The sequence below is a fragment of the Nylanderia fulva genome, unplaced genomic scaffold (genome assembly GCF_048542155.1).
Source record: "Nylanderia fulva isolate GAGA-0341 unplaced genomic scaffold, ASM4854215v1 Scaffold174, whole genome shotgun sequence".
Taxonomy (NCBI): Eukaryota; Metazoa; Arthropoda; class Insecta; order Hymenoptera; family Formicidae; genus Nylanderia; species Nylanderia fulva.
This window is the reverse complement of record NW_028189990.1, coordinates 1-225,000: the sequence shown is the minus strand read 5'-3', so window position 1 is coordinate 225,000 and position 225,000 is coordinate 1. Positions and strand designations below refer to the sequence as shown.

Below are 225,000 nucleotides of genomic sequence, written 5' to 3'. Positions count from 1 at the left end.
TGTAATTATTTACGTTCCAGCAATTCGTAGTTTTGTTATTATTGGGAACTAAATTGTATCTCCTCTCGCGCGACCGCGGTGTTTACAATTAAATGTGTTTTAATGTAAGCGCTTATTTTTCGCAGGCGCGGGGTATACTAATACTTTCGCGGCCGAGCGCTATTTATAATGTGAAACGTCTGCATGTTAAGATAGAAATTGATATACTGTATTATAATATAAGTTATACGCATGCTGCATGTGAAATGAGAGCACGGTATGAATTTGTATGCAATGTTTTAATTGTTTTTTCGTTTTCAGCCTTTTTGACGTTCGATTTTTGAACACTTGGTAATTAACTATTGTAATTATGTTATATTGCAGAATTTTTTATTTGTTGTCACTATTTTTGTTTATGTGCAATAATACATCCAGTTTATTTTCAGATTATTTTTATGAAAGTCAATGATGAAACGCAATATACAAGTTTCAAATAACTTATATATGCAGATCTGAGACTTCTTAAAATAATTAAATAAATAAAAATTTAACATGTGTGTCATTGATTCAATGCTAAAATATTATTCATGTGCAATGGCCCTCAGGCCCTAAAGCCATTGCATGTAAATAAAAATTTCACATTGCCTCGATGACACACATAAAGATATGTAAGCGGTAATAAAACATATTGAATGTATTCCAATATTCATTATTACTGAAAATACTATACAGTTACATATATATGTACTAATAATATAGATTTTTAAAACTGAGTATAATAAATATCGAAAGGCAACTTTAAAGTAAAAAAACTAAAAACACTGTAAACTACATATAGAGAAAAGTATAAATACTGTAAGACTTAGATAGTAAAAGCGAATTGATCAACCATAGTATTTTTGAAATAATTCTCGCGAGTCTTCTTATCTCTCATTATAATTGGTTAATTCGCGCTTACTGTCTAAATCTTACAATAACTTTATTATTAATAGATTTTACGTATGTTTCAGATGGACAATCCATATACATTTACATTAGTATAATAAGTTATATAGTTTTCAGAGTTCAACGTATTTTATTTTAAATATATAATTGCAATTTTAATAAAAATTTCTTTTAAATTTTTATTAATATATTCGTGCGTTATTGCAAAATATTTTTTATTTATATTGATTTGTATATTTTTTATTTGTATATGCGATTATTATTAATTTTACAATAAAAACAGAAAAATTTTTTTACAATTTCTATATTTTTATGTGTTTCCAATTGTCTTCTTTAATAATTAAGCTAGAAATATTTTAGAAACATCCATAAATCATCTATATAATCTCTAGTAGATGTTCATTATTTATCTATGTAACCTCTAATGGATATCCATTATCCATCCATCAAAGTTTTTTGAAATATCTATAATTACTCTAGTATTACATCCATATGACATCTATGAGTACGTCTAATGGATGTCGAATGGAAGTAGCAAATGCGAAACTAGAAACATAATGTTTTTAGTGTTATTATTTTATTATTTAATATATTTATATTTTATTCGTGAATTTAGTAAAATTAATTTGTAAATTTTAGAAAATTAAAAATAGGATATATAATATTACATGTTTTTAAGTGTACTTTCAATACATTTGAGAATTATAAATAATATTTAAATTAAATGTTTTGTTAAAAACGTAAAAGAAATAATACGTGTACAAATATATTTAATATTTATTCATCTATCATCTATCATAGATGTCGATTAGACATCTATGATGGATTTACAGACGATCATTTTATCGCGGAGATAATATGGAGATCTATTAGAGATCTATACAGCGTCCGTCGTGGAGATAGATGTTCCATAGAACTATGGAGGTTATATGGACATCCATTGGATGTCATGTTCTGTGTGGGTTATAATTAAGAAGCATTACGTGTTTGTCTCGCAGGCAACGACGAGGGACATCGCGCCCGCAAGTCGATACAAGTTTGTGCGTGTTTACCATAACAGCAATAAAAACGCCGAATCGACGTAGCGGCCATTACTCTTTGTTCTCGCGCGTTCTTTGTAACGAGTCATTAAGATGACGAAACGCGTGAAGATAATAAATCGAAAACGTATTACGTTAAAAACGCAGATAACCAACCTGGAAAAATTCTTGCGGAAACAAAACTTGAACCCGCAAATATAAAGACGCGTTTCTCCCGCATAAAAGAATTGTTTACCGCATACGAGGATTTACATGATGAGATCGCGCTATTAATTGAGTCAGATAATGATGCTCTTTTAGAATTCGACGACATACAAGATTGTTATTACGCGCTTGTCGCGAAATTTGAGTCGCTTTATCCGTCGACAAATACGCAACGCGCAAATGAATTAAATACTACATCAGTAATAATCGACCAGGGTACGCGTCGACTCAAGCTTCCGCATGCCGATTTACCTAAATTCAATGGCGATTTTGGCAAATGATTATCTTTTAAAAATACATTTGTCGCGATGATTGATTCGTGTACCGATATGACCAATTTACAGAAATTCGCTTATCTCAAAGGCTGTTCACAGGGTGACGCGTTAAATAAAATCTCTATTTATGACGTAAGCAAAGAAAATTATGAAACAGCTTGAAAATTAATGCTCGATTCATATGACAAACCATGCATTCTAATCTTTAAATATCTCGATTCGATTTTAGATTTGCCGGTACAAACAAAGGCCACACATAAGGGTCTATCGAAACTCGTCGACGACATGCGTCAGCATGTAAACATGCTCGCGACATTAAATATAGAACTCGGCGAACATTTATTAGTTCGAATACTAGAACGGGCATTATCGAATCACACTCGCGCGAAATGGGAAGAAACGCTTGATTCAAATTTAACACCGACGCTCGATCATATTTACAAATTTATTTCGGAAACCGCATATTGTTTGTATTCATTTGAACAAGATAAATTGCACGTTAAATCGGAAGAAAACAAGAGACCATTCGGCGAGAAAGATTTTAAAGCATCAAAAATGCAAAAGACAAATCAAGGCGCGCGTAATACATTAATGACTAAAACATCAACAAATAATGCGAATTGTCCGCTGTGCAAGAGGGAGATGCATTACGTATACAAGTGTCCCGAATTCATTAAAATGACGATACGACAACGTCAAGATTTCGCGAAAAGGACATCGTTGTACAGAAATTGTTTGCGTACACATCACGGTAAATGCTCATTTTCGCATTGCAGAAAATGTTCGAGATTTCATAATACCCTTTTACACAAGGAATTCGTTAAGTCGGAAACGACATTGACTAAATTTAAGAAAAACAACATCGAGACAAAAAACGAATCGGCATGACAAGACGTAATTGCTCACAGCTTTACGGCGCAAACTTTACAATCAGAATTAATATTAAGCGCACAAATACGAATTAAAGATTTAAGCAGTAATTTCGTAACATGCCGTGCATTATTAGACACGTGCTCCACGGCACATTTTATTACGACAGATCTTGCAACAAGATTGAAATTACCGATACATTCATGCGTTCTTCCTGTAGGCGCGATCGATAACATAAATACATTTGCTAGAGGCATTGTCAAGTGCACATTCTACTCACGGTTTAACAACTTTAACAAAACTCTTGAGTTTTTAGTGATTCCTAAAATCTCCGATAGGACTCCAAACGAAACGTTTCCTCGCGAATCAATTAACATACCGCAAAATATAAATTGGGTTGATCCACAATTTTATCTGCCACAAAAAATCGACATGCTTATCGACTCAGGAGCCACAATGTCGTTATTATCAATCGGACAAATTGATTTATCACGCGACGGTCTTGATCTGTTTCTACAGAAAAAACAGCTCGGATGGACAATCGCCGGCGGAACGACAAAACCCATAAACGACAATCAAGGGTTTTGTCAATTAATTGAATTAAGAAGGCAAATTGAAAAATTTTGGCTGCTCGACGACGCAAATGCTTGTCAAATCAAAACAATAAAAAATAACAAATGCGAAATGCATTTCGTGAAAAACGTTACACGCGATAGTTCAGGACGCTACACGGTTCGTCTACCATTTTGTATACAGAATCCCGATTTCGGAAATTCTCGATCAATAGCAAATAATTGACAAACACGGTTTATTGTGCGTCGGAGGACGAATTCATAAAGCCAACATACCGTGTGATCAGAAACACCCAATTCTTTTACCTCTTACAACTACGTCACGGATCTCTACATTCGGTACATTCATGAAAAATTTTATCATACAGGAATACAATCGACACTGTATAATGTTCGACAACGTTTCTGGATACTCGACGGTCGCAATCAAGTGCGTAAAGTCATTCGTCGTTGCGTCAGATGTGCACGTTTTTGTTCCGAGAACGCGAAATATAAAATGGCAGATTTGCCAAAATCAAGACTCGATAACGTAGCTCCGTTTTATCACACGGGCATCGATTATTTTGGCCCAATTCTCGTCAAGGAAAAAAAGCATTGTAATCGCAATAGCATCAAGGTTTACAGTTGTATATTAATATGCATGTCAACCAAAGCTATTCATATCGAAATCGTAACCGATTTATCAACAGATGCTTTTATAGCATCTCTGAGAAGATTCGTCAGTCGTCGCGGTGTTCCGGCGCATATTTACTCGGACAATGGAACCAATTTCGTAGGCGCAAAAAATCAATTCCGCGAACTTTACGCCCTAATGGGATCCGAGAAATTTTGTACTCAATTGCATGAGTTTACCTTAGAAAACAAGATCGAATGGCATTTTAATCCACCGAATTCACCTCATTTCGGCGGCCTTTGGGAGGCCGCTGTGAAGTCGAGCAAGCATCATTTGAAACGGGTAATGCGCGATCTCTTGTTTACGTACGAAGAATTGAACACTTTAGCGGTAAAAATCGAGGCAATTTTGAATTCGAGACCGTTATGTCCTCTTTCTACCGATCCAAACGATCCAATCGCATTAACGCCTGCCCATTTGCTTATCGACAGACTTTTACAATGCTGCCGGAAAATGATTTCTCTTGTGTCACAGATAATCGCTTAACATCATGGCAATTAATTACGAAAGTTCGACAAGAATTTTGGCGACAATGTCAATTAGAATATTTAACGGAATTACAGAAACGACAAAAATTAAAAAGGATGTTAATCTGAAACTGGACTCTATTGTCTTACTAATTGACAAAAATCAACCCTGTATGCAGTGGAGGCTGAAACGGGTGGTCGAGCTACATCCGGGGGACGACAGCGTGGTCAGAGTGGTCACGATTAAAACCTCACACGGGACATTTAAAAGAAATGCGACTTCTCTCCGCCCGTTACCTACGGACGCCTAAAAAATTAATTTCATTTTAATATAAAAAAACTGTTAATCTCGGCTCGAATTATTGTGTTACAATAAAAATAAAATCTCGACGGCAATCGGAGTCTGTGCGGATGACATGCACAAAATTAATAAATTAAAATGAGATCTCAAATCAAACTCATTTATTAAATTCTAAACGTTTCGACCCAATTCGAGTCTTCTTCAGTAGCTGCAAAATACAAAGAAACAAAAATAGAAGATAATCGGTACAATCAGAAAATTATAAAACTTGTATACATACAATCCGCAAATAAATTAAATATCATTCTCCTCCCTATTCAAACCGTCCGGCCGTCGGAGTGTCTCCCTAACGGTGACCATCGTCAGGAAGGAAGCAGAGCAGTGACTCCCTTACCAACACTAATCAACATGGTATAAATTAAACGTAGAACAATTCACAAGAATTAAAAATTAAAAACCGGGAAGAACACTCACCCCGACAGCAAAAACAGAGAGAAGACGATGCTACACGTGACACATCACTCTAACGACTGTGCGGTATTCTACCTCGACACAGTCGATACATATATACGCAAAAAACAAATATAAAAATAAAATATAAAAACAAAAATAAAAATAAAAACAACTAAACTAATCGGCACTCATGTCAAAAGTCTAACAAAAAAACCCGGCTATGTAAAATCACAAAGCTAGATTTTGGTAAATTTTTCTATTAACAGATCAAGATTCTCGTTTAATTATCAGTGTCGCTATGTAAATTTAAACTATTCCTCTGACGTTTTATGTGGATCATTTCGGATATCAAACGTTTACCTAAAAAAGGCTCCTTGTCTAAGATTTTTACATCCTCCCAATTAAATTCATGGTTCAATAATCTATGTTCCGATATGACTGATAATTGTGACGCGTTTTTTTTTATGTTGTTGCGATGTTCTTTCATCCTAGTTTTCAACAATCTACCCGTCTGCCCTACGTACGACGCATCACAATCCATACAATCAATTTTATAAACTACATTATTATGGAGTTCCCTTGGTAACTTATCCTTGTGTACTTTAATGAATTTACGGAGACTGTTAATTGCTGTATATGATGGAATGACATCCAAATCACGTGTAATGTCCTCGATTCTCTTCGATACATTATTAATATACGGAATATTAAAGTACGAAACTTTTTTCTGCGTTAGAATCTTGTCATTGCATATATTTGCTCTATTGTTATGCAACTTATTATTATAGCGGAAGAACAACTTTTTTAACCGCGCTTGCAAAGTATGAAATATCAAATTGAGAGGATAATTATTAGACAAAAGAACTCCAATCATAGACTCAAAGTTACCTTTATGGAATTTCGGATGAGATAGCCAAAAAACTCTATCTATGAGGCTGATAATGGTGCCTTTTTTATGACAGAGAGGATGCTGCGATTCAAAATTTAAATATCTACCTGAATACGTCGGCTTATGAAACAAATCAAACTCAATGCTCCCATTATTTATAATAATGGTGACATCTAAAAAATTCAATCGGTTGTCAACCCCCTCCTCCATGGTGAACTGCAATCTAGGATGGAAAGAATTGAAAGTGTTTAAAACTATTCATTTTACTATGTAATCGAGAAGACAGTACCGGCTTTAGGGTAGGGCGCAGTGGGGCGACTGCCCGGGGCGCCGGATCTGTAGGGGCGCTGCTGCCCGGTGCCCCATAGAGTCCCTCTAATAAGATGTCGCGACTCTTATTAGAGGGACTCTATGGGGCACCGGGCAGCAGCGCCCCTACAGATCCGGCGCCCCGGGCAGTCGCCCCACTGCGCCCTACCCTAAAGCCGGTACTGTCTTCTCGATTACATAGTAAAATGAATAGTTTTAAACACTTTCAATTCTTTCCATCCTAGATTGTCCCTCTAATAAGATGTCGCGACTCTTATTAGAGGGACTCTAATGCCCCCTAGTATGCAAAAGTACCTATATCTCCTCACTGTGTTATACCCTGACATGCTCTCTATACTTTTGTATATCTTTTGATTCTTTCGTCTCACATTTGTATTTATCATGGCTATCGCGTTCTCCGCTTTGTGCGGATCTTCATCGCCACGCTTGACGCTCGACTCCCTCATCACGCGGGCGCCTTCCGTAATCTCTCAAAAACTCTAGTTTAAGGGTCGGCAGGCGACATGGTGGAGACGCCTATCGGCCGGCCGGGAATTACGGATTCTTATTTTCCAGATATTAGCGAAAATATTGAATGAATCTTATTAAATTTAGGATATTCTTAATCAGTAAGCTCATTTGTAGTCCTCTAAAGAGCTATTTTATGAAAAAAAGATAAAAATAAAAATTTTTAATAAACTTGGGGGAATGCACAGCTAGGAACGGGTAAGGTTGGGTTAGCCGCGAGTCCGTATTTTATTTATTATAAATTTTTAAGAGCGAAAATGTAAAATCCGGCCTTTTAGAGGACTGCTTTATTATATAAAGAATATATTAAAAAAAAATTCACGAAGTTATGTCACTTATTTTATGAAATATCTGGACGATAAGATTCTCACTAGATTCATAAGGAGCAGGGGAAATTTCTGTGGTAACATGCTGACTGCTTGACAAGGAGAGAGCATCATTCCATCTTTGTCTCTCTTACATCGCATATGTAGTAGCGTCCATGTAGGTACAAACTCTAAAAACTCACCTTTAAAAAAAGGTAAAAAAAGGCGACCAGTTAAGGGCACGCCATTAACAAAAATTATCCATTGCAAACCCATGTAGAATCCTATCCTATTGCAAACCCATGTAGAATCCTATAAAAAATTAATCATTGCAAACCCATGTAGAATCCTAGGCAAAATTAACCATTGCAAACTCATGTAGAATTGTATTAAAAATGATCCATTGCAAACTTATGTAGAATCCTACATTGCAAACCCATGTACAATAGAATTGTATGAAAAATTATCGATTATAAATTCATGTACAATCGTAACAAAAGTAATGAAATAAAAAAAAAATTGCGCCAAGTGAAAGTAGAAACTTGTACCAGTGGAAAATTAAAGTTGCAGACATATATAGAGTCGTATAATGAATCAGTAAAAATTTAAATTTGCAAATGTAGAATCGTACCATAAAAAAACTTATCTTTTAAAAAAAAAGATAAACAAGATGCCAAGTCCATGCGCCATGTAAAAAAGAAATAAAAAAATTTTAGTTAAAAAAACTGGGCGCGCTGCTAAGTTTCAAAATTACAATGCACCTTAAAGTAACATTAATTAATTTAAACACAAAACATATTTTAACTGTAATAAGTTTAAAAGTAACAATTTAATTTTAATATTGTTAGAATATTATTTAGCAGCGCTCCCAGTTTTTTTAACTAAAATTTTTTTATTTCTTTTTTACATGGCGCATGGACTTGGCATCTTGTTTATCTTTTTTTTTAAAAGATAAGTTTTTTTATGGTACGATTCTACATTTGCAAATTTAAATTTTTACTGATTCATTATACGACTCTATATATGTCTGCAACTTTAATTTTCCACTGGTACAAGTTTCTACTTTCACTTGGCGCAATTTTTTTTTTATTTCATTACTTTTGTTACGAATGTACATGAATTTATAATCGATAATTTTTCATACAATTCTATTGTACATGAGTTTGCAATGTAGGATTCTACATAAGTTTGCAATGGATCATTTTTAATACAATTCTACATGAGTTTGCAATGGTTAATTTTGCCTAGGATTCTACATGGGTTTGCAATGATTAATTTTTTATAGGATTCTACATGGGTTTGCAATAGGATAGGATTCTACATGGGTTTGCAATGGATAATTTTTGTTAATGGCGTGCCCTTAACTGGTCGCCTTTTTTTACCTTTTTTTAAAGGTGAGTTTTTAGAGATTATATCATTCATTTTTGTATATTTTTATGACCGGAATAGAACAATTATTAAACATGTTTATCTAAACTTCTTTGCTTAAAATGATGTGTACAATCATATCCTAGAATCCTGATCATTCCTCCTAAAGCACCCTATTTATATAAATTTACCCATATGTGTGTGTGTGTGTGTGTGTACTAATGTCGAGCATTTTTTATACATTTTCTATTAAATTTAGATAAAAGTTGCAGGATTTCGAAAAAGAAAAAGTTGACACAGACTTTTTCCTAAACGGCGATTTTCAAGGTTATTTAAAGGTCACTTATATTTTCAAAATAGAATTACCTTAATTTTTCTCATATAAATCGATTCCTCGCAATATTTACTATAAAAAGTTGTAAAGGTATAATTTTTACATAATCTTACATAAACTTCGAAATATTACAAATATTTTATTCTATGAAATATTTCAGTTTATGTAAAATTATGTTAACTATCTTTTAAATTATTCACTTTTAGCCATCTTACCCTTACAACCTTTTATAGTGAATATTGCAACAAATTGGTTTATATATATAATATATATATATAACATCAGTTATTATTAATTGATGTTTACATTTATTTTTAGACTTACTAGAGCTCTAATGCTCCACATTTTTTGCAAAAACTGTTTATTCTACAGATTTCAAATATGCTTTTAAATGATGATTGAATATTTCCTTTTTTTAATTATTTTTATTATTATTTTTCAATCTCAATCAACTTTTATAACTTTATGCCAGCACAATACAAATACATGTGTCTTTATTTTTTTTATTATTTTCATTATTATTTTTCAATCTCAATCAACTTCTATAACCTTATGCCAGCAGGATACAAATACATGTATGTCTTTATTATTGTATCAACTCTTGTCTTTTCCATGTAACCATGTCTTCATAGTTTGAATTATCCCTTCATCTTCTCAATCTTTCGCAGAGATTTAATTAATTAAATACACTTCACACGAAATAAAGTTTGCTGGAAGATATACAGCAAACGATAACTGTAAAAACATGATTACGTGGAAAAAACAAGAGTTGGTACAGTAAAGGCAAGTAAGTAAGTACATGTAATGTATCGTATTGGCATAACGCTATATCCGCGGAGCAGATAATGTGGCTGTAGAGGTAGTCTGCAGTGCAGCTAATGTGGACGTAGATGTTGATTGAGATAATTGTCTAATATAAAATAGAATTTAAAAATTTAGTTTAAAAAGCTGTTGCATATATAAATAAAGTTTATTTTTTCTAAATTTGGAATATGTTTAATTAATTAATTTTTTAAGTTTATGTTTAATAAATTTTTTAAGTCTGTATTCAATAATTTTATTCATTTGATAAATACATGTATGTCTTTATTTTGATATGTTTAATATAATTAGAAATTCATTATTAATTAGATATGTAAACTATAAATTCATATATAATATTTGAAAATATATGTGAATATTTAAATTTTTATCTTCTCCTTCCTCTCCTTCAATCTCTTTAATATCAATATGTGTATGTGTGTACACGCGCGCACATTTGTACGTATTTATTTAATTATTGGATAGTTGAGAGTACTTAATTGATAAAAAATTATGACAATAATAATCCTTGTTCTTTTTTCTTATTATTTACTCAGATTTTTTTGTCTATCTTATAAGATAAACACTTTAGAGATTGAATATTTCAAGTAAACTAATTGTAAGTAAATTTCACATTAATGCATATAGATGTTTAATCATGAATGTACTGAATAAGTACACAAGACGAACAGTGAGTGAGTGAGTGAGAATGAGAGAGTGTGTGTGTGTGTGTGTGTGTGTGAGAAAGAGAGAGAGAGAGAGAGAGAGAGAGAGAGAGAGAGAGAGAGTTAGCCAACATAACCCCGCACGCTGCCGATCATGAATGTACTAAATAAGTACACAAGACGAACAGTGAGTGAGTGAGTGAGAATGAGAGAGTGTGTGTGTGTGTGCGTGTGCGTGTGAGAAAGAGAGAGAGAGAGAGAGAGAGAGAGAGAGAGAGAGAGAGAGAGAGAGAGTTAGCCAACATAACCCCGCACGCTGCCGATATTGTGGAGCGCCGCACTATCGCCATCTGTTGTAAAACGTGCGAGATGGACAAAATTACCACTACATGCATCTTGCATGTGTTGTGTACGTGTGATATATGTGTGCGCATGTGTTGTATACGTGTGAATACGTGTAGCACGATACTACTATGTATGCGTGGTCGATGATGATAATGATGATGATAATGATGATGATAATGATGACGGGGACGTTTCTTAATAGAAATTTTTCATATTTCGACTTTGCATTTATATATCTCTGCTTACAAATCACGTAGAGCAGAAATAAAGACACTTTTATTATATAATTCGAACTCAATCTATCGATTAAGTCTAGTATAAACTCGATTGCTTCAGCCATTATTGAGGATTCGAAATATTATAAAGACTCAAATGTCCGACTCGCGTTAAGATACACGGTGTCTCCGCTACGCCCTTAACTGGTCGCGAGACACTACCGTGTCTCTTGACACTAATACGTGAGCACACGGATGCAAATATTGAGAGATAATGTTAGCAAAAAGGCTATCATATTATTTTTATTTTTTTGTATATGTATGCATATGTAAATAAAGAACAAAAATAAAAACTATTTTAAGATGACATTTTATAATTAATTTTCTATATGTATTTGCATTTTATTAATATGTATTACATTTTTGATATGTTTTTAATTTATAATTTATATAAACATAAGTATGAAATAAAAATTGAAATAGTTCTGAAAATAAGTATATTAATGATAAAATTATTCAAAACAATAAAAAAATTAAATTTAATATTTTTTAGTGTTTGTACCTACATGGACGCTACTACATATGCGATGTAAGAGAGACAAAGATGGAATGATGCTCTCTCCTTGTCAAGCAGTATTAAAAGCCATATTAAAAGCTCTAGCTTCATTCAATTAATAATCCAATATAATAATCAACAATTATTTTTATATAATATATAGTATTTTTAAATATTTTTAAATATTTAAAAATATTTTTTTTAAGATTAATTGAGGAAAAGAATATTTTAAATATAAAAAAATATTTTAAATATTCTTTTTCAATTAATTTTTAAAACAAATTTTTAAAAATATTTTTATATATTCAAATACTTATTATATTATATAAAAATTATTGTGAATTATACTCATTGGAGTAATAATTATTGATTGAAGCTTGTTATGGCACAAACTGAACATCTTGTACATTGTCTGTATAATATTTTACTTATTTATAAAATGTTTTTTATAAATAAATGAAATATTATATATATATAATATATAAGATTATAATATATAAGATTATTGATGTTACATTGTATAACTCTCATTTCTTTCTCTCTGCTACATAAGTACTTATGACGTGAAAGAACTTACGAGTAACGTATGATGGCTCAATGCAAGAATATTTAATCACGTAAAAAACTTGAGTTCAAATATATCAATATCAATTTTTTTATAATATATTGGAATATAGAAAATCATAGAAATATATTTTTTATATAGGCGATAAACTTGAAAATTTGATATTGAAAATATTTTAATCATTTTACAACTACACATACTATAAATATATAAATGCAAAATAATTCCGTAAATAAATTTCAAGTAATAAATCAATTGCACACATGCACACAGCTGGTATGTAGATTTTTATTAAATTTATTTTCTGAATTATTTTACACTTATATATAGTGTATGTAGTAAAAATATTTTCAATATATTAAAAAATTTTTAAATCGCCGAAATATATTTTTTTATCATTTTTCTATATTCTAATATATATATATATATATATATATTATAAAAAAATTGATATTGATATATTTGAACTCTAATTTATATACTGGATGATATACTGAACATCCTTGATTATACATTACTCAACGTTCTTTCACGTTATAAGTATTTGGAGCAAATTATACAATAGTATCAATAATCAAAAAGAAATCAAGAATATAATCAACATATCCCTTATATAATATATATATATATATATATATATATATGTTATATATATACGTTATGCACATATGTGCATAACCATATATACAATTTCCAAAAAGTGGGTGTTTATTAGTCTTGCTACGTTACTGCTTTCTGCTACGGAAGGCCAGAAAGCATTTTCAGGCGGCATCTCGCGTATACCGGCACGGTAGATGAACAAGGAGAACACGTGATTATCGGTCCTTGTCTCTCTTACGTGCGTCCGCGTGAGCGATGCAGTTGGTGTATGTACGTGTACAGACATACACCACTACATAAAACCCGAGAATTGGTTTCTCGGCGTTGGCAACACTGAAACCGGAGTTTCGCGTTGTCACCGCACGAGGTCTCCAATATCAATTCGGAGTTTGCCTGGGTGTACTGCCGACCCTTAAGCTTTGTCCTCTAAAAGACCCAAAATAATAAAAGTATATAAAATACAAAAAAATACAAAAAATTAAAATATAAAAAAATATAAATATATAAAAAAACAAAAGCAAAAAAGGAGCTACAAAAACTTTCTACGTCCACGTCGTTAGCTCTGGGTAAAGCTAAAGGAAAGTTTTCTGAATTTTTATATGCGTGCATTCGTTTATATCCGTTTAGACTAGTAAAGATATCGAAAATTGAATGGGCGCCACGATAATCTTGCCCAGGGCGCCAATGTTGCTAAAACCGGCACTGCGAGAAGATGTAATGTTTTGTTTGCTTTTCAACGATTTAAATCGTTTAATGTTTGAACGACAATGCGTAACAACAAGCAATTGCTTTACTAAAGAGTCGGCTTGTTGTTTGAAATTTATGCAACAACTGTAACAAGCGTTATTGTTAAAAATCGAACGTCCACTACATACACATACGCACACCTCGACAAATTCGTTTTGCTCGTTGCACTCCCAACGGGGGGAAGATGTTCGGTGAATAGCGAACAAATTTATGCGAAATATTCACGAGTCTAATGATTAAATTTAATATAATTTCCCCGTCTGATACAATAAATATTCGCAATTCTTAATATTTACAAAAAGTGATAAATAAAAAGGCCAACTTATCGAGCAATTATTAGAGTTGTTCTATCAAATAAAATTTATTCCATGTATAAACTAAACATAAAACATTATTGATGTCCATCCAACGCTTTTTTACGCCGCTGATTACTAACTCTTTCGGGATATTCGTAATAAAACTTCCATTTTTTCTATGTAGTCAATTTTATTAAGGATCACCGTCGTTTGTCCTTTGTCAGCCTTAGTAACAATAATATCGTCGTTATCCTTTAGAAATTTTTTTGACTCAGAGAAACATCTAAGAATATATTTATCTATACAATTAATATGCTTTTGTGTGATTAAAAAATTCCGGATAGAATTAGCTACCGAAATTCTAGTTGTTTCACGTAAGTTAGAAGGAATCCTGTCAAAACCTCGGTGTTTTCCAGATACGTGGATGATATTTTCACAATTATCCCATGTGGGGGTGTTGATGAAATTTTGTCGGTTTTTAATGATTATCATCCGAGATTAAAATTTACTCATAAAATTGAAAGTGACGACTCGATTAATTTTTTGAACACTGCTGTGATCAGAAAAAATGGTATTCTATTAACTAATTGGTTTATGAAACCCACTTGTTCGGGTAGATATATCAATTATTATTCTAATCATCCCTTTAAATACAAAAAGAATACTATTTTTAGTCTTATCGATCATGCAATTTTATTATCGGACGACAGGTTTCATCAAGTAAACATCGCTAAAGTAAAATCGATACTGATGAACAATGGTTTTCCGTCGAATGTGATTAATAAGTTTGTAAAAAATAGGCTAAAATTGCTTGAGACACGAAATAACGACGATCGCAATGTTGACAACGATAATTTAGTTAGTGAAAAATTTGACCGCATCATAAAATTACCGTACGTCAAAGAACTAAGTGAAGACGTTTTGAGATTATTACAATCTATGGGCATGCAAAGCGTTTATTGTATACCGAAAAAATTGAATACACTAATTAAACGTGTCAAAGATCCTTTACCTTTAAAAGAAAAAACAGGAGTAGTATACAAAATTAACTGCGCAAATTGTTCCTCATCATACATCGGTCAGACTAAACGACAATTAGGCACACGTATAAAAGAACATTTTAATAACATTAAGGTACACAATAGTAATTATTCAGTCATCAGTAATCATAAATTGAATAATGGTCATGATTTTGATTGGTCCGCTCCTGAAATTTTACATCATGAGAAATATGTACGAAAACGAGAAATCGCGGAGATGTTTTTTATCAAAAAATTTGACAACACAATCAATTTACAAAAAGACACGGATAATCTAAATATTGTTTACGAAAAACTAATAAAGGTCGTTTAGTTTGATCAAAGTAATGAGTATATAAAGAGCGTGAAACCGACACAATAATATAGTTAATTGTTTCACATTATCATTGTATTTTATCTTGTCACATTCTAAGATCAAAAATTAAGGTTTTTTAAAAAAAGTTGTGTTTTAGGTAGGTTTACATATTAATGTGTGGAAATATTTATCGTTTTATTATAGTTACATTGTTACTTTTTAATTTTTTAATTTTCTAATAATTGTCATTATTATATAGCACTTGATAAGGGCCGAAACATTGTGAATATTGAATAAAGATCACTTATTTTGCCAGAGTTGGTCGATTAAATTACTACCATTTTTTAATAATATTATCAAGTTTGTTGAGATATCTGTATCCTACTATACACTCTGTATTTTTTACCGAGGAAACAATCATTTCAGAGATCCTATTTATATACGGAATGACAAAGAATTTTTTATTAACTGATTCCTTTTCTATAATTTCTGTTCCTCCTATGTTAATTTGTCTTTTTATAATACTTTTTTTAGATATCATGTGTTCTATCCGATGATTAATTTTGTTAAAGATCAGGTCAAGAGAGTAACTATTGCTTATGAGTATATTAATGATTAACTCCAAATTTTTATTAAAAAATTGTGGGTGTGATAACAACAAAGTTGTATATTATTCCAATTTTATGGCATAATGGGTGGTTAGAAAAAAATGATAAAGTCTTTCTTGAGAAGGTTTCTTTTTGATACCAATCAATGTATATTGTGTTATTAATAATTTTAAGTGATAAATCTAAGAAATTCAAGCTATAATATATATTCAAGCTATAATATATATTCAAGCTATAATAAAATAAGATTCTATAGTAAGATAATTTCCAGAATAATAATTTCACGCTTTAATTGCTTATAAATTCTCGACTCTTATTGAAGAACTAACATTAATTTTCGATATTATGTAGAATTTTTGTATGATTTTGTATTTTTTAATAATTACTGTAATATAATATTGACAAAGACCGCGTGCGGTTGAAACGTTTATTTTATAATGATTGTAATTTTCGCTTAAGTTTGAGTATAGAATGTTTGTAGCTTTCACATAATGTTTTATGTTTAGTTTATACATGGAATAAATTTTATTTGATAGAACAACTCTAATAATTGCTCGATAAGTTGGCCTTTTTATTTATCACTTTTTGTATTTACAATATACGAGCGAAACTTTGTATTAATTGATTCTTAATATTTATTTTATTTGAGTTTCGTTCTGTACTAATATAAGAAGGTCGGTAACTAATGAGTGTATAGATAAATAGCTCTCTCGGCCGCTAGCGCGACAGCGCCAATCAAAAACAATCGCGCGACGGTGTGTATGTGTGTCGTATACGTGCAGGATTCATTCGAGAAGTGTGCACACGTGCGAGTCGTTCTTTCTTTGTGTGGCGATAGCAACCACTACTTATATGTATATCAGTGCGTGATCTGATATTATACGTTTCTTATATACGTTTCTTATATATCAGTGCGTAATCTGATATCATACGTTTCTTGTATTATACATTAATCTATAATCACTCGCAAAATTCCAAGAGTGAATACGTTTCTTGCAACGGTGTCGTTCCGGCCGATCTTCATGCCGAGCACGAAAGGCGAGCGACATCCGTATACGATACGTGCGAATTTATTTCAATAAATGGGTTTTTTATGCCGCGCAGACTTTTTCCCATCAAAAGTGTAGTTTTATTTCTCTACAAACTCTAAATACTAAATCACGAAAAAAAAAACAAAATAACGGTGGGACTTTTGGACCGAAAAAGTTTCTATCATACATATCATTTTAATAATCTTATAATATAATCAATTTTTATTATTTATTGTATATTGCCCTACCGTACTGTCTGTATTTTATATTATTTTTCATGTCTCTATTATTGTAGCCTGAAGAGGACCTAATTCTAGGGTCGAAACATTGTTTATGAAATTAATAACATCATTAACCCCTTGAGTATCAGGCAAGACAAACTCTTGTATACCAAGGATGCTATCAATGACATAAATTTAGAAATATAAAGTAAGTCACTTTTCCGAGGTTTTTTGTGGTGCAAATCATAAATCCAAGGTCAGAATTACAAAATTCAAAATGACGGATAATAATTCCTTAAACATTTTTTCAATTCCCTGTATGGCTAATTATCGGTTTAATTTTAGATTTTCAGTATGAAAAAATGTATTATTTGATACATTGAACCGGTATTTGAAAAATAAAATAACTTTTGAACTATACTAATTTTGAAGAATTATTATCCGCCATATTGGATGGATATTATCCGCAATCTTCAATTTCTAAAATCCGACATCAAACTTATAATCAGCGACTTCAAAAACATTAAAGCATGCATTATTAGTTCAATTGCTGCACTGCAAAAGTGATTTATTGGCGTTATGAAATATGCGGATTTTTCCATCATAAAGCACTTTTGACCAATTTTATTTTGGCGGATTTTTCCGTCATTGACACTCAAAGGGTTAGCTGTATCCAGTATAGTCATTTAATTCTTAATAATAACCTTGATTTTAGTCTTACTAGCAAATTACTTCTTTTTACTTGAAATAAATTTATGTTAATACATAATAATAATTCCATGAATTAAAATTATATCGCAACATAATAATAATTCCGAATTTTTATTATATCTCAACATAATTTTAATTCAACGAATTTTTATCATGTCATGACATAATTTGTATTCTTGAATTATTATTATGACGCGACATAATAAAAATTCGATGAATTAAAATTATGTCTAGGTATAAAAATAATTCCTAATTTTTATTATGTTTTGACATAATTTTAATTCATTAACAAAAGACAAAAATTGATAAACAAAGTGATACTGAATTCATTATCGTCCAAATATCTGCCTTTAATAATAAGTACATTTCCTTCGTATTAATCCTTTCACGCCTCTCACCTCCCCTTGTGATTCCACCATCCTTATTCTTTTCTGTCCTCTCTGTGATATACATATAATGTTTGTCATCGTCTTTGGATCTCATTTGTTTTCTGTCATTTGTTTTACACGTTTATTATCACGGCCACACAACAACACAAGTAATTTTATTGCTCGAGAATATACGTACTCAACTCAGATCTGACTTTAAGCGCTTTATATATATTGTAATTACAATTTATATATATTGTAATTAATTTGAGATACGTTTTGTCAGACTTCGGTGTTTTAAACATATTTCTTTTAATTAATATTTCTTTTTTTTACTATTACAGCATGCTTGCGACTTATTTATTTATATGGTTGGGACGACAGATTATTAATTACAACGAATTTTGATGTATTCCGACGTTTTAATACCTTAATATGTGCGACGGGTTTAAATATCTCAATACGTGCGATTTTTTATACTAGTGACATACGATGCGATTAATTAAAATAATTTTCTTGTGTTATTATATCACGTTTAATGCAAAGACTCAATTTTAAACTTTTATTTTAAACTAAATACCTGTATACTGAAGATGGTCTAAAATAGACCGAAACGTCTAAGTTTGTTTAATAAATAAGAATATACAGCACGAAAATCCTGCTGCAGCTCTGTGCCCTTTTCTCACACTTTTGAATTATTTCATTGAATTTTTATCGTGTTATGACATAATTTTAATTCTTGATCTATTATTATGTTGCGATTAATAAAAATTCGATGAATTAAAATTATATCTGGGTATAAAAATAATTCCTAATTTTTATATCTCAACATAATTTTAATTCATCGAATTTTTATTATGTGGCGACATAATAATTCAATAAATTAAAATTATATCGCGATATAAAAATAATTTGATGAATTAAAATTATGTCGAGACATAATAAAAATTCGGAATTATTATTATGTCGCGATATAATTTTAATTCATGGAATTATTGTTATGTATTAACATAAATTTATTTCATTGATATTTTCAAAAACAATTAACTATTAAAACTTTTATATACATATACCCATACAGCACCGATAGATTGCAAAAACATTACAACAATCTTTCATCGCAATATTGCAATATTCCAAATTTACTGCAAAATGTTGCTACATCATTGGTGTTGAATTGCAGCAATGTTAAAATGTCCGCTTTTTGGAAGATTGCAACAAAATATTACAACAATATTGCAATGTTATGAGTTTGCAATAATGCATTGTTATTGCAACCATAAACTAATGTTGCATATACAGGTATACAAATGTAAATAAATCTACGTCTACGTAGAGAAGCCGGCGCCTGCTATACACGCACACATGTATTGCGCAGAGCGTTTGGCGCAGAAATTTAAGCCAATGATTTAATAAAATTATTGATTATCGTTAACATCTTTTATTGTACAATATTGCAAAAAATTATTTTATTACAGTATTATACCCAGCAAATACCAAGTTACAGTTATATAATTGTTAGTTGTAATTTTCCACTCAACAATATAATTGTTATAATACACGTATTATATTTTTGAGTGGGAAATTACAACTAACAATTATATAGCTGTAACTTGGTGTTTGCTGGGTATATGTATATTACAATATATAAATTATAGAATTTGGATTACATGCAATATTTCCGAAATATTAATGTCATGTTGCTACAAGTGTGCTGGAATTTTGTACACCTATATCTCTGCAATGTCTTTATAATGTTGCATTGCAACTTGCAACATTGCAACGTTGCTGCAATATAATTGCAATAATCTGTGCTGTATGGGTATAATAAATATAAAAATACAGTAACTCAATTCAAACAAAGTAAACGAAATGCTATAAGATGTGACAAACTGATATGAAAATATTTATATAATTGCTATTTACTCATTACAAAAGCTTTTTATGAAGATTGAATATTGTGAATAAATTATGTGTAAGGCAAGATTAATTGGATTCTGTCATTCGATTAGAAATTTTTTTCACACGAATGATATTTCAATATCACTCTTGATTTATTACAAATCAGTTTTACATAGAAATTGAGTATTGCAAGATACAAAGCGAGATTATTTCGATTAAGATCCACTTTTTTCTAATACAAAGGCACTGCATAAGGCATAGGTTATTCAAGGTACAGAAAATATCGCATGTTGAATTAATAATATTACAAGTCTAATAATACATTTTTGGTTTATTTTTCTCTCGTTAGTCGAAGAAACAGATTCAGAAAAATATTTTTTCTGAAAGAGAGAATAATCATTCTATAGTAAGATTATATATTCTCAATATATTTTTTATCGACGATCGAGAGAAACGGATGATTAAATTATAAATGTTGATAATCGCCGCGAGATGTCGCTCAAAGGCTTCTTTCTATCTTAAAAGGCTTTCTCTATCTTAATTATATTTTTTATTATTCTATTTTTTTATATGTAAATAATCACCACGCGCGTTCGAAATGAATTCATCCTATTTCACAGTTCCAATTTTCAGGTAGTTAGTTTCGAATTTGCGCGAATTAGAACGAGAAATTAGTGAGAAAGCAATATGAAAATAAAGTATATAATTTTCATAAATTCCTCCTTCCGTTAAATAAGAACAATATTTTACACATATCCTAGGATGATACTTTATATTCTTCTTTTCTTACGTTTAATATGTGTTTGATCGACTACTATTTTTACGCGTAAAGCGACGCGACGCAATTTCTCGCGATCACTCACAAGCAAAACAAGTACAAAAATGTCGCGCGTGTTTTTAACGCGAGCGATGATCCTGGATTATATGTCATGATGATATTTCCATCGAAATATTCCAGGTGGCAAACTGACGTCTAATAACATCATTTTGATGTCTAATGACGTCAAAATGACTATTTACTGCTACCTGGATTATACATCTCAAGTAACAAACTGACGTCATAAAATGTCATTGACATCATTATTAAACGTCATTGATTTCATTCTGACGTTTAATAACGTCATTTGATGTCAAAATGACGTTATTTTGATAAACGTTAGTTTGTTACTTGGAATGTTGCAATATCGACTTAACGAACGCTTTTTTATTTAAATATTATTTTCAACGCTTCGCCTAACACGATCTTTTATATTTTCGAAAGTTCAATTCAAAAAGTACTACGATTTAAATAAAGAGAACTTTCTAGCAAGAGAACAGATAAACGCAATTGGCTTTGTATAAAGAATTTTTAAATTGTTCTGTTTGATAACCAGCTGTGGCACTGTGTTTATGTGTTTCTTCGTAAAAAGTTACCTAAATCAAAAGCACAAGTATAATCGATCATGAAAGCTTTTCAGTAAGAAAATCTAAGTAGACACAATGCAATTGGTTATTTTTTAAAATCCCGAAAAATACTCCGCGCTAATCTTATGTGAAATGGATTTCGGTAAAATCAGCTGATTTCTCATATATTGTAATTTATGATGGCTGCTGAACAAAAAATATCAGTAACTATTGATTATTCAGCCTATTACATTTTTGTTTAGTAGATTATAAGCTACAATATATAAGAAAATTAGCTGATTTTATTCAATTATTATTTTATTTGAAACTCAATTTCATCTCGGATTTCATATAAATTCAAAAATTCTATATTAATCCTACATAAAATTGAATCTTAGCAAAATCTAATGGTTTTCTCATATATTATAGTTTTTATGACCTGCTGAACAAAAAATATAGACTCAAAGCTAAATAATAAACAGTCACTTATTTACAGTCTATTAAACACGAAAAACTCAGATTCTGCGAATAGTTTAACTGACTGTAGTTCAGTAACTGCCCATTATTTAGCTTTAAAGCTATTACATCTTTTGTTCAGTAGGTCATAAGCTACAACATACAAAAACCAGCTGATTTAACTGAAATCCATTTTACATGAAATTAGTGCGGGATATTTTGTCTATTTGATAACCAATTATGTGTACGTTTCCTTCTGAAAAGCTACGATAACTTATAGGACCTGAGCAAAATGGTAGACTTATAAGATTTGAGACAAAAGACAGTATTGTGCGTTACTACAAGATAAAGATTAAAACATGAAACATTGTCTTAAAGTTATAAGTGAGGTATTCTGCTCAAGCCCTTACATTGCTAATTGATCAGTTGAACACCCTCTGATTAGATTCTGATTAGTCTCCCCAAATTTTCCGATTGATCAAGTGTGTTAGCACCGGTTAAAATACTGGTCAACATCTATGGATAGACAAAGACCCATTTAGATATAATAAATTAGATACAACCACTCATATCGATGGTGTCTAAAGTGACTATAGCATAAATGATCAATCAGAAGGTCCTATATTCAATTGACCAACAAACAATGTGTTTAATTGGGTATCACCCGTGCGGATGTACATGCTATCAGGGTATTCTAACAGGAACTTCTTTTCTTGCTAGTGAAGCTTCCCGTATACCATCCAGGATCTAATATTCCTCGCGCTCGCCGCGAAACACGTGCAGATCGCGAAAGCCGTCTAGAAGAGATCTAGAGCGGAGGAGGCCGCGAGTCAGTTCAGAAAAGGAGGCAGCTGCACGTAGCTCTGCTGATTGCCGGGCTCGCTTTTGACCAAAACCTGGCCGTCCTTTATAGTCTGGCGCGTCTGCGGCGAGTGCATGCCGTAGTCCTGCTTCTGATCTGGCTGCGGCGGCTGTTGCTGCTGTTGGCCGTAATCGGCCGCCGTTTGCTCGTGGGCGTACTTATCCGCGAGGCAGCCGCCGTGCTCGTCCTCGGACATGGAGCTACCCAAGTGTGTGGGCGGCGAGTGCGTCGCCGTCACCATGGTCTGGTAGTCGGCACGAGTTAGAGGACCGGGCGGCGGTGGCGGACTGTTGCCACCACCGGGGTTCATGTAGTCCTGGTGGACGCGCATGGTGTTGCCGGCCGCGGCCGGGGTGGAGAACAATGAAGCATCATGCTGCGTCGGTAGCATGCTCGTGTACGACGAGTACGAGACGTTGCCGTTGTTTCCGAAGCCCGCAGCCGCCGCCGCTGCCGCCGCGGTTGAGTACGGCGAGTTAGACGGGCTCAGTAGATTCAAATGGGGTGCTAAATCGTACGCCGCTGGCGAGTAGGCCCACGCGTCCGGCGGCGCCGTCGCCGTCGTTGGGGATGCGAATGGATTTAGAGTGTTGTTAAGTGACGTGAAGGAGCCTGAAAATAAAGGTATAAATATATTTTTATATCTATTTATTTTTATAAATATATATTTTTTATAACTGTTTACATGCTAATTATGTCTGTTTTATCGACAAATATTATTTTCATTTAATTCTTTATTGATTATATACAGAATGAAAAATTCTTTACTAGAATTAAAGTATTCATAATAACAAATCTACTATATGGCTACTATATGTGTATATAAAAAGAAACCAAGAAAGTTAAATAATTACAGTTTTCTTATCGTTTAGGTTAAGTTGACTGTAATTATTTAGCTTTCTTATTTCTTTTTTATATACATATGTAGTAGCCCAGATTTGTTATTATGAATACTTCAATTCTAGTAAAGAATTTTTCATTCTGTATACTGTATAACCAATAAAAAATTGAATAAAAATATTTGTCAATAAAACAGATCTAGTCAGCATTCCCTTAAAAATAATATATTATCTGGAATTTATTTGATTATTATCTGGTTGTTTAGATGTGAATCGCTATATTTTATCTTTTATCTTCTAGATTATCTTATAGATATATTTAAAACAAAATTATCTTTATTTTATCTGACAATAAGAAGAATTTACCTATTTTCATTTTATCTAGCTTCTTATATCTATTTATCTAGCTAATTTTAAAATCATCTAAGTACAAAACTGATAGGCTACAATCTTTTTTACCTGATAATCCGGGACTGGCAGAACTCGCGGCCATGTAACCGGCAGTCTTGCGCGGCGGTTCCTTCTTTCGCCACTTTGCACGACGATTTTGGAACCACACCTGAACTCGGGTTTCAGAAAGCGCGAGCTTCAACGCGAGTTCGTCGCGCGCAAAGACGTCTGGATAAGGTGCCCTCTCGAACGCTCTTTCGAGCTCTTCAAGTTGATAAGCCGTGAAAGTCGTCCTAAAACAAAAAGTCAAGGATGAGTTATACAAATTCTATACATATATTTAATAATAATATATTACATATACATATCTTTAATATATATACAATATATATATATATATATTTATATATATATATATATATATATATATATATATTTAATAATAATTTTATACATATATTTAGAAATTTACAAATTAGAAAATTGAAGAACGAGAGAAAGAAACAGAGAAATATCAGCTTACAGCTATAATTTCACCACAAATATATAAATATAAAAAATATTCCCAGACAGCACACAATATTTATGATAAAAATTCATAAATATTTATAAATATGTATTTTTTCAAATATTATATTTTAAATATTTTAAAAATGTTTTATAAAAACCTTTATTTAACATATTAGTAAAACATAAATTAAATATTTTATATAATATTTATGGTATGTAAAGATGAATATTTATAGTAATAATTTTGTAAATATTTTTTAACTAAATTGTTAGTTCTTTCATTTACCGCTATGTGACGTATCTTTCTCGTATTTGATTTTCGTCGTGAGAATTATATAAAGCTGGCAAAACGGAAATTAATGAAATTAAAAATGTTATAAAATTATTTCTATTTTTGAGCTACATTCTGCAACAGAATGTCTTTTAACAAATAAATTTATGTTTAATGAATAAGTATTAAACGAATTAAAATGTTGACTATTAAATGTTTAATGAGTTACTAGTTATTAAATATCTAATAAGTTACTTATAAACATTTTTTACACATTTTTAAATTTTTATAAATGGCTAATAGAGTTTGAAAAACACAAAAAAACATCTAATCGACCAAATTTTAGATTAAACTATATTAATCGATCGTTTTGATTAAAAATTGTTGATTGTATCTTTTTAACTCATAATTTCTTATTGAATATTTATTAAAGAAAATATAATTTTTTTAAAATATATATCATAATGATTTAATAAATATATTTATAATATTTACCATAATATTTATCGTAAATATTTTCTGATATTTATGATAAATATTTATAATCTATTGAAGCTAAGACTCCAAAAACATTTATAAAATATTTATGATAAATATTTATAAAATATTAAAATAATTATTATAAATATTCTATAAATATTCGATAAATATTTTATAATTATTATGTACTATTTGGATTAATATATGAAAGGATAAAGATGTATAAAAAAATAGATATATATTTATAAATATAACAAAATGTGTAAAAGAATATTTCGTTATAAAAATAATGTACAAATACCTCGTCTTTTTCTTTTTGATGTTATTATTGTCAGTCTTCTTCTTCGAATCTTTTTTGGTTGGCTGTGTTTCGCTGCTAACTGCAATATTTATTCGTCAATTGAAAAATTGCAATTTACAGATAATAAAATAATATCGGTTATAAGATAATTTTTTCAAATTATATAAATTATATGCAGGGTGTCCCGTACTCTGTAGGATGAATCACTGATATACACAGTTATTCTTAATATCATTTGAAAACGATTTTTCCTTAGCGAAAATGTCGAGAAGGAGGTCATCATAGCAGGCGCAATTTTTGTCATCATGTATCTTTATAACTAAGACTTTATATTAATTAAAATTCTATTAAAGCAAACTCCACTTAAAATTAACTGAAAAATGTGATTTTGTTAATATTTTATTTCCACAAGACTTAATTTTACGAAAAACCCCTTTATTTTCAATTGCTTATAATTTGAAAATTATTGACATTGGTGCCTCGACATTTTCGCAGAAGAAAAATCATCTCGAAATGACGTCAGGAATCTAACTGTATATCAGTGCTAGGTACGAGACATGTACCTGTATAAATTATACAATTTTTATGTACAGGATGTGTTTACAAAGTACTTGAGCAAACTTCTAGGGTGTATGTTATATAAATTATAAATTATTAAATTATAAAAAATTAGGAGTGACAAGTGACTTCGCGTGGAAAATCGCGGACTATTAGACGAAAGTTCCAGATTTGAACTATATCTCATACGAAGTTATTTAGAAAAGGATTGTGGCAAGAGAAAGCGAAGAAAGCGGTTAAAGAAAGACAAGAAGGATAAAAAGGATGAGGAAAAAGAGGAGATGGGAAGAGAGAGACAAATATTTATAAATGTGAAAGAAGTTTAAGGGAATAATCTCTCAGCGAACGACAAACTCTGACAAAATAGTAACACCCTCATTTTGGAATTAAAAATATCGATAATTACCGACTAATTTTCGAAGAATAATTACTAATATTTTGGATTTCATATTACAATTTATTCAGATTAAATATGTATTAGAAATCCATGTATACATGGCAAACATAGAGTCACTTTTTGCTACATTTAAAACTATTATAGGTTTGAACGTAAATATGTATTACTGTTTTTCGCTCTATTATATCTATAACGCACGCACACATACGCACGAATCGTAATACAAACTATACTTTTATATTAGACTTCTAACCTAAATTTAGAGGATAACAATGCTTATTTTCAGATATTTTAATCCCAGGGATCTTGTGTTTATATTCATACAAAATGTATATTTTTTTATATAAAGCACATAATATGATGAGTTGACAGCTCGTTTGTCATTAGAGACGTCATAAAGACAAAAGTAGGTAAGGAAAACTGTAATTTCGTAATTAGATCTCGTTTTTCATAAAATCGAACTTCCCTGGGATCATTGATAAATGTATTGCAATCATAGAGAAGCATTTTTAATTCTGTCAAATTAATTCGACAAAAGATTAGAAGTACGAAAATAATAACTGATCAATAAAACAGACAATCGTCAAGAATCTCTTTAAAGATCTTTAAAGATGTTTTATGCATCAATTTTGGACATGATGCTGTGTCTGGTTTAAATTATTATAATTAAATAAATAAATAAATTCCTACAAATATTAATATATAATATACTGGAAAAAAGAGAAGATAGCGTATTCTTCAAAAGAGAGGCAAATATTTATAAATGTGAAAAAAGTTTAAAAACTCCGTAGAAGATCTCGGTAAATTCAATTAGTTACCTGGCGCGAGCGCATTGATGGGATCATCCGGCTTCCTCTTGAGCGCGTTCCCGAGTTGCAAACCTTGTTGCAGACTCGTCGAAGTCGGCGTTACACTGGTGGACGTTGAAGTTGTGACGTCCTGGGTCTGCGGTGGTAAAGACGCGTACATATTGGACAGCTCGAGTTCCTTAAGCTCCTTTTGCTGTTGCTGCAGGTGATGCTGATGCTGCGACGCGGCTTGATGATGCGGCGACGGGCTGTTCGATGAATCCAGCTTGTGAAGTTGGCCGCCGCCAGTCGGCAACAGGTCACCACTTCCGTGATGGCTGCCGTGCAAGCTCAGCATCACCTGGATGCTGTGGGCTCCGGAAGTACCGCCGCGCGTCCCAAAATCCGAAAAGATCGGATCGTCCCAGGAAGGAGCGCCGTCCATCTTGAAAAATCTCTCGACTCTTCACGTAAAGTATTTTTTTTAATAATCGGTGTTAGGGATGTTCCGATCGAGTTGATGAAATAAAAATCCGAAGAACAGAGATGTCGCGGATGAGAGAGGATCGGTATTCACACCTCGGTATCGATCGCGCTCATCATCTCGCGAGGAGATGATCTTTCATGATCTCTTCCCGCTTCCTCTGCCAATGGAAGGAAAAAAAAGAAGGAAGCACACAACGTTGCAGCCGATTGCTCGTAATGGAGCGCGACCTGCACGCGGCAATTGCGATCAATTGTTGCCCGGGTTATGATTAATTTTGATTAGTTTTAAGCGGCGTTAACTCGCTCCGCGCGGACGCGCCGGCCGATTATTATATACGAGGCGGAAGACCTTGGAAGACTGGATTGGAACCGAACACACGGCGACGCCACCGCGTATATCTTCCCCGATATACGAGAGAAGAGAAATCGTCCGTCCTCTCTTCTCTCTGTGCCTCGGAACACTCTCGCCGCTACTCTCCGTCCTCTCTGAGCCTCTGGCTAATCAGCCACCACTCACACAGGCTTATATTTTCCGAGGCACGCCGGCCCAGGTCGCCCCCACACCCGGGGCCCGACCAATCCTGTCTTCGTGCTGGCGCGATGATGCTGACCCTTGCGGTCCACCGCCATCGTTCTCTCGGCTCCCCTCCGTCCTCCCCCGACTCCCTCTGCCACCATGGGCCCCCGCAAGCGCGATGGCCCCCTCTTCGACCTGCGCGCAAAAAAAGGCGCTGGTGCAAATGACTGGGGTGGATGTGTGTATCATCCCCCCTTCTTTCCATATTGGGGGTGCGAACATATAGGGTTAACCAACAGGCTCGTGAGAATAGAAGAATGAAGAGAAGTCAGGAATCTTTCTGTGTAGGAATCGACGAGTTTATTTCTCACTCTAGAAATAGAAATTCAGAATGAATTAAGGAATAAAAAAGAAATATGTAAAATGTAAAGGTTATAAAATGTACTTTGAAGAATTATGAGAAAAAAACGTGTTTCCTATATAAAGCAAATTTCCGGCAGAGATTTATTTTAAAGGTGAAAAGAATTTGATTTGTAACATTATATCACAGACTTCTGTATATAACACTAGACTGCTTATAGGTGTACAAAATGACTCGAAAAAGTAACGCAAGATACAAATAGTGGTGGGGATTTAGGGATGGTAGCCATATTGTACTAGCTGTTCGGTTTTTAAACAAAAACGTATTGGGTTTGTTTATTTTAGCTGCACTGCTGCATTGGTGCAATAAGTTAGAATGAGATAAATGTATATTTTTTCGAGTGAAAAAATAAAGAAGTTAGAGTTAACTTATTGCACCAGGGCAGCAATGCAAATAAAACAAACAAACTCATTGTCAATAGACATATGATTACCTTTAACTCATTGTAATAATCCTTTTTGCTTTTCTTCCTTGTTGCGTACATTTTTCTAAGCGTTACAAAATTTTCAGATATAACACAATGATACCAAGAATGTGCAAATCTCCCGAGATTGAATATAACCTATTATTGAAATAAAGAAAATATCCTAGTCTTCCATGTTCATCTCTTTGCTTCTCATTCTCTCTTCATTTTTTCTTTATTTAATTTTGATATCCAACAGACTCAAAAGTCTCGCACACAATTTGCGTTTGCACACAACAACAGACGACTCTTCTCTCTTCTTCTCTCTAACAGACGTAATCCAATGAAGGAAAGAAGATCGAAGTCGTCGCAAACAAGAGGCACCGCACGTTAACACCGAACGAAATCGATCGATACGCGATGTACCTTCGAAGAAGAGATCCATGTCTGTTGACTTCGACAGTTGCCGTGGCACTGAGCCAAGGCACTCTTAAGCGCAAGCTCAATGAAATCAGCAATCGCCAGGAATTGCCTCGAATTGGCCCAATCAAACTACCCCCCCGTTCCCCGTATGCGTACACGCGCGTATATTAACCGCTAATTTTCGTCGTTGGGGTAATTAACGCGCGTCTCTTCTATGCGCTCCGATTTCTTCGCGCCTCTTTCGCGCTGAATCTCCCCGACCTGATGATCATCCGCCGCTCCCGATCGACCTTAATCGTCTCTTCGGCATCATCTTACCTTTGCCTCATATTCGTTTACTCTTACGTTTCATTATGAATTATCATTATAAATTATCATTATGAATTATTCGGAAGTAAAAATTTTACATATTTCTTCTCAGGCTTCATCTTTACGTTTTTTATCATTATTATCTTGAAATAATTATTATGTGTTATTAGACATACACAGGATGTCCCATATAAACTGGATTAACGTTTAATTTAAGACTTAGTTATAAAGATACATGATAATAAAAATTAGGAATATGCAAAAAAATGATGACTTTTGCATAACGTAACCTCCCTCAACATTTTTGCTGAGGAAGAAATCTTCAAATGATCTTAGGAATCTATCCTTACACGTTGATTCAGTTTTTACGGGACACTCTGTATACTTATAGTAAAAAATAAGTAGTCGTGAAGTTATAATAAAACAAAGTTTATGTTAACGTTATTATTAAATAATTAATTTTTAACTTATAAGAAATCCAAATGATTATTTCATTGAAGATATAGCCACATTTTTATATATAAAGACATTTAAGATATCTATGCAATCTATTGATAACGAAAAATTGCTATTATTAAATGTTTGTTATATACGAAATCGATTAGGAAACTTTGAAATGATTCTACACAATCTTATTTCGTCTTATCCTAAAAATCCTAGCCTAGAAGTTTGTCCAAGTATTTCGTAAACATTCTGTATATCTTGATTAGCTAATTATTGTATTATATTATAATTTATTTTATTATAATATTTTCATTTTTCGATTAACGAAATCTATTGCTCGTTTCTTTTTATTGTGGCAGAGACTCTGTAGGAGAGAGGTGCCACGATTATGGGGAATATGATAATTAATATAGGACTTTTGGGGTAAAGGTGCGATAATGCGGGTTACTGCGTCATCGTGTATTCATTCCATTATTCCATCATTTTAACACGATAAATGCGACAGTCGTTTATCACACAATCTAAAATGCCTAAACCACCTAATCGAACTTACCCTCTATACATCTACTCGCTCTTCTTGTTTTCACGATTTCGGTATTGAAGATAAGAGATTATACAAATACATTAAATGTATTTGAAACACATAAGGATCAAAATAATTTTAAGAGATTCTTATTTTTGGAATAAAATATTTAAACCCAGACAGCACCATGTCCAAAATTGCATAGTGCATAAAACATCTTTAAGATATTTGTAGGATGTCTTTGGGATATTATATTATAAGAATTCTTAAGATATCTTATATGCACTAATTTTGGATATGGTGCTTTGGGAAGTCATTTCAAATAATGCACTCCCTATTTACTTTGAAACTTGCTATAGAAATTATAAAAGTATAAGACACTCTTTCTAAAGCAAGTTTCAAGTTCAGCTTCACACTTTGAGGGGTTTCCTCGAGACCTCAATTGGACATCAGACGCGACGTAATGAATGAGTGAACGAGGTGTCTCGACGGTCTCCCGCGGCGATTCAATTTCCAATTTCGCGGCTGCGGGGGCTACCATCTCACGCGGGCCCCGGACATTTCCTGGGACGTGTCGAGGACGTTGTCGGGGCCCCAGGAGATCGGTCCGGCAGCGGTTGCGGCGACGACGGCCGCAAGAGAACGAGGAGAAGTCGGTAACTTAACTGGCCTAAATGGGTTTAACTCGATGTGATTTTGCTGGCGAACCACTAAATTGAACGAATACGAACTAAACTGAACTCAACTAAGCTAATCATATCACATTACTAGCGTTATTAGTCGAGCGACGATATAAGTGAAGGTCCGGTGAGCGCCGGGCTGCAGTGTAACGCAGCCTCCTGCACTGACCCTCCGCGTCCGCGACTTTCTCTGGCATCCTATAGCTCTCGCACGTCCTCCATCTTGTCGTCTCGCGAGGTAAACATGACCTACAATAAGGCACGGTGCGCCATTCCGTATCGTCGTTAAGGACTAAGGTGTCTCGAACTCAGCCTCGAAGGAAAGACCCAAAAGAGGAAGAAAATCCGCGGAACGGAAGTGATCAATCTCTCTCTCTCTCTTTCTCTTTCTCTCTTGGTCTGCTCTTCGTCTCATGATTATCCGCCATCTCGCCACGAGCCACCGGAAGTGAGCGCGACAAGCACAGTGCGTCGAATTTAGAGAGCGTCGTCGATTTGTTCGAAGTAAAAACTTGTAATTGGAGAAGTTTATATAAAGAAAAGTGTATTTAAAAAATTTGAAATTGAAATTTAAAATAGAGAATTTGAGAGCATTTAAAAAAATATATTTCAAAATCTTATTAATACTTTTTTAAAAAATAACTTTTAATTATTATCTTTCTAAAAGAAATATGCATTTCTGAGGTTTTTGAGATTTTCGTTTGTGTTATACCTATACATGGAGATTCTCGACGAAAATAAACGTCACACGAGAAAAAGCGAAGAGAAATGCGTGAGAGGAAGTTGATTGTTTCCCCACCTTCATCTACCATGTGGTTGGACGATATCTGAAGGGAGATGAGAGAAGAGAGAGAAGATGAGTGTGATACGTTGTTGCCCCTCTACACAGGGCAGACTCGGTCTCTTCAGCAACTCCACCTCTTCACTTCCGTTATTTTTTCATTATTTTTATTCAAGAGTTATTACGAATATATAAATTATTTCAAAGAACTATTTTTTTCCAAGTTGCGTTTTTTTATATATACGTATAAGTGCGTTTTTGCATTTAAAATAAAACAAATACATATATAATCAAAAGTTTGAAGAGATGACAATTTAAAGACAGTTCAGAAATAGTTCAACTAAAAAAACCAGATTTTGTATATTTTACATAATTAAATTAACATAAGTAAATAGAAATTAAAATGCCTAATAAAAAAGAGCCAACGCTGGGTAGCCGTGCAAAAAAATGTAACTTTATTGAAAAAAAAATTTGTATGTTTCGACCTGTATCAGAACATCTTCAGCAAAACAAAAAATAAATTCTTCGCTACAAGAAATTCTTAATTTAATTGCGGATTATCATCTTTAACGTACGTAAATTTTCTACAAAATTATTTTACACGTTGTAGTCTATCGCAATTAAATTTAGAAATTTTAGTGAAAAATTAGTGGTTTTGTATTGCTGAAGATGACCTTATATATAATGTAGGCCAAAACGTACAAATTTTTTTTAAATAAGTTACATTTTTTGCATGATCACTCTAAACTCTTTTAATTAGTCATATTTTATATAAAATATTTATAGATTTTATTTAAAAATTTGTTTTGCAACTTAAAATATTTTGCATTTACTTACTGTGCTGCTGTATAATTTTCTTGCATATAAATCTTATCGTATCTATACATAAGCGTGCAAAACGCTGGAAAAATCTATAATATACATATATCTTCAACACTTATAATAATTTAAAAATATTTATTTTGAAGTATGACATACAAAATAGACTGATTGTGGAAATTAGTTATTGAATAAATGTCTTAAAATATTTTATCGCATAATTCAAAAGTAAAACTTTACAATCCCAATAAAAATTGTTTGATACGAATCTTATGATCGTCATAATTGATTACTATATTTCAAAGACGGATACAGAATTCTTGTGAATTACATAAGATTTCTCAGTATATATATATATATATATATATATATATATATATATTAAAGATCGAGCTACTATTATTTTTTTCGCGAAAGAAAATACATCATGAAATATGAAAGACAGAGATATAAAGACGCGGATGTGCACGAGATCCTTTCAACTTTCGAACGTCGCGGTCTTCTTTTTTTCTCTGCATGTCATTTGTATTTTTTCTTGCTTTTTTTCTACGTCGTACTTAGATATGTCGAGCGTTTAACGACGAACGCACGATGTTGCCCGCAGCGTCGGGACCCGCCAATTGAGCCTGTTAACGCTCAATTGGTCTAAATTGCTTCAATTGGACGTAATTGCGCGAAGGCGACGGGGAACCTCCGCTACATTTCTTCTGTCTCTTTCTTTCTTTTTCTATATACCGCGAATATCATCGACAAAATGTTACGTTCTCAGGCTCTTCCTGCCAAGAACCGAGACCGTATTTTTAACCGTCTCGACTGATTCAGCAAAGTGGATTTTTGCTTATTGTCTGTCAAACTCCCGGCAAACTTATAGACATTAATAAAGCAAAATGATAAGGAGAGAAGAGAGAGAGAGAGAGAGAGAGAGAGAGATCTTTTGAATGAAAATATCTTACAAATGTAATTAGTAAATATGTATAAGTAACGAATGTTTTTGCCAACTAATATTTTGCACGTATAAAATTATATATTTAATTATTTTATTAATTAATTATTGATTTAATAATTAATTTATTACTTTTTTATTTATTATATTCTTAACATATATGATTAATCTTGACAATTATCATTTTTCCTCTGCAATGCGTGTATTGCAATATTATTGCAAATTACCAGAGTTGGGTAATAAAAAGTTAATTAGTTAAAAATGAAAAAAGTTAAAAAGTTAATAACTTTTAAGTTAGCTTAATTAAAATATATTAATTTAAAATATATTAATTTTTAACTTATTATTTTTCAACTTATTATTTTTGATCTTAGACTTATTAACTTTTTTCCTAAGTTAAATTTTTTAAATCTCTGAATACCATTATTGTTTTTTTATAAAAGTTGAAAAAGATGATGTTTTTAAAAATTAACTTTTAATTTAACTTCAGTTAATTTAATCTTAACTTATCTTTAACTGAATTAATTTTATTCATGCAAATTTTAACTTAATTAAATTAATTTTATAAGCAACTAACTTTAACTTAACTTTGTTTAAAAAAAAACATTAATTTACCCAACTCTGAAATTAATTTTATTTTTTATTAATTTTTCTTACAATTATACAATTTTGTAAGTTTTCTTTTTCTTTTTTTTTTCTTTTTTATAAGTTACGATTGCACGACTTTATTTTTATTAGATATGAAATTAATCAAAGTGACTATTATGTATTTGTGTATAAGATATACGAAATATAACAGGAATCACATATGTTCTGAGATATATATTTGTAAATCCATTCTTCGAATGTTGTATACAATGAAACACGAGAATTCGAATCCATTCAAAGAATAAAATCTCTCTATACATGTATACGTGTTTGGCACGCGACCCAGCATGTGAATTTTCTGTCTTCATGTTACTTCAGACTTCTGAATACGGGCAAAAGATATAAAAGGTATATCCTGAATATACTTATTGTTTCCATTACATTAAACATCGATTTTATTATTTTCAATCGCATTATAGATCCGAATTATATTTTTCATAATTAAGACGCATTTTAGTTTATCAAACATAAAAATAAGACAGAAACATTTTTTGTGGCTTATGAGAATATTAAATAATTTATTTCTAGATATATAGAAGAAAAAAGAAAGAAAGAAAATACTAATAAAATACAATCAGTTAAAAAATAACACTAATTTACCAAAAATATTTTTATTCATTATTTTATATATTTTTATATATTTTTATAGATTTTTGGATACTGAAAACGATGTCGCAAGCCAATTTTCACCCCCATGTCAGGTTTTCGAAATAATTAAAGTTTAATATAAATGACTTTTTTGCAACATTTAAATTTTTTTGTAAAAAAGATTAACGTTATCTGAAAATTCTGATTAGATATTATAAATGTATTCGTCCTCTATAAATGTTTTAATTTATTTTTTATTTTACTTTTTTTTTTAATTTCACTAAATGTATATTTATATATAGAGTGTCTCATTTTAATTGTCCACCTTCATTTTTTCGAAATAAATGATCTAAACGGAGACAAATAAAAAAAAATGGTAAAATTAATTTTGGAAAAAGTAGTTTTTTTCCAAAAAATCTTCAGGCGCATTTCCATGACAAAAATAGTTTTAATCTTTTATTACATAGATAAAAAGTAAGATATAGAAATTTACAAAAATACATTTTAGGGGATAAACGATATATTCATGATATTTGATTAAACTCTCTAGATAACATTAATCTTTTTTACAAAAAAATCTCGAATCTCGCAAAAATAGTCATTTTTTTATACATTAAATCTTAATTATTTTGGAAATCTGACGTGTTAGTAAAATTTGGTTTCAGTAATCAAAAATGTAATTTATAAGAAACATTTTGTTGGTTTAAAATAATTTTTGACTATAAATTAATATAATCAATATTAGAAAATTTTAATTTAATACAAAAGGTTCTCAAATTTGGATTTTTTGTCAAGACTAAATGTTGTTTAGGAATTGACGCAATATGTACGTTTCGCGGAATGATATCTAATAATATCTAGCGCATAAGAGTGTGTGCATATCACGCAGTTCCAAGCTCGCTACAGATATCGCCCTTCGAAGTGAGAGAAAATGCGACGCTTTAAACGATGACGTCGCATCCTGATTAACTCTCGGCGAATACGCTCGCTCGTATCCGTCGTATTCCTATCCCCGATGGTTTCTGCGTACCAAGTGTCACTCTTGTAACACGATACCTTCATCACATTTATTTTAACTAATCGTGCGAATCTCATGTCGCAAAAAACACATTAATCGCAAGAAAAATAACATCTTTTTATTTTTTATTAAAATTATTTATTAATTTTTGTATATATAATTTTTAAAATTTAATTTAATTTAATTTTTTCCTAAAACATTTGCCTAAAACTAAATTAAACATTTTATTTTATTTTTTTATGTATATAAAATATATAATACTTATTTAAGAAGAAAACAAAAAACCTACTTATGATTTTATCATTAGTTTAAATGCACTATTTAAAATTTAAATTATAACTTTCAATAGAAACATTTTTTAAATATTCCGAATAAAATTTACTTGTTTTTTTTCATAGAATTCAAATATGTAACATTTTATAGGTTTTATTTTTGAAATAGGGGTAAAGTTACCCCTGTCATCCCCCTTTGAAGGGAGAGCAGAGGCGATTTTATGTTTACGTAGTTAGAAAGGCTCCTTGAATACATGAAACTTTTTGATTTAACAAATATTTTTAGTGTCATTATATATTTGTAATACTTTATACGTGAGATACAGGGTGTCTGACATAAGATATCACACCGAAAATATATAAGTAAATTTTGTTATTTGGAGACAATTTTTCTTCAGCAAAAATATTAAGACATCAATAATTTTCGAATTATAAGCGATTGAAAATAACGGGTTTTTCGCAAACTAAGCCTTGTGGAAATAAAATATTAACAAAACCACATTCTTCAATTAATTCCAAGTAGCGTTTATTTTAATAAAATTTTAATTTAAAGTTTAGTTATAAAAATACACGATGGCAAAAATTGAGAGCAAAAAATGATGGCTTTTCTCGACATTTTTGCTGAGAAAATATCGTCTCCAAATAACCTGGGGAATTTTCCTATTAACAGAGTGTCCGGTAATTTTGGTACACTCTATATATATATATATATATATATATATATAGAGAGAGAGAGAGAGAGAGAGAGACGACAAGAGATTCCACGGCTATCGATGGTTCTCTACGATAAAGAGAGAATTAAGTGTTTAGGCTGGCTGCGGGTCGCGTGTCGGGAAGAGTCATCTCTCAGCCAGCATAAATGGACTTTAGAAGCATATGGTTTCGCCATACGGGGTCCTGGAGGACTCTCTCGCGAGCGTAATTTACCGCTGAAATATTTTCATCGACGTGTGGGCGCTACCTTTTTAAAAGTTTTAAAAGATACGACCGAACACAGTAGGAAAATTTGTGTCTTCTTGTTAAAAACGATCTCCGTTAAAATTTTGGTGTTAAATATTTAACACATTCATATGTTAATTTAACATATTGCTGTTGTATTAAGTAAACTTAAATATTAAATTACACTGTTCTACACATAAAAAGATTCAGAAATTTTCAAAGCGTATGGTATGGTAATGATTCACTTTTTTCACAAATATTAATATGTAAAAATTTCTTCAATCACTGATAAATAATGAATGCGGAATCAGATTTTTAAAATTAAGAATGACGGATCAAACCCAGGTAGAAATTTTGTCTGCAAATAATCAGGACTCTATATATTCTTTTAAAAATATTTCTGGAATCCAGGTGAAAAATCTAACTAGAACCTGTGTAAAGTTTGGAACGCTTAAATCGTACAGGCCTCGCAGAATTCGGGTGGGCTTAAGATTATGCCCAGAATTTGTAGAAAAATTATTCGGAGTCTACCTAGGATTTATACTTTTTTTTTTAATATTTGCTTAATTTGTATTATAATTATTTCTACAAGCTAGATTATTCAATCCTGGCCCCATATATAGTTTCATATTTATTCTAATTTAGGAAAAATATGTCAGTGTCAATCCAGAACTCATGCAGATTTTTCCGATTATTTTTTTTTTCTCGGTAAAATAAAGGTAAATTTCTAGGGTGTATTCTGGACTTAGATAGATATTTCGAACTGGATTTTTTTTACCTAGGCATTTAATCTCGGCAAATCGAGACAGATTTCTACCTGAGAAATTTCAAAAATTTAATGTTCGTGAAAATAAGTAGATATAAGGATTTATTAATAACTTATAATAAATCTGTGAAGAAAAAAGTGAGCCATTCTACCGAACCTCTAAAGATTTTCTATTAGTATAAAGAAAAGTGGTAAAAATGATATTTTATCAATTTTTTAATTTAGTTTTTTCAATAAACTCTTCATAGCTTCGACCTTTCATATATTTTTTACATACATACCATAAACTACAAGTCTTAAGCTTTATTTTGAGCCGTCGTAGCACTTTTTATCACGTCCCAATTAAAAACTATATTTTACGGAAAAGTCTAAAATGCTCTTTTTCGCATCTTTAGATCAAGATATCTAAAAAACCTGACGTGATACGCAATTTTTGCGACCAAATTCGTATTAGTATGAAAAAATCTACAAGAATACGTTTTGGAAATATCTGAACCTGAAAAAAAGTTATTTTTTGTCGACCAGTTATGAAAACAACTAAAAATATATGTAAAAATAACACATTGTTTTAATTTTACACAATAAATATGTTGTTTTATTAATGACAGGATTTATTTGTTAAAATTTATAGAAACAAATGTTGATTTTTTTATTTTATAATACAAGTAGAAATGATAAAATCTAAAATTAATACATTTTTAGTTAATTTTTACATTAAAACTATGTTAATTTTACACAAAATTTATTTTAAATTACTTAAAGTTTTGCATTTATTTTGTGTTAAAATATTAACACAGTATCTGTGCCTTCATTTAACATATCCATATTATGTTAAATTAGCATAAAAATTTCTGTGGATTGTTTGGGACATGTGATATCTGTTTTTAACACAAATTTTTCAACTGTGAAACAATCTCGAATACTTTCACCGAGAAATAAATTACTCATTTGTTTCTAAAAAAAAATCGTAATATAATATAATAAATATAATAAATCGCTATTATATGAAAAAGATTTAATTGATGCACATATTAATTTATAGCAGAAATTTGTGTTAGAAGATGCGGAATGCAATTTAAACATCTATTTTAGTGCGTTATTACCTCTATTTACTATTTACATTTCTAGTGAACTTCTTTGATAGAATTATACTTTATAAAAAAAAGAAATCTTTTTAACTTTTGTGAAAGTTTAACATGAGTTGTAATATGACTTAAAATAACATTTGTAAAATAACATTTGTCTTCTACTGTTTAAAAAACAAACAATTTAAAAAAGTCTAGGCGACCTTGTTTTTTATCGCAAAAAAGTGTCCGGCTAATTTTTATTATTGCAATTTGTTGCCGGTTAAAAATTGATTTTCCGTTCGTGACATTTTTGTCAAATTTTCGTAAAATTGTAACGATAATTACCAACTTGTATATAATTATAATATAAATAAATAAAATAAATTGTATATATAAATTTAACATATATAAGATAGGCAATAAGAGCCAAATCGCGGATGACAGTGCGTTATTCTAAACGAAACTAAATTTTTTCGTTAGAATTAAATACCTGTGCACAAGGCACCAAATTTTACTTGGACACGGCCAAGATATAAAATTGGAATAATCTCTACAAGAGATTTTTAATTCCATGTATCCCCTATTCCCCCTAAAGAAATAAATGCGAGAGAACAATATAGATCCGAAAGTCGCAGAATCGGGAAACGAATTCCCGATTCTGCGACTTTCGGATCTATATTGTTCTCTCGCATTTATTTCTTTAGGGGGAATAGGGGATACATGGAATTAAAAATCTCTTGTAGAGATTATTCCAATTTTATATCTTGGCCGTGTCCAAGTAAAATTTGGTGCCTTGTGCACAGGTATTTAATTCTAACGAAAAAATTTAGTTTCGTTTAGAATTACGCATTGTCATCCGCGATTTGGCTCTTATTGCCTATCTTATATATGTTAAATTTATATTTATATTACAGAGCCTAGTTAAACTCTTAAAATAAATTGTATATATACAAATAAGATTAAAATAAAAAAGAGAAGAGCGAAAAAATGCGTTTGTTTCTTCTCTTTTTGTCTAAACTAGATCTATGTACTCTACGTATAATAGGGAAAATACAAAAAAATTCCAGGACGAGAAGGCGCGTTTGTCACGAAGTTCCACTCGATTAGGGTAAGTTGAATGTCAATCCACCAGGTAAGGATATATTATAGAAGTGACCTGCATATGGGCGCATTTTTCCGCGTTTTTTCGTGAACGCAGAAGCAATATCACAGAGATCCGTAGATACGTATTAAATGCTTCCACCCGCAGTCACATTTTATATATATATTGCATTACGCAGGCGATCTTATAATATGCGGGACGATGCAGCGCGTTTTTGCCCCTCGACGATATACATATGTATGTATGTATGTATGTACGTCATGAGAAAACGATTCGCCGTGGAATCACGTTCTCACGAATCATGTGGGCCCGCAAGTTGGCCGACCAATTGATCACGGGATACAAGATCTTTCGGATCTGTGCTAAACGCCCATTATATTACGAATCAATTGTATTTTTAGTATACATTTTAACGTATTGATTACAAACATATTACAAGAAAATATATATAATTTTATATATAGGATATCCCAAAGGAGGATATGTTAAAAAAGTATCGAATTTGACCCCCAATAAAGGTGTAAATGTTCCTTCATGGTTGGGTAATAACTAGTTAATTAGTTAAAAGTTAAAAAAAGTTAAAAAGTTAATAACTTTTAAGTTAGCTTAGATAATTTAAAATGTATTAATTTTTAACTTCAACTAGTTAATTTTGACCTTAAACTTATTAACTTTTTTGCTAAGTTAAATTTGTTTATCTCTAAATACCATTATTATTGTTTTTTATTATAAATTATAAACGTATTATTTTTAAATTAAAGTATTATATTAATTTTTATGTTTATTTGTCATCAATTGTAATTACTAAAAAATATATTTCTATCTAAAAATCAAAATTTCTTTATTATTTGTTATTATAAATTTTTAAACAATTAACAGACAATTCTAATTTAATATAAATAATGTTTTTACAAATTAACTTTGGTTTAACTTTAGTTAATTTAATCTTAACTTAACTTTAACTGAGTTAATTTTTGTTCATGCAACTTCTTAATTAAATTAATTTTATAAGCAACTAACTCTTTAACTCAGTTTAAAAAATTATTAACTTACTCAACCCTATGTTTTTGATAGATTTTGATCTCCTAAATACGATAAAACTATAAAAAAAATTCATAGGGTAGGAAATATAATACTTTGAAAATTGCAAAACAAAACATAGTGTATTTATAGAAAAATTCGGATTATGTATAGAGCTATCACAGAACGCATCCGTGTTTATTTTTAAAAAGAAACCGGGAGAGTGTATTTTATAAAACATAGAAACAATTTAATAATATTTAATTAATAATAATTAATAATAATAATAACACTAGTTTACACAATTTTTTCCATTATTTTAAACGAGAAATAAAGTGTTTTTTTATAGATTTATAAATACGAAAACGATGCCGCAAGTTAATTTTTACCAGCATGTCAAGTTTCCAAAATAATTGAGATATTTAATATGCAAAAAATGACTTCTTTTGCTATACTTGAGATTTTTTTGGAAATTCCAGAAATTCTGATCAGTTGTCATGAATGTATTGTTCATGCCCTATAAAATCTATTTTTTTTATTTCAATATCTTACTTTTTATGAAAAATTAAAATCTGGGAACTATTTCTCATATAGAGACGGGTGCTTCATGTAAGAAGTTGTTTCTATTATAGCTTTAATTTTTCATAACATGACTAAAAAATAAGATAGCGAATTAAAAAAATGGTAGAAAAAATTTGCATAATTTTTCGGCATTCAAAAATTTATAAAACAACACGTTGTTTTATTTAAAATAATAAAAAAAATTTTGTAAACTAGTGTTGTTATTATTATTATTATTATTATTAATTATTTTATATATGTATTCTGTGATAATTCCATACATTATCTGAATTTCTACGTATACATAAATACACTATGTTGTTGCTCAATTTTCAAGGTGTTTCACGAATTTTTTTATAGTTTTATTATATTCAGGAAGTTAAAATCTATAAAAAAACTTTGCTTACAGTTTTAGGAGCCAAATTTGGTAATTTTTTAATATATCCTTCTTTATTTTTATTTGATAAATATAAGTTTCAAATGCACGTGATAATAATATTATAACGATAAAGCATGATTATATGCTTAATAAAAAAATTAATTTTATAATAAATATAATTAATATTCGCGTAAGAAAAAAGAATAAGCTATTTTATAATATATTTTTCCCTTTGTTTAATTATATTGAATATTTATATTAATTTACATTTTTTTTGTTTTTTAATATTATTGTTGGGTTTTTATTGCGACATCTATGTATATTATACATATATTATAATATATAATGTTATATGATAAAAACAAAAACAAATTTCATCATATTTAATGTTTTTAATAAGAATATTTTATAAATGTGTGTATACATTTTTTACATTTATTTTCTAATTTAATTACATCAAGCCCGCCTCAAGCGATCAGCTGACTCAAAGATGCAACCTGCATCGAAGATATATTGTGAATTGTGTCTTTTTTATTGACCCAAACGGAAGAGAGGTCTTAGCAGCGCCATCTAGAAGATGTTGGCAAAGTTGTCAATAGATGTCACCATCTGCTGCTTTTGAAACATACATTCGAACTTGAAACTGATCGATAAAGAACACGCGAATCTTTTGTAATTTAAACTATAGGTTTGGGCCTTTTGTCCATTTATTCGTAAATAATAATCTACGTTTACACGTAAACAATGTAAACATGTCACTTATGTTAACAGTAATTAGTGCGTATAATGTTTCAATTTTTTGTTGCATGTTTCAAACATAATTCTCAATTTTTAACATATAAATATCTTTTTTTCTTAATTGATATTCTAAAACCACATAATAAATACATTAACTATATTTTATAATTAATGTAATCACGTTTCTTGGAATTCTGACATCTCATTTATAGTTTATATTAAATATTAAATACAAATAAGAAAAGTCTATAAGAGTCATTAACAAAATTAATTTTCGTTGGAAATGTACGTAAGTAAGATTCGCATATGGCTCTTAGGCCTTTCTTATTTGTGAAAATCTCTCCTCCAATTTTAAAGTCAACCAGACTGGCAATAATTTATTTTAAATAATTAGTTTAATTTACAACGTTTCGGCTGTCATTGCAGCCCTTTTCAAGTAATCTATAAACAATTATATACATATAAATATAATCTTAATGCGCTTAATCATACAAATAATTATAAATTTACAAAAATATATGTTTACATACCAGATTAATACAATAAATCATATTTACAGCAAACCCCCGACAAAATTAACCATTGTTTTGATGAACAATGTATAACTGACAGAAGTAAGCCCGAAATAAATATACCGTTCCAAAAAAATTAGACACTTTGATAAAAAGAGGAAAAGATAGTATTGATAACTTAAAAAGAACCGATGTCGTCTATAAGATCGAATGCGCGAATTGCGACTCTACATATATTGGACAAACAAAGCGACATTTAGAAACACGTATTAAGGAACATAAAAATAACATTAAAAAAGACACGACATCACACTCAGTTATTAGTTTGCATCGGACTTGTAAAGATCATGAGTTCCGTTGGGATTCTCCTGTGATTCTGCATCAAGAAAAACAAACGAGAAAAAGAGAAATAGCAGAAATGTTCTATATAAAAAACCAAAGAAAAAGCATTAATTTACAAAAAGATACGGAGAATTTCAGTGGGATTTATGATCGCGTTCTTGAAGTTATTTAATATATTATATTGTCATATGTTACATATTTATTTATTTATTTATCTATTTATTTGACTTTGTATTGACGGTTTAAAAATTGCGAAAGACACAGTACTGTGGTTTTATATTTCCTCAACGCGTAATGACTAAGTTTTCTACTAACAGTCAACATCTATTTATTTCGGGCTTACTTCTGTCAGTTATACATTGTTCATCAAAACAATGGTTAATTTTGTCGGGGGTTTGCTGTAAATATGATTTATTGTATTAATCTGGTATGTAAACATATATTTTTGTAAATTTATAATTATTTGTATGATTAAGCGCATTAAGATTATATTTATATGTATATAATTGTTTATAGATTACTTGAAAAGGGCTGCAATGACAGCCGAAACGTTGTAAATTAAACTAATTATTTAAAATAAATTATTGCCAGTCTGGTCGACTTTAAAATTGGAGGAGAGATTTTCATTATTTATTACTGGCGACTCTTAAGGATTATCATTTATTTCTTATTTGTATTTAATATTTAATATTACAGAGCCTTGATATACTTCTTATAGTTTATATTGTTTACAAAAAGTTCATGTAGATAAATATATACGTATAAACAGTTCATATATAGACATAATTTTGAAATCTATAACACAATCCTGATTTAAACTTAACTTTTGTGTTAACAATATATAAATGCAATGATAAAACATCCATTTGCAAATAAATATCAAAATATTGTATTGTATGTTATTTTATAATTTAGTCAAGTTTTATGAAGATATATTTTAATATTTAATATATTTTTCCATAGTAAAAATTATACAGATATAAATCGCATAAAAATATCAAATATCAAGAATCATGTTGCGAATATCATACTTGCCGTATTTGCAAAATTCTTCATACACTTTTGTAAAAGAAAATCTCTATATTTAAGATAACTATTTAGTGAATTTAAATATAAAAAGACAAGAATATGCAGAGTATTCTAAAATTACCAAACCACCTGTTAATGGGAGATTTCTGAAATTATTTGGAGATGAAAATGTCGAGGAAAGTCATTTTTTTTAATATTCTCAATTTATGCCATCATATATTATTGGAGAGTTGGGTAATAATTAGTTAATTAGTTAAAAGTTAAGAAAAAAGTTGATAACTTTTAACTTAGTTTAGTTAATTTAAAATGTATTAAGTTTTAACTTTAACTAGTTATTTTTTACCTTAAACTTTATTAATTTTTTCCTAAATTAAATTTTTTTATCTCTGAATGCCATTATTGTTTTTTTATAGTTATATAAACGTATTATTTTTAAATTATAGTACCTACTATATTAATTTTTATGTTTATTTATCATCAATTGTAATTACCAAAAATATATTTCTGTATAAAAATCAAAATTTCTTTGTTATTTGTTATTTTTTATTATAAATTTTTAAAGAATTAACAAACAAAATTATAATTTAATATAAATAATATTTTTAAAAATTAACTTTTAATTTAACTTTAGTTAATTTAATCTTAACTTAATTTTAACTGAGTTAATTTTCTATTTATCCAACTTTTAAGTTAACTAAATTAAGTTAACTAAATTAAATTTATAAGCAACTAACTTTAATTTAACTCAGTTTTAGTTTTAAAAAATCATTAACTTACTCAACTTTGTATTTTTGTAACTAAGCCTTAAATTAAAATTCTAGTAAAGTAAACTCTAGCTGAAATTTACTGAAGAATGTGATTTTGTTAATATTTTGTTCATGCAACGTTTAACTTAACTAAATTAAATTTATAAGCAACTAACTTTAACTTAACTTATTTTAGTTTTAAAAAATCATTAACTTACCCAACTCTGTATTTTTGTAACTAATTGTAAGTCTTAAATTAAAATTCTAGTAAAGTAAACTCTAGCTGAAATTTACTGAAGAATGTGGTTTCGTTAATATTTTATTTCCACAAGGCTTAGTTTGCGAAAAAGTTTTTATTTTCAATCGCTTATACTAGAAAATTATATTGTTGTCTCGATTTTCACTGAGGAGAAACCATTTCCAAATAATCCCAAGAATCTGTCTGTTAAAGAGTTGTCCGGTTTTGACTTAAAGTGACGCGCAGGGAGATAAAATCGTCGACATTGTTATCGAATTTCGCTCGATATTGTTAGACATCGGGACGAGACGTTGTCTCTCGAAATATCGCAGAGAGACGTCGGGAAATGTCGTCGTTCGCGAGGTCAGTCCACCGGGCTTCCCGTGATGGAATTAGCCGAAGCGAGGGAAATAAGATATAGCGCTAGCAAGTAGAACATGATGCGACAGAAGCAACATGCATATTGCACGTAGATTAACGTGTGGATAAGTACAACTCGATACCATATAATCCCAATTGTGACTAGACATCTTTGTAAATTAAATATGATTTTTTAAATACCGTGAAAAATAAAATAATTTTTTAAATATGATAAAAAAATATGCATGATTAAAAATATTTCAAATTTTATATATTTATTGCAAAAAAATATTTCTGTCTAAATATAAAAAGATATATATTAATATCTTGTATTATTTCTTATGAAAAATATTATTTAAGAAATTAATAAAAATTAATGTTTTATTTTAACATAAATTCTCTCTTTCTCTCTAATAACAATAACAATAACAATAACAATAACAATAATAATAATAATAATTAGTAATAGTACAATAGTAACAGCAATAGTAATACTAAATAGCAATAATAATAATAATCGTAATAATAGTAGTATTAATAATAACAATAATAGTAATAATAATAGTAATAACAATAATAATAGCAATAATGATGATAATAATAAAATAACATTAAAAATTTTACACGATATATAATTTAACAATTTTTTAATATTTTATTTTATTATTTATGGCTGAGAGGAATGGAGTGTAGATCGTGTTTTTATTATTTATGTTTAATGATAAAATTTCGTTTAATTTTTAATTCCTAGCTGTGCGCGTTTTGCATGAGAGGTCGAAGTTATTTTCCTTGTTCTTTATAAAACTCCCTGAAAAGTAGTCGAGAAGTCGAAAGTCTGCCTGACAACAGTCCTCGAGCTCGAAAATAGATCGTTTTCGTAGCTTTCTGGGGATCCACGGCGTTGAAGAGTATTTTGTCATTTTGAAAGTATTAACACTGGCCAAAAAGTTACCGGTTAATTAACGCTTGTAAATGTTAATGTTGACCGGAAGCTGATTGAACAAATTGACAATATCAGGGAAATAAAAGAAAAGATTTGCTTTGAGAGAATTAGTCATATAATATAATCATCATTACTCAAATATACTGGATACTCTTATTTATTAATATATTATAATATATCATTGCCAATAAAGGTGTCAACATCCGAATATTTAAACTAAGAGTAAACAACTTTCGACTACAAGTAAACAAGTATTGCTGCTAAAATCAAGAAAAATAAGAAACATTTTGTAAATCCTGTGTAATTCCAAATTTATCTACCAAATACTACTCTGTTATATATTTGAATTATATAATTTTATTATTAATATTATTATATTATTATATTGTATATGTATATTGTATTATATGTATATATGTATATATGTGTACTTATATATACAGTATATATAAACATTATATATATATATATATATATATATACTATATATATATATATACTATATATATATATATATATACTATATATATATATATACACTATATATATATATACACTATATATAATATATATATATATACTATATATATATATAAACATTATATATACATATATATATATATTTATATTATATTATTATATATTATTATTTATTATATACATAATATTATATGTATATTATCATATATATTATATATTACTCTAATATTATATATTAAATATATTATAAATTATTATACATTTTATATTATACATATATTTTATCACTCTGTTATATGTATATTGTAATTTAATGAAAATAAGTAATGTAAATAAGAAAATGTGAGAGAAAAAAATGTGTTTGGACATTAAATATTTTCTTTAGAAAAATAGAAATATTCAAGTAACTATTAGACTCTTGTGATAGAATTTTACTTTGTCTATTTTAAAAATTATCGCCTGGTAATTATTTGATTACGCGTGAATAACCACTGTCTAACAATTATTGATTGAATAATTTTTATTATCTAATTATTATTATCTAATGATTATTATCTGAGTTATTACGTGTTGTATTGAAAGAGTTATAAACATCAACTTTATCGTGCATATATTATCTATAGACTTTGTAAACGTCAAATATAACTTATCAGATAAGATTTATTATAAGATTTAAATTTTTTGCGGTGAAAATTTAGTTTGCTTTGAACACAACAAATTTTAAAAAGAAATGCAATATAAGCACAAAATAAAAGATAATAATAGTATAAATATATGTATAATAAATATATAATAAATACATAAAATAAATATATAAATATTATATATATACCCAGAAAACACAATATATAAATGTTATATACTCAAGCATGTTACATGTAACGTATATGTTAGTTGTAATTTCCCACTCATAGATGTAACATTTTTAATATTACATATATTACATTGTAGTTATATCGTCATTATATCCCAAGATAGCACTGACTTATCAATACATCAATGTGCTATTTGGTATATAATTATAATATAACTACAATGTAATATATGTTATATTAAAATGTTACATCTATGAGTGGGAAATTACAATTAACATGGATGTTACATGTAACGTACACGTTATATTACCTGTTATATTCCGTTTTATTATAGCAATGTAACAATTATATATCGGTGTTTGCTGGGTATAAATATAAAATATAAATTCCATATTTCCATGTCAGAAAAAGCTCACACAAAAAATAGTTTTTGTAAGGCTTACAAATTGACGGGTAAATTCATCCAAGACAATCCCGATATTTTATTTATGAAGGCGAATAAGGGTAATATCACGGTTGCGATGAACAGAGATATGTACATGGACAAAATGTGTGATTTGCTGGCTGACCGGGATACTTATACTGTTGTTAAAAAAGATCCGACTAGGAACCTAATTAATCAATTACACGGAATTTTAATGAGATGGAAAACGAAGAATTACATTTCTTCAACAACATATAAATCCCTGAACTGCACGGACGGGGTTTTACCGAGAGCGTATGGTCTGCCGAAGGTGCATAAACCGAATTGCCCTTTACGTGTCATCGTGTCATCTAGGAATACACCTCTTTATTACTTGGCAAAATTTTTACATAAGATAATATATAAGGCAATTCCGAAACCTGATTCGGCTATTTCTGATAGTTTCCAATTAGTGAACAAATTAAATGGTTTATGTGTGGATAGTGATGTGAAGCTAGTTTCACTAGATGTTACATCATTGTTCACCAACGTACCATTGGATATGGCTATTGATAGTTTAATTAACAGATGGGGGTATATTGAAAAAGAGTGTATTATTCCACGAGATGAATTTTTATTGGCAATTCGTTTTATTATGAACTCGACTTATTTTATGTTTAATAATGTATGTTATCAACAGACTTTTGGCACGCCTATGGGTTCCCCCCTCTCACCGATTATTGCGGATATCACGTTGCAAGATTTGGAGAGTAGAGCGATTGCTGCGATTCCATTGTCATTTCCATTTTATTTTAGATATGTTGACGATATCGCGTTGGCGGCCCCACCCTCCATGCTTAAAATAGTTTTAAACACTTTCAATTCTTTCCATCCTAGATTGCAGTTCACCATGGAGGAGGGGGTTGACAACCGATTGAATTTTTTAGATGTCACCATTATTATAAATAATGGGAGCATTGAGTTTGATTTGTTTCATAAGCCGACGTATTCAGGTAGATATTTAAATTTTGAATCGCAGCATCCTCTCTGTCATAAAAAAGGCACCATTATCAGCCTCATAGATAGAGTTTTTTGGCTATCTCATCCGAAATTCCATAAAGGTAACTTTGAGTCTATGATTGGAGTTCTTTTGTCTAATAATTATCCTCTCAATTTGATATTTCATACATTATAAGCGCGGTTAAAAAAGTTGTTCTTCCGCTATAATAATAAGTTGCATAACAATAGAGCAAATGTATGCAATGACAAGATTCTAACGCAGAAAAAAGTTTCGTACTTTAATATTCCGTATATTAATAATGTATCGAAGAGAATCGAGGACATTACACGTGATTTGGATGTCATTCCATCATATACAGCAATTAACAGTCTCCGTAAATTCATTAAAGTACACAAGGATAAGTTACCAAGAGAACTCCATAATAATGTAGTTTATAAAATTGATTGTATAGATTGTGATGCGTCGTACGTAGGGCAGACGGGTAGATTGTTGAAAACTAGGATGAAAGAACATCGCAACAACATAAAAAGAAACGCGTCACAATTATCAGTCATATCGGAACATAGATTATTGAACCATGAATTTAATTGGGAGGATGTAAAAGTCTTAGACGAGGAGCCTTTTTTAGGTAAACGTTTGATATCCGAAATGATCCACATAAAACGTCAGAGGAATAGTTTAAATTTACATAGCGACACTGATAAATTAAACGAGAATCTTGATCTGTTAATAGAAAAATTTACCAAAATCTAGCTTTGTGATTTTACATAGCCGGGTTTTTTTGTTAGACTTTTGACATGAGTGCCGATTAGTTTAGTTGTTTTTATTTTTATTTTTATTTTCATATTTTATTTTTATATTTGTTTTTTGCGTATATATGTATCGACTGTGTCGAGGTAGAATACCGCACAGTCGTTAGAGTGATGTGTCACGTGTAGCATCGTCTTCTCTAGGTTTTTGCTGTCGGGGTGAGTGTTCTTCCCGGTTCTTAATTTTTAATTCTTGTGAATTGTTCTACGTTTAATTTATACCATGTTGATTAGTGTTGGTAAGGGAGTCACTGCTCGGCTTCCTTCCTGACGATGGTCACCGTTAGGGAGACACTCCGACGGCCGGACGGTTTGAATAGGGAGGAGAATGATATTTAATTTATTTGCGGATTGTATGTATACGAGTTTTATAATTTTCTGATTGTACCGATTATCTTCTATTTTTGTTTCTTTGTATTTTGCAGCTACTGAAGAAGACCCGAATTGGGTCGAAACGTTTAGAATTTAATAAATGAGTTTGACTTGAGATCTCATTTTAATTTAGTAATTTTGTGCATGTCATCCGCATAGGCTCCGATTGCCGTCGAGATTTTATTTTTATTGTAACACAATAATTCGAGCCGAGATTAATAGTTTTTTTATATTAAAATATAAATATTTAAAATTTTGAGAGAGAATATAATAGAATTTCTGCACACAAGATTTTTCACGAAATAAGCAATGTGTACTTAAAGTGCGATAATCAACTTTGTGAATAAAAACTCGGCGATACCTATCGATTTGCGATACACAGCTGGTCTTACGTAATATCACCCGCAGCGAGGAGATGTGGCAGATGGCACGTGCGCCTTTTCGTGATTATCATCTCCGAGATGACGTCATACGAATCGAGTCGGGAGCTCGTTTTAAACTTCTTCTACTGCATCTCGATTCCGGCCTTTTCTACATCGCAAGTCTAATAATCTCGTTCGGTCGGTGTCGGCGCGTTCCAATTATTTCCGGCCGAAAATTTTGGCATCCCAGTAGAAATGGTGGTAAATCTTGGCCAGGCGTGATAACGTAACAACGATTTGACGGTCGAAACCGCCACATCAGATTCACCAGATGTTTGCGATTGCAATTTATCTTAAAATATGTCTTTCATATTAAAAGCTCCGCGTCTTCCTTATCTATCTAATTATTATATGCACAATCTCTTTTTTATCAATGAACTTATAATTTTTTCAATGAAATCAGTTAACTAATTTATGTTTAACATTTTATTAACAATATTATCTCAGTCTTTGTATTACGTTTTTTAATTATTATTATGTTTTTTATTAATAATTTTTATATTATAGACATTATCTTTTTCTCTCTCTTTTTAAACATTAATTATATTTTTTAATTATAAATAATATTAAACAATATATTAGATAAAAATCAAATCTTATTTCAAAACAATTGTTATAAAATTATATTATTATTATGATTTTTTTATTATAATAATGATTTTTACTTTATAAGTATTACCTTTTTCTCTCTCTCTTTTTAAACATTAATTATATTTTTAATTATAAATAATATTAAACAATATTAAGTAAAAATAAAATCTTATTTCAAAATATTATTTATAATTAAGTATAATATATTTTTTTAATATTATTTATAATTAAAAAATATAATTAATGTTTAAAAAGAGAAAAAAGAGAGATAATACCTATAATATAAAAATTATCAGTAAGAAACCATAATAATAATTAAGAAACGTAATACAATGATTAAGATAATATTGTTTATTAAATGTTAAATGTAATTATTTAGGTCGGAACCCCTGAATAACTTGAAAAATATAAATTTTATGAAAAAAATGTTTTAAATAAAAATTGTAGAGTTTAAAAATCTATTTATTAGCTTTGTCAGTTTGACCTTTTGAGTTGCGTTTTTCAAGGTTATTTTAAAGTCAACTCGATTTTTTTTTTAATGGAACTACCCTAAGTATTTTATATAAATAGATTCTCTGTAACATTCTGTATAAATAATTATAACGGTAAAATTAGCCAAAATATTGAACAATTTACGGGATATATTTTATATCTTAATCTGATATGCCATGAGAGATATAAAATATGAAATATCTGCAAAGTATTTAATTTTCAATATCTTATTATTTTAATATTTTTATGCTTAATATTTTTATTAAAATAATTAGACAAATTAATTGATGCTAAGAAAATGCAAAGTTATTTTTTAAAAAAAGTATACAATTTATAACATGTGACTACATATTTTTTCTTAAAGAGAGATCGAATAAAATTTCTTTTACTTGCTAAAGCTTTCATTTGCGTGAATTACACAGCTATAACTTTTTTACAAATTGAATCTTTCCTTGAATTATAATTTCGTCCAACTTTTAATAATCTTACAAAAGAGATAACGTTTAACTCAACGTCCAAAAATCTCTCGATTATATTTAGACCGTATTACAAAGATTTATCTTCAACAGGATGGTCAGAACAAAAAAAGAAAGAAAAGGTAAGAGAAAAGAGATAAAAATTCTCATGGTACATTATCGCATACTTAACTGCGAATTTCGAGGTTTCAAGTCTCTCCCAAGAATCCTAAAATCATGCCTGTGAAAATTCCACGCTAAATGTAATTTTCTACTTGTCAGCTCGATTATATAAAAAAGGAAATTTTCTTCAGCTTTTTTTCATCTTTTTACCCTCATTTTTAATTATAATTTTTTTCAAATTAAATAAAATTTTTTATTTTTAAAATTAAATTAAATTAAATTAAATTTTTCATAATTAAAAAATACTAAAAGAGTAATATGTGCCTTGTGCACGATTTGTTTCCATAGCTACATCCGCGTTTAGCTCTTCACGCCTTCTTACGATTTAGATTTATATTTATATTACAGAGCCTGTTATTGAATCTTAGTTGTTTAAAAAATACTTTATTATTTAATTCATATTTTAATTAATACTTTTAATTGATGTTTTCAATTAGATACCAATACCAACAAAATAATACTTTATTATTTTATTTTAATATTGATACATAAGATCATCAAACAAAAACGGTCTTTTTTACGGCGTAATCGGAAAATAGCAATTGTTATATGTCATTACAAAGCATTATAATATATATTACACTGCAATATTGCTACAATATTGTATTGCAATATTTCTGCAAGCGGACATTTTACTGTTGTTGCAATATTGCAGTAATTTACAGCAACAAAGAAATATTTCTGCAATGTTGCAATCTTGCAAAGAAATATTTTTGCAATGTTGCTGTAATATTTCTGTGCCATATAAACATATACTTAAATTAAAATTGTGATACACTTCATTATTTTTTTGATATTGATATAACTGAAAAATATAACAGTCGCAATTTCTGGGTGTTTGCAAAATCTTAAACTTCCTTTGTTCGCTCGCGCAACTTGAGGATGCAACCAAAATTAAAATAACCGACTATAATAATCAGGTAATAACTGACAGACTCGTTAAAAGCTTCGTTAAGTTCAGCCTTGAACGAAATCGCGGATTCCTTGACGACGGAATAAACATATATACGTCAGAGAAAAGTTCTTTTTCCTTCATAGAAGCCAAGATCAAACCTTTTCCGACCATTGGCTCGTGTCCTAAAGATGTTGAGCATTTGTTTCATCACCTACGTTTATGACATATAAAACTACTGTGTATAGAGAATATCTCATCGTCTCTTCAGGTACTTATTGTTAGTAAGGCACCTTGGCGAAGTATTTGGCAGATAAGACTCATTCCTCTGATTTCTCTCGATCGCCCACTCTTCGTGATCGTATAACGAGATCACGGTCCGTTAACTTCAACTTTACCGTTTTTCATTTCGTTCGTCACGTGCCAACAAATCATAAATTTCAATCATCCGAAGACTATAAAATCGTAATAAATGATAAAAATATTTCTATAGTTGCTAAAAATATTTTATAATAAAAATAAGAAATAGTATAATATTATTTATAAATATTAAAAATAATAATAGAAATATTTTATAATAAAAATATTTTATGAAAATATATATTGAGCAATTATTTATTGCATAATTTATTATAAATATTATATTGCGAAACAACATTTTTTTAAACTCGTACCAGAGGAAAATCTTGAATTTTTCTTTCATCTGGCTGTCATAATGACAAGTATTAATCATTTGAAAAAAATATCTTCGTGGTAAATAACAGAAAAATGCGCACGGTAGAAAATAATATATTTTATAAATAATTTTCTAAATTCGTAACTAATAAAAAAGATACATGTTTTTTTTTAATCAAGTTCAAATAAATCACTGAATTATCAAATTGTCACTCGCACCGATATATATTTTAAATTATATATTCAAAGAATTGGGGGTAAAAGAGGAAACGGAGATAAATTATAAATTTATAATTTGTACAAATTACTTGTAAAATAAATTCTAATAAAAATTCTATAAAAATTTATCGTCTTCTCGTCTGTTTGTGACATTTGGCGATTTCTCTAACGGGTGAATGAACCGTTCAATAAAGATAACTTTATGCACAGTATTGCGAAACTTCCTGGGTGAGAATTCTGCGAAGGCGATCAGTCACGACGACCGGATGTCGAGGCCGTTCTGACTGAGGCTGCGCAGTGGTTCTCACTCGATTATAAGTGTGAACCGAGAGCTAAAGTTGCGAGAAAATACATCGCAAAGGTTCGTCTCGCACGAGTGGTGTGTGAACGAGCGGTTATATGTGTGCACCTTACTATTTTCAAGATACCAGAGCGCGTTCTTGACTCAGCTCGGTTTATTTCCGCGGAAAACGAGCGAACGTGGTCCAACGAACGTGAACAGAATTGTTACGTAACGATAATGCTCAGCATTGACACTGATCTCTCTGAATTTGAGCGTCATCAGGTGGAAATTAATTTTATATATATATATATACTATATATATATATATATATATATATATATATATACATATATGTATATATGTATACAGGTATGATTATCGAGAACTTGAATATTTTACATTTTATGTCAAAAAATTGTTAACTTCAAACCTTAATAACTCAAAAAGTATTTAAGAGAAAAATACTTTATTATAGTGTTTTGGAAAGCTCTCGAGGTGAGCTATAAGAATATATAAGGAAAAATAATAGGTTCCATTTGAGAAATTGAAGGTGACCTTCAAATAATTATACAAGGTCAAATCAACGACACCGTCTTAAGTTCCCATCAAAGTCAAAAAACTTTTATTAGAAACATTTTTTTGTATCTCTCATAGTTTTCGAAATATTTATCTGGGGCGATTAAAATAAATCACCCAGGTGGGGCGATTAAAATGAATCACACATGTATATAGGATGTCCTATTCTTTTAAGTACTTTATTAAGTATTTTAATGTTTTGGAAAGTTCTTGAGGTAAACTACAAGAATATGCAATGAAAAATAATAGGTCCCATTTAAAAAATTTAAAGTGACTTTCAGGTAACCTTCAAACGACTATCCAAGGTCAAATCTTTGCCAATATCTTACGTTCCCCTTAAAGCCATAGAACTTTTGTTTGAAACATTTTTCAATAAACTCATTGGTTTGCAAGATATAACACACTGTAAACTTTAAAATGCGATATACCCTATATATATATATTTATGTCATTAACGTTTTTAACAATTATTTTAATAATTTTTTATCATAAATGTTTATACATAATTATAAAAGAGAGAAAGAAAGAGATAATGAAAAAAATCAAATTGTTCGAAATAATTATGAATTAAATGCTTCCTGTAAAATTCTTGATATTATTTTCTAATTCAACACACACATATACGTACAATTTAATTCAATTTATACGCCACGTAATTTGTTAAGAGATTGTTATATAGTTAACTACAAGTTATGTAATCAAGTAACTACTTCATTTGTGAGAAACACGATCCGGATGTTTAGCTGAAATATCGCGAGCGCATTGTCTCTTTCTGATGCGCAGATAATTTTAACAATTTATCGTTCTGTTTTTCAAAATTTCAAAATAGACGGCTCGAGATGCTACGCCAGCAAATATGTATAACCTAACTCTTAACTTCCAAACAAATATTTGCTTATCGTAGATCTCGCTTAACCCTCACGGGAATTACGTATATATATGTATAATAGAAGTCGATATAGAAAATGTTGAATAAACTTGAACGATAAATTCTTCATTGAAATCTCAGTCAGGCTTCTGGCAAATATCTATTATACAATATAATTTTTTACATCAAATTTTACTCATTAAAAATTAAAGATTTGCGGAAAAAAATTAAAATTACAATTAAATTATTCCGATTCACATACAGAGTTTATTATTCCTTCGTTTTAATCCTCCATCAGCAGTCTGGATCCTTTAGGACACAATCAAACTTCCATTTTTTCAAATTGAGTTTAATATTTGCCTTTAAAATCAATTAGACATTGTAATAGAGATATTAACAAATAATTCAAAATTTTTTGAAATCTCGAACATAAAAATAACATCAGGTGAACTTAAAAAAGACTCAGTTTGCTGATGGCGTTAATAAAAAAACATGATCGCTGGCGGAGAGTTAATAATCGCCTCAATCGATTTTGATTTTCTATATCCAACAGCTTATTGATACAATCAAGCTTGGAATTAAATTTCTATCAAGGCTAGATTACACAATACATATGCATAGAAATTAATTACAAGACAGAGCTCCCCGAAGCTCCATATTTGTGAAAATCCTTTAACACCGCGAGATTATTAAATTTGCCCCGAAGGAAAGCTCCGTATCCTATCAGAGAAAGAGGGATGGGTCTTCTATGTACGAGACGTTTCATGCGTAACTGGGCCGATTAAACGATTATATCACGGAAATAATTACGGGAGGTCGAAGGGAGCAAAAGGTCCTCGATGATAAAAGGGAAAGGTTTTAATCCTCTCTGGATATTCCTTATTGACGTGTGATGAGGAGGAACGCAGTATATAGGTAGGTATGTGGGTAGTTTGGTATTGATCTGACTCGAAAGAGCGACCTTTAGTTCCTCCCTCTCTCTTCATCCCCCCCCTCCATCCCAGCTCTCGCGGGGGTGGAAACGAGAGAGTTCCGTCTGGCGCGACCTAGAGCAATCCAAAGGGGGCGCACAGCTGATTTCGTAACAGCACACCCGGAACATCCCGCCGTTCCCCCGGAAACCACCGAGTGACCTATATATTCCGATGAATGTCGGAACGCCGCGGAATCGAAACGCTCCGAAGATGAGAACTTGGGGTGATACTCTTGGCAGATTAAAGTAGGAAATTCTCGAGATTAGATCGAGTATACATTTAAAAATGTAATATTAATTAATGTATTTTTTCAAGCGCTATGACTCTATTTTTTTTCCCTTTTTCTCTCTTTTTTTAAAGACAAATACATATAATTGCATTTAAGAAAAAAATATGCAGTTGCATGTTATAAATTACATTTTTTTAAAGCAATTATCTGTTTTCTTCATATCAATTGCTTGGTCTCATTATTCCGTGTATAAAAGTATTAAGGTAAGATTACTGAAAACTTTATATTTTACAAGATATATTTTACATTTTATGTTAAAAAATTGTTAACTTTAAACCTTATAACTCAAAAAGTATTTAAAAGAAAGTGCTACATTAAGGTTGGAAAGTTTTCAAGATAAGATACAAGAATATGCAATGAAAAATAGTAGGTTCCATTTAAAAAATTTAAGGTGACTTTCAGGTGACCTTCAAACGACTATTCAAGGTCAAATCTCTGCCACCATCTTACGTTCCCTTTAAAGTCATACAACTTTTGTTTGAAACATTTTTCAATAAACTTATTGGTTTGCAAGATATAACACTGTAACTTTAAAATAGGACACTATATACAGGATGATTCATTTTAATTGTCCCAGGCAAACATTTCAAAAACTATGAGAGATACGAAAAAATGTTTCAAATTAAAGTTTTTTTAACTTCGAGGGGGACATAAAATGGCCATTTATTTGATCTTGTATCATCATTTAAAGGGCAATTGAAGGTTACCTTTAATTTCTCTTTTTTTTTTTTAAGATAAACGCATGTAATGTACGTCAGGATATTTTCAATTATTTCGGAAACATGACGTTTTACAAAAAAATGTTTCAAACAAAAGTTGTATGACTTTAAGAGAGATATAAGGTAATAGCAAAGATTTGACCTTGAATAGTCGTTTGACGGTCACATGAGAACCTTCAATTTCTTAAATGGAACCAATATTTTTTAATTGCATATTCTTGCAGCTTATTTCGAAAGCTTTCTAAAAATTATAATAAAATATTTTTCTCTTAAGTACTTTTTGAATTATTAAAGTTTGAAGTTAACCATTTTTCGACATAAAACAAAATATTTTGCAAAATATCCAGTTTTCAATAATTTTATCTTAATACTTTTATACATAAAATAATTATACAAATCAATTAGTGTAGAAAAAACACATGGTTGTTTTTAAGAAAAATACTTGTTTTGAAAACACTTATCTGTTTTCTTTAAGAGAAAAATACTTTGCTATAGTGTTTTAGAAAACTCTCGAGATAAGCTATAAGAATATACAATGAGAAAAATAGTAGGTTTCATTTAAGAAATTGAAGTTGACTTTCACATGACCTTTAAACGACTATTCAATGTCGAATAACATTTTTTTTTTTTTGTAAAACGTCATGTTTTCGAAATAATCGAGTGTCCCGACCTTTTTGTTACACCCTGTATACATACATATATGTTGTAAAATAGAAATAATCGTGAAAACTTTTTATGATTCTAGAAATAATACGCGTGTCTCGTCGAAACCACATACTAAACCGCAAAAAGTGCACTCAATGGAATGACGTGCTAGCTTATAGTTGGCTACAACTACATAGCTGTGATGTAACCTTGGACTTGATACGAACTGAAGAGCATCGGTCAGTCTATTTCACGATCGACGATAAAGTGTAAACGAGCTTTTCGGTACGATGTGTTTGCGACACTTCTTCTGGTATATCCGATATGTATCGAATTGGAAATTTTTCCAACACATAGTATTTTCTATGAATATTTTGTGTGTATGTATGTGTTTAACATGAAAAAGTATATTTTCTTGTAATAAGATATTTTTATATAACTATCTATAGGTGTTACAAAAATGCTTCTACAAACCTGAGATCGATAAGTGTCACATAAAAGAGAAAAAAAGATCAAACTTCATTGAAACTGTGTCTCTTTCAGATTAATTATAGATTTTAAAATTAAATTCATTTTTTTTTTTACGATACAAATTTTATTTGATACCATGACGTTTCGTCGTTAATTAATTCCACCATGCCTTTTTATATCAAAGAATTTTTTACTTTACAATATTCTATCTTTAATAAAAAAATATTCCGCTTCAGAAATGTTGGAAATGTTTAAATAGTCTTAAAATCTTTTATATACACAAATATATAAAATATATTCATATTTTGATTATTGAGTTCAATATTTCGAAGCATTGAATTCAAAACTTTTCAAAACATTGAAAAAGTCACTAAAATGTATTAGTAATAATAATAATTTTAAAGAAGGATAATAACACTCTAGAAATTAATAACAAAACAATAACAGATTTAGTCATAAAACTGTTATTTTATTAGCAATTAATTTTACATACTGTCAAAGTACTGAAAAAAATTTTGGTACGTTTAATTAATAATAATTAACACTATTAGACTATTGAATGTTTTTTACTTTAATATTTTGGGATTGAATACTTAACTAGGTCTACAATTAAGTCCACAATTATCAATATCTTTTTAATTAAACATCAATTAATTTATCAGTAAATTTTTTTTTGTTTTTTTCTGAAAATTAGAATATTAGAGTATCTGTAATTTTATCTTTATTCCATTCACCCATTATTCGCATGTAAATTAAAAAAGGAATGTTTACTATAATCTAAGAATACAGCTTTAAGATACTTAATACTAATTGATCTCGATGTATGATTGATATTTTAGAAAATTCAATTTTGATTGAAAATAGATAGTAAATATCAACGAAAATTTTTGAGCGACATTAATCCTATAAAAAAAGGCACGACACACGCATCATTATGAATATAATAATATAAAAATTAAATTTGCGCCAACTAAACATAAAAATAAAAATATTTTAATTTTAAAAGGAAGAAATTGGAAAAATTAAATTAAAAGATAAAATATATCTATTACATTGCAATATAATATCCATTGTAAAAAACTTATTGAAAATATGAATAATCAATACATATCATATAATGCATACCATATCTGCACATATCCTGAGTGTTATAAATAATAATAATATAAAGTATTATATAAAGTATTATAAATAATATTATTAATATTAATAATATTAATAATAATATAATAATAATAATAATATTCACTGCAGAAAAACTTGTTAAAAATATGAATAATCAATACATATCATATATAATGCATACCATATATGCATATATCCTGAAAAGTTTACAAATAATAATACTAATACTGATAATAATAATAATAATAATAATAATAATCAATGATAAGAATATTAGATCGACTCTCTTATTCTTAATAATAATAATAATAATAATAATAATAATAATAATAATAATAATAATAATAATATAAAATAATACAAAACACAAATACGTCAAATAAAAGAATTAAATTAATAAAAAAATTAGAATTAATATCAAACGTTATAAATTCATACAAAAATAAAAAATCAATACAGATATAAAAATAAAAATAATTTTAATGAAAAATCCTGAATTCGAGAATCGAACGAGGGGAGCAGATAATCCAGATGGCAACCGAAAAACTTTTTCCTCCTACGTCCCGCGGATGCGAAGGAACGGACGGAACGGCGAACGCGGGAGCAGTGGGGGTAACGAGGCGAGCGGCGATTGGCCGAGCCGGGAGGAGAGGCTCCCGACTCTGGACGGGCGAGCGGGTTCCTCGTCGCGTTACGTCGCGTCACTTCGTCGCAGACTCGCGCAGCGTGCGTTTCGTGTTGTCCGCAGATCCTCCCGAAAGTGCGCCTCCCGATCGCCCCTCGATCTCTCGTCGTCGTCGTACGTGCGTTGTCAAGGTGAGTCAGGACATATACATATATATATATATATATATATTTATCTCTTCAATTTTACTATACTTAATATAATATTACATATGCGTCACACAATATCCGGAAATACCGGAAGGAAGTTCGTCGACTACCGAATTCTTCTTTAGCTATTTAGGCAATGATTTGACTTTTATTTTTCAATTCGTCGAGATGTCTCGAGTTATATCGTCTCAGTTGATGATTCACGCAGGCGGACGAGAAATGATGTATTGTTTCACGTGAATACCGGTTTCGCCCGGTGTGTTCCGTTAGGCAGGTGCTCTCCTCTTCCCGGCTCGCTGAATCGCGGCGTGCAGTCTTTTGGGTTAGGATATGACGAAGGAATTGCATTGAAAGGAAGCCAGTTTCCGAAAATCACATATAATATCGATGATTGAACATTTTTCTTTTTTCGTTCATTGATCTCTTTAGTGAAAAATGCGACGAGAAATTTTTTTTTGCGTGACCTTGAAAAAAAGAAAAATTGGTTACCTCGCTTATTCCGAAGATCGCCATCATGAAGTTTCTATTTCGCCGAAATCGATCCGCTTGTAGTTGTTGCTTGGTGACGGCGAACCGAGATGAATTTCGGGAATAAAGGCGGGTTACGTAATGGGATAAGGATGACAATCGATAAAACGATAACGACTCCCCGAAATACTCAAGTCGATTTTTTATTTCGCAGATTGAGCAGAAAAGCTCATTATCTATAAGAATCATATAAGAAATTCTTACTGTATTTTATTATATATTTTTATTTATATGTATATATATATATATATATATATTTTGCTCTCTTTCTGTTGATCGAGAGAAATTTGCGGAGAGGAAACTTCGCGGACAACGATATAATGAAGCTCAATTTATTCGGACGCTCATTCTGAGAGTATGTTATATATAGGGTGTCCCCGAATCATCGCTATAATTATTCATTAATTTCTCTCTTGAAAGAACCTAATTTTCACTTAGTTTATTTTTCATCTTCTAAGAATAAATTGTAGATTAAAGGTTTTATTATAGATTAAAAATTTTATTTTAAAAAATATTTTATTAAAATAAAATCGAATTAATTATCCTCGAGTATATAATTAATTTCGGAAACGCGGAATATAAGATTTTTATATCTTCGTACATTTTCTCTCGAAGCAGGATCTCTTCGTTTCTTATTTTAGTTGCAATGTCATATTTATATGTATCCGCAAGGAAAAATATTTGCTCGTCGACCCTAGGTCAAAAAATTCAATAAATATACAGCAACGATAATTCCGGGCCGCCTTGAGATCTTCGGGCTGAAACTCGATATTCTACGTCAGTCTTTATCTGATTGATAAGGCTATACCTCAAAATACTGTGAATTGCGTAAGGCGCAATTCAGCGAATCAGGAAACGCCCCCCCCCCGGGAAGGATGAGTGATCGCGTTTGTTTCTCGCGACGACGATCAATGACGATATAGCGGCTCTTATGTCATCACGCCGAATCTTCCGGACTTCCTGGAGTGTCGCTATGAGATTTCGAGAAATGTCGGGAACGCGCGAAACGATTAACTGTATAAATGATAAGTGTGTGACAGCCGTCCTCGTCACGCTTCGAATCATAACAATGGCCTAAGACAGCGAAGTTTTTATATTTTGATGTGACGCGAAATCCATATTCTTTCAATATTTTTATTAAACGCACTTTACATTGAAATACCTATTTTTCGCGTAAAAATTTTCATTTTGAAATGTTATACTGCATTATTATATACAAGTTGTCCCAAAAATCTTATAACAGTTAAATTGAGTAAAATATTTCAAATAAAATTTATAGAGCTTTTAAGTTGCACATTAAGTAATATTAATGTGACTATAAATAGCATTGTTAAGACGCCGTAAAATTTATTTTGAAATTTTTTAATGGAATCTTCTATTTTTGATTATTGATTACATATATTCATGTAGCTTTTATCTTAAGAGCTTTTCAAAAGACTAATAAAGTTTTTTTTGTTAAATGTTTTTCAAGTTATGAGACTTGGAAAAAAGATAATATTTTTTGACAATATACATTTTTGATAATTATATATAATTATATATTAATATATTTTGATAGTTATATATTTTTAAGAAAAAATACGTTGCATTGTAATACATTTTCTTAAAAATAACTTTGCATTTCCTTTACTCCAATTGATTTGTCTAATTACTTTATGCATAAAAGTATTAAGATAATTTTATCGAAAACTAAATATTTTAAAAAATATTTTATATTTTATGTTTAAAAAAATACTGTAAACTTCAAGCATTATATTATAATTCGAGAAGCACTGATTGAAAAAATACTTTATTATAGTGTTTTGAAAAACTCTCGAGATAAGTTACAAGAATGTGCAGTCAAAAATAGTTTTTATTAAAAAAATTCAAGGTAGTCACACTGTTACTATATTTAATATCATTTAAAGCTATATGATTTTTATTTAAAATACTTTGTTATCGAGACCTTTGACTGTTGCAGAACTTTTGGGACACTTTGTATAAATATATTATATATAACATATATACATACATATATTATCTATTTTACTTCTTAACATATTTATTAATTATTTTTGTGTTATATTTGGCGCTGGAGTTTTATTTAAGACTGCAGGATGTTTGTTTTTACACATCTGCAATTTTAGTTGAAAGCGAAACGCTTGCGATGCTGGTCGAGTTAACCGATGATCCATCACTGCTAATATTATGAATTAGCGTGCTGACCGCGTAACGCTACGCACAAACATTTATACGATGGCAGTTTGTAGTCTTTTTAATGCACTATGCAGAACGTTATGTTACGTCATGTTTGCGAAACCTCGGCACTTGATTTTTTTTCATATATTGCAGCCATTATCCAAAATATATATTGATACATTAAAATCAAAATGTATCATAAAATTTTTTAAATTATAAATATAAATAATCAAAATATAAAAATTTTTAAATTAATTTTTCCTTAATTATATGTAGTAATATATTTTTTGTACAATATTTTTTCTTTAAAAAAATATATGTATATATATAATTTTTTTTGAGAAATAATAATTATAAATTTTTTTTTCAACGCTGAAATTTTTTGTAGAAGAACATAGATTCAGGCTTATATTATTCGCTCCGCTCCTTTCGAAAATATATTACCAATCAACGCCTCCCACTTTCGGTCGATGATCGATATCGTATCTTTCGTTGTTTGATATTGATCGAGATCATTCGGCACGCTGATCGAACATGCAAATTGTTAGGCGAATTTCCGCTCGAAGTACATTGACAGATCAGCCGCTCATGTATAGATCCGCGCACAAACGATCGGGTGGGTAGAGAAGGAGGAGGAAGAGGGGTGGGAGAGGGAAGGATTATATAAGTCCAGAGATGTCGCATACCGGCAAACCTCGAACTGTTTTATGCAAGATGTTATTTTCTTATCCATTAAGAAGATATGAAAGCTGCATAAACTATGATAAATTTAATTTAATATTAAGAGGATACCGGATTAGTTCTATTTTATTGATTGAAAAGTGAAATTAGATTCGACTATAAATCTATTAGCTGTACAAATTGTTTATTACCTGAAATTATAAACTAACGCGGTTTGTTAATGTTAATACTTTGATTGTGGAAAAGAATTTATCAATCAGTATATAGCCAATAAATAGATTTATAGTCGAATCTAACCTCACTTTTCAATCGATAAACCAGAACTAATCCGGCATCCTTATTATTTTTATTTAACTATTTATGCAGAATGAAAAATTCTTTTCTAGAATTAAAGTAATCATAATAAATTTGGGTTCTTATATATGTAAATAAAAAAAAATCAAGAAAGTTAAATAATTACAGTTTTCTTATCAGTCTTTCTTATTGCAGAAGATCGATAAGAAAACTATCTTTATTTAACTTTCTTTGTGTTTTTACTTTAATTTTAAAAAAGGATTTTTTATTTATATAATCAATAAATTAGTTAAATAAAAATAATATTTGTGGATAAAACAGAGTCAGCATCCCCTAATTACAAATTTATATATAATTTAAATTACACATTTTTTAAATTTGACAAACAAAATTAAAAATTTCTTGCAAATATCGCATATATTTGTATAATAATAATGAAAAGACAAGAAAAATACATATATAGCTTGTGAACATTTGAGCCGTTTGCGATAGATCAATTTTACCTCATCGATCGGTCGCGTTCTTTCAAGTAATTCTAGACCAGATATACAGCGTGGTATATACGAAACTCTATTGTGAGCATCTATTTAATAATACGACACGTTTTGTTGCTGAAACAATATACATGAAGGTACCAAGTAGAAGAAGAATACCAAAACAATCTCAATTTTTATTATTTCTAAATGACAAAATTTACATTTAATTCAAAATATTGTATATAAGTTAGATAAATTTATTGTTTTCATTATACTGAAAAAAAGATTTATTAATGGAACAAATTAGAACAAAATTATGAATAAATACACTGAAAAAAATTTGTTAACTTGACTAAACCTTTCAACTAAATTACTATTTTGTTAATTGAACATACATATATTATGTCAAATATATGTTTTGTTAGATTTAATATATTAGATTTAAATTAAATATATTTTGTTAGATTTAATATATTATATTTAATTTAAATATTTTTATGTTTAATTAACAAAATAATATTTAGTTGAAAAGTTTAGTCAAGTTAACAAATTTTTTTCAGTGTATTTATGAATAATTTTCTTCTAATAAGCTGTTTAATATCCATTTTTTACGATATTATTAGCAAAGAGTATTATATCATTCTTTTTTTTCTAATACATTTGCAACGTTCTGTGCTCGCTTATACGTGTCAGGTACGTTTAAGCAGGCGGACACAGGATTATCGAGTGACGTGTCTTTCGATACTTTAAGGCCAGATGTGGTTTGCCTCCTACTCGCAACTCGTAATGACGCTCATACCTGACATGCTGACGTGCATACACGGGTGTTTGCTTGGCGAGAAGCGTAAAAAAAGAAAAATCACGCTTCAAATGAATTCGATGCAACGCTTTCTTCGTCTTTAAATTTGTCCTTCAATTTAATTAGAGACCAATTAGCCTATAAGAGTATTTTGTATACGTATATGTATGTCGCTCGTGACCTCTAATCATGACCAATTAAAGCTCGCCGTGTGTTACAGATTATGGATATTATCGATGCGTGATATGCACAGATGCACATATGTATGCTCTAAAGGTTTCGTTTTTCGACCTCGATCGATACTATTACGTGTAATTCCGGAAGTTTGATATAAATCATTCTTTCTCACTTTTTTAAAATTTAACACATCGAATAATTGCAGGAACCTTTCGCGTTTTGTTATATCACAGTGTATTTTTCTGAAAATTTATTACTAAAATATCATTAATTTATTTCTAAAAAATTATTTCTAAAATACATAATATATAATAAATAATAAAAATAAAATTAAATAATAATATATAATATAAAATATATATAATTATTATTATATTTATTAAGCACAGATAATTTAATGATACTGAATTAATTAAAATAAATATTAATGTAGATATTATTGCTTATTAAATTAGAATCTGGACGGAATACTTGACATGTGTTGTAGGTTGTAGCTGCATTTATATTTACAATTTACATAGATGCAAATGTAATTACACATAAGCTTATTACGTTTATCTCTCGAGACATTATTCCACGAACATTTTTTTTTATCTTGTAGTTGACGTAGACGATAAGAACGAACATCTGTCAACGTGCGAGTGACGGTGATTATTTCGGTTCGTAAAATAAAGCGCAATGAGCGTCGCGTTATTATTAGCTGCACTTACGGTATATCAACAGGTCAGATCGGCAATTACAGAATTGCTCACCTGTAGAATTCAGAAATGTTTATTCTTGTAATTGCAAAAAGTGATTAAATTGTTGAGATAATAAATTACTTTTTTTAATAAAAAAATTTTTTTATTTTTGCAAAAATAATATTGAAATGAGGGAGGCAATTAAGACCCAAACGCACTGGATATAAGATGTTGCGAACAACTATTAATTATTCTTAATTAAATAGTAAATAGATGTTTCGATCCTTTTATTGGACCATCTTCAGTATATATAAATTAGTGGAAAAATTAAAACGGCATGTCGCAAAAACAAATTTGCCAAGTATAACGATGACATTAAAATTTTTTTATAATTCAAAATTTTACAATTTATAACTTCAATTTTATAATTTTACATAATTTCAATTCATAAATAAAATAATTTTAATATGACAGAGAAAACATATTATTTCCGTAATATCAAATTATTTAATTATATCGATTAAAAAATTATTGGAATTTATAAATAATTATATTATTAAATTAGAACATTTTATTAATATATTTTATTAATACAATTAATTGCATTCTGTTTTTATGTGAATGGAATAATATTAAATAATAATTAATTAGACAATTTATTAATTTTATTAACTAGTACCTTTTTTCTTCTACTCACTTTGAGATTAATGATAAAATATTATCTAGCCAAGTAAATGATAAGTATCATTAGAAAATTAGCGAAAATTGACATCCGGTGTGAAATTACCGGACTATAAAGTCTCCGAATAATTTATAACGATTTGTTTCGTTTTTAGCTTTGCACACAAGTTGCAACCTTGACCTTACATCACAGTCACAGTAAAGTCTGAAATCTTCAATAATATCTAATGTTGGATTCGTCGTGATATGACAATGTGAGCTTTAAGCTTGAAACAAATAGCATGAAAATTTTAATTGCTTAAAATTAGATTTTATTATTAATCGAAACAAATTTTCGTCGACAAAATCTTGTACATTGCAAAACTAATTATTTAATCATTTATAAATTTTGTTAATATACATAATTTTTTAAAGGTTTTTTTTTATTATATAATTGTTTGGCAAAAATGTATACAATACAATATCACGAGATTTTAAAGATAGAATCGATTTTATTCAAGTGTAGCACGAACACGATTTTTAAACGAGAAAGAGAGATGCGTTTGTCCAGAAATAAATTGGTTTGTCCGTGGTGAAGCAGAAGCCAGTGTTGTTTACGATCTCAATATATAACTTTGTATATATGTGCCGGGGATTTAGAGTTGTGCCAGGTTTTCATATTGCATAATACAATAATTACATCGTGTCTGCCAACAGTTTTCTTGAGAGATCGTCATTACAAATGTTAAATCGTGCAAATATATTCAACAAGCTGTCAAAGCAGAAAACAGAATTAATAAAATATAAAAGGGATTAACTAAAGTTTAAAAAGAATTTATTTCTAACAGAAATGTAACTGGATTTTTAATATTATTTTAACGGTATCTCAAATTTATATTTTTTTAAATGGTGAACACTATAGCGATTTTGCATCTATAATAATTTATAATCTTTTTATATATTACTTTTTTTGAATAAAAACAAAAATCATATTTTTTCCTGTTATTTATTTTTTCAATCATTTTACGTAAAATTGTAAACGTTAGCTCAACAAAAAATTGTTGAAAAATTGTGTTAAATTTAACAGATATTACATGTCTCAAACAGTCCACAAAAATTTTTAATTTAACTTAATGACATGAAAACTGTTAATATTTTTACACGAAAAAAATGCAAACTTCAAGTAATTAGAAAAAATTTTCTGTAAAACTAACACAGTTTTAATGTAAAAATTAATTATAAAAAGGTAATTTAACATTTTATTATTTCTATTTATATTATAGAATAAAATCAACATTTTTTTTGTAAATTTTAACAGATAATCTTATCACTAATAATACGGAACGTATTTATTAAAATTAAAAATAGATGCACATTGTGTTATTTTTATACTCTTTTTGTAGTTCTAATAATTTAACTATTGTGTTCAATTAACACACCAGCAACATGTAAAATTAACACATAAATATGTTGAATATGTAATAAGAAAATTATAACGGAGACCTTTTTTAAGGGGATAAATATTATTTTCATTTAACATTTTATTGGTTATATAGAATGAAAAATTCTTTACTAGAATTAAAGTATTCATATAATAACAAATCTGAGCTCTGCTATGTGTGTATTTAAAAAGAAATCAAGAAAATTAAATAATTACAGTTTTCTTATTGTTTAAGTAAGGTTGATCTAATGTAAAAAAAAACCCATAAAAAAGAACTATAATTATCTAGCATTTTTTCTATATACATATATAGTAGCCCATATTTGTTATTATGAATACTTTAATTCTAGTGAAGGATTTTTCATTTTATGTAGCCAATAAATAGTTAAATAAAAATAATATTTATCGATAAAACCTCCTAAAGGGGGATGCTGACCATGACTGTTTTATCGACTTTGAGTTCAAGGGCTTTTCTTTTTATTGGCTATACAGATTGAAAAAACCGTCTTCTTCACAATTAAGGTACTAATAATAATGAACGGGGAGCGCTGTAATTTCGTATAAAAAAACAATAAAAGTTAAATAATACACTATTTTTTTATCGGCCTCTTGCATCAGCTCATAACATTATTTATTTAATACAAAAGTTCTGTAGTTTATTTGTGCACAAAATATGGCGCTCTCAATAGAAATGGACATGAAATAATAATACAGAAGTAATAAAAATGAGATTAAAAGCCTGTATCAAAAGATTCGTACTTGGATTAATTATGTATGTATATTTGCGTGCGGAATCGATGTCGAGGTATAAAACAGCAAAAATTAGTTGCCGGATAGCGTTTCCCATTTATTATTATTAGTACTTTCATTGTGGAGAATTTTTCAATCTGTATATTCAATAAAAAGTGAACCTAACTTAACTTAAAGTTGGTAAAACAGAATAACAGCAGCATCCCCTTAACAAGAAAACAAATTTTTCAACTATGCCAAATTATCGATTATGGGATACAGAGCGTTTACCGAACGAGTCGTATTGAACGAGTCGTTCTCTCACAACTGTAACAAGTCGTCGACAGATAGCGCAATGCTGCAAGGAAGCAGCTGCTTTGCACAGGGTGCATGATGGATCAATAGATGCATCTCTCGCAGGAGATCCAAGTTTCCCGGGAGAGAGATTACTCTTCTTTCCCCAAAAACAGATTTGTATCAACTCCAAGCTTGCAATTTGTAAAAGAAAAATGTTTTCTAAAATTGAAAATTTAATTAAAAATTATCAGTGATTTTTAACTATTGTAGATTTTTCAGCCTTGAAATTTTTTTTCTTTATTGACCTAGGAATTTTAGATATATATATTTTTTAATCATTGATTTATTTTCTGCAAAATTAAAATCCATATTTTTCTTATATTTAAAGTGATTCGATTGTTCGAACTCGATAAAAAGGGAAAGAGTTTTTTTTTGTATCTGCGAGGGTCGTAAGGATACCCTGTAGAGACGAAGGGATAGGAAAATCAAGTTAACCATGATTAGAGAGCGACATCGCAATCATCTAAAGGCCCTTAAGGCTTTTCTGGTATTGATCGTGCAATTAATTTTTCGTTCACGCGCGCATAATCGTTACAGGACGCATTTCCTCCATTCCCTTCTCCTCTCGAAACACCGATTTTTCCTCTCTTCTCGCGCGTTGAGAAAGAGAGATATCTCTTCGGTTTGTAAAGTGCCATTGCGCAATGACTTGCAAGCATAATTTCGCGTAGGTGGAACTCTAAAGATAAAATCGCGCAAGAACGATAGCTTCTTCATTTTTTCTTCCCGGAACTTTTAAAAATAAATGTTAACCCTCGTAAAAAAGATGCATTATATTTATTTGAAATTTACTTCAAATGTATTCGAAAAAAGGCCAACTTATCGAGTAATATTTAAGATGTTGTATCCAATTAAAATGTATTCCATAAACAATATATTAAAATTACAAAAAAAACCTTCCATAAACGTTTCAACCGCATGCGGTCTTCCTCAGTATAACAATGTTAAGTATTTTATAATTCTTACAAAAAATACATCATAATCTTAAAATTACTAATAGTCCGTTCCTTCAAGTGGAGAATTTATACGAAATTTATGCGTGTTACAATTTGTCATATTTATAAAAGTATTCGCCGTGATGTGATTGTAATGCATCAATGTGGGCCAAACGGGACGTAAATTAAGTACTAGGATTTCGGAACATAGACTTGACATTAATAACAATACAACGAACAAATCTGTTATAACTAACCATAGGCTCGATGTCAACCACGAATTTAAATGGAATGAAGTAAAAATTCTTGATAAAGAAAATTTCCTCGGAAAAAGATTAATCTCCGAGATGATTTATATTAAAAGACAAACAAATAGTTTGAACTTGCAAACGGACACAGAATGTTTACCTGATACATATATAGACAGTATTGATAAACTACCGAAACTCTGAAAATAGATATATAAAGATAATAAGTAACACCGCTCATTTTCACCTTTCGATCACTTTGTCTGTGATATTGTAAGTGTGCGGATCGCAGGAATCGATGTTTCTCCTACACTACTGTTTTACATTGCAATCTAATCATATGTAAGTCTATAAATATCTTCGTTTTTGTACAACCTATTAAGTTTAAATAAATCAATAATTATTTAATAACGTTATAGGATTCAAATCATTTGTTTCAAATCATCATGTGTGTGTGTGTCTATCGGGTCTAATAACCGGAGTAGAAACACAATTTACGAATTTTAATCATCACATTATGACTACGTTGGAGGAATATCGCTCTTCATTTTTACATCATGTTTTCTTTTTTTCTTACCATAATATTTGTTAATCATTATATCTATTATTGTATTTTTAATGTGTTACATACTCTATGACGTTTTTGATTATGCTTGATGTATATGTTACCGTTATGACACCGTTTATTTTTTAAATTCAGAATTTAATCAGCGTTGATAATGGTCAAAATATTGACCGAAACGTTCGCTTTGTAATTGTAGTTAAAGAGGACTTATGTTTAATTCTTTTTTGTCACTTTTTATTGTAATTCATTATTAGACATTAGATTAAAGAATATTATTTTTATATACATGGTTTGTCCGGAAAATCAGTGTACTGATTTTTTCCCGCCGCTCCAGGCGCGCCCAGCAACGCTCTGACGGGCTGGGAGTGAAGGGGGGTATGTTGACAAGCGACGCTGAAATCGGCAGACGGCTCTGAGCTGTGGTGTAGTGAGGAGCTCCGTTAACGCGAACCTCTACGCTCGACCCACGTCACGGAACGCGATGCCGAAGTTTTTGGAGCAGCGTTATTCCATCAAATTTGCGGTAAAGCTTGGGAAATCGCCTACCGAAACTGTCGGTATGATTAACCAGGCTTACGGGGAGTCAGCCATGTCCAGAAACATGATCTTTCAGTGGCACAAGATGTTCGTGGAGGGCAGAGAAGAGGTCGACGACGAACCACGGCCTGGACGCCCATCAACGACACTCACCGACGAAAATGTGCAAAAAATTCGCGATAAACTGAACTCTGATCGTCGTCTTAGTGTTCGGATGATAGCAGAGGAGTGTAATATGCCAAAAACAATAGTGCACGAGATTATTAGGGACCAATTAGGCATGCGTCTCACACCGCGCTTGTCGTGTCGGAGTTCTTGACCAAGCACGGCGTGGTAACGCTGCCGCACCCGCCCTACAGCCCGGACTTGGCACCACCGGACTTCTTTCTGTTCCCCAAGATAAAGAGGAGTTTGAAAGGAACGCGTTACGGGACTTTGGACGCCGTCAAAGAGGCCGTGACGACGTGTCTTCGAGAGGTCCCCGATGATGCCTTCGCGAGAGCGTTCCAGGAATGGGAACGCCGCTGGGACAAGTGTATCGATTCACAAGGGTCCTATTTTGAGGAATATTAGCTTAAAGTATGGAAAAGTACAATAAATTTTTTTTCCCGAGCTCAGTACACTTATTTTCCGGACAAACCATGTATGACTTCACTTTCAATCATACCTGTAATTTGAATTTTTATATTTACTGCTCTTAACAGCCTTTTATCAAATTTATTAAAAATAATACTTTATAACTTATAATAACTTAATAACTTATAACAATAATGATATTCACAGATTAAAAAAATTAATTTAGGAAAAAATTTAATAAGTTTAAAGTAAAAAATAACTAGTTAAACTGACTAGTTAAAAATTAATATATTTTAAATTAACTAAGCTAACTTAAAAGTTATTAATTTTTTAACTTAACTAGTTATTACCCAATCCTGCAAAAATCTAATTTGTCTAGTTTAAAATAATTTTTGGCTGTAAATTAGTGTTACATTTCTCTCTCTCTCTCTCTCTTTTTTTCCCTCTATTTTTACTTGTCGGAGTGTTATGCTCTCAAATGAACGTCAAGCTCGGAGAAGGATTATGCAAAGCAAAGTTAGTCGGAGTGTGTCGCAAATGGCGCGTTAACTCTCGGCCGACATAATTTTACGGCGTGCATACGCGGAGGTGGTTCGTGATTATCGCGGAAGCATGAACGAACGTACGCTCGCACGTACGGAATCCGCAATAATTCGAGCTACCATTCCTTCACGGAATTGAGCGGAACTGGCCTGAAACGCTCGCATCCGGTGACTGTACTCATCGTCATCGTCGCACGTTGCGCGGCGAGCATCACGTGTTATGTAACAATGTCAATGATGAGGAGAAGAGGAATGGTCCTCTTCCCCCTGAGCAATTTTCAAGATAAAAAATATATAATATTTCTCATCAGGAAAAATTAAAGAACATCAAATAGCGATATGACCTTTTGTGCACAATAGAAAAAATATTAGAAATACTAATTATAGAAATATTAATTATTATGTAATTATTAATAATTATGGAATTATTTTATTTTCAAAACAAGGAAACAAATATATTGAGAATTTGAATCAGGAATAAAAATAACAATATATTAAATATTAAATATGATTCCTATAGGAAACGAATAAAAAGTTAAAAAATACAAATATTAACATTAGAATTAGAAATTAAAAAATTATTTTCTGATATAACGAAAAAAGTGATGCATTATTTTTGAGTTTTTTCACAACAGTTAAAAGTTATCTATTTCTTTGTAAATTAATAATACGAACTTATTAGTATATACATATTTTTCCAAATAATTTTTTCCTTAATTAAGTAAAATCCTTATTAATTAAAAAACTAAATATGATACTAAAAATTTTCTCTGGATTTAAAGATTTCTTTTATACTATACTTTGTTATCAAATGTTTAAATATTGTTTAAATTTATAAATTAAAATATAAACCTTTTTGATCATGTTACGATTACATATATGACATAATTTATATTTTATTTTTTTCCAATCAGATAAAAAATATATTCAAATACGCCAGTAGATAAAATCACAAGGTTAAAAATTAAGCAATCGTAATCGACCAAACTGGGCAAAAATATTGATTTATTCAAAATTTCTTCATTACGTTTCGACTTTTGTTTTTGATCTTTATCAAATGAGCTGTAAACAAAGTGATTACAAACTTTTAATAATACAATAAAAATTACACAAAACTTCAATAAGACACTTCAATAAAAAAACAATTGGTAAACTATCTAATCTTGTCACTGACAAACTAAATATTAAATATTAAAGAATTTTTCTGCACAAAGTATTAGGTTATACAGCTTTTTTACAACAGAAGTATTCTATACCGAAAAATAAATTAAAAAATTTTAACAAAGAGTTAATAGGTAAAAATTAAAAATAAATAAATAATATAAAAAATAAAAATTAAATTAAAAATAGAAAAATAAATAAAATTAAAAATTATACATAAGATAAAAATAAAAATAAAATTATAATTATCATATATAATAAGAATGCCACCAAGAAAATAAAGAGGAAAAACGTATAGAAAATAAAAGAAGAAAACTTACGGTCGTTATGTGTTAAAAATCCACTAATTGTAGTATTTAGAAAATTAATCATATTATTTTTGATTTCATGTGTGAATTTTAAACGATCATAATAATTGTTAAATATGTTGAGAGTTGTATCAATTTTATCTTTAGGAATTACCATTAATATATTATTAACGTACCTAAAGTACAAAGGAGCACAAAAATCCAACATTTCAAGACATTTCGTTTCTAAATTATCCATGACTATGTTCGCTAATATAGGTGACAGGGGGGAACCCATCGGGGTGCCAAAGGTTTGTTCATAGAAACATTCGTTAAAAGAAAAGCTCGTCGAATCTAAAATTACCTCTATTGCGTGTTTAAATTGATCCAAATTAAAACTAGTGTTATTGCTAATGTCATTCCATCTATTTTCAATGGCTTTGATAACAAGTTTTTTGAGAACATTAATAAACAGTGAGGTAACATCTAGAGAAATTTGCCCAGTTTGGTCGATTACGATTGCTTAATTTTTAACCTTGTGATTTTATTTTTTTATTGTGCGTTATATTTAAATTTTCTAATATTTATTCCTAATATTTAATATTTATTTGTAATTTGTTCTTAATATTGTCTCTATTGTGTGCAGGGCCTAATTTCGCGAGGAGATTGTAAATAATTAGATAAGTAATTGTCAATACAACAAATGATAACGAATTTATGGAAAATAAATTTGAGACAATTAAATGTGCGTTATAAGAAATATTTTTTTACGTTGAGTGTGAATAAAAAATAAATATTAAATACGATTAAGCGATTTATGTGTCTGAGATTTAATTATTAAATCTTTTAAAACCTTAAAATATCACGGTAAGAGCACGCACGATTGATATTACGAATCGTTATTGCGTGACGGTTAAATCCTGTCGAAAAATGAACGACTTTATTCAAATGCTCGCCAATCACTCAAAAATCAATATTTCTAAAATCCCATACGTATTGTACTAGATATACCATTGAAGATCATGAGGAATTTTTTTATTTGTTCTTGGTTCAAATTTCCAACGGCTACACTGCTTGCCGCAGACCCTTTTATTTTAAAGGAGCATCAGGGAATATGGCTGCCATTCCGCCATTTTGTAATATTATTTTATGAAAAAATTTTTACTAGTACTTCAATATATGCTTATTAACTTCACGGAGTATTAATACTTTATTTCATTTCCTTTCATTAAAAAAAAAATGTCGAAGAAGTGCAATTTTTTGGGCCGTTACAGTGGTGTTACCCCTTAATACTCCAAGCAAACATCACGTTGCAAACATCAGACAGCCTCGCGAGATTTGCATCTCGCATAAATATGTAGCAGGAGCCAATTGTAGCAATTTGCTTGCCAGTTTCGAATTTAATGCAATGTTGCCGTGATAAATTTCATCAATCTACTTATCGTTGTAAATCACGGAGTAGACTTTGATTAGTATAACTTCGATTATCACTGCTTTTATTACTTGTTCGAAATTTAATAACATGTAATATTAACAAAAGCGATGAAAAAGTTCCTCGAGTACGGAAATCCAGATTGCATAAATAAGTTCTATTTGAATTCTACTTATTTATTCTTTATGACAAGTGATTATATATAAATATTTATTTGAGAGATTTATTTTGACGCTCCATTAAAATTATATTAAAAAAATTAAAAACATTTTATATAACAATTTAATTTAATATTACAGAATATGCAATTACAGTTTACTTGAGCAGAGATATTTACAAAATAATTTAAGGGTGACGAAAAGCTTGGAAAATTCCAAAGCCTTATCTATCTCTTATCTTGGAACAAAAATTGTTCGATTGCGAAAGATAATTATATAAGTATAAGAATAAAATACTGCAACGATATGATGTTTAATTGCAGCATCGTCATGCAGTTCAAATATTGACTTTTCACTTTTTGCGAGACGAAATAAATCATTACGTAAGTCGCGTAGTTACGATAAAGATACAATTGAAAAGGATAAAATCGTCATTCACTTGACAAAAGGTTCATCTTTTCATTATCTTAGTTCGTCAAAGATGCACCTACATTATCGCAAGTGTTATCGAATACCTGGTGTCGCGATAATTTTATCGCACCCGAACGTGTGTATGTTTTCGTGAAACACGATCTCAAAATTCAAGCACTCATTGCCTTCGTATTGAAGTTCTAGATAAGTTATATCATTTCTCTCTTAAAAAAATAAAGATAAAAGAAAAAATCCTGTCTTGTTTCTCGAATTTCTAATTAATAGCGAAATTTATAAAAAGTATTAATAACCTGTATAAACGAATTTTTTTTAAATAATAATTTTAACGTAATATTTAATTGTGCAGGATGTTCCACGAAATTGATTTTTTCCTAATAATGTCCTATAATATTCCTAATGTAATCCTAATAATATTTTGCGTAGAATAATGAGATAAATCATTTGACACACCCTATACATATACATATCAATGTAATAAATGTATTAACTTATTCAACTACAAAGTTACGATGATCCTCTAATTCTCCAAAATCTTCTTACAACGTCATACACGTATTTGACAGAAGAGGATTGGATGTCGCGTTAAGTAAAGCATCACGTTTCGCTTTCTTTGTAGCGACGACACTTTAGTCGCTCTTTCATACTCCCTGCGAATCTTTTGAACGAGCACTCTGAAGTTTGAAGAGGCAGGCAGTGAAGTGGTGGACGCGAGGTGATATAACGAGTCTTTTGAATCGCCGCCTCTCCCTTCCGGCTACAATAACGATTATAATTCTCACGAATAACACGTTTGTGCAAATGGATAGATGAAGCATTAGCTTGTTATTCAAGTGCTAAATGTTTTAAACGGATAACACATTCTTACACAACTAATCTTTTTCATATGCATATAGCTATTTATAAAAGATATTTATGAAAGATAAAATTGAAGAGATTCTTAAACGCAACTGTATTCACTTTTTCTCTTTTTATTTTTTATTTTATTTTATTTTATTTTTTGTTATCTAAATAAAATTATATAGATTATCTAGATGAAATTTTGGCGTCATGTTATATCTTTATACAGATACTAGAAATGTATTATCTTTATCTGTATCTTGGGTGAAAGTGTTATTTTTACTAAATTATCTAGAATAATGTTAGATAATTTCCCAGATAGCAAAATATATGCATTCTGTACTCATATTATACTCATATTTCTTAAAACATGATAAAAATAGACACAGATGCAGGCTCATATGCTACTCAAAACACGGACGTATTATATCTTTAAAATTTTTGCAAAAATGTCATTATGAGTACATAAATATGTTCAAATTAATATTTGAGCTTACATTTTTCATCATATGTATGTAACTTGTGCTCATGATATCTATCATTATAATATGATTACAAGACATACAACACATTTCAATCAATATCAGAAGATCATGACATAAAATCTGATCATCAGGCATTTCTGTCTTGGTTGGTTTAGAGTTATAGCACATATAAAAAAATACTTAAATAGTATAACTTAAGCAGTAAGTGATAGAAATTTACAAATTAATGTATGAATATATTTTTATATCCCTTTTATAATTTACATTTTGTATAACTGTCCTTACATGAGCGGTCTCATATAAAGCGGTATAAAAAATATTATCTAGAAGTTAGTCAGATAAATTGCTATATAATTTTATCTTTTACCTAGATATATTTAAAATAAAATCATCTTATCTATCTATTTATGTATATATATATAACCCCTATTTTGTATGTCGTTGAATTGATCAGGTACTTCCTGACATGTTAGAAACACTAATTTTGTATGGTGATAGGAAAGGTAATAGGAAAATTCTTGAAATCTTTATTTCGCTTTTCATCTTCTATATATATTGTTACGTTGATGATGATGATCTTCTGATATTGATTGAAATGTGTTGTGTCTTGTAATCATATTATGATGATAGGTATCATGAGCAAATGACATACATATGATGAGAAGTGTGAGCTTAGATATTAATTTGAGCATATTTTTGTACTCATAATGACATTTTTTGCAAAAATTTTCAAAATATAATATATCCGTGTTTTGAGTAGCAATAGCACATCTGTGAGTCTGCATCTGTGTCTATTTTTGTCATCACGTTTTAAGAAATGTGTACAATATGAGTACAGAATGCATATATTTTGCTATTTAGAATGTATTACTGCGCAAATGTGTCCGGCAAAAGCGTCGTTCCGTATTCGAGCGAGCATAAAAGGCTCGATGTACCGGCGTGTACACAGCTGATTGGACGAAATGACATCTTACGATCCATCACATCTCCATCGTCGTTCATCCGGTCGGTATAATCGGACATTTTACTACCCATCATACGCACACACATAGCAGTTCCGCATATATTCACATAAAGAGAGACCTGAATTAAAATTATGCAAACATTTGCAGAAAGGGAGATTGCTCTCTTTGTACTTATTATGATGTACATATTTATAAGACCACATAATCTCTCGAATTTTTGAAAATGTACGTATCAGCATACGCAATTTTAGGGTCGCGAAATATAAAATACAGTGTCGAAAATAATATCAATATTATATATTATTTTAAAGAGGCTGCGCATAATTAAAGAAAATTAAGAATAGGAATAAATATATTATTAAATGTTAGGAACACAAGAATTAGGAATTATTTTATTTGAAAACATAAATAGACGAACACACAATGTGTTAAGAACCAAGAAAAAATATTAAATAAAACTCGTACGTCGTATTTTTTCTATTGTGCGCATAGCCTAATTTAGGATTATTATTATTGTTGTAGTTATTGCGAAAAATTGTAGAATTGAAATTTAATGTTGAGATTGTTACGCTATCGAGGCTTCTCAAGTTACATCGTTCACCGCGGGTGGCCATATCCACTGGCGATACTATCGATTTTACGAATACGAATGCGATTGCAGCAGCCGCGTTAATATTCTCTCGTGACTTCGTCTCGCTCGAGTGAACTGCGTTTAAATTACCGAAATACTGGCTGCTGACATTTTGCCGCTCTATTTCGACGCCAAACTTTCTTAAATAAATAGCGAGGCCGCGGATTCGAAATTCTATTCCATGAAAATGGTGTTTCGAGAGCTAGTTTTACCTTTTCGTTTTTTATTCGATATCACTTCAATTATCTCGATTCGTCCAATTTTGTCATTGTTATCAAGCTATTTTACATAACGTGACGTAACGTTTCTGACTATCGTCGAGCCGGCGAATACAAAGATGATAAAAGTTGTAAAAAAGTTAAACCTTTTAATGCATATTCTGCGGATTTCTGCGATTCAATAATTTAAGAATCTCTTTTCTTTTTTTGCGTTTAATCCCATCATGTTGTAATCACAATTTCTATCAGACATTGTATTTTTCGAGAAACAAAGATGTACATACACATCCGGTGCACGCTCGTTAGTGATTAATCTGTCATGATTTCGTAACGGATTGACTAACCACGTGAGGTGTGCTTGAAAATCACAAGGTTCATGATTCCCTATATAAAAAAAATTAACCAGAAAATTCTAGACTCACGATATTAATATATATACCGTTAGGATATTCAGATAAAAATTCTAGACTCACGATATTAATATATATACCGTTAGGATATAATATTATTTATATATACAGGGTGTTTCTAAATAAATGTGAAAGACTTTACGAAATGATTCTTTGTCGAAGATTAACGAAGATTTTTCACGTACTCCCTCTCTGAGAAGTTACACTCCTCCAAAGGAAGACATGAAAAATTAGGTTGGGTTTAATTTTTTTTCTCAAATTTGGAATAAGTTAAAAAAATGAAATTTGGATATTTTCTATTAGTAAAAAGTATATTGATATTTTTTAAATCTTCCCGTACTGTTATAAGGGGATGAAACTAAGAGCTCCTATTTAATTTTTTATTCGAACTTTTTAACAGACCAGGAGGTGACCATCTAATCTCTGTACATATATTTTTCTTTCGTTTTTATTATATTGTTCACATTTTATTCAGTTTATCTTGATTTTATTAATAAATTTATTATTGCTATCATGAGTTTCTAATTTTATTAATATGCTATTATTAGTACAATATTATTTATATATATTTTCCTTCATTATATTTGCATTTTATTTTTATTTTATTAATACGCTACTATATTGGTTTCAATTTTATTACTATGCTATCATTAATCATTACTATCAATATTGCTTGTACATATATCAAATATCAGGTTGTTTCTCTCTGATAAAGTGAGCTGAAATATTGACGAAACTTTGGAATCGAACAAAAGCCTACACGATTCAAAATCGAAAACAATTCTAATATTCATCTACATTCTAATATTCATCTACCGCGAAAGCTTCAAATATGAAATTACTTATCCAATGCTGTACATTGTTACATCCTCGCGATCTGAATCATATTTGCAACTCGTTATACATGTATTTGTTTTCGTGGAAGCATCAGTCATATCCGAAAGATGACGAAGAGTTTCCGAGCGTGTATACAGTTTTTAAATCATTACATTGTTCGCATTTTTAATCCCCTCATGCTTTTCATAATTTCTTCGTATTTTTAAAACTTCGTTCTCGGCTCAGGAGGATCCTAGCAAGCTCTGCTTTGCAGCATATGGAAGTTTTTAAGTGACAACAGCTTCTATTAAAATTTGGACCCGATTGGTATTTTCATTTTTTGTTAGGAACATTTATTGAAATGTAGAATGACATATACTAATGACATATAGAATAACATATAATACTAAATATGAGAGGATTGGTTTCGCGCAATTTTTTCCGTTTTACTTGTATTTGGTTAATATAGCAAAATACGCATTTGAGCAAGGGAAAAGAATGAGGAGTGGAGGGGAGAGAAGGGAAGGAGAGAGGGAGGGAGACGGCGCAGGCGGAAATTCGAGGTCCGAAAATCGCGGAAAACGCACCGGCGGCGCGTCGCGTGCGCATGCACGCACGCACACGCGTGCGTGAGCGAGTGAGTGTCGAGAGGGGTCTTCCCCGCTCCGGGTGCCAAACCGGTAAGGCGGCGGTGGTGGTGGGTGTAGGTGCGTGTTATCGACCGGGTATCCTTCTGGACGGACGGACGGCGTGTGCCCCACCCTGAACTGGGTAGGGAGCTGCTCTCGGGAAAGCGAGGGAGCGAGAGACGGAGATAACGAGAAAGAGAGACGGAGAGAGACAGATCGCGGCACGCAGAATACCTCCTGCTTAGTGATAGCGTAGAGACTGTAGTGTTCACATCACATCACACCACACCACCTAACCAAAAATTTTTCTCGTCACCGTTCTAAAAGAAAGTTCGATATATATATATATATATATATATATATATATATATATATGTATATATATACACATATATATATCTGCACGTCACAAGTTCGTCACAAGTTAGTCGCGCCGCAGACACGCACACTTTTAATTATTGTTAGTAACCACGAACGTACATATACATACGCACACGTGTGTATATATATATATACATATACATATATTTTGTACACGCGTCCGCGACAGGGGCCCTTTTTCTTTCCTGATCAAAGGGCGCGCCCGGCGAAAATCGAATATACCCACGAGGAGAGAAAGGAAGGGAAAGAGAAAGAGAGAGAAAGGGAGAACGCGACAGCGATTGTGCCGGGAACGACGTTGATCTCTGCGTTGAAGAATTATTGGCGAAGAAGAGGTGATGGTGCTTCCGTTTCGTCCCGTTTCGTTTCCGCTTCCGACGAACCCCGGAATCATCGCGTTTGCATCCCCCTCTCTTTCCCTCCGAACGCGAGACAAGAGGCTTCGACCTTTCTCACCCTCTCCCTCCCTTCCTCCCTCCTCGTCGCTCCCCGTCGGCTGAAATTTTCCTCGTGGCTTTCCTTGTCTACTTATCTGTCTAAGACGATAAGATTCCGCCGAGCGTGTCGTCTTTTTATAAAAGTGTCTGTACTCTGTTCAACGAGAGAAGTGCATCGGTCTGCGCCATAGATGGGCAAAACAGATGATGCCGGCGGTCCACGGGCTTCGGAGGTCTGGTACCATTTATTGAAGACACTAGGTCTGTTCTTTTTAGCTAAACTGGCTGCACTAGTTCAAAGTTTATCTTTTTTATTCCATATTTGGAAGGAAAGACAAACTTTGAACTAGTGCAACCAGTTTAACTAAAAAGAACAAATCCATTAGGTCTGTTCTTTTTGGCTGAACTGAACTGAATTAGCTGCACTAGTTTAGAGTTCATCTTTTTTACTCCATATTGGAAAAAAGAGGTAAACTCTGAACTAGCGCAGTCAGTTCAGCTTAAAAAGAACAAACCTATTGACAAATTAAAAAAACAGTGAAGGAAGAGATCATGGATGAAATGGACGGATTTTTGTCCGATGCACGATTCTGTTGAACAGAGTATACAGGGTGTTTCTAAAACGTCAGAGATTTTAAGGGCGTATTCTAGGGGTCAAAATAAGAAAAAAAATTCCTATAAACATAAGTCCAAAATGCTTTCCTTCCCGAGCCTCCTAAAGTTAGATGTATTGTAGCTCTCTCAGATACTTGTTTACAGATTGTTGAAAGTCTTTCTCGATCTGTGAAAGTCTCCGAGAAGAAACACCCTAGAGATGAGATTAATGTGGAGTGTGATAGGATTAATAATTTATTTTGTTAACTTTTTCCTGTTAATTGTGCATATTCGTGTGATAGACTCGGCATATCCTCTTCGAAAGTTTGAACGAGATGTTAAAAATTCTGTTGGAATTATTAGATAAAGGACGCGTGAGAGTTGACATGACAGCCGGTTCATTGTCAATAAAAAATATTTTGTCACGTTCGAAGTGTGCAGTTATACGTGTTTAAATTGTAACCTCGACTTATTGAAGATTACATTCTCTCTCCGAGAACCCTGGAAAAATTTCTTATATAATATTAATTTTTTTTACAATTCAATGTACATATATATTAATATATCATTAGTTAATTATCTCATATTTAGTTTTTGCAGAAATAATATTTAAAAATTTACGGAATGACATTAAACATCAAAATTCTCTTTGTCAATTATTTAAATTCTCGTAAGATAATTTTTGACGTCTCGTATCATGAAAGCTCGATAAAAAATGTATTTTCTTAATCTTGTCATTGTGTGTATAAAAGTTTCATCTATTTTCTCCAATGAGTCTTCTAACTTACTTAAAATACTTTCACACTTCTCTTTTTGCTAAATCCAAACGTTTAGAGTTAAGAAGCATCCCCTTTCCCTAAAAAATCGCGAATCGAGAAAAAAGTTCACGCAGATAATTAACGCGAGCACCATCATCTCGTCTCATATTAGTTGATCATTTTGAAGAAGAGGAGCCGGAAGGGTAGTAAGAAAACCAGGACCCAGGACTAGGCAGGTAGCAGCAGCAGCAGCAGTAGTAGCAGCCAAATTCACAAAAGATAGAAAAAAAACAGAGTTGAAAACAAGAGAAAGGTCTCCCGGTCGTGACCTTTGACCTTCGACCTAGCCGTGAGTTACGAGCGTCCCCGGATCCCGAGGAGAACCATCAAGATCATCAGGATTATTCGCTCCTCTCGACCAGGAAGAAGTGTGTGCACAAAAGTGATCGTGATCGCAAATAGAGAAGGAGAAACGAACGAAAAAAAGGATCATCGTCCACGAGGACTTCTCTCTCCGTCCACACCCACGTTTATCCTTCTCTCTCTCTCTGTCTCTATCTCGTGCGCGTTGTCCGTTTCGAGGACCGGAAACGCGCACTTAACTAACGCCGGTGCCGCTCTTCATCGTCGCGAGTGCTGGAAGCCGAGATACTGATGAAAGACTGATTTTCTTTTTTGCGTTGCGTATTCAGAAACGGTTTTTAAAGCATTTAGAGTGAGACTTTTTCAATCTTCCGCTTTCTTTTTTCTCTTTCTCTTCGTCTCTCGCTGGTTCTTGGGGCGTCGTCTTTGTTCTCTCGTCGTAGTTGTCTTCTCGTCCTCGCAGCGATATGGGCGGATGTACTTCGAAGGATACCACGTCGGGCGATGAGTATGTATCTGAGAAAAATCTTTTAAAGCGATGCGAAAAATTCCCTTATCTCTTCTCCCCCCCCCCCTCTCTCTCTCTCTGTTCTTCATTATTGTTTCTGTTTCTCTTCGCGGTATTATTGTTATTAAAATACCATAATTATATATATATATATATATATATATATATATATATTATTATTATTAATTTAAAATATAATATAATTATAATTTTAAATATATTAATATTGTAATTATGTGTATTAGAATATTTTAATATAAAACAATGACATAATATTATGTATGTATAAAGAATATAAAATATTTAAAATTGACTTATAATAATACATTAAATCTATTAAATTTATTAATCTTTTATTTTTCGCAATAATTTCCTAGATATTTTAATGAGAATGTAATCGTGTGAAATCGTAAAATATTAGCGTGACTTACTAATTTTTAATGCGAGAAAATATATATATTATAATAATAATATTATTTTATTACCAAAACATAATTTTAAACATTAATATTTTAATTGTTTTAGAGTATTTTATTGTTACGAATACATAATAAATGTTAATATGTAAACAATATAAAATATTTAAAATTATTATTAAAAACTATTATTAAATTTTTATAAATTTTATTTTTTGTGATAATTTTCTGGATATTTTAATAAGTCTCTTAGATAATATAGTATATCAGAATATATATTAAGGAATTTTAATAATGTTTTTAATGAGAAAATTATATTAATATTATTAACATTTTATTACCCCAAAACAAACTACAATTTTAAATGTATTAATATTTTAATCGTATTAGAGTATTTTAATTTTAATTTAAATTTAAAACAAATACGTAATCGATATTGATATATAAAAAATACAAAATATATATTTAAAATTCATTAATAATATGTATATTAAAACCATTAAATTTATTAATTTTATGTTTAGTAATAATTTTATGCTAGATATTTTAATGAGAGGGAAAAACGTTAATATTATTAATAATGCATTAAAATAAAAATTCATTTTAATGTTATACGTTTATGGGAATCTTAATAAAAAAATCTAATAGCCGGAAGTCATGGACTTTCATTTCTTATAATTCTCTAACAAACTTGCCAGGCTCTAGGGTCTCGCGACAGTTTACATGCGACATCTCCGGATTTTCGCGCGACATCGTCCTACGTAACTCGGTGATGGTTTAATGCGACACCATATCCATGCTCGACACCCGCATGCATTCGTAAAGGATTTCGCTCGAGCTATTCCGTCGTCACCTCTCGTTCGAATCGACGCATAATAAATTGCCGTTTTCGACGAGCGATGGGCGGCGTATGCTCGTCGCTGGGTATATGCGAGTCGGAAGACCAACAAACTAAGAGCGACGACAAGGTCAACGACAAGGTCGATGACAAGGTCGATGACAAGGTCGATGATAAAATTGACGACGACGACAACGACGATGACGAGTACGTATGGCTTATTCGGCCCTTGACCTTAGGATGCATCTCCGCGAATTCGTCGATTCACTTTTAACTCTCCTCGACTGTTTTTCGAAAAAAGTGCTTTTTGACCAAAAACGCTTTCAATATAAAAAGTTGCTAAATTTATAAAAGGTTGTTACCTTTTGCAGTTTTTTTGGTTAAATTTGAATCTGAGGTAAAAAAATTGAAATTTTTTTAAAAATTGCAGATACAATGACGGACAAAAATCTAAAAAAAAATTGCATGAAAATTTGTATCTAGGGATCTCTCAAGCCATTAATTTTGATTTTAAAGTTAAAATTTTTTCAATTTAAAATGTCTAATATTACGGATTAAACATCTAAAAAATTAAACTTTTTTTTTGTATTTTTGATTGCTTTGTTGGATTCATTTTAAATTTGGAAATTTTAATTGTGAGCGCTCTAATCAGAATCTTTAAAAACCTTGAATATCCAGTTTTATGCAAATTGAACAATTTGTTGAATTTTTGGTAAGTCATTTTAAATTTTAAAATTTTAACTTTAAATTTAAATCCAGATTCAACACTAAAAACCATAAAAATATACCAATGTTTTAATTGCTGCAGTAAAAATACTATTTTTTGAATATGCAGATTTTTTTTTGTCATGAGCATCTAGGTAGCAAGCATACGTCATTTTAACGTGAAATAACGTCATTTTGACATCTAATGATGTCAGTTTGCTACTTGGGCACTCTTTGGTCAATTATTTAATTTGGTGGATATTTCCGTCATGAACAGACAAGGGGTTAAAATAATATTGGAAGCGAATGTAATAGTTGTCGCGTAACTAAAAATATTCTCTGTGCTTCTTCTCTCGTCTAAAAATAAAATTAACATTGAAATTCTCGTTGATATCGACAGTTTTCAATATTGTTTCCAAATAAAAAAACGGAATTTTTAAATTTAATCTTTAAAAGAAAGAAAAATCGTTAATTTATTTATTATAGTGTATCCTAGAGTCAAGGGACAGACAAATAAAGTGCACCACGCACCATCCAATGAGAGGCACACACGTGCTGCACTGGCTGCAAGGAAATTATAAGCCACGTGATTGATGAATTAGATATAGCGAAAGAAATATAAGAAACGTGTAAGTAATACGTCGCTGTGGATAAAGTAAAGAAAAATTAATCAGCAGATTATTGCGTCATCAGATGATTCAGGCTAAAGTTATGCGCCGATTTAATCGGATTTGCGCCAGATATTCAGGCCGAGACGCAACAGATGTTGAAATACTTCGCACTCTCGTCATTAGATAACGTCATACGGATGCAACTGTGGCTGGCTCTTTACAGCATCATTCTTTATCTTGATGTTTTGCACGCTATAAATAAACTATAAAGCGAGAAATATTACATTATCAATTGAAGGAGCGATTTTTAAAAATCTGAAAACATTAATTTTAGAAGATTGTAATATATCTAGAAATTCAATTTTTAAAAATTAATTTTGTTAAATTTTGAAAAACTTAATTTTAAAAGATTTTATGATTTAAAGATTGTTGATTCGAATCCTTCAGTTGAATTATGAAAAATCTAATTTTATATTCTTGTTATAATAAGAATCTTAATTTTTTTGGCGTCTGACGTGTGATCGCTCAACGTTTTGTTACAGCAAAAAGAGCAACAACATGGTGGACGCAGCGGTTCTGGACAAGCTGGAGTCCGGCTATGCCAAGCTGGCGGAATCCGACAGCAAGTCGTTGTTGAAGAAACACTTGACGAAGGAGGTCTTCGATCAGCTCAAGACCAGGAAGACCTCGTTCGGCTCTACTCTCCTGGACGTCATCCAATCCGGTTTAGAGAACCATGATTCCGGCGTCGGCATCTACGCGCCCGACGCCGAGGCGTACACAGTCTTCGCTGAGATCTTCGATCCCATCATCGACGATTATCATGGCGGCTTCAAGAAGACGGACAAACATCCGCCCAAGGACTTTGGCGACGTCGATTCCTTCGGCAATCTCGATCCTACCGTGAGTTTTCTCCTTGATGTACAGGGTGTTCCATTTTAATCTATAACTTCTAATACGAGCTTGTCATGAAAAATATTGAGTTTTTTAAATTTTTACAACTTTATTTTTATTTTTTCCACGAAGAATTTATTTATAAAGTAAAAAAAAACTGCATTCCCATTGAAAAAAAACAAATAATCTTCCAATAACAAGCGGTATCCAGGAAAGTCATTAGCGCTCGAAAACTTTATTTGAAACATTTTTTTGTAAAGTGACAAATAATCATATTAATCGAGGTAATAGATTAAAATGAAATACCCTATATATTTAAATTATATAAAATATCTAAAAAATAAAAAATTAGATAATATTCTTAAATTTTACAATATTTTTTCTTTTTTCCTTATAGGGCGAGTACATCGTGTCGACTCGCGTACGATGCGGCCGCTCTTTAGATGGTTATCCGTTCAACCCATGCCTGACCGAGGCCCAGTATAAAGAGATGGAGGAGAAAGTATCTAGCACGCTGTCCGGTCTCGCCGGCGAACTGAAGGGTACTTTTTACCCGCTCACTGGCATGAGCAAGGAGGTGCAACAGAAACTGATCGACGATCACTTCCTCTTCAAGGAGGGCGATCGTTTCCTTCAAGCGGCGAATGCCTGCCGTTTCTGGCCGACCGGACGCGGCATTTTCCACAACGATGCTAAGACCTTCTTGGTCTGGTGCAACGAGGAGGACCATCTCCGCATCATTTCCATGCAGATGGGCGGTGATCTCGGACAGGTGTGCAACTATTTAGTAGAAACGAACATTTAAGGGGATCCCTCAGCGGACTACGAACGCCGACAAAATAGTAGCGCCTTCATTTTGGAATTAAAAATAATGATAATTACCAATTGATTTTCGGAAAATAATTACTGATATTTTGAATTTCACATTATAAATCATCCAGATAAAAAATGATTAGAAATCCATGTCATTGCACACATGGAGCCACTTTTTGCTACGTTTACTATTGTAGGTTTGAACGTAAATATGTATTGCTGTTTTTCGCTCTATTATACCTAAAACGCACGCACACATACGTACGAATCGTAATACAAACTATACTTTAGACTATTAGATTTATAATCTAGATTTTCTTTCGTGTATCTTACAGCCCAGGGATCTTATGTTAATATTCACATATAAAATGTATATTTTTTATATAAAGCACAATATGATGAATTAATAGCTCGTTTGTCATTTGAGACGTCATATAGAGACAAAAATAGATGAGGAAAACTGTAATTTCAGATTATATATCTCGTTTTTCAAGTGAAATCGAACTTCCCTGGGATCATTGATGTATATATTTCAATTGTAGAGAAGCATTTTTATTTCTGTCAAATGAATGCGACAAAGGACTAGAAGTACGAAAATAATAATTAGTCGATAAAATAGACAATCGTGAAGGATCCCCTTAATTAAGAACTTTGCCGCAATTTTATATGAAATTGGAAAAATTAGTTTATTTTCTCTTATGTTGTAGCTTACGATCTGCTAAACAAAAGATGTAATAGGTTCAACGCTAAATGACAATACTAAGTAAGACCTCGTGTTTCTCATATTTGACTAGTTGGAAGTCAATAACTGTTCATTATTTAGCGTCCAATTTATTACATCTTTTCTTCAGCAGATCACGAGGTACAACATATGAGAAGACTAGCTTATTTTATTGAGATCCAATTTCGTATAGGGTTTTTTGAACCTCACATTAACCTTAAAGAGAAAAAGACAAGGCTCTAAAATATTTTACTACTTCCAAAGGTATACCGGCGCTTGGTGACGGCGGTGAACGAGATCGAAAAGCGGGTGCCGTTCTCGCACAACGATCGCTTCGGCTTCCTGACCTTCTGTCCGACGAACTTGGGAACGACGGTGCGCGCTTCGGTGCATATCAAGGTGCCGAAACTCGCGGCGAACAAGGAGAAGCTCGAGGAAGTCGCGGCCAAGTACAATCTGCAGGTGCGCGGCACCCGGGGCGAGCATACCGAGGCCGAAGGCGGCATCTACGATATCTCCAACAAGCGCCGTCTCGGCCTCACCGAGTACCAAGCTGTGAAGGAGATGAACGACGGCATCGCCGAGCTCATCAAGCTCGAGGCCAGCCTCTAAAAAACTCAACCCCCGCCCCCACCCTCGTATTCGTTTACACTCCATCCGTAGCCCCGTCGTGAACGTCACGATGTATTTACGTGACGTCACGCTAAGAAATTTGTGTCTACGACAGAGAATTTTATTCCGAGAACGAATAATATTTGTGACGATGATTTAATGCGGTTTCCAGCTATTTCTGTATTTTATATATATATATATATATATATATATATATATATATATATATAATTATATATAATATATATATATTATGTATATTAATATTATAAATCAACATCATAATATTAATATATAAGAACGGAATAGCCTCGAGCCGCCATTAGACGAGCGTCTTAAGTTGATTCTTATAGATTTGTTCTCGTCATCATTTATTTTCAGAAGGAAATTCTCACGTCGCGGATGCAGTCCATTAGAGCGCTGTTTAGTATGATGTAAGTTGCTCGCGCTATGACACGTGCTACCTCCTTTTTGTGGCGTATATATTTTTGGGAATAAATTAAAGGAGAATTAGTTTGTGTGAGAATAATATATGCATGCATATATATATATATATATATATATATATATATATATATATATATGTATGTATGTATGTATGTATGTATTATGTATGTATAATTATAATGAAGTTAATATATCTCTGAGAAAACAGAATTATAATGCAAGAAAAAGTAAATTATTATTTGTTGAACTCTTTTATTAATTTGTACTTGCTATTTTTTGTTCTGTTATTAATCTATATAATATATTCCAAGTAGCAAGCGTGCATTTTGACGTCGAATGCCGTCATTAAACGGCAAAATGACGTCATTTTGATGTCAAATGACGTTATTAAACGCTAAAATATCATTTTACTACTTGGGATATTATTGTATTTTGTTATTAATTTATTAAAGATAAGAATTGATGAGGAAACGAAAGAAAGTGCTATGAAAAGGAGAGAAAATTACAGAGAGCAGCTTGCATCGTATTCCGCGCGTTGTATTCGACAGTATTTTAATTTTGTTCAATTGTTCCTTTTTTTTGTTTTTAATACGTAATTTCGAAAAATCGGGAAATTCTCGAGACAACATATTCGTTCTTTCGTTTTTTTTTCTTTGTCGCAATCGCGCTATTATATTCGTTACCGATGACACATAGAGTCACGCGCGTCTCCACACTTAATTAAGTAGTGCTGTAGTGCTAGTTCCCAAGCAAATTCGTCGTGATTGTCTAATTAAACGAAAGATAATGAGGAAAGGAAAGAGAGGAAAAGAGAGATCGTTGCCATTTAAAGAAATGTCCTCGACGACGATTTTTAATTTGTGCGATCCGTTTTGCGATCTTCACGGAACTTCGGAGGGTCGAGGGTGCTGTTTTTTCGGCGCTCTGCGGTTTTCTAGTCTGCGAATGGTGGAGCGAGACATATTCACATGTTTTTTCATTCTCTTTTTTACCACGTGAGAGAGGCTGAGAAGGGGAACATCTGCGCGACGGATATTACACGCACTTTAAAAACACATGCGAGTAAGCGCTGCGACATATTATAGAAAAAAAACAGTGTAACTATCAACCGATTCGACAAGATGTACGATGAGAATGCAAGTAATGAGACACGAAAATAAAAAGACATACACATTATGTATATCGTTGCGTACTTTATTTTATCTCGATTCTTTCCTTAGTTCTGATTTATATGTATTTCACATTACGAATCCTGATGACATCCGTAATTTTCTATAAATTAAAAAATATAGCTCTACTACTATATACTTATTTTTTTTTTCAATTTCTCTTGTATTTTTTTTTATTGCTGACTGTTATAATAGGTAACAATTTATTTGTAATTATTTATAAATTGATACTCTTTATCTATACTTTGTTAAGAGATTACTAATCTCTTTATGCTTTTTACATTTCTTTAATATATGTTTAATTTTAAGAGTATAAACCTTGTCTTTTCCTTTTTTAAAATTGTTTGACTTTTTATTTATAATAAATAATAAATGTATTATTATAAAAAGAAATATTTATTTTAAGAATATATTATTAACATAAAAAGCATATTTGTGCCAAAATATATATATATATATATATGTATTGAGATATAGAAATATAAAATAAAAAATATAATTCATATCACATAATTGTAAGAAACGATGTGAATCAAAATTTATTTGATTTTCATTTTTACTAGTAATAATTTATTTTTATATCTCTAAAAAATTATCTTATAAATATATGTAGGTGTAACAAGTATTCTTATTTATTTATTAACAAAATTAATATAGATGCATTTGAGGATCATATTTCAATAATATAATTATATCAGTAATGTGGCATAAAAACGTATACGTAAGCAATATAATTTTATTTGGATCAAATACAAACGTATCTATCTTTATAAACGTATGTATCTTTCTTACAAAATATTTATATTATTAAACATAGTTTATCGAGTAAGTTGTAAAATCTATTTATTACATTGATGTAAATATATGTATACATATATTAATATTGTATAAAATTAAACATTTGTTCTTTGTTCTCGCTGCTCTATATTAATTCCTTACATCATATAAAATTTTACAAATAATTATATTTGTATTAATACATATTTTACAGCTACTAACAAACTATTTATATAAAATAAAATTGCATTCGGCAACAGATCAGAGTTCAATTTTGACGTATAAAAATTAAATAAAAATTTATTGATTATACATATATGCGGAAGATAAGTATAAATAATTATAATTTATATTTTAAAAATGAATAAAAATTGTCATTTCTCAAAATAGTAATTTATATTATTCATATTGTTATCGTTGTTCAATATTCGGATGACAATTTCGAGGGAAGACAAGTACATGTATTATATTGTGAAATTACTAAATAATTCTTTAAATAAACACGGCGCATTGATTACCATATATTTGTAAAAAAATAGAGAATTTCTCTATTATACATCGAACTCTGTATTTTCAGCAACGAACGCAAGTTCGATCACATTTTTTGCGAGTAAGTTCAGCTTAGTGTATAAAAATATATAGCAAAGATTATTGAAAAACAAAGTGATTAAAAATTAGAATAGCAATATGTGTATGCAGCTAAATCTCACAGCTCATTCGGTAAGATTCTATCCTAAGTACGTGTGTATTTGATGTTTGTTTATTTATACTTTATGTGCAAAGTATTTTTTATGAGTACATATAAGTTTATATAGTATAGACAGCGCCTTTTGTGTTTTATTTTCTTTTCTTAAATATTAAAATAGATTGATCATTTTGGATTTTCGAAATACATGAAGTCCTGAAACATCGAAGAACATTCTAAATGTACATAAATTAAATATATATATATATATATATATATATATATATATGTATATGTATATGTATATGTATATGTATTAAAATATAATAACAATATAATATTATAAAGTATATTATGTAATATTTAATATTTTAATATTTATAATAAAATAATTTAATATTTTATTTAATTTAACAATTTAATATATATATATTAATTTAATATTAATTAATAATTTAATATTTTTATTGTAAAATATAAATAATATAATAATGTATGTATATAATAATTTTTTATAGTATATATATACACATATATATATCACATATTTATATAATTTAATTTAAGTTTAACTTCTTTACGTAATATTTTTCTCATTTTTCTTCTTTTGGATTTTTCGTTAAAATAATTGATTTTTTATGATACACCAAGATACTCACTATCAGAAGACAGGCTCCCAACAGTACGGCCTTTATATTTACGTCGAGATCGCGTGGAAAGTTAATGCCAAACTTATCGGAATCGGTAAAAAGTTCTCGACCGATACCGCTCCATTGCTTCTGGATTCTGCCGACGCGATGCTTCTCATCTAGGGATTTGATCTGTAGATTTAATCAGATTTGAAGAATGTTAACCCATTTTTTATGCAATTTTCGCAAACGTTGATTAGAAGTAAATATCTTGCCAAATTTAATAAGTATCATATGTTAATCCTCATTATTATTGAGAACTTTCGTTTCATAAACTTTAAAAATCTTTTGATTTTCTCTTAATTTTAGATAACAATTCAATATATATAAAATATAATTAAGTTTATTATAAATAAAAGTAGTATGTTCATTTTTTAACTATTTACATATATAATTTATATTATATAAATTATCTTATCATTAGTTCTCATTATTGTTATTATTTATTCATTATTACATTATGTTAATCTGGTTAATCAGACATTATATATTTTACTATATTCTCTATCAATACTGATTTACGTATAATTATACTTCTAAATCAAAGAAAAAAAGAAATTATATCCTTTACACGTTGATTCTAATATTAATAATAATATATTATTAAAAATTAGATACATTCATTTTTTCCAACCTTTAATTATTATTAATTTTCATCTATATACAGGATGTCCGGTAACTAACGGACCAACGATCACAAATGGATTCTTTGGTCAATTTAGGAACGATTTTTCCTCAGCGAAAATGTCGAAAAAAAGGTCATCATTTTTTACAACTTTCCAATATTTGTCATTATGTATCTTTATAACTAAGCTTCAAATTAAAATCTTATTATAGTAAACTCTACCTGAAATTAACTGAAGAATGTAATTATGTTAGACTTTTAACTCCAAAACGTTTAGTTTTCAAAAAACCCATTTTTTTCAATCGCTTATAACTCGAAAATTATTGACTTCTCAACATTTTTGCTAAGGAAAAATAGTCTCCAAATTGGCCAGAGAATCCGCCCTTAATCATTGGTCCGTTAATTACCGGACACCCTGTATAGAAAATTATATAGGATTGAAGATAGAAATGTAAAAAAAGAAAAATATAGTTTTAAATTTCCTGGATTCTCGCCGCGGCTATGTTGGATTATTGTGACATCATTGATTGTAAAGGGGAAAAGATAATTTTTGAGGTATTTTAAAAGAGTACTAAAGCCATCTGAAGTGCTGTTTAATCAAAATATATCTTTTTATTTCGAAATGGCATCTAAGAATTTTTAGCATGTGTTTTCTCGCATCTGACGTCATAATTCCAACTTGGTCGGCGAGGAGCCAGGAGTCTTAACGCTTAATTAATATTTTCGTGAAATTACAAAAGGAGTTAATAGATGTAAACTTATCAAGGATTGGGTAATAACTATAGTTAATTAGTTAATAGTTAGTTAAAAATTAATAACTTTTAACTTAGTTAAGTTAGTAGTTTAATTAATTTAAAATGTATTAATTTTTAACTCCAACTAGTTATTTTTTACCTTAAATTTTTTTCCTAAGTTAAATTTTTTTTATCTCTAAATACCATTATTGTTTTTATAAGTTATAAATGTATTATTTTTAAATTAAAGTATTATTAAGATTCATCAAAATTAATATTGGACGCTAGTGGTGAAAATAAACTTGGCAAAATAGTTAAAAGAGGAACACGTCAACGACGAAACATCATAGCGATGGGACGTGTTCCTCTTTTAACTATTAATTTTAAATAAGATCGGTTTTATGTCGCGCTAATCTCATTTTAATTGATGGAATTCTCACTTGATAAGGACCACAACCAAATGGTCGAAACGTCGTGAAAGTATTGAATAAAATTGCTAGTTACGTCGAAATCAATTTTTCCAAGTTAAAGTATTATTAATTTTTATGTTCATTTGTCATCAATTATAATTATCAAAAAATATATTTCTATATAAAAATCAAAATTTCTGTTATTATAACTCTTAAAAGAATTAACAAACAAAATTCTAATTTAATATAAATAATATTTTTAGTAATTAACTTTTGATTTAACTTGAATTAATTTAATCATAACTTTAACTCTGAGTTATTTTTTGTTTATGCGACTTTTAACTTAATTAAATTAATTTTATAAGCAACTAACATTAACTTAATTTAGTTTTACAAAATCATTCAATAACCCAACCCTGAAACTTATAAGAGTAGACTTAAAGAAATGTTGCAGTACCTCAAAATTTACTTCAACGCAGAAGCGGAAGATCGGTCCCTTTATCGTTAACACCGGCTGGCCGGATGCGTTGCGAATGTAGAATATCGGTCGCCAGAGACTCCATTCTTGAGTAATGCTGCCCAACAGAGTACCCCCGGAATAAACCTCTAAGACCTGCAAATATTTTCGGAATACATACCTCCAATATAAAACTTTAATCGTCTACCTAAAGCTATAGTTTTATAACAAAAAATGAATAAATTATTCATATTTTAAAATAAATATTCTAGTGATTAAGTTTGAAATAAGATTTTATTAAGTTTTAAAATGAGATTTTATCGATAATCTGAAGTTTTCTTTAGTTGAAGCATAAAGAATGTAAAGATTGAACGAGAAATCGACATTGAAGTTTTCTTTTTAGAGTATTGATCGAATTCTTTAATAGTGTGGGCGAACTTTCGTCAAAGGTGAAGCTGACAGATGGCTCGCACGTGTGAAGAAACTTTGGCATACACAGGGATCAGTAGCTCTCATTTCGTTTTTAAATCCTGCCTTTAAATTTATTATTATTTCTTATTGTCTTTAATGTTATCTTTCTCCTACTCCATTAAATGTTACTTATATTCAAAGTTTTTTTAAAATTTTAAATTTTAAAATATTTTATTTATAATTATAATTATAAATTAAATTATAATTATTTATATTTTATATTTATTTTGAAATTTTTTAAATATTTAATTTAAAAAATTATAAATAATAACCTAATTTTTTTCTTATAACATATTCACTTTAAATTATTATATATCCGTTACATTTCTTATATTTACATTTTAAGATTAAAGAAGACTAAAAATAAGAGTCCCAAAAAAAACCATTAATAAATTTTATATAAACAATATAAAACACAATAATAATAAATTATCAGTGAAAGAAGACAAGACTTGTTATAGCTAAATTTTTCCCTTTCTTTAATAAATATCCCAAGTAGCAAACGTACGTCATTTTGACATCGAATGACGTCATTAGATGTCAAAACTTGGAATATCTCAAACTAGCGTCATTTTGATGTTTAATGACGTCAGTTTGGGATATCACTGCTTTTGCACAAATTTAAGCGAAAAATTGCAATTGCATTTTAATAATCCTAATAAGTTTTAAACCAACTGTCGTAAGAATGACGAATGAGCTGATTTTCGTGGAGAGAAATTTTGATTTTTTTTTAAGGATGTGTGTGTGCAAGACTGAAAAATCTCTCTTGATCAGTGTTTGCTGTTATCTAAATAAAATTATATAGATAATCATCTAGATGAAATTTTTTGACATTATTTTATCTTTATATATAGGTACATAGATATAGATAATAAAAATATATATTATTTATATCTGCATCTTAGATAAAAAGTGTTATCTTTACTAAATTATTGAGAATAATATACGAGTATTTAGATAATTTGCTTTAGAGTTATATAGTACATAAAAATATTTAAGTATAGTAGTATTTAAGCAGTAAGCGATAAAAAAACAAATAAATGTATAAATATATTTTATATCTCTTTTATAATTTACATTTTTTTTATAACTGTATTTACATAAGCAGTCTTAAAAATAATATTATCTGGAAATTATCTAGATGAGTCGTATAATTTTATCTTTTATCTAGAAATATTTAAAAGAAAATCATCTTTATCTTATCTAAGATAAATTTGCATATTTTTATCTCATTTTTATCCAGCTAATTTTAAAATCATCTATGCACAACACTAGTGCTAATTATTCGTTTTTCGGAATGCAGTCTTTGCGTAGAAATAGTAGTCGTAATAGACTAAAGTGAAGTAAATCCAAGTAAGTTTACCTGCAGATAGCAGGGACAACAGCAACTGTCGCATCTGAAGGGCCGAGTCATACGCAGGATCTCCCGGCGATCTCGATCGTAGACACTGAATTCGCAGGAGCGGTACTTGCCCAAGCACATTCGCGAACAAATGCCCGATTCTTCGGCCACGTAAAACACTGGTTCGCCGCGGATGTTCGAAACAGCGTACCTATTCTCAGTCTCCCACCCGGTAAAAGCTGTCATTTAAAGAGATGTAACGCCAAATGTATAATATATAATATCATAAATAACATATATATACAGTGCTTATTGTTATGTAAATAAAATTATATAGATAATCATTTAGACAAAACTTTGACGTCATTTTATCTTTATATAGATAATAAAAATATGTATATCTATATCTGTATCTTTAGATGAAAAAAGTATTATCTTTACTAAATTATCTAGAATAATTTTCAAATAATTTTGGTTTAGAATCATATAGCACATAAAATACTTAAATAGTAAAATTTAAGCAGTAAGCGATCAAAATTTATAAATAAAAATATAAATGCATATATTTTTATATCTTTTTTATAATTTACATTTTTTTATAACTGTGTTTACATAAGCAATTTTAAAAATAGTATTATCTGGAAGTTATCTAGATGAATCGCTATATAATTTTAGCTTTTATCTAGATACATTTAAATTTAAATCATCTTCATCTTATCTAATAATAAGATAAATTTACATATTTTCCATCTTATCTAAGATAAATTTACATATTTTCCGTCTCACCTTTATCTAGATAATTTTAAAATCATCCAAGCACGACACTGCACATATATATATAATATATAATACAATTAATAATACAATTTGGTAAACATGCATATATATATATTAAAAGACTCATTTTCAATAATCTTGATTTAAACAATATATTAAGATCAGCTTGAGTAATATCAAAAAAGTTTTAATAGTCATTGTTTATTAGAACAATATTATTAACAATTAAATTGTATAATAAGAACAAGTAATATATCGTTAGTTAAATTACACTAATTTACAGCCAAAAATTATTTTAAATCAAAGTGTTTCTCATATTTCCAAAATAATTGAGGTTTAATGTGCAAAAATGACTTTTTTAAATATTTTTATAAAAAAGATTTCTTGTAAAAAAAGTTAACATTATCTGAAAAATCTGATCAAATATCATAAATGTAATGATTATCCCATATAAAATGCATTTTTTTAAATGTTAATATCTTACTTTTAAGTCATGTTATGAAAAATTAAAGCTGGGAATTACTTATTCTCATATGAAAATACTTTTGATAAAAGAGTTTTTGGGAAAAAAATTATTTTTCCAAAATTAATTTTACCATTATTTGTCCTGCTATAGATATAATACAACTTTTGTCTGGGACCTTTTTTTCGAAAATGCATTTGTTTCGAAAAATTCATTGTGGATAATTAAAATAAGACACCCTATATATATATATATAAATATACATTTGGAATGGAATCTATCATCATAAGTTACACTGTACATGTTTTTGAGTATCGATAGTCTTAAACTACAAATTATGAATATATAATTATATGATTTCATCATAAGCAGGGTATTTGTTATCTTATTGTTAGCAAAAAATAAAAATATTCACATTTTATTTACATAGGGCATGAACAATATACATCATGACATATTTAATCAGAATTTTCAGATAACGTTAATCTTATTCACAAAAAATATCAAATATAGCAAAAAAGCCATTTGTTGCATATTAATTCTCAATTATTTTGGAAACCTGACGTGCTAATGGAAGTTGGCTTGAGGCATCGTTTTCAGCATCTAAAAATCTATAAAACGCATCTTGTCTGATTTAAAATAACGAAAAAAATTTTTTATAAACTTTTGTTATTGTTCGTATAGCCTAATCCAGATCGATCTATTTTTAAAATAAAAAATTTTTTTAGTGTTATTAGTTTCTTGAAGGCAAAGTGATACAGAGGAAAAAGTTTTCGCCTATGTTTTTATTTAAATACTTTTAAATATACCATTAATATAAAAAATTCAATAAACTCACTAAAACTTGGATTTTACTCAGTTAATCTTGACAATATATGTCAAGATCAAAGTTTTAGAATAAACCTCTAAAATGTAATATTTTCCTGTTAATATTTTGCTCCCAGTAATCTACTTTCTCAAAAATATGAAAATATAATAATTATTGAATTATACACATTATACAATTGTACACATAATAAAATACAAATAAAAAATAAGTTGCTATTGCGAGAGATAAATATATGCGTAATTCTATTTACAAAAAGTGTTAATCACGTAAGTGATAATAACTCTTTCGATGAAAGTTTCACGGATCTCGAATACACACTGTACTCGCGCTCGCGCTACAAGATGTTTTATTTTTATCTCTCGACAAAGCCGAGTGCTCACCTTCAAATAACTCAATTTTCTGGTTCACGAAAAGGTAATCAAGGTCCATAAGGTATTGCAAGCCGGGTAAATATGTCGTACTCGGTGGTAACCAGCCAGCTGAAAAAGTGACGTTCGATAAGCGATGACGTTTATTCGATACACAATTCATTATTGGTATAAATAACAAATACTTAATATGTCAATACTATAGACATTGGAATATATATATATACATATATATCAGGGTTGGGAAGTAGCGAGTTACTTGTAACAAAGTTACAGTTACAGTTACTTTTTTTCAGTAACTAATATAACTTAACTTCGCTACTTTTCTCCATCTGTAACTGTAACTGTAACTTAGTTACACTTTTTTAGTAACTAGTAACTATTTTAACAGTTACTTTATTAGTTACTTTTTTGGAAACATGTACTAAAAGTATCGTTCAAGTATGGTAGCCGTTATATTGTTATTAAATTCTGATAACAAATTAAAGCATATAGATCTTCATATGATTTAATCTTTTACTTAAAATTCTCATTTAGTGTACATAAAATAATATAATTAAGATCGACCAATCACAGTCAAGTATTTAAAAAAATTCTTAAATGTAATAATTGGTCGATTTGCTTGCGACTTTGCGATTACTATTTAGTAAGTTACTAACTATTGTTACTGTTGTATATAAAGGTCATTCCCCAAGGAGAACAAAAGGTCAAAATTATGTCAATTTAACATCATATTGACTAAATATTGACCAAAAAAATGATATAAATTTAGTCAATATGACATCATTTTGACTTTTCTGTTCTCCTTGGGTTCATACATTGATGGTAATCGCAAAGTCGCAAGCAAATCGATCAATTATTACATTCAAGAATTTTTTTAAATACTTAACTAGCTGTGATTGTGCATAAAATTTAAGATCCTTATATTTAAAATAATGTATAATTTTTAAAAGTAACTGAAAAGTAACGACTCGTTACTTTTTGAGTAATTGTAACTGTAACGAGTTATTTTTTAAAATCGTACCTTATTGTAACTGTAACTAGGTACTTTTTCAATGAAATAACTGTAACTGTAACTAGTTACTTTTCCAAAGTAACTTTCCCAACCCTGGTGTATTGTATGTATGTATGTATGTATGTATGTATGTATGTATGTATGTATGTATGTATGTATGTATATATATATATATATATATATATATATATATTATATTTCTTAAAATATTCATTTTCCGATAGTCTTATTTTACATGCTCCGACCAATCAGGGCAAAGTCCAAGCATGATCCAGCTAGTCAAGACAAGATACGAACACGATCCAGCCAGTCAAGGCAAGATCTGGACACGATCCATCCAATAAAGGCAAGATACGAACACGATCCAGCCAGTTAAGGCAAGATACGAACACGATCTATCCAGTAAAGGGAAGATACGAACACGATCCAGCCAGTCAAGGCAAGATACGAACACGGATCCAGCCAGTCAAGGCAAGATCTGGATACGATCCAGCCAGTCAAGGCAAGATACGAACATGATCCAGCCAGTCAAAGCAAGATCGTTGGTGGTTCTGTCAACTAAAGTAAGATCAAGAAGGATCCTGCCATCGAAGGCAAAATCGAGAATGATCCACTCAAATAAAAATTTATCGAATTAATTGTTCGAATTGTCTCCATTGGCTTGGATACATAATGCCACCTATCTTGGCAATGTCTTACTGTCTTAAGTAACATATCGTGCGTTATCCTTCTGCAAGCTTCTCGTATCCTTTCTATTATATTTTCTCTCGTTGTAGGCGTTTGCTCGTACGCGACATTTTTCAGGTATCCCCATAAGAAAAAGTCGGGCGACGTCAGATCAGCAGATCGTAATAATTTTACAGGGACATAGAGGGATACGATAATAATGCACAAATGGTTATTATACTTACTAAAGGAAAAATTTGTATACAAATTATCAATTGTATCCCTTCATTATCGCTCAAGGATTTTACAACTACGGAAAAAATAATGCCAGATTATTCACCCTCGGAGATCATTGATATTATTCTCATTCTTGGAGAATGTCATTTAAATTATCACGAAGCTTCGCAAGTTTACCGAGATCGGTATCCTGAAAGGGAAGGACACCCCAATCCTGCTTTAATCCGAAACCTCGAACGAAGAGCTAGTGAAAGTCATCTCAAACGTAAAAGGAAAGATTATGTGTATGATGAAAACGACAATTGTGTGGTCACGCTCCTGGCAGCAATTCATCTTAATCCTCATGTAAGTCAGCGAATTTTGGCAAGGGAACTAGGTATTCCAAGATCAACAATTAGGAGGATTATAAAGAAACTTAAATACCATCCCTATCACATAACTATGACACAAGCTCTGAGTCAAAGAAATATGCAATTGCGTATCCAATTTTGTCAATGGGCACAACAAATGATCAGAGCTGAACCAAATTTTTTCAATTTTGTCATGTTCTCTGATGAGTCGACATTTAAAAATAATGGTAAGCTAAATAGGTATAATTGTCTTTATGGGTCAAATGTTAATTCTCATTGGCATAGACCAATAGATAATCAAAATCGTTGGAGTGTTAATGTTTGGTGCGGGACTGTGAATGGGTATTTGATTGGTCCCTATTTCTTTGACGGAAATGTCAACGGGGAAAACTTTTTGGCATTTCTTAGAGATAACTTACCACAATTATTTGAAAACGTTGACCTGCAAACACGCCAGAGGTTATGGATACAACTCGATGGCGCATCACCTCACTATACAAGATGTGTGAGAGATTACCTGAATGAAACGTATAATGGCAGATGGATTGGACGAGATGCACCCGTCGCGTGGCCACCACGATCTCCTGATCTGACGTCGCCCGACTTTTTCTTATGGGGATATCTGAAAAATATCGTGTACGAGCAAACGCCTACAACGAGAGAAAATATGATAGAAAGGATACGAGAAGCTTGTAGAAGGATAACGCGCGATATGTTACTCAAGACAGTAAGACATTTCCAAGATAGGTTGGTATTATGTATCCAAGCCAATGGAGACTTCGAACAATTGATTCGATAAATTTTTTTTTACTGGATCATTCTCGATTTGGCTTCGGTGGCAGGATCCTTCTTGATCTTACTTTAGTTGACAGAACCATCAACGATCTTGCTTTGACTGGCTGGATCATGTTCGTATCTTGCCTTAACTGGCTGGATCGTGTTCGTATCTTGCCTTTACTGAATGGATCGTGTTCGTATCTTGTTTTGACTGGCTGGATCGTGTCCGGATCTTGTCTTGACTAGCTGGATCATGCTTGGACTTTGCCCTGATTGGTCGGAGCATGTAAAATAAGACTATCAGAAAATGAATATTTTAAGAAATAATATTTTGTAATTTTATCAAAATGTAGTAACTTTCGAGCTTTATAACTCGAAAAGTACGCAATGGAAAAACATTTGACTATAGTGTTTTGGAAAGCTCTCGAGGTCAGCTACAAGAATGTTATAAAAAATAGGGGGTGCCATTTAAAAAAATTGAGGTGACCTTTGCGTGATCTTCAAATGAATATCCAAGGTCAAACCAATGGCACCATCTTATAGCCCCTTCGAAACCATACAACACATGTCTAAACCATTTTTCGATATTTCGCTTAGTTTACGAGAAAATTGATCGTATTTTTTAAAATGGCCCACCCTGTATATGTATGTATGTATATATTCCTATGTCTATGGTCAATACTTAAATAATATAATACTTAATATCAATATTATTATAAATCTTTTCAGATTTGTATAAATATTCATATAATCCTATTAGAAAGTGATCATATTGCGTGTGTAATAAATAAAATCATAAAATTTATAGGGTGTATCTAAATAAGTGCGAAAAATTTTAGATGATTCTGTATTAAAAATTAAAGGGGGGTTTCTTAAGAGGAGTCATAATTAGTTTTTATTAAAAAAAATATTAAAAAATATCCTTTTTATTAGTGGAAAATATTCATTAAGTTTCATTATTTAAATATGTCTAAAATTTGATAAAAAAAAAATAAAAACTTTTAACAATAAAAATAAAACAACTAGTGAATGAGGTAAGAAATATCACATTTATTTTTTAATCAATTTATAATTTAAACATTTATTAAATTTAATAATTATTTAAATTATATATAGATTAAAAAATAAATGAATTAGATAAATGTGATAAATTAGTGAATAAGGAAATTAATTTTTTTTCTATAAATTTATTATAAATTTTAAATATAAATAAATTTTTATAAAAGAAATATATATAGGACATTTGGTATTCAGACTTCGCAACACACACTTGAAATATCGGGGAAAAGGACTTGTTAAAACGATAATCATGCTCAAATGTCGCATAACTTGGCATCTCAGACAATCGCCTTGCATATCTATTGGTCAACAGCGAAGAATCGTTTCAATTTTATATTTTAATATTTAACTAACTTTGTATTTTTAACATTTAACTTTGTATTTTAATATTTAACTTTTATGTATTGATAAAGACTGTAGTGCAGTCGAAACGTTTACAATTTATATCGATTCTGTAACGGAATGTTAATTTAATTATTTAATTATTAATAAAAATTTTTACACCTTATTTATTTGCTCGTTCAGTTGGCCTACTATATATGATTTGTTTAATTTTGTTAAATTATACGAGCCTTTCATTAATTAATTGAAATATATATATATATTTAAAAATTTAAATAATTTTTAATGATTATATTAATAATTAGAATAATTATTTTAAAATTATAATAGATAATTTTATTTATTTTATTAATAAATTTAGGTGCCAGAAATTGCGGTTAGACTGATGATAAGAATGATTTTTAATAATTTAAAGTTATAAAAAGGGAATTTAAAATAGTTTATTTTTTTTTAATTTTATTTATAGTAAAATGTAATAATTTTAGTTAGTAAAAAAATTTTAGTTTAAAATTAAGAGTTTAAATAGGCTCGGTAATATAAATAGAAATTTAACTTATATAAGATAGGCAATAAGAGCCAAATCGCGGATGACAGTGCGTTATTCTAAACGAAACTAAATTTTTTCGTTAGAATTAAATACCTGTGCACAAGGCACCAAATTTTACTTGGACACGGCCAAGATATAAAATTGGAATAATCTCTACAAGAGATTTTTAATTCCATGTATCCCCTATTCCCCCTAAAGAAATAAATGCGAGAGAAAAATATAGATCCGAAAGTCGCAGAATCGGGAATCGAACCCCGAGACCTTTCGCTTGCCGGGCGACTGCTCTTTCAACTGAGCTATTCAGATCCTTTCGATTCTATACTTTTCTCTGTTATATATATTAATGTTGGTACACTGTCATCGTATAACGCACTGTCATCCGCGATTTGGCTCTTATTGCCTACCTTATATATGTTAAATTTATATTTATATTACAGAGCCTAGTTAAACTCTTAATTTATACACGCTGGCTTAAAGGCGTTTATTTACCAACATTAATATATATAACAGAGAAAAGTATAGAATCGAAAGGATCTGAATAGCTCAGTTGGAAGAGCAGTCGCCCGGCAAGCGAAAGGTCTCGGGTTCGATTCCCGATTCTGCGACTTTTGGATCTATATTTTTCTCTCGCATTTATTTCTTTAGGGGGAATAGGGGATACATGGAATTAAAAATCTCTTGTAGAGATTATTCCAATTTTATATCTTGGCCGTGTCCAAGTAAACTTTGGTGCCTTGTGCACAGGTATTTAATTCTAACGAAAAAATTTAGTTTCGTTTAGAATAACGCACTGTCATCCGCGATTTAGCTCTTATTGCCTATCTTATATATGTTAAATTTATATTTATTTTAAAAATTTATTTTTAATTAAGTTTAAAAAGAAATTAGAATTAGATACTCTATTATTTAAGTGAAGATAAGATTAATTAAATATTAAATGTAAAACATTAAAAATAAAAAATTTGGCGGTAATTTATTATATTAGAGGAACTTGTTGATTAATTTGATAATCCACAAATGGATTAATTTAATATAAATATGTTATATATTATTGTTGTAAATTAAATTAAGAGATTTTAATTATAAATTTATATTTTAAATTAAATTCAAATCCAAATGTAGAATTATTAGGATTTAAATGAGTTATATTGAAAAATATTTTTTTTGTAAATAATATTTAGTTATTATTTAAAAAAAATTTAAATGTAAATTTATAAAAATTTATAAGTTGGATTATATTTAAATTATGTACAAATTGCCCGTCATTCTTATTAAATAGAATTTGTAAGAAAAGTCGTAACAAAGTAAATATATTGGAAAAATATTTCATTTAAAAATATTTTATTTACATTGAAGAGATTAATGGTAATAAAAGTTATTAAAATTTAAAAAAAAATTAAATTTAAATATTTATAAAAACTTTAATGATTGTAATAATTTTTTAATTAAATAAAATTATAATAAAAGATTAAATACAATTAATTTTTAAATTGTTGAAGTGTTAAAAAAAATAAAATAAGTTATAAATATGGGTAATGTAGGGGTGAAATGGTAGACCAGTGGGTTAAGTCGTAAGACAGTATACCTAAGGTCCCAGGTTCGATTCCAATTCGGGCCATTCACCCCACATGCCTGCCAGGAAAAAGTGAAGAAAGAGGAGATGGAGAAGTGAGGAAAAGGAGGGAGGCAGGTTCGGCTGGAAGGAGAAGGAGAAAAGATGGAAAAAAAGGAAAGAGAGGAATTGGAGACAAGGAGTAAGGAGATGGAAGAAGGAGGAAAAAGGGAGAGAAGGTGCGAATGGAATAAAAGGGATCATAGAGGTTTGGGAACGCTCCTATCAGTAAAAAGCGCCAGAGGGAATGGATATGGAATTGTAATGAGTGGTTAGAGGAGGATTGTAAAGATTCGGGAACGCTCTTATCAGAAAAAAGCGCCGCATATGTAACATATTGTAACGAGAGGAAGATGTAAGGGGTTTGGCGGTCCCTTGAAAACGCCCCGGCAACTTCTAGGGAAGTCCGGAATAAACTTGAATTGAATTGAATATGGGTAATGTAAATGAAAATTTAATATAAATAAGTTAATTAAATAAAAGTAAATTTTATTAATTGTACCTTTTGTATCAGGGATTACTAAATTTTGTTATTTATTGAATAATTTAAATTTCTTGAAATAAAATTAGTTAATAAGGTATTGAAATTAATGTATAAAAATTACTTTAAATGTTTATTTGGAAAAAATATTTTAATCAACTTTTATGATATCTAGTTTTTTTTTTATAAATTTAAATTATATATAAATAATTTAAAATTAATTAAATTAATAATTAAATTTAATTAATAAGTTTATATAATAAATTTATGGGGCTTCCGGTTCCGGTAAGAGTGTGAGTGACAGATGTGTGAAAGTGTGGCAGGTATTTGTGAAGAAAAAGTGAGAAAAAGGGCGAGGAGAATTTGAAGTAGTGGGTGAGAGGGTGCAGGAAAAAGGGGAAAATCGATAGAAAAGATAGGAGAGAAAAAAGGTAAAGGGTTGGGAAAATAGAGTGGTAAAAGGTGAGAGAGGTAGGCAGAAGACACGTGGAAAGAAGGGAATAAGTGTAAGGAGTAGGTGTAGGCAGAACAGAAAGACAGGGAATTCACTAGGGAATTCACTTGCGAGTTAGAGCATAGAGTAGGAGAGGCAAAGTAGAGAAAGTGATAAAATAAAAATGGATAGGACAATAGAGGAAGGGGGAAAAAAGGAAATAAGGAGGAGATGAAAAAGAAGGTAGAGAGACCGTGGAAAATAGATGAGAAATAGATGAGTTAGCGAAAGAGAAGAGGAGTAATATGGGATGTACAGAAGAGCTTTTGAAAAGGAAAAGAGAGAGAGGAGGAGAGGAGGATAAGGAAGGAGAAAAAAGAGGGTTAAGGAGGAGTAAAAAGACAGAAAGGCTGCATAAAGAAGTAGAGGGGATAGAAAAGGAGGAGTTAAAGAAGATGATAGATGAGATGAAAGAGAAAATAACAGAGAAGGTAGGTGAGGAAATGAGGAAATTGAAGATAGAAATTTGGGAAAAGGAGAGAGAATGGAGAGAAGAAAGAAGAGAAATGAGAAAAAAGATAGAGCCTGGAAAAAAAGTAATAGATTTGAAAGCAAGAATGGAGAAAAGAAGAAAGAAAGAAAAAGAGAGGGGGGTGAAGGAGGGAGTAAAGGGATAAATGAGACAATAATGGGAAAAATGAAAGAAATTAGAATGGAAGGAGAGAGAAGAAAGAAGAAATAACATAGTAATAAGAAGAATGGAAGGAGGGAAGAAAGATATAAAGAAAAGAGTGGAGAAAATAATGAAAGAGATAGGAGCGAAAACGGAGGTTGAATGGATAAAAAAGTTAAAAGAAAAGGAGGGAGAGGAAGGAGAAATGGCAGTAGTAAAATTAGGCAGCAGAGAACAAAAGAGACAAGTAATGGAAAGGAAGAAAGTATTAAGAGAAAGAGGGTGAAGATAGAGGACGACTTAACATGGGAAGAAAGAAAGATGAAACGGAAACTAATGGAGATTGCGGAAGAAGAAAAGAAGAGCAAGGTATGAACAAGCTATGGAAGGATTAAAATCAACGACGTTTGGTGGAGATGGAAGAAGAAAAGTGTACTTAAAAACTGGAAAGGATAAATTAGAGAAGAAATAGAGAAAATGGAAGTGGAAGAAGGGGAAATGAAGATAGGAACGGCAGGAAAAAAAGGTTAGAAGAGAGGAGGAGAAAAGAAATGAGGAAAGGAGGAGAGAGGGATATAAGGACGAGAAGGAAAGAGGGGAGATGGAAACAGGAATGAGGAAGAAAGAGAGAAAGGAAAAAGAAGAAATAAGAGAAGAACAGAAAATAGGTTTCTGGAATGTGGCAGGGCTGAAAAAAAAAGAAGAAAAATTCTGGAAGGAAATAGAAGATTGGGAGGTGGTAGTAATGATGGAAACATGGATAGAAGAAAGAGTGGGAGGCGATTAAAAAGAAGTTACTGTAAGGATATAGATGGGAGAAGCAAGCAGCAAAGAAGAGAAAGAAAAAAGGAAGACCGATGGGGGAAATGATTATGAAAGTAAAGGAGGAGAGGGGGAAGATCAAGGTAACAAAAATAGGAGAAAAGGGGGAGGAATAATTATGGCAGATATAGAAGTGGGAAGAGAGAATTGAAGGGTAATAGGTATATACATTAACGGGGACATGGAGAGGAAAATAGAGGAAATGAAGAAATGAATGGAAGAGAAAGAAGAAAATAAATGGACGAGTTTAGGAGGAGATTTTAACGCAAAAACAGGGAGAAGGGGAGGAGTGATAAAAGAAGAGAAAAGAAGAGAAAAGAAGATCGAAGGACAAAAAGTTAATGAGGAGGGGAAAAAGCTGATAAAAGAGCTAGAAGAGGTGGGGTGGAACATTTTCAACGGAGGGATAAGAGGGGATAGAAAGAGGGAGTATACATATACAGGAGGAAGAGGGGAATCGGTGATCAATTACGTGGTGGGAGAGGATAGAGTAAAAGAAAAGATAAAGAGGATGGAGGTGAGAGATAACATAGAATTGGACCATCACCCATTGATCGTGACGTTAGAAAGAAGAGGAGGTAATGAAAAGAAGAAAAGGAAGGAGGGAAAAAGGAATAAGAAAAAGGAGGAGATGGACGGAGAAGGAAGGAAAAAGAATAAGAGAGGAAATAGAATGGGTAGAAGGGTGGAAAGAGGGAATAGAAGAGAAGTTAGAGGAAAAAATAGGAAAGATAAAAGAGGAATGAGAAAAAGAGAGTGGGGAAGGGAAAAAAAAAGGGTAATGGGACGAGGAATGTGAAGAGAAGAGAAAAAAGTTAAGGGAATGGAGGAAAAGAGGAGGAGGAGAAGAAAGATACAGAAAAGTAAGGGCTATAATACAAGCAGGGCAAATACAAGCTAATGTGTAAAGGAAAAAGGGAGGAGGAGAGGATAAGATGGTACAAGGAAGCGATAGAGGCAAGAACGGAAGGAGAGGTATGGAAAATCATAAACAGGGAAGGGAAAAAGAGGGAAGGGGTGAGTAAGAAGATAAAGGCGAATGAATGAAAGGAATACTTCATGGACTTATTAGGAGGGGTAGAGATTAAAGTTATAAGAGGAGGAAAAGAAAAAAGGGAGAGGAATGAGGAACAGGAGATAAGCAGAGGGGAAGTAAAGAGGATATTGGGAAAAATGAAGAAAGGAAAAGCAGCGGGAGAAAATGAAATACCGAGTGAGGTATGGAAATATGGAGGAGAGAGAATAGAAGAGTGGGTATGGGAAATGTGCAACAGAGTCTGGAGAGAGGAAGGATGGCCGGAGAGGTGGAAAGAAGGGATAATTGTGCCACTGGTAAAAAAGGGAACGGGGAATAGGATGGAAAATTACAGAGGAGTGACATTAATGCCAACGTTATATAAGATATACGTGGGGATACTAACGGAAAGGTTAAAGGAGGAAATGGAGGAGGAGAATATGATACCGAAGAGTCAAACAGGTTTTAGGAAGGGAATGGGGGTGATAGACAGTATTTATGTTCTAAACTACTTGGTAAATAAAAAAGTAAATAAGAAGGGAGGTAAGGTAGTGGCGACCTTTATAGATCTAAAGGCGGCGTTTGATTCGGTAGACAGAAAGGTGTTAATGGAGGCAATGAGAAATAGGGGGATAAGAGAAGGATTAAGAAGTAGAATAGAAGAGGTGTACAGAGAAACGAGGAACAAAGTAAGAGTGGGGAAGGAGGGAGAAAGCTTTTAGACCGCAAGGGGAGTGAGGCAGGGTTGTCCAATGAGCCCACATTTATTTAATCTATTGATAGCGGATGTAGAAGAGGTACTGAGAAAAGGAGGTTGGGGAAGGGTGAAACTGGGAGGAGAAAAGTACACTGCTTAGCATATGCAGATGATATGGTACTGTTGGCGGAAAATAAAGAAGGGATGATACATATGTTAGGGAAAATGGAAAATTATATGGATAAGAAAAGGTAGAGAAGTAGAGGCAATGCAGGAAAGATGGATTAGGTGGACATTAGGTGTGGACTGGTGTACGCCGGGGTACATGATAAGAGAGGAGATAGGAAAAGATAAATTTAGAATAAGGGCAGGAAGAAGAGCAGTAGGGTACGAGAAGAAATTGGAAGAAGGAATGGAAGGAAAACAAAGTGATAAATATAAGGCCAACTTATCGAGCTGAATATTCGAGATGTTCAGTCAACTACCATTTATTACATGTATAAATTATAAAACTACAGTCATTATATTAAAACTAACGCAAATTACAATCATTCTATAAACGTTTCGACCGCACGCGGTCTTCTTCAGTATAATTATTGAAATATAAATTCTTACAATTCACATAATATCGAAATTTAATTATAGTTATTCAGAATCAAGAGTTTTTGAGTAATTAACGCGTGTTTCAATCCGTCCTGTCCAACAATGTTCGCCTCGATATGATCCCTGATTTTGTTCAGATCTCGGATAGTTTCATCGTTAATATGCGAGAAATTAACCCGTTCCGTAGGCGCTGCGATTTATAAAAAATTACCGATCAACGCATGTCCAAATTATAATATGTATCCCCTACAATTGGTAGTATGCTTACCTATCATCGTTCTTCTTGATAATTTTGCTACTTATTAACAGTTATTAAGGATGACACATAACAAACCAACAATACAGAAAGACAGCTCATTTTAAACTCTACTTGATCGGAGAGCGTGCGTGTTTATATATGATCTAATATCTATGTTTTACTCGTTAATGTCCTATTTGTCCTATTATTATTTCTTGTTCGCTAATATATCCAAAATATCAAAATACGACTCGCTAAGTAACTCAGTATCTTTGTTTAAATTTAGTCCATTTTTTTGTTCCTTGATATGTAGCATCTCAGAAATGAGTCTTTTATAATAATTATTTTCGTTGTCCATGATCTTAACATTGTCCCAATTAAAAGTATGATGTTCATTTATTATGTGTTCAGAAATTACTGAATGTTTCGTTGAGTCCAACCTAATATTATTTTTATGTTCTTTTATTCGCGTCTGCAATTGCCTCTTTGTTTGGCCTACATAAGATGCATTACAATTATTGCAACTGATCTTATAAACCACATTCGAATTGCATGGATGTTTAGTTTTATCTTTCTGCGCTTTAATAATATTGTCCAGTTTGTTGAGACATCTATACCCTACCATACAATTTTTATTTTTTACCGAGGAAACAATCATTTCTGAGATCCCATCTATATACGGAATGACAAAGAATTTTTTATTGACCGAGTCATTTCTTATACTTTTTGTTCTTTCTATGTTGGCCTGTCTCTCTATAATGCTCCCCTTAGATATGATGTGTTTTATCCGATGATTAATTTTGTTAAAAATCAGATCAAGAGGGTAACCATTGCTTCTGAGTATATTAATAATTAACTCCAAATTTTTATTAAAAAATAGTGGATGTGATAGCAATAGACATCTGTCTACAAGGTTATATATTATTCCTATTTTGTGGCATAGTGGGTGGTTTGAATAAAATGATAACGTCCTTCCTGAGAAGGTTTCTTTTTGATACCAGTCTATATATATTTTGTTATTAATAATTTTAAGTGATAAATCTAAGAAATTCAAGCTATGGTTAACCTCTTGTTCGACCGTGAATTTAAGTCTTTCATGATAGTTGTTAAAATTATTCACAATCTGAGTCATATTAGTCATAGAGGTGGCCACTATTATGTCATCCACATAACGAAAATAAAACAAACATTCCAAATTCAACGCTTTGAGAACTGTATCCTCAAGATCTTGCATAACCAGGTCTGCAATAATTGGTGATAACGGTGACCCCATAGGGGTCCCAAACGTCTGTTTATAAATTATGTCATCAAATGTAAAATATGTAGAAGTCAATATGAATTTTATACCCCCCAAAAATTCGTTTTTCGGTATTTTAGTATTTATTCCAATGTGATCCCATCTATCGTTAATACCGTCAATCGCAAGATCCAGAGGAACGTTCGTAAACAAAGACACCACATCCAAGGAAAACATCCTATCATTATCATCAATCTTTTTACCAGACAATATGCTGTACAAATCAAAACTATTATTAATATGACTTTTCGCTTTGGGTAGACTAGTTCGTAAGGTGTTTTGTAAAAACGAAGCCAGCGAGTATAGAGCTGTATCAACCGATGAAACTATGATTCTAACTGGATAGTTTTCCTTATGGATTTTCGGTAATCCATACGCTTTTGGAAGGAGAGAATCACTACAACGTAATTTATAATATTCGTTTTTTGAAATATAATCTTCCTTAAGCCATCTCTTCAACAAATCATTCAAATCGTTCTCTATTTGGAAGGAAGTTTAGCGAGGAAATGCTATGAGGGTATGAAAAAGAGAGTAAGAGAAGGAAAGGAAAGAACGGTTTGGGAGGAAGAGAGGGCAAAATTCCTTGAAGAAAGAGGAAAAGAAGGGAAGGAGATGGAGGAAAAAAGAGGAAGGGGAGAGGAAGTATACGAGGGATGGAAGAAGAAAGACAGAGAAATGCAGGAGGAAAGATGGAAAAGGATAAGAGAATCGAGATATAATAGATGGTATGGAGAATGAAATGAGGAGGGATTACCGAGATATCTGAGAAAGAGATGGGGAGAAAATAGATAGAGAAGAATAATGAGGTTTAAAATGAATAATGAAATGAGAGGGGCGAGATACTGGGAAGAAGAGGGAAAAAGAAGATGTAGGCTATGTGGGATGGAAGAAGAAATGGGAACATGTAATAAGAGAATGTGGCGGAGAAGAGAGTAAGGGAAATTGGTGGGAAAGAATGAAAGAAATACTGCAAGAAGGAGGAGAAGAGAAAGGATGGATGAGGGATTTAGAAAAAATGAGGAAGGAGGGGATAGCTGAAGGGGGAAAGGAAAGAGGGGAAAAAGAGGAAGGAGGTATGAGGAGAAGAATGAGTAGAGGTATGAATGAGGTGTTGGAGAATGAATGGGGAACTGGAAGCCGAGCGAGGAAATAGATAGATAGGGACGACTCTTTCTCTCTCTTAATTAGTTAGATAGATAGATTAAGTTAGATTTAAGTTAAATTGTAATTAGATGTAAGAGTAGATTTAAGAGTAGTCATAAGTTAAATTTGTAAGAAGTTGTAAGGTTCGGGTACGCTCCTTAAAAGCGCCTTTAATCCCTAAAGGGACAAATAAACCATGAATAAAAAATAAAAAATTTATGAGAACAACTATAAATTATAATTAAAATATTTTATGTAAATAGATTGAATAAAAAAATATTTTTAATATTAGAAATTTTTTATAAAAATTTAATAATTTATTATAGGAAAAAAGATTATTAAAATTTGAATATAATAATAATTTGAAAAATTGATTTAATTAAATAGAAAAATATTTTAGATAAATTAAGTATTTTAATAAATAATGATAATATAAGTATATTTTATCTGATTATATAAAATTTTTGAATTTAAAATTATATATACAATTAAAGAATTAGGAAAATTTATTTTATTAAATTAAAATTTAATTTCACCTGTTTAACAAAAACATGGTTTTTTGATAATAATTTAAAATTACTTCTGCTCCGTGATTTTTTAAATAGCCGCAGGTATATTGACTGTGCAAAGGTAGCATAATCAATTGTTTTTTAAATAAAAACTTGAATGAAGGGATTGATGAAATTAAAGCTGTTTCAATTAGTAGATTTAAAATTTAAATTGTAAGTTAAAATTCTTAAGAGAAATTATGGGATGAGAAGACCCTATTGAATTTAATATAATTTTTAAATTTATTTAAGGAAATATTTTATTTTAATATTTATATTTTATTGGGAGGATAATTAAATAAAATAAACTTTAATTTTAAGATAATTTTAACATAAATTAATGACATTTTTTTATAATAATTATTGTAAAAATTAATTACCTTAGGGATAACAGCGTAATATTTTTAAAAAGATCTTATTAATAAAAATGATTACGACCTCGATGTTGAATTTAAATAAAAATTAAATAAAGAAGTTTAATATTTTAGTCTGTTCGACTAATAAAATTTTACATGATTTGAGTTCAGATCGGTGTAAGCCAGATCGGTTTCTATCTATAATAAAATTTAAAAAATTTTGTACAAAATGACTTTTTTTTGAAATTATATTTTTTTAAATGAATACATTTAATTGATTAAATGGAAAAAAATGAGAATTACTTTGGCAGAGTTTAAGTGTATTAAATTTAGAATTTAAATAATGTATAATAGGAAGAAAGTTATACAAGTAATAATTTGTCAAAATTTAAGATTATATATATATATATAAAGTATTAAATATGTTAAGATTGTTAATTTTGTTGTTAGTTATATTAGTTGGGGTAGCTTTTTTAACTTTATTGGAACGAAAAATTTTGAGATACATTCAAATTCGGAAAGGACCTAATAAGGTAGGATTTATGGGATTATTAAAATCTTTTCAGATTCGTATAAATATTTATATAATCCTAATAGAAAATGATCGTATTACGTGTGTAATAAATCAATTTATAAAATCATGAAATATACAAGGTATATCTAAATAAGTGCGAAAAATTATGATAATTCTCTATTGAGAAAATTAAGGGTGGTTTCATAAGAGGGAGGTCAAAATTAAGTTTTTATGGAAAAAGATATTAATAAATATCCTTTTTATTAGTAGAAAAAATTCACCAAGTTTCATTTTTTAAATTTGTCTTGAAGTTTGAGAAAAAAATAGAAATTTAATTTTTACCTCTTTAAAAAAGTGTAACTTCTCAGGGAGGAGACTATATGGATGTAAAACTATATGTTTATACAAAAAACCCCCCTTAATTTTCAGCAAAGAATCATCTCTTAAAATTTTTTACACTTATTTCTGTACAGTTGTTTAAAGTCAAACTATAGGGGGAGTTCCCTTAACGCCGGACGGCACCTAATACCGGACATATATCATGTCTATGTAAGTAAAAACGCGATCGAATAGTTATATCGGTAATAGGGGGGCAGTGGAGGGGATAGCGATCCCTATCACCGATATAATCATTCGATCGCGTTTTTACTTACACCTTGTCTTATCGTTGCCCGTATATAATTTGTAGTTATTTTTTATCGAATTAGGTAAGCGAAATGATAGAAAAAAAATATCTAAAAATCTAGTAAAATAGATTTATAAGTTTTATGCTTTAGCATATAACATATACATACATTGTAATGTCCTACTCTAAGTATATCTTTTCTCCCATGACTTACAAAAAAATGTTTGGCACAAAACTGTTTCAAGATAGCGATATAAATTTGTTTACAGATGTCATTTTAGAGATATTTACTTATTCTCAATTTTTAATAGAAATCGATTTTTTTTCAACAAAAGTTGTATATATCATCGAGACAAATCCAACTATGTATTAGTTAAGCGTTTTCTTGATTTTTCTACAAATTATACATTTTTTAAGTTTTGAAATATTAATGTTTCGCAAACATGTGTCCAGACACTTTCAAATTAAATTTTATTTTGTGTTTTTAATAGTAATATGTAATAATTATTGTATAATAGTATTAAGTCACTTTATTGAAATTAAAATGGATCCCCTGCAAAATATAATAGAAATAATCAAAATAATGAAATAATGTGGAAATAATTTCAGAATCGTTGAAAAGGAATATATTAGTGTGTTATCTAGGAAAATATTTCTAGAGAAATCTGTTATCTTTTTTATATAAATACTTCTCGATATGCTGAACTAATATTTCAACATTACAAAATTCTAGGATGGGACAATAGCTAGTTACAATTAGTTAAAAGTTGAAAAAAATTTAAAAGTTGATAACTTTTAACTTAGTTTAGTTAATGCAAAATGTATTAATTTTTAACTTCAATTAATTATTTTTGATTTTAAACTTATTAACTTTTTTCTAATTCAATTTTTTTTTTATTTCTGAATGCCATTATTATGTGCAATATATTGTTTTTTTATAAGTTATAAACGTGTATTATTTTTAAATTAAAGTATTATTAATTTTTATGTTTTCATTTGCCATCAATTGTAATTACCAAAAAATATATTTCTATATAAAAATCAAAATTTCTTTATTATTTGTTATTATAAATTTTAAAAGAATTAACAAACAAAATTCTAATTTAATATAAATGTTTTTAAAAATTAACTTTTGATTTAATTTCAGTTAATTTAATCTTAACTTTAACTGAGTTAATTTTTTATTGATGCAATTTTTAACTTAACTAAATTAATTTTATAAGCAACTAACTTAACTTAGTTTTAAAAAATCAATCATCTAACCTTGCAAAATTGTGTAACTTATAGAAAATTCAAGAAAAAGAAAAAACCTTTTTAACTAAAACAGAAAAGATTAGTTGGAGATCTCGAGGACGATTTACAATTTTTAAATAAAAATATCGATTTCCATTTAAAAAAAAATGATAATTAGTAAATTTTCGAAAGTGGCACTATCTACAAATTGATATCGCTGTCTTGTGTTCCAAAAAGTTGTTTAAAGTCAAACTATAGGGGGAGTTCCCTTAACGCCGGACGGCACCTAATACCGGACATATATCATGTCTATGTAAGTAAAAACGCGATTGAATAGTTATATCGGTGATAGGGGGGCAGTGGAGGGGATAGTGATCCCTATCACCGATATAATCATTCGATCGCGTTTTTACTTACATGGACATGATATATGTCGGGTATTAGGTGCCGTCCGACGTTAAGGAAACTCCCCCTAAAATATTTTTTTGCAAAAGATTATAGAATAAAAAAATTGAGGAAATATTAAAATAACCTACTCTGTATACACAATATAAAGGAAAATATACTAAATCGTGCCCCCTAAGGTAAATATTAAAATTGCAATAAAATTACTATCAAAGAAAAATGACACATTTTTTTATTCATTTAAAATTGATTATTTGTTAGCGATGTATGTTAAATAATAACATAAATTTATCATTGTTTTATATTGTATAATAATTCAAACTAAAAAAAGTAGTATTTAATACGATTTATAATACCAGTTTACTGAATTATATTTTTAACAATAAAATTAAAAGATTGTTACAAAAATTAAATTTTTTTACAAACCATATCTATAACAATGTCATATTTATAATTATAAATTCTTTTCAAAAATCTAACAAAAATACTTTTTGTATCACAAAAATATAAATATTATTTCAATAAAATTATGAAATTTGATATTTTTCAGTTTCCATCTAAATATAAAAAAAATTAATACCTAAGTAAAAAATAAATTTAGTAAATCGTACCAGTATGATATACAGGTAGGTATACCTTTTACCTGTAGGTAAAAGTTAATTGTAATTTTAAACTTCCATTGTCTTATCAAACTTGTGAATAAAAAAATAATCTTAAAACAATTTGCCGATTTTTCAACGCTATGTATATTAGGATTAAATAAAATAAAAAAATACTTTAATAATAATAAGTAAAATTTCTTATCTTTCTTAATGTGTGATATCTTGAATGCGGGGTGCCGAATATGACATGTAAAGTACACAAAATAAATTTACAAACGTCACTCATCAACGGATCGCTTAAGAAGGAAACAAACATTTATTACCTTAAAATATTTTAACTCTGTTTAGGAAATATAGTAAAGGTACAATTTAACATGCTTTTTCTTATAGAGTTATAGACGCATAACAAATCGCGAAATACGTGTTTAGTCGCGAAAAAGAATTTTGCACCTTTGTTCTTCCTCCGTGAGAAATCTAGTGTAGCCCTTCCTCTTGGATTTGCAATATCGCGCCATCGTGCTTTGGAAAACAGTTCTCAGCCGTCTACGAATCCATTCTACTCTGACCTTCCACGAAGATTCGAAGTATTCGGATTCCGTCGCATGCGTGAGATGCCACATATTGTGATATTTGCAGACCGCACTTTTGCAACACACTTTATGTATTCGCTCATTTAAAATCGAAATATATCTGTCACTATTATTATCTACTGAATTTATTATCGCGTCTAATTGTCATCATTATCGTACAATTTTTATTCAAGGATTTATACACATATTTATTTATATGTACTTAGATTTATATTTATATTTATTTACTATTATTTATATTTATATATTTAATCGAGATATATATAATTGTATCTAGAATAATTTTAATTAGAATTATTTATATTTTTATAATTTTATTATTTATATACAGTTTTATTCAGAATTATTTATTTTAAAAAATCACTATTTGCTCAAGATTTCTTGTCACTATTATTTTTTTATATAAGATAGATGTCAAAGATTTTTCTCACCTCTTGCCGCACTGTTTTAATGTTTTTTATATTCTTTATTCAGAACTCGATCTTTGAGAAATTCTTGCTACTGTCATCTCTTACCATACTTATTTGTCATCATCCCTAATCGCGATTATTATAATCTGGCGAAAATAATTGTTATTCCAATTCGAGACGTCTCCGCCGACAAGCGTTTACAGCTTATCGGAATTTACTCTTATAGCCTTCTCCACCCTCGTCAAAAGACGTTCAAGGAGATAAAACTTTTCCACAGTACATACCCTCATTTTCTTCAATTTTTCTATTTTTTGTTCGTTTATCATTCAGAGAATAAGATAAACACACGCACGCGGTAAACAACGCGTCGCCAGAATATTAACGTCGCAAAGCTTTATATAAGACCGATATATTTATTGCAATTCATAGAAAGAATATAAGAGATCTTATTTAATTCTCATAAAGAATTTTTGTTAACCGGAGAAAATTCTAGTATAATCCACATAACAAATATTGATCTCGCGATCTTTCCTTTCTCACTTTCCTGCTTTCACTTTGTTTGCTTCTCGATGTCTCTCGATATCCGAACAGGTAAGAGACAACAGGTATACTGGTAGCGTCGAACGATATCGAATTATATACACAGACGTACATATATGTATAACTACTTATCAGATTACTTCACAATTCAAACACACGGTAGAATTATCTTTCTATCTTATATCGTGATAAAGAGAGCACAATAAGACAACGCGAGGGAATATATAAATATACCGGGTGACCGAAAAGTTCGACGCCGTCGTTTCAGTTCACGGACGATAACGACGAATCGTGACGATGACAAGCTGGATATGATATGACACGCAGACGATCAACACAACGCAGACGACCATTATCTACTTTAGACTGATGATCGAGTCGCTCTCGTTGGTCAACTATTACCAGTGTGTGTTTGCTGTTATCTAAATAAAATTATCTAGAAGATCGTCTAAATGAATTTCGGCGTCTATATCTGTATCTTAAATGAAAAAAGTATTATCTAGAATAATTTTTACACGAAAAAAAAGATATGATGCACACAGCCAGAAATATTTAGTTGAAAGCAAATAGCCGCATCATCCTATAATTATCTTGGAGTGACAATTTTGCAAATGGTTGATATGACTTATTTACTTTAAAATTTCAACTATATAAATGGTCGCGTGATTTAGTTGTCACAACCAGAATTTTGTTAAGGCACCCATTTATGGGTATAGACTAACTATGCGTATTAGTTGTAACTTGTAACGCGTACATATATAGTACATACGCTGCGCAGAGCGTGCTACGCAATACATGTACGTTAGGGTTGCCATATTTTGCCGTGAGGCGACCGAAACAAAGATGATGTTCGGGGGGGGGGGGGGGGAGGCAAATAGATTGTATTATCAAAATAATTTATTTATTAATAAAGAACTAACTTTTAACGCAAATAAAAATATATCCTTTACATTTAAAATGTTTATATTCGTCAATAAGAGTAAAATTAACAAAAATAAAAACCAAAAAACAGTTACTTTTACGTTACGTTACAATATTTATTTCTTTCAAAATATATCAATGTCTATTTTTTTTAGAAAATTGTTTGAGAAATGAACTCGTCAATGCCTGTAATTGATTGATATTATTCGGAAAAACAAATCGGTGCATGTCATAAAGTTAAAATAAGATATAATTTAACTATTTAGCGGGTTGACCGGGACATTTAATGGCTTGACCGGGACTTGTTCTTCAAACCGGAACATGTCCCGGCGTACCGGAACGTATGGCAACCCTAATGTATACGTGTGCGTTTGATGCGTGTTTTCGCGTGTTTTCTGTAGCTGTAGCATCGTGGATGCAAAGACGACTTACCCGCGAATGTAAGTGCAAGTGTGTGTTTAACGCTGACAGAGGAGAGTTTGTCGTGTCATGTAGTTATTTTTATATCATTATTTTCGATATTATGAATGAGCGTAGCAAAATTGCATTACGACGTATGAAACTGCCACATCTTATTGAATTATTTGAAAGTATGTATAATTTAAAAATTATGTTTGAAGATACAATTGCACGTTTAGAAAGTTTTTGTAGCATATAGTATCTTTCTTTTTGTTAATGTCTACCTAAAAATTATTACTTAAATTGTGTAACATCGTGTATAAAGATGTATCTATTGCTGTATACGCTCTCGTGTATATCGTGCTCTACAACTTGCAACCTTAATTCGAGTGATAAATTCTTAAAACCAAGTAAAGATTTTTCCTTTCATTGTTTCCTTTAAAATTGTCAAGTGTAAACTATATATGTGTTAATATAAATAATTTGTATTACGAATTTTATCTAGCGAATGTCAAATATGAAATTTAACTATAATTACAGAGAAACAGATAGATTGACATTTAAAGTTATTTATCCTGACACAATACCATCAATTATCAATAATGTGAGCGATCAGCTAAAATTCAGAAAAGGAATAAAGTCCATTGTTGAGATTGATTAAAGCGATTTTACAAAAATTCAATAAATAATAAAACAGTTAAAATAATCAAATCTTTTTCTCTTTTATTACTTACACACACATAATTAGTTTAACTGTAATCTTTTTATTTTTAAGGAAAATACGATTAAAGCAGAAGAAATTGTAATTAAAGGACAAGATATACCGATATAGTTATACCTTCCACTTCAAGCCAATTTTCAGCAGTATTAGAACCATCCTCATTAAGAGCATCGTATGATGTCCAGATAGTAGGGATAGAGACAACTCCCGGAAAAAACTGTGTTTGGAGAAATCACAACACAATAATTTAGCAGAAAATCTTTTGCTAGAAAATCAGGATCTCCCGACAAATGTTAATGTTAGTTTTTTATTAATTTTTTATGTAATGCAGTACACAATACAGTAATCTAACATAGATCAAATTAACAGGATCTGTTTTTACTTTTAATGTTCCATTTTTTGTTTCTCCGCGTGATTACTATTATACAGTAATATTACATTATTATTTATTGAATTTTTGTAATATATATTTTTGAAATATATTAAATAAACGTGCATTATTACATATAATTTTATTAGTTTATAATCTATATTTTATTTTATAACTTTATTTTGTAAGTTTATTCTATTTTATAAGTTTATTTCATTTTATAAGTTTAATTTGTCATATATTGTATAAGTTTATTTTATCATATAAGATAAGATTTATTTAATTATTATTAATGAGAGATTCCTGAGATAATTTCTTAGACACACTGGATATAAATTATTTTGCGTAAACTTTCTTCCATAAAAATAAATATTAAAATATACCTGACATAAACAAAAAATAAATTTGATTTAATTATTCCTTTTCTATATAGTAAAATATAAACGACGCACAAATATGTATAATAATTTTAAAGTGTAAGACAGGCAATAAGAGCCAATCGCAGAAGACAGTGCGTTATCCTAACGAAACTAAATTTTTCTCGTTAGAATTAAATATCTGTGCACAAGGCACCAAATTTTACTTGGTCACGGCCAAGATTTTAAAATATGAAAAAATCTAATTTTTGAGATTTAATTTCAAAAATCCTTTAACCTCCCTACGGAAATAAATAAATGCAAGAGAAAAATATAGAATCCGAAAGTCGCTGAATCGGGAATCGAACCCGAGACCTTTCGCTTGCCGGGCGACTGCTCTTCCAACTGAGCTATTCAGATCCTTTCGATTCTATACTTTTCTCTGTTATATATAATAATGTTGATAAACAAACGCTTTTTCAACCAGCGTGTATAAGTTAAGAGTTTAACACGGCTCTGTAATATAAATATAATTTTAAAGTGTAAGACATGCAATAAGAGCCAATCGCGGAAGACAGTGCGTTATCCTAACGAAACTAAATTTTTCTCGTTAGAATTAAATATCTGTGCACAACATGTATAATAATATTTTACAACTTCATTATTTACAGGGAAAGTTCAGAAAATCTAAAAACGAAAAATCTGATATATGCATATTGTATTGTAGTACATCTATGTACTACAATACATAAATGTATATATCAGATTTTTTGAATTTTTTAATTTCTTGAATTAGAAATAGCGCGAACCATCTGTTTCTGACCACTAGAATTTTTTAGTATCTACAACTATATTATCTACGAGCTATAAGCTATAAAAATAAAATTGTCTGAACCAACCAAAATTAAGAATGATTACAACTAAATTTATGTTTATATTTACAATAATCAATAAGATATGATATCTATTTACTTTAATACCACATTAAGACATTTTATTTAAGCCAATCAATTGATGTGGTTACTATTATCATATTTATAGTTGTATTATCAAGAAACAATTTGATTAAAGTTTGGTTTAAGCAACCAGGTATCGTCACTGTTACAACAAAATCGCTCTACTATAGCTGTATGATTACAGCAACCACACAATTAGTTGTTCCATATTTTACTATTAAATCTGGTTAGCACAATCAGATTTATGTGTGAACCAACTGTATTATTTTTTCCGTGCAGATAATTTTGATTCAGAATCATAACACATAAAAATACTTAAATATAGTAGAACTTAAGCAGCAAGCAAAAACTTTATAAATGAAAATATATGAATCCATATATTTCTATATCCCTTTTATAATTTACATCTTAGCTTTATATAAATAATAAAAATGTGTATTATCTATACCTGCATCTTAGATGAAAAAAAGTATTATCTTTACTAAATTATCTAGAATAATTTTCAGATAATTTTGGTTTAGAATCATAGTACATAAAAATACATAAATAATAGAACTTAAACAGTAAGCGACAAAAATTTATAAATAAAAAAAAATATGAATACATATATTTTTCCTTTTATAATTTACATTTTTTTAAAACTGTGTTTACATAAGCGTTCTTAAAAATAATATTATCTAGATGATTCGCCATATATTTTTATGTTTTATCTAGATATATTTAAAACAAAATTATCTAGCTAATTTTAAAATTATCTAAGCACAACACTGATTATTACACGCACCGTCTCTATAGATTTACTTCGAATCTCATGATGGCAAGTCGATGTATTCGAATTTCGTTTCGTGGGGAACCGCAATCATGGCACGATATCCGGATTAAGAGATTGCCAATGGAGGATCACGAACGTCCTCCTATTATGAATATTAATTAAGCGTAATCGTGAGATAGATTTACGTTTCGGGATAATGAGCGCGTGTACGGCGATCAATAATATTATATTATCTTTAAATATAAATTTAACATATATAAGATAGGCAATAAGAGCCAAATCGCGGATGACAGTGCGTTATTCTAAACGAAACTAAATTTTTTCGTTAGAATTAAATACCTGTGCACAAGGCACCAAATTTTTACTTGGACACGGCCAAGATATAAAATTGGAATAATCTCTACAAGAGATTTTTAATTCCATGTATACCCTATTCCCCCTAAAGAAATAAAGTGCGAGAGAAAAATATAGATCCGAAAGTCGCAGAATCGGGAATCGAACCCGAGACCTTTCGCTTGCCGGGCGACTGCTCTTCCAACTGAGCTATTCAGATCCTTTCGATTCTATACTTTTATTTCTTTAGGGGGAATAGGGGATACATGGAATTAAAAATCTCTTGTAGAGATTATTCCAATTTTATATCTTGGCCGTGTCCAAGTAAAAATTTGGTGCCTTGTGCACAGGTATTTAATTCTAACGAAAAAATTTAGTTTCGTTTAGAATAACGCACTGTCATCCGCGATTTGGCTCTTATTGCCTATCTTATATATGTTAAATTTATATTTATATATTACAGAGCCTAGTTAAACTCTTAATTTATACACGCTGGCTTAAAGGCGTTTATTTACCAACATTAATATATATAACAGAGAAAAGTATAGAATCGAAAGGATCTGAATAGCTCAGTTGGAAGAGCAGTCGCCCGGCAAGCGAAAGGTCTCGGGTTCGATTCCCGATTCTGCGACTTTCGGATCTATATTTTTCTCTCGCACTTTATTTCTTTAGGGGGAATAGGGTATACATGGAATTAAAAATCTCTTGTAGAGATTATTCCAATTTTATATCTTGGCCGTGTCCAAGTAAAAATTTGGTGCCTTGTGCACAGGTATTTAATTCTAACGAAAAAATTTAGTTTCGTTTAGAATAACGCACTGTCATCCGCGATTTGGCTCTTATTGCCTATCTTATATATGTTAAATTTATATTTATATATTACAGAGCCTAGTTAAACTCTTAATTTATACACGCTGGCTTAAAGGCGTTTATTTACCAACATTAATATATATAACAGAGAAAAGTATAGAATCGAAAGGATCTGAATAGCTCAGTTGGAAGAGCAGTCGCCCGGCAAGCGAAAGGTCTCGGGTTCGATTCCCGATTCTGCGACTTTCGGATCTATATTTTTCTCTCGCACTTTATTTCTTTAGGGGGAATAGGGTATACATGGAATTAAAAATCTCTTGTAGAGATTATTCCAATTTTATATCTTGGCCGTGTCCAAGTAAAAATTTGGTGCCTTGTGCACAGGTATTTAATTCTAACGAAAAAATTTAGTTTCGTTTAGAATAACGCACTGTCATCCGCGATTTGGCTCTTATTGCCTATCTTATATATGTTAAATTTATATTTATATATTACAGAGCCTAGTTAAACTCTTAATATTATCTTTAATTATAAGAATAATATTGTACGGATAATATTTTAAAGAAATATAAACATTTCAACCGCATATAAAAACACCGAAAATTTGAGAAGTAGGAGTTATTTGATAATATTTTTGTCCACATCCTTTTTTAATATCCAGTGTTATATTAAGATGATTTTAAAATTAGCTAGATAAAGATGAGATAAAAATATGTAAATTATTCTTAAATAAGATGAAGATGATTTTGTTTTAAGTATATTTAGATAAAAGATAAAATTATAGAATTCTACGATTTACAGAACACAGAGATCAATATGAAAATTTATTTGGTAGAGTATGTATTTTTTATATACTTAATTTAATCAATGTAATAACTTAATAAATAAAAGTTATTTGTATAACTCTTTAGATATCACTCAAATATCCTCGTCTTACATCGAATGTAATTCCTTATTTTTCACTACTTCCTATGGAAGATGATAATAATATAATGCACTTATATGTCATAATAACGCTCAAAACATGCGCCTCACAATTTTTTAAATGACACCACCAATCACGAAGAACAAAAGATATTGAATTTAGGTATTTTACATGAAAATAATGAAAAGAATGCTAGTCTGTGTACCAAAAACTGTAAAGATATATTTAAAAAAATGTGTGATAAAATACATTTAATTCAACTACATAAAGATTGATATTTCCATGTTAAAACAGAAGAATATAAGTATGCTGTCTTCTAAGCCGGGCAATAGAGCCAAGGAAACGAAACGAAAAATTAATTAAACGGAACTGTATCTCAATTTGAGATCCCAAAGTTCCACATATAAATTAATTTCGAAACTTACATATGGAGAAATGAGCGAGAAAAATATAGGTCCGAAAAGTCGCTGAAGCGGGAATCGAACCCGCGTCTTTCACTTTCCGGGCGACTGCTCTTACCAACTAAGCTATTCAGACCCTTTCGATCCCATATTTTTCATTTGCCTTTTTTAGTAGATGTTAGTAAATACCGCCGTGATTAGCCCAAGGCGTGAATAAACTCAGAAATAAATATTTTTATCGGCTCTCAATATAAAGAATATAAGTATGCTGTCTTCTAAGCCGGGCAATAGAGCCAAGGAAACGAAACGAAAAATTAATTAAAAGGCAAATGAAAAATATGGGATCGAAAGGGTCTCAATAGCTTAGTTGGTAAGAGCAGTCGCCCGGAAAGTGAAAGACGCGGGTTCGATTCCCGCTTCAGCGACTTTTCGGACCTATATTTTTCTCGCTTATTTCTGCATATGTAAGTTTCGAAATTAATTTATATGTGAAACTTTGGGATCTCAAATTGAGATACAGTTCCGTTTAATTAATTTTTCGTTTCGTTTCCTTGGCTCTATTGCCCGGCTTAGAAGACAGCATACTTATATTCTTTATATTGAGAGCCGATAAAAATATTTATTTCTGAGTTAAAACAGAAGATTATATATCATTTTTTGAATTTGGTATTAAAAAAATGATAATGATGATGCTTATAATAGTGTGATCAAACGCAGTATTATTATGAGAAATAATATGAGACTTAGTTTCACAGTATTAGGAAAAGTTATGAGACCACAGAACAATTAAGTTTTATGCGAGATATTAAAGATTTCCATAAATTAAATAAAATATTAGATAAATTTTCTACAATAAATTTTTGCTGTGGAATAGCTGATTTAGATAGTGTCAATTTAGTTAAAAATAAAATTGGTTTCATAGACTGTCTCAATAAAATAAGATATCAGAATTGTTTAATGTTTAGTGTTTCTTAAAGATGTAAGATTTGTCAAAAATTATTCGTCAAAAGAGACTTCACAGAAGAAACGCTAAAACAAAAAAAAAATTATTCAGAGTTCGATGACAAAGGTTTAATTCAAATTTGTAAAAAAAAAGATTAAAGCTCAAACAAAAGTTATTAAACGCTCATAAGATACAATAAATAAGCTCCAAAATAAAATTAATCAAATGAAGACAGATTTAAGTAACACAGACATAAAAAGTATTACAAATTTGATAAAAGGCTGTTAAGAGCAGTAAATATAAAAATTCAAATTATGTTAGAAAGTGAAGTCATATATAAAAATAATATTCTTTAATCTAATGTCTAATAATGAATTACAATAAAAGATGACAAAAAAGAATTAAACATAAGTACTCTTTAAATACAAATACAAAGCGTTGCTCTTAACGGCCTTTTATCAAATTTATTATAATTTAATAAGAGCCTTGATTTACTACGATAAAAAGTATTCTCAAAAAAATGTTGTGATAATAAAATTTCAGAAGCTCAACAAAAAGTCATTAAACAAATTATACAATATTATCAGCACAATCTAAAAAGCCAAATGATTACCGTTACACCGTTAAACAGAAGACTGGATAGTTTCATGTATGTTAATGCACATTCGTTCTCCCAAAAATGATAGATATTTACAAGAATTAAGATTTTTGCCTTTACCTTGTGTAAGAACTATTCGTCGGTATATATCACTCATTAGTATAAAATACGGATTTGATGATAAATTTTTGGAATTATTTAAAAAGTTTATCGACACTAAAACATCCTTACAAAAACATGGAGTAATCTTATTTGGCAAAATATGTCTTCGAGAAGCAGTTTCCGTTTCTTCTGCTACGTTGACGTATCAAGGTTTAATAGATTTTGACGATGAAAGTAGACAAGCAAAAGATGTTAATGAAAAAGCTAGGAGTGGCTTTAGTTGAAATGTTTCAACCGTTAGCTGATTCTTATATACAACCATTCTGTGTTTTTGCTTCAAGTGACCCAATAAATGATACTAAATTAGCAAAAATTTCCATAAGTGCAATTATTAAATTGGAAAAATGTGGTGCAGTAATACATGAAATAATAAGTGATGGAGCTGAAATAAATAGAAAAATGTGGAAAAAATTTAGAATTAGCGGAAAATTGAATGATAAAACAAGTAGCTATCAGCATCCTGTTGATAAAAATTGAAATTTATTCTTTTTCTCAGACACTCCACATTTGATAAAAAATATCAGAACTAGACTAATGGCTAAAAATTTAAGAGTAATTTTATTCTATATTATTGAATCGATATCCAATTTACAATTCCACGATAATTTTTTTCAGCATTAAAATTTATAATTAATTAATTTTTTCATTTTTATATTGAACTTAGATTAATAAGAACGAATCTCAAATAAATGGGAATATTTTCAAATTTTATATAATATAATGTCAATAATAATTTATCTAATTCAAAAACAAGAGTTTGTCCAAGGCTAAGTGAAAATCATGTGAAACTCAATAATTCTATGAAGATGAGAATTAGATTAGCTATACAGGTATTTATATGTTTAATAAAATAAAATTAAATAAATAAATAATAAATAAAAATAAAATAATTCTCTATTATTATAATATATTGTTATTATTATATTATATATTATTATTATTATATATTATTATTCAAACTGCGACGCTTCTTACGTTGGCCAGACTAGTAGAAGACTGACCACAAGAATTTCTGAACATAAGAAACATATAGTTAGAAATACTAATACTAAATCAGTAATAACGGACCACCGCGTCAATTTTAACCATGAATTTGATTGGGAGAACATTAATATTTTAGATAAAGAAATATATTACGGGAAAAGATCAGTATCAGAAATGATATACATAAAAAGACAAAATAAGTCTCAATCTACAGACTGATACTGAAAGTCTATCTGATATTTATATCGAAGCTATAGACTACCTAAACTCTAAGGTTAAATAACAAACACAAAATGATTATAGTTGTTTGTCACTTTTCGTTTCCAACTGAGCTTCAGTTTCCTCTGAGCCGTTCTACTGACATGAGGATTACACTAGCGTCACTTTTGTAACTGTTACAATTAAAATACTGTCACATCATAAAAATATGTAAGTTTTTATTAGCATATTTTTTTGATACCATTTGTTAGATTATTGTTTCATAACGTACTCGATTGTGGATCTTATAATTAGTGAGATGTAATGAGAAAATTATTTTAATTTATAGGATGCAATTAATGTTTTATATTTTAACACTTGCCAACCTCGTAGTCAGAAAACTAAAGAGGATCGCTTCCCACAGTAACGTAAATGTGATAGCTTAGTGAGAATCATCTTAATGTTAATCTTACGACGTTTTATTTCGTTTACTGATGTAACCGGGTTTAAATATGTTTATTACACTTTTATACGTTAAACATTTAGACTTTGATGATTTTAATTTGCTTTGTGTACTGCGCTGAAGAAGATCCGAAAAATTGGATCGAAACGTTCGCTTTTTCATTTGTTTTAACTTTCGAGTTTATTTTTATAATTTTATATTAATTTAAACTTTTTATTGTGTTTCTATCAGTACATATTGATTAAATGTAATAAATTAGTTTTTATAACTGTAATATTACTTTTGCTCTTATTAGCCTTTTATATGTATAATACTTTATATTATTATTATTATATATTTTATTATTTTTATATTATTTTTATATTATTTTTATATGATGGTCAGAGGACTGGAAAGATTTCCAAGAAATCGAGAGTTGTAATCACGTTTCTTTTATAAGAGAATATTGAGCAAGATGATAAGATAACTGTCAATAACTAGTCAAGAATCAATGTGGAACGTTTGCTTAAGTATAAAAATGTATTTATATATTTATCAATGCCCTGATTAGTGCTCAGTCCCCTCTCATATATTGTTTCCCAAACGACTGAGAAACAGAGAGGACTGAAAACAGGGGAATCAAGAATTTTGACGTTTATAGATAAAAGTACCTCTTTTGAATTATATATAGAGGTTGAAAAATTGAGGAAAATTCAAAAGTTAAACATATACATAATTTACATTAAATGAAAGTTTGGAAACAATAAATTTTAACACATTGTTTAGTAGGAGACTGAAAAATTGATTAACTTAGCATATTATGCAATAGATCACGCAAGATGGAATGAATAAAAATGACGACTCGCCACCTTAAACTTATGACGTGTACTAACTTTATTTTAAACTCATTCATTCGATGCAAGCAGCTATTTCGCTGAGATCGTCATAGCATGACAATGCAAATAATTTTAATATCTGGAACTGAGAATTAAAACTTGGAACTAAGTTTAATAACATTATTAACCAATAAAATAGAATGTAATCAAATAAATAATATTGTTGTTGATATCAATGACACTAATGTAAATTAGTTATTAACACAAGAAAATTTTATATTTTATAATTTTTATTTTATAATTCCAAAACAATTTTGTACATACAGGTAACGGTGTGTTGTAATTTGAATTCTCAGTTTTTGTGACATTTTTGGGAATAAATATATTACTTTGCCCCTTTTTTATAATTTATCTAATATATACTCAGTTATCTTCCTTTGTACTAAAAAAAAATATAATCCAATTTAATATTAATTAAAGCATATAATAAAGTATAAAGAGAGACACAAAAAATTTCTATTTTTGTACTTTCCCCTCATTTTATAACTTTTTATGTCAAATATTGCAAGAAATCGATCTATATATAAAAAAATTAGGATAGTAACATTTAAATAAAAACGTAAATGATCTTTAAATAACTTTGAGAAGCACTCTTTAAAAGAAAGTCATTTTTCCCTTTCGAAATTCTACAATTCTTGTTTAATTTTGTCGAAATTGATAAATAACCGTATTAATAGAGGTAATAGACAATATTAAAATGGAACATTATATATAATATATATATTCCATTTTAATATTGTCTATTACCCCAATACGGTTATTTATCAATTTCGATAAAATTAAACAAGAATTGTAGAATTTCGAAGGGAAAAAATGTCTTTCTTTTAAAGAGTGCTTCTCAAAGTTATTTAAAGATTATTTACGTTTTTATTTAAATGTTACTAACATAATTTTTTTATATATAAATCGATTTCTTGCAATATTTGACATAAAAAGTTAGAAAATGAGGGGAAAGTGAATAGTAATAAGTGAGATATTTTATACTTTAATTTAACTTAATCTTATATAAACTATGAAATATCTCAAAATATTCATTAATTTTTCAACGAGATCTTAAATCTTTTGTGCACAAAATAATTAAGAAAGAAACCAATTAGTATAAAGAAAACATATAATTGTTTTTAAGAAAAAATATGTAAATTACAACCAGATACATATCGTAATCAACGCAAAAATGAATATTATATATTATTATTAATAATTTTGAGTATAATTAAGTCCAAAAAAATGCGAGATTTATAAATTGTGATATAAATCGTGAACGGCGCATGTTTAAGATGATATTCATGCGTTCATACAAACGATATTGTGGAGATAAAATTAAGACAGTTGTAGTTTGCCACAGCTGTCACAACATCGCACCATTGAATAAAGTTATGTATAGCATGCATGTAGCTCGATATCTTCGGAAAAATAAATTTCTGACAACAAATATTTCTCGACGCAATCATAAAAAAATTGTTTCAACTAATTATAAGGCTTTCTTATTTAATTTTTCTTTTTTTTTTTTTGATGAAACGGAATAAGACTTTAGTTTTAAGAACTAAAAGAGCTTTATTTTTACGCTAACTAACTGCGATCTGAAAATGACGCCAGAAAATGCTAATCCGATTAGGCGACTCCTGCGAATGCTGTCTCAAAGAATTACCAGGTCAACTAAATTTTCTTCCTTATCTAGATTCGAGCAGCGAACGAGAAAAGAGCAGAGAAATGCAATAATCAGTCTAAATTAACTGCCGCCGTTGTGGTTGACCCTAAGTATTATTAGCTGAGTTAAGTGAGGAAGATTTTTATTCTTCTTACACTTGTACATTTTACTTAAAATTATAATGAATTTTAATCTACTCGAAATTAATAAATTGAAATATGCTTTTCGAATTAATTAAATCATCCTTAGCCTACGCATATAAATTTTAGGATTGTTTCCGGCAATAAAAGAAATCATAAAGTAATAACGTGTGATCGTAGATTACGGTTATATAAAATACAAGCACATCATTTTTTGTGTTTATGCTTGATTCCAATCTTTCGTCTCTACATATCTTTTTCAAAATATCAAGTTTTTATAAGTTTTTTAAAAGTTTAAAAAATTTCCTATTGAAATATTACTTCATAGAAAAGAAAAATAGTGCCAAAAAATGTTGATATCCATGGAGTGACACAAATGACGACACATTCAAACATAGCATTTTGGGTTTCTACAACAAAACATAAGGGTATCGATTCTGTAACTTTTTCTAAAGTAAAAACGTGAAAAATAAAAAATTTCCGCCAATCACGCATTGATTTTAAAATGAAATCGATGCGTGATTGGCGGAAATTTTTCACTTTTCACGTTTTTACTTTAGAAAAAGTTACAGAATCGATATCAAGGTCTGTTTATTTAAGCTGAACTGATTGTCTTACTTTTGAGTTTATCTTTTTTACTCTATTGAAAGGAAGCCAGTTCAGCTAAAAAGAACAGATATATTTCAAATCAATTTTACGAACATGTACTTATATGGGTTTATTCAATATAGCTGAACTTTTTGCACTATATGTATGCTGAAAATGAAACAAATATATGTATATGTATATATTTAAATTTAGAAAGACAGGGCCAACTATAACGAGCATATTAAATTAGTGAGAGATGTAATGTCAACACATAATTGATTTATTTCTTAGTATATACAATGATAATAAAATTAATAAAACGTTTCGGCTGTTACCTCAGCCTTCTTTAGTAAATATAAAAACAATAAAAATTCTTTTAAGAAAAATTATGACATATTACGCATTAGAGTCTATTTTTTAATGAACATTTTGGTTTAATAAGTCGATGAATTTAAATTGAGTTACGCATATAACATTTATTAAATTAGATATTTTTTCTAATCGGCTAACCATTTTTTAGTTAAGATGGTAAGCTTTTTGATTATGTCAAAAAACATGTAAACGAGTTCCCTGTTGTTAGTAGAACAGGTTGACGGCCCATTCCACGTCATCAATTCTTTTGAACATTATTAGTTAAAATTATCGTCAGAACCGCTTGATATGAGAATTGAAAACAATTAGATGTTATCCAGCATCAAAAAGTTAGTCCCCATCATCAAGGATATTTCCGAGTAAGTTCGTCATTGCAGTATATTTCACCGTGATTGTCTAAGTATATTTTTATTTTTTCGGTATATTAATTTATATTAATAAGTTATTTTTTTATGTGAAAGATCTTAATTGTGTTTAGAATTGCTTACTTAAATTGATGAGTAGTCAAGATTCCGCCAAGTTGATGTGTTCACTATACAAAGTCACAGTATGATGTGTCGAGTTCAAACTGTGACTCCTATTATTATTATTATTTATTTATTAGATAATTCTTCTAGAATGTCAAAATATGACTCGTCAAGCATATCGGTATCTTTTTTTAGGTTTAGACCGTTTTTTTGTTCCTTTATATGGATCATTTCAGAAACATTTCTCTTCTGGAAATTAGATTCGGAATCTAAAATTTTTATGTCTTCCCAATTAAATGAGTGTTGGTAATTAAGGATATGTTCCGAGATGACCGAATGCTTTGACGAATCTAACTTTATATTATTTACATGTTCTTCAACTCTCGTTTTAAGTTGTCTTTTGGTTTGGCCAACATATGTCGCATCGCAATCGTGACAAGAGATCTTATAAACAACATTGGAATTAGTTGAAAATTGATTTTTATCTTTATGAACCTTGATAAAACGATTGAGTTTATCCAGACAACGATAACCTATAGTCATTTCTGTTTTTTTGATAGTTGATGCAATTTTGTCAGAAATGCTATTCACATAAGGAATAACAAAGAAATTCTTTTTTTCATTATCTCCATCTATTTTAGGAACCTTAGTAGTATTATTATCATTAGTCAAGATATTTAGTTTGGAATTAATAAGATACTTAATTCTTTGATTAATAGCGGAGAAAATAAATTCTAAAGGATAACCGTTGTTACCTAAAATAGTTATGATTGAATTTATATTCTTATTATGAAATTCTGGATGTGAAAGAAGAAGAGCTCTATCTACTAAGTTATAAATAATGCCTTTTTTTTGGCAGAAAGGATGGTTAGAGTAATAGGAAAGAGTTCTTCCAGAAAATGTTTTTTTCTGAAACCAATCAACAAAAATGGTATTGTTAATTAATTTCAATGATACATCTAAGAAATTTAAACAACGGTTATCCTCATATTCCAATGTGAATTTGAGTCTGTCATGGTATTTGTTAAAAGAATCCACAATCAAATCAACCTTCTCTTCAGGAACTGTCATAATGATATCATAATAAGAATATAAATTCAATCATAACTATTTTAGGTAACAACGGTTATCCTTTAGAATTTATTTTCTCCGCTATTAATCAAAGAATTAAGTATCTTATTAATTCCAAACTAAATATCTTGACTAATGATAATAATACTACTAAGGTTCCTAAAATAGATGGAGATAATGAAAAAAAGAATTTCTTTGTTATTCCTTATGTGAATAGCATTTCTGACAAAATTGCATCAACTATCAAAAAAACAGAAATGACTATAGGTTATCGTTGTCTGGATAAACTCAATCGTTTTATCAAGGTTCATAAAGATAAAAATCAATTTTCAACTAATTCCAATGTTGTTTATAAGATCTCTTGTCACGATTGCGATGCGACATATGTTGGCCAAACCAAAAGACAACTTAAAACGAGAGTTGAAGAACATGTAAATAATATAAAGTTAGATTCGTCAAAGCATTCGGTCATCTCGGAACATATCCTTAATTACCAACACTCATTTAATTGGGAAGACATAAAAATTTTAGATTCCGAATCTAATTTCCAGAAGAGAAATGTTTCTGAAATGATCCATATAAAGGAACAAAAAAACGGTCTAAACCTAAAAAAAGATACCGATATGCTTGACGAGTCATATTTTGACATTCTAGAAGAATTATCTAATAAATAAATAATAATAATAATAGGAGTCACAGTTTGAACTCGACACATCATACTGTGACTTTGTATAGTGAACACATCAACTTGGCGGAATCTTGACTACTCATCAATTTAAGTAAGCAATTCTAAACACAATTAAGATCTTTCACATAAAAAAATAACTTATTAATATAAATTAATATACCGAAAAAATAAAAATATACTTAGACAATCACGGTGAAATATACTGCAATGACGAACTTACTCGGAAATATCCTTGATGATGGGGACTAACTTTTTGATGCTGGATAACATCTAATTGTTTTCAATTCTCATATCAAGCGGTTCTGACGATAATTTTAACTAATAATGTTCAAAAGAATTGATGACGTGGAATGGGCCGTCAACCTGTTCTACTAACAACAGGGAACTCGTTTACATGTTTTTTGACATAATCAAAAAGCTTACCATCTTAACTAAAAAATGGTTAGCTGATTAGAAAAAATATCTAATTTAATAAATGTTATATGCGTAACCCAATTTAAATTCATCGACTTATTAAACCAAAATGTTCATTAAAAAATAGACTCTAATGCGTAATATGTCATAATTTTTCTTAAAAGAATTTTTATTGTTTTTATATTTACTGAAGAAGGCTGAGGTAACAGCCGAAACTTTTTATTAATTTTATTATCATTGTATATACTAAGAAATAAATCAATTATGTGTTGACATTACATCTCTCACTAATTTAATATGCTCGTTATAGTTGGCCCTGTCTTTCTAAATCTTAATTTTATAATATCACACGAGCCTTGTCTTTAAATATCTAATTGTTTTCCTTATTAAATGTATATGTATATATTTAAATTTAGAAAGAAAGAGAAAAAAGTGAACTAGTGCAAAGAGTTCAGCTACAAATATATTTTGTAAGAGAAAATGAAGGACTAACCTGAAAATTTTAGGGTTTTATTTTAACGTTTCCAAATTAGTTTTCAATTAAAGTGAAGATTGTTGAACAAAAAATTCTGTGAGTATCAGAAGTCTACGTATTCTTATAGTTTGAAATTGATTCGACTATGTTGAAATCAGTGCCGGATTAACCTAATATGTGGCCCTAGGCAGATTTTGGTTTTGATAGGGGCCTATGTAAGGCGAGGATTTTTTAAAAATTAATTAAACATATGAACACTAAAAAGGAATTGATATATAATATAAAATATTAATATAATATAAAATAATTTTTTGGTTATAAATAAAATTTTCTTCATTGGTTGGTGAGAGCTTTTTTGTGGCGGGAGCCTATAGGCAGTGCCTAGTTTGCCTATTGATTAATCTCTTGGTTTTTTAAAAATAGGTTCTAGGTAAGAAATTCCATTATTTGTACAAATTCTCACGTTAATACGACATTAAACATTAAAACGTTAAATGAAATGTAAAGAACAAAATTTTTTAAATAAAGGACAAAGTTGAAGTTTGGAAAAATCCAAAGAACAGCTACTTGAAATAAGGGATGGTCTATAAGTCACTATACATATAGCTAAAGAATAAGTCGAAAAGTGTGACACAATGTTAACACTATCGACTTATAGCTGGAACGCGACTTAGTTTCTTTACTTCACCGTCAGAGTCCAAGAGATTTTGTAGTTTTTTCAGTTTTTTTACGCTTTTGTTAAAAAAAATGTGTTTAAAAAATAATTTCCCACTAAAGACCAATCCATAGAAAGGTAAAATAATACCAAACGTAAAATGTTGGTATCTATGGAATGACACATAATTGAACGCAATATTGACGAGTTGAGCGTAGCATTTTATTTGTAGATACACGATAAAGATCCTCTAATAATTAAGAGTTTGGCCAACAGATATAGTATATGAAAGTATGTCTCGGCCATGTTTATGCAAAATCCTGAGAAAGAGAGAGAGACAGAGAAATATTGGATAAAGTGAAACATATATATATATATATATATATATATATATATATATATATATAATATATATATATATTATAGTCAATATAGACAGGGATAGACAGTTATATCTTGCTTACGTAAAATGAAAAATTATATAAAAATGGGCGGATGTGCGGCAGAATTTTGCAACAATTTGTCTGCAAAGAGTTATATTATGAAAGTATTTCCGAGGAAATACTTTCATAAACAGCGTGCTGAATGGATCAAAAACGTCAATCGTAAAAACCGGATTCCGACAAATACTTCTTATCTTTGTGAGATTAAGTAACACGTTCTATAATGTTTTTTAATAAAAATACTGTAAAGTTAATTATTATAATCAATATAACATTTATTTATTTGTTACATATTTACATTCAAAATGGAGTTATTAAAATTTGAATATGAGCAGGGGAGTTGCATAAATATGGCAAACCAATCAAAATAATAAGTGGCCCCCTGATAGCTAAACTCTTATTAAAGAATCTCTAGTACACGATTGTATTGACTTATTATATCGTATAGTTGAAAAGCACTGGGTCATACACTATACTGTGTTATACAGTGTCGCCTGTGTAAGCTATTGGATAGGACCTATTAATATCCGATTCTTACCTGATGGCGATAATACTGCCACATTGGTTGCGGCGGTGCTGTTGCAACCGGCGGTTGCATTCCCATCTCCGGCAAGGGGGGATACGGTGCTGGGGGATATTTTCTGGTCATCCATTCTTCTTCTTCCGGCTCACCCTCGTCCTTTTCCGTACAAAAGAAAACGAGAAAACTTCTCGGGTCGACCAGCAGGCTTTCATTCAAAAAGGAGCGAAGAAAGAAATTATCTGGAAAACCGAGAAAAAAAAGTAAATATGATTCCGAGTCGGAAACGATAGTACGTTATGCAACATACAAAATATTAGACAGATCTATAAAATAATATTTTAAAAGATAAAAAGAATATAAGATAAAATTACTTCAAATAATAACAATTTTAAAAATCCTTCTTTCACGCAGAGAAATATTTTTGTTCGCATAATTTTAATCCTTTTAGATGAAGAATACCAATTATTAAATGTAATTATTAATAATGCCAATTAAATATTGGTTAGAGGATAAGAATAGGAAATGTGTATTTTGTGATAATGGAAAAGGATAACTTTATCATTTTTTCAAGGAATGTGAGCTAACAAAGAGAGGTTCGTTAACGAGGAACCGTGAGTAAGAATGAGGGATAAAAGTGGAATAAATGAATGATGAACTAGATATTAAAAGAGGAAATTTTGTGGAAACTTTGGCCAACATATGTCGCATCGCAATCGTGACAAGAGATCTTATAAACAACATTGGAATTAGTTGAAAATTGATTTTTATCTTTATGAACCTTGATAAAACGATTGAGTTTATCCAGACAACGATAACCTATAGTCATTTCTGTTTTTTTGATAGTTGATGCAATTTTGTCAGAAATGCTATTCACATAAGGAATAACAAAGAAATTCTTTTTTTCATTATCTCCATCTATTTTAGGAACCTTAGTAGTATTATTATCATTAGTCAAGATATTTAGTTTGGAATTAATAAGATACTTAATTCTTTGATTAATAGCGGAGAAAATAAATTCTAAAGGATAACCGTTGTTACCTAAAATAGTTATGATTGAATTTATATTCTTATTATGAAATTCTGGATGTGAAAGAAGAAGAGCTCTATCTACTAAGTTATAAATAATGCCTTTTTTTTGGCAGAAAGGATGGTTAGAGTAATAGGAAAGAGTTCTTCCAGAAAATGTTTTTTTCTGAAACCAATCAACAAAAATGGTATTGTTAATTAATTTCAATGATACATCTAAGAAATTTAAACAACGGTTATCCTCATATTCCAATGTGAATTTGAGTCTGTCATGGTATTTGTTAAAAGAATCCACAATCAAATCAACCTTCTCTTCAGGAACTGTCATAATGATATCATAATAAGAATATAAATTCAATCATAACTATTTTAGGTAACAACGGTTATCCTTTAGAATTTATTTTCTCCGCTATTAATCAAAGAATTAAGTATCTTATTAATTCCAAACTAAATATCTTGACTAATGATAATAATACTACTAAGGTTCCTAAAATAGATGGAGATAATGAAAAAAAGAATTTCTTTGTTATTCCTTATGTGAATAGCATTTCTGACAAAATTGCATCAACTATCAAAAAAACAGAAATGACTATAGGTTATCGTTGTCTGGATAAACTCAATCGTTTTATCAAGGTTCATAAAGATAAAAATCAATTTTCAACTAATTCCAATGTTGTTTATAAGATCTCTTGTCACGATTGCGATGCGACATATGTTGGCCAAACCAAAAGACAACTTAAAACGAGAGTTAAAGAACATGTAAATAATATAAAGTTAGATTCGTCAAAGCATTCGGTCATCTCGGAACATATCCTTAATTACCAACACTCATTTAATTGGGAAGACATAAAAATTTTAGATTCCGAATCTAATTTCCAGAAGAGAAATGTTTCTGAAATGATCCATATAAAGGAACAAAAAAACGGTCTAAACCTAAAAAAAGATACCGATATGCTTGACGAGTCATATTTTGACATTCTAGAAGAATTATCTAATAAATAAATAATAATAATAATAGGAGTCACAGTTTGAACTCGACACATCATACTGTGACTTTGTATAGTGAACACATCAACTTGGCGGAATCTTGACTACTCATCAATTTAAGTAAGCAATTCTAAACACAATTAAGATCTTTCACATAAAAAAAATAACTTATTAATATAAATTAATATACCGAAAAAATAAAAATATACTTAGACAATCACGGTGAAATATACTGCAATGACGAACTTACTCGGTAATATCCTTGATGATGGGGACTAACTTTTTGATGCTGGATAACATCTAATTGTTTTCAATTCTCATATCAAGCGGTTCTGACGATAATTTTAACTAATAATGTTCAAAAGAATTGATGACGTGGAATGGGCCGTCAACCTGTTCTACTAACAACAGGGAACTCGTTTACATGTTTTTTGACATAATCAAAAAGCTTACCATCTTAACTAAAAAATGGTTAGCCGATTAGAAAAAATATCTAATTTAATAAATGTTATATGCGTAACCCAATTTAAATTCATCGACTTATTAAACCAAAATGTTCATTAAAAAATAGACTCTAATGCGTAATATGTCATAATTTTTCTTAAAAGAATTTTTATTGTTTTTATATTTACTGAAGAAGGCTGAGGTAACAGCCGAAACGTTTTATTAATTTTATTATCATTGTATATACTAAGAAATAAATCAATTATGTGTTGACATTACATCTCTCACTAATTTAATATGCTCGTTATAGTTGGCCCTGTCTTTCTAAATCTTAATTTTATAATATCACACGAGCCTTGTCTTTAAATATCTAATTGTTTTCCTTATTAAATGTATATGTATATATTTAAATTTAGAAAGAAAGAGAAAAAAGTGAACTAGTGCAAAGAGTTCAGCTACAAATATATTTTTGTAAGAGAAAATGAAGGACTAACCTGAAAATTTTAGGGTTTTATTTTAACGTTTCCAAATTAGTTTTCAAGTGAAGATTGTTGAACAAAAAATTCTGTGAGTATCAGAAGTCTACGTATTCTTATAGTTTGAAATTGATTCGACTATGTTGAAATCAGTGCCGGATTAACCTAATATGTGGCCCTAGGCAGATTTTGGTTTTGATAGGGGCCTATGTAAGGCGAGGATTTTTTAAAAATTAATTAAACATATGAACACTAAAAAGGAATTGATATATAATATAAAATATTAATATAATATAAAATAATTTTTTGGTTATAAATAAAATTTTCTTCATTGGTTGGTGAGAGCTTTTTTGTGGCGGGAGCCTATAGGCAGTGCCTAGTTTGCCTATTGATTAATCTCTTGGTTTTTTAAAAATAGGTTCTAGGTAAGAAATTCCATTATTTGTACAAATTCTCACGTTAATACGACATTAAACATTAAAACGTTAAATGAAATGTAAAGAACAAAATTTTTTAAATAAAGGACAAAGTTGAAGTTTGGAAAAATCCAAAGAACAGCTACTTGAAATAAGGGGGTCTATAAGTCACTATACATATAGCTAAAGAATAAGTCGAAAAGTGTGACACAATGTTAACACTATCGACTTATAGCTGGAACGCGACTTAGTTTCTTTACTTCACCGTCAGAGTCCAAGAGATTTTGTAGTTTTTTCAGTTTTTTTACGCTTTTGTTAAAAAAAATGTGTTTAAAAATAATTTCCCACTAAAAGACCAATCCATAGAAAGGTAAAATAATACCAAACGTAAAATGTTGGTATCTATGGAATGACACATAATTGAACGCAATATTGACGAGTTGAGCGTAGCATTTTATTTGTAGATACACGATAAAGATCCTCTAATAATTAAGAGTTTGGCCAACAGATATAGAGTCAAAGTATATGAAAGTATGTCTCGGCCATGTTTATGCAAAATCCTGAGAAAGAGAGAGAGACAGAGAAATATTGGATAAAGTGAAACATATATATATATATATATATATATATATATATATATATATATATATATATTATAGTCAATATAGACAGGGATAGACAGTTATATCTTGCTTACGTAAAATGAAAAATTATATAAAAATGGGCGGATGTGCGGCAGAATTTTGCAACAATTCGTCTGCAAAGAGTTATATTATGAAAGTATTTCCGAGGAATGCCAAACAGCGTGCTGAATGGATCAAAAACGTCAATCGTAAAAACCGGATTCCGACAAATACTTCTTATCTTTGTGAGATTAAGTAACACGTTCTATAATGTTTATTAATAAAAATACTGTAAAGTTAATTATTATAATCAATATAATATTTATTTATTTGTTACATATTTACATTCAAAATGGAGTTATTAAAATTTGAATATGAGCAGGGGAGTTGCATAAATATGGCAAACCAATCAAAATAATAAGTGGCCCCCTGATAGCTAAACTCTTATTAAAGAATCTCTAGTACACGATTGTATTGACTTATTGTATCGTATAGTTGAAAAGCACTGGGTCATACACTATACTGTGTTATACAGTGTCGCCTGTGTAAGCTATTGGATAGGACCTATTAATATCCGATTCTTACCTGATGGCGATAATACTGCCACATTTGGTTGCGGCGGTGCTGTTGCAACCGGCGGTTGCATTCCCATCTCCGGCAAGGGGGGATACGGTGCTGGGGGATATTTCTGGTCATCCATTCTTCTTCTTCCGGCTCACCCTCGTCCTTTTCCGTACAAAAGAAAACGAGAAAACTTCTCGGGTCGACCAGCAGGCTTTCATTCAAAAAGGAGCGAAGAAAGAAATTATCTGGAAAACCGAGAAAAAAAAGTAAATATGATTCCGAGTCGGAAACGATAGTACGTTATGCAACATACAAAATATTAGACAGATCTATAAAATAATATTTTAAAAGATAAAAAGAATATAAGATAAAATTACTTCAAATAATAAACAATTTTAAAAATCCTTCTTTCACGCAGAGAAATATTTTTGTTCGCATAATTTTAATCCTTTTAGATGAAGAATACCAATTATTAAATGTAATTATTAATAATGCCAATTAAATATTGGTTAGAGGATAAGAATAGGAAATGTGTATTTTGTGATAATGGAAAGGATAACTTGTATCATTTTTTCAAGGAATGTGAGCTAACAAAAGAGAGGTTCGTTAAACGAGGGAACAGTGAGGAAGATAGAGGATAAAAGGAATAAAGAATGAGGAACTAGATAATGTAAAAGAGGAAATTTTGTGGAAACTTTGGATGGAGAGAAAAAGTAAAGAAGATAAAAGAGAAATAAAGAAAAGGGAAGAAAAGTAAGAATATAGATAGGAGAAGTGAAAAAAAGAAAGAACATTATTTCTTGAATATAAGAGTGTGATTAGGCTGTGACTAGAATTAATGATATTTAAATTAAGGATATAGTTACAGTTAAATGTAAAATAACAAAATTAGGTTTATGATTAGAAATAAAATAAAATATAGTAATAAGAAAGGTTATATATAGTTATATAGTAAATAAAGAATATGAGTCAAAAGATGAATGAGGATGCGCAGTGTGAGTGTGAATTAAGTGATTTCCGTAAACCAAGTGCCCTTCTTGATTTTGTAAGTTGAAGGAAATAAATTATATACAAGGTGATTCATTTTAATCACCCCAGGCAAATATTTAGAAAACTGAGAGATACGAAAAGATGTTTCAAACAAAAGTTTTTTGGCTTCGAGAGGGACATAAGATGGTGTCATTGATTTGGCCTTGTATAATCATTTAAAAGTCACGTGAAAGTCACCTTTAATTTTTTAAATGAAACTTACTATTTTTTATTATACATATATTCTTATAGCTTATCTCGAGAGCTTTCCAAAACACTATAATAAATATAGTGTAATATTTTGATATTATTTTCTTAAGTACTTTTTAAATTATTATAGTTTGAAATTAACAATTTTTTTACATAAAATGTAAAATATCTTGTAAAACATTTTTTTAGTTTTCGGTAATCTTATCTTAATACTTTTATGCATGGAATAATGAGACCAATCAATTGCTGTAAAGAAAACATATAGTTGCTTCTAAGAAAAAGTAGTAAAAGCAGTTACATGCTGCAAATTACATACTTCTTTTTATGTATATTAATAATGCAAATTATTAATTTAACAAAACGAATTCAAAAATCGGAATGCTTGAATTGATTTATATTAAATAAAAAATAAATTCTCGCTTTTTATAGTTTGAATTTTAGAACCCTTTATTGTAAGCTTCTTCAATAAAAATTTCGATTTTTATAATTAGACATAGGTTTGGAAAATACAAATTCGCTACAAAATTCGCTCATAAGAAATTGTGGAAAGTCATCAGCTGTCATTTTTTAATGCATCTAGTTATTGAAAAATAAAAAATGTAATTAGAAAGAGGAAAGTCTGCAGTTTTTAATGGATATAAATAAAATATTTGTATACTAGTTTATTTTATTGATAAAAAGTAATGAAAAAGGTGCTAATAATCACATATGTAAACTAATGATAAATATTTACGAAGTGCGCAACCATTTGAATTTGTACAAAATTCTGTTCTTTTTCGAAAACTCGTTTCAGTAATTTCCTATGGGACACCCTGTATATTCTAGATACAAAAACTGAAAATTAAATGCGCTCGCATCTCTCTTCTACCGACGGAGAAGATCTATCCAGGAAGTATATTAGTTCCCGAACAAGTCGACCGATGACGGAGGCTGCTTGCTCACGTACGGAACACTTGTTTGCGCATACTGTTTACGTTGTTGAAATTGTTGGGTCATCGTCCCCGCGCCACTCGCGGTATTCGCCTCTTAAAAGTCATTGTAACGCATATATGCATATGTAATACGAGAATACATATAGATTATATATATATATATATATATATATAGAAGACATCTCGCACGTCGTTGATAAAACTTTCTCTCTCGTTATTGATAATCATATCCTTTGTTCCGCGATCCATTTTGCCTAAATCGGTACAGTCATCGAGAATGAGTGTTTTTGAAAGACCTTCCTGATTATTTATAGAGACAGAGAGAGAGAGAGAGAAAGAGCTTCATCGTAAATATTTTTTCGATTCTGCGAAAAAGAGAGAGCTTCCTATCTACTTTTTCCTCTTTTTAATCTGGAATTTTCATCACGCACGATTCGAAGAAATCATTAATCAACGAGGAAGCTGTAGATTTTTATATAGAATGTTTCAGAGAAGAAATTTATTATTACCGCAAATATCATTATATTTTTATTTTAGATTTACATTCAATATTTATTTTTATGGTAAAAAATATGCAAAGAGACGAATTGCTTATATTTCAGAAAAAAATAATTCCGTAATATACAAAATTAAGAATTAAAAATTATCAAAACTTAGAATGTTCCGACAAAGAAGTTTGTGGAATATAGAACTCAAAAATTAGAATATATATTTAATAGCGTCTTAATTGCACTTTTACAAGATTGCTTGCATAATTCTTGTGAATCAATCAGTCAGTGAGTTTTCACTTAAAAATAAAATCATCAAATATAGTTATATAAGATTATCTCACTATATAAAGAATCATTATTATTGTAGACTTTATGAAAAACACAATCAAAGATTAAATACTTAAAAATACGGACATAACGAGCATTATCGATATCTCGTCTTAATAACTGATTACGGAATTATCAAGAATTTACTCTGTAATTTCTTTTTCAATTAATTATTTATTATTTATTACGACTCGAATAATTTATTTAAAATTCGTATAAGTAATGTATTAAATTTAAAGTAAAATTTATATAATTTTATAAAAATATTTTTATATTATTATATGATTATTTAGAATTTATATTAAATTAAATTTATATAAAAACAAAATTATTAATTTAATTATATAAATGATTTCTCATACATGCACTGGATAGAAAAATGTGTACATACAGGAAAATAACCGAGTTATGAAATTAAGTGAAATATTTCTTAAGTGAGATGAGGAAAAAATGAGATATACAAGAATATCTCATTTTTTTTTTGTTTAAGACGTTATTTTTGCACCGGAATTATAACGGAATTCCGTTGCATCTCGCGAATCGCTGGAGCAAAACGAAATCGCCAGGTCGCCTACGTCACTGTACATGCCCCACGTGAGCATTATATCGGATCGTACTACTTTTTAACAGCCTTGAATAAAGATTTTATAAAGCCCAATTGACTGTTTCCTCGTTCGACGTTCGTTTCACACACGCGTGTGTATGTGTATGAATGTATATGTATATATACGTGTAAGGCCTCGAGATGATTTTTTATCGCTACAATTTTACAAGGTGTCACGCGCCTGTAATTGAAACTCTTGTATGCTTATGTATCGAGTTCATGTTTAATATGTAACGTTGACTTCCGGAGAGAAGTTCTATTTAAATTGTATTATATATTTTCACAGTTCTTTAGAAATATATTCTGAATTTTTTAAATAGTAAATTCTAAATTATAGATACTTTAACATTTTTTTAAATGAGTGTAGAGGAGATATAGATAATTAAATAATAAAAGAGATATAAATCTAATCTTATATTGGTATTTTAAGTAATATTTTCTTTTTAATTCTTTCAAATAAAATGTAAATTCCAAAGAGAAAGAGAGAGAGAGAGAGAGAGAGAGAGCAACATCAAATTCCTTAGAACTTGATGATTTCGATTAGAACTGCGTTTTTATTAGATCTTACATAAACAAAATAGTAAAAAAAATATTAAAATATGTTTAAATTATTTTTGAGCTATAAAAAATGTATAAATCAGCAAGTTTTTTAAATTATAATTTCTTCAATTTTGTGAACCTGCGTCTAATTAATATGTCGTTTTATTATATATGCTGTGCAATAATTATTTTTATTTGAAAGCTTGTAATTGTTTTAAATAACAATAAATTAAGAACCATAACATTAATTAACATTAATTAATTATAACAAATAATAAGATGCAATTTGATTCGACCAAAAACTGGCTATTCATTTATTGATAATAAGTACACACTACGTTTCGACCCACATTGTGGTCCTTCTCAAGTGCTAGAATACAAAAATACATAATTTGGCAAGCGAAATTAACATTACATTAACACTAAATTTGATCTATAATACATACTTGTTCTTAATCAGCAATTACATTAGTTAAAGATAGAAACATGAAAGTTGTCCTGTCATATCGACAGTCTGTTAGCTACTGTAGACTAGTATTACGTTTTTAAATCATTTGAATAATGTTGTCATAAATAGGACTAAGGTTATCAATGTCTATTTGTAAATTAATTTTATTTGTTTGTCTTTTTATGTAGAACATTTCAGCGATCTCTCTTTTTCGTCTATTTTTCTCGGTATTAATTAATTAACCATAACATTAATTAATTAACAAATAGACAGTAAAATTTTAGAATTACAGAAGGTGTTCAAATATCCATCATCACTGTTTATGATAATTTCCAATTAGTAATTGTTTTGAATAACAATAAATTAAGAATCATAATATTAATTAATTAAAATTAATTAACAAATAGTAAAATTAGAATTACGGAAGGTATTTAAATATCCATAATCACTGTTTGTGACAAAATATCCAGATGGACATTTTTAAAGCGCATTATTTTGATTGAATTCTTTAAAAAAGGCAAACGTAATTTTATCATTCTTTATTTTCAATTTATTTTTATTTCGTAAATTTAGTCCTCCAGAGATGGAGCGTGATTTACGATACACCTATAATACAATATATTCCAAATTTTAATAAATAGAAAAAAGACTTTAATAAATAAATACAAATTTAGGTATGTGAATTTGAATGAAAAGAGCTAATAAGAACCAGGAATACAGATATTAATATAACAAAATTATTTTTAAATTCGTCTATACTTATATATATTTTGAATATTATGATCATCTAAATTTTATTAATTTCAATTTTTACATTTTCTTCTTGCAATTTATGAAAGATTATGATAATTTAATTATAAATGATACATAATAGTTTAAGATAAATAAATTGATTATTATAAATGGTATATAATATTTTAAGATAAATGTAATACGAAGACTAACGATAGTTTTACATAAATCTGATACTAGTTAAAGATAATAATATCGAAGACAATGCTCTTCATTTCGTTCTCTATAAAGCGTTCATTTCAACGAACATCATTTTATCTCGGACACTATTGACACTATTGACACGTGTCCTTCTCGTACAACGCGATCCAAACCGCGATTACATGACTCGAATATCGAAAAACCAGTCAATTCGAGATTCGTGTGACTCATGCCCTTTTCAAACTAAAGCATGCAGTCGTCTTGTGTAGAATTTTAAAGGATAGGAAAAAACATAAAAATTTGTAAAAAAAGGTTTATTCATTTCTTTTCTCATTAATTTTTCCGAAAAAAAATTTTTTTTAATATTTTTTCTGTACATTTTTAGTTTAATGTATTATGTCTTTATTAGCAAAATTTTAATTTTGCAATTGAGTTCAGCAGATTAGTGGTAGAGACCATCATTATCCTAAGAATGATTAATTAAAAATAAAAAATAGTTAATTATGTGTTCTAAGTTTTAATATTACTTAGAAGTTGACCATTTATTTTATAGTAAAAATATTACTTGAGATAAAATAAATAAAAGAAAGAAACAATACTTGTCACAAACTTTAAACGTACGTACGTATTATACAGGGTGTTTCGGGAGGTCAGCATTCTTGGAGGACATTTAATTGTACGCATAATTTTAAGCAAAAAAGTTTGTATAAACCTGTGTCCTGTTCTGGATTATAAAGATATAACTTGTTCCAGTTTAAGAATGAATACATTTATTAATTTAGTAGAACTAAATAAAACAATTATATTAAATTTTCGTCGTTTCCTATTACTATGGTTACGAATGTAAACATTAGGTCACATTTGATAAGTCTTGTGTTAGTTTAAAATTTTTTATTTCTGTAATTAAAATTGCTCATAGTCGCACATGCCAAAATTATTACTAATTAATTGAAATTATTGTTTATTAATTAATATTAATTATTCAAATGTATTGTAAGCTTAAAATTTCATGTAATTTAATTATAATAAGTTAATGAATGTAGTCGTTCTTAAAGCTCTTGGATCCTCGCCGCGGCCATGTTGGATTGTGACGTCAGAGGCGAGAAAACACACGCTAAAAATTCTTAAATGTCATTTTTGAAAAAATATTTTGATGAAAATTATTCTTTAGCTTATTTTTAAAATGCCTCCAAAATTATACTTTTCCTTTGACAGTCAATTGTCAATCAACAACCGTAAAATGATCGTGATATATCAGACTTCGTCATGCGGAATGATTGCGCGTGTGCAAAGAGCAGACGGATTGGGCCTCATTACAGTCATTTTACAGCTGTTGACTGATTATTAAAGGGAATAAAGAATAGGTTTCGAGGTATTTTAAGAGTGTGCTAAAGTCATCTCTGAAGTGCTGTTTCATCGGAAATCTTTTTATTTTAAAATGGCATCTAAGAATTTGTGTTCTCCGTCACAATTGTAACATGATCGATCAGAACCTTAAAACTGAATACGTTGTATCTTTCTCGCCCAGAATAAAACACATGTTTATATACATATAAACTTTCTTGCTTAAAATGATGTGTACAATCATCTCCTAGAATAGTGATTATATTTCTCTTAAAACACCCTGTATATGATTGTGTCTATCAATATCAAAAATATTTTTCCGCTTTGTAATTCTGTGCTTCGTCAGAGTTTCTCTTATAAAAGCCTCTTCGCTCTTTGACTTTTCCGAGGCGTCCCTCATCGATCGTTCATTGTGAACGCGACCCCGTAAACTGTTACATTTACCTCGTCATCTACTCATTATCAATGAATGAACGCCTCGATAATGTCCTCGCGCGTATCTGTAATTGGAATCCGCGAGAAAGAAGGAACGATACCAATCACAATTGTGCATCTCGGAAATGGGAATTCGCTGAATGACGTTCAATCTATGAAACGTAGAAGAAGAAATTGACAAAGCTCTGCTATAAAGCGCAGTCAAATGTATGTCAAGAATGCTTTTCAATCATTTTCTCAGTATTTTACTAAACATAAGTAATTTTCGCACAATTATGCCAGATTAACTGCAATTACATTATTTTTGGTTGGTTATGCAACCTAAAATTTTTAAATTATGAAGGGCTCAAAAAATTTCGAGCTATGAAGCACATAAAGAGAAATTTTATTCGTCAAATGTCATTTTAAAAGTTGATTTTAACTCAGCAAAATTTCTTTTTAAGCTTGACGGTCATGTAAGACATGTTTTATATATATTGAAGATTAAAAATTTATAATTAAATTGAATAAATAACTAAAAAAAAGATAGTTTCCAGAGTAAAGGAATCGGTCGTCCATGAATTTTTCACTGAAAAAATATCGACCTTAAACTTAACGTACAGATCTGCGTTTAAAAACAGAAATATCTGGATACATTTGAAATTGTTTTATGAAGACATCTCGCGTCTTCGATATATATATATATATATATATATATATATATATATAAATAAAAGAAATTTTGCTGAGTTAAAATCAACTTTTAAAATGACATTTGACGAATAAAATTTCTCTTTATGTGCTTCATAGCTCGAAATTTTTTGATATATATATATATATATATATATATATATATATATATATTCGAATAATATTATTCGAATAAATAACATATATTCGGAAATAACTTCCGAATAAATAACATATATATATAAATATATATATGTTATTTATTCGGAAGAGCCAGGAAAAAAAAATCTCGAGTTAAATATATGCGCTTCGATCACTGGCGTACAGTGGCCGGACAAAGTGTGTGATGCATTGCTCAGTTATGCACACTTTCATTGATGATGATGTCATTCGTTTCTCGTTCACATGTGTGCGAAGAAAGACTGCGTCTCGCATACCGCAAGGTCGTAAGACCGGATCAGGATCGACCCTTCGTTTGTTCGCCGCCCCGCGCAACCGATTCCTCCCTTCATCTCTTTAAGATTATAAATGTAAAAAAAAATTATGCAAATTTTAAAATATATTACTATTCATATTAATATTCATAATAATAGTAGTAGTAGTAGTAGTAGTAGTAGTAGTAGTAGTAGTAGTAGTAATAGTATGGTTATAATGATGCTATTACTGATGACACGTCTAGATCATGATGAGATACATTGTATCTCTTCACTCTAGTTAACTAAGTTTGGATCTAGCCTGGAACCTAACACCAGGTTTATTAGGAGGGATGATTTTGCCAACTTCTTGGTAAGTTTTACCTCATAAGTTTCAGATGAGTTTTAAAAAAGAGACAAAAATATGCTACCTGGATAAAACCTTTCTAGGTCTGAAGATTTTTAGAAACATTCGTTTTCTGTATCTATTAGAAATTAATGACGGGCAGTGACACAAATATGTGCACACTGTTTTCTCTTTACTAATACCCATAAGTATATTTGCTTTTATTTTACGGAATTTATAACTTTAAATAAGATCAATCGCAGGAATTGCAAGAAGATAATTTCTCATGCAGAATAAAATTATCTCATATAAAGCTGCATTTTCAAGAAAACTTATTGTGAGAAACTCAATCAAATACATTTGAAGTTTCTTTAAAGCTACATTCAAAATAATTCTTTTTAAGGTCTTGTTATTTATTCAAAACGAAAGTTCGATTTTCAATTGTTGTTTAGCGTGCGGAAAGTGGGCTTATTTCTCAACGATTCAATGTATGCCTCACTTTACCGTACTAATGTGAGAAAAACACTTTTATGACTTATACCTTACCGCACAATTTATAATTACTGTTCAAATAATATTATGTTCTTATTTTATGCAATTATGTTTTTTTGCTGTAATTTTAAAACAATCGACCTTATAGAACATATATGTTTATTAAGATTTTCGACTTAGAATGACACCAAGAATGCAGTTTCAGTATGGCCAATGTAGGTTAGGTTACCCGTAGGTGCAAAATTATATTAGTATATCCTAGGATTAAAAATCTTGGTTGAAGTACTCATAGCTCACAGCATAGAGTGGAAGTGTATCTTATCGCATCATTTTATCATTTTAATGTCACGATTATTCCGACTGACCTGATCCGAGATATTTCGAGAGACGAGATGATTCTTGCAAAAAAAAAATTAATCGCTACGAAAATGTCACGTGCAGGCGCAGTTCGCACCTAGGTACTCATTTTTTTGTGATGTAGAAGTTATTTTGTACTGTACATACGTGCACGTAAATGTACACACACAAACTGAAAAGAACACACGACAGCTATAATATAATAGGTGCAGTAGTACTTCCGGCTTTGCGGAAAAAAGATAGAATGAAAAGAAGAAACATTGCTCTCTCATGCGTCTCTTTAGCGTGTGATCTATATTTATTGTCAGCATTTGCCAGTGTATTCCAAATGCAAACGATATATATTGCGAAATCCGAGTTCGTGACAGCAGTACAATTTCACACAATGACGCCGTTCGAGTCTTTAATCAAGCTCTTATTAAAATTGACATAATTTAGTAAGCTCATGATCTTAATAAATTATTACAAATTCATGGATTCTATATTTTTAAAAACCTAAAAGCCTTTTTTTTTGTAAAACCTTGACAGCGATAAGACTTTGTCCTGCCGGCTTCAAATTGATAAGAGAATCTCTTCGTAATTAAAATTAGACGTCAAATAAAATAAATTATATAAAATGAGTAATTAATATTTTATTAATTAAAATATTACCTATATATACAGGGTATCCCATCTTAACTTTCGGATTAAAATTTCTTAAAAACCAAGTCTTCTGTCGAAAAATGTTTCATACAAAAGTTTTGTCGTAAACAGCCTTATTCCTTGTGGAGGAATTTTCAACATCATTACTTTTTTAAACGGAACTACTATAACTTTTTTACATAAATCGATTCCTCGTAATATTTGGTATAAAAAGCTGTTAGAATTAAATATAATCAAAAAAATGAATGGTTTACAAGATATACTTCCTAACATATTTTGACAAAAAATATTAAATATATATATATATATATATATATATATATATATATATATTATATAATATATATAATATATATTTTGTAATATATTCATTTTTCAATAATTTTATCTTAATAATTTTCTGCGCAGAGATAAATGAATTGATGTTAGGAAAAACATAGTTATTAATTTCTTTTAAAAGTATGCAGTTGCATATTGCAAATTGTAATTTCTTATTAATCACAAAATTATATTTTTCTCATTAATTATGTGTATGCGTGTGTCGCAAATGAAAGTTTTCAAACATGTGCTCGTGAAAATTCGATAGCAATTCGTCGGATGTATAATGAGCGAATTACGCACAATGTGCGGGTATTGTTCGCGCGAGAAGCGTGTGAGCGATTAGAGGGACGATCTTTGCACTCACGTGGAAGAATGGCGCGTCGGTACGGGCGTCGAAAAACGGGAATCCCGGCAGCGGAACGGACTAACGGCAACGAGGCAACGGGAAACGATACGATGAGCCTCGTCTTGCGAGCCCGTCTACGTATGTGTGTGTGCGCTTCCCCGACTTCCCGTCTAACGTCGCCAATTTTTCGTCGACCTATTTCGAGATCGTCGGCGCAATTCGCTCGTGTGGCCGCGCGTCGAATCTCGGATCCGTTCGTTTCAGCCTGACCGATCTATTGTAGTTTTCAGCATTTTAAAACGGAATAGGTGTATATAAAAGAAGTGGAAGAAAATGAAACGGGGAGGGAGCAGAGAGAGGGGGCGAGAGGGAGGGAGGGAAAAAAAGATGAAAAAAAGGCAAACCGCAAGAAATGCAATGCTAAAACGAATCAGTATATGTAGCAAATAAAAAATATAAAATAAATTTTATACATGTAAAACGAATGATAATGAATAATGATGAAATAAGATAATCATAAATAATAATGCGCAATTATTATTTGTGATTATATAATCGATAAATAAATGATAAATATTATTACATAATTGCATATAATAATTATAATAAATGCATGAATATACATATAAAATATAAGTGTGAAATTAACAAAAAGAGAGAAATCTAAAGTTACAAAGTACAGTTATTGATTACATTTGCAAGTGAAGAAAGAGACGAAAAGAAAACTCGATTAAAAATTTTCATTAATTAAAATGTTATGGATTAATTTTCATATTTTTCTCTTTTTTCTCTCTTTCTCTCTCTTTTGACAAAGTGTTATCGCGGGACCGATAGTCGCAGAAATTATTCGTCAGCATGAGTTCGTCATCATCGGGAGTAATTTGTAACGCGAGATGATGAGTCAGTCATTTGGTAATTATGATAGTCGCGTATGCTAAGCGAGAAGAAAGTAATCGCATGTAGCTCGCGCGATTAGGCTAAAAATATATTAGTCTATGCCAAATCCTATCGAAGTAGGACATTTGACACGGAAAAATTTAAAAGCTTTTGTTAGAGATCTCATTTTATTACATTATATAATTTATATATATTTATATATATAATAATTTGACATATATTCACACATATATATTTTTTAATATATTTATTATTAATAGCTTTATACATATATATATATATATATATATATATATATATATATATATACATATTCCTTATATTCTTTTAACAGAAATTTTTAAAAATTATATTCGATATAATAATTATACAGCGATATTTCTACATCTTATTTTAATAAATTAATATTTTCGTCGAGAAAAACTTCTTGAAATTAAAATAACTTATATTAAACGGTTTTTATAAAACTCTCTGCGTCACAACTCATTTGTAATGCACTCCAAGTTGCACAGTGCAAATTAGTCATAAAGGCTCTCATTGTTATAATGTTCCCATGTTTGTAGTTTAGAATACTTCAAGTATTTAGAAAATTATACTAGTGCATTTCTCTAAATGAAACATTCAACCCTTTCATTTTGAAGAAAATGCTCGTATATTATACATAATATTTTTTAGACTAGACCATTCTTGCTAATGATATTTTGATTCATGAATTTTAGAACACCCTGTATATAAAAACATCTCAAAATATAATTATATATATATATATATATATATATATATATATACAGTGTTTGGTCTTATCTAAATAAAATTATATAGATGATCATCTAGATGAAATTTTGACGTCATTTTTTCTTTATATAGATAATAAAAATATGTTTATTATCTATATATCTGCATTTTAGATAAAAAGTGTTGTTAATTTTTACTCAATTTCTTGAATAAAGTTCAGATAATTTGATTTAAAGTCACAGCAGATAAAAATATGTAAATAGTAGAAGCTTAAACAATAACTGTGTTTACATAAGCAATCTTAAAAATAATATTATCTGAAAAGTATCTGATGACTCGTCATCTCAGGTTGTGCTTAGATAATTTTAAAATTAGCTAGATAAAGATGAGATAAAAATTTGTAAATTTATCTTAGATAAGATGAAGATAATTTTGTTTTAAATATATCTAGATAAAAGATAAAATATAGCGATTCACATCTAAACAACCAGATAATAATCAAATAAATTCCAGATAATATATTATTTTTAAGGGAACGCTGACTAGATCTATTTTATTGACAAATATTATTTTTATTCAATTTTTTATTGGTTATACAGTATACAGAATGAAAAATTCATTACTAGAATTGAAGTATTCATAATAACAAATCTGGGCTACTACATATGTATATAAAAAAGAAATAAGAAAGCTAAATAATTACAGTTTTTTGTCGATCTTTTGCATCATTGGGTCAACTTAACTTAAACGATAAGAAAACTGTAATTATTTAACTTTCTTGGTTTCTTTTTATATACACATATAGTAGCCATATAGTAGATTTGTTATTATGAATACTTTAATTCTAGTAAAGGATTTTTCATTCTGTATATAATCAATAAAAAATTAAATAAAAATAATATTTGTTGATAAAACAGACACAGTTAGCATGTAAACAGTTATAAAAAAACGTAAATTAATGGGTATAAAAATATATTTATACCTTTATTTTCAGGCTCCTTCACGTCACTTAACAACACTCTAAATCCATTCGCATTCCCAACGAAATTATATGGCAATCCCCAAAAAAATTATATGGCGATTCATCTAGATAATTTTCTAGATAATTATTTTTAAGACTGCTTATGTAAACATAGTTATTAAAAAAATGTTAATTATAGAAGAGATATAAAAATATATGTATGTATTCATATTTTTATTTATAAATTTTTATCGCTTACTGCTTAAATTCTACTATTTAAGTATATTTTTATGTGCTATGATTCTAAATCAAAATTATCTGAAAATTATTCTATAGATAATTTAGTAAAGATAATACTTTTTTTCATCTAAGATGCAGATATAGATAATACATATTTTTATTATCTATATAAAGATAAGATGACGCCAAAAGTTTTATCTAGATAATCATCTATATAATTTTATTTAGATAACAGCAAACACTGATCGTCATACATAATTTTTTATCCTTTATCTTTCTCTAAATATATTTAAAACAAAATTATATTCATCTTATCTAAGATGATAATTTACGTATTTATTTCATCTCATCTTTATCTAGCTAATTTTAAAATCATATCTAAGCATAACACTGTACATATACAGGATGTCCCATTTTAACTTGGACACTCAAATATTTCGAAAAATGTGAAAGATAAAACTTTTCAAACAAAAATTGTTTGGTTTGAAGGGAGATATAAGGTGGTATCATTGATTTAACTTTGAAAGGTCATTTAAAGGTCACTTTCAATTTCTTTATTATGAATCCCCACTTTTTCTTGCATATTCTAGTAGCTTATCTCAAGAGCTTTCGAAAACATTTTAATAAAGTATATTTTAAGTACTTTTTGAGTTATAAAGTTTGAAATTTACCAATTTTTTGACAAAAAACAAATTTGACAATTTTTTATAAAAAAAAATTGTTTTTAAAAAATGTAATTTGCAACATGCAGCTGCGCATATTTTTTTTTTTAAGCGACTGTGTTTTCTTTACATCAACTAAATGATCTCGATCATTATTTCGTGCATAAAAGTACCGAAAAGTGATTAAAAGAATAATTACCGAAAACTGAATATTTTACAAGATATTTTTTATATTTTGTCAAAAAATTATCAACTTAAAATCTTATTATAACTCAAAAAATACTCCATGAAAAAATGTAATGTAATAAAAAATAGGGGTTTATAATAAAAAAATTTAAAGTGACCTTTGAATGACACTATTCAAGGTCAAATCAATGGCATCATCTCATGTCTCCTTTCAAACCAATTAACAACTTTTGTTTGAAACGTTTTTCCGTATCTTTCATTGTTTTCAAGATATATTTAAGTATCTAGTAATAAGTTAAAATAGGACACCCTGTATACATGTGTACATTATATATATGGTTATAAATCTTTGCTGTCGAATATTTCTATTAATTATTGATCGATAACGAGCATATGCAGGTTCGCTTAAAATTCATTTTGGTACTATCATAATATGCTTATATGCTACTGTTTACGCCTGGCGTAACCCTAGTGAATATCGAATATGCGAACGACATCGATATATGCAGCCTGCGTACCATACTCTACAACACAAACGAAACGAAATATACGACTCACTCGGTTGCTCCTTACGAGTTGGCAAGGTCGTGGATAGAGTCGCTGTCTGGCAGATAAGATGAGAGTGACACTCGTATCCGGTGGCGAAGGGTGACTCCTCCCTCGCGATCGTTTCCCTCGTTTCTCCAGAGATCGCAGATCTACTCTTTCTACGTACACTTTTCTCTCTCTCTCTCTCACACTTTTTTCTCTTGAAACGAGACATATAATATATACTCGCGTCTCGAAGAGAGAAGAATAGAGAAAATGTTATAGCGTATGAAATTGTCACCTATATAAGCTGAGGCAAAATTATATCTATCTAATCTAATCGTTTTATATATTTATCTAATCTAATCTTTCGCTCGAGAGAAAAATAAAAAAGAAAAGAAAGCGCCGCAAATATAGAAAGTGCAATTGAAAAGTACTGAACTCTCGATTTGTGGTAACTACGACGATTGTGCCATAAATGGTCGGAGTCGATCGGAGTCGGCCAATCAGCTCACGTTTCGTTGAAAATACGTCTTGAAGTCAAAACGAGTATGAAAAAGTGGTACATACGATGCGTCTATAAAATTGATTATTTTATATAATAAAAATGTTTTATATAATAAAATCTCTCTCTCTCTCTCTCTCCTCTCTCTCTCTCTCTCTCTCTCTCTCTCTCTCTCTCTCTCTCTCTCTCTCTCTCTCTCTCTCCCCCCCCCTTTCTCAGAGTAATGTAAAACAAATTAAAAAAGATAATTATATAGCATATATTCTACACTGTCAATTATTTTTTTGAAATATATATATATTATTTATTTTGAGATTTAATTTTTAAAATTTTATCAAGAAATATTTCTTGAGAAAAATTTGAGTTTTTGAATAGACTTGTTTTAAGATTTAAAATTTTTTAAATTTTTGAACAATTTTTTGAAAAAATTTCTGAAAAAATTTATTCAAAGATTAATTTTGAAAAATTCTTCAAAAAAACAAGTTAAAAATTTTTTTTGTAGAAAAATTTTTCGAAAAAACTTGTAACAAATTTTTTACAAAATTAAAGTTGTAAAATTTAATTTCTAAAATTTTTTTCAAAAAACAAGTTAAAACTTTTTTAATCTTAGAAAAAAATAATTTTTAAAAAAATTTCTGAAAAAATAAGATTTAATTTAAAAAAAATTTTTTTTCAAAAAGTAAGTTTTGGAAAAATTGTTCTCTAATTATGGAAAAAATAATTTTTCAAAAAAAATTTGTAAAGAATTTGAAGTTGTAAAATTTAATTTTTCAAAAAATTAAAAAATTCTTTTTTAATCTAATAAAATATTTTTGAAAAAATTTACAAAAAAAATTTTTTTTAATTTTTTTCAAAATTTTTTTAAAACTATCAATGTGATTAAATAAAAGTATGCATTTATCTCTCTTTATATACGTAAAAAATTTCATGAAAATCAAAATAATTCGCTAAGTTTCCTTATTAAGATCGTCGACCGCCATCTAATACACGCGTAATCGATGCTTCATCGTCCTCATACATCCTCCACGTGACGTTCTATCGAAGAAGTCGCTAGCAGCGACGAATAAGATGGCGGCGTCGCGCATGTCAGATCCGCCAGGATTGGACGGGAGTGGAATGGATGAAGAGTGGGGGCAGGAAGAGGAGACAGACAGAGACACGACAGGCACACAGAGACGGGCAGATAAGCAGGCGGGCCAGGACGGTGTAGAGACAGAGACAGGAGGCTGTATGTCGTACGTGCATACGTAGTGCGATAAAGGAGTGCAAGTGCGTGTCGAGTAGACCCCCGGTGTCGTCATGCCCTGGTGTAGCCGCGTCGTCGTAATAACAATAATATCGTGGCAGCTGACGAACTCGCGACGAGGCGGCGCAGGTCGATTCTCGATTCGCGTGATCCGACAGCTTTCGGTACCCCCTGACGTCTCCGTAAGGTCGTCGATGCGTCTTTGTTCGCGGCCGGACGGGAGGAGGACGGGCGCGGATTGTCGTTGCGACGACGAGACGAGGAAGAAGGATACGAGGACGAGGACGAGAGAGAAAAGGGAAGTAGCCTGGTAGCCTGGGGTAGGTGAGGTGCGATACTCGATAATCTGTCCGATTTCATTCTCTATCTCTCTCTCTCTTCGTATTCTTTTCTTCGTCTACTCTCCTCTACCTCGGAGTTGAGACCACGCGACCTCCTGGACACCCCGGCGCGGTCCTGGACAGGTCCAGGCGAAGAGGTGGAGCCGCCGCCGACAACAACGACGACGACGACGACGACGACGACGACGACGACGACGACGACGACGACGACGACGTCGAGGAGATGCGCGAGTTCAAGGTGGTGGTCCTCGGCTCGGGCGGGGTGGGCAAGAGTGCGCTCACCGTCCAATTCGTCTCCGGGTGTTTCATGGAAAAGTACGACCCGACGATCGAGGACTTCTACCGGAAGGAGATTCGAGGTCGACAACTCACCATGCGTCCTCGAGATCCTGGACACGGCCGGCACCGAACAGTTTGCGTCGATGCGCGATCTCTACATCAAGAACGGTCAAGGCTTCGTTGTGGTCTACAGCCTGACGAATCACCAGACCTTCCAAGACATCAAGGCAATGAAGGAACTCATCACCCGGGTCAAGGGTACGGAACGAGTGCCGGTGCTCCTAGTGGCGAACAAGCTCGATCTTGAACACCAGCGGGAGGTCGGCACCGAGGAGGGCCACCAGCTCGCTCAGCTCTGGGGCTGCCCGTTCGTCGAGGCGAGCGCCAAGAATCGCACGAACGTCAACGAGATGTTCGCTGAGATCGTCCGCGAGATGAACTTCAGCCCCGAGAAGGAGAAGAAGACCTACTGCTGTTGCAGTGTCCTCTAATACTTAATCAAAAGCCCCGATGGTCCCGATTATTTAGCCGTGGACCGAACTAGGTGAAGGAAAATAAATATATAGGTACAGGTGTGTACAGTGTGTTTACCAAGAGGGAAAGGCTTCGTCGTTCTGTTCTCTTCTTAATTTTTCAAGGAGAATTTCTTTCCTCCACTTCTTTTCTTTCTTAAGGATGGAAGCGTTAGGTGGAATACAGTGCTAAAGGAAGTGTGTACAGTGGCAGAGATCTTCTTTATCATCATCATCATCGAGAGGTGATCTTACTTCTGGAAATCTCTTTTTCAACCTTGGGAATGTGCTGTGTAGCAGGCCAAGGTTGACTTATGAATTCTCCAACTATGAGGGACTACGGTTCTCTCCTCCGCTTCTCTTCCTTGTTAAGGTGGGATGCAGTGCTAAAGGAAATGTGTACAGTGGCAGGGTTCTTCATCATTTTCATCATCATCTTCATAATCGTCCAGACGTGATCCTACTTCTGGAAATCCCTTCTTCAATCTTGAGAATTGCTGCGCATCTGCCAAGGCTGACTTATGAATTGAACGCTGTATGAATTCTCCAACTGAGGGACTGCAGTTCTCTCCTTTTCTAACTGGGAAGACCGTCCGGCGAGCGACGGCAGCGTTAAACACAGATATTTTAATATACGCGAATTTAGTATTATTGTATGTAATATTATTGTAATATATATACATATATATATATATATATATATATATAAATAAATAATATAGATTTAAGAAAGAGAGAGAGAGAGAGAGCGAGCGAAAGGTAGCTTTTTCTCGACAAAAGGACCAATACTCCGCTCGCGCGAGAAGAGAAGTGTCGGAAAAACCGTAAAAAACCAAATTCGATATCGGCTTTCGATGCTCAATTTCAGACGAAATCGTTGCGCGTAGGTTTTTCGCGTTCTGGTACATAAATTGAGACTAGGTGCTGCGCTAAAGAAGGAAGAAAAAAAGAAAAAAAGAGGAAATACTCGCGGACGTTGAAGGAATCACTGTGATGGTCGAGTCAAGGAGTTAAGGGGACTAAGTTTGAGAGGGGAAATTTAATCATATATATATCGCATGATTTGCATGCAGTAGTAGTGTGAAGGTTTACGCAATCCATCTGATTGAAAATGGGGTCTGATTTCGAGAGTGAATTCTAATCTCTCTGTGCAATTGTTGTATATCAATTTAAGCTAAGGAGGCTGATTAACGAGAGGGAGCGAGATATTACCTAAAACATTTTTGTATGAGACGTTAGAGACATTTAATGTACAGGGTGTTTCATCTAATTTTATTATGTCCGAAATATCTTTGTTGTATTTTTAAAAATACAAAAATATATTTCAAAAGGGAGAAAGAGTTATTCAAGTTAGAGAAAGATACTCTAAAATGTAACATTTGCAACTTTTTTTAAATAATTTATTTTTGAAACATTCTTGAAATACTTCAAAATACATTTCAGAGATCAAAAGATCCTGTATATTGGTTGTATAGTCCTAACAGTGAACTATTTTATTGTACATCAGAAGGAAAGACGCTGAAAGAATCAAGGTTTATGCGACACTTTAATGATTAATGGTTAATTCAACTATTGTATGAGAGTTTTTTGTGATCCGTTGCGTAGCAAATATTAATATCTTACTTTTGCTTTAATGTTTGTTCCAAGATATTTGACATACAGCGCAATATTGTATTTGTAAACTCTAAATGCATGGAAGAAGCAGAACAAACTAATGTAATAGTGTGATTATAAAATCGAAATCGATTTTACTTTTAATAAATTGAAGGCGAAAAGTTAAAAAAGATTGCCTTTAATTTATTGAAATCTAACAAAATCGTAAACTGTTGTGACATGATTTTGGAAATAATTAAGAAAAACGTTTCGTAAGGCTAATTGAAACATAATGTCAATCTAAACTTGTAATTTATAAGCTTTGTACGATAAAAAAAAGGTTTATACTGCATAAACCACAATACTGCACATTTGATCACTATAAGATTGATGATTTTAATAACGAGTGATCTTACACACCAATGACAGAGCACAATAGTTTATCCATAGTAGAGTTAAAAAAAAATTGCGAGAATTCGCACTGATCCCTTCAACTGCAAATAAAATGCGTGCGTTATTAATTCACATTTGCTAATAATGACAACATCAATGTGAAAAGTATCGTAACAACTCTATATATTTTGTTTCCAGAAATATTATTTTTATCATTATATGAAAAATTGCAGAATCCAAATATACTTTATTTAAAAAATTTTCTAATATATATTTCATAATAATAGAACATTGTGAAGATATTTATATATAAAAATATTAAATTATCAGACAACTTAAAATTCAGAAAGAATATATAGTTTGCGATACTTTCTATTGCTTTTGGAAAGGAAAAAATACACAGAATATCACTGTACGAAATATCGTTGAGTTTGTGAGTGCAAAAAAAATCCGATGCATGTAACAAGAAATTAAGAAACACAACGGTTCTCCTTCTCTTAAGTGACTCGTGAGATTGATCGAGTGCTTTAAAGAAAATTTTACAAAGTACACTTATTTTATATTTAGAAATATGTGAAGTTATTCTTTATTGAGAGAAAGTATTTAAAAAAATCGAAAGATATGCGATTTTACATTCAATTAATTTTGTGAGCAACTATAATAGCGATATTAGGTGTGTGTGTGTGTGTGTGTGTGTGTGTGTGTGTGTGTGTGCGCGCGTGCGTGCGTGCGTGCGTGTGTGTGTGTGTGTGTGTGTGTGTGTGTGTGTGTGTGCGTGCGTGCGTGCGTGCGTGTAATATTTTTTGTATGTGATTAAAATCGTATTATCTGATGTGTAAACACGGCGTAACAACAATTATATTACATTGTTATTCAGTTCGATGCAATTGTCATTTGATTCTCGGAGGACTTTTCTTCTTGAATTTAATTTTTGGAGAAGCCTCAAGCCTATCTTTTCGACTTCTATTTTTAAATCTGCGAGTAATTTTTTTATCAGTCGTTTTATATCCGAGGGTTAAATGCAAAACCGAAATTTTAGCAATTTTACTGAAAGATATTATCTTATTTCTGCGACAAGAAATGCACATATTTATAATTTGTGTAACCTTATATTCTAATTTACAACTTTAACGCATTCATACATACACACACATAAATATATATATATATATATATATATATATATATATATGTATAAAATTCGTATACGCACGATAATATTTTTCAATACTTTTAAGGAAAATTGCAGAAAAATTAAGAGCTAAAAAACAATAAAAAAAAAGATTTAACTGATGTACAATATTTCTACGATTGATAGATCGATCTTAGATATTTTTGGAAGAAGTTCACGATATTTGAAAGAGAGAGAACACGTGTGGAATCTTAAATATTGTGGAAAAAGTTGTGTGCGCGCAATTTTCGAACGGCACTCTGTATTCTTTTTTCTTTTCTTTCGGAATTCGTACTAAAAAAAAGAATTTAACGAGGCCGGAGAACTGTGGTCGCGAATTATCTCATGTGGTTCGCGGTCGAAGGATAAAAACAAAAAAAAGAAGAATAAGGAACGGAACGTTTCACTTTAAGCAAGCCGTATTACTTTGTCTCACACAGGGTGTGTTCCATTATGCACTGCAAGTACTGACAGTACTACCAATAGCGTTCCGATATAGATAGCAGTGCACTGCGAAAGTACTATCATGAGTATATGACGTCATTAATTTTGACGTTATTTCCTGTTGCGATTACTGCAACCGGCGAGGTAAAGCACTCGCAGTAATCAAAATGGCTACCTCCATGTGTACGATGGAACTAACTTTTAAATTCCATATCTGAATATAATGATACAATATTTTTAACGTAATTTTTACATTTTATTCTAGGTATTTTAATTTGTCGTCTCATTTCATTTATTAATTCCATTTCCAAATCGCTTTCACTTGATGACTCACTCGAATCATATATATTCTCGATTAAATTATATGTAATTAATGCAATAACGGTATTATCCATTTCACCAATTTTTCACTCGATGATTATTAGCGAAAAAGGTTAGTTACAAGTCTGCTGAAAGCGTACTGTAGTGCGTTCCGTTTTACTATTTTGCAGTAGCTTCAAAGTGCACAAAATTAAAAAGGAACGCTGTCAACAGTACACTTGCATGACGTCATAGTGCCAGTACTTGCAGTGCATAACGGAACGCACCCACAGTCTCGTGGAAAATTTTTAGTCTCGCTGTGATCATGTAATTCCGCGCCTTTTGTAATATCGAATAACAATAAATCGAAGCCTCCTCTTCCCGGCTTCGATGCAAGGGCCTCTCTCTTTGTAAAGCGTTAAAAAAAATCGTCTTTGTTCGACTTGTGTATCACACTTCTTACCTTTTTTTTTGCCCCGTTTTACATGTAATACGTACATATACATACATATTATATACACGCGAAACACAAAGGACGCCCAAGGCCGTCGTCCGCCTAGATAGCTCACCAAGTATTTGATGTACTTGAAAAAGCTATTTATATATTTGTACATGAGAAGGAGAAAGAGAGAGAGAGTCGCGCCATGTGTCCAACTCTCAAGATTATGCATACGCTATTTTTCTAAAGCGGCATCTGAACGTTTTTATCGCAAAGGGTTAATCTATCTATAATAAAAAGAAAGAATTCTAATAAAATGAATATTTTTATTTAGGGAGCTATCGTCGGCGGTGATGAGGGAGAATTACGCTAATTAAAAAAAATGACGGCCAGCATATCATACACCTAAGGACCAGAATTCTCTCTCTCTCTCTCTCTCTCTCTCTCTCTCCCTCCCTCCCCCCCTCTCTCTCCCTCTCTCCCCTCTCTCTCTCTCGTTCGAATTTTATTTTACGAATTCGACGAATCGCTCACCCTCAAGGAAGGATTGAGATATACAAAGATGCAGTTTATAATGCAGCAACAATTGGAGATATACGTGCGCATTTGTTATGCAATTGGATCACACACACACACACACACATGGAGCATTCCACGTCGAGCGATCCACTTTTATTATTGTAAAAAGAAAGAATCGATCTTTTTTTCAATTTTAATAGCTAGATTTTATCTTTAGCATATTCCTACACTAAAATCTAGGAATTACAGAATTTATTCTATCTCGATATATCATATCTGTTTAATAATATGGCGGAACTAAAATCGCACAAATTGGATCTGCCATTTTGAATTTTGAAAATCTGAGCTCGGATTTGACCAAAAATTTTTTGAGTTTATATCTTATTTTTAAACCCTTTGTCCTTCCTGTTAATGGGGTTAAGTACGAATAAGGCGCCATTTTTAAACCGTAAAGGATAACATTTTGTAATTTCTTTAGGTTTTAATGTTAAGAATCAAATTTAGTTATTAAAAATAAAAAAAGATTTTTTTTTTGCAATAAAGGTGACTTACTTGGACATGGAATGTTCCATATGTATATTAATTAATAATTGGAGTAAAGAGAGAAAAGAAAAAAGAAAGAGCAGGAAAAAAACACCACGATTTAGATATGTGTATATCGGCCTTTCAGTACTACTACCTGCGTATCTGATATATTTAGTACGAAATACGTTATATATTTTTTACAATATGAAGAATCTGTAAATATATTATATAGCGAGTATCGAAGTATACATAATAAATGCTAATTATCTTGAAACACTTCTGAGACAAAATATATTTCGGAGTGAATATCTTAGAGCGAAACAAAAGAAAAAAATGTGTATAATAATAGACCAAGTGCAGTCTCTTTCTTTCGTGCACGGCTGTGCAAAATGCTTTATTGTATATTATAAGTAGAGGGATATATGTGTGGACACAGATGAAACTGGAATACTTCTCTCTCGCAAAGTTTTTTTCTTCCTTGGATTTTTTTCTAATAATTTCTAATAATTATTTTAAGATACATTTTCCTGCAACGAAAAAATTCTCTGCATTAGTTTCTTTTGTATCAAAATTACTTGAAAATATTTTTAATTGAAAAACAAAATTTAAGATGACAATCTTTGACGAATTAAGACTCCTGAATCCTCGCCGTGGCTATATTAGATTGTGACGTCAGAGATGATAAAGCACATGCTAAAAATTCAAAATATTTTCATTTTTTTTAAATTTATATTTTGATTGACTATACAGATTGATAAATCCCTTTTGGCAATTAAACTATTAATATTAACAAACCGCGTTAACTTATAATTTCAGATAATAAACAATCTGTATAGCCAATAAATAGATTTATAGTCGCATTTAATCTCATACTTTTCGATCAATAAAACAGAACTAATCCAGCATCCTCTTTTTTTGACGAATTGACTAAACGGATAATCTACGGGATAATTAACGGATACCAAATAATCGTTTTAACGTTATTACAGGCTTTTACGTTGGAAGTATCAGCATGGGAATCTAGTCACGAACGAATGAGTTAAGGCACTTGCATTTGTACATTATTCTTCGAATTCGTCTCGGCCGGAGAACAATTAGCGCGATTTTTCTCTCCTTTATTTTACTCTATTGACGATATTTTTTTATCTTCAAAGCTTGTTTTTTTGCTGCGAAAGTAATGAAGTATCAGATCTGAAGCTATGCTTGCAGATTTTTTTAGTTTTTACAAAGATTTAAATTTAAGAGTGTAAGATTGGTAAGATTGTAAGATTGGTGCACATTTTTCTCTTTATTCGCAAGTTTTTTTTGCACCAACAATGGCATTTGGCGCAATCGCGCAAATATAATGATGTTAGAATTTCGAAATGATAGCTTTTACTATACCTATTGGACACACCTGATGACCCTGCGATAAAAAAAAGAACAAAATAGCGTATATTTATAATTTTGTTTTTTTTAAAGCTTTTGTTTTTTTCAAATCGCAATTACACCGCAAAATGTGTGTTATGTTGAATCTTAAATTGTTTACGGAAAATCGGAATAATAAATCCGTCGTAACAAACTCAAACTTATTAGACGAGTGATCGCAATTCGATTTGTGTACGATGTACGATAATAATAATGAAAAAAGTCTAACATCGTTTGTGATTTAAGAAGAAATAAGAGACTCTTGATAAAAATAACGACCGCATATATATGTTTTAAACAATAAAATTCTTTTATATATTTCATTTCGCACATCTCTCTTCCACATCTATTTTATTAATCAAACATCAATGCAACAGGTCTATATATATATATACATACATAAATATTCATGGGATACACAAATACGAAGTAGACTCTGTGGAAGACTTCGTGTTTTTTTCGCGAAAATATCGTCAATATTAAAAAAAGATTGTTAGAATATTATTAACAAAATTATGATGAAAACTTAAATGCTAAAATTTATTATATTAAAAATACATGATTTTTAAATTAATAAGTAAATATTTTTAATAAGGATAGAGAATGTATTGCTGTGAAGAGCCCAATATATAATATTTAGCAATTTGCTAAGATGAGGATTAATCTCAAATAGAGATTTATAAGTTCCTCTTTCCCTTTACCCCCCTAAAATTGATGTAGACGAGAAAAATATATCGGTCCGAAAAAGTCGACTGAATCGGGAAACGAAATATTTATTTTAAATATTTTTATCCTTATAAAATAAATAATCAAGTATAATATACATATATATAAATAAAATTATAGTATTAAGTTTCTTTTTTAACCAAATATAGGAAAGAAAAATAACATCTGTTTAAATAACGTGTGTTTAATAAGCTGGAATAAAATTTATCTTCTACTCGAGACATATATGATATTTACATTTGCATTAACGTTTATTTAATCACATTAATATAGCAAGCATAATCATATTACATTGTATGTAGTTGGCGAGCTTTTCAAGGAAAAAAAACTTTCCAAACGGTGAAGTGAAAAAAAGCCACACGAAAATAATTGCTCGCAATGTATTTGCTCTTACATACAACATACAATATATACATTAACATCGATTCGGCAGTTTTTTTTTGACGAAGCAAAAGAGATGATCTTACGCATTTAATCTTTCACTTAAAATAATCGAATCAGAGTATAAATTATAAATTCCTTGATAATTCTCTTCGAAAAAATTTCACGTACAGTTGTACAATTTTTTTGCTTTAGACTCCTTATACAAAATATGATATTTATAATATATATCGCGAAATTATTCTTTTGCCCAGTTCAGCAATTTTTCTGAGGTAGTTTTTTTGAGGTAGATAAAAATTGGTAAAGATATTAAAAAGACTAAGTATGATATAAGCGAAACTGCACTTTTTCAGAGAATTATTTGTAAGATAATTCTTTTTTTTCTTCACATATTCGTTGGAAAGGAAAATATAAATAAATATTAAACTACATAGATTAGAGTTATATATACTTCTAATTATAGATATATAGATAATGACATTTGTAATTATTTACATATTGCAATTATTTGTATATCTATACAATTTGTGCAAATAACTCCAATTATTTTAAATAATAAATGTTATTTTTAAAAATAATTGTAAATAAAAATGTAGAAAAATACGATTATTTTATACTTTTCAATGGTGAAAAGTTTTCTTGAAAAAGTTTTTCCATCTCTCATTTTTTACATACGTTTTTACACACTCAATTCGTTACTTCGCTATTTAATGGTAAGTATACTATGTATAGAATTTATGTTGTGGCATTTAATTAGAATAGAATAACTCGCAAAATCGAGTCAAATTAAATATTTCAAAAATTCCGAAGAAAATTACTAGCAAGATATATTATTTTAAAAGAATAACGATTTGTTTTCATCGAATAAAATATATCGACTCAAAAAATAGTTTTCACATTTTCTTTTTTACATTACTAACAAATTTCATGGAATTTTCGAAACGTTTAATTTGAAAATTGTTTACAAATAAATAAATATAAAGAGCGATCAGTAATAAAAAATATCGATTTTATACAGTGTGTAAAAAAAGTATTTGCATACTTCATCATTCTCAATTTTGCGAGAAAAAAAGTGCCTTATTTGATCGTATCAATACAAAAAGGGAAATATTTTATGAACACACAAGATCGCTGCCTATTTTTAAATATAAAATTGTATCAAAAGAGACGGCGTATACGAAAACTGTTTTTACACTTTATACCGAAGCTAAAATTACACTTCCTTTTTTGTAAATATAACATCCCATATCCGCTCGACGCAACGTTGCGTTCCTCTGTTGGATATCTTGATGCATTCGCGTATAAACCTGTAGGAATTGAACATTTCAATTTCCTTGCTAGTTAAGTTGGGAGCCTCTTCTAATACTTGTATATCTTCCGAAATCGCATCATCATCTGAGCTGTCCGAGTTGTTCGAGCTACTGAAACACATAAATTCAACAATATTATCATGTCTTCTTTTTCTATTTTGTGTATTTTATTCTATTATATATATTAATAAAAAAAATATAGAAGATAGCTATCAGTTTTTAAAATATTCTTTCCTTTTGAAATTAGATAGCTTTCAAAATTCTTTTTAAATATTCTTTCTAAATATTTATTTTAAATATTTTTAAATATTTTTGAAATTAAAAAAAAAGATAAATTTAAATTAGATATATATATATATATATATACAAGGAATTAAGATTTATAATCGTTATAATAATAATAATAATAATAATAAAATAAAATATTAAATATCGCTAACTTTTTGGATTCTTTTACGGGCGTCATTAGTCCCTCGCATTGAACGAGGTACACGTCGATCCAGTCGTCGACCTCGTGAAAATAATGTTCTATATATGAATACGAATTCTTAATTAAACTGTCCTTGATACGCGCGAGCAGGAGGCCATACATCTGGCCCAGGCACGTCTTGTCGGTCGAATCTTTCAAGGAGCACAGAGTTTTCACCAGGATACGACGGATCGCAATTTGTTGATCGTTCGTATTGCGATTAATGTGGGCGAACACGTCGCAATAGTTGACCAGGGCGCGTATGAGTGATATGAACGTGTCATTGGGAAAGGTCTTGTGGAATACCAGGGCCAACTGTGCCGCCTCGCCGGAAATGCGCAGCACGTTCTCATAGGCCTCCATCTCGTTCGCCCAGCCGAAGTTGCACCAGAATATCGTCGTCAGCTCAAGCGCGAAAATCTCGTATTCCTTCTCAGTGGCATGCAGGATCATGTGACGCAGAAAGCACTCCCGGTCGAGCCGGAAGGACTGGACGTACTCGCGCAATTTCGGCTCGCATAGCGGATCCATCCGCAGTCGTCGATGCACGGCAAAGCAGCGTCTCTCGTAATCCTGGATTATGTCCAGCACGGTGCCGTTGAGAATGTGCCACAGGGGCGAGAGTCGGGCACGATCGATCGGCTCCACGCAGTCGTCGATCGCGTCGATCACCTCTCGCTGCTGGTTCACCGTCAGTATATTCGGTATGTAGAACAGGACGTTCAGTATGCGCGTGATGTGGCCTATGAGATCGTGGATGGTGCTCCTCAGGCAGCTCGGCTCGCATCTCCTTATCAACGACATCTTCTTGGTCAGCGCGATGATCAGAAGCGGATAATCCATCCTGGGCGTGCAGACCCTTTCTATCACGATCTCGTATATGTGCGTCAGTACACAGAGAAAATTGAAGTAGTGGAAACTGCTGTCGATCAGATAGGGGATGTAGACGATGTTCATCAAATCATCTGGTGTTATCAACTGTGGAAGAGAAATTGTTGAAAAGTATTAAAAATATGAGTTTACAATATCTAGGCTTACATCTTATCTACAATTATGTATTATACAGACAGTGTTTGCTGTTATCTAATAAAATTATATAAATAATTATCTAGAAGCTAAAATTTTGATGTCACATCTTATCTCTTTATATATTATAGATAATAAAAATATATATTATCTATATCTGCATCTTAGATAAAAAAGTGTTATCTTTATTAAATTATCTAGAATAATATTCAGATAATTTAGTTTAGAGTTATAAGAGACATAAAAACATTTAAATAGCAGAATTTGAGCAGTAAGCGATAAAAACTTACAAATAAAAATATAAATATATTTTTTATATTTCATAATTTACATTTTTTATGTATGTTTATATAAGTACTTTTAAAAATAATATTATCTGAAAGTTATCCATATGAATCGCTATATAATTTTATCTTTTATCTAGATATATTTGAAACAAAATTATCTTATCTAAGATAAATTTACAAATTTTTATCTCATCTTTATCTAGCTAATTTTAAAATCATCTAAGCACAACATTGTATACAAAATATCCCATTTTAACTTCTCAAATATCAAGGTTTCCATCAATGTTTCAGCACAAAAGTAGGATTTTAAAGAGCACGTTTTGTTGTAAATATAGTCTAAGTATAGGCATTTCTGAGATCTAGAAGTCATCATTTTCTTAATTTCCTCGTAAAAAATAGGAATCGATGATTATGTAAGGAAATTATGATGGTTTCATTGAATATAAAAAATTGTTAATGTAGAACAATCAAGAAAAATAGTTTTCACAAATATTTTATGCTTTAAAATGAATATATCATATTTCAAATTTTTTGTCAAAATATGTAAAAATAATACATAAAATATCTCACGAATCATTTATTTTTTCAAGTAGTTTACTTTAAAACATTTTTATGGTAAATTATTACAAAAAATCGATGTAAGAAAATTAAAGCAATTCTGTTGAAAAACTATGACCTCGAAATCTCTAAAACTCCTTCTGAAATAAGACTAAGTTTAGACAAGACGTCTCCTTCGAAATTTTACAATTTTTGTATAAAACATTTTTTGCTGGAAGCTTTGTTTTTCGAGAAATCTCAATGTAAAAGTTAAGACACCCTGTATATCATCATTTACATATTATATATACATATATCATCACCTTATGGTCAAGGATGATATTCATAAATATCGGAAAATGCTTGCAAGACCAAGTTACATCCTTCTGCAGACAGACTTCCTTCAGGATATACATCAGCAGATTGTATTCGTTATCCTTTTGTATAATGAAGAATGATCGCAGGGCCAATATATCCTTCGGCGTAAATATAATACGCTCATACTTGTTGTGTCCTATCGCAATCTCCACTAGAGTGGTTAGCACCTTCTTTGCGTTCAACAGAACAAAAATCAGAAGGATAAGCAGTCTTTCGGATTCGTTTATGCACACATCGCGTTGCATAAATGTTATAAAGAGTTTATGATTGTACAAGTATTCTAAACGATTGTCGTCAAAACGTCGCAACACATATTTTATTATGATGTAATACACATCTTGTATGTTTTGCTGTATTATCACTCTCAATACCAACACGTAAGCTTGATACTTTTCTACTTTGGTGTGCGGATATGCAAACATGTGATGGAGATACTCGAGCAAGACGCAGCAATCTTCCTTCTGCAGCAACTGTATTCTCTCATTGAGAAAATACAATATAGATTTGTCCCATTCCTTGTAGCGCTTCATCAATTCTCTTATACCCTCTGGTTTGCCATTGGCGATGCTGTGACACAGTTCTTGAAGAGTCAACATGGCCTCCTTGCTGTTTCCCAAGCCAATGATTGTCTGGAGGCACTCGAGTAAGTGATCATCCTTCTCCACAAATTCATTCTCCTTCATAAAGCTTATAAAGTAGTGGCATTCGATGATAATGGCACGCTGCAGGGATATCATGATGTTTTCGGTGTCATTGAATTCTAACCAGCCCATGTATTCGTAGCAGTCGATCTGCTTGATCTGGTTCAGCAACAAGGTGATCAGTTCTCGATCCAGCGTCGTCACATAAGACTTTACCTTGTCAACAGGGAGCATACAATAATAATTTACATGGTTGCGAGAGAGATTGCCATACGTTAGCTTCAACAGTTTCTCCAGATGGATGTTATTCACTGGAGTCTCTATTTTCTTGCTCATGCATATCTTGATGTGGCGAAAGATGCACTTTAGGAGAAGTCCATGTTGCTCGTATCTCGCCTCTTCGGATAAATCGGGACCGCCGATGAATTTAGGACTACTGAGGAGGTCTAACATTGTCTGAAAACTCGCTACTAATTGGCACGCGCGTTCCGTCACATCCTTTTCCGACAGTGTACCCAAGTGCAACCGTAGACACTTTTCGTACGTCTTGTTATTCAGACCGAGAATCAAACACTTGGCGCGCGACATTTCCAACTCGTCCGCATATTTAATAGCCACTTCCAAAATTTCCACGCATAAATCCAATGGTATGTACATGAGTGATTCAACCAGTATGTACTCGCACTTCAGGCGCCATATTATCTGTACAAGTTATAATAATATAAATAAAAAGTGCAAAATATAATTTTAATACACATAAAATTGTTGTAATTCTAATACACATTAAATAAAATAATTTATAATTAAATGTAATTGTTTCGCCGTTTCTTAATTATAAAAATCATAAATTATATATTGCAATATAGCAAAAAGAAAATAATTTATATATAATATATATAATATATTATATTATAACATTAACTTTGAGAAATTTTTGTATTGAAAAATTTATAAATTGATTAGATGTATGTATTAATTGATTAAGTGTGTGTAATCAATTTGCCAGTAAGAAATAAAAAACAAAAAAGTATGTATTTAACATTAAAAAACGACCAATACTGGACAATAAATTCTTTATTAAATTAAATATCTCATTACATTTCGATCTCTGGTTTAGGTCTTTTTCAAATAAAAATTCTCTTTAAGATGACATAGATAAAGTAGTGAGACACCCTTATAACATATCAAACAATATATAAAAAGAAAACCTTGTGTCTTAAAAGACGTCTCATCAGTAACCAGTTACTGTTTATATATTGTTTGATACCAGTCAGTAACCAGTTACTGACGAGACGTCTTTTAAGACACAAGGTTTTCTTTTTATATATTGTTTGATATGTTATAAGGGTGTCTCACTACTTTATCTATAATGTCATTTTAAAGAGAATTTTTATTTGAAAAAGATCTAAACCAGAGCTCGAAACGTAATGAGATATTTAATTTAATAAAGAATTTATTGCCCAGTATTGGTCGTTTTTTAATGTTAAATACATACTTTTTCGTTTTTTGAAAAATTTATAAAATAAAAAAAATACATTCTAAATTTAACAATAAAAATTGTTAAATATGCCCAAAAGAAAATATATATTCTGTTAAATATTATTAGATATATAAATTACCTGTATAAAGAGATATGGTGATAAAGTGGGCCAAAGCCCAACCAAATTACCATAGAGCAAGTCCTCCAAAAGAAGCTGTTGCGAAGGAAAATTAGTGTTCAAGAGAAGATAATTATAACACTGAGCACTGGTAAAGCTGATGCTCCTGGTTTCTTTGGGATTACTGTCCTCAGGGAATAGATTGTACTTTTGAATGATGTCAATGACATCCTGTACCAGTTCATCGATGAAACATGAAGTCTCCTTCGTTGCTCGAGATGAGACAAATTTTAATTGACCATACTCTTGCTCCTTCTTTAACAAGAGCTTCTGCATATCCTGGGAAAACTCATCCATCTTGATCCAGTTGATCTTATAAACTAAAAAGATAAAAGAAAACATTAGTGTAAAGGCATAATATAAAATGTAATAAAGCATGTAATATTTTCAAGAGAATATTATATAATATAAAATAATAATATTAGATTAAATGTAATCTCTACTGTGTTTTCTGATAGACGATATTGTAAATAAAGTAATTAAAATTTTAAAAATTATCTAAATAACTGTTCTGTAATTCTCTTCTATTCCCTGGAGAAAAGAGAGAAGAGGAAGAATTTTACATAATATATAATGATATAATAAATACTATACTTATTAAGCAAATTTCGAGAAATTTACTAGCACATAATAGCAGAGATTTAAATAGAATTACAAAAATATGTTGAGATGCTGTAAAAGTATGTGTTATAAAACGAGAATAAATAAAATATTAAAGAATTTATGAGATCATATATAATTTTAATAAAAATTATAAAATATTTAATGATATGAACAACGCAAAGTCTAGCTCACCAAAAATTCTCGTATTTAACGGAAATCTCTTCTTTGTCCTCTTGATCGTAAATAATAGCATACAAATAAAATAAACATTCGAAGGAAAATATACATCATTTGTATACTTCTCCTCCTTACCCTATTATCTCCCTCCTTATCGTCGAGAAATGCCGATAAATCAAAAATATCATTTAATAATTAAGATTACTTTATGTCACATAACAGCTGACGGTTTTGTCCTTCGTCTTCGCTCTCTTTATCCTTCGTCCTTTCGTCGACTTCAAACTTAAAACAATGGTGCATGGACAGGAAAGTCACTAGATATATACTTTAATGGACAGGAGTGATGCCGAATAACGATCGGAACATCACAGGCAGCCATCGAAAATCGAAATTTGTGTCGCTGGGTCACCCGTTCGTTACGACGAACGTCGAATGTTTTTTTAAGGTTAAGTTAGGCGACACACGTGTTCCCGCTTCCTACTTGCCAGATATGTATCGATTGGACTCATCAGCTGACAACGTAAGGCTGCGGTTCGAAATACGCTGACAACGCATCATATTCTATTTTCGTTTGATATTAAAATAAAAACATAATTTTATAAAATTAAACATAATAATGATAATAATAATAATAAATATATAATAGTAATACATATATATATAATTATTATGAAATTCGGTGAATTAAAATTATAATATATATGTATATATACACTTCCCATACAGCACCGATAGATTGCAAAAACTTTACAACAATCTTTCACCGCAATATTGCAATATTGCAAATTCACTGCAAAATATTGCTACATCATTGCTGTTGAATTGCAGCAATGTTAAAATGTCCGCTTTTTGGAAGATTGCAACAAAATATTACAACAATATTGCAATATGTTATGAGTTTGCAATAATGCATTGTTATTGCAACCTTAAACTAATGTTGCATATACAGGTATATAAATGTAAATAAATCATTAATGAAAATACGTTGTAGTTAATTTATATATATTACAATATATAAATTATAGAATTTGGATTACATGCAATATTTCCGAAATATTAATGTCATGTTGCTACAAGTGTGCTGGAATTTTGTGCACTTATATCTCTGCAATGTCTTTATAATGTTGCATTGCAACTTGCAACATTGCAACGTTGCTGCAATATAATTGCAATAATCTGTGCTGTATGGGTTTAGATCAATATATATTTCGAAATTTTTTGTTGAAAATATATAAATTGATATTTTACACTTAACATATGCATATTTTTTCAATTAAGATACCTTTTCATGTATCGTTCATCGCTCGTTTTCGACGATATAATGACGTCACATAATCGCTATAGAGACACATGATTTTGTAGTTGGATTCTTCCAACTACAAGCGATATTAACACAAGTGTGAAAGACAACTTTGCTTACAGCCATTCAGAAGAACTTTGAGATTTATGAATCAAATGGATAATGAAAGTGTAACATAAGTACTCGCAATTTATAAAAATCCCATACAGCACAGATTATTGCAATTATATTGCAGCAACGTTGCAATGTTGCAAGTTGCAATGCAACATTATAAAGACATTGCAGAGATATAGGCGCACAAAATTCCAGCACACTTGTAGCAACATGACATTAATATTTCGGAAATATTGCATGTAATCCAAATTCTATAATTTATATATTGTAATATATATAAATTAATTACAACGTATTTTCATTAATGATTTATTTACATTTATATACCTGTATATGCAACATTAGTTTATGGTTGCAATAACAATGCATTATTGCAAATTCATAACATTGCAATATTGTTGTAATATTTTGTTGCAATCTTCCAAAAAGCCGACATTTTAACATTACTGCAATTCAACAGCAATGATGTAGCAACATTTTGCAGTGAATTTGCAATATTGCAATATTGCGGTGAAAGATTGTTGTAATGTTTTTGCAATCTATCGGTGCTGTACGGGATATTTAATTTAATTCAATGCTTTAATTCTTGCTGTACATACAAAAAAATGATTATATTTTTGACATAACTTATATATTAACAGATTTATATTTACATTTTTATTACATATAAAGTAACATTATGAAATATTATTATTATATATTATACATGTTTAATATTCATTATAAAATTTCTTACACTCTCAGAGTATCTATTTGATTCATAAATTACCGAATCTCGTCGAATTCATTACCAACCATTTTAATTTAATATACACATTCAATCCTCCTTTCCTTAAAAAGTGCATGTTAAGTCGATTACTCGAATATGTATATAGTGTTTATAGAATAATGAAGAATAATGAATAATTCGCGCCTAGATTGATTTAATATAAAATAGATATATACGTATTTATTTCAGTCTCACACTCAAGTATCGTTACAAAAGAATATTTCCAATTATTAAAGATCAAAGTGTTCGGTTAAAAGTATAATTCTCAGACAATATACACACACATCTATCTCGGAGCGCTTCGAAACCGACTGCTTTCTACCTTCCTTCCTTGCTCTGCTCGTTCATTATGTTTATTTTCCTTTTTTCTTTTCTTTTTCTTATGATAATACTACCGCTCTTAATATATTCTTTCGCCTAACGACCAATACCAATACCTTTATTTCTCTCTTCGCATCTTATAATTTTAACATATACTAAAATATTCTACAGCTTCGGTCATACTGACACGCTAGTTCGTCTCGAACTAATATTCGAGAGACATTAGATTAGGATTATTATAAACAATATTACAGTCGGACCTCCCATCCTGCGATCCTTTCATGCTACGACACCTCTTATCCTACGACAAAAAAGCCTCTCATTCTACGACCGCGAAAGGGGAGTTGTATCCCCACTTCTCAAATTTATATGACAGGGCCGCCTCATTGAATTTGCGAACCTTGAGCAGAATTCAGGATCGTAGATTACACTTTCGAACCCCCTTGATAACGAAAAAAATGCACAATTTATGTATGTAGCAATAAGTTTATTTTATTTATATATTTATTATTTTTTATATATATTTTTGTAATTTATATTTTGTTTATATATATATATATATATATATATATATATATAATATATACACTAGTATATGTATAGTTACAATCCAAAGTTAATAAAATTTCTTTAATACAATAATTAATACAAAATAAATGATAATTTTTTAAAATTTGTACTAAATATTTTTGTGTTATCAATTAAATTAATTTTAGTTTTAAATGTCAATAAATGTATATATATAAATGTATATAATTTCAATACATAAATGTATATAGGAACAATGAAATTAAATATATAAACTTTTATAAATTTTTGTACAAATTTTTATTTGAATATTTTTATATATTTGTACATATGTATTACACGCAAATATACTTATATAATATATTGGCGGATCCTGAGATATTTCTAAAACTCGCTTTTCGAAATAAGAAAATCAATTTTAGCGGATTTGTTTCCGCCTGAAATAAAAACTAAATATGATACATATAAAAAATAAAATTAAGAAAGCATAAAATTAAAACAATTTAATACTGAAAGCTATATGATATCACAAAAAATAAATCAAACTAAACTTCCTTCGACGTCAAGATCCGCAATGTACTTATACTCGTATGCGTATGTATTAACAAACATGCTTATTTATTACTTTTCTCTTGTATGTATCTCATTGCAAATAGTTACAGCAAGTTGAGCATTATGTTTAAATATATTAAAAGATCTTCTGTGTTTTTGTTGTACTTTGCTGAGTTAGCCATTTATAAACCACATACATATGCATGTATGCTTCTTTAAAAGATATTTCATGTTCTTCTAATTCTTCGTCATCATTAGACTCCTCATTCACATGAGATTCATTTTGAACTTCAATTCCCATATTCTGATTTATAATATCTTCAATGGAAAAAATTGGATGTCCAAATTCAAATTAGTCGATATTCAACCACTCGAGAGTTTCTTTTTCTGTGCAGTAATCGGATAATACATTGTTAATAAAGGGTAGTGTATCAGAAGAGTCCTCGCAAGAAAATAGTTCATCTTTTAAAACATTATTTCAACAATTTTTTAAACTCTGAACTGTCAAATTCTCCCAGGCCGTACAAAGAATTGAAATACATTTTAATAAGTCCCACTTTTTAACAAAATACTCAACTCCATGTGCAATTGGTTGAGTAATAATTAACTCTCTACAAAATAATTTGCGGTATTTTTTTTCAACAATTCTATAACACCTTGATCCATAGGTTGAATCAAAGCAGTCACATTTGGTGGCAAAAAAATTACCTGGCAATGGGGAGCAATTATTTTCAATTCTTCACTGGGAGGATGTAAAGTTGCATTATTTAAAAGAAGAAGAATTTTTTCTTTTTTTCCATTATTTTTAGCATCAACCGCGCAGGAATAAAAATATTTTCAAACCAATGTTTAAAAACATTTGTATCCATCCATGCATTTTTTTGATTAATGTAATTAACTGGTAATTTTTTAATATTTTTAAAACAACACAGTTGTTTTGCTTTGCCGATTGCAAGCAAAGGAATTTTATGAGTTCCAGTAGCATTTGCACAAACCATGATAGTTATTCTATCTTTAGGAATTTTAAAGCCAGCAGGGTCTTCCTTATGCATCATTAAGGACTTTCTTGGCAAACATCACCAAAACAGTCCTGTTTCGTCGGCATTATAAACATTTTCTAAATTAAACATCTCTATCTCTATAAAACCATGAAACATTGATACAAAATCTTCACTGGCGACTTTATCGCTTGATAATTTTTCACCTTAAACCTTCTTTTCGTGTATTTCATGTCGCGTTTTAAACTTATGCAACCACCCGTTGCTGGCTTAAAAGTTCCTATTACAATTTATCTTAGAATTTATCTCTAAAGCTTTTTCCTGGAGAATTAATCCTGATACCGGTACACCAAGAGATCGCTGTTGACAAAACCATTGGTACAATATTTTTTCAAACGTCGATTCTTTGATTCCTGAAAACCGACGTTTATTGCAATTTCTCTGTTGAGACTTTAGGACGTCTACATGAGCTCTTATGTTTTCTTTTTGTCCAAATATACGCCGAACTGTTGTTCAACAAATGCCGAAATCTTCAGCAATGCTCAAAGTCTTCTCTCCTTTCTCAAGTCTTTCAATAATTTTGACCTTATCCGTCAAAGATGTATTTTTATATTTTTTCTGCTTATCTGAAATAAATAATGCAGTTTATATATATTTATAAATAAATATATAAATATGACCACAAGTATACATGAATGACCATAAGTATACATACGTACATGACATCATGCTCATTTTGCACACTTTGCACGATTCAATTTTTCTTTTCTATGTACATACGTATTTACATATGTATTTATATGTAAATTACATATGATCATACAATGTATGTATCAATAATCTAACCTATTGTACATATAAGTGGTTGTATAACCACACACATGTCAATACGCACATGAAATGCTCATCGTCTCTTACATATGTACTTTGTATGATTCGGAAATGTTCGGCAACCCGAATTTTTCCGAATGGACTCTAGAGTGGGGATAACAAATCGCCCCTCTTTTTGTCGTAGGATTAGAGGTTTTCCAGACCGGAAATATCGTAGGATGGGAGGTTTGACTGTACATCTTCTCGCTCAATTTTCTATGAGTTACAATATAATTAAAAAAAAACAAAAATTTCATAAATATCAAAAATTAAATTGTTTTGTATTACACGTGCAGGCAAAGTGGCATTTTGTGTGCGTGTTTTCTGTGTGGAAAGCGGCCTGGTAGTAACTTTTTTACAAATGATACTTTTTAAAAGAGCTTTTATTAATTAATGTAAGTACAATAAAATGTGTTATCAATTAAAATAATTGAAGTCTTCTCATAATAAACAAATGGTCTGTAACATAGCAACGAAATGGTGTAAAAACGTATAAGGTGTATGTGTATATGTGGTGTAAGTGTGGATCTAAAAATGCTACAGTAATGTCACAGTAACGCCACAGTACTCCCCCCCAAGCGACGACTACGTTGCGAAATGAACTTTCTTCTTAGCTGGGTAAGTTCGTAATAATTTCCCGAAAGAAGAAGTACTAGGGTAATCTGGTGAAATAGTAGATGCAGGTATGACTGATGTGGTTGTAGGAACTGCAGGCACAACTGATGGTACAACTGATGTGGTTGTAGATGTAGATGAAGTTCTCGAAGAGGATGAAAGAAGAACAGAAGAATCTTCCTTGGGAAAAAAGGCTGGTTTCAGACGTTCCGTTGAGACGTTGACTAATTTTCCTGAAATGTCAATAGTAAACAAAAAATCAGAAATTCGTTTGTTAACAAGAAAAGGACCAGAATATGGTGATTGAAGAGATTTCTTCACAGCATCTTCACGAAGCCATACGTGAGTACAATCGTAAAGATTTTTGTGTACAAAAGGTGATTTTTTGGTGTGATGATGGGTAGGAGAAGATCTAATATTCCTCATATGTATTCTATGTTTCTCTAAAAATATTTCAGGATCTGCTGGAAAATTTTCCTCAATAAAGAATTCACCAGGAATCCGAAGAGTAGTTCCATAGAGTAATTCAGCAGGTGAAGTTTTCAAGTCTTCTTTGAAGCACGAACGAAGACCAAGAAGAACAGTAGGTAAAGATTTTAACCAATTCTTCGTCTGATGACACATAATTGCAGTCTTGACAGTCCTATGCCATCTTTCCAAAATTCCGTTTGTAGCTGGATGATAAGCAGAAGTTCTCTTGCGATCACATCCAATCAAATTAGTTAATGCTTTAAAGAGAGATGCTTCAAATTGTGGGCTTTGATCTGTACGAGGGTCACTATTTATATTTCGGGAATTGGCAACACTGATGTCATGTGAGTCCATCTGACGGTTCCATCGTAAAGTTTGACATTTTTGACGATATACGTACTCAGAACATTTTGTCATACAGACGCTATTTGTTTATTTTATATTTAGTTGAAAGTTTCGTCTCGGCAAAAAATGGAACTGAATCGTAAACATTTTCGTGCGATGATTTTTTACGACTTTCGACGTGGATGATCACAACAAGAGTGCGTCAATCAACTTAATTTGACTTTTGGCGATAAAGCTCCATCAAAAACCACTGTGTATTGCTGGTATAGTGAATTCAATCGTGGTCGTAGTTCGCTGTCCGACGAGTTTCGTGAAGGTCGTCCAAAATCGACTGTAGTGCCAGAAAACATCGATGCTGTGCACAAAATGATTAAGCAAGATCGTCATGTAACCTATTGTGAGATTGAGGCATCCCTAAGCATTAGTTCCACCAGCATATATGCGATTTTACATGAACACTTAGCTGTGCGAAAGTTATGTTCGCGTGGGATTCCACATAATTTGACAATCGCTCAAAAAAAGCTCGTGTCGATTGGTGCAAAGAAATGCTTAAGAAATACAATCGCGGTGCTTCAAAAGACGTTTATAAAATCGTGACAGGTGACGAATCATGGATATATTCGTATGAGCCCGAAAGTAAGCAGCAGTCGACTGTATATGGGTGTTCCAAGATGAACCAAATCCAACAAAAGTTGTTCGCGCACGAAGCACTTCAAAGAAAATGGTGGCCTGTTTCTTCGGAAAAACTGGTCATATTGCAACAGTGCCTCTAGAGGATCGTAGAACAGTGAATTCTGAGTGGTACACAACCATCTGTTTGCCAGAAATCTTCGGTGAAATAAGGAAAACAAACAAGAGACGTCGGATTGTTCTTCATCATGGCAATGCGAGCTCTCACACATCGGCTCAAACAAGAGACTATTTGAGCACTCAAAACATCGAATTGATGGGTCATCCGCCGTATAGCCCTGATTTGGCACCCAATGATTTCTTTTTGTTCCCATCCGTGAAGAATAAACTGCGTGGTCAACGATTTTCATCGCCCGAAGAAGCTATTGAAGCGTTCAAAAATCATGTTTTGGAGATACCTCATTCGGAGTGGAATAAATGCTTTGAAAATTGGTTTAAGCGCATGCAAAAGTGTATCGATCATCGTGGCGAGTACTTTGAAAAACAATAAAAATATATTTGCAGCTTAACTATTTGTTTTTGTTCCTATTCCCGAAATATAAATAGTGACCCTCGTATATATATATATATATATATATATATATATATATATAATAAGAAGTTTTAGTTAAAAAAGTGTTTGTTATATTTAGTTTAATGACACAGATTCTTCTTTATATCTTTTTTATTGTTAAAGATTTTTATGATTATTTTTAATTTGACGTCAACTGAGAATTATTATTAATTTCTTTTTTTTACTTGTAAAACAGTTGACTTCGATACAGACTCTTAAGAGTTGCATAATTTTGTTTTCAATTAGACTTATTCAATTGTGCGACACTAGTCTTTCAAAATAAATTGTGATAAATTATACTCAACAAAACATTTCTTGTGATTTTTAAGGAATCCCTGTCTTTCTGTCATCTAACTGAGTTTCTCCGTTTATAAAATCATCTCTGGTTTTATAACAGAAGGGCATTGTACAGAACGTTCCGTTAGAGCTAACAGACAAAGAGATTATTAATGGCATTTCTCCTTCTTCGGTGAATATTATTGAAGTAAGAAGGCTCAATAAAAAAATAAACAGAGTCGATTCAGTATCTGATCCTTCGAATTCAACTCGATCAGTAGAATATATTCCTTCCAAAACTATATTATTGACATTCAAAGGTCAAACCCTCCCAGAGCGAATATTTTTATACATGGTTAATCATCCCGTAGTGCTATTTGTGTCCAAGACGTCCTTATGTTTTTCATGCTTTAGATTTGGCCATCTCAAATCTCAGTGCAAGGGCTCGCCCAAATGTCAGGATTGTGGTGAGAACCCTATAATGATGGAGAGATGTCCGCGAAGGGGATGCTCCCCGGTATGCATAAATTACGGGGGCTCTTATAGGACAGCTAGTTAAGAGTGTCCCTATTACATCATGCAAAGGCAAATCCGAGAGCTAGCAGCGTTGAAAAATATTCTAATAGCGGAAGCTAGTAGATTGTTGCGTAGTCACTCATATCCTCAAAGAAATCCCATTTGCGATTTCAAGGAGTTTCCTAACCTAGGTAACAATTCAAATTTAAACTCTCGAGCTGGTTCTCCTAGACCATCTGTCTTGAATTCTGCCTCCTTCCAGTTGTCGCGGCCCTCGGCTTGTCCTTCAGTTCCCTTCTCGCAAGTTCTAAAAAGTTATTCTTCTTCTTCTCATTCTTATAATGAACCTATCGCCCAATCAAAAACAAATTCGAATCTACACAGAATTCCTGATAGTAACGATATTAATAGTAATCATAATATATATAAATCATATAAACCTCTCCTAAAAACTCAGGGAAAACAATCATAAGAGACCATCAAATGATAGCATTTACACCACCTCTCCCCGCCCCTAGAGGAGGGATCGATGTTCCGTGCTTTTTCTAGAGCAGCCCCATACCTGTCGCGGCTTCTGATTTCCTCTTGCGGCCGCTTTCCACTTGATCCTGATAAGGAAACGGCGTACCCTTCTCCTTTCCCTCGGGACGACTTTCGAACGAGCTCTTACGAGAAAGAACATTCGGAGCTCTTCTCCTTAACAACGATTGTCGCTCAATTCCTCAGCTCGGACCCGGAGCTCTTAAATCGTTTCAAATGCCCAATTGAGCTATTATTGGTAAAATTTTCTCCAACCCTCAAATTAGTCGGATTTTATGAACCAGTATGTAGATTTTTGAAAGGTATGATGGGTGTTGATGACTCTATGAGCCCTGTGTTGGCTCCTCCTTCCTCCCTTCCAGATGTTTGATCTCCAGGGCGGTGATTTCGCGCAGTCTAGGACAGTCAAGGTTTTTTCAATAGAATTGCTATTCTTTTAGCACTAAATTGGACGTCCTCTGTTCACTGTTCCAGGAATATGATGTCTTGGCTCTTTTCGAGACATGGCTCAGACCAGACGTACTCTTCTCCATCCAGAATTTCAATGTATTTAGGAGAGACACTCATAAGCGGGGAGCACACACTCTTGCATAAGCGCATAAGCATATGCATAAGAAATTCGATTGGTTGAATTTCTTGTGCATACGTTTATAGACCAATCAAGATTCTTATGCTTACGCTTATGCGCCTATGCAAAAGTGTGTTCTTTCCGTTTTATCCGGAATTATGGTGGCCTTCTACTGACGGTCCGTCCATCCTTGCCATACAGTATTGTGGAGGATTGCATAGATTTGGGTGGTGGTATTGAGTGCATGGCCATTAAGCTGTATTGCGTAAATTTTGACCTTACAATCATCTCTGTATATAGACATCCGCGCGAATTGCTACGCCCTGAGGAATATGACGCGCTATTTGCCTTTGGCAAGATTTTCTCCCACGCCATAATACTAGGCAACTTTAATGCTCACCACTCGGAATGGGGTTGTGAACGCATTGATTGTGAGGGCCGTAATTTATTGGAGTCTGCGCATAAGGCCTCTTTTTCAGCAATTAATGATGGTTCTCCGACTTTTATAACCTGTCCGGGCCACGCAAGATCTGCTCTTGATCTTGCTTTCGTGTCCCCAACTCTGATTGGATTATGTGACTGGGATGTTTGCGAGGATTCTTTTCTCAGCAATCATTTTCCTATTAGAATCTCTTTTAATCAATGTATTTATAATAAAAAGTTCTTCTTTCATAAAATCAGACATTCAAAAGAATCGACGAAACTTTTTAGGAGGAATTTAGTGTTAAGCTATGACCAGTTCTTTGAACTGATAAATCCGAAACTAAGCTCTATTAAAAAATATGATCTTCTGACAAAGTACATTATGGAGCATCTCCCGACAAGGATAAGGTTAGGTGTTTGAGGATGGGATCCTCAAAAAACAAACTCCCTACCCGTTCAAGGAAAACACCACTACCAGCGCCCTGGTGGAATAAGAATTGTCAGGAGGAGAAGAGCTTACCAAGCGATTTGCAAGAGATCTCCCTCTCTTTCCAATTATTTAGCTTTTAAGGAGGCTATGACGCGTCGAATCCTAAAATTCGAAAAGAGAAAGGGATGGAGAGAATATTGTGAAAAACTCACGCCGAAGACTCCAGTTGCCTCTCTATGGTAAACGATAAAAAGGTTCCGAAACCGCCATCTGGGGTTGTCACCTTTGCCTCCGCTGTCAAACATTAAGTGGGAGGACAACATTCGAAAAGCCACAAACTCCTTATGTCCCCCTTCCTGTTTTCACAAAGCTTTTTCATCTATAAGAGACTTTCCAGAAAATTACGCATGCAAAATTTTCGATAGTTCGTTTACCCCCGGGGAACTCCAAGCAGCTATTGCTAGCCTTAAGACCAAGTCCTTCCCGGGGATGGATCGTATCGATAATTTAATGATTTCTCTCCTTCCAGAAAAATACTTAAGTATCTTGTTGTCATTCGGTGTTGTTCTTGGTCTCATTCGTTGGTTTTCCTAATCCCGAAGGCGTCGGGAGGATTTCGCCCTATCTCTCTCACCTCATGCGTGCTAAAAATTTTAGAGAAAATGATTCTAACCCTTTTTATGTGGTGGATAGAATCTATGGAATTAATTCTGAATTATCAATTCGATTTCAGAAAGAGACGCTCTTGTCTAGATAACCTGGGCATTTTGACGACTGAAATCCTGAGGGGATTTGTTACTAAACAGTATACAGCGTGTCTCTTTCTAGACATCCAAGGTGCCTTTGACAACGTGATCCCTGCCATTCTGGTATCACGGCTAACAGAGCTAGGTCTTCCTCCTAAAATATGCTGGTTCATCTTTCAGCTTACTAGCCACAGGCCAATTCAATTCGTCGTAAACGGAGAATTGTCTTCGTTATACTCTTCATATAAGGGGGTTCCGCAAATTTCCATCTTAAGCCCCATTCTTTTTAATTTATATTTGAGAGACTGTAATCGTCCGTTAACCAGCAGTTGTAATATTATACAATTTGCGGATGACATAGCCTTATACATTAGGTTACCAAGGCTCAAAACATCGTTGAGACTTCTAGAGCAGTCGGCCGCGAACATCGAGAGCTACCTCTTTTCTGGAGGCTTGATGGTTTCGCCTCAAAAATCGGCTTTGCTAATTTTTACAAGAAAGAGAATAAATCCAGTTGGCCACTCAATATCCTTGGGAGGAACGGAGGTCCGTTCTTCCCAGTCGTATAGATTTTTGGGCATCATATTAGACTATTGTAACGATGGCCCCCCATCGTCCCAACGGACCGTCGGAAGGCCGCGCCCGGCGAACATCAGTCGGGCAGTGCGGCAGGCGCTGTGCGCCCCGTAATTAATTCTTACAAAACCGATAAAACGGCTGTAATTATTAGCGCGCGAAACGGCACGGAGCCGAGCGCGCCCGACGGCCGCCGAAAACAGCCGAACGCCGTCGTCGCGCCGAAGTACCGTTATTGTACGCGTATAAAGATAGGCCGGATCCTAGAAGATGGGTATTCCGTCTCCGAATCCAAAACTATCCGGATCTCAGGAACTGGCGCCCCGAGTTGGAGTAGAAGCGTACTCTGCCTCTGCTGAACTTTTTCTTCGGGAAACCGCCGAAGACCCTGAGAGCCATCCTGCCGTCGGCACCTGGGGTAGAAGCGTACTCTGCTTCTTCCAAATTTGTCTCGGGACCGATCGACATTTCTCTCTCTAACATAAGCCTTTCCTGACTGCACCGGCCGTTCACGAGCGGAGACCCGCCACTTGTGTCGCGACAACGCGACCGCCGGTGCATCCTACTACCTGCAGTTCGGCGGTGGCACGCCGAAACTGCATTCGCATCGGAGAATATCCGAAATTCTCCCGCGAGAGAATCCTCTCGCGACGCGCCGCCCACTCTCTCGCATTTACCCGACCGACCGTCTCGCGTGGGGGGTATGCGCCGTACCCATCCTGCCGTTTAACGCGCCCCTTACGCATGATTGCTACGCCCTCGATTTCTTATACCCACGCGCTCGACGCTAATCCCGTAAGTGGCCCCGCGGCCATCAGTCTCGGTATTCCCCCCTCTGCGAGAGCGACCCGCATTGACACCTGTCAACGGCGAATTTTGTCCGTCGGAAAAATTGCGCCTACACACCGAAATCGCATCCGATCTCTCTCACGAGAACACGTGCCGATGCATTCCGACCCCGTCTACCGGGTGGATTGCGCACACTCCGCGGCACTCCGTATTATGTAATCTTCGCGCTCCAATACTATTCCGTTGCATTGTATATATTTTCTGTTACAGGCAATTCACGCCGGTATATCGTATGCGTCCTATGCGGTTCGCGTCGTGATTCTATTCAGTTATAATTGTATCTTATTTGCATGCGGAATTTCTTTTGTATCTTATTTGCGTGCGGAATTTATTTTGTTTCTTTTTTATATATATGTTCTTGCAGTATGACTGCTTAAGTGCATAAACGGTCTTATAGTAGTAAAACCCACAGAGTTCTGTCAACCCTTCACGAGCCCTGATCCCGACTAAACAGTCCGACGCTCGCGAAAAGCGGCTGTTACACTATAAACTAAGGTATCTGGATGCACAATATCTAATCAATAAATGTAGAAATATCTCTAACATCCTTAAATTTTTGAGAGGTGTTTGGTGGGGAGCGGATCCTGAAACCATGCTGATGATTTTCAAAGCTATGTTGAGAGGCTTGATTGAATATGCGGCCTTTTGTTTTTCTTCACATGATCAGGGTCATGTAGACAAGTTGGAGAGGGCTCTTCGAAGGGCATTAAGGTATTGCCTTGGGCTGAGGAACTCCACCCCCAACAACATAGTTTATGCTGAGACAGGAGTTAGCCCAATGGCACATCGCCTGGAATACCTTACCAGGAAATTCATCTTGAAATCATTGACACTGAGATCGAATCTCCTCATGGAAAAATTGGATGACTTATATATAGACAGTATCATCTACAATAACAGAGTAAAATTACTTAACAGGTTTTTACTATTTCGAACCTTTGCTTGGGTAAAGAATTATAGAGGATAGCCTCTTTTTCCAAGATCCTGGTTTATTTGTTTCCCTTTGAGACGATCTCCTTTGTCCCGAGAGTCGCATACGCGTCCCCCGAGATAGAAAGGAATATTCGCGAAGCCCGTTTTCCAGCTTGTTTTTCAGGAGACTATGGTTAATGTAATTGCCGGCAGGCATCTCTTCTTCACGGATGCATCTAAGCGTAAATCTAGCCCGCATGTGGGGGTGGCCTTTTACTCCCGGGGAATCAGAGGAGCCTACAGGCTCAGCTGTTATTTCTCGGGTGAGTGTGTGGCCATCTCTTTTTGGGTAAGTGTGTGGTTATATCTTACGCATTGGACTGTATTTTGGAAGCGGGGACGCAGAAGGCCACAATTTTTACGAACTCCCGCAGTGTGGTCGATATTCTGGCTGGTCCCTGGATCGACAGAGACGTTGACTATCTTTTGTTAGTCCTGAAGAACAAGTTAAGATCGGCGCAGTTACAAGGCTTAGACATTATTCTGACCTATGGAAACCAGCCCATGTGGGTATTCTAGACAATGAGACGGTAGATCTTATCGCGAAGGGGGCGATCTCTGAGGGAAATCCCTCGGAATACCTCCCCCCTCATTCCGATTTATATGAACTTTTCCGAGATAAATATGATGAAGCTGTCGCAGAGGCCTTGCTCGAACAGACTAGATACAAGGGCACAGCATATTTTTCGAGGCATCCACTTTTTTCTTCTAAACCATGGTTCCACAAGCTTGATTTAGAACGTCATGAGATTGTGACGGTTAGTCGTATAAGAGCAAATCATTATATAGTCTCAATTTCAGCCTAGCCAGATGCAACATCATTGGTGATTTGTCTTGTGAGTGTGGTGATGGTTTGGATCAAGACATAAGTCACGTTTTGTGGGACTGTCATCTCCTGGAGAATCGGCGTGGAATGTTCCTTCGCCGCCTGGAGAGAACCCTTCGTTTCCCTCTGCCCTATGATATCTTTGATTTCCTTAAATCTCCTTCGTGTAAAGTGATTAAATGTGTTATCTCCTTTCTTCATGAGAACGGCTTTATGGTGTAACCTGGAATAGGGGTAAACAGTACAGTTATTAGCCACTCTACAATGATTGGCTACATTTTAAAAAATTAAAGATTATAAGGAAATACTATTAAAATATTTTCAATTATAAATAAAAAAATGTTTAATACATTTTTCTGCTTCAAATACAATTAATATTTAATTATTTTCTATGTATTGCAATTTATATAAATAATGAATAAAATGACTTTGGTAACATACTTTGAAAACTGTTGCCATTCAATCAAAAAACCGTAAGAGTGGAGCCAACGATTTGCAAATTTTTAAATGTTTTTATGACATATAATTTTTGTTTTCGTGATATACATGCATTAATAAAGTTTAAATTGTGTAAAAAAAATTCGTATCGGTAAAAATACATATATATTTTAAAAATTATAACTATGCCAATGACTAACACACGATTGACGTTTTACAACAGTAATTGGCCACTCGGCCAATGATTGTTTTGTGGTTATGGAAACTGTGTGACAGTTATTGGCCCCTTATATCGAGTGACAGATAAGACAGTAAGTTTATTTGTTATATTACTAAAAAGATATATTTTTCAGCTGTAAATAAAATATTCAATATTCTATCATAATAAATAGAAAGAAATAATTTATTAAAAATATATAAATTTATGTAAAAATAATAATTGATAAAATTTTTTATTAAAAAAATTTTTAATTTTTAGGTTATATTTTAAAATTAATCTATCAAAAAAAACACCAAAAGTTAAAAAAATTAACAAAAATATTTTGAAAATCAAATTGAAGATTAGTACTATTCATGCAGTCGTAAAAATGGATTGTTAAAACATCTTTAAAACAATAATTTGATATTACTAGAAAATATACTACTTTTCAGTCAGCTGTAAGTAAAATATTCAATACTATAGGGTATTAGTATTATATCATTATAAAATAGAAACAAATAATTTATTATAAATAAATCAGTTTATAATACAAATTATAATAATTGATAAAATTCTTAATTTACAAATTTTTAATTTTTAGAATTAATTTCTAAATTGAACAAAATGCCAAAAGTTAAGAAAGATAACAAGTACCAAAAAAAATATTGTGAAAAACAAATTGAAGATGCTATTCATGCAATAGAAAATGGAATGTCAAAACATGCAGCTTCAAAACAATATGGTGTCCCAAGATCGACTATCCAGTTCAGAATGAGTAATGCATTTGTAAAAACAACTCCAGGTCCAGCTCCTGTATTAGGTCGTAGTGGAGAAGACGATTTAGTAAATTGGATTATTGATTGCCAACGGAAAGGATTCCCTATGAGAAAAATTAACGTACAAACTAGTGTCAAAGAATTTTTGGATCAAACAAAGAAAAAAAATCCTTTTCGTAATAACATGTCAGGGAATGGATGGTATAAACGTTTGTTAAAAAGAAACCCAATTCTTACTGAAAGACATCCAGAAGGAGTTACTAATGCTAGTTCTTGTGTTAGTAAAAATGATATTAAAAATTGGTTTAAAGAGATATATAATTATTTGGCAGAACATAACTACTTACATATTTTGGAAGATCCAACACGTATATTTAATAGTGATGAAACGTACTTTATGGTATGTCCAAAGATGAAAAATGTGATAGCTCCTCGTGGAGCACGAAATGTTTATGAAATTGATAGAGGAAACTCTAAGTTAAATTTGACTGTATTATTTACATTTAGTGCAATTGGAGTAACAACTCCACCGACTGTTGTGTTTCCTTACAAAAGATTACCTGCCTCTGTTGGACGATCAGTACCTGATGATTGGGGAATCGGTGTTACACCAAGTGGTTGGATGAATGCAGAATTATTTTATGAATATTTAGAAAATGTATTTTATCCTTATCTCAAAAAAAAAAAGATTGTGTTTCCTGTTATTTTATTTGTCGATGGGCATAGTAGTCATGTCACTTTAGAAGTAAGCAAACTTTGTTCAGAATTAGAGATAATTCTTATTTGTTTATATCCAAATTCAACAAGAATGTTACAACCTGCTGATGTCTCAGCATTTAGACCTTTAAAGAATATGTGGAAAAAAGTGTTTTAGAATGGAGGCAACAAAATCCAACACTATCGTTATCATTAAATAGAATGGCTCCACTTTTGAAAAATGCTGTTGATAAATTTTCACCTGATGGTAATACCATAAGAAATGGTTTCAAAGCATGTGGCTTATATCCTTGGAATCCAGATGCAGTAGATTACTCAAAATGTCTTGGTGTTAAGACCAAAAATATTATCACTATTGATCGTCCATCTAATGCAGCCACAATTTCATTTGAAACGTATGCCAAAGTAGTGGGAGATGACTTATTGAAAGAATTACAATTATTTCCTTCTCAGCAAGTCACAGCAGAAAGCAAGTCAACAGAGTTTTTAATTCTCCATCAATTGTTTGAAGAATATACAAAAGTATCAAATTCAACAAATAATTATGATGCACAATTAGCTACAGATATTGTAGGTAATTTAGAGTCAAATGTAGGTGATTTTGAGTTAAATGTAGGTGATTTTGAGTTAAATGTAGTTGATTTAGAGTCAAATGTAGGTGATTTTGAGTTAAATGTAGTTGATTTAGAGTCAAATGTAGGTGATTTTGAGTTAAATGTAGTTGATTTAGAGTCAAATGTAGGTGATTTTGAGTTAAATGTAGTTGATTTAGAGTCAAATGTAGGTGATTTTGAGTTAAATGTAGTTGATTTAGAGTCAAATATAGGTGATTTAGAGTCAAATATTGATAAAATTGATAAAACTGAGAGTGATATTAAAAATAATTTAAAGTTAGATAGTATTATTGCGATAAATGATGAGACTGATACTAATAATATTATAGAAAATTTAAAGTTAAATAATATATTGACTATTAATGAGGATGAAAGTAAAATTACAGATAATTTAGAAATAAATAGTATTGCAATTAATGAAACTGGATGTAATATTATACTATGTGATTTAGAGTTAAATAATAAGATTACAACTAATAAAATTGAAGGTGATATTATAAATGACTCAGAATTAAATAATATTGCAATAATTGATAAAATTGAAAGTAATGTTACGAATGATTTAGGAGTAAATAATATTATTGTAGCAAATGGTAAGCCTAAATTCAATGTTAATAATTTAGAAATAAATAATATTGTTGAATATAATAAAACTTCATATAATAATAATATAAATAATTTAGAATTGAATCTAGCAGCCGATAAGACTGAAGATAATAAAGTACTTGATTTGTCTCTGAGTCATTGTAAAGATTGTTCTAAAAAACTGAAAGATTTTTTACCACGACCAGTAACACCTACGCGCAAAGGAAAAAAGTTTACCGAACGAACATCATATGCGATTTCATCCTTTAAATGGCAATTAAATGAAGAGAAAAAATTAGAACGAATAAAAATGGAACAGAAACGAAAGGATGATAAAAAACAACAAATGTTAGAAAAGAAAAAAATAGCTGAAAAGTTAAAAAAACAAAAAAAATTAGCAAGACTACAAAAACAACAGGAGAAAAAAACGATGTTACAGAAAGTTAAAAAAGAGAAAGTTGACAATAAAGAAAATATTGATGAAAAACCAAAAAAAACGAGGAAAAAGGATCAGGCAATTTTAAAACCAAAAATTTTGAAAAATGAAATATTTTCAAAAAAAGTTCGTTTAGTTTAAAATAATATTATACTTGTTAAACAAAATTTGTTTCTCTTGTTTATATTTTAATTAATATGTTCATCTTATGTTAAATATATGTAATAAAATATATATTGATTTAATAATTTTGGTTTTTTGATGCTAAATAATTTTTTGTCACTCTTTAATTATATATATATATATTTACTCATTCTAGCATGGATAGAGGCCAATTACTATCGCACTGTTGTACAATAACTGTGTTAATATAGCCAATGATTATCTTTTTTGACAAGAGAGTTTTTTTTACATAATTTTTATTAATTCCTAAATTTTTATGATGGATTTTATTTTATTATGGATTATTATTATTTTTCACAGGGATTAGTACTAGTGGTTTTTTTCTCTAAATTATTGAATTCAGGTTCATAATTCGATTTTTGTTTTGCGATCTTGCTTAAGTGGCCAATCACTATATTGTTTACCCCTATGTTTATTCGACCAAACGAGACTGTACAAACTGAATCAGCTTACTAAAATTAGAGCATAAATCTGGCAGAATAAACAACGCTTAAAAAGAGCGGTTCAGTGCCAAAAAAGAAGAAGACGAAGAAGAGGTACTGTTAGGTTAGGTTTAGTAATTTGAAATGATAAATTGCAAAATGTGAGATATTTATTAGACAAAGAATAAACTTGCATTTATATCTTTTTGTAATCTTGAAGTTTTTAGATCTGTATTATATATATCCCATCAATTCAATGCGTTAGTCAAAATATAAATTCAGCATGAATATAATTATAAAAAAAATATTTTGACAAATTTATACATAATAATTATATACTTGATAAGGATTCTTGAAGTTTTTAGATCTGTATTATATATCATCAATTCAATGCTAGTCAAAATATAAATTCAGCATAAATAATTACAAGAAAAATATTTTGACAGATTTATGCATAATAATTATACTAATATTACTTTTCTTATTTAATTATTTATGTTGAATTTATATTTTGACTAACATTGAATTGATGATATATAATAAGCACAAATCTAAAAACTTCAAGATTACAAAAAGATATAAATACAAGTTTATTCTTTGTCTAATAAATATCTCACATTTTGCAATTTATCATTTCAACTTACTATTAGAGAAGAAAATAAATATTTTCAATTTTCTGTCGATGTTAAGGCCCGTATTCATAGCCTTACATTTATAGAAATAAGCCTTAAATCATAAGCAATAAACCAACATTATAATATTCGATTTCTATAGATGCGACCTCAATGTGATATTTTTTGTTTTTAAGACTAATAATAAACTAACAAACAATAAAATTAGACCAACAATCATCAACAAACGATTACGCATCGATTAGACCGTTTTTTAATTAAAAATGAGATTTTCCAGCGAACTTAATGCTAATTTTTCTATTTTAATTTTTAAAAAATATATAAACCAACAAACGTTGCAATTGGGCCAACAATCACCAACAAACGACCAACATACGATTAAAAAAAAATTTTTAAAGTCGAAGTTGACCGGCTAAGTTAATGGAGCTTTCCGATTGGTTGATATTTTCTATTTCTTATTCCTTGTGACGTCCCGTCTATTTTAAAATTTTTATTTTTCAATATAACTATTGCGCGCTATTCATATTCTCGTAGAAATAAGATTATTAACAACCATTATACTTTACTACTCGCTCTAATCTGACTATTTTAGCATTAATAGATAAAATCGCCAGATCTGGGGTCCTCTACCTAGGAACCAAACATCTCTATCTAGTCCTAACCACGCGACCAATCAAGCACCATCTAGGGACCCCAGAGACGGCATGTAACTAGCGGAACTAACCAGATATTTCTTTACAGGAGTACTTATCAAACACTTATTACAATAACGCCAAACTATAAATAATAAGTAAGATAAATATTAATATAATCAAGCACAAGATATAAGGACTAAAAATGTTAACCCACTCCCTCCTAAAGTAAATTACAATACAACGCGATGTATTATTAATTCCGAAACAACCCTTTTTAGTCAGATTTACAGAATCCTAATCACATCAAATTTATATGATAACTAAAAGAGAAACACTAATCCTTTCAGAATTCATACTGAAACGAAACACGATTCTGTAAGTGCGACTAAGAATTATCCGAGTACACATTTGAATATGTAACCCTTCAAATATTGTATTAATGAATTATGGATCCATAAATAATTTTTGATTTATTTTATTAACTATAAATACCAAATATTATTGATGAAGTATGCCATAATTAACTATAAATATCATATATTATAATTGAAGGATGCCATAATTGACTGATCAATATGCGTAAAAGGATCAAAGGAATACTAAATGTACTGCTAGACATAAGTATTCGTAGAGATCGACTTGGCGACACGATGGCTTGTAACCTGACCTCGTATGACCCCCTGCCGCATTCCTGAGCTTTAGGAAAGAAACCAACACCTTACGCCGAACCAAAGATTTAGGAAGCGAAATATTATCTTTATCATTATAAGCTACAACTCAAACTATCAAAAGCTAGTCCTTGAATCCTTTACAGAATAACGTTGCACGTTCTTTTATTTTAACAATAAAAACCTCTCAATTTTTAATATAATGAATATTCAAGAAATTACAATCTCCACATTTTGTAATGGCTTCTAGGGCACGCAATTTAACCATTTAGTATAAATTATTAATGATAAATATTAACGATTTATAAATAAGCAATTCGGAAACTATTGTAAAAATTCCCATTCGTTTATTAAGAATCGTAATTATACTGCGCCAACGAACCATCTTAGCTGATGGACCACTCTTTACCCCCTTTTTGATGACGCAAACCGAATTCCTACGGAACCATAAACATGTCAAAATCTGAGCACGCCTGGTCCTCCAAAGGGTATATAGTTTGGGCGAGCGTGTAGCTTAGCTCGTTAATTATTGTTCTATCAATATCGCGAATCGGGAGAGGATCGTTAAGACGGAATAGTTATTAGGTGTTATAATTATATTGTCTTTTACTGCGTTTATTCGGATTATCAAATACAGACTTTTTCTCTCCACCGAGAAAAACCGTGTATCGCGAGCGCGAGTCAAAATCTATCTGCCCTTCGAGGCCGCGTATTGTCTTCTTTCTCTCGATTTTTCCACGACCTTATTTTTATTTTTAGGTGATTAGCCTATGTATTATTTTGACGAACTTTCGCTTTTTATTCTGTTCGGAAATCACAATCTACCTTCGTCATGCTAGACGCTTATTTATTTATTTATTATTTTGTGTCACCAGTCGCGATATCCTTAACACTCGTCGCTTGTCATATATTTTTATTTCGTGTACATTTTATTTTATATATATTTTAATATTCTTGTGGCATTTATCGCCACAATAGTATAAACCGCGGATTTGGCGTCCTGCAAGCACTTCGCTTCTCGTCAACCTCTAGAATAGGTCATTTCGTATTACTATTTTCTAAATTCTAAATTCTACACTTAGCCGATTACGGTTAATCTAGTTTTTGTGTCACTTAGTACTTAGATTTTTCCTGCGAATTCTTATGTTAGTTATCATTCTCGTTAACTCATCTGATAGTTTAAATTCGTAAATTCCAAATTGTACGATTATAAGTCAAAGACTTAGAAATTGTTCATAAATAAGAAATAAAGAATTAAAATTAATATAAAATCAGTGCACGTCTGTTCTTCCAATTCCACCCTGAGACCGAGGTCCCCAGGAGAACCACAGCCCAGGCATAGTCACCAGGAACAACAGAGCAGATCTTTATCTCCGTGCGAAATCAAGTAAGAACTAATCCTTTTAATCCTTGATCTAATTTATAATCTCCTAATAACTAATTAACTAATATTATAAGGATGAACATATCCTTGTAAATGGACAGCCGAAAACGCAACCTTGTACATAAGAAGAAGTGTACACGCCCTTCAATAATTAGGAAATACAGATCAATCGCGACTACTTTCTCGAGTTTTCAAGAGAGATTATCCGGAGATAAACAATTACCTGAGTCTCAAGAGGTGATCTCTTCTGATTTACCCCAAGGTTCCGAATCAATTGACAATTCTCAATATAAAATAGAACCTTTATTTCCAATCCCCCTTAAGGAGATTGATAATATAATCAACGAATTAATAGAATCGTCTAAGAATTCCTATCAAGATTTTCCACCTTTCGAGGACTATAATTTTTTTGCTGTCTCTTTACCAGAATTGGTAAGCTCAGGACCGATAGAACCTCCCCTTGAAATCGACGACTATTCGAAGTATCTAAATTTTTAATAATCTCAACTCGCGATTATTTACCGATTATTCTAAATGTTCAAATCCTTGATAATAGACCATTATTTTATTTTATTAATAACTTACTTTAACTTCATATCTTATATCCTAAATAGGAAATACGATTTTGAATTAATATTAATTTTCCTGGATGATATTATATATTCCTACGAACATTCCCTATTCCTAAAATTCCCCAGATCCGAAAAGTCAGTTCCAGCTCTCGGCGCACCCAGGGTATAGTCGGTGCATCCAGATTGCCCTAAATAAATAGAGAGCTAACCCTTTCTTCCTAGACCTAGAGTAATAGAGGAGGAAAGAAGGTCACTCAGACGTGACATCCTTGTGACGTCCCGCCATTGGTCGAAACTCTAATTTTTTCGCGCTAACATCATTTCTTGCGAGAACCTATATAATCAACAATTTTGCGAATGATGTAACTTAAAATTAGACGTTTTTATCATTTATCGTTAGTAAAACTAGCATAGGGAATCTTCTAGTTGTAACTAGTCTAAGGACTAGCAACGCGACCAATCCAACGCAACAAGCGCATACCTATAAATTACTAGCTGTCGCCATCTCTTGCAACCCTAACGACATGAAGTGCGAAATATAATCAATGTGTGCAAACTTATTAAGGGTCGACAGACGACATGGTGGAGACGCCTATCGGCCGGCCGGGAATTACGGATTCGTTTATCCCAGATATTAGCCAAAATACTTAATGAATCTTATTAAATTTACGATATTCTTAATCAGTAGGATTGTCCGCAGGGAGACAAAGATTGATTTTTTGGAAAAAAGATGAATATAAAATTCATAATATAACTTGGGGAGATGCGCAGCTAGCAGCGGGTAAGGTTGGGTTAACCACAAGATCGTATTTAATTTATTATAAATTCTTAAGAGCAATAATGCAAAATCTGACTCTCTCTTTGCCTCCTTGCTTTATTATATACAGAATATATTAAAAAATATTTCACGAACCTACGTAACTTCTTTTTATGTAATATCTGGGATAAACAAATCTCACTAGATCTATACTTATGGGGAAATTTTTGTGGTAACATACTGACAGCTTGACAAGGAGAGAGTATCATTCTATCTTTGTCTCTCTTGCATTTGATATGTATAAAATCAATATAAATACAAAAACCAATATATTATACACACGAATGAGAAATATTTTATATCTGCTCATTATATATGAAAATATAAAAGTAATGCAAATTAAATTTCACATTTATTTATAATAGTATTGTGAGGTAGTAACACATGGAAATCTTATAAGATGAATGCTGTACATCGATTAGCGTAATATTATGATTACAAGTCGCAATAAATGATTTTGCTAATATATTATTTTGAATAAAAATTTTATAAAATCAAATAACAATAAAATGAATAAATTTTATTCATTCTTTGTTTTTTTCTATTATTTTTTCTATTTGAATAAAAGGCGTATCGTAAGTAATAGATAAATAATAATTTATTTATATATATGTATATATTGAAATTAATTGTATATACATATATATATATATATATATATATATAATCTACAAAATAAAAAAGGCAATAAAAGCTACATAAGTTCTATACTAGAAATATATTTGTGAAACGATTTATAACATAAATTATTAAAAATTATACAGAAGTAAGTTCAATTCGTCGTACGTTTCGGTTGTCTTTTCCAACCTTCTTCAGCGCAATTAATAATTAAAATATTAGTATAAATTAACAATAAATTATTCATCGATGTCATTATAATAAAAATAAAAATGTCCGGAGTCAAGTCATATGCTAACGCCCGAGATCAACGCATTTATAAAGCAAGAGCATTTTTTTTTTTTAGTATATATTCTATTTCTCATAACGTCATTATATGTAATAGTCGCGAAACAGATCTCTCGCTAATTGTTCTGTTAGGAGGTCGGTTGCGAATCTCGATAACAGCTATTGTTAATATGTAGTTAGATCGAGTAAGATGTTATATTGTGACGTGGAGGCTTACACATGTTAATAGCTCGAGGTAACAATAACGTATGCTACCTTAACGTATGTTACAATTACGTTATTGTTACCTCGAGCTATTAACATGTGTAAGCCTTCACGTCACAATATAACATCTTACTCGATCTAACTACATATTAACAATAGCTGTTATCGAGATTCGCAACCGACCTCCTAACAGAACAATTAGCGAGAGATCTGTTTCGCGACTATTACATATAATGACGTTATGAGGAATAGAATATATACTAAAAAAAAAAAAAATGCTCTTGCTTTATAAATGCGTTGATCTCGGGCGTTAGCATATGACTTGACTCCGGACATTTTTATTTTTATTATAATGACATCGATGAATAATTTATTGTTAATTTATACTAATATTTTAATTATTAATTGCGCTGAAGAAGGTTGGAAAAGACAACCGAAACGTACGACGAATTGAACTTACTTCTGTATAATTTTTAATAATTTATGTTATAAATCGTTTCACAAATATATTTCTAGTATAGAACTTATGTAGCTTTTATTGCCTTTTTTATTTTGTAGATTAAAATTTTCTAAAAAACTTTTATAAATTATATATATATATAAATTTCAAAACGTATTTATATATTTATATAAATTATCTATCTATTTAATCTATTACACACGATACATCTTTTATTCAAATAATAGAAAAAATAATTAATAGAAGAAGAAAACAAAGAATGAAGAAAATTTATTACTTTTATTTTTTTTGTTTTTATATTTTTTTAATTTTTATTCAAAATAAATATATTAGTAAAATCATTTATTGACTTGTAATCATATTATGCTAATCGATGTACAGCATTTATCTTATATGATTTTCATGTATTAACTACCTCATAATACTATTATAAATTATGTAAAATTTAATTTCCATTACTTTTATATTTTTATGTATAATGAGCAAATGTAAAATATTTCTTATCCGTGTGCGTAATATATATTAAAATATAATTATTATATAAATAATTAAATAAATATATAATAAATAATTTATTATATTCATAAAAAAGCGGTTTCGTGGAAATCCTGCCACCCAAAAATTTGCACACGACACCAGGATTTTTCGTTTTCGATGGGTATATAAACCCTAGAAAATCTGGCCGCACGACGGCATTTTATCATAGAAAAGTTACAGTGTACATCTTAAATTGTCGTTAGCCGAGGAGTGCAGCAACAATTTCGTATCATTTTAAAAAGATCATAACGGTTTATAACGCGTAACTCGAAATATAAAACTTTGTCAACGACGCTTAGTCGCTGTAACCCCGCGTCAATTTGTAACTTGGTATATTGTTCAAGTCACGGGTTAGCCGTTGTATGTGATTGTTAGTGCAAGCTCACGCTTATTTAAATAAATGATTAATTTAATAATGCTTCACCATTTCACTTTATTTCGTTCGTCAAGATTATAATATTTGCTGATAATCGATTCGGCGTGCAGATTACAACTGACTCATTTCTTCAGTGTCGGCTTATGCCCTACCACAATTTCTTGCATTCCCCACTTTCTCGTTACTTCTGTACATATGCCCGTCACGTGTAAACGGTCCTAGTCAAACCTATACAGCCGTCGATCTCGCTGACTTTTTAATTTTTAATCGCGCACAATTTGTAACGGCTTAAAAGACGAATAAAGAACTTCAGTACATCGTACAACCTAGTGTTTGATTTCGCCATAAGCACGACCGAGGTCCTTGCGAGGGAGCAAAACTGGCCAGGCACATCACAGGCCTACGAAGAGTTCGTCGTCTTAAAGGTAGGAATCTGTTAATCACGCAGATCATCCAACACTCTAACATTACATAAAAATTCGAACGAGTTTCGAAGGTCGCGCAGATTTCTTTCAATAATTATCCAATCGTCCTATTAATGAGAAAATACGTCAATATTAGATGATAGATTTTAACATAAAGACAGAACTCCTTTTATTACTCTAATAATTTCCTTCGTTCGCATCCTCATATTTCCCGCCCCCGAGCACTGAATAACGCACCGGAGGCAACTCTCTTATTATAACACCCTGATTATTCTCTGCCCCCGAGCACTGAATAGCACACCGGAAGCAACTTTCCTATCAATGCCCTGATTATTTCCTGCCCCCGAGCACTGAATAGCGCACTAGAGGCAACTCTTCTATTTATGCCGAGCGCCTTGTCGCCTTGATGTAGATCGTCTCCTCAACTTCCGAGAACTTCAGTATCTATGCCGACCACCTTGTCGCCCTGATGTAGATCTTTTTCCTCAATCTTCTCCTTCCTAATAAACGATTCCAGGAGATCAATAAATTAACAAATGTTATTCTGATAAATTCTTCAGTTAATTGGATCTGGTTCAATTAACGCAATCTCCCTCAGTATATCCTCCTCATTAGTATCCTTATATTAAATTGATAACCATTTTCCTTCTATTCTATAACGTATTATAAATGAAAACATTAAAACAGAAGATCGCACGTCGGAGTAACCGTAATTACAGAGCTGGAAAAAAGGCTCGTGCTAACCGCGCCACATCTACTCTACGTTCGCTCAGGCGACGGTCACCAGACAATAAACCTCGCATCAAATCGTGTGAAATAGTTGCCATTTCTCCGGAGACTATAAAAAGATGAAAGACTTCACCTATTCAACTAAATCTCGACAATAAACTCGTAGCAAACAAAGGAACTCCCCCTCATACTGAGATCAAACCCTCGATCAACCAACCTCCTAATTCCCTTGAATTCTTGACTCCTGAACTATCAAGTTCAATTGATTCTTCGATAGAAGAAGCACATAATTATTTTAATCTCAGAACTAACTTCCCCGAGTTATCACCAATTCCAGACAAAGAAATTCCCTTTGACTCCAGGATAGAATTCTTGCCAGACGAACTATCTAATATATTTAGTTCAGAACCTGATTCTTCAGAGCAGTTATTAATCACAGAATTACACGAATTGGTATCGCAAGTGGAAAGAAATATTTCCCCGGAACAATTTTTTCCTACGCGAATAAAGTACAAACAATAAAAGACCAATTCTCAGAACAGTTACTAATTGCAGAACTGTGTGATTTAGTATGACAAATAGAAGAGGATACTTCTCAGGAACAAACTCATCGTAAGGACTTGCATACAATCATTAAAAGATCATTCCAGACAATTTACTTGAAATCGATCAATATGCTTTTGGGTGAGCGTAGCTTAGCTCGATAATTATTGTTCTGCCAATATCGCGAATCGGGAGAGGATCGTTAAGACGGAATAGTTATCAGGTGTTATAAGTATATTGTCTTTCACTGCATTTATTCGAGTTATATCAAATACAGACTTTTACTCTCCACCGAGGAAAACCGTGTATCGCGAGCGCGAGTCAAAATCTATCTGCCCTTCGAGGCCGCGCATTGTCTTGCTTCTCTCGATTTTTCCACGACCTTATTTTTATTTTTAGGTGATTAGCCTATCTATTATTTTGAAGAACTTTTGCTTTTTATTCAGTTCGGAAATCGAAATCTACCTTCGTCATGTTAGACGCTTATTTATTTATTTATTATTTTGTGTCACCGGTCGCGATATCCTTAACACTCGTCGCTTGTCATATATTTTTATTTCGTGTAAATTCTATTTTATATATATTTTAATATGCTTGTGGCATTTATCGAAACAGTATCCCCCTTCTAGTGGTTTTCTAATTTTTTTTTTTTTTTTTTTTTTTTTTACCGCGTGTTGTTGCACAATTATTTTATTACCGCCTATACGTCGATTCGAGTCGTCATTAGTCACCGCGTCAATGTATAATCTTGCGTGGAGAGATAAAAAAAAATAAATAAATAAATAACAATATAAATTAAAAAATTTTGTCCGACACGCAGCGTTACATCATATATCGATCCGGAAATCGGACCCTTCGACCGCTCCTCGTTTGTGTCTCTCGTCCTTCACTTGCTGGCTGCGCCTTATTCGACTGCTCCGGGTCCAGTCTCATTTCTCTGTCTCCAGGAGTCCTTGCCGTCGGTGACGCTTCGTTAGCCTGTTTCTCTGAAATCAAATATGCTGGTTTTAAACGGTCGATGGATATCGTTTGCTCTTTGCCGTGCATACGCACGACAAAGGTTTTTTCGCCGCGTCGAATCACCGTGTAGGGCCCATCGTATGGCATCTGTAATTGTGTTTTCGGCCCGTCGTGCCGAACAAACACGCTCTCCGTGGTTCCCAGCTGCTTGTATACAAACGGGCGTCGTTCTCCGTGCTGCGTGATCTCGACCGGCCGGACCTCCTCGAAATGACGTCGCAACTCCTTCATGAAATTGCTGGCGTCTCTCTCCTCGCCGGGCTGCTTATTCAAAAATTGTCCTGGCAGTCTGAGCGTCTCTCCATATACCAGCTCGGCCGCCGTCGCCTGCAGATCGTCCTTCCACGCCGCTCTTATGCCCATCAGAACCGTCGGCAGCACATCCGTCCACCGGTCCTTCTGATGGCACTTGATCGATGCTTTTAATTGGCGGTGTCATCGTTCTACCATGCCATTGGCTTGGGGGTGATAGGCAGTCGTCCTCAGGTGGTTAGATCCTAGCAATCCGCTCAACTCCTTGAAGAGGTGCGCCTCGAATTGCCGTCCCTGGTCGGTTGTTATTCTCAACGGCACGCCGAATCTGCTTATCCAGCCGTGGTAGAATGTCCTTGCGACTGTCTCTGCCTCCTGGTTCTCCATAGGAAACGCCTCCGGCCAGCGCGTGAATCGGTCGATGCAGGTCAAACAATATTTGTTTCCGTCCGATATCGGCATATTAATAATATCCACGTGCACATGCTCAAATCTTTGACTCGGTAACTCAAAAATGCCTCTCGGTGATTTTACGTGGCGTGTAATTTTCGCTCGCTGGCACTCGATGCATGCACGTGCCCATGTACTGCAATCCTTTTTTATTGACGGCTAGACGTAACGCTGTGTCACCATCTTCACCGTCGCTCGTATCCCCGGGTGTGCCAGTCCGTGTAGTAAATTGAATGCGGCCCTCCGAAAAGGCCTTGTCAAAAATGGTCTCGGAATCTTTGTCATTGTATCGCACCATATCGTAGTGCCTGCGCCTGGAATCTCTATTTTTTCCAATTTGAGTCCGCTCGTGCCCTCGATATATTCGTTACACTCCGCATCGTCTTCCTGCGATCTCGCGAGTGCCTCGTAATCCAGCGATGTTTTCACTTCCTCGATGCGCGATAGCGTGTCCGCCACCACGTTCTCTTCTCCTCTTACGTGTCGTACGTCCGTCGTAAATTTCCCGACAAAATCCAGATGCCGAAATTGTCGCGGCGTGCATTTTTCGGGCTTTCTATGAAATGCATACGTGAGAGGTTTGTGGTCCGTATAAATTGCAAAGGTCCGTGCCTCGACCATGTGGCGGAAGTATTTGATGGCTAAATAAATCGCCAAAAGCTCCCGATCGAATGCGCTGTATTTCGCTTCCGTCGGGCTTAATTTTTTTGAGAAGAAGCCCAGTGGTTCCCATTCTTCTTTTGCTCGCTGTTGTAGTACGGCTCCCACGCTGCTGTCCAATGCATCCGTGAATAGGGCGAGCTCCGCGTTCACCTTCGGGTGCGATATCAGGGTAGCTTGCATCAAGCTATTTTTTGCGTCCTTGAACGCCTGTCTCGCTGCCGGCGTCCACTTAATGAGCGTCTTTCCTTTAATATCGCCATGCAGTAACTCGTTTAACGGCGCCTGAATTTCCGCGGCTTTTGGCAGACATCTCCGGTAGAAATTAATCATTCCCAGATATCGCCTCAGTTCTTTCGCCGTCTTCGGCTCCTCGAACTCCTCGATCGCCCGTACGCGCGCCGGCAATGGTCGCGTGCCGTGTCCGCTCACTTCATATCCGAGGAATTCGACTTCCGCTTGTCCGAACACGCACTTTCCCGGATTAATCACGACGCTATATGTTTGTAAACGCTCGAACAATATTTTAAGGTATTCGCTATGCTCTTCGGCCGTCGTTGACGCGATCAGAATGTCGTCAATGTACGCGTAACAAAAGTCGAGTCCGCGCAAGACCTCGTCGATGAACCGCTGGAAAGTCTGCGCCGCGTTTCTCAATCCGAACGACATAAACCGGAACTCGAACATGCCGAACGGCGTAGTAATCGCGGTCTTCGGAATATCACTTTCCGCCACCGGTATCTGGTGGTACGCGCGCACCAAGTCGATCGTCGAGAACACCCGTTTGTCTCTTAATTCCATAGCGAAATCCTGAATGTGCCGGACCGGGTACCGATCCGGGATCGTCCGTGCATTTAACGAGAGATAGTCACCGCACGGTCGCCACTCTTCGCCTCTCTTCGGCACCATATATAGCGGAGACGCCCAACTACTCTTCGACGGTCTCACGATTCCGAGCTCCATCATTTTTTCAAACTTCTTTCGCGCCGCGGTCAATTTATCCGGCGCAAGTCTCCGCGGTCTGCACACTACCGGCGGCCCCGGGGTTGTCTCGATAAAATGTTTCGTGTTATGTCGCACCTCTTTCGGGCGCCCGTCAGGTCGTACGATGTCCGGATAACACGCTAAGAGTTTGTGATACGGCGTTACTCCCGTCTCCGTTCATATGGTCGGCAATCCGCACTGTGCGCTACGTCCCCCGGCTACGAGTTCCGTCGCCTGATCGACTAGCCGACGATTCCGCAAGTCCACCAGGAGTCCGTAATAGGACAGAAAGTCCGCGCCGATAATCGGCCTCGACACATCTGCGAGTACGAATCAGTCACGTAAAGTTCCGTCGTAATCCGAGATTCAACGTTAACGTCTCGGTTCCGTAGGTATGGATCACCGTTCCATTCGCTGCAGATAACTCGTACGTCGATTTCTGCCGCGGCCCACACACCATCCTGCGAGGAAAAACGCATAGGTCTGCGCCTGTATCCACGAGGAAGTTAATTCGCGTGTCGCGGTCAGTCACGAACAGACGGCGCGAATCCTGGCCTTGATCACCGGCCGTCATCAGTGACGGGCCATCGCGTTTCCCTGCGGTTGTCCGGCACACGGGGGCTCACATCTTCGTGCGTCCGGTCCGAATCTCCAATGGTAGTAACACAGACCGTTTGACGCGTGACCACGGACGCGAGAGCGCAATCGCGAACGCTCCCGCCCGCGACGACCACCGCCGTCGCTTCGGCGAGGTTCTCGCTCTCCTAACGCCTCGATACATTTTCGCAAGCCGGTCATTTGTTCCGCGAACTCTTGCTGCATGGCCACACGCATCTGTGTCATCTGCACATTGATTCTCGCCTCCAATGCAGCCATTCCGTTTCCGTCGGCACCCGCGAACGTCGTCGGCCGAGCCGCTTCCGCGACGTGCACCGCGGGCGCTCTCGTTGCCTCCACGATCGCGTCCGCCATATCCGCGAGCGTCTCCAGCGTATCTCTCACGCGCGTTACGAGATGCGGCTACAAATAAACAGGTAGTCGACTCAACCAAATGGTTCGCAGGACTTCATCCCCGACGACATTACCGGCGAGACCTCGAAGGTGCCGCAAAAAATGTGTCGGTTTGCGGTCGCCTATCTCCTCATGCTCCAGGAGCCGTCGCGTCTTGTGCTCCTGCAATAAACTTAGTCTTTTTATGAGCTCGCATCTTAAAGTTTCGTACGCGCGTTCCGCTGGCGGGTTTATTATTATGTCGCGTATCTCCATCGCGTGTCGCGGACCGATCGCCGTAAGAACGTAACCGAACTTGGTCGCGTCCATAGTAATTCCAGCGGCCTGGAAGCTCCGATCTATGATATTAAACCACAGTTCCGGATCCCCGGAAGTAAATTCCGGCATCCTCATGCCTACGCGATTTACCTCGGCGCCCGCCATGAACAGGCAAGGTCGTTCAACCGCTTGTTGCGTCCCTGGCACAGACAGTGCATCTCGTCTCGACTGCTCGATTTGTATTAACGGAGGAGCAGCCCCATCGTCACGCGTCAACACCATACTGTCACTTTTTCAAAAAATGCACTCTCCAAGATCCGTATCACGATTCGCGGCAATATCCACAGCACTTCGCGTCACCTTGATCACGTCGGGGTCACCACTTTGGGTGAGCGTAGCTTAGCTCGATAATTATTGTTCTGCCAATATCGCGAATCGGGAGAGGATCGTTAAGACGGAATAGTTATTAGGTGTTATAAGTATATTGTCTTTCACTGCATTTATTCGAGTTATATCAAATACAGACTTTTACTCTCCACCGAGGAAAACCGTGTATCGCGAGCGCGAGTCAAAATCTATCTGTCCTTCGAGGCCGCGCATTGTCTTGCTTCTCTCGATTTTTCCACGACCTTATTTTTATTTTTAGGTGATTAGCCTATCTATTATTTTGAAAAACTTTTGCTTTTTATTCTGTTCGGAAATCGAAATCTACCTTTGTCATGTTAGACGCTTATTTATTTATTTATTATTTTGTGTCACCGGTCGCGATATCCTTAACACTCGTCGCTTGTCATATATTTTTATTTCGTGTAAATTCTATTTTATATATATTTTAATATGCTTGTGGCATTTATCGCTACATGCTAATTATCTACATATTTAAATATTTAAGGTATTTCTCAAATGTCATCAGAATGTACTATTGAAGAAAACCGGAAATTAATTAACGAAGAAATTCATACAATAATAAGTATAATTATCGCCCTACTAACAGACGTTTTAGAGGGAAACATCGATTTAGACCAATTTTTCGTCTGTTTAGATAACATTCCAGATCCATTGCACACGATAAACGCGAGACTTCTCGGAAACCGATAATTCGTGTAATCTAAATAATTGTTTAATAATAGGACCCAATGAGGGATTCTCAAGACTCTAATTTTGAGAATTATATAATATTTTCGCTATTGAGTTTATTAATTAACAACTATTTAAATGGGGAAATTATAGTCGATCAATTGATCAGTTCATTAGATAGTTTAGAAAGAATTGCTAGTAGAAATCCTTTTTTCACTAGTAACTAGAATTCCCCATTCCCAACGTCCCAATACTCGGTCCCTAGTTCCACAATATAGTCCGTGCTCTCGGCGTCCCTGAGGTATAGGCTGTGTATGCAGGTTGCCTCATAAAAAATAGAGAGCGCCTTATTTTTTCTAGCCTAAGAATAGAGAAAGTAGGAAGGTCACTAGGACGTGACAGCTTGTTGCGTTGGATTGGTCATGTTGTTAGTCCCTAGATTAGATGCAACTAGAAGATTCTTTATGCTGGTATTACCAGAAAGAAAGATGAGAGCGGCCAGGCCGGCGTTTTGGCTGTTACCGTTTTTACGGGACTGCTTGAAGCGCCCCTCGCACCCGTTTTTAATATCGGAACTAACTGCACACCCATTTTCTGGCAGGGTCGATAAAGTTTGTATTTGGTGCGAGTCCGTGCTACGCCCATAATTTTCGTGTTAACACAGTATCACGTATTCATTCTGTATATGTGCGATCTTTTCTCTTTATTTCGGTCGTCACCGGCATCGTCGCCGTCGTCAAGATCGTTTTCATAACGGTTATTAATATAACGTTTTCTAGACAAAAAAAATAATATAAAATCGTTCTAATGTGTTATACAAAAATATGTTTTTATAAACTTACAGCAGTTCGGGACCTCTTCTCTCGTCAAGCGTTGAAGACGAACTGAAACTGATCATCACAATCGCACGCACACACACACGCGCATCGTTTTTTATTCGCACAGGATTCGCGAACCGTTCGGCGAGATCAGAAAAACGCGGCAAAGAAACACTTCAACGTAATCCATACGTAAACATACATAATATCTGACATATTTTATTAAAAAAAACAAAGAATATATATATATATTTGTTTCATATATCATATCAATATATATTATATATTGATATAAATAAGTAAATCAATTTTATAAACTCACCACTATTGCGTAACCATAAATCATGTCTCGCACCCGTTTGTAATGGAAATCGAAATAAACGTTTTCCATCTTTTGTCCTAATATTTGTGCAATTTAAATACACACATTTATCGTAAAACCAGTGTTTACTCGACATTGTAAAATAAAAATAATAATTAGCACCAACACCAAAAAAAAAAGAAAATTAAAAAATGCGAAATTAAAGAAAACAGGACACTAACAAATAAACAACTAACACTAAAATAATCTTAATTAAAAAACTAATTATAGTTAAAATTAATATGAAAGAAACAAATATACTAAACACGCGTACACAACACGTAAAATTTATTTATTTCAAGGAAAAACAGCGTAAAGCGATCTCTATCGTATTATAACTCTGAGCGTATTATGCGATGCAATCTGTGGCACAGCGAGTGGACTGATTGTCGTATACAGATTGCAAGAAACATTTGAACTAAAAAAAATTGAATATCTAAATTATGTGTGTGGGCGTTTGCATTAATAATTAAATTCCTTGCAGAATTAAAAAATAATTTATTTTGTTCCATTACAAAAAAAATTATCAAATAATGATATATTGATTATTACACATTTATACACATAATAACTTATTTGAAAAAAGTGAAAAAAAAATCTGAAAAAGGCAGGTGTTTGAACTTGAAATGTCCACGATTTCAGCTCGTCATCTTAGTTGCTCGGCTACGCATGCTACTTGACGTTCTTTTATACCGGCATGATACATTAGGCATGGAAACTTTAAATAATTGTACATTATTGCACGTTGACATTGCACTTCATATTAATAGAAGCGGCGATAAATATTAAATATAATATAATATATATTAAAAATTACATTCCAAAATCCAGGTGGTCGAACAATTAATCGTTCTTTTTATTTTAATTAAAATAAGATTTATATACTTCATTACACATATACATATATATATATATTTTAATAATTATATTTTAGTTTTTATACAAATTATATAAATACATATATATATATATATATATATATAAATAAAGAGAAAAGATCGCACATATACAGAATGAATACGTGATACTGTGTTAACACGAAAATTATGGGCGTAGCACGGACTCGCACCAAATACAAACTTTATCGACCCTGCCAGAAAATGGGTGTGCAGTTAGTTCCGATATTAAAAACGGGTGCGAGGGGCGCTTCAAGCAGTCCCGTAAAAACGGTAACAGCCAAAACGCCGGCCTGGCCGCTCTCATCTTTCTCTCTGGTATTACATAGATTATTCGCAAAATAGTTGATTATATAGTTTCTTGCAAGAAATGATGTTAGCGCGAAAAAATTAGGGTTTTGACCAATGGCGGGACGTCACACATTGTACAAGGCACAAGTAGTGTCTCTAGAAATAAAAGTCTGGACAATCTTTCGATTTGAAGCAAAATGGCGTCAATAGGTGTGTTCAATAATTGCGTTTGTGCACATTGTGTGTATAGTCGTTCATTCTTATAAAATAATAATAATAATAAAGGTTTACTTATTTATAATAAATAATAGCTTTTATTATTATTATTATTTTAGAACTTATTGAATTACAAATAAAAAAATTAATAGAATATATTTTATATTTTTTTAAATGTATGGGTACTATATAGTATAAAGTATAAAAATGATTTTCTAACCTTTTTGTTAATCAGTGGATTTATTAATATGAAATTTGAATCTTTGCACAAAAAGCATGACTGGTTGTTGTGTGTTGGGATGCAATTACAATAGCAAAAGGGTTTTCTGCTCAGATGATTTCCATCGGATACAAAACGAAGGACATTATGGATAATTTCTCTTCCACTAATTTCTGCGCGCTATAGATATTCAAATAAATATGACAGCATTGACTGTTCTGCCATTTTGCTTCAAATGAGTTCGTTAACCAATGAAGGCACAAGGAGCTTTATGCGCCATGTTGTGTGGATATACCCTCAGTTTTAAGTGCTCGATGTAAACTAGACCATAGTCTGTAGTCTGTGTTGGTCGCGAACACGCGGACAATACATTCGTTTATCCTCTACGTTTATATCGCGTATTATGTGGATACCGTCATGAAAAGGATTCGAAGCTGAAAGTGTAAATCCTTCTCGCGTGATAGGCTACGGTAGACTGTGGTGCCGCGAGAAAATGACTTCTACCGTGACAACGATATTCTAAGAATTCATGAAATTAAAGAAGCGAAAGAATTTGTGCGCGCAGTGCGTAAATATGCCTGCCAAGGTCTCTAAGAAGGTCGTGGGCATGATCATACGAAGCCGAAAGTCCATTATGAAGGATGGAGTTATTACGGTATTACAGAATTTTTTACAAATATTATCCTTTAACTTCATAACAGCTAAAACTAGCGTTCTTTCTCTCTCTGCCCCCCCCTCTCTCTCTCTCTCCCCCCTCCCCCTCTCTCTCTCTCTCTCTCTCTTTCACACACACTCGCTCACTTATTCATTCTCTGCGATCACGATGAGCGAATCCGTCAAATTGTCTTATCTCGTTTTTATTATCCTCATGTACATAATATGATGGATATTAAAGAAATAAGAAACTCTTTACTGTGTGCAAACTTACTCTTATGTAAGTTAAAAATATTTGAACAAAAAATATGATCAGCCAGACCTATAGGCAGTAGTTAAAGAATGATATTTATTTGTTAGAAATATATATATATATATATATATATATATATATATATATGAGTTATATAGAGAGCATGAGAATATTAATATCTACAGAAATTTTAATTATTTTATAAAAATTTATGTATACTATATATTACAAATAATTATGGAGAGAGGCTTCATCATTAATTTGACCAAAACTTCACAATTATGCTGCGTAAAACATGAATCTATAAATGAAAATTGTTGCTCTTAATTAGAAAAATGTTATTAAGTACTTTTAATATAACAATTATCACTATTCTCTGCTTTAAAAAATAAATTTTATTTCTATCCTTTTCTAATCATTTAATTTATTATATTACATATTTAATACAATAAAACTGCATATTCATCAAAGAAAACAATAAGTTGTGTTTTTTGTTAAAACAGAGAATGATATACATATATTATATATATATTGAACAGTGCGTCATATCGGTGTATGGCATATCCTAACCACACAACTGCCAACTTTAGTACTTAATAACTTTTTTGCTAATTAAATGTGGCAATTTTAACTTATATATTCATGTTTTTACACACTAAAATATACAAAATTGTCAAGTATTAGTCAAATTGATGATAAAACCCCTCTCCATCAAAATAACTATATTATATTATTTGTAAAAACATGTATGTGTGTGAATTAGATTTGAAAACAAGTATTTGTATATTTAAAATGTCTCAAATTTTTATTTTATTTGCATACATACATGTGATTTTACATATATTCTCTAACTTGCGCATTTTATCTTTCCCTGTTTTCACAGAGCAAGATATACAATAATACATCATTAGAAAAAAGAGATCAATAGTTGTATAATTCTTTTTAAATTGTATTTTAATTATGATATACTATCAGTTAATTAGTATATTTTTGTGAATTTTATAAAATCATAAAAGAAATATCAATGAAAAATTAAAGGAAAAATCACAAAGTGAGTAAAGTAATTTTTTACTTGGTTGTTATAATTTATACACATGTGTGTCTGTGTGTATGTATTTTTACATTTAGAATCTTTCTTTTATAATCAGTATTATAGTTCCACAAGCTATTTATTTGTACTATATGTTCAGAAATCAATGCTAATTGAATTGCTTGAGATAAATTTTATTTTTACTATAAAACAGATTATAATCTCATTCAGTAATCTATCCTATATGGGAAAGAACGTAATTCTCCTTGTTTTTTTCTTAGTACATAAGATTTTTAAATTATTTGTTATAATTTTGACAAAGTTCTGAAAAAAAATGTTGAAGAATTCTAAAAAATATTTTTATAATTGAAAAGCAAAACAATATCTGAAGTAGGAAAGCATGCAGAAAAATTTTAGCATTATTTCAACTTTAAAATATATTAATGTATAATTATAATTTTAAATTTAAATAAAGTTATTGATTCTAAATTCAATTATTATAACATCTAACAATCTTTATAAAATGAATGCTTAAAATAAATGCTACAATTTGTAATTATTAGCATGAATAATCTTAGTACAATTATTGTCAAATAGTTGATAAAACTTTTTAATATAATTATTAATATAATTATTATGAAAATCATTACACAAAAACATTACATTAATAAAATTGTATAATTATTATTCAAACATTCTTAAATCTAAAATTTTACAAAGAAATTTGATATAGCATACATCAAACATACATGAAACGTGCAACATAATTTATAATTATAAAATTCTATTTTAATAAAAGATGTATGTATGCGTTTTGCAAAATCGCTTTTCCGATAGGAAAATGGCCCAAATATTGTAGAATAATTGCGTCACGTATAAAAAAAGGAATTTCACAATGATTGCATTAAGATACTTTGCTATAGTGCTGTGGTTTTGTCAGAATAAAATTTCTAAATATTTTGCCTAAAAATTGATTTATTCAATTTAGGGTATAAATTGCAGAATTATTGTACTATATATATATATATATATATATATATTGCTTCATGGTAACACTCAACTATATATTTCACAAATGACGCTAACAAAATTAAATGACAGCTATACAAAATTCTGTCTCATCCAGCATATTCACCGGATCTTTCGCCAACTGACTAACACTTATTTAAACATCTTGACAGCTTCTGGTAGGAAAAAATCTTTAATAATCAAGCGGTAACTAAAACCGCCTTCAAAGAATTCATTAATTTTCAAATTTCAGAATTTTTTGTTATTGGAATAAACAAATATATTTCTTGTTGGCAAAAGTATAAAGATTATAATAGTTCTTATTTCGATTAAAAAAGTTTATTCTGAGTTGAGATATACATGTGTCCCAGAAAATTGCTGAAACTAATCAAGTGTCATTTTTTAATACATGCATTTATTGAAAAAACAAAAATTGTGTTGGAAAGAGGAAAGTCTGCAGTTTTTAATGGATATAAATGTTTGTATATTAGTTTATTTTATTGAAAAAAAGTAATGAAAAAAGTGCTAATAATCACATCAAATCACATAAATAATAATAAATATTTGCAACAGTGCCAGATTTAATAGCAGCTATTAAAAGGATCGTCAATAATATGAATGAAATACATGTTATGAATTCTTAGATTCATAATTCTGTAATCAAGATATATGAGACTATACAGATTGATAAATTTTTTTCCTGTACAAATTAAAGTATTAATATTAATAAAGGGCGAAGCGTTTTAATTTTAAGTTTAAAAACAATCCGTATAGCCAATAAATAAATTTATAGTTTATCTAATCTCATATTTTGTCGATAAAAAAGGAAAAATCAACAGACTTTTCAGGGACGTTTAGGATCCCCTTAAAAGGATCATCAATAACATTAAAAGGATGCTGCCGTTGTTCTGTTTTATCGACTTTAAGTTAGGTTAGGTTCACTTTTTATTGAATATACAGATTGAAAAATCCTCCACAATGAAAGTATTGATAATAATGAATAAAGAGCGCTGTCCGGAAACTAATTTTTGCTGTTTTATGCCTCGACATCGATTCCGCACGCAAATATACATGCATAATTAATTCAAATACAAATCTTTTGATACAGGCTTTTAAGGCTATTCCTCTCGATTTCTGTTTTGTCGACGCAGTCGTATATTTTCGTACTTTTAGTACATCTTTTTTTTAAATTTAAAAAGAAAAAATTTTTTTCCCCACGTTTGCAATCGATTGCATAAATCCCCCCAGGAAAACTTTTTTTAAAAAAAAAAAAGGGGGGAAAAAAATAACCGTTTTTTTTCTTTTTTTTTTTTTGATTGACATCTCAAAAACCCCCAAAGAAAAAACTAAAAATCTCATCATAATAGTTTTTATATAAAACTTTATCCCATTTGTACGAAAAAAAAAATCCAAAAATTCCTAGGATTGGGAGGAAAAAAAAAAACTTTATTTTCAAATCTTTTTTAGAAGTCAAAAAAAAAAAAAATTTTTAGAAATACAATTCGTGGGGGTGTGCGTGTATTTTTTTTTGGTTTAAGAAAAAATTTTTTTTTTGGGGTTTTTTTTGTGTGCTTTTTTTTGGGTCGGGGGTTCGTCATTTGCTGAGGGTTCCCCCCTTAATATCTTTTTTTTTATTTTTTTTTTTATTCTTTAATATAATCTCTATTGGGGGGCGCTATATTTTGAAAAATTTTAAAAACAAAAAGAATTTTGGGTTTTTATTAAATAAGATTGTTTTTGAGTGATGAAAGAGGCCGAAAAAAAAATTTAAAATTTTTTTAAAAATTTTTTTTTTTTTTTTATAAAAAATTACAGCGCACCCCGTTCTTTTTTAGGGGGTTTTTTTAATTGTGGAGAAGAATTTTTCAATTAATACCCAAAAAAAAAAAAAACCCCTTTTGGGGAACTCAAAGTCGATAAAGCAGTAAATGATGGTTTTTTCCCCCTTTTAAAAATGGGGGGTTTTTAAAAAAAGGGGTTTTATGAGTTTTCGTAAAAAAAAAAAATTTTTGTACAAATTCAAAAAGTCCCGGGGACTTAAAAAATATTTCTTTTGGGTTTTCTTTATATTATTAGCATTTTTTTTATTATTTTTTTTTTAAAAAATTATTTTAAAACAAATTTTTTTTCATATCACCAATTTTTTTTTTTTTTAAATTAGGGAAAAGCATTAAAAATGGCCCCCCCAAAAGTTTTAACAATTTTCTCGGAAAAACCTGTTTTGGGGAAAATTAAAAAATTTTTAAAACCCCGAAATTTTTGGTACCAAAAAAATTTTGGGAAAAAAATTTTTCCTGTGGGGTTTTAAAAAAATTTTTTCCCCCAAAAAATTTTTTTGTATGAGATTTTTAACTTTCATACAAAACCCTAGTATTTAAAATTTTTTTTGTGCCGTATATTTGGAAAAAAAGCGCGCGCGCCCAGGGGTATGTTGTGTTTTGCTGCTTTTCTTTTTGTGTGCTACAAAAAAACCCCCCAAAAAAAGGGGGCCCCAAATGTCGTGCGAACGATAAATTTTTTTTTACCGATGGATTTTCCCCAAAAACCCCCCTTTGAAAAAAATTTTTGCGGGGGGGAATGAAAATTTATCGTGGCAAAATTAACGAGTTTAAAAAAATTTTTTTTCCCTTTTTTTGGGGAATCACGAAAAAAAAACCCCCCAAAAACTTACGCAAACCCTGTCAGCTTTTTTACAATCGGTCTTTGGGTTTTTGGTTTAAAAGGGCCGAGAGTTTTAAAAAAAAAACCCAAGAGGCGGGGGAGAAGAGCTCGGGGGAAAAGGGGGGGGGGGGGGAGGGTACAAAAGGGGGGGGGGGGGGGGGGGGGGACCCCGTTAGGAGCAGTTTTTCAAGCGAGGGTTTGATTTTTTCCGTTCTAGCGCTTTTCATTTTGGGGGGTCCCCCACGTTGAATATAAAGGAAGGAGAAATAAGCACCCAAAAAAAGCTTTTTAACGGGGTTTTTATCAATTTTTTTATGCCCCAATTTTTTTTCCCCGGGTCGGGAATTTTTGGTGACGTCAAAAGCCTGGCCGCGACTCCGGCAAGGCCCCGCGAGGGGAATCCCCCCCCCGGGATTTTCCCTTTTTTAAGGGGGTTTTTGGGAGGGGTGCCCCTTTTTGTTTTTTTTTTCGCTCTCTCCGTTTCGCGTTTTTAAAAAAATAGCGGGGAGAGGAGAAAACAAAAACCCCCGGGTGGGAGAGAGAAAAGAAAAAATAAAACTGCTCCCCCAAACCCCCCCAAAATTTTTATCTTTGCCCCCCTGCTATGTGTGAATTACCCCCTTTCAAAATTCGCTTTCCCCCCTACGAATTTCGCGACTTTTGCCCAAAAAAACCCCCCCGGGGGGGGCGTTTCACCCATTTTTGGGGGCGTATATCAAATAAAAAGAAAAAAAAATTTGGGGGAGAGTTAATTATATCATTTGATCGGAGAGAAAAAAAAAAAAAGATCCTAGAGATATTTCTGACATATACACGCTTTGAAAGCAGGCCCCCTGTCGAAAATTATCCGGGTTTAACAGGGGTTTTTTTTGGGGGACGCGGGGGGAAAAGGTATGTCACGTGAACTTTTAAAAACCCCCAACAGAATTCAAACATTGAATTTTAATTTAAATTTTTTGGGAAAATTTAAAAAAATCACACATTTTATATTCTAAAAAAAATAATTTTTAAAACAAAAAAAAAAAAAGAACACACAAAAAATACATGACAACAGTGACTTTTTGGGGGTTTTCTATCTTGTGATTGGGGAAATTTTTTTTTATTAAAAAAAAAAATATAATATATAAAAAAAATTTTTTCAGAAGAAAAAATATAAATTCAGAAAAAATTTTAAAAAAAGCTTAAAAATGATGAAAAAAATCGGGGAATTTTTTTAGGAAAAAGACATTATTGTTTTCCCCTGAAAAGAAAAAAAATATATATAATGAAGGTATATATATAAATTTTAATATATGGAAAACCCCCAAAAAGATCTCTTTTTTAAAACCCAAATTTTGGGGCCGAAAAAAAGAAAAAAAATAATGACCAAAAGTAGTTAAAAAAATTTTTTTGGGGAAAAAATTAAGCAAAAATAGCCCAAATCCCTATTTTTTTTCCCCAAATTTGGTCCCAAAAATTTTTGGAATTTACCTAAATATTTTTGAAAAAAATGGTTTGCCCCAAATTTAAACAAAATAAAAAAAAATAATATTGAAGAAAAAAAAATTAAAAAAATTTAAAAAAAAAAAGATATGGGGAAAACCCCTTACATTGATCTTACGTTAAGAGAAATTTTTTCCCCGTAAAAAATTTAGGGGGAAAAGACAAAAATGTCAATTAAAAAAGTGAAAATGAGAAAAAAATAGAAAGATAAAAAAAAAACCCAGGGGAAAAACCCCCCCCGGGGGGAAAAGGGGGAAAAGGGGGTTTGGGGCCCCCCCCCCGTTCTGAGATCAATAGTCAGGATCATGCTATAGCTAAACTAAAACCCCCCGTTACATTTTTTTCAAAAATTTTCTACAGACATCCCCCAAAGGGCCGCTGTAAAAAATATAAAACCCCTTTTGACACTTGCAGAAGGCCATTCCTTATATCAAATTTTTATAAATTTATTATGATTTTTTATAATTTTGTCTCAATTTTTTTGAAAATATGCTTTGAAAATTTTTATTTTTTTTTTTTTTTTTTTTTTTAAAAAATTTTCCGGTTTTTGGCGGGGCCCGGGGGTATCATGCATTAGTTGTAAAATTTTTGGGGTTCTTTGCAGGGGTTTTGACCTCTATTTTTGGGGATTGAATAAAAAAATTTTTTCCCGGGTCAACGTTCCCTGATAAAAGGTTTCCCCGATAAGGGGGAAACAAAAGGAATCCATCTTTTCTTTTCCCCCGGGCCAAAATGATTGGTGCCCTTTTCTAAAGGGAGGGGGGCGAAAATTCTTTTATTTTTTCCCCCAAATGGCCTTCACATGGGCCCCCCGTTTTTCCCCTAAATGAGTATAAAAACCCCTGGGGGTTTTTTTTCCCCCTGATTTCTTTCCGGGGGGTATTTGCTTCCCAAAAATTTTCCCCGGGGGGTTTTTTTCATATGCGCAGATTTTTAACAGAAAAAAAACAAAAACGCTAGCTTTGGGTTTTGGGGATTTTTCCCCCTTTTTTAAACCCCTATGATTAAAAACCCCAAAAAAATTTTTAATTAAAAATTATAATTTTTTTAAAAATTTTAAACATCTAATTTATAAAATAAATTGTTTTTTGTATTTTTAATTATATATATTTTCTTACCCCAGGGGGATCTGCAACTTTTGCTGAAAATTTTGGGGATAAGTCCCCTTTTTGGGGGCTTATACAAAAGAAAAAATAGGGGAAAATTTGCCGTACATTAGAAAAATGTTTTTTGCATTTTTGGGTTTTTTTTAAATTTTGTGGCTGTACCAATTTTTTCCCCCGAAAAAAAAAAGTAAAACCCGCACCTATACATGGGAAACAAGCGATCCATTTTTTTCTTTTTAAAAAGGTTAAAAAATTTTAGCCCTTTTTTTTTTTTTAAAAAATTTATTTATAAAACTTATCACAGTTTTTTTAATATTATATTTATAATTAAAAAAAAAAAAATGTTTCTTTAAAATTTTCTAAAATAAATAAGAATATAAGTTTATAAATTAGTGTGGTTATGATATTGTTTTTTCCCCGGTTTTGGGAAAAAAACATAAATTCTAATGCTGTGCCTTAACTGTGTTCCTGAGCTATCTTTTTCCCGAAGCAAAAGGGGGGTATAGTTGTAGATTTTTTTTTAAAAATGGCTATGGGCTTTTCCCCGGTTTTATGGTGGCAATTTATTTTTTTTTTTTGGGGCCGATTTTGGGGGGGGACCCCCTTTTTTAAAATTTTTAACCCCTTTTTTTGGGGGAAACCGGGTAGCCCAAAAAAACTATAATGCTTTTTGTTATTTTTGGGGGGTTTTTTTTGGTAATGTGGTATGGATTTTTGGGCCCAAACATGGTAATTTTTATTTTTTACAAAAAACCCCGATGATTTTTAAAAAAAAAAAGAAAAAAGGTCAAATCCTTCACCAAAAAATTTAGAAAAAAAGTTTTTTTTAAAAATTGTAAAAAATTTTAAAAAAAATTTTTTAAGAAAATTTTTTTTCTTTGATGTTGTCAAGGGCCCGAGAAAAATTTTTTTGAAAAATTTTTTTAAAAAAAAACCTTTTTTTTTTTTTTTAGATTTTTTGCATATTAGTATAAAAGTTATATATTATATATGTTTAAATTGGGGTTTAAAAAAAAAATATGTAGAGCATATTATCAGGGTTCTGTGGCCAATTTGAAAATTTTTTTTTCATAAAAAAAAAATGTCGAAAAAAAATCATTTTTTCAGTTCCAATTTTTACCATCTTATATCTTTGTAACTAAGCCCTTTTAAAATTAAAAATTTTATTAAAGTAAATTACCCCTGAAAAACTGGGAAAAATGTAGTTTTCATAATATTTTTAACTTATAATGTTTAGTTTTTGAAAGGCCCATTCTTTTTCCAATCATTGATAACTTGAAAATTATTAGGGGCTTTGGGCATTTTTTTTTAAAAAAAAAGAAGAAAAAAAAGACTTTAAAAAGAAAATTTTATGGTGTGCTCGGGATGTTTTTTTAGTTGCTCCCTTTTATATATTTAAAAATTTTTTTTTTACATATGTATATTTCTTATTTGCTTTTAATAAAAACAAATTAAAAATTTAAAAATAAAATTTAAAAAAAAAAAATATATATTTAAAAATAAAAAATTTTTTAGTTATTTGGACAGGGAAAAAAATTGTTTTCATAACATTATTAAATGTGTCGTGCCTCCCCAAAAAATCCCCAATTTTTTTGTTGTCATTTTTGAGCAAATGAAACGATTTTTACATATGGGGATACACCAGATACAATATTGTATAAAAAAATTCTCAATAATTAATTATAATTGTTAGATAATTGGTAATGGGTAATTTTTTGGGTTTTTTTTAAATTTTTAAATAATTTAAGTATACAATATTATATCAAAATTTAGGAAACTGTTCACTACTACTTTTTGTTCAACGTCTATCTCTTTCATATCAAAAAAATATCTAGAATAAGCGTATTTGTTTTAGCTTTTTGAAATATTAATTTTTTTTAAGGATGTGGGGGTGCTGGAGTTTTGCCTCTGTATCCCAAAATAACGTACCCCGCAATTTCCGCATTCGTATCCATGGGATTCCGATGTGATAAGCAAGGATTAGTACAAGGGGATGGGAACAGGGATTTCGTGGTCTTGCAATGGACTTGGTCCTGCTAGTTTGGTGTCATTATTCTATCTTTTTTACGTTGATTTAACGATGGACCCAAAA

The 225,000-nt window shown here is 31.1% G+C and overlaps 8 protein-coding genes and 2 long non-coding RNA genes across 20 annotated transcripts; 5 read left to right on the top strand and 5 right to left on the bottom strand.

The window, feature by feature from the left end:
- Window positions 1-20,579: 20,579 nt before the first annotated feature.
- Window positions 20,580-30,027, bottom strand: repo (homeobox domain-containing protein reversed polarity). Of its 2 annotated transcripts, none has more exons than XM_029321033.2 (5): window positions 29,571-30,027; window positions 27,744-29,088; window positions 25,971-26,049; window positions 24,478-24,701; window positions 20,580-23,791 (listed from the first exon to the last, which is right to left on the bottom strand). In XM_029321033.2, the coding sequence occupies exons 2-5, from the start codon at window positions 28,156-28,158 to the stop codon at window positions 23,148-23,150; spliced, it is 1,362 nt and encodes a 453-aa protein (XP_029176866.1). In that variant the 5' UTR covers window positions 28,159-29,088; window positions 29,571-30,027; the 3' UTR covers window positions 20,580-23,147. The 2 variants fall into 2 exon arrangements, with proteins under 2 accessions (XP_029176866.1, XP_029176872.1); XM_029321039.2 differs by having other exon boundaries at window positions 27,744-28,911.
- A 21,321-nt stretch (window positions 30,028-51,348) lies between these two features.
- LOC146723699 (uncharacterized) lies at window positions 51,349-60,340 on the top strand. Of its 2 annotated transcripts, none has more exons than XR_014924430.1 (3): window positions 51,349-51,417; window positions 51,493-51,611; window positions 60,015-60,340. It is a non-coding gene; the product is annotated as an uncharacterized LOC146723699 (long non-coding RNA). The 2 variants fall into 2 exon arrangements; XR_014924429.1 differs by lacking the exon at window positions 60,015-60,340 and adding an exon at window positions 51,684-51,745.
- A 1,865-nt stretch (window positions 60,341-62,205) lies between these two features.
- Argk1 (Arginine kinase 1) lies at window positions 62,206-93,106 on the top strand. 3 transcript variants are annotated; one of them, XM_029314674.2, is made up of 5 exons: window positions 83,627-83,924; window positions 85,566-86,249; window positions 89,362-89,722; window positions 90,111-90,485; window positions 91,512-93,106. In XM_029314674.2, exons 2-5 carry the CDS (start codon window positions 86,209-86,211, stop codon window positions 91,857-91,859), a joined length of 1,125 nt encoding a protein of 374 aa, XP_029170507.1. In that variant the 5' UTR covers window positions 83,627-83,924; window positions 85,566-86,208; the 3' UTR covers window positions 91,860-93,106. The 3 variants fall into 3 exon arrangements, with proteins under 3 accessions (XP_085337459.1, XP_029170507.1, XP_085337458.1); XM_085481332.1 differs by having other exon boundaries at window positions 85,551-86,249; XM_085481333.1 differs by lacking the exons at window positions 83,627-83,924; window positions 85,566-86,249 and adding an exon at window positions 62,206-62,326.
- LOC114940152 (protein GVQW3-like) lies at window positions 73,440-74,241 on the top strand. The gene is made up of 2 exons (XM_085481335.1): window positions 73,440-73,615; window positions 73,706-74,241. The coding sequence occupies exons 1-2, from the start codon at window positions 73,574-73,576 to the stop codon at window positions 73,946-73,948; spliced, it is 285 nt and encodes a 94-aa protein (XP_085337461.1). The 5' UTR covers window positions 73,440-73,573; the 3' UTR covers window positions 73,949-74,241.
- Window positions 93,107-94,286: 1,180 nt separating the features above from the next.
- LOC114940153 (phospholipid scramblase 1) lies at window positions 94,287-160,552 on the bottom strand. 4 transcript variants are annotated; one of them, XM_085481328.1, is made up of 8 exons: window positions 160,258-160,552; window positions 145,161-145,384; window positions 124,091-124,190; window positions 102,115-102,213; window positions 99,687-99,904; window positions 97,853-98,008; window positions 95,597-95,758; window positions 94,287-95,153 (listed from the first exon to the last, which is right to left on the bottom strand). In XM_085481328.1, the coding sequence occupies exons 1-8, from the start codon at window positions 160,460-160,462 to the stop codon at window positions 95,124-95,126; spliced, it is 1,194 nt and encodes a 397-aa protein (XP_085337454.1). In that variant the 5' UTR covers window positions 160,463-160,552; the 3' UTR covers window positions 94,287-95,123. The 4 variants fall into 4 exon arrangements, with proteins under 4 accessions (XP_085337454.1, XP_085337455.1, XP_085337457.1 ...); XM_085481331.1 differs by lacking the exon at window positions 124,091-124,190 and adding an exon at window positions 156,037-156,292 and having other exon boundaries at window positions 94,290-95,153; window positions 160,258-160,323; XM_085481329.1 differs by lacking the exons at window positions 145,161-145,384; window positions 160,258-160,552 and adding an exon at window positions 140,619-140,842 and having other exon boundaries at window positions 94,288-95,153.
- Window positions 104,489-105,169, top strand: LOC146723698 (uncharacterized). The gene has a single exon (XM_085481334.1). The coding sequence runs from the start codon at window positions 104,489-104,491 to the stop codon at window positions 105,167-105,169; it is 681 nt and encodes a 226-aa protein (XP_085337460.1).
- A 1,916-nt stretch (window positions 160,553-162,468) lies between the features above and the next one.
- Rap2l (Ras-associated protein 2-like) lies at window positions 162,469-170,219 on the top strand. The gene is made up of 2 exons (XM_085481327.1): window positions 162,469-163,170; window positions 163,273-170,219. The coding sequence occupies exon 1, from the start codon at window positions 162,742-162,744 to the stop codon at window positions 163,087-163,089; it is 348 nt and encodes a 115-aa protein (XP_085337453.1). The 5' UTR covers window positions 162,469-162,741; the 3' UTR covers window positions 163,090-163,170; window positions 163,273-170,219.
- A 576-nt stretch (window positions 170,220-170,795) lies between these two features.
- Window positions 170,796-178,685, bottom strand: LOC146723697 (uncharacterized). 4 transcript variants are annotated; one of them, XM_085481324.1, is made up of 5 exons: window positions 178,110-178,685; window positions 177,276-177,634; window positions 174,961-176,358; window positions 172,759-173,765; window positions 170,796-172,426 (listed from the first exon to the last, which is right to left on the bottom strand). In XM_085481324.1, exons 1-5 carry the CDS (start codon window positions 178,168-178,170, stop codon window positions 172,222-172,224), a joined length of 3,030 nt encoding a protein of 1,009 aa, XP_085337450.1. In that variant the 5' UTR covers window positions 178,171-178,685; the 3' UTR covers window positions 170,796-172,221. The 4 variants fall into 4 exon arrangements, with proteins under 4 accessions (XP_085337450.1, XP_085337449.1, XP_085337452.1 ...); XM_085481323.1 differs by having other exon boundaries at window positions 170,796-172,429; window positions 178,110-178,684; XM_085481326.1 differs by having other exon boundaries at window positions 170,796-172,429; window positions 178,230-178,684.
- Window positions 178,686-181,402: 2,717 nt separating this feature from the next.
- LOC146723696 (uncharacterized) lies at window positions 181,403-184,136 on the bottom strand. The gene is made up of 2 exons (XR_014924425.1): window positions 183,396-184,136; window positions 181,403-183,302 (listed from the first exon to the last, which is right to left on the bottom strand). It is a non-coding gene; the product is annotated as an uncharacterized LOC146723696 (long non-coding RNA).
- Window positions 184,137-207,022: 22,886 nt separating this feature from the next.
- Window positions 207,023-207,583, bottom strand: LOC146723695 (uncharacterized). Its single transcript, XM_085481336.1, has one exon. It carries the CDS (start codon window positions 207,581-207,583, stop codon window positions 207,023-207,025), a length of 561 nt encoding a protein of 186 aa, XP_085337462.1.
- Window positions 207,584-225,000: the final 17,417 nt, after the last annotated feature.

Coding starts and splice junctions, on each gene's coding strand:
- Argk1 (XM_029314674.2), top strand. CDS start 86,209: ATGGGCGGATGTACTTCGAAGGATACCACGTCGGGCGATGA. Junction 86,250..89,361: donor GATACCACGTCGGGCGATGA/GTATGTATCTGA, acceptor GTTTTGTTACAG/CAAAAAGAGCAACAACATGG. Junction 89,723..90,110: donor TCGGCAATCTCGATCCTACC/GTGAGTTTTCTC, acceptor TTTTCCTTATAG/GGCGAGTACATCGTGTCGAC.
- LOC114940152 (XM_085481335.1), top strand. CDS start 73,574: ATGCCGAAGTTTTTGGAGCAGCGTTATTCCATCAAATTTGCG. Junction 73,616..73,705: donor GTTATTCCATCAAATTTGCG/GTAAAGCTTGGG, acceptor ATGATCTTTCAG/TGGCACAAGATGTTCGTGGA.
- LOC146723697 (XM_085481323.1), bottom strand. CDS start 178,170: ATGCTATTATTTACGATCAAGAGGACAAAGAAGAGATTTCCGTTAAAT. Junction 173,766..174,960: donor ATATCATCCTTGACCATAAG/GTGATGATATAT, acceptor TCTCTTCCACAG/TTGATAACACCAGATGATTT. Junction 172,430..172,758: donor CCCGTAAAAGAATCCAAAAA/GTTAGCGATATT, acceptor TATGTGTTTCAG/TAGCTCGAACAACTCGGACA.
- LOC146723698 (XM_085481334.1), top strand. CDS start 104,489: ATGCAATTGCGTATCCAATTTTGTCAATGGGCACAACAAATGATCAGA.
- repo (XM_029321033.2), bottom strand. CDS start 28,158: ATGGACGGCGCTCCTTCCTGGGACGATCCGATCTTTTCGGATTTTGGG. Junction 26,050..27,743: donor CATCAATGCGCTCGCGCCAG/GTAACTAATTGA, acceptor TAAATATTGCAG/TTAGCAGCGAAACACAGCCA. Junction 23,792..24,477: donor TGCCAGTCCCGGATTATCAG/GTAAAAAAGATT, acceptor CTTTATTTTCAG/GCTCCTTCACGTCACTTAAC.
- LOC146723695 (XM_085481336.1), bottom strand. CDS start 207,583: ATGGGCATAAGAGCGGCGTGGAAGGACGATCTGCAGGCGACGGCGGCC.
- Rap2l (XM_085481327.1), top strand. CDS start 162,742: ATGCGCGATCTCTACATCAAGAACGGTCAAGGCTTCGTTGTGGTCTAC.
- LOC114940153 (XM_085481328.1), bottom strand. CDS start 160,462: ATGTCTCGTTTCAAGAGAAAAAAGTGTGAGAGAGAGAGAGAGAAAAGT. Junction 124,191..145,160: donor GGCAGTATTATCGCCATCAG/GTAAGAATCGGA, acceptor CTCCAAACACAG/TTTTTTCCGGGAGTTGTCTC. Junction 102,214..124,090: donor AAATTGGCTTGAAGTGGAAG/GTATAACTATAT, acceptor TCACTTTTTCAG/CTGGCTGGTTACCACCGAGT.